Source organism: Maylandia zebra, linkage group LG18 (assembly GCF_041146795.1).
Source record: "Maylandia zebra isolate NMK-2024a linkage group LG18, Mzebra_GT3a, whole genome shotgun sequence".
NCBI lineage: Eukaryota > Metazoa > Chordata > Actinopteri > Cichliformes > Cichlidae > Maylandia > Maylandia zebra.
Window position 1 is genome coordinate 12,502,446 of NC_135184.1, and position 208,196 is coordinate 12,710,641.

Below are 208,196 nucleotides of genomic sequence, written 5' to 3' on the forward strand. Positions count from 1 at the left end.
ATAAGTGGTCACTTTCCCACTGAATTGATGCCTGCATCAACAGGAGATGGTGTTGGTGGCCATTCCTACGGCCTGCAGTGATTTACAGATAAATGCCAACCAGAGGGTATTTCAGAGTAAACCGAGCGTCTGTCAGAGACATGGGACAAACAGAAATCCTGGAGGAGCAGCTCTGATTATTCCAGTAAGGTTTATTTTAGCTAGACAAACAACAGGATATGATTATCTTGCAACAAACAAGCTTTGATGGAGGATGTAAACAGGTAGTGAATTGGCGGTGACGATTAAGATGGCATTGTGGGGGTTTTTTTAAAAAAAAAGGAAAAGAATAAAAAAAGTTTTCAGGAAGAACAGCCTCGGATATTTTCAGCCCGTGAGAGTTCAGTTGTGAAGACGGTGTGAAATACGTAATCCTGGTGTTTTTGCGAGTGTGAGAACATCGCAGGATCAAAGGGAGAATCAAGTTCTGTTTTCAAACAATGGCTGGATTGCAAACAGATTTTCCTTCCTCACTGTTTCTCCCTCGGTTTCCTAAATAACAGAGAATCTTAGTCTATTTAGAGAAGAGCCAGACAGTTACCGGCAGGAAGAAAATTAAGGAAGGTTTTTTGTGATTGGCTCTTTCCTTAACAGCATGTGATCCTGGATTAAACTGGAGGGAAGGAAACAACTAAATTAATTAATGCACAAATCCTCCAAATTAGTTTCTCTCCCGTGTATAGATTATGTGAACGTGGAAATCTCGACTTTTTATCTGAAAATATTTTAATTGAGGAGCCACTGTGTGCCCGTCAATTCATATTAATCGTAACACACTGTGATTACATGACAGGTACTTTCTGCTGCTTCCTTATTTCCCAGTGACCTGCCACAGACGATAGATCTTCATGATTAGGCGCAAATTTTATTTATTTATTTTTTTTAATGCCGGATGCTCTTCCTCACACAACCCTCCCATTTACAGTGGGGCAAAAAAGTATTTAGTCAGCCACCGATTGTGCAAGTTCCCCCACTTAAAATGATGACAGAGGTCAGTAATTTGCACCAGAGGTACACTTCAACTGTGAGAGACAGAATGTGGAAAAAAAAATCCATGAATTCACATGGTAGGATTTGTAAAGAATTTATTCGTAAATTAGGGTGGAAAATAAGTATTTGGTCACCTCAAACAAGGAAAATCTCTGGCTCTCACAGACCTGTAACGTCTTCTGTAAGAAGCTTTTCTGTCCCCCACTCGTTACCTGTATGAATGGCACCTGTTTGAACTCATCATCTGTATAAAAGACACCTGTCCACAGCCTCAAACAGTCAGACTCCAAACTCCGCCATGGCCAAGACCAAAGAGCTTTCGAAGGACACCAGGAAAAGTATTGTAGACCTGCACCAGACTGGGAAGAGTGAATCTACAATAGGCAAGCAGCTTGGTGTGAAAAAATCAACTGTGGGAGCAATCATCAGAAAATGGAAGACATACAAGACCACTGATAATCTCCCTCGATCTGGGGCTCCACGCAAGATCTCATCCCGTGGGGTCAAAATGATCATGAGAACGGTGAGCAAAGATCCCAGAACCACACGGGGGGACCTGGTGAATGACCTGCAGAGAGCTGGGACCAAAGTAACAAAGGTCACCATCAGTAACACACTACAACGGCAGGGAATCAAATCCCGCAGTGCCAGACGTGTTCCGCTGCTGAAGCCAGTGCATGTCCAGGCCCGTCTGAAGTTTGCCAGAGAGCACATGGATGATACAGCAGAGGATTGGGAGAATGTCATGTGGTCAGATGAAACCAAAGTAGAACTTTTTGGTATAAACTCAACTCGTCGTGTTTGGAGGAAGAAGAATACTGAGTTGCATCCCAAGAACACCATACCTACTGTGAAGCATGGGGGTGGAAACATCATGCTATGGGGCTGTTTTTCTGCCAAGGGGACAGGACGACTGATCCGTGTTAAGGACAGAATGAATGGGGCCATGTATCGTGAGATTTTGAGCCAAAACCTCCTTCCATCAGTGAGAACTTTGAAGATGAAACGAGGCTGGGTCTTCCAACATGACAATGATCCAAAACACACCGCCCGGGCAACAAAGGAGTGGCTCCGTAAGAAGCATTTGAAAGTCCTGGAGTGGCCTAGCCAGTCTCCAGACCTCAACCCCATAGAAAATCTGTGGCGGGAGTTGAAAGTCCGTGTTGCTCGGCGACAGCCCCAAAACATCACTGCTCTCGAGAAGATCTGCATGGAGGAATGGGCCAAAATACCAGCTACTGTGTGTGCAAACCTGGTAAAGACCTATAGTAAACGTTTGACCTCTGTTATTGCCAACAAAGGTTATGTTACAAAGTATTGAGTTGTATTTTTGTTATTGACCAAATACTTATTTTCCACCCTGATTTACGAATAAATTCTTTACAAATCCTACCATGTGGATTCATGGATTTTTTTTTTTCACATTCTGTCTCTCACAGTTGAAGTGTACCTCTGGTGCAAATTACTGACCTCTGTCATCATTTTAGGTGGGGGAACTTGCACAATCGGTGGCTGACTAAATACTTTTTTGCCCCACTGTATCTGGGTTTGAGTGTTGTGTGTCCTTCCGGGCTCAAACCGGGGATCTGTGATTACAGACAAAGTCCACCATCCCAAATCACAGGCTCAGCTGTGAAAATGCACCCACCTTAAGATGTTGGAATGCTTATTATAATTTTAAAAGGTTCTGCAGCTCATTCTGAATACGCCCATGTCAGCTGATCTTTTTGTAAACTGTGGTTTACAGTTTGAATTAATAACTATAACAGTAAAATTGCGCAAAACAAGTTAAACAAGTTAAACTTCATGAGGGGGAAAGGAAGTCCAGATATCCTCTGTTTAACAGAGGATTGAAGTTGATGGAAAATGCACAATTTGAGTTCACTTCAATGTTTTTAATAACCGGATAAAAACGGTAATTAAAAAACAATAAACAAAAATTCTAAATGATGCATTTGATAAAAGTCATGGGCATTGCTTTGTTTTATGATAATCACATTACTACTCATTTATCTACCTGATAATTCGCCTCATGTTTGACTGACTTCTTTGGGTTTTTACTGGCAGCACGGTGTTTACAACTTTAGTAAATATCCATCTTATTTCACCACTAACCCATAATCACATCAGTGTCATTTTAAAGGAACACTTTGTCTGCTACTACACAACAATATTGCTTGTTCGGTTCATTAATTTACAAAGAATGTGGGTCTGTACACACAGCGTGCACCTAATATAGTCTGGTTTCAAATCAGGAGATTACAGTACTTTATGTTTCACTGTATGTGATCAGTAACCTCGTGAACTGAATAATGTTTACTTCCGGAGGTTATCTGGCCTTTTTTGGAGCTCTCTGTTCCTTATTTGGGTGTTTCCTGTGTGATGTCTGTTATGGAAAACAAAATGCTCTTTGGTTTATTGTCTTTCTTTTTTTATGTGTGTGTAATAAACCCATAAAATGTGTATTCCTTCGAGTCAGAATATATATATATATATATATATATATATATATATATATATATATAAATAATATGTATAAATATAGTTAACTAGTAAATATTGCTTATTTAAATATTTTTAATTGTGAGATGCACATAAAAGTGCAAAGTGATTATGCTTACTGGCAAAACTGTTGTTTTTCCTTTAATTAATTTTCACAAGGCTCTAGTGATAATAATAATAATAATTTCTTTTTAGAATTACAAAGTACCCTGTCTACTCAAATAAAGTTAAATTGAACCTGAAAAGAAAAATATTTTAAGAGATGCTTGTTTAGATATGTATTATTACTGTTATTATTATTAGTAGTAATAGTATTAGGAGTTAGTAATAGTGATATTTAAGGAATAACTTAAATATCACTAAATGGTAAAGTAATTTATTTAGGGAGCAACTTGAATGATTATTTTTTAGCTAATCATTAATATTTAGGTCTTTAAATTTCATAAAGTGTAAATGATTATTGTTTTCAAATTCACAACAACCACAAACATGCAAAAAATAATAATTTAAAGATTAATTGGGAGTTTTTGATGAATTTTATATCGATCATTTGACCGATTATTTCGTCTGTAGTCGTACATTTAAAGTTCTAAGTACGTTTCAAATCGAGTGACACGGCAGTAAATCTAAAGCAGTTTTCGAGGTAAACTTCTCCTTGTTGCAAATTAATCGCAGGAGTAACTGTGTTACTTTCTAACGCGTTACCGGCTGACAGTAGGATCAGTTTGTTGTGTAATCCAATAAGCTCCAGTCCGTATTTCCCCTCAAGCCCATCTGGCTCACTGGCAGGGTTTGTTTACTGGCGGAGGGGCTGGGAAGAAGGGGATCCTACAGGACCAGGGAGACCTACCTCTGTGTGTGGAAGAAGAAGAAAAGGAAAAAAACAACTATAAACTCCGATAAACCTACTTTCCTCTCGTTTAGATACACACTTTTGACCGTAGCGGGCCGCCGTGCAGTGCACTGAGCACAAATTGGAGCGTGTATGTGAATTTCTTTTCTTTTTTTTAAATTCCCAAACAAAAACAAAAAAAGGAGAGTGGTGCTTCTGCTTCTGAGCTGCGACGAAGTCTGCGCTGTCAGCCTTTCAGAGAGCGGAGGTGTTGCTGAAATATCTACACGGACTGTGGAGGAAGTTTTCCAGCCAAGCCGACAAAATTCACAACACAAACATGAAAACTGGGCTGTTTTTTGCTCGCTGTGGGACTTGACGGGATTTTTTCTTCTTTTTTCTGTCTCTATCTCGCTCCCTCTTTTTTTCACGCTAACGTTACGCCACGCATGCCACAACCATCGAGTCAGCAGCAAACGACTCCCCTATTTTTAAAAAAAATCCCTCTTAATCACACTAAAGCTCGCTTTTATTAAGATTTTTGTGCATGCATCATTTCTATTTTTTGAGGATGAAATGCATTGCAGCCGAGTTGCCACGCGTCGCATTTGGTGAAGTTAAAATTAACTGAGTGGGCTGCTGAAAAGCGGCGCAAACTTCGCTTGTGGCCTGAGGTGGAGTGGAGCAGGAGCCAGGCTAGCTAGCTCAACTGTAGCACCAGCGCTAACCAGCTTCTTCTCGGCTAGCGAGCCCGTTTTTGCACTTTTTTTTTCACCGACACTGACACACTCAGCTGGGCCAGAATAACAACCAAAAAGCACTTAAAGTCATAAAAGAGCACCCACGCCCTGTGTTGGCGTTTGTTGATGGTTGCGCCCCCCGCCCCACAGTGAGGTGGCTAACTTTAGCAGCAGCAGCAGCACTGCTAGCTTGTGTTTGACTGAACACGTTGGAGTCGTTCCTCCGCCCATCTTCCGGGATGTCTTTTATTTATTTTTGTTTACCTGTTGGCCCACGCCGCAAAACAAAACCAGTTTCCTGAAGGTACTTCTCTCTCTCTCTCTCTCTCAAGTCCGAGCTGTCCTGCTCGTCGGGAGGTTTTTCTTTTTATATTTTTCTGATTTTCGACCGGGAGTAAGCGCTGCATGGTGTCAGATATGTGGCTCCGGACTTTGCTTTTGGGGTTTGTTTTGACCGCAGTCTTCTTTATGATGAGCTGTCACCAAGCGAGTGCAGAGAGTAAGTAACACCAATTTTCACATTTCATGTTAAGCTCTTTTTAAAAACTGTGTGAAACTTAGAGTAAGTAGCTGTTTGTGCTGTGCAGATGCCTGTTTTCTACCCTGAGAGAAAGCAGAAGTTTTTTTGCGAAAAAGAGCGGAAAACGCACAGATTGAAATTACGCTTGATTAAAAAATGACAGCCAAGTGCTGCGAAAATTCTCCTCAGTTGCAGTGATTGGGTTAACGAAAGCAATCAAAAAATCTTTACACATATTTTAATAGTGCCAAGATAATGGTTGATCGATTTCATAAGTGACTTATCAGGTTTTCTTTATCTACAGATATTTACACCCACGTAGTAGCTGCTGTAGTTATTATATGAACATCCAAAAACACAGTAAATCACTATTATTATTATTACGGTTTTACTCTTAAATGAAGCAAACATCCCGCTGATTAGTCGGATACCCTGCTGCAATATTGCCATACTGTTTTTTTTTCTCTTGTTTTGTTAGTGATGGTGAGTTGATAAAAAGCACGCAGGCTGCAGCAGCAGTGCTGTAGACAGCCCCTGCATTGAAGGGACAAAGGTTAGCAGTTATCGGCTGTGTGAGTCTGCACTAACTGTAAACAAATTAAGTAAGTAGTCTGAGAATTTAGTAGAATTAATTGGTTGTTATTGTAGATGCTTAAGCTTGGCTTGTTGCTCTGCTCTGTGCAGGAATGTGACAATAAGCCCTCTTTAAAGCCCCTCACAATCCCTTCTACACCCTGTTGATAAGAATGAATGAACGGCATTTGCAGTGACTCTGCAAACTGACAGTTTTCCACTGTGGGAATCTTTATTATAAGGGTAATATTACTAAGAAAAGGTGTGGGACATTTTTAAAGATGTCTGCACAGCAGAGCAGTGATATGGCAGAGATCAGTCATTGCCCCATATACCAGGAAGTTCAGTTTTATCAGAGCAGATGATTCATTCCAGGTTATCTTTGATTTATAGGTCAGAAGAAAAATTTTAAAACCTTTTTTTTAATCTGCAAATAACTCTTGGGTTGTTTCCTTATTGTCCAGCCAGAATAACTTGTTGAAATAATGCTTGTCACAGCCTTTGGTGGAAGAATATTGGCTCGTGTTTGGTACATCTGTCAATACTTTTTGAGTTTTATACAGTGAAATTACTCCCGAAGTGTGCATTTTTAAAATGACTTTAATGTTAAAATCAGACTTTAAATGTGGTGTAAATGCCCTTTTTATATGATCTTCAAAAGTCTGATGTAAACTGGTAAGCTAACCAGTTTTCCTCAAGTTGTTTGTTTACAAAAATGTTTGCCTGTAGGTTCATTTGATGGTCAATTTTGTGCGCGGTTGCAAAGTAAAAACGATGTTGTACTCATCACTTTTAATCCTGTTTAGTTACTGTAATATCTAAGAGAAAATGCTCTGCTTTTTGGTACAGTTCTGTTACACAAGCACACAAACACGTTTTCAGATGAACAGATAAACAGAAGCCCCTCCCGTGTATGTACATTATGACATTTATACAGTGTGTGCACAGCCCCAGGTAGCTTTGACACTCCTACTGCTTCACTATATGGCATTGGTTTGACGTAAGAGGCAATCGGATAAAAAGAAAAAGCGCAGAGTCTCTTGCCTTTCATCAGATTTAAATGAGGAGCGTTTGGAGCGATGCCATCAAGTCAGGCTGAGCGAGAATTTTAAGATATAAATCTGAAGCGAGTTGTGTAATTGCTGTGCAGCCCCCCTCTCGCTCCTCTCAGACTTAAGGGTGAACCACAGACGGGAAGAGTGGAACCTGGGCCCCACACTGCTCGATTTCATAAGCTGCACTGACCAGTGTTGAAGTCAGAAAATCTTTTGAGCTACTTGTTTTTCGCTGCCCAGCTCAGCTTGATGGAAAAACTCACTTAATAATGGAAACTTCATATTCACCGTGAATTGATTTCATTCACTAAACATCAATTGAAAATGTTGAAGCCGTCACCATTTTTGGTAAATATTGTGTATTTTATGCTTTTAGCTGGACCCTGTAAAAAGTACCACAGATCGATTAGAAAGAGTTTGTTTTTTTTTACATTCACACTTTGAACATTTGGCGACTGCAGAACTGATGTGATAAACATCAGCTTAAGTCATTTATAAGTGTCACCTTCTTTACTGATGTAACAGTGCAAGTCACCAAGAAGAGTAATTGCCAATACATACATCCAAGAAACTGGAAATATGACTTCAAGTGCCAGAAGTTTACGATTCAGAAAGCAAATAATGTAGGAAAAAAAACATAAATACAGTTTTTTCTCCAAACGAGGGCAACAGAAACAGGTGCTTAGTTTGGGGTTGTGTTTTAACGTCAGGGGGGAAAAAACAGACTAGTTAATTCTAATTTAAAAAAACAACCGACTTTCAGAACCTCTAATATGTGTAATCCTGCTCTGTTGTTAAATTCTCTTAGTACTTCCCCAAATTATGTACTGTCACCTTTAAAATATACTGTGTGTGCTGTCACATGACTGTTCTGTGACTCCCCCGTCTGTGACATGAAAACATCATGGAGGAAATGTCAAACACTGAGCCAACTGCGCAGTTTGTACCAAATAAAAATGGGTTGTTTTTTTTGCTGTTATTTGGACGCTACTTTGGTTTTAGTAAAGACAACATCAACCAAAGCAAAGGGAACAAAAAAAGAGTGCGAAAAAATAAGGCCATACATCAGTCTGTTCCAACACTTGGAGTACAAATAAATCAATATATAAATATTCAGGGTCTTATCACAGCAGTCTAATAGATTGGGTTAAATTTAAAAATATATTATTAAATATAAAATATATAAAAGCATGAGCTGCTTCGATCTTATGTCCCCTTACGTCGCGCTTCAAGGGCTCAGGTGGTCGAGTCGTGTTATTGTTGTGCCATGATAACATATCACCTTAAGAGCGTTAAACAGCCGGGGCTCGCCATGAAGCCACCGGCACCCTGTTGTCAAGCACCACTTTGGTCAAAAAATCAGGCAGCGATCCAGCAACCTGGCGCCCTTGATTTACGCCACCCGACAAAAAGAGCAATTGTAGGGCAATGAAACTGTCCCTTCCCCCCGCCACCTCTTCAAAAACACTACACACAAGCTGCCACTGTGCCCTCAAGTACCAAAGTCACAAGTGCAGTTGACATGTATACAATAGTGTGATTTTTGCATTTGTCATCCGAAACAATGGCTCTCTAATCCTTGTTGGCACGTTCAGGTTTGAAATTTATGCACTGCTTGAAAACGGTAATCTGACACACCTGCACTCATTCGTTTTATCCACTCATGCTGACGGTGAAACCTTGTAGTTTCTGATCTTTACCCTTGACACTGTGGCCTTGTTTAAAGAAAATATGCTTGTTAGCGTGCTGTCACACTTCAGAGGTAATAATTACCTCGGTGCTCGTGCTGTTTGTATGAACTCTGTGGGTTTTTTTTTTAAAAGGCTCTTATGAATCCCGGTGGTTAAAGCCAGTAGTGACATTAGCTGTTTTGGCTGCTACTGCACTGTGTCAGCAGTTTTGCAAAGTAACAGGCGCCCCAAATTTAAAATGAAGGACAAATAATAGGGTTGTGATTTATATTTTTACATAAAAAGGGGGTACCAGCCGAGAGAATAATGTGTGAGTGCCGCTGAGTGGGTACTAAATGATCTTTGGTCCACAGCCACAGTATACAAATCACACAATCCCAAGGGGAACTTTGTGGTGTGGTCGGGCTCTCTGTTTTACTCAGTTTCACTCTATTTAAAGACTGAGGCCTGATTTCTTTGGTTTTAACGTTTTCCTTGTTTTTTGCACTGTATTGTTAATGTGCTGTGGTTCCCAGTTGCTGACATATTTGATGATTAAACTCTCAACCCACGCCCGCTTTCTGGACTCTTGTAAGAGATTCTACACTGCGGAGGATGACTTTGACTCTTGACCAATTTCTGAAGAAAGTTGCATCTCTTCAGAGTCGTAGTAATGTCCCTTTCTGGCTGTTGTAATATCTGACCTTGCACAATTCAAAAATGATAAATTTCTGAGCTGTAATTGGTGCTCAGGAGCTCTCCATAGCAGATAGTTGGATGTTTTGTTTTGGTTTTTTTTTATAAATACAACATTTAGTTGAAGTAATTCTTAGAATAGTTTTGAGCACGATGTTAGATAAATGAAACCTTATTTTTACAATTAATTTACAATTTACAATTTTTCATTTTCACTTTGAGGTTTTAAAACCCGTCTTAAAGAGGATCACATCACGTGCCAGTTTGTGAATGTTCAGTTAGTTGTAGCCCTGTTTGAGAAAACAACACAACAGTGAAACTTAGAAAAGGGAAGTGTTGCAATCACTGAGTGCTTGCGCTCCTGCATGCTTATTGAGGCTCAGTGATAATATACACCATCAGCCTAACAGCCCGAACCCCCCCATCCACTTCCTTCTCTACATCAGAAGCCTTCTGTGCCTGTTGATGCTTGCAGCTGTAGTGAAAGGATTGCGGTTTTGTACGTAGTGCCACTGAGCACAAAGTGGACAGATTGTGGCGCTCAGACTGTGCAGCATTGACTCCTTTGGTTCACATATGCACACAATTTGTGTTCTGCATTAAAGCTTCAGTGAGCTATAGATTAGTGCATGTTGATTCAAATTAAAGTGCAACTTGTGACCTAGGCGGGATTTACACGAGGCATTCACAATCTGCTAACTGTGTGGATTAATTATGAGGACGGTAACATCATAACTGTGTCTGCACTTACTCATGAAATTAATTGTGTGGTCTCGTTTGCTGTATGGCTTCATTATTATATAGAATTGGGTCACACTGTTGGAGCTTGTGGGTAGATTTAGTTTTTCTCTCAAATGTGATCAACTTCTATGGATTTCCTTTTTGCCTGATTGACTTTTATTACAGACTGATTACATCGTGAAGCAGACCACCTTCAAACATCACCCAATGAATCTGAGTGCAATAATGTGCCGTAGAGCTTTTAGAGCGATTAGTCGATGAGCTGGTTAAGGGAGAATTAATCTGCTTGTGTTCTGATGTGAGATTTCTTTCACATTGTCCAACCCTTAAGTTGGATTGTGCACTCTGAAAGTCAGAAAAGCCCCACCAACCCTGACTTCTTAAACACAAGTAAAACTGTAAAACTTGTAATTTGTATTACCGCTGCTGTGTATTTGCAACTCACTAGCAGGCAGCGATCCAACACTCACTATATAAGCTATACACAAGCACGCGGATGTGCTGCAGCGATGTTTTTAAGCACATTAAAACCAGGCATTGTGCTGTATTGCTAATGATGGATGAATGGCTTTACCTTGCTAGGGAGCACAACAAAGGCTGCTTTTCCATCTGCTACTACTGGAATGCAGTCAACTTGGGAATGACGTCACTCCCAGCTCCAATATCCAGATTCTGAGGTAAAAGGGGTAAAAGGAACGCTGCATGAATCCATGTCTGGAAAACTGGGTGATATTGACATAAGGTTGAGTTCCAGACCAGTTGGCTTTAAAAAAAAAAAAGTTTTATGTATAAAATTATTAAACAATGACAAATAATAATCTGCTTAATTATCAGCTTTAAAAATAATTGTTGGGCTGCAACTTCTACCTGGTGGTGCACAAGTTGTGTTGGACATTAGTACAAAGTCTGTGACGTCAGATTGCACTGGTTTGTGCGAGAGTAATAGAGTCCAGTTAATTCACAGCTAGTCACTGGAGTTGTGAGTCATATGTGCTGCCTCCTAAATGTAGGGATGTCACCAGAACCAATACATATGGTACCATTTGATTTTAAAATACTTCAAGAAATAATTCAAGTTGAGTTAGTTTCAAAAGCATCCAAAGTATTACGTTTCTTTTGTTATTCTGAAATGGACGTATTGAATTGGGTATCGAGAATTGCTTAATTCTGCCGGTATCGTTATAGACATTCCTACCTACGTGTTCCTCCTAGGCAGCACGCTCACTTAGGGCCATGTGTATATATATGGTTGCAGACACAGACAGGAAGCTGGAGATGTGTAATTTGTGCATTGTTATGTAAGTTTTCTGTCCACATGGTCACAAATAACATGCAAGCACATGGACATCGGCACGGGTCCTTGTGCTCACCATGATAAAATTGACCTCATGCGGACCCGAGCAGACTTCTGGATGTGGAAAGTACAGTCCGGGTGTAAGGGTGTTTGTATGTCATTCTTAATGAAGGGGCCAGGCACCCAGCAAGCATCTCACTTTCATCTTCTTTCCAAACTTCAGCTGGGCACCACGTCCATTTGTCAGGTTGCTTGCGTCGCCTAGGTCACAAGTGTGACTTTGTTGGTATTGTGTCTCGACCTCTGCACGTGCAACGTAAAGGATACATGGCTATTTTACACCATCTCTTGTGGTCATCTGAAATTCACAGGACATCGTTTCATGTCTGCACCGTTTAGTCGTTTAAACCGAACTCTGGTTTGTTTTCCTGCTTGGTGCGCTTCATTTCTGAAGATATAATTGCATTTGGGTGCAGACCAAAACAACTGCACCAGGACCCTTTAGAGGAGCTGGTCTCGTTTTTTTCCAGATGAACTCAAGAGTCGTTCATTTATCACGAGGTGTTCAGACCTCGAACCAACCTAACTGTTAAGTGTACACTGTAAGTTAAGTCCCTTCCAGGCGCCAGCTTTTCTTTGCATTTTGGGATTGGAGAGAGTACCGTTGACCAGCGGGCCACGGACGACGTACCGGTCCGTGAGTCGTTTGGTACCAGGCCACAAGAGTTAAGGCTCGGGTGTGAAATGTATGGTTTTTAGAGTTTTTAGAGTTTCTTTTTTAATCGTTTTAATCGTTAACTCAGTTTCCCTGGGTCTTTTCCTATGTGTTATGAATAAATCTTCTTTTTTTGGTACCAGTACTGATTTTATTTTATTGTATTTATCCACGACACCTTAAATGCCGGGCCGTAAAAATATTGGTTGGACATAAACCGGTCCGTGGCGCAAAAAAAGGAAAAATAGCCGCAATCTCCAATCGTCCTTTATATTTCTTCATCATTTGATGTACCAAATGTTCAGAACTCAGACATATTCACCTTACAGTGAATAATTTACATTGAAAGCAGCAAATCTCCTCCAGCTCTGAGAAGCTGATTATTTGTTTAACTAACTGCTTATCAGAATGTTGTTTCAGTGCTAATGATCTGCATTTTCCCCTCATCCAGATAAGATAATCCAGACACGGTAGTATATTGTGGACGTGTAAATGGAGGCTGAGTTATTTGAGCGATAATTAATAAAATGCCCAAAGAGGCCAAAACCAACTATTTATCCTGCTGATGAATGGTGTTAAAAGACCCAGTTTTTCATAATAAAAGAATATGTTGCTCAAAAGAATTCTATTTCGTCTTTTCGTGCGATTTGTTGCTCATTATAAATTTCATTTAGGGAAAACATTTACACTGTGATTATTATAGTTATTATTAATACATTTCTGCCTGCTCTTTTGTGTCTATCATAGTGCTCCTATTCGATTAATTATAAAGTAAATCTCTCTCAAAGGTGTAGGCAGCGAGAGACATGATGGCTGTGGTGAATAGAAATGTGCCCCTCTAACGACTCTAATTGATGACTCAAAGCAGTCTTTTCAGTGTCTGGTTCAGACTAAGGGATGTATGGAGAGTGGAAACCTTTGTGAAATCTCCCAGTTTCTCTGTTTCTCACAATACAGCATGTAAATTCATCAGTGGTCCCAGTTTGTCTTGTTTCAGTCATGACATGTTGTCATGAGCTAAATTTAAGCCGCCTTAGTTTTTGTCTGCCAGAGTTTTGTTTTTGAACTTGCTGTTCGCAGGTAGAGAAGAGTGCTCGGACAGTTTCTTTCTCTGCCGCTGCTCCAAAATTCCTCACTTACACACCAGGGCTGCTATGTTCCACTTTCCAATGTGAGCCACTATCGGTAGGACTGGAGTGTATTAGATTCTCTATTGGGAATGTGGTGCTAAAAATACTGGCCTGGCTGAAAGTGTACACTGATAGGAACTTGCACTCGCCGCCCTGTGATTATTCCCCTTCTCATTTTAGTCCTCTGCTTTCTGCCTTAGCTGTGACTACACAGCCACTGACCCTTCGTATTGTAAACTTCGGCTGTTGTTTGTTCTTTTTAATGGCGTTGCTCGACTGTGTGTGGGGCCTTGTATGATACAGAGAGAAGCTTGTAGTTGTAAATGTGTTTCCTAATGGATCTACAGTAGGCTGCTGGCAGTTTGTCAGTCAGTTTGATGTGAAAAGTTTAAATTTGAAGTAGATGTGCTGAAAGTAAAAGGATTGTGGCCCGTCATATGTGCTTACAAGTTAGCAGTGCCTCCAAGGAGAGCTGCTGATCTTTGTGTAGTTTAAGAAGAGAAATGTGCTTTTTAACAAACTGAGCTGCTTTTAATGGGCAGCAGCTGAAACCCTCATTTGAACATTTTACGCTCCGTTTTAAACACGCCTCCGAGTTGTAGGCTCAACTCCAGATAAGTGCTGGAGAATTAGCTTCCTGGTTAAGGTTACAAAGTGAAACGCTTGTTGTTCAGTCTCCCGGTGATTGGACTCCGTGTTTGTGCTCTGCTTGTCTTGTACTGTTATGCAACAGAAGGTGTAAAATGAGCTGCGGCCATAAAGACAAGTACACCTAGTGGTTACATTCGTCTCCACACGGCTGACCGGTTGACTGGTTGATGTCCCCGGCTCAGCGGTTGGTCCTTTGGTAAACAAATGCAGTCCACTCTCAGCAGGCCGCACACCTCCAGCATGACTAAGGCTGGGGTGACCCATATAGCACTTCCATGAGGTTAAGAGTTTGGCTCATTTGAAAAAAGGCATTTTAGGAAATTACCTTTAGTTTTCTTTATACTCAACTCCCTGTTTTTTTGTAGCTCTTGCAACACACTGGACATTCATCTAAAGCTGACGAAATCAATTTATTTATTAATATTTCTTAATTTCTGCTGCAAGTAATAAAAGTAATTTTATGTCTGCATGACTCTTACACCTGGCAGAGTCATCAAAAGTCCAAAATCTTTTAATTCATGCCTTATTTTTTAATTCTTTCTATTTCAAGCTGGGCATGTTCTGTTTACATAAATATGCAGGTCAGGAAACTTAGTTCAGGGTGAGTAAAAATGTGAGAGGATTTCAAAAAAATACCCAGAAACTGCTGTGGTTCTTAGGGTTAGCTGTAATATTGTTGAGTTTTGGACTAAACATAAGCAGTGGTGTCAAAATAACACTTGACAGACGAATGATAGTTTCTGGCTAACATTAATCTCACGTGTTGCGTCACAGCGATACAGTAGACAGAAAAACATGTAACCCGTCTGCGGGGTGGCATAGTTAAGGAATTTCTCATCGAACAGGATCATGTGTCTGGGTGAGCACTGACAAAGCCACAAATCTGCTACTGGTGCAATACATGGCCATTACCAAGGACAAATATTTTTAATGCATTAGCTAATGTTTTTTATGGTCTTGAGTTACAGAAGCAACTCCACAAATCAACTCGGCATAACCAAGGATGAGCATAGCCTCACGTTGATGACAGCACTCCATATTTGACAGAGGCTCACAGACAGATATGTGGTTGCTAAACAAAATGTCAAGGAAGATGGTCTGGTCTTTATCAAAGTTAGGGACATAGCCACATATTTTCTTCAGGAAAGAAATATCTCCTAATTATCAAGAGATCTATTTTCCCCCCCATCTGTCACGTCTTACTTCTTCGACCTTGTTTTTCCTGTGCACAGAGCAGACATCTTGTGTAATGCATGTTCGGCACTGAGAAGAGCAGACAACACATAAGATTAATTGTCCTTAGAAATTTTTTTTGTCTTCACACCCAAGAGCCAAAACATTTTTCTGAAACGCATCACAGTTTCGTCACTCTTAATGGCGTACTGTACATTTGAACCTCTCCACCAATTTACTGTTTATTATTCTGTATGTGACACTAGAACTCGTTTCTAAAGAATATGTTTCTGTCTTTCTGATTCTCTTTTCAGTTTGTCCAAGCAAGGACATCCGCAACAATGTGACCAACCTGCGGACGCTCGAGAATTGTACTGTGATTGAAGGCCACCTGAAGATCCTACTCATGTTCAGGACCAGGCCTGAGGATTTCAGAGGCATAAGTTTCCCCAAGCTGACAGTCATCACCGACTATCTGTTGCTCTTCAGAGTTTACGGGCTAGAGAGCCTTAGCGAACTCTTCCCCAACCTGACGGTCATCAGAGGCAACAACCTCTTCTTCAACTATGCCCTGGTTGTGTTTGAGATGCTCCAGTTGCGCGAGATCGGCCTTCACAGTTTGATGAACATCACCAGAGGAGCTGTGAGAATTGAGAAGAACCCTGATCTCTGCTATCTCTCCACCCTGGACTGGTCCAAGATCCTGGACTCGGTGGAGGACAACTACATCGTGGCCAACAAGAATGACAGAGAGTGCGGCGATGTGTGTCCAGGGGCGGCAGTCGGAAAGACCACCTGCCAGACGACCACCCTCAATGGGCACTTCAGTGAACGCTGCTGGACCCACAACCACTGTCAGAGAAGTAAGCAGCTTTTTATTAAGATTATCTACTAAAACGTGTGCTATCTGTGATGCAATCACCTATTAACACATCCATTCATCCATGTCAAGTCAAGTTTGTTTATATACCACATTTAAAAAGCAGCAGCTGTTGACTAAAGTGCTGTATTAAAAACAAAAAATAAATAAAATCAAATAACATAAAACAAAGGACAAAATGATAGCCTTTAAGAAAGGAAACAAAGTGAGAAAATCCGAGTAAAAACAACACAAATAAAAGGAACTCTGAACTCAAGCATTTAGAAGCCAAACATTAAAAATGGTTTTCAGGTGTCTAATGTCAGAGAAGTACCAATGTTGGCCAGTTTGATTCACAGTTTTGGTGAAAAAACTGCAAAGGTTTCTCAAAACTTGGATTGTTGTTACACACTTCTAGATTCCTTGCAAAGGATTTTTTAAAAAACATTTTTAAAGGGCTGAGGTCAAAGTCAGGAGCACCGAACACTGACCTCTGCTTTCTGTTCATTTAAGTTAAGAACATTTAAAGCCATCCATGTCCAAATATCTCCCGAAACAGCGCAGCAGGGCCTTCAGAAGAATTGATGTTTGAGTGGCACGTAAATCTTCAAGTCATCTGCATATAAGTGAAACGCAAAAATAAATAATAAGTAATAAATAATAATAAAAAAATTTTTTTTAAATGAGCAAGGGGGAGCATATGAAATAGAAAAAGGGCATTTGAGAAGATGTATCTCGGTATTAAATGCAGCGCTGAGGTTTAAAAGTACTAAGATGGCAGAATCTCCTTAGTCAGTAATAGTTAAAAGGCATTTAACTTGAAAGTTCAATCCATCCATCCATCCATCCATCCATCCATCCATCCATCCATCCATCCATCCATCCAGTGAAACACCATTCCACCTACCCATTCATCCTGAACTTTTCAGTGACTCAGATAGTCACAAGCCTTCTTTTATAACAAATGTTTTTTAAATACAAATTCATTGGAAATTCAAATTCACTTCTAAATCTACACTTGACAGTTTAGATATACAAAGATAAAACTTGAAAGGTCTCAAAAAAATAGTCCTGCAATAAATCTGGCCTTCACGAGGAGGATAATGTCCAGTTTTCACTAACAATGTTTGAGGTCGTGTGTATTCGGCTGTGTGATCATTCTTGAATGATGCAGTTTGACATTGACCCGTTTCTATTGTGTGCTTATACCCTTATTGATATTAATATGAACAAAAGAACATGGCTACCTGTATGGATAGCATGGCCGTGTGGATACCATGAAAGGGCATGGAGGGCACCACAGGAGCTCCTTGTGACATAGCAGGCATTAATGACAGCAGACTGATTGTAAAATGGCTTAAAGCACAGGTGGTGCAGTTAAAGTAGGTTTTTGTATGCAGGCTGAAGCATCTTAACTGGCATTGCATATGATCTTTGCCAATAGGATGTGCAGAAGGAACTCAGCTGAAGCATCGGCTGATGTGTTGTGGCACTGATTGCTGGTTGAGCTTGACTTGTGGGCTGCCAGAGCCCAAGCTGTGCTCATTTTGTTGAAAGATATTTGTTATTTCCACACAGGTGAATTGCTTTTGCTTCTGTTGTTGACCAAAGGCTCTCTTTTTGGCTCGAGCTGAGCCTAATGGGGAGTGACAGCTGAAAGGTCACCGATGTAAAGGAAAATTGTGCCCTGGATTTACAACATAGCACAACACAAAACAAGGGCTTCAGTACAAAATGTAATGCAGCAAAATCTCCTTCATAGCTTGATTTTTCAGTGTAATTGTGGATTTAAAGTCATAATAAAATGAAATTCCATCGAAACATAAAACCAAGTGAGGGCTATTGTGTTTCAATGCACTTGTTTCCTTCAACAATTTTAATCAAGGGAGTTATCGAAATGTTCAGATCTTTTTATAATGATTATTGTTAAATAATGTCCAGATTTCTCTATCTCAAGTTGAGATCTATTTACGAGCCACCATTTTTATCTGGAGATCAACTTGGCTCAGTTTTTCTCCCCTTTATGTCACCATTTAGTGTTTGCAGCAGTCAAAAAATCATGTTTTTTTTTTTGTTTTTTTTTCCCATGATTGTATAAGAAACTGTGTCTAACATTAAAAATTAGATTTGCCTTTTAGTTTGTTATGATTTTTGCCAGCGATTAGTGGCAGCTTTGCAGAGCCCTTCTCAGCTTCTTTTCATTGGTACATCAATATTTCCATTGGCTTTTGCCACACGTCTTACCCATCCAGCTTTTACAGAGTTCAGTTCAACTTAAATAAGAGCTGATGATGGTATTTGTTAGAAACAAAACATGTCTTTGTGTCAGAGTAAATCTCATAAATATAAAATACAGAGACATAACAAAACAAAAATGGGCATGTCGCTCCTTCTTGATGTTGAAATGTCAGACCTCTGTCATGTACTAGGGTAAGTTAAGTAGGCCAAGCTCTGTGTCAATGTTGCCTGAACTGTACTCTAATGTGATGCAACACCTTTCCAGTTAGTCTGTGAATGTTTACTCTCAATAAACTGTAGTGTCGTCATTTCTTATGTTGTGGGGACGTTGTATAGAAGACGTTAGACATCATGAATGTTCATGATGTCTAACGTACATTGTGCCTTTTACTGTACAACAAGGAGCCCACCAATTTACACATAAAGAGTTCAAGTTCAAGTGCTGAGAAGAGTTTTACACATGGGTGTCGGCCCATATCATTACACAACGCTGCCTACATTATGTCCTGATGCATGCTCAATAATCCAGGTAAGGAAATCCCAGAAAGTTGATTCTGTTCGTCTGCATGCAGCGCTTTCAGTGGGAGAAACGTTTCATCACTCATCTGAGTGTCTTCTTCAGTCTCAGGTTTATGAACCGTAAAGTTTCAGGTGAAGCCACTGGAGATCCCATATGTGTCAAGATTATCGGTACAGCTCCAAACACAGCATCTCTGTGCCTTTCAACCCCCAAATAACACACTACACCAACAACTGAACTCAAGGGGCTTTATATTGTAAGTAAAGACCCTACGATATTAAAAAGAAACCCCCCAAATCACTTGATCTCCATAAGCAAGCACTTGGTGACACTGGGAAGGAAAAACTCCCACTTAACAGGAAGAAACCTGGGCTCGGGGAGGGGCAGCCATCTGTTGTGACTGGTTGGGAAAGAGGGGAAAGAGAAGAGAGCACAAAATACAGTAGTAGTATATAAACAACCAGAGAGAATGAAGAGTATCAGGAAAACCAAACAACCTCTAGCTAAGTTGATGGCACAACACAGAAGAGCTACCTCATTACTATACTGTCTGTTTACACCTACATGCCAGCGGTCCCTCCTTCGGTGATGAGGATGGATATCCTGGACAGGGAGTAGTGACGCTGAACTGAGGAGGTGCCTTAAGAGTGGATCCTCCACCATGGTAGAGTGCTGTAATTAGGGCTGCTCAATTAATCGAATTTTAATCACGATTACGATCTGGGCTTTCAACCTAAACCAAACCAAAAATGCCTGAGCCAATTATTAGCCCCTCCCTCGTGCTTTACTCTCGTGCTGCTCCGTGTGGCAAATCGAGCGCACCTCTCTGCATTTCGAACACGTGTCACAACAATTAAGAGCAGTGGTCCCCAACCTTTTTTGCGCCACGGACCGGTTTATGCCCGACAATATTTTCACGGACCGGCCTTTAAAGTGTCGCGGATAAATACAACAAAATAAAACTAGTACCGGTACTGAAAAAAAGAAAATTTATTCATAACACACGTGAAAAGACCAAGGAAAACAGAGTAAACGATAAAAACGATAACAAAATAACACTGAAAACCGATTAAAAACCCTGAAAACTATACATTTCACACCGGAGCCTCAACTCTCGCGGCCCGGTACCAAACGACTCACGGACCGGTACCGGTCCGAGGCCCGGGGGTTGGGGATCGCTGATTAAGAGGACCCGAGGGAAGCTCGGAAAGCTAAGCAGAAGTTATTTGGAGAGGAGAGTGACTGCCGTTGGTTGAAAAGAGAGGTAAAAAAAAAAACTTCAGTGGTGTGGAAACATTATGGGTTCGCGGAGTCAGACGTGGATCAAGTAGACATAGTGTGTAAACTTTGCTACAGTGTCGTAGCTGCACCACAGAGCAACACTGCAAAGTTCACTAAACATAGATGTTTACATTTTTCATTTATTTTTTATATTGCAAACATTTGCACTGTTATCAGTATTTGCACACTATTTTATATTATTTTTTGACAATCTTTAAAGTCATTCAATACATTGTTATTGTTAAATAAATATCGTCAAATAATCGAGATCTCAATTTCAGTGAAAATAATCGTGATTATCATTTTTGCCATAATCGAGCAGCCCTAGCTGTAATTGTAGCCATTTCCCAAGTGTCAGTGAATAATACTCATGGCCACTGATCAATGGCAGTGAAATTTGAATATTAACAGTCATGAAACTGAGGTTGTGGCTGATTGTTTGGCACTGGTGTGAGTTTCGGCTCCCACTGAAAAACTGGGACTGCCTAGATTAGTTTAACAAGTCCACTGAACCAGTGTTTGTTTGCAGCAGCGGTAGTTTCTGTTGCGCTGAGCGCGGCCCCATTATTACGCTCATCAGCGCCTTTGCCACTGAGAAGTGTGTTTATAGTTTTTCCACTAATGACTTTTTTGCTTGTGGCCACTTGGTTCACAGCCATCTGAAGTCCGTCTGAAGTATCTGCAGAATCGGCTCAGAAGACCTGTTGTCAGTTCGCGGTGGCGGTGAATCTTAATCCGGAAGTGTTTAAATAAAAAGTCTCACCGATGATTTCCTAATCGAGACAATGAATCAAGGCCAGATGTTGGCTGGCAAGCACTGATCTCCAATCATGGGCCTGCGGTATTGTGGTCTGTGACCTGCGGTTTTTTTTTTTGCCTACTTTCACTAAAGCATGAAAAAGACCTGTTAAGCTCCAGCTAGAACCACAGGGCACAGTGTTGCATTCGGTGTCCTCTTCTGATGTACTCTGTCACTGCTTTTTATAGACCTACAGGAGTGCTTCAAGTTAGAGGCTTTCCAAAAACTTGCTGCATTTATTTCCATGATGATTTACACAAAGGAACATGCATGCATGTTAAATATAAACACAGGAATACACCTGATAATAAAAGAAAAATGTAATGTAACCTCTTTCTAATGCATAATAATTAATCACTTTTACTGCTTTTTGCTTTTTTATTTTGTTGTAAAAGAAGAACTAAAATTTATCATACTGTGATACTGTTATTTTTAAAGGAAGCTTTGGATAGACAGTGGTTAAGTGCCAGGGGTGACTGTGGGTCTCTTACACACACACACACACACACACACACACACACACACACACACACACACACACACACACACACACACACACACACACACACACACACACACACACACACACACACATTCTTTCTGCAGTCTGTACAACAGCACGAAACAAAGCTGCGCAACCACGAGGCTTGGCTCGGCTCCCATGTTTGGAGTAACAACCCATTTCTCTTCCCTGCTTCTATATCAGGGGTAATTTGAGCCTCTCGGCGAGCAGCCGCTGCAGATTCCCCCTCCTTTTTACCCCAAATTGGAAGCTTCCGTTCAGCATAGTGGCAAAGCACGGTTACCGGAGATGCTCATTACCAAATTTGATTAGATTTAGCTACAGGGGCGCAAAAAAACACCATGTAAACAGCCGTAATAGTGGCAAACATGAGACACCGCCCTGCTCCCTTCTTTATATTTGCAATTTGCTCTTTGAAATGTCCAATTTCAGCTTCAATTCTGTTTGTTATGAAGTTTCATTAAAACTAAATGCCAGACAGAAAATACACATCCACGTACAGTGCACTAGTGTTTCTGTAGTTTAGTCATTCCAAGATACAAAAATGTTTTTGTTTTATTTTTTAATTTTTACAGAAAATGACACAATCACCCCCCAATTAGACAGCTAAGTTGTGGATTAATTAGTAACTGTATTTACTTAGGCCCAAAACAGACTATGCTTTGAAGTCATTATATCAAATAACCTGAATAATAACACATAAACATAAAAGGTAAATAATGTTAAATAAAAGTCAATTATATGTATTTTATTTTAGCTCTTTTTAACTAGGTCATTTACTAAAATCACACTCTCTTGTAGCCTGGATGTTGTTTGGAGGGTTAAGGCCGAACTCCATCGGTGCTCCGCTTCTGTACAGGTTAAGACATGCCACGTCACTATTCAACACCAGTAACCAAATATTCACCTAAAATTAGCCTGGGGAAATGTGCCAGGACACTGGAGCTGTATCGTCACCGCTAGACACTCGTTAGACTTGCTTACAGCATCATTCGTGACACGGTACAACAGAACTGTACTGTGAAATGAAGTCAAATGAAGTGCAATGTTTGTATTTTCCCCATTTTTCTGTAAAGTAGGTTAATATAAAAGAATAAAGGGAGTTGCAGTGTAACCGAGGGTAACCACAGGTTTATCAGCGAAGAGTGATTTATTTATTCATATAAGAGAAAACATGACATTAAACCGAAAGCAGCGCACTCCGCGGTGCATTAAAGCCAAAGTGAACAAACAGAACAGAGATGTTGTTGCAGAAAGGAATGCTGCCTAACCCTAAGTGAACAAACAAGACACAAGACATGTACTGGGCATAAACTCCCTAGAACACACACAGAACAGGAGGAGGAAAAGAAACGTACTCGACAAATACAGAAGGAATAGAAAGAGTCTGGAGGCCAGTGACAGGACCGAGATGATGATGATGATGCTGTCAGTTTCTGTCAGCACCAGAGTTACAAGGCTTTAAACAGTAAGCTGTTACAAAACAATCCATCAGGAGCAGACACTTCAACAGGCAAGCCAACCAGTCAGGTCATTCAGAAACAAACCTGCAGGCCTTATTTAAAAAGGCATGTTTTGGCTACGGGACAGGCTTAATGCACTATTATAGACAAATATTAAGCTTATAGAATGTAGTTTAAAAATGTGATCATTGTTAATTGATCCACAGACGCACATATTTTTCTTTCTGTGACCAGGAAAGTAATTTACAGAACAGTTTCCTTCAAATCTGCAACAAGTGACCCTGAAATAAATGAAGCCAGTTGAATAATGGTGCAATAAGTGTACTGTCCTCTCACCTCATCGTTTGGTGTCATTGTTAGGTTATGTGAATGGCACTACGTATGGTTCGTGTGTAGGCTGTAATTTAGCTGTAAAATCTCTTATTAAATGCAACTGCTTTGTCCTGTACTTAAACCATCCATGCACACTGAGATCAGCTGAACCTCACAAGGGTCAGTGTGAACGTGCTTCTATGGCCACATGGTCTCCACAAGCTGAATACGTGCACGTCTTTTTAAAGAGACATCTAATGTGGCGCAAACCAAATCAGCGCCTTTATGCCAAAGAAAATATCGACACCCACTTTGAAAGACGTGGTCGCCACTAACAGTCGATGGTTACAATGCTCCTTCCTCTGTGCATATTTCTGTTAATATCTGAAGTCTTCTGGCTTTTTGTCTGAGAGGCGAAACAAACCAGGCCTTTATTTTCCTTTTAAAAACTGAAATTGTGAGCTGGCACGAGGGGGAATGTTGTACTTGAGTCTGTTTTCTTTTTAATGAAGTGCTGTTTCTTGCCAACGCTCAACTGAAGATAATGGGCATTTGATTATGGTTTGGTAATGGCTGTTATGTGGCACGGCTCGTTTGGCTGTTAAGTCAGCTAAGCCTGAGTCCTTAAAGGGGCTGGCAGCTGAAAATATTGGATGTGCTTCAATAAGAAATCCGGGACTTCCACTGATGATCCTAATATTTTCCACTGTTTAACGCTGCTGACAGACATTTCTCCAATGTGTCTGTCAGATTTGTCCTTTTATACATGAGAGAGAGGGATGAGGAATTAAATGCAGCGTTGCTTCTTCGCTGTCCCCTAGTCTTTCTTATCTAGTAGTCTTTTAATTTGTAAGGCGAATGTGCCTGAAGAAATAACAAACAAATTGGATTAGTGCGCAGTGTTTCACTTACCAGCTAACAGTTTAGCTCTGATTTGAGGAACATGAAGAATCACATTTACTGAAATGAAGGTTTATTGAGGCATTATCTGTCATTGAGAGGCTAAAAAGTCATAAAAAGTAGACCTATAATGCTCATTTAGCATTTTTCAGGATTCATAGTTCAAAATAATCCTTATTTCTCTTACACTGGGCTCGGCGTCTTTTGTCTGAAACAAGCTGTTTTAGTGCCTCAGTCTTTTTCCTTCTGATTGGCTGGCTCTTACAAACAAAATGCTGAGCTCATCATACAGAGCCGAGAAAAAAAAGCTGTCTCAACTCTTGCTCACGTGCAGACTTCAGTATGCGCATCCACTGTTTTATCAGTGATATAAAAGAGAAACAGAGCTGGGCGGGCTTTAAGTGTGTCTTTCGCCGCACAAACGCAGCCGCACTGGCTACAAAAATGTGTGAATATACTCGTGCAGGCTGCTTGGCGCAAACGGAAAGTGTGATTGCCAGTCAGTTGACAGTTTCAAAGCTTTGAGATTTGAAACTAACACTGTCACCACTGCTCCCTGCAGAGGCTCATAAAGGGCAAAAAATTAAATTGTCATTGGATATTCCACCCATCTGTGTTCTACAGGGTATCTGGGTACTGTTTAATTAATTGATTACATAAAAAGTTGTCAGACTTATTGCAAAGTCTCAACAGAAATGTGATATAGCTTTCCATCATACACTACTTAGGCGAGCATTAAATTGCTGTGTTTGGTATCAGAGATCTTTATATTAGACTGCTAAATACTGCTTGAAGGACGCTGGAGAAACAGTGTTTTAGGAGTTCATAGTCTCTGCCAGAGATGCGACACTCAGCGGGTACCATCCTCATCCTCCTCCTCCCCTGCCACCACAGCAACTTTCACCTGTGTCTGCTACATAATTAATAAGCATCCATGAGGTGGAGTACAGCTCTCTGCAGAGACACAGCCTGCCTCAAATTCAACGTGTGTGCAGGCTGATTCTCTGACAATCGGGGAATTGTTGCGAAACAGCCCGAGCGGGTCAGGTGACGATCGTGTGCCGGACCTCGCTTGAAATGGAGCGCCCAAAATAACCCTGGGCTCATGCCATGTATATCTGCGCTCCAATCATGAGATGAACTGGGAGATTTGTCAGGGTCAGTGTGTCTGTGTAACAGACGGACTATAAATCACACGGGGACATAACCTCTGCCAGTGTGTGTGTGTGCAGACAGAGCGGGCGGCCATTGTTTAGTCTTGCTGCTAGGAAACACGGGAGTAACATTGTGGTGTAATCGTGGATATGAACGCATCAGTTATTCATGCAGGCCGTATCGGAAGGAAAAGCAAAGCCACCATGGGGGTAAGGGAATGGGCCCCACCTCGCCGTTGACCTCAAGCCAGTCCTCTGTGTCGACCTTGTCGCAGGTCCATCACGCAGCAGTCAGCGCTGGCGCCATAATCCCTTTCCATTCTAAACAATGGTGGTTGTAGAAGTTCACGGAGTGTTCTTCCCAATTGTTTCCTGTCTTTGTGGTCCGCTTCCTCTCCGAGGTTATGAATGGACGTTGAGGCCTAGAGTGTCGCCTCGGTAGCGGCAGACACTTTTATGAGACCAAAATACTGAAGGCTGACCTGTGGAGAGTTTAGCTCGCAGAAAAAAAGACAAACTTCGCTGCTCGTAAAGCTGTTTGTAGGGAAATGAAGGATTTTCTAACCAAGTTTTATTATTTGGGAAAATTGAGTCACCTCTGAGAAAATCTTTTAAAAAAGCTTCATCAAAGTGTCTTAAATGACTCATCGCTAATATTTTTATTTTAAACTATGACTCCGCAGGTGTCTCCATCTTTGTCATGAAACTTGAGAGCTAAACTGGTATTTTTCCTTCCACTCATCCCATGAATCTTTTTTTCTCACACACGGCACTCGTTCACGCTGATTTCCTATGATTTATATAATATTAATCCTGAAAGCTTAAATCTGTAGCTTTCTGCACACCCCAGCTGCAAGACGTAAATTAAATGGTATTTAAACTAAAACAAAGGTAGAAAATCCAGATCCGTGTGTGAAAGACGGCGTGTCCTTGATGAGCCTAAACAGCTTTTCTACCTTTAAACACACGCTAACACAAGCTGACTCACTTACACTGTGCACAATGTATCACACCTCCTTAATACAGGCTGCTGTGGTTTTATTAAAGGATTGAAACTGCTGTTTAGTGACGTCACAAATTTGGACCAGAAGCTGTTTTTTTTTTCCATCCAAAAGAAGCAGCACAACCCCAATTTTATGTCTGAATTCCCTTTCTTTTATTTATGTTTCCGCTGTGCTTCTTTGCCAGTGTGCATCTCATCTGTGAGCTATTTGGTTTTCTTTCTTTCTTTTTTATCGCACCACAGATGGAGTTGTCTTTTTACTTAGAAATAACCAAAACTACATTTAAGAAGCGCCTTTCAGAACCAGTGCAACAAAGCGGTGCATTTTGGAAAAGTTATGCAAGAACGAGAGCACATCTATCAGAGGAAGGATCGATAAAATGCTCAAAGTTGCTTTGAAGTAAAATAAGTGAGCAAAGCTGCTGAACTGAGGTTGCTGTTTATTTGAGTTGGCCATGGCAAACACCAGCTCGGTTCACAATACAGTAGTTGAGCTGTGCAGTGATGTATGAGGACCTTAAAACCCAGTTAGCTGATAAATTGTGTATAAATTCTGACTCCTTTGACCTTATTGGTATCACAGAAGTTCAATTTGGAATTGGGCAGGAAGTGGGGAGGGAGGGCAGAAAAGATGGGACAAATGCGCCAGTCATTAAAACTTGTTCCTCTTTTTTTCTTCCCCCCTCAGCTACAACTATGCTCTTCATGGTCGCAGAGTACTATTTCACCAGCATAAAGCTAGCCTCAGAACCCCCAATACACGCACCACAAGTCTATTTCTTTGAGCTGACTTAAGTGCTCTGGCACTCAGTGTTGTGGAGCTGCACCCTGCAAACCCTCTCCGTTCAGCTACTGGAGCCTTTCCCATGGAATCCCAGACATCTCAGGCATCTGTTAAAGCAGGGCCGACAGGCGTTTCTTCAGCGGCGTGCACGCTCACCATCGCCATAGTGGATTTGAAACATCTCGCCACAGTTTTACAGCTTATTGAATAATATGTTAAGAGGAGATAAAAAGAAACAAGTTACATGCAGCTTCGATCCAGATGTTTTAGCAGTTCCTTGTCGTTCAAGTGCCGCGTGATCAGGGTGGATAACATTTGCGTTGCAGTGGTGATATTTTTTTCCTGTGCCAGATTGTTTTTGTTCTTGAGCCGAGTGTGAGGTATGCGTGTGATCTTCAATGAGCGGTGGAGCAAAAAATATCACTGTTGTATAAATCCATAACACCTCACTCCATAAAATGGCACTGATGCGTCAGAGCCGAGCCCTGTTATGTTTTGTTTTGTACCCGGGGCTACAAATAAATCACAAAATAACAAAATGCCACGTAAAGAGTGCTCTTGAAAACGGTCTTCGGTGAAAGGAAGCAGATTTAGAGACTCGGTTATAATTAATTTTGGCATCCTGGTGCCTTAAAGGTGGTGAATAAGTAAAGCTTCTCATTTGCTTGAATAATGGCTGCTCCTTGCGAAATAATAACTCCTTGAGATGGCTGCTTTTGTTTTATCTTCCTTTGTGATATCGGGTGTTTTTCCAAGCAGATGTTCATTATTTGCGTGCTCAGAAAATCCCTAACTCTCTTTATGGTTTTCAGAGATTTTCTTTTCGTTCCACAAAGTCTGTTCTTGGTTCTGCTAGAAACCTAAAACATATGCACTTTCAAAGATTTAGGAATCATAAGTAAAAAAGAATTTTATATAACAGCAACAGTAACCTTGGTTTTCCTTTCTAAACAAGTCAAATAAGATGTTATCTGCTTAAAAAAGAAAGGAAAAAACTGATGGTGATTGGTTTGGATGCCCTTTGACAGCGTTAATCACGAGTAAGAAGATTATTAAAGACGTTGTGACGTTGCATTAATAACATACATGCTTTTGATGTCATAACAGGTAGTCGTTATTTGACCCTGGCATTGAACCCTGGCGGGAAATTAAGATTCAAGGCTGTGGCGTGCGTCATTTGCCTGTCCAGCAGGAAGCGCAATTACCCATCAATGAGCGCGCTGTTTATCATTTCTATTCCAGTCACGGACAGAGTGGATATCCTGCCTTCAGATGACAGAGATGGCGGCGCAACATTAAAAACAAAAAGTGCTTTTCCATGTTGTTTATGTGTTTTTGTTCTATTAACTGAGGCCGGAGGCAGTTAATGAAATTGTTTACGGTTCCTGTTGCCTCCCTAGTCGTCTTAACCGAGCCCTGCTGCTGCTGCTGCTGAGTCAGATCAGCTGACAAGTTTTTAAACGAGACAAATAAACCTGGCTCGTTAACCGTTGCTCTTTGAAAAGTCCCAATGACACAACAGCTCTTTTTTTTGTCTCCTGTGGCATAAGTGGCTTTAGTTTGAATAAGATTGGATGCAGGTAGTTTTAATAAATTCAAGACACATTATTGACTACTTTGAGTTCTTTCTGTTCGGCAAGACTAAATCATTGAAATAAATTCAAGCTCAGAAGAAGACTCAAGTTCAGAATAGCTGACACTCAGATTCTGCTGTCTTTTTGTTTGAGGATTTTTTAAATTATTAATAGTGTTTATTTTGGGTTTTTTTGTTTTTTTTGGGTTTTTTTTTTTGGTTTAAATTTTTTGGCTGAAAAAAAAAAACAACACCCGACGGTTATGTTGGAGTGTAAAATATCCAGATCCTAACTTAAATGACATCCTCAAAATAAAGCTGGAGATCATGACATTTGTAGGAGGGACATGAATATGAAAATGGAAAAAATTGGGATTTGTAATAAATGTTTTAAAAAATAATAATCGCTGTTTGCTTGACGATGTTTGTGTAAAGTTTTGATTAGATCGGCCCAGATACGATACATGCATACATATGCTTTGATCGTTATAGCAACACATTATGTCAAACCCATCAGAGTTTTGGTTTTGTCTAATCTATAGCTTTCACAATATCAGATTCTTTCTAGATGATTACAGTGGCCACAGTAATTTGAAATAAGTTTATTAGAACAATGTTTATTGATCAGAGCTACCACTCATCTAATTTACTGTGTTTTGTCTTTTATTTGGAAATTGAAAAAGTGAATTAAACTCTGTGTTTGGAGGTGGTGAGAGCGTTTGGAACCACATGTGCACAAAAGCATAAAATAAAATTGAATACAAATGATAAATAACATATCAGCATTCTTAATGATCGTGGTTATTCTTAATACTAGCATTTCACAGTACCATTACTCTGTCTGACGGTTATAGAAAAGCAGCAAATATGGCCACCTAACTATAAAATGAATGTTGACAAAAAAAAAAAAACTATTGAATTAAATGGGAAAAACACAAACGAGTTCACCTTATTGCACCTACCCTTTTTATTCAAAATGTCGACATTTTTATAACCAGATTTCACCAAAACAAAGACCAGAGAAAATAACACAAACTGATGCCTCATTCATGACACTTGTACTTTGAGTTTATATTTGTTCACTGTCTGACTATATCACACTTGTTTCAGAAGTTTTCCTCTCTGACAGATACAGATTTTATTTTAAATATTTTTTAAATGTATCTACCCCTCAACCTTTCAGTTAACTAGTCCAGACAAAATAATTTTTAAGCAAAATTTCAACGTTTCAAATAAATAAATACACATAAAAGAAGAAATGTGAAATGTTATTAGCAGTGGTGTCGCTGGTCATCACCAGTGGATTGTTGTTGTTTTTTTTTTTTTAAATTTTCCTTTCTCTGTAAGACTTTGGTCAAATCAGCATCAGGTCTTAAATGTCACCCACTTGATTAATTGCCACCTTTGCACTTTCATTTGTCATGTATAGAGGGGAGGGGTAGGGACTAATATCACATCTGTTCCCGACAGGCAGTGCTATGGTAGTAAAATGAGTTTGTGTCAGGTAGTGCAATGTGTCTTTACTGCTTTAGATGAGCTGAAATCATGAATTCAGTGATGGAAAGGATAAAATCCTGGATAACTCTGTAAATATTATGTCTTGCAAAAATAACTGTAGAAAATGACTCAGCCACTCTGTCTTCTAAAATTACTCTTTCAGCATATTGGCAGAAAAAAACAGACCAGTGTATATCAACTTCAAGTCTTCATCAGAGTGTGTCACCAACACACAATCAGTCAGAATGAAACACCAGCCCTGGGTGGCAAACAGCTAACGCCTGTGTCAGACACAGGCATAAGTCTTGAGTCACCCTTTATTTCTTTTATATGCTGCAGGAAAACGGGATATAGGTGTAGTGATTTATTGATGCATTTCAAGCATGCATAGAAACAGAAGTTTATAAGGCAAATGCAGGTTTGTACAGAAAGAAATTTGCAGATTGTTCTTTGGACTTTTACCTGTCTCACTGAAGAACACCTGTCAGATCAGTCATCAGAGCCATATATCAGGCAGCTCGCATGTGATTCTCTGTCAACACAGCTGATGTTATTAACAGCGGTGTCCAGAGTAACATCAGATCAGCCAGTAACAAGTTGGAGTTTAGAAGAAGCTGGAGTCAGAGACTGGATATACTGCTGTGAAAGAGTAACGGAAAATAAACTGTTAGCAAAAATATCCCAACCTTTCGTACACAATGCTGCACTTTCTCTGAGTCCACCTTCCCACGGTTGTTGTGCAAAGCAAACGCACCCAAACTCGTACTCCCACATTAAAGTTCAATCTGTCTTTAATCTGTTACATTAGGGCAGATTATTCTTTACTCTAGGTCTTTCTCTGCTAGCCTTTTTTTCAGCACGATCCTTGAGTTTAGCATCTACAAACAGAAATGTATTTTTTTCTTCATTTTTCTTCTTCTGGGCCTTCAGCAAAAACCTTCTTTCATAGAAACTAAATACTACCCTTGTCATAGCTGTGGAATTTTAATTGCCAGCCACTGCACCACCACGTTCCTGTTTGGCATTTTCTCAACTCTCATGTGATCTCAATGCAAAAAAGGTTTGAATAGGTCGTCGTTTCATCACCACCAAAAGAGGAAAAAGCTAAAAAAAATAAAAAATAAATCACTAAATTATTTCAGGGAGGATTGTGGTTAATGAAAACATGTAGAAACTCTTTACAGTTTATAGCGCTTTAACTGCTTGAAACAACACAATAAGAACCTCTTTATGCAGTTTGTGTTTTAATTGCTCAGCGGTCCAGAACAGTGGACCTGTTGAAAACTTGAGTGCGTCACTTTTTCTGTCTTTCTGACACCCCACATTGCTGCAGCTGGGCAATGCAAATCTTTTTTTCTTCACCCCCTTTTTCCAAGTTGGCACTGACTTGATAGGCTGACGGAGACCTGATGCGGTGTTGGTTGTTGCTGTCCCTTTTGGGCCGCGGGAGATTGAGCGCCTTATTGTGCCGCGCTGCCGCCTCATTCAAATGAAACCTCAGCTTATGAGATAATGTGCCAGACATTTCTGCAGGCTTATTCCCCAGCCTTCATGCAATCCTGCTGTACTTTGCATGGAAAAGACAGAAATTGACCAACGTGTCAGTGGAATAAAGCAATAAGAACCAGGAGACTTTTTTTTTTTTTTTGCACGCATCTGTAAAGAGAAAAGACAGAGAGGGAAAGAGAAGTGTTGATATATCGATATAATGTGACCAGGTGATTGTACAAACAGAAGATTAGAGATGGAGAACTCAAGCTCAGTGTGTCTAATTGGTACAGATCAAACTGAGAAAGAACCTCTGCTCGTCAAAAACTGCCAGCGTCGGTGTTGACAACAAAAAGAAGAAGAAAGAAAGCAGCCATGTATTTAGGGATTTGCATGTTTTAAGGAAAGAATAGCAAACCCCTCCAAACAGCCTCCTCGGGATCCTTCCCCGCTCTGGAAGATCAAAGGTAGCTTGGTGTGGCCTCGCTCTCACAGGTCATCACGGTCTCCACCTTGAAACATTTCTGACAACCGCACAAGAAATGAGTATCTCCTTCAGTGTGGTCGCTCGTTATTATTATTTAAGCCTGCATGGATTGCGATAGGGGATACTTGTGATAATGATCATTTAGGATCATTGAGCAGCTTCGCAGATATGGCAGAGTGTGGAGTAAGTCATTTGGACAGTGAACAAGTGACTTTCGATTTGTAAGTTTGCTCACTTACAAAGAAATGGACCGTCTCACTTTTATGGTAGTTTCATGTTAATGGAGAGAGACAGAATATCAAAAAACAAAAGTTATAAATTGATTTGCACATCGTTGAGTGATACAAGTGTTCATTCCACAAGCATTGAATTGTTACTTGGTGGAGGAACTCAAACCTTCAGCTCACTCCACAGATTAAGGTCTGGAGGCTGGCTAGACCACTCCATGACCTTAATGTGCTTCTTCTTTAGCCACTCCTTTGTTGCCTTGGCAATATATTTTAGGTCATTGTCATGCTGGAAGACCCATCCATGACCCAATAATCACACCAACAGTGTCATCTTCTTCTTTGTCAGCTTCTTGCTCATGTTTCTTGATGTCCTGTCCTTTGACAGCTCTTTGGTAGAGGTTGAAATGGAAGAAATTGAATCTTTTGTCAGCTGTGCTTTAAACATATAAAGAGTTGAGATAAGGAGTATCTGTAATTGATTGATTGTAATCTGTGCCACATGGAAGCCATAATCTGGATGGTTAACGGGATAAAATAGTTATTTCACTCAGTGCAAATCAATTTAGAACTTTCATGTAAAGTGTTTGGTTTCTGGATTTTTGGTTAATATTCTGTCACCATTAAAATGAAACTACCATAAAAATGAGAAAATGTTCATTACTTTGTGAGTAAACTTACAAATTCAACGGGGATACGACGGATTTGTCTGAGACTGTCATTCAGGAAAATACTTTAGCGAGCCTGAGCATGAGTATAAATGGTGACATTGCTGGTGACATTTATGTGTATATTGGGCTGGACAGTGTAATTTATTTCCTTTCTGATAACTTTCAAACTGTAATTATATGAGGCTATCCTGCAAAAAGTGGCAGTTTTTCGCATTTTCAAAATCTCTCATTTATATTGAGATAGTAGCTTTATATTCTAGTGGTTTACACCATCATCAAACAAATTAGAGAGCTGCGGTTTAATCCTGAGAGGGGCGAGAAATCCCTTTGGGATAGTGTCAGGAAGTGTATCCGTTTCCACAGAAGTGACTGCTTGTAAAAAAGGGAGCAGCTAAACATAACTTTTAATTTGTATTGCAATAAGTAGCAGTGTATGGTAAATGGTAAATGGCCTGTATTTATATAGCGCTTTACTAGTCCCCAAGGACCCCAAAGCGCTTTACATATCCAGTCATCCACCCATTCACACACACATTCACACACTGGTGATGGCAGCTACATTGTAGCCACAGCCACCCTGGGGCGCACTGACAGAGGCGAGGTGTATGGCATCAACTAAAATTTAATTTGTGTTATTTATTATTGTATGTGAAAAAGGCCTACATGATGTTCTGAGTGGACAAAATGAATCTTTTAACAAAGTATTTCTTAGACCAGCAGTCCAAAACCTGAAATGAAAAGACTTTATTGGGAGTTAATGGCAAAACTGACTAAATATTATTATTTTTTTAACTTTCTGTAAAGTATTACTTCAGCTTTGTTTGTTGCTCAGTTTAAAATCTTAGCACATCCGTGTGGTTTTGCTGCATAGGAGGTTGTAATCGGTTCTTTAATTATAATGGTTCCGCATTTAAAAATTCTCACTGAAAGCATAACGAAGGAAAAACATCATCGCCATCTTTCACCACATTTATGGATTTCCTTGGACTTTAACATTTAACTAACTGCAGTTGCAGCTGAGGGAGGAGCTGTCAGTTGCTGAAAGCGATATTTCAGTCTGGGTGGAAAAGTTTCCAAAGCTGTTGAAATCTGTAAGAACTCGTAACAGGTTGTAGACATGATGAGGCACGATCATCGTCCTGAGGCGCCGAGCTGTTCAGTGCACAATCAAGATTGTCTTAGCATGAGTTTGTAGCAGAAGGAAACCATGTTTTTCTCAACTGGCACTTTTCTTTTGAATGTCAGAGATGCATATGCATGCTAAAATATACTCCAGGCGCTCTTAATGGGAGCAGCTTGTGGTTTATATCAGCGTAAAGGCAGCTGATTCATAGCAGTGAGGAGATGGAAAGAGTGGAGCCACGCTCCTTGCTTTCCCTCAGCTTGAGCCTGTTTCTGTGTGGCTCTCGTGTTGGTTTGCGTATGACTGTTTGAGTAGGACACAAAGGGTTAAACCGTCTGCTTGTCTTCCTTGGAAAGGGGAGAGGCTACTTGAATGGCTAGCTTCTACAGCCAGCCAACACATTGGCTAAGGCTGAGGGTGGATCTGTTGGGTCTGTGCTGCGACATGGAGCACACTGGAGGATCAGGAGTCAGTCAGTACACACAGTAAAGCTTTTGTGTATGTGTGTCTCTTTGTGTTTGTATGTGAGTGGGGAGAAAAAGCAGAAATTCAGCTTTTAAATGAACTTTGGTGATGGAGGCAAAAGGTCAAAGCAAGAAGCAGTTTATTTTATTTTTCTACTGTCTGTAAATCCTGACTGACTGACGTTGATAAGGGGCAATTATATCATTTGTTTTTCTAGCTCGGTGCCCCCCTTTAGCTTCCCTCTCACATTCTCATATTGCTGCTGCCCTCACCAAGCACACTCCTCGTGTGCCTCAGCAGCTTACCTCTGTTAATAAAAGAGGACAGGGGGGTACATGTTGTTTTGTTCATTTAATGGCAGACCTCGTGACACTAATGAAGACAAGCCGTTTCAACACATGCACACTGAATCCGAATGGTGCTCAGCGATCGCTGCCCAGCAGAGGAAACTGCTACAACAACTGCTGCACGTTACTCAGATTCATTGTTTCCTTTCGCACACATTCCCCTTGCATTTAATGTCAGTTCAGCCTCATAAAGACGCACATGCTCACATCTATACGGCCTCACCTGTAACGTACCCTCATTATCAGCCCTGCTGCTGAGCGGTTTTAATCTGACTATCGTGGATGAGAAGCTAATCTCAGCGGGCAGGTCAGTCTGCTGTATTTATCTCTGAGAGTCCTACATCTCCCCTTGGACTCATCGACAACACAGTGTGGCACATTCACACACCTGCCAATCCACACAGCCTCCTGTTACATAATGACTGATTTACACGCATGCACACAAGCAAACATGTGTAAACAGCCGATCTGCAGACTTGAGTCTTTAGTTGAGCTTGTTTACGCCCAGGAGACATTTAGTCGCATATTTTTTGTAACCGTCAGGACGCTGCGATCTTTCAGTGTTTTCATTTCTCTTGCAGAGCTCTCTATTCTCCCAAAGAGAGGCCCGTGGATACATTTTCTGCAGCCGCTTTAGATCATTTGTTTATTCCGTGGCTGTTTCAGCCAAGAGCTTAGAAATACATGGATATTAAACACAGGCCATAATTAATAATATGTTTTTAGGTTATATCATATCATACATTCCAACACTTTGTGGTGTGTGGCAGTTTTATCAACATTAAGGCTTCAGCTAAATATTGTTTTCATTGAAACAGGACAAGGTTTCTCACAGCCTGAGGAGGATAAAGCTGCAGCAACACAAGCATAAAAATGCCTTTACAAAACATCCCAGACCCAAATGACGAGCTAAACTAGTAACTGACATTTAGATTAAAACATAATTACTTATTATTGACCTTCATAAATAAACTCTGAAATAATTCTCCCAGCATTAATTAAAAAGACACGTTGGTATGTTCTAATGAGCCAGACAGTTTGATTTATTATTTGCCACATCTTAAAGATGGATTGTTTGCATTTTATATTAGTTTCTTTTAAAACCGTTTTGGAGGTGCACAAAATTATGACACACACTGGTCTGTAACACTGAGATCAGAGATGTGGGAGAAGAAATCTTCATAAAGGGCTGCTGAGATTTTAAAACATTTGGACAGAAGTTTGGAGCTCTATCACCGATTTCCAGTCTTTGTCAGACGAGCTCCAGTACTTCTTAATCAACAGCAGGTTTCATTTGATTTTACTGCCTTGCAAGCCGTTCAGATAAATTTTAAACATGTGAAGTCAGCTTTTAGGTCTGTTTGGTAAATCCTAAATTCATACTAACTATATGAGGTGGACATTTAAGTATTTTTAAGCATAATTGTATTGCAAATAAATAGCAGATATTGCTATTGAAATGTATTAATTAGTAAAAAAACAAAAAAAATCTTTTTAACCCCTTAATCCATCATTTTCAGCTTCTTTGTTATTTTTCCAATAACTTACAGACTATTTAATCTTCTCAGCTGTTTGCTAATTAGTTTTCATTAGCCACCGCTGCCCTTTTCATTATAACAACTATTACAGTCGCATATTAAACGTTTTTTATATAGCACCTTTAAAAAAACAGTCCTTTTAACGTACAGGCATGAGAACAACAGTAAAAGATTAGATTTAATCAGAGAGCAAACATAAAAGTTCACAAAAAACATGAAAATGTTCCTTGACTGATTAACTTAATCTTTCCATGTACTGCTTGGAAAACAAGATAAATACCACCCAGGGTACAAGTATCCCTGGTTACTTGTGGTCTTGTGGAGATTATCATATCATGTCTCCCAAGCACTTCAGTTGCTTAGTCATTGTTTTCTTACTTAACTTCATGAGCTTGGATAGTGCAAAGCTTAAATGACAATAAAAGGGATTGCAAATAAACTCATTTTTAACCAGCCCTCACGTGCAAAATACTTGCATACTTTAAATGCCAGTTTCTCCCCTTTGTCTCACTTTCACCAAGCCTTCTGGAGAAGTATTTTTCTTTGGTCGACTTGGTATTGGATCCCTGCTATTTGTATTTAGTATGCTCCTTGGCCAATGGCAGATGGTCCTCGGGGCTGCTGGCTTGCAGAATAGGGAGGGATTTCACTCCTTCTGACAGAGATCTGATCACATGAGGTTTCTCCAAGAGGTAAAAGTTCAGTGTCAGTGGGGACTAATCAGAACATGTAGGTGTTTGATTTTTGATAAGCTCCTTTTCCTGTCCTTTCTTTAACTCGTGTCATCTTCGTTTCACCTGCAGCACACTCTTTCTAACCTCATCCTCCTTCTCCAATCCTCAGTGTGTCCTGTTCAGTGCAAACATCGGGCCTGCACCAAAGATGACCAGTGCTGCCACAGCCAGTGCCTGGGCGGCTGCCTGGAGCCCAACTCAGCCAGTCACTGTGTGGCCTGCCGCGGCCTCCAGCACGAAGGTACCTGCGTGCAGCGCTGCCCAGAAAACCACTTCACCTACAAGGGCTGGCGCTGTGTCTCATTCGAATTCTGTCAGAATCTGCACAACACATGCAAGCGGGAGAAGGAGCGCAGCAAGAGCACGGACTGCCGCGAATACGTCATCCACAACGGCGCCTGCATCCCCGAGTGTCCCTCTGGCTACACGACCGTCAACTCCTCCTCGTAAGTGCACACGCCGTCAGGCTGAGAGGCTCTTAATGGCCCATAGAAGAGCCACTGGATCAATGAGGCTGCAAACATAAACACACAGACCCCAACGATATACATTTACCTACTCAATGGTTTTGTTACACGATGCATAATTTTCCCTACAAACACGTCTAAATTTGTCTAAATTGGGTTGCATGTTGCTAAAAATGCTGCGATACTTTCATTTACCAGTGCATTTATAATAACTGCAGGCTGACTATTGTTAGTGAGCAGACATCGCAGGAATTTTGTTATGATGGTTTTTTTTGGCACAAAATGCGAGATTGCTTCAGGGCGCTTTTTTTTTTCTTTTTAGTTAGAGGCAATCAATCAGAAAGATCTTTCATCCTGCAGTAACATGAAAAAACAAAAACAGAAAATATTCAACAAATTCAATGTGGAATTAAAAATAGTCGGTCGTGTTGCTGCCACTGTGTGTGTTTGTAGCACACCATGACGGTGCAGGAATTGGTCTTCTTGCTGAGCTCAGACGTTGCTCTGTGTCTGTGTGTGTACACAGACACAGAGCAACGTGCACACACAGACACAGAGACCTCTTTTTCTTTCTGTGTGTATATTTGTGTGTTTGTCAGACACCGCAGACAGCTAGGTCAAAGTGGTACGGCACAGCAGGGAGCCGGGCACGTCTGCATTTCTGAATTTGACTCAGTATCCTACATTTCTGTGTTGCTCACTCGCTCGCTGTGTACCAGCCAGACGCTTGTGTCTGCACTGCAGCGTGCGATCTTTATGTAAATGCAGACACTTGTGAGTGAACTGTGTTTTCCCTTTTCTCTAGCTCTACAGTTACCTCAAATAGGTGTTGTGCTTGTGCTGACCTGCCAGTGACCTTCGCTGTGTCCCTCTGACACCTCCGCTTACTGTGACTGGGCTGTCCACAAGGGTGGGTGTGCCTGTAAGCACAAACACTCCAGACAGCCGAAGTCTTTCTGCTTGGGCAAAGGCTGAAAATGCAGCTCGGTCTTTCAGGACACGTAGTCGTCTGTTACAGAACCACTGGCCAGTGGTGAAACATCAGGGGACAGGCTGTCAGCACCCCGGGTGCTTGGCCTTGACTCCCCTGGCTGGCTGCAGAGAGATAGAGGGCGTGTCTGGCAAGCAACACGCAGCAACAAAGTCCATGCAGTCTGTCAGTGATGACAGGAAAGGTGGCAGTGCCACTGCTGCCAGGTGTACGGCGTTACGTGTATTTCACCTTTATTAATCCACAGATGATTTGCCAAGCACATAATCTCTGTTTGAACCACATGCAGCTTCACATTCATGGAGTTGCATGCGGTACATTCACACCTGACAGGTCATCTGAAAGCAGATCCATCTCCAGTGGAGCAGATGAGGTGCTTTGTTTGAAAACACCAGTGTTACAGCCTCGGGCTTCAGACAGCTTTAAGCTTTCATTTTCAGGCAGTTTTCTATTCTTTGCTTTATATTATGTGAGTTAGTGTCATCTCACACACACATCATCCCATCTCTGGCTCTAAGCACAGAAGCCCGACCTACATGCTGTTCAAAGGTCATGCCAATCAAATGAAAGTGGGCTTAATTGGTGGTCTGCCTTAAATGCAGAGGAGCTAAGCAGCTTCTTCCAGACGAAAAAGGAACCAAGGCACTGCACTTTTGCTCATCACAAGATAAGCAGCGATTATTTTGATATGCAAATCATACAAAGACACCCTAAAATCTAGGGATTAAAAACTTGGAGCTGGAAATATGAATAATAGGTCCCCTTGAAGTCAGAAAAAGGGTGAGTGTGTAAGTATATGGATGATAATTTATATTATTATCACCAAAAACCTTTAGCAAAAATACTGAATATAATATTTAATATACCTTTAGTTTTGTGTATAAAGGTTTTAAAGAGACGGCGCATTTTCCAGCTGCAGCTGATTTGTGGCGATTCAGCTGTACTCCCATTTCATCCTTTTCACTTTGACTTCCTTTCTGTTCCCTTTTTTGGTTCCTCCTTCTCAATGGCGTCCTCCTGCTCTTGTTGGCTTTAAACTAAGCTGTGGAAATGAAAGTGCTTTGAAGGATAAGCAGTGTACTCAAAGGTGTGATGAGTGTCTGGGCTGAAAGTGCAGATGTGGCACTCGGGAGGGAAAAGGGTCAAGGGTAGTTCAAGGCGGGTTTTGAGCCAGATTAGATAATAAAAGAGAACAAACCTTCCTTTACTCACCGGCATGAGTAAACTTCTATTTTATTTGTTTTTTTAGTCATTCTGGCTTTTAAACTGTTGTCATGTGGCTGGTTTGTTTTGTTGAAAGCTGTTGTTAATTTCATATACAACTATATCAGTGCCAAAGCTCACAGTGTGTACTTCATTTTTGAAATATTAAGTATTTATAGTCTGTAAATGAGTGATTACCATTAAAAGCGTACCAGAAGAATCCATTATTTGCCATTTTTCTCTAATTGTCCTGCCTGCTTAATCAGCTGTTACTAAACAAAGGCCATTCTCACCTCATAAACCAGGACAATGACCTGGAGCAAACAGTCCGCCATCTTCTAATCCTCCACTTTAATCCCTTCAATTTGAAACATTTTCCACAGCAAATGTGTGCCGGCTGTAGGATGTCTGTTCAGTAAGCTGAGAGGGAGAGAAAAACGTGCACAGATGTACTCTGTTTGTGTTTACCTATCAAATATGTTTTGGCCTTTTTCCACTGAAGAAAGAAAGAGGGACAGAAAAACGGTAAAGTAACAGATTCTGTGCCTTGACTGTATTTGGATCAGTCATGCTTACGTGCATAGGCTCACAACAAAAGGCTGATTTTGAGCCAGGAGAAACCTTTGCCAATGCCACTCCTCCTCTACTGGATGTGTAAATAGACATGTTTACTAGCAGGGTTGTCATATCACCTTGAAATATGACGTCAGAGTTGATTTTGAGACGTTTGTCTGCTGTCCAAAAATCACTCATCGCAGGTTTAAGGTTTTAGTATTTCCGCGTGTGTGTGTGTGTGTGTGTGTGTGTGTGTGTGTGTGAGAGAGAGACAGAGAGAGAGACAGAGAGAGAGAGAGAGAGAGCAGAATATAATTCAAAACTCATCTTGTTCCTTCCTGTTCTTTAGGCTCAACTGCACTCCCTGCGCAGGGCTGTGCCCCAAGGTGTGTCTGGGTCTGAAAGTCGTGGACTCGGTCACTGCTGCCCAGGAGTTAAGAGGCTGCACCATCCTCAACGGGAGCCTGGTCATCAACCTGCGTGGAGGAAGTGAGTGTGTGCGGTTTGTTTGGCTGAATCAGATTACATCGTGCAGCAGATCAGCACAGCAGAACAACAAACACAGAGATGTTGACATTGCAGGAAACCAGGAAGATACTCCAGAATGTGCAATCAAACAACCAGCAACGTTAATTAAAGAGAAAATAAAAGCTATGGGAACTCTGGAAAACATAGATGTGTGATGATTTTTGAACATTTTAAAAGCTAAAATAAATTTTAATAGGAACAAACAGCAAGCTCATAGTTTCATTTAGATTTGATGTACAGTGGTGCAGAAGTTCCTCTTCATTTGAAAGTTAATGGATGTGAATATTTAATGCAGTCATTAAAATATCAACGCTGTGCTGAAATCAATCCAGTTATATTATTTACAAAGTAAGCCTGCGATTTAATGGGAAAAAGATGAAAAGAAAATGGGAATCACAAATGAATGAAAACAGTTTGTTGTGTGTCTTTTATGAGTCATGCTGCAGAATCGGTAGTCAGTTTTTAAAGCTCATGTTTTTTTTTGTTTTTTGGGGGATTTCTGTAGACAACATAGCTGCTGAACTGGAGGCCAGTCTGGGCCAGCTGGAGGAGGTCACTGGCTACCTGACAGTGCGACGTTCCTACGCCCTCGTGTCCCTTTCGTTTTTCCGTAAACTCCGTGTTATTCGTGGAGAGGATCAGGAAATCGGGTGAGACTCTTTCTTCTTAGCTGTTCTCATCCTTGCCATGTCCTGTAATTATGAGTTAAAAGCGGAAGGACTGACCTTTTCAAAATGTCTTTTTGTGGTAGCCGTTTCTGGTTAGACTTTCCCAAATCATACACGAGGCTTCGTTGAGACGAAGTGGAAGACGCCTGCAGCACAATGAGCTGCACTTACAGAAGAAATAGCAAAGGACAGACATGATATAAATTGAAGACTAGCCATGCTCAGATAACCTCCTGCTCATGTTACTCAAAGGAGCTTTTTGTACCCTCAGCCAAATGTCATGTATCATTAAAGTATGTTCATGCTGTCTTCACTCTTCTTTTCCAGGAATTATTCCTTCTATGCACTGGACAACCAGAACCTGCGGCAGCTCTGGGACTGGTCCAAACACAAGCTGACCATCCAGCAGGGGCGCATGTTTTTCCACTACAACTCCAAACTCTGCATGTCTGAGATCCGCAAGATGGAGGAGGTGACGGGAACCAAAGATCGTCAGGTCAAGAACGACATCGCCTCTAAGACCAACGGAGACCAGGCTTCATGTAAGACCCTCGGCCCTCGAGTCGGCTTTTGCAGGATGTTATTATAGCAACGAAAAACACCGAGTCGGGCTTGGTACATGCAAACATACTCATAGTTATTGTTATGATGGTCATTTCCTGTCCTGTGTTTGCAGAAGTCTTCCTGCAGACCTTTTACCGACATTGTGAAACTTGTGTAGGAACAACCAACAAAGCAAAGCACTCATAACCGCTATGCATGGTAACTTGGTGATCTAGGCGTTGCTCTGATTGTGTCCTTTCCATCCTAATTCATATGTGTACGAGCTGGTTAACAGGATGTTATAAAACCTGGCACCAGCATGGTGCCTCGACATTGCTGGACCAAAGGTTTGACTGAAGAAATTCATGATTTCTCATCAACCTGGGAATTTTATCTCAGTTTCGTCAAAAAAATAAATAAAAATCTCCATAGTCACTTTTCAAGTTTTACATTTCCCAAGTGGGGTCCATTCTGTACCCACAGATCTTCAGTCTGTGTAACTTGGACTTGTGTTTATATAGTTGGGATCTTGATGATCAGCTTCTGATTGGCCCTGAGTCTCTTTTTTACCCCTCAGCTGTAAAAGGCTGATGGAGTGTTGTGTCACCCTCACTTTGTGAATACAATATTTCTACAAATAGACAATGTGAGACTTTCAAATTGACGTCATAGGTGGATCTAATAGGAGGATGATGGGGGTAAGACTGGCGGCCATCAGGGTTTTTGATAACTCTGAGTTCAGGTAGATTTCCTGTCATCCGTGTTTTACTTCTGCTGCAAAGGCCACAGAAAACATTTGAATGCCAGAGCAGTGCGTCTTCATAAATTGAGCCACAGAGATGCACAAGGCCAAGGTCGTCTTTCTTTACTGACATGTTAAAAGCCTTCGTTTTTTCTTTATCAAAGACCTTGATAAATTTGGTAAACATGTAGGAGTGAAGCTGCAGACAGCGGCGCTGAGGAGACCTTTGTTGTTGTTGTTGTGTGCTGGAAGACTTTAATTGTATGTCTGCTGTGCTTTTGAATTGTTAACCCAGTTTTGTTAGTTCTTTGTAAGCAAGAGATGTGCTTTTACACATGTTCAGCAAAGCAAATGAAAAAGGATTTAGTTTGTAAGCTGAAGAAGAATTTAAGTTTAGAAAAGTACAATTGGCTGAACAAGTGGAGTTCATGAAGATCTTCTCACAAATGAACAAAAGCAGATATGATTCCTTAGTTTTCTCCAGTCAACAGAGATTTAAAAACCTGCATAATTACTCATTATCTTTAACCTTCACTATTTCTGTCTTATGTGCTCTCAGGTGAGAACCACGTGCTCAATTTTACCCAGATTCGAACCATGAGCGATAAGATAATGATCAAGTGGCAACCTTTCTGGCCGAAAGACTTCAGAGACCTGCTGGGCTTCATGGTGCTGTACAAAGAAGCGTGAGTTCATCTCGAGTCATCAGTCAGCCACTCTCACAATCAGACTCAGAATCTGACTCGGCTCTTTGCCAAACCAATATTGTTCTAAGCTGCTCAGATACTCTGCAGAGGACAGCAGAGATACAGTAACTTCTGAAAAGTATGTTTTAAAGCGACCAGATCAGTTTTAAAGAACGTTATTGTTTGTCTGTACTCACACATCTGATACATGCTCACCAGTGTTTACTGGCCCCTCAAAAGTTTCCTATAATTAAAAGTGATCCCTATAGACCGATAAAATCTTAAGATAACATCCTGGAATACCCTCCTTTCTAACCAGAAGCGCTGTGAGCGTCACTCTAACATCAGTAATCTTATATGAGCAGATTTTCCTCTGTAGGCTGTTGAAATAAATCGATAAATTATTTTTCTTACAACAGACCGTTTCAGAACGTAACGGAGTTTGATGGGCAGGACGCTTGCGGCTCCAACAGCTGGGTGATTGCCGACGTGGACCCTCCGCGCCGAGCCACAGACGGAGAAAAAGAACAGATCGAACCGGGTCATCTAATCTTCCCCCTAAAGCCGTGGACACAATACGCCATTATGGTGAAAACCCAGCTCTCGGCCTCTGACGAGAACCAGGTCCACGGAGCCAAGAGCGAGATCATCTACGTCCGCACCAATGCCACAAGTAAGTGTGATGAGTGGATCGCAGCTTCTTCCACCTGAGTATTGCCTTGATGTAGTTGAATTGTGAAGTATATTTTGATTGAAGACTGTGGAGTTGATTTAGGAGACTTTGTCCTCATGCAGGAACTTTACTACCTGCGACTGTTTTCCACTAGTTTGTTTTTTTAATACCAAAAATGTTTTGTGACTCTACCTTAACATTATAACAGAAGCAACTTGTCAGGGTATTATTACCAACCACAGCACTACTCAGACATCAATGATGTTGCATTGTCAAGCCTGTTCTGGACCTGAATCTAAGGACTGTCCTACCAAACCAGGCATAAAAATTGCTCTGTGTAATCTAAACATGGAAACCACTGCAAACCTAGAGCTAAAGATGTATCAGCTTCTTCAAAAGCAGGTCATCGGCTGTGAAATTCTCACAGTGGAAAAGGTCAATATCTTGTCCTGTACTAGAATTCAGCTATTTTTAGGCTCATCCCGCGGTGTTACTATCATTGACTGGTGGAGTCAGTGTTGTGTGTGTTGCTGTTGCCAAAATGTCCTTGGCACAAGAACAAGGAGGAGCAAGACAGACGGCATGATTTGCTTACAGTGCCACAGACCTGCAGGGCCTTACCGCGTGCAAGGTGTCCGTATCAGTCACTCAAGCAGCCATCACCGTGCTCTTCCCCACTGCTTAATTGTACCTTGCCACCCACAGATCTCGCTGTGTGCACCATGGTGATGGCCTGTCTAGCTAGCTTCCTTTTAGACAATATACGTTTCCTTCCAGATGAACCGCATGAAACATGACATCTCTCGCTCACATGAAATAGGCTTCCAGCAGAGGCGCATCACTCACACAGACAGCCATGTCAAGCAGGGTTTTGGGTTTTTTTTGTTTTGTTTTTTTCACCCGTCTGGCAGGCGCTCCGGGTTCCTGGCCTGTGTCAAATCTAACCAACAGGGCAAAGCTGTCATTACAAATAAGCTGTTGCTGGTGAATCTTTGTCAGACAATGTGGTCTGACCAGTGTGTGGCAAGAAACAAGGACAACATAATCACAGTGTGACAACAGAGCTCAGGTCTCTGCAGCTCCCAAGGGTTCTGTCTGGCGCCCCACTTTTCTCACGTACACTCTCCTGATCAAACACTGGAAGCTCGGCAGCGTCATAACGATACTCCATCTCAGGCCAGAACACTTTTGAGATCTGAAGTGTCTCTTGTTCTTCCTCCTACTCGAAAAATCTACGTCACACTCAGAAAGAAGGCCATGTGTCAGCGATCAAATACAGGGCGATGCCAGTCACTGATCAACCCACAAGCTAGCAACCTATTTTTTCTGATCTGCAGGGCTTTTTGTTATCAGCTGACCACAACTGATACAGATTCCAGATCATGAAACCAGATGTTAAAGAAAAACAAACTTGCAAAGCTGTCAGATTTTCCCCCCCCACATATTTACTAAACCTCACCAACAACACACACTTGTATAAATTACACACACACCCCCAGCAGTTAACTCAGTGTCAACATCAGTGCATGTGACACCACAAAATAATCACCGGGGTAATTACAGTAAACTAGAAGCAAAGCAATAGCTAGTTGTTTCAGTAAAACTGTCATCAAATTGCAGCTGAATGAAAAAGTTAAAGCTACTGCCGAAAGCACCCATGAAAAGTTCGATCTTCATTCCCCGTAACCTGAAACGCTGGGCTCTGTGAGAGTTGCACGTTACAAGCATCAAACTGTAATAACAAATAACAAAACTGACGGGGAATACCCTGAGCAGGCAGCTGCTGGTCACAGAGCCAAACTGTGCCAGTAAGCGTGTTTCAGTATGAAATGCAAATTGGATAGAAAGAGGACTCCTCGTCCTGCAATAACAACAAATGCAGATGATCAAACCGCAGCCCGATCTGTGGAACAGTGCAAGTTTTCATCTCAAAGAGAGTAGAGAGTCTCAATATAGACTCATAGAGAGAGTCATAAAATAGACTCGTAGAGAGTCTATTTTATGTAAATTCAGATTCCTGGTGCTTTTAATATGTGTACATTGAAGCGAGATGTTCCTAGTTCATTAAATGTGAGTGAGGGGGAAAAATGAATAATCAGTAGAAAATTACAGTGAAAATAGTCAAAACTGAGTTTAGACATTAACCAGACGGTCCTTTGCAGCAGATAACCACAATCTTCAATAACTTCGAAACTGTTTTAATCTGCTGAAACGGCAGCTGCTGTTTGGGATGCAACAGGCCTGTGTTGAGCAGAGTGTACAGGGTGCAGAAAAGCCAAATGTAATGTCCCCATAAGTATGCAGGTTCTCAGGAGCTTAAACTTAGCTGAGTTATGGTCCTGCAGATAGCAGTGCTAGGTGGTGACACGGCCTGGATCCAGCTCTTTAATTTATGCACCAATATATGGAAGAACATGGTGTATGTTGTCTGTCTTATTTATTCATTCTATTATGCATCTATGTGATGGTAAAATAGTGGAAAGACTAATTTCCTCCTGGCAAATTTCAGAGAATTCACAAATACAGGAAGAAAGTAAATATAGAAAAGTAATTTTTTTTGGCAGCAATTCTGGTAACAGGTCATAGTATTCACATCCCGCAAACAGCCATCCATGTGTTGATAAAACACTCTGGGCAAAAAACAAAGATTTCCCAAATTTGGGAGTCTGACTATCTAGGGAGATCATGAATGACTAATTGAACACATCACTAACAATGAGTAACAATATCAGTATTGTTCTTTTAATGTAAAGTCATAATTTAAGTATTTATTAAGTCTTCTGTGTATTTCTGAACTGCACTCTTGGGATAAATAAGGCGATTTATTACTCGGTGTGCTTAATATACGTGTTGCTTCATTTTAATCGGCTACTTCTGTGATTTTCCCCCCAGAACCGTCGGTACCGCTGGACCCCATTTCTTCCTCCAACTCCTCCTCCCAGATCATCCTCAAGTGGAAACCTCCCAATGACCCCAACGGCAACATCACTCACTACCTGGTCTTTTGCCAGCGTCAGCCCGAGGCCAGCGAGCTTTACAAGTTTGACTACTGCCAGAAGGGTTAGCCACATTGTTTGTGGTCATTTTGTGTTTGTGCGTCTGCTTCTGTGTCCGACACGCTGAATGCTTTTCATTAGCTCGGGAGCTCGTCTCAGTTTAAGGCTCTTGACTACTACAGGCTGCTGCAGTCTACTCGTATGACACAGTAAATATTTTGTGATGTAATTCTTCTTGATGGCTTTTGTTACCTTGAAGAAAGGAAAGTGCTGTGATAGTTTTATTTAACCTAAAGTGTATTTATTATGGCAGGGCAATTAACTGAATTTTATCTATAGTTGTTGTTTTGCTTTTCAGTTAATTTGAAAACAGATATCTATCTTGTCACCATCTTAACTGGCAGGTTCCTCTTTGTTTTATTGTGCTGGTCTCTACAGATAACTCCTGTGCAAGTAGCCCGACCAGTGAGAACACAATGGCTTCACTTTCAGCACCTGAAAACAAATAACTAATAGATTTGCTGAATCTATTTTCAGAATAATGCTTTTGTTTTGTCTCATTAGCCAAAGGACCAGTGACCTTGGGTCATGGTGAAACGTATATCCACATTTCACTAGAATCACTAATTCCCCTACAGTTTTGGTAAGAATTTGATCAGACTTGCACATAATAATAGGTCTCCACGATAGGTTCAAAGTTCAGGTTAAATATGTCCAATAACCTCTGAATTTGAATGCACTCTGCCCCAGATGAGCTACTACGTCATTGCTGTTCTGGTATTGAAAATCCAGCTTTTGTCTTTACAGCCGTGTGAGGGAGTCTTAACAAGTTTCCGTAGGTGAACCTGCACAAACATCATTAATGGTTGTTGTACTACCCTTTCATTTTTGTCTGACACTTGGGGTCTCTCCCTCAGTCCAGTGCAGGCTCTATGCACCAGAGCTGTTTGTTAGCTGATGACTTGGGACACATTCCCTCTCCACGGGTTCATTATCTCAGGAAGCCACTGTTTCCTCCATCGGCACCTTTGGACCTCCTGTGGTGAAGGCAAAGGATGGAGGAGACCAGTGGATGAAAGACAAACTGAATAATCAAAAAGAAAACACACTGTTTAAAATATATTTTAAATGATGTTCCCAAAGGAAATGAGTTACCCAAACCAAAACACTGGCCTGTTTTTTCTAAAAGTCACTAAACAAGGACATGAAATTGAGTAAAGTTGTGTCTTTTGTTAGGGCTGCAGTGCATAACTGAAACTAAATGAAACGTGGTACTAAAACAGCCATATTCTTCATCCACTTTAACTCCAATTCAGGAAGACTTCATATCTTAGTTGATTTATTTTGGTCGTAGCCCAGCCTGCATGTGTGCCTTTCCATCACTGCCCGTCTGTGTCAACGCAATCGCTCCTTTTTTAAACTCCCATAACGCTCGCTCATACAGAGATGGGAGTCTGCAGGGAGGTCGTGTCACTCATAATTTACCTCCAGCAGAGAGAATGAGGACCTGGGGCTGACAGTGACAGACATGCCACCGGGGCATGGGGGGTGCGAGGGGTTGTGCATAAGACTGTGTTGTGTATCCGTGTTTATCGCACCTGTCATCCCAAACTGCCTGGCTGAAATGCATTTTTATTCTCTCCTGACTACGTGTCACTAGGGATGAAGGTGCCATCACGACTGCCCACTCAGGTGGACAGTGACGAGGAGCAGAAGTGGAACCAGACAGAGGAGCAGGGCCAGGGGACACGATGTTGCGCCTGCCCCAAAACCGAAAAGGAGCTCAAGAAGGAAAAAGAGGACTCAGAGTACCGCAAAACCTTTGAGAATTACCTACACAATGAAGTCTTTGAGATCAAGTAAGACTCCTGACAACAAACCTGCACAGGAACAATAACAGTCACTAAAAATGTCCTATGTTTGTTTGTTTGTTTGTTTTATTGGCCTGACTTTTTAAATCATTTTTAAAGGGTTGGATGCACATAACAAGTAATGTGGTTTCTGTGTTTGAATAACTTTAAATTTGACCTCTGTCATCTAGACGCTCGAGAGACCGGCGTGATCTGAATGGCATCGCCAACCGAACGTTTTCCTTCCTAACCACCGCACCAAGCCCTCGCGCGGGTACGAGCATCCCCGAGGATGAGGAAGCCTTTGAAAGCACCAAGACCGTGGTCACCGTCCATGCCAAGGAGTCCACCATTATCTCCGGCCTGCGCCACTTCACCAGCTACCAGATCGAGGTCCATGCCTGTAACCACCCAACCGACCCGGCGCGCTGCAGCATGGCGGCGTATGTCAGCGCACGCACAATGCCTGAAGGTAAAGAGGCATTGCTAACGTTACCAAGGAACTTGGTTATGTAGGTCTGTGTAATAAACCCGGATCTCTTTTAGCTAACCTTCTTCTGACTCGCTCCTTGTTGCAAATAGAAAGTTTGAAAAGAAATGACCATATTTGGGATTTCCCCTCTCTGGGACATCATACAGAGCCAAAAGTAGTAAAAACCTGTGTATAACAGAGTGTTTAGCACAGAATGAACCCCTGAGCTTTTGTCTGTGAAGGTTCTCAGTCATCCAGGTCATCGTAGTCAAAGGAGCTTGCAAAGAAAAGCGCCTGGACTTCTTTAAGTTGCTTGAAGACGGATGAGAGGTGAAACGTCTTCAAGCAACTTAAAGAAGTCCAGGCGCTTTTCTTTGCATGCTCCTTTGACCCCTGAGCTTTTGGCTCACAGGAAACAGTTTTTAATATGAGCAGCTCATCTTTTATTTACTCCAAACACGCCCAACTCTTCACACAAATATGACTCATGTCGTTTTGTTCGCCACAGACAAAGCCGATGACATCTTGGGTCTCATCAAATGCGAGGTGACAGAGAAAACAGTACACATCACCTGGATGGAACCGCAAGCCCCGAATGGGATGATCATCCTGTATGAGATCAACTACAAGAAGCTGGGTGACTCTGAGGTGAACATGTCCACAGGCTTCCACATCTGCATGCACATTTGTCATGGCTTTACTGCCTTAGTATATGTAATAGTTAGAATCTTGGATGGCAGAGTTCATTGCAAGTTCATGCCAATGCAAATGGTTCTTACACCAAGCAATTTTTATATTCCTCTTTCTCATTAAACATAATGACTTTGGCTTTCAATGGAAAACAATATAGAAGAAACAAATTGTTCAGCTTAAAGCTCACCACGCAGCACAGACGGCTAAAAGCAACGCTTATTATTTGGTCTGTTGGTCTCACTAATGTCATTTGGGAGATAACCTTAATGGAGGAGTAATTTTAACGATGCACCATGTTTTAGTTGCTATAGAGATCAGTTAGTCAGAACATCTTGTTGATGCTGGTGATTTTATTTGTAGTGCAAAACAAACCAAAAGAGTAACAAACTTGTTTTTAACGCACAGATATGAAACAAAATGAGTCTAAATTAAGTTTTAAACTTTCCAAACCTGAACGGCCGCGTTGTTCCTCCGCAGGAGCTGCACTACTGCGTGTCGAGGAACATGTACAAAGCGAGTCGCGGCTGCAGACTGAAAGTGATGCATCCTGGGAATTACACGGTGAGAATCCGGGCCACCTCACTGGCTGGGAACGGATCATGGACCGAGCCCACGTACTTCTACGTCGAGGATCCAAGTAAGTAGACAGAATGAGTTCAGACATGGTTTGTCTACGGACACCTTCTGTTTTCTGAAGGCATGTGTAGACGGGTTTGTCCATTTATTACAGTCTGATCTATATCACGTTCTTTGTAAAACATGATGAAAATGTATGTTTTCTTCTTGGCTATCAGTATATTTTGATTTATGCACTAATAAGAAAAAAAGTAATCTCTCTTCTATAAACCTTGGCACTCTAATGTGCCAGCAAAATTAAAACAAAGATTTTGAACTTAGCTTTATGGAGTGTTTGGATATTAATTTACAAATATAAGTAAATATAAGTTTCAGCATGGTGACTTTGCTCTAGTCTTGCCTGATCTGACCAAATCCTGCTAAATCAGTTGTCTATTTTAGACACACAAAAATAATCTAATTGGCCTGCTGTGCACACAAAATTATAAAAGCTTTCAAAACCGTGTTTAATAAAGCACCTCCTGTGGTCCTACCTAAGAAACCAAGGTGCTTATATTAAATTTTATACAGTTTGATGTTCTTATTTTGACCTGCTGCTGAAAAAACCCCTCTGAGTACAGCTCAGAAATGAGTGTAAATACAAATAAATGCAGAATTTTAACTTGAAAACACGCAGACAGACACCTGGCATGACTCAGTCTTCTTAAACCAAATCAAAAGCTTGTACTTGAAGCAGATTAGGATCACAGAGCAGCATATTGATCCCAGCTTAGCAGGTTTATTGTGTGCAGCTTGTTTTTGTTTTTCACCTGAAATTTGACTCACTTTCCGGGCGGACTTGTTGAACAGGCGATCCTCTGCATGTCGTCAAGATCGTCATCGGGCCCGTCATCTGCTTTGTCCTGGTGCTGTTTGTGGCTTTGGTAGGCTTCGTCATGTTCAAGAAAAGGTAAATATCTTTCACATCCGGCTCATTAGTCATTCTCTTATTATTCGACGTGTTACCAGTGTTCTTATTAAGCTTGTTTTATTTTTTTCTCCTTTTAGTCAAACCCAAGGACCCAGCGGGCCCATCTATGCCTCTTCAAATCCCGAGTATCTCAGCACTGATGGTAAACAGGGTTTGGGTCTCCTGTCAACAACAGAATAGTTAATGATTTTAGCTAATTTAAGGGATTTTGACAACTTAGTAGCAATTACACATCAGCGTTATCAGCGATTGGATCCCCTGGTTTGTGATTGGCTGGTGAAATTGTTCCTGGTGGATCAACTATTAAACTAACTGTTGCACCACGACATCTCTGCAGGATCTCATTAAATTAGTTTTGTTAGCATGAATTTAATTGCTGCTGCATTTTCTACTCTCACTTGCAAAGATTTAATCCAATAAGATCTACTATTGCATTAGTTGATAAACATTATTTTTGGGGTTTCAGCAGTACAACTAATGAAATTTGGATTTAATTTCATAATGTTATTCACATAGTTTATTTTATTTTATTATTAGTAATGATGGGCATGCCTGTTTTCCTATGCATTTAAATGTTTTTTTCTTTCCCTTTTTCTTTTTGCAGTGTATGAGGAAGATGAGTGGGAGGTGCCCAGGGAGAAGATCACCATTTTGCGGGAACTGGGTCAAGGCTCCTTTGGCATGGTCTATGAGGGCATTGCCAAGGACATTGTCAAAGGCGAGGGTGAAACACGAGTAGCGGTGAAGACGGTGAACGAGTCGGCCAGCCTGCGGGAGAGAATCGAGTTCCTGAACGAGGCCTCCGTCATGAAAGCCTTCAGCTGCCACCACGTGGTAAAGAGAAGCAACATGTTTTTCTCATGTTGTTCATGAGCAGAGGACATTGATGGTTTTGGTTACTGGCGATGTGTAAAAGTTTAAGGTGGGGTTGGAAGCAGTGGGCCGTAGCTGTGTGTGTGTGTGTGTGTGTTAGCTGTTATTTTTGAGTATTTAGAACAGAAAGTACTAAATGTACTAAAATCAGAGCTGTGTGAAAGGCAAGCACCTGCTTCACCTGCTGACTTCTAATTCCCGTTTTTGAAAAAACTAAACTACATTAAGATGAAAATCCCCATGTTTCTATCTGCCAGGTGCGTCTGCTGGGTGTGGTGTCTAAGGGGCAGCCCACCCTGGTGGTTATGGAGCTGATGACCCACGGAGACCTGAAGAGCTTCCTGCGCTCTCTGCGACCCGACGCTGAGGTAAAACATTAGTTTGAATTATGTTTATTCTTCTTTTAGTTCAGACTGTACTTCTGGTTTCTTTTCTTCTTTTCACTTCTGCATTTTGTGAGTATAATAGGCAAACTAGGCTTAGGTTGCATTTTCTCGACTTTATGCAAAACAATCTAACTGGATGCGGAAATTATTTTTACACTGAGCAGCATAAAAGCTTTTAAAGCGTCATGTTTTAACTGGGCTAATTCTGCTCAGTCGAGGAGCTATTGCTGCTCTTACTGACACATTAGGCTCTACTTTGGTTCTTAGTGAGGTCTTATCTAGAGAGGTGCTTTAAAGATACATTCAGTTTACTGCAAAAGTGCAGATAAACAACACTTTAAATCCATCAGTGTTTAAAGTAAGCAGCTGTTAACAAAGTTGGAGTCATAGGGTATTTTTCCTGGTGAAACATCTGCTATTTTGTTTCCAGTCAGATTGTTTTGGACTAAATCACATCTACAGAATAATAGTGTGTTACATCAGAGACTGTGTGCACAAATATGGATCAGTTTATGTGGCATTAACACTGAAGCCTTCAATATCAAAATCTGCATTTTCTTTTAATACATGTTGAGGGGGCTTCTGTGTACAAAGCGATGCGGCGCCTTTTTAAGTAAACATGCAGATGGCGTTTTTGTTAGAGCAGAAGCAGGGCTGAGCTGCAGGATGCTGACAGAAGGTTTTAGCAGTAAAGCCAACTGAAAACATGGCAGCTGCCTTGAAACGGGTGGCTGGTGTGTTGGGAGCAAGGTTATAATAATTCTCTAATCTAAAAACTAAAATGACTTAATATTGATTTTCTTGTTTTACTACGGTGACCTGACCAGACCTCAGAAAGAGAACAAGTCCAGAAATTTACTTTTTATTTTTCTAATTTTCATAAGATTAAAACACATCTCATTGATCCATCTTTGTTTATTTTCTTTCAGTTTTTAACTTGAAGATGTTAAACTGTGTCCGTTCTCTGTTTTTGCATTTTTTTTAACTTGTGAAAAGAACATCATTGATCAATCACAGAGTTAACAATACAGTATGGTAACAAAAAATGTATGTGTGTTCAGTGTGCGCACTTTTGCCTTTTTAGCTGAGACGTGTGCTGGATGAGGATTTGGGACATAAAAGTGTGTTTGGGGTTTTTTTTTAATCAGAAACTGTTCAGTTGGCTACATTTTTCAGGCATAGTTTTGAGAAACAGTGTAGTTAACACAACAAACAGTGGAAATCTGAAATCTGCTGTATGGCTAGATAATGAGTCAAGTGTTTGTACAATATTTTGCTTGGTTGATCTTCAGTCTGATATCATGAAAAACTACTACTTAAACTGAAATTGAACATCTTTAAGATTAAAAATGTAATTTGCAATGAGTAAAACTCACTCTGGAAATTAAACTGGAACTAAATTGATTAAACTAAATTGAATTCAAAACTAAGAAAACTGCAAAAGTGTTTCTGAACTGACATGCTATGTTTGTTGACATCTGCACAAACCTCATTATTTTTCTGATAAGTTCTGAGTGTTCAAACTGAAAGTCGAGCCTGTGTCGGGGTGTTATGTTGTGTAACCGTGTACGATGTGTTATCTTGTCAATAATTTACCTAAGGTGTAATAATATAATGACTGTGCCTAGGGCTGCTCGATTATGGCAAAAATGATAATCATGATTATTTTCACTGAAATTGAGATCTCGATTATTTTACGATATTTATTTAACAATAACAATGTATTGAATAATGACTTTAAAGATTGTTAAAAAATAATATAAAATAGTGTGCAAATACTGATAACAGTGCAAATGTCTGCAATATAAAAAATAAATGAAAAATGTAAACATCTATGTTTAGTGAACTTTGCAGTTATTTTGTTATCGTTTTTATCGTTTACTCGGTTTTCCTTGGTCTTTTCACGTGTGTTATGAATAAATTTTCTTTTTTTCAGTACCGGTACTAGTTTTACTTTGTTGTATTTATCCGCGACACCTTAAAGGCGGGTCCATGAAAATATTGTCGGGCATAAACCGGACCGTGGCGCAAAAAAGGTTGGAGACCGCTGCTCTTAATTGTTGTGACACGTGTTCGAAATGCAGAGAGGTGCACTCGATTTGCCACATGGAGCAGCGTGAGAGTAAAGCACAAGGGAGGGGCTAATAATCTACTCAGTCACTTTAATGATCGTTGAAAGCCCAGATCGTAATCGTGATTAAAATTCAATTAATTGAGCAGCCCTAACTGTGCCAAACCTTTTGTTGGTAGATCAGAATTTCAAAGTCTGTCTCATGTTCCTCAGAATAACCCTGGCCGTCCACCACCCACTCTGAAGGAGATGATCCAGATGGCTGCTGAGATTGCGGATGGCATGGCTTACCTCAACGCCAAGAAGTTTGTTCACAGAGACTTGGCAGCCAGAAACTGCATGGTAGCTCACGATCTTACAGTCAAAATAGGAGGTAAGAATTCATAAAGTAAATGGGCACAAAAAACTGCTTAGATTTTGGTGCCTCATAGTGGAAGCATGAAAAGCCAACAATGCACTGTCACACTGATGGGTGTTTATATTCAGTCATCAGACATTACTAAGACAGTATTCAAATCCACAGCTTTAGGTGCCATGTATTGACTGAACAGGTGTGAGCAGAAGCAATGGTAATGGCACCCTTATAATTAAGATAAATTAGATATATCCTGAATACAAAAGGGAACTTCACAAGGTTACACAAGCTGATATCACAGCAGATAGTGAATGTAAAATAACAACCACCAGATCTTTCTGATAATTGGTGCAGGTTTGGCTGTAATTTGGAGTCTGATTTATGTTTTCCTTCCAGACTTTGGTATGACCAGAGACATCTATGAGACCGACTACTACAGGAAAGGAGGGAAGGGTCTGCTGCCCGTCAGGTGGATGGCACCTGAGTCTTTGAAGGACGGCGTCTTCACTGCACATTCAGACTGCTGGTTAGTGACACGTGTGAATTTTAGACTCCTTCTCCTCCTTCATCCTTTACTTCTCACTTTTGAAACCATCCATGTGGAAGTTTTAAATATATGACAGATATTTAGGCGACATGGGAGCAGACAGCATTGTTTATCAGTATCACCTGCACCTGTCTGCACTCTGTCTATCTGTTAACAGCATCAATCATGTTTGCAGGCAGATTTATTCTAGGGTCTAATTGCTGCGTTTTCATTCTCCTCATGTCGTTCCCTCTTCTTCGCTTGTTTACCAGGTCATTTGGGGTGGTGCTGTGGGAGGTAAGCACGCTGGCTGAGCAGCCGTACCAGGGCATGTCCAACGAACAGGTCCTCAAGTTTGTCATGGAAGGAGGCTTCCTGGACCGGCCGGACAACTGCGCTGACAGACTGTGAGTATGATCACGGGGATTTGGTGGCTACGCACTGAGAAAAACAACTTCTCCTGCTTAAACTACAAACTGTGTCAAAACACTTTTAAGCAGTTATTTCACAAGTCCACAGTCAAAAGTTGAACTTTATTCAATTTAGATCACTGAGATTGGAAGTGAAGCATAGGATTTCATGATGTTCATAAATAACTATTAACGATGTGCTAAAATACATTATAAAATGGAATGTGCAGGGTGCTAAATCTGAACTCAGCTGTGAGAGCAAATATGTAAATATTTTTTTAAAGAAAAAAAAAAGAAGCTGCTAACAGATGTACAGTTTACTTTTTAGTTTCCTAAAACAGCTGGGCAGAGCAGTTTTTAGCAGGTGTTGCTTAAAGTGTGCTCTCAGGGTGGCCATATTTTTAGCTGTTGATGTCTGAGCATTTGCTGCAGCAGGACAGTGACTCAAAATAATCAGTGCACATGGACAACAGAGGTGAGGGGAAGGGAATAATATAAATCAGGGAGTTGGTTTTGTTTTTAATGTTGTTTATTAAAAGGATAATATCGTATCTATGAAGCCTGATCAGGTGAAGTTGATTTGACTGAAATATTCTTAACAGAACAACCATAAGTACATTATAAAAATAAAGATGTAGACAGTTCAGCTCCTAATCTCCCCGTCTCATCCTGCAGACACAACCTGATGCAGATGTGCTGGCAGTACAACCCCAAGATGCGTCCCACCTTCCAGGAGATCATCGAGATGCTGCGGGAGGACCTGCATCCAACCTTCCAGGAGGTCTCCTTCTTCTACAGCGAGGAGAACAAGCCGCCAGAGAGCGAGGATTTCGACCTGGACATGGAAAACATGGAGAGCATACCACTGGACCCCTCGTCGTACTCGCAGAGGGAGCAGTGTTTGGACAGGGACGAGGCCTCCTCCATGGGCCTGAGGGGCAGTTACGAGGAGCATCACATCCCGTTCACACACATGAACGGGGGAAAGACCAACGGACGAATACTGGCCCTACCACGGTCCAGCCCCTCCTAACATACTGTACACATCCCACACAAACTCATTGATGCTATAGATTTAAATATATTTTTGTTGTTTTTGTTGTTTTATATAGCTCACACTCAAACACTCTCCTCAGCAGCCCCTCAGTGCATATCTCAGGACCTTATTTTTCTCTTCAGATGCCACAAACACACACTACAGCAAGTCCAAGCTCGGACGCCAGAAGACACTTTTTGTATTTAAGGATGAATCTCCTGTGTCTCTCTTGTTCATGATTGTAGGTTATATACTGTATATAAATATATATATATTGCCAAGTTTGTGCTAGTCTGGGTGGATATTCGATTCAACTGTGAAACAAACTCTTGACAAACAAGAAGGCTGCTAACCCCACTGACCCCCCACCCCTAATTCTAGACTCCGTCTCCTCTCCCTTATTTCATCACAAGAGTTCATCCTGAGTTTTTGGGGAAAAGAGAAAAAAAAGTGCCCTTCTATTTTGTCTGTGGCCTACATCACACATCATGGAGCTGCGTCTGAATCTTTGCACGCACACGAAGACGAACTGAAAAGGAAAGCTTCGGGAGCTCCCTGCTGGATGGTCAGAAGCGGCCCATCCTCGAACAAACTCTTATTCACTGGAGAAGCTGGCTGAAGCAGCCTACCTCCTCACACTCTGCAGTATTCCAAAAAAGGCACACGGGATACACACAGGACGTTTGTCGGGTTCTGTTTTTTAATTTATATAATGGTCTTTCTTTTTTGTTTTCTCCTTTTTCCCTACTTATTTTTGTTTTGGAGTTTTCACACTTATAGCTGAAGGATATTTAAACTGTTTTCAAAAACACGTTGCCGAACGAGTTCCTCAGATTGACCAATAGCTGCTTCGTTGGTATATTTTAGTGGGTATAGAAGATAAAAAAATATATATATATATATAAATGTTATATTGATGTTTTTGTACATAGTTGATGTCAATTTTGAGGTATTTCCGGTCATAGAAAATGTTTTTACATGTTAGTCTATTACCTTTATTTTTTCTAATCCAGAAAATCATACTAATTAGCTTTTTTGGACTCATGATCAACCAACAGCACTTGGTCTTTTTACTATGTGATCTATGTGATGCCCGGGGGAAGGAGTGTGTGGCGTCTTCGGCTTAAGATGTTTGCCCGTCATATCAAGATCAAATAAAATAGTGCTGTAAATAATGCAGCGAGATGCATTTGTGAGTAGGCTCTGCCACTGCTTGTCTTATTTTTCCAGCATGTTTGTGTTCACAAAATGGTTATGTGTAAATTTGATGTTTGTGTTTTTCCCCAGTGAGTACAACACATCTGAAGCATTTTGTTTACCTAAAAAATATCATATACATACACAGAAGTTAGTTTACATACAAAGTGGCGGCTCTGCGTTACTTCAACACTTGATGCCGTGATGTTTCTGGGTGTCTTTGCCATAGCAACAAACACCTGTCACTTACAAAGCAACCTAGCCAAGCTTTGGTTAGGAGTTGGCTATCTGTCTGTTACTAAACAACATGGTGATGATTAAACTCTCCTTCACTTTGATGCTGAACTCCACAGCCGGCTACCTCACGCTCTACTGATATATTTCTAACGGGATTTGATTGGCTGAATCCGGCTCTTTTACCAGGAGTGAAGAAACAAATCTACAATTCAGCAGCATACGACTTCACCCCATTCAAAGTAGAGATGGACCGATCCGATATTAAGTATCTGTCCGATACTGGCCTAAATTACTGGATCGGATATCGGAGAGAAATAAAAAATGTAATCCGATCCATTAAATATCAAAAAAGCACCTCACAAAACTTGCGACATGGCGTAACTCGGCTCATAACCGTAGCGTGTTGGAGCAGTATGCATCACGTGATAGAGCGGCTGTGGCGTGCGAGATCTGTTGTCTGGTTCAGCATTTGGAGCTTCGCTACCAAAGTGGCATTTCATCTCCGAGAAAGTTATCCCAGAGAGAAGTAAAGCAAGTGTGTAAGTTCATCTCTGAATGTTTGTAAAGCATTTCAGCATTAAGCTCAACAACCTGAACAGCCTCTTCTCTCTCCTGCTGCCACTTCAATCGTGAAACTGATCAATGATCAGCTGATCAGCTTTTCTGTCGCGAGTGTATGTCTCTCATGTTTGTTTATCGGCCACTTCGCGCCAGAAAGAGGAAACCAGCGGCTGAACAACAGCAGCACGTTTAAGCTTGATAAGCTGTTGTTAGAATTTATTTAATATTACTTTGTACACCACGATCTTTTTCTACTTAGCTGACAGCTGGTAACTGTGCAGGGGCGGATCTAGCAAAGTTTAGCCGGGGGGGGGCGATAGGGCATTAACAGGGAGAAGGGGGCACAAAGAAATACTTTTCTTTCTTATTCTCATTTAAAATGTCTAGTTTTTAATAATTATCTGAATCTTACACCCAAAGTTTTAATCTGATGTAAAATGTATAGAAGTCCATTACTGTATATAGTAACTGTTAAGTCTAATATACCTTAATATACACTTTTTCCTTTGGGAAGATACCATCTGTGCAGTCTGCACTTCTGTTGAAGAAAGATGTTGAATCTATTTAATTATTCTTGAAAAATAATGGATTTCTGTGCATTTTCTTTCACACTGAATCAAATTAAAGTTGATTACATCGATTAAGCATCATGAGGTGGAGGGTGGTTCCCAATTTCTTTTTTTTGCTGGGAGCTTGCAACCCTATTAATTAGGTTGCTTATGATATCACTATGAAATATTTTGGGTACATTGTATTTTTTTGCATACAGGTATAACAGAATAGCTTTAGTGTTTGTTTGTTTGTTTTTAACTTGAATTTGAACTTATACAAAATGCAGCAAGATATTACAAAAACAGTTTTAATTAAAAAACACTATATCAGATTCATATCGGTATCGGCCGATATCCAAATTTATGATATCGTATCGGACATAAAAAAGTGGTATCATGCCATCTCTAATTCAAAGCAAATGACAGTAGAGAGCTGTGAATTCTCATTACATGTAAGATCAACCAAATCTGAAAAAAGTTGCCACCTTACATCATCAAAATCAAATTGTTTGTGTGGTTACTGAAGCAATTCAACAGTTTTTCCCTCAAAATATGAAAATCTGCAGTTAGAATTATTTTGTACAGCATTTTTGCTGGTACTAAGTAATTACTGTAGTTAGCCAGATGGAGTTTTCAGGACTCTTTCCCCATTGTACACCCACCAGGGTAATCCTTGTTTCTTTTCTGAACTGAGCGGTTTATGATATTTCAGGCCTGTTTCTAGAACAAAATGATTAGGTATGGATCAGAAATTTTTGAGGATAATCTCTCCCTGTATAGCCTACTTCTCTTTCCTTGGGAGAATGGCTGCCAAACTATGTCTTTAATGTTATATATTAATATGTCGAAACATACTTCATTAGGGCTACAAGTGAGTTTATCAAATACTAAAAAATGTTGATGGGGGAACAGTTAACGCTTAAGTAAAAACTAACCAAATCCACTTTACACTTTTTCCAAGTGTCACTATTATGGAATATATCATTTTTACAGTAGTAAAAAAGGCACCAGTCTATGGTCTGTGACTTCTTTCTACCTACATTTTGATACCAAGATTCATAGCTGGAAGGTAAAATTTTGCATCAAGTGTACATGAGTTAGTGCTGTGTAGCTGACCTGGCACTTCTACTCCATGTCTGCGTGGGTTCTCTCCAGGTACTTCAGCTTCCTCTCACACAGTCCTCAGACATCGAATTAGGTTGTATGGTGATTCTGTTAGGCCTGTGGCATATTGGCAACCTGTCCAGAGTGCACCCTGCCTCTCACAGCTTATGCTGTGACCCTGAGTTGGATGAATGGATGGATCGATCTGCTAAATAATGTAAAACTGTACTTGAGACTGAATTGTGTTTTGTTGTTTACTGGATATTGTTGTTTGTTTTGTTATATCTGGGCCTGCAGGATAGGATCAATTAAGCTGAACTTCCACACAGTTGATAGTGAAATGGCGCCCCCTAGTGCATATCACTGTATATATGTCACAGGATTCTCCACAGCATTACATATACAAACATTTCAGATGCAGTGCATGATGTGACTAAATTAGCTTTCAGTGTGTACTGTTTTAAAAGTTTAACAGCTAAGCTGAGGTTACATGCACTAGTGAAACAATCTGTAACTCTGTGGTGTCTCACTCACTCAGAATATATCCCTTAAAACAGCTTCTAAATGGAAATGAAGAGAGTCACATTTAAGTCTTGCTTGCTTATACACTCAAATCCCTCTGAAGCTACTATGATAATTTCCTGAGGTAGTGCTGCTGGACAAAACCCAAACTGATTTTTCTCTTATGATACCTTAGCATTCTGAAACTGATGGAAATCATTCAAAGTTAGTTTAAGGAGCTTAGAAAGAAAGCAACTGGACTTCTTTAAGTTTCTTGAAAACGTTTCACCTCTCATCCATGAAGCTTCTTCAGTTTTAAAACCAAAATGTGGAGAGTCCCAAGTATTTAATCCCTGGTGGGAGTTGTCCCTTAAGAGTTGTCACTATTGATCATCTGGCTCACCACATGAGCCACGGTGTGAAAAAAGGCGTCGGTCATTATCAACAGAAGTTTCAGGTGAGGGATCTCAAAACTGCATTATAGGTGGCAGACAGTTGGTGTTGCAAAGTCTGTTCAAAGATTTTTCATTCAGTGGACACAGATGGCCCCTTTCGCTTCTCTTTCAAACCATCTGTCTTCTCTGTCCAAAGTGTGAACATCAGCATCCTTAAAAGTGTGACCTTTATCCTTTAGATGATGCAGCTAAGTCTTGTTGCTCTCCATAAAATCAGCTCAGCTCTATGTCCCGACTGTGGATCCAAGGCACAAACTCTTGGGAACAAGTCGGCTTTGTCTGCATCTTAGGTTAAAGTGGAGGTAGTTTCTATAGTCCGTTGGTTTTCTTGATTCCCTTTCATATTAAAGCAACAGTTGCAGTTTTTTCCTCCCAAAGTACGAGGCAATATTTCTGTGTAAGTTCTCAGTCATCCAGGTCATTGTAGTCCAAAGAGCTTAGAAAGAAGGTGTGTGGACTTTCTTGAAGACATTTCACACCTTGGTTGTGGTGAGGCACATGTGGGTCAACAACCCTCTTCAAAGGACAACTCTCACTAGAGATTAAATAGTTGGGATTCTCTTTTTTTTTTCTTTTAGAACTAAAGAAGCCGCTGAAGAAGCTGCCCAGGTAAGAAGTGAAACGTCTTCTAGAAACTTAGGTAGAAGAAGAAACCAGTCACTATCTTTCTAAGCTCCTTAGGCTACATAACCTGGATGACTGAGAATTTACACAGACATTCAAAATTTGTTATTTTAGAGTTTTCCTCATTATGCTTCACTGGATTGTGACAGAATAAGAAATAGGAAATTTGGTACTAAAAAGTATAACTCTGAGAAACTTTAACACCTTCTAATAATATACTAGCTGATTATAAAAATCATTAGAGTTAGGATTTTCCCATCCAATCATCCATTTTTATTTAACCATTTGGGAGTCCATCTCAGGTCCCACAGAGAGAGAGGCAGGGTCCACCCTGGATAGGTTGATGGCCCATGAAAGTGTTGACAAATAGATGTGAATGATGTCTGTCTCTATGTCCAATTCAGAATCACCAGTTAAGCTAAAATATATGTTTGGACTAAAACTATTAAAAAAAAATTAACTAAAAGATTCACTCTGGAAACTAAGTTTAGGTAACCTGAACTGAAAATAAAATAAAAACCAAGAAGAAAAGATGAAACTAAACTCTGGACCAAATCTTCTGGGATACAAGATGATAGGAGCAGCAGAGCAATGTGTTGGGGAATTCTTAGAACTCTGATTTCACTTGCTCAGTGCAGTTCAAGGATGTTCAAAACCTCAACTTTCTGCCGCTGCTATGTTATCATCATTGGGACGACACAGTGGCGCAGAGGTTAACACAGTGGCCTCACATCTGATCATCTAAAAAATTATTATTATTATTATCATGAATTGGTGGATTTGTATGAAAAGTTTACTAACACAGGGCTTGGCCCAGCATAGTGATTAACTTGTGGAGTTGGTGTGGATTCAAAAGTTTTGGAAGAACTTTATCAACATAAAACAGACCAATGTTAAAAATACACTGGGAAAAATGAGAGACAGCAAGAAAATATTACAAACTGATCCTGATACAGATATGCTTCTGGATCCAGGAACTCAATTTGAGCATCCAGGGGACTTCTCTTGTATTGTTTCTTTCTATTCTTTTGGACCAACAGCGGTCACTAAATACACTATAAACTGAAGTATGAACCCGTTGACTACATCTCTGTGCAGGTTAACTTTTAAGGTTTAGCTTAATTATTTTCTTTCAAGACCCAAGCTGTCAGTGTTTATACCAAAGGCAGGTTCTTAAAAGTATAGTGATGATATTTTGCAAAACAAGCCTTTAATTTTGATTTTCCTTAATACTTCAAGGCCCAATTGTCAACATCGAATTAAAGTCTTGACACTCAAAAGTCTGACTAAAAGGCACATTTTTTTCTTCCACTATAAAATGACTGAATGTTTTTCCTTTCTTTTGGGCTTTTTAGCCTTTATTTGATACACTCAAAAGAAGTCAGAAAAGCTTGGGGGAAGAGTAGGGGAGAGACATACAGTAAATTAACTTGGGCACATTCATACCCAGCCCTCACCAATAGCCTGACAGCACAGGACAGATATTTTTTATCCTGTAGTTTGCTTGAAAACAACAACAACAACAACAACAACAACAACAAACCCCAACCCATTGCAACTCAATTTTATTAATAGTACCAACTGATGATGATAGCCACCTCAAGGACCTTTATATTTTAATTACAGATCCTGCAGTATTAGAACAAGAATACCTACAATCAATCAATGTGAGACAGAGTAGACAAAAGTTAGTAATATGTAGTAGGGACATATGGAACAAGTGGAGAAGAAATGCTCAGTCCATCATGGATTAACACTTCTGTTAGAGATTGGTCACATGATCAAGTCCTTTATCATAAAGGGAAATAATATACAGGTCTTCAGATGCAGGTTAACCTGCCAACACCACACCCTGATGTAAACACTTCCACAAAACATAATACATAATACTAAATCCAGCTACAATACCACAGTTGCCTCTGAGTGTGGTACAATCTTCTTCTTCTTCCAGCTGCTCCCTATACACACAGCAGATTATCTACCTCCACCTCATCTTGTCCCTAGCATCCTCCTCTGTTACACCAACCCTCTGAATGTTCTCCATCACTAGACCCATCTTCTCCGTGGTCTTCCTCTTTTCCTTCTTCCTGGGAGCTCCATCTACAACATCCTTTGTCTAATAAATTCACTATCCCTCCTCTGTCATGTACCTCTACATACCTTTTTGTCTCCAAACCGCTCAACCTGAGCTGCCTCTCTTATGTACTCATTATTAATCCTGACTATCGTGGTGACTCCCAATGAAAATCTCCAATTTTACCAACTCCAGTTTGGCATCCTGGTTCTCTGTCAGTGCCATCGTCTCCAAACCATAAATCATAGCAGGTCTCACTATCATCTCATAAACCTTAGTTTTACTTTTGTTGTTATCTCCACCATCTCCACCCAGCCTGCACTCTCTTGTACACGGTTTGTTGCTTTGGATGGTCAACCCCAAATTTAAACTTATCTGCCTTCACTATTTCTCCTCCTTGCAGCTTCACTGTTACTCCTGTCTCCTTCACATATGTATTGTGTCTTGCTTCTACTGTCTTTCATTCTTCTCTCCAGAGAATATCTCCACCTTTCCAGGCTCTCGTCCACCTGCTCCCTACTCTCACCACAGATCACTCATCTGCAAACATCATAGGTAATTCCTAGGAGACTCCTGTCTGACCTCATCTGTCAGTCTGTCCATAACCACTGTAGCGCTTGCTTCCTCTATACTAATTCTTTGCACATCACTAACTTTCTTCCTTCTCTCCTCCTCTCTCATTTTTATCATTCATCAGCTTCTCGAAGTGCTCCTTCCATCTTCTCAGCACACTCTCTTCACTCCTTAGTACACTTCCATCTCCATCCAATCATCCTAACCAGCTGCACATCCTTTCAGCTCGATCTCTGCCTTTTCTCCTTCCTTAGTGTCCAGGCTCACATGAAACTCATTATATGCCTTTTCCTTTGCCACCACCCCTGTCTACTCCCTTCATCTCATTTTGTCTTTGCTGAGCTCTTCCTTTGAAAACTTTACTGAATTTCCTTGTTCTACCACCAAATCTCCTTGTCCTCTGTCCAAAATACCTTCTAGACACTGAGTGTAGTATAACTTGTTAGTATTAGCTTACCAAAAACCCACAGACACACACCCTCAAGACAGTTGCTTTAGCAAGCAAAATAAATTAAAGAAATGCTGTCTCATTTATGCTAGCTGAGCTCCTACCTGCAACACCTGATTGAACCTACACAAAGGACAAGTGCTTGTTTTTGCCAAAATAAAAGCATGTAACTATTCACAGCAGTTGTTTTTCACTAAAAATGGCTACCAGAGTTTCTTACTGGGAAGGTGAACTGCAGCAGATGCCAGCTGTCTGTATTAATTTAAGGATTGAGAGAAGAGGTAGTTGCTGTATGAAGATCAGGTATTACTGAAGCAGCACATTCCCACAATGCTTAGAGGAGGAAGGAGGGTTTACACAAAAGAGGCTGGGATTTGTTTTAAAACACTCCCTCCCTCCCTCATCAGCTCCATTTTTTTCCTTCTTATTTGTGCACTTGTTCCTTCGGAGACATCCTCTCTGTTTGTTGTTTTTAGCGGGCGCTGCTGACAGATAAGATTGATCTCGCTTACCTTTACCTGGAAATAACAGAAAACCTGTCTTCTCGTTCTTTCGGCTTCATTTCAATAGCAGGTAAGATGAAACCGTTCTCGGAGTTAACTATTATTGTTTAGCATATGAGCATCAAGTGGATAGAAGTAGTTAACAAGCATGAAGGGATTGCGTTAGCAAGATAAATTAGCTTACTAACCCCGTAAAACGCAACGCTGCGTCGCGAACGCAGAAAGTTTTAAGAAGACGTGAGCAGGAAAACTGACTCGACTTGACTGTCTTGAATTTGGTCGCTAAATTAGCATAACTTCAGCTCCGTATCCCAAGTAGTGGGAAAAACAGGAGTCATAAACTTTATAAACAAGGTTGGGATACGTGTTCAGTCACCTGTTGGCGCTCCCTTCTCTCTCGACTCTCCTGGCTTTACACCTGTTTCTGTTCCTTTCGGTGAAAGCAGATTCACTATGACAGGTTCTTCAATAACATACGCACTGAATTAAAGTTACCTTGTCATACCTCACATTCACATTAGAATGTAGTCGGAGTTTAGTTCGAGAGTTTATAATTATCATGTGTAACTATCCTATGAAATTAAGAGTATTCTCTGAACTTTCCTTTTGGGGTGTCAAGTCACTAGCTACGCAGTGACATTAATCCATAACCGTTAAAAACGTACAAAAATAGGGTTATTCCATACGCGGAGTGATATTCATATACAACGTCGAACCAATAAAACGCACAGGAATGGAACGTTTTTCCTTTGGCGGAGTGATACGTAGAGCTCTGCCAGCTGCACATATATTAAAATTAGGACGTGTCGACCAAAATAACATAAAATAAAAATAAGTAAATTTTAATAAGAAATGTATCTGAAATCCATAAATTTAATCATATACAACTGAAAAACCTCAAGTGTCAGCTAAATTACAATTGCTGATAAATCTTGGTGTCCGCTGAAATGTAGGCTAGTCATAAAAGTTTTTAAACCTTGGCTGATTAAAAAAAGAAAACAAAAAAAATACAGAGCATTAAGAAGCTAGTTGTATATGTAAGCATATAACTTGTAACAGTAAAAATAAAAACAATGTATGTGTGGTTTTTAAATAATGCCTCTGAAAAATATTTCTGATAGACGTGTTTATGCAGGTCTGAAACCATTAAAACTTTAGATGTAAGTTTGAACTAAGAATTTTAGACAAACCAAACATAATCAGAAAAGGAAAAATCTAAATCTGCTTAACAAAGCTTAACAGTTCTAGTTGGAAGTATAGACTGTATACGAAAGATGGAAGTAGCCATTGCAACGTCATTACACCATTTGTTTTGGTATTCGCAGCCTCAGGTCTAGCGTTTTATTGGCTACCATTTTGGGGGTTTTGAAGCCAGAAGTGGCCATATTTAGATCATATTAAGATCTGAAAGAGTTCAGGTGTAGCAGGAAAATTATAGAAGTGGCATATTAAGTTTATTATCTGAGTAAAATTGAAGCATTTGAAATTGGATTAAATGATAGAAGTCACAAATTTACCCGCAAGTTTAAGTTCACTGAAAGGTTAATCTTTCAAAGTTTTTGTGTACATAAAGCTTAGAGCTGAAGACAATTTTTGCTGGTTTTAAAAGTGAAGATTTGAGAATTTGAAGGACTGGGCTGTAGTTACGTGCTGCAGATAATTAGTGGTATTAAAAGCCCAGAGAGGCAGACAGTAATCACTGACTTTTTAAGGGCTTGTTCAGATTAAGTAGAACAAGATACAAAGCATTAAAATATGTTAAAAACACAACAGCCTTAATAAAAACAGAGTAGTTTGGGCCTGGAAGCAGGGTTCATACGTCATCACTTGACAACCGGATGGATGTCTGTGCAGGATGTGATTATTATTTATTTAGGTTTTAAAGAGGACGTGAAACATTAATCATATAAAGGCAAATTTAGATCATGGAGCCCTGCTCTTGAACACTGACATAGATGTAACACTGTGAAGCTGGATTTAAGAAATAAATACTTAAAGTTTAAGTTTTAAAAACATGTTTATCGCCATTTCTGTCAATATTGAACTACGTCATGTGGTTGGTTGTGACTAATAGACTTAGTTTATGTTGGCTAACTAGTGACAGAATCGGTAACTCAGAGGAAAATAAGGACAATAAGACCATTTTTGATCTGCACCTGGCTGCAACAATGAGTTTTATGTTAAATAACCAAAGATATACTGTCCACTTTCACTCTGTATTGTTTGGCTAGCTGCACTCAAACTGAAAAATGCAGCTGTTAGCGGCCATGTTTGGGTTTGTAAAGCACTTTTCATGGTTGAATCAGAAGAAAAAATATCCTGGGTATGTTAACGTGCTTTTTAAGGGCTTTGTACCGTATCATTAATACATCTTTACGTGATATAAAGCTCACATCATCATGTGTTTATATATCCCAGTATGCACTGTAGGTAGGTAGATAGAGCCAAATATTGATATTATCAAATTAATATCGGCACGATAAGATCAATACTTTGTTTCTATCCTCTACCTTTAGTATGTAGTCCACTGAATTGTGTTAACAAATTATCATTATTATTATTATTATTATTATTATTATTATTTAATGAAAATATATACCTCAAATTGTGGAAAGTAAAAAACTGATTTAGTTGTCATGAAAATGTTTTCAAAATTTGCAAACTGATGATTCATCTCATAAATCATGACACACTGCTCTCGCCTACATAAGCTGACTTTATAAGATATAAGTATTGGTATAGGCAGTACTAGCCATTGTATCAGATAACTGCCTAAATTTACAGTATTGCACAACAATGAAAAAAGCTCAGGCGTGTCTGATAGCAAGAGTTGTGTGTTGCCCTGCGATGACGTTTTAGTATCTAAAAAGGGAGCTACTTCAGCAATTTCCGATAAAGCACAGAATTTTGCAAAGTATGTAAGAAATCCACTCCTGATGAAGACTGGAAACAACAAACTTGTTGGGCAAAAACACACCGTACACCGAGGCTACAAAGGAGGCGATACTATCAGCTGGTGATGTGTGGCCTAAATGTAAACAAATGAATCTGCTGAGCATTACAAGCTGCATTCAGCTAGCTGCACTTCATAATGACAGGAAGTGCAAACAGTGGATGATGCGCTTACATGTTGGAAAAGCAGGGCTTTAAGCAGCTGGTTTAAAAGATAAAATAAAATAATAATCCAAGGAAGCGAATATTTTTTCAATCTTATTGTGTGACATCAAGCAGCACATTTTGTCGTGTTTACAGCCGTATTCCAAAATGGAATAAATTAAATGGACCTTTGCTCAATATTTTATTGAATTACAGCATCAAGTCTTTTTGAGTGGGATGCTACAAGTTTTTTTGTGAAGTTTTTCCCATTCTTTTTGGCAGAACCTCTAAAGGTCCATTTTCAGATCTCTCCAGAGATGTTCAGTCTGGGTCAAGTTTGGGTTCTGGCTGGGCGACCCGGGGGTATTTAGAGTGGTCCTGAAGCCACTCCTTACTGGTGCGCCTAACTTTTTTTTCTTAGGTCCGCTAGCCGTAATGCTCCAACAATAAGGTACACTTTTGAGGAAATGAAAGGATTTTAAGTGCGCCTTATAGTCCGAAAAATACGGTACTGAAAAAGTTCTTGTGCTTAAAGTGTTTCACTGAGCTGAAATTTAAACTCAAAATATCTCAAGATGTATAAAATAAAAAGAAAGTCAAAATTAAAAGTGCCTCAAAGGCTTCGAACTGAACATCTCAGTATCTGAACATCTTACCTTGGGCATGGGCATCTGAGAGGTTCTGCCCTTGATTATCTCTGATTGGTTTAGACCAAGATATGGGCATAATGTGTGTCTGTTGTTGACCACACAGAGACATTCAGAGTTGCGGCTGGTCGTACCAACCTAGGATTTTTTTTGGCGGAACATTAGCACATTGGTGGAATGTGCAGGTGTCGCCGTGCACTATTGGATTATCTTGGGAATTCTCTACGTTATTTCCCCTTTCTGCGCATCTATGCAGAGATGCGCGTGACACACAAATCGATCGAACAGCAGCAGCACGGAGTCAGTGCTGCGATGCTTCAGCGGCGTGTTCAGCTACTCTAAGCAGCACCTTCATGATTGGTTTAGGCCACGATATGGGCATAATGTTGTCTGCTGTTGGCCACATAGACTTTCAGAGTTGCGGAGACTGTTTTATATACTGTTGGAAGATGAACAGGTTTTCGTCAAGGACGTCTCTGTATATTGCTACATAAATCTTTCTTTTGAAAAACATCCCCCCCCAACATGATGCTGCCACCACCATGCTTCACTGTAGAGATGGCATAGACCAGGTGACGAGCACTGCCTGGTTTCCTCCGCACATGAATTGAAGGTCAAATTGAATTGACCTACTGTTGCATTGTAATGCTGCTGCTATTTCAGTAGGTTCACACCTAAAATTAGGTATTAGGTGAGTCATCAATGACAGTAGCTCATTGAAGAATAGAAAAGGCCTTTCATTTACTTACACTTATAAATGCTGTGAGCACTGATAATGTTGAGTATTTTTGTTTCTATATCGTCAATCTTATCTTTATCACAGATTTTCTTGAAATATGATGGGATGATTAGCGGCTGTATTGCCCACCAGTCATTTGTACTACAGGTCCCACTACAGGCTCGAGATTTAGTGAAGGAAGGGCACCCGGAGTAAAGTCTATTCAATCAATTATAGTAATCCATCGGTTATAGAAAATAATGGAGCGGCTAAAAGGGCCTTTTGTTGATATTTAAGGGAGCTGCAGATGAGTGTTGGAAAGGCGTTAAAGCAGCATAATCGGTCTACTGTTTTTTATATTGTTTTACAGTATATTTAAGTATTAAAAATTGCACATAATATACTTTAAGGTTTCTAAGGTTTATTAATTAGTCTCACACACTTTAATGAATTCAGGTGAACCAATAGCAGCTTGAAATGGTGAGAAAATACAGTAAACGTCTGTAATCTTATAAATTCAGACCACAAATGGAGCTGAAGGCCTTGAGGTTGGTGTAACATTTAAAGGTTTAGCCGTGCTCTGGGTTATCCGGGACTCTAACTCCACGATGCAGACACATGCTCTTGCTCCAGCCTCACATTGAGGACTCAGTAAAGGTCAGATTCACCTCTTCATACTGACAGAAACACATTGGCATGCGATTACAGCACACTGCAGTGGAGTTAAAAACACCCTGTTTCTAGTCAATAAGTAAACTGTGTGTCAAGGCTGCACAAGAGAGCAAGCACTGCAGTATTTCTCTCTCTGATCATATTTTCTACTGTAGTTATGTGTGAAATGTACGTTGTTTGGGTTTTATGAGGGCCAAGAGCAAATGGATCACTGGATTTGTGGCCTCTTCTGGCTCTGAGCTGTGGGTGGCCTTGCTGGGGCTGTCTTGCCAGGAGAAGTCCTCCTGTTGCTATGCTGCTGTAAGTCTGAGTAAAGCTACTCTTCAAACACGTCATTCACCAGTATTTTCCCGTCTCTGTCCTCTGCAGAATACTCGGCAGACTTGCCAGTCTTGTTTTTTGTTTTTATTTCCTTGCAGAGAACGACCTGTATTTCACGCTGCTCTGCTCCCTCTCCGCCCCATGTGGGTGAATCATTTGAGGTGTGGCTTCTGTCTTCAACGAGCTGTTGAATGATACAGCCACTACATGGATAACCATATGCCATGCAGCTTAAAAGCTGGTTTTTAAAGAAAGTGCTGTAACATGATACAGTAAGGCATGATGCTGTCTTTGTATTCTCACTTTGGTTTATTTTGTAACCATTTTGATTTATGTGGACATCATAAAAGATATCTCGCCCTTATCTGGTCTTGAGTAAATTGAGTAAATACAACTTCAGATGAACAACAACTGATTACATCTTATGTACATCCAATTTATTAATCAAAAAATAAACAAATATGCAGATGCAGTGTGTGATTCAGTTGCTGGTAGAGCCACCTTCAGCAGCAGTAACCTGAAGTAATGGTATCAGCCTCTCACATCGCTGCAGAGGAATTTTGGCCCACTCCTCTTTATAATGTTGCTTCAGTTCATTGAGGTTTGCAGACATTCGTTTATGCACAGCTCTCTTAAAGTTCCACCACAGCATTTCAATAAGGTTGAGCTCTGGATTCTGAAAATAAAACCTAAGAATCAGTGTGACTGACTCTGTCAGTCATTCATGACCCACTTTCAGTCAGGCTTTAGCTGTCCGGTTGTTCAGTCTGACGTCACTAGCCATGTCTGGGTCTAAACTCCGCTGCAGGTCCATATATCAAACGATCACTATGGCATTACTGAGAGTTGAAAAACTGTCTAAAGTCTTTCATCTTTAATAAAATGATCAGCGTTCTGCTCTACCAGGTGTAACAATTGAGTTTAACATCCAGGCATCCATGAAAACGGAATTTATGACATTTAACGGAGTTAGAAGTTAGCAGGGAGTTAGCTCGCTAGCTTCTATCTAAATACAATATAGCATGTCCTGACTGCGGGGTTTTGGAAACAAATTAAAACGCACAGCTCTGTTATCACTTCCAACATAAATGAAGACAGAAAACTAAACAGCAGTGACGTTTGTAGGGTTACTGAAGTTGGGCTAGCTGGTATATAATGATGTGCTACGTGACCGCTAGCGACACAGCTATGTTAGGATAATATAAACAAGCTAACTTTTTTTCCACTCGATAAAAGTTACCGTGAGTGTTCTCGGTGGTCAGGAACAAATGTAATCGCATGGCAGGATGCTGTAAAAGGACCAAACTTCAGCCAGGAGAACAACTGAGATAATCCATCCACAATACGAGGTTAGTCATTCATATACTGCTGCATGGGCTGGGCTGTAGTTACATCCTAAGGTTTTAAAAACTGAGCTTAAATAAATGATTAGTGGTAAAAGCAGAGGGAGGTCAACAGTGATCACTGACTGTTTTAGGAGCTTTTTGAGATTAAATAGAAGGAAATACAAAACATTAAACATGTTAACAACACAAAAGCCATATTAAACGCAGACTACTTTAGACCCGGAAGTAGGATTCGTCGCGTCATCACTGAACAACCGGGTTGGGCAGATGTCCTCACTCTTTGACGCTAAAATACTTTGGTATACATCATGGTGCACTCAGTGACTGCAAGGTGCCCAAATCCTCAGCTCTCTACTGATGTGCTGTGTTTGGTTTTTTGTTTTTTTACAGCCAAACATCTCTGCTGTCCAAAGGACATCTGTTCAGATGCAGTTTTGCAAACCTCAGCTGTGCACTCACTCTCTTGGCATACCTGACAAACAAGCCAAGTGTATTCAGTCTTTTTTTTCAATTACTCTGTCATGAACTTTTATGAACTTTAACATTTAACATGCTAACTGAGACTTCCAGAGTCTGAGAGAGAGCTCTTGGATTTTTTTTGCGGTTTCTCTGAGCATTGCACTGTCTGACCTTAAGATTATTATTATTATTATTCACATTATTACATGTGAATAATCTTTTGCAGTACAGAAAGATGCAGTTCGATTGTTTGGAAATGTCCTTATAGCCTTTCCCAGATTGATGGGCAGCAGCAATTGGTTCTTTAAGATTGCTAGCAAAAACATCTTTTTAGAGGTGCTAACACCTGCTTATTATCAATGAGTTGCTTTTTATTAGCAGACCTACGTCTCGCACTCTTAATTTCTGTGGAAGCAGTAACGGGTTACTGAGTTTTTCCACACAATGCTTCTGTATTTTGACTTTTTGTGAATTAAGTGCAATATGCCCCATTTTGTAGTTCATCCTAGATTGTATTTCCAGATTATTTTTGTTAAATATACTTATCTCCTGATATATAAAATGTTAGAGACAGTCAAAGTAAATAGGTAGGTACACCGCCTTTAACTTCTAACTTGCTTGGCTCATGCTGTAGCTCTGTATCCTAAAGATCACTTCTGGTTCTACAAATAAATAACATGATGGCAGCCAAAAGAATAATGTTGAGGCTCCGAAACTGCTTCTTTGAAGAGTGTGCTGCAAGTATAAGTTTAGATTTCTTCTTGTTTTACCAAAAAAAAAAAAAAGACATAAGTTTGCAGGCGAGAGCTATGTGTGTTTATGAGTTGTGTCATAGTAACGTGTGTGTGTGCTTTAGGTGTGTCTGGCTTTGAACAGCTGCTGCCTTTCCTCCTTAAACTGTGGGGTGAAATGATGAAGCTTTGAGCTTGGGTGTGGTGGGAAACCAGTAAAATACAGATCTTTGCTGCTAAAGTTGTGACTGTTTTTGACGTTTACTCCCATCATCATTTTCTTCATTGCGTTGTTCATTCTTTTGTCAGACCTCCAGCAGGCTTTGCTGCTGCTGATTAAACACATGTAGGTGTGTGCAAAGACCAGTAGATTGTTGTCGCTGACACTTAAGCACCCATTAGCATGCGCACACTGCCAGCCAGCAGGCCCCCATATACTTTTTTTCCTCCTTTTGTTTCTGTGCACTAATTTAAGTGTCTTTTCTCTGTTGCACCCCCCCTCCCTTCCCCCGCCCCTTGTCTCAGGGAAACGGTGACACGCTTAAGTTGGAAAACAAGCGAGGCAGAAGTGTTAGAAGCAGATGAGTCACTCGGGGTCACAGAAAAGAATATGATAAAAAGTCATTTGAGGGACGAGGAAAAGCTGAGTGTAAAAGGATGTGTCCGTAGTCATCTCCCTGCAGAGATGCAGATCTCTGAGTCAGGAGGAAAATGCTGAGCGAAATGACCCTTCAAAGAATAAAAGGAAATGTTGATCTGTGTTTGTGCAAGCAGCTGCTGTACCTGTGTTAATTGAATAAATGACATCACTTGTGCAGCTCCACTTGTCTTGCATAATTTTTTCTTCTTTTAGTTAGCCTGAAAGCTGGTCTGACTTGAGCTGTGTTGTCACAGTTTGCTAAACCAGTTCCCTCTACACAAGACTAGATTAGTTTTGTAACCACTTGTCTGCCAATATTGTTCTTTTTCTTTGGTAGGAAGTCTGTTTGTGTAACTGTCTGAGGACAGAGAGATTTCAGAGCCGAATAATAAAGTTATATTTTACTTTATTTCCCCTAAAATGATAAACTTGTGTTTGAGTTTAAGTTGTGGCTTCACAGATGGCAATAAGCAATCACGCTGTGACCTTCAGCGGTATCATGTTGCCCTGACTACATAAAGTTTCTGTCTAAATTGATATTCTAGTAGTTTGCTTTAATCTCCAGTCACACAGACCTGGAGACCGGTTGATTGGCCGGTTGATTGAGGTTTAATTGCTGTTGCTACGTGAAATTACTGGCCGAGAAATACCACTACATCGAAAGCCTCCTTCCATTGGGTTATCTGCAATGAAGAATAGAGTGAATGGAGTAAATGAAGAATGTTTGCCTTCAGTTGCACACTTCTACTTTGAGGCAGCTCAGAGAGTAGTTGGCGACTGTTTGCAGACAGGAATGAAGTCTTCCAAACAAGTTGTGGGTAACAGCAGCAATCCGCTAGTGACGAAGCAGCAGCAGGGGGACATTTGCGATGTAGCAAATTTGCTAGAGATTCAGTGTTTTAACCACCTGACACTTTAGTCTGTTAGCAGTCCTCATCTTTCTGCTCATGTTTCTCACAGACTGTTTTTTGCTCTCTCACACAGCCCTGGGGAGAGTATTTCTCCCCCAGCCCACAATGGCCTTTCAGCCAACTTCCTCGGTCCACGCATGACTGCCCCCCACCCCGACCAAAAAAACCAAAATCAACCCCTCTCTTCTTACAGCAGCACAAGCCCCAGGTGTGTACGTCCCCAGGTTTAGTTTTACTCCTGATACAATAAATAGGCTGTTTTCTAGTGAAGAAACTCAAACCTAACCACACATTCCAAGTTATGTGATGTTTGTGTTATTCTTTGTGACGTTGTTCCTTTGTGGGGGTTTTTTCTTTCTTTTCACTCAGTAGAAATTGACAAATTAGCACAGATGGAGGAGACCGATAGCTGGAGAGATCGGTTGAAGCTCTCCAGTGAGGACTTGACTGATCCCATCAACCTCGAAGGTCAGTCGGTCAAGCACGACCTGGAGCTGCTCACAGCTCCTCACTTCTGTCACAGTCGGAAAATAATGGTGGAAACTTCCTGGGTGAAAATACCTTTTTATAGTCTTTGTTGTTCTTGTCCATAAATATATTTAACACAGTCCAGTGCTGCTTAGTTTTACTCACTTTTAATATTTTTGTATGCAGTTGTATATAAATAAGGAAAAGACCTAAATCTGTTGCTATATAAAGAAAAGTTATTAAAAGCAGATTCAAAAAAACCTGTGTAACCAGCAGTGAATCACTGACACGCACTCATATGACCACAAAGCACAAGCCTTGTTTCATGTAACGTGTGTGTGTGTCATCCAGACTCCCATTATACCCTGCTGCAACTCGAGCTTGAAGCCGATGCCCAGAATTTGGAGGCAGACTCCTGGAGTCTGACTGTGGATCAGAACTACCTAAAGAACCTGAGCAAAGAGGAAATAAAAAGACAAGACATCATCTATGGTACGCTGAGCTATACTGAATCAAGTTGAGGCCTAAATGTTGAATGCTGTTTTGCTCTTTATGGGTATTTTTCTATAACCTGTCAAAATATATCCGCGCATAAATTCCTGTGTTTGTCAGCGTGTCAGAATCTTATGTCAATCACCCATTGAATTGAGAGCTCTTTCTAATGCCTATAATTATGATTACAACAGCGGTGGTGGATTCTCTCTTTACCTCATAGGACCTTTTGCTGAGACACACTTCTGCTGTGATAATAAGTACGATGACATTAGTAATTCTCTTCTCTGCCTTTGAACGCTGCTTTGACCTGCTGACCCTGTCTTTTACGCTGCATTGGGGAAACATTTAGAGTCACAGTGGTTGGTGCTGAGAAAGAAGAATATTTTATCAAGAGTTTTTCTCTTCATGTACTTCCTAGAATTGATCAAGACCGAGGTGCACCTCGTGCACACCTTAAAAATCCTTCTCGGGGTCTTCATGCACGAGCTGAGGCAGTCCCAGCTGATAGAAGAGGATCGGCTGAAGAGGCTCTTCCCGGGCATCGAATCCCTACTCGTCATCCACGAGCACTTCCTCAAATGCCTCAAAATGTGCCGAAACCAGAGTCAGGAGGAAGGAAACCCGATTAACTACCAAATATCACAGATAACAGATGTCCTCATCTCTCAGGTAAGCTGGGAAAGCAGTGCGCCGTATCTGCTTACATGTTTATTATTTACTCATCCTGAGGGTAAAATGCTTTAAGAGTTTTTATGGTAACACAACGCAAAGTGATGCGTTAAGGTCAGCTTCCACAAAATACTTTCAGGAATCTGGAAGCCATTAGAGGTCCAAATGGGGGGAAAAAGGTCCTGAAATTGGAGAATAAACAGGTTGTTCAACATCCTGAAGGATCACTTTTCCTGATTGAAATTCCAATTCCAAAAATAAGCCTATCAGAGGAGTGGCTAAACCAACAGTCTGGTTCATTCTTGAAAAAGGAATGCACTGACCAGCTCAGCTACTGAAAAAGGCCCTAACAACCACAGACCACAGACAGACCTTGATAGTCACAGTAGGAGTGATTATCAAGGTCTACAAACAAGAGAAGGCTTCATGAATGGAGGTAAAAAGGGATTATAACAAGGTAAAAACCACAAGAACAGGAAGGCCAGATTAGACTTTTACTTTAACGAGAGCGTGCACAGTTCTGAAATAGATTTTTTATTTTTGGACAGATGACAGAAGCAGCAGGATGAATTGTGAAGCGCGCAGGGCTCTTCACTCTGCCCAGATTTAGCCCGATTCTGCAAAACTGAATGGATGTTCACCCAATATTTTCTTAAGGCAAAGAAATAAGATATTCTTCAGTGCGCAAATGAGTCAAATGAGTCTGACCTCAACCCAACAGGGCAGTTTTTCAGTGACTCAAGACAAAACTGAAGGCACAGACCCACAAACAAAGAGCAGTAAATACGTGCAGGAACGATGCAATGCCACTGACGTCATATTCCCACACACACTTTTTTTTCATGCTCCCCATTTATCAACACATTTCCTGAGTGAGAAATGAGAATCCACACAGTGCCACACTGTTATAGGCCCTCAAAGTAGTTTGGGAGTGGGTCAAAAATGCTCAAATGCTCATGTGGGATAAGTAATCTTCTTATATGCCTGATCTCAACTGGCTGTCATCAGTGTGGAGGACTAGCTGCTCTTCTCCCAAATGACAGAGCTCCTCACCCTGTCTTTAAATGAGGTGTCATTTAGAGGAAGCTCAGTTCTGCTGCTCATATTACTCAGTCTTATTCTTTAGGTCAATACCCAAAGGTGAGCCGGAGGTGAGAGCAGGTAGACCTGCTGTCCCTGGAGCCAGGCTGGGAGCTCACTGACCTTGAGCTCACTGGCCTTAACCTGTAGAGCCCGTCTAAGTGCATCCCTCTGTGAGCTGAATTTGTTGTTGGGCAAATCCAGACACCTCTGATGATTTTTACAGTCATTGGTCAGCTGGGAAGCAAGAAGGAAAGCTCGGATCTGAATTTTTCTGTTTCATATTCATTTTTCACACAAGTAGAAATGTTAGTCTTCGTTCTCTAACCTCTGCTTCTGACACAGTGTATGGAAAACTTTTTCCAGTGTAACTCGATGCTAACACAGAGGGTTCATGTTTATTAAAACGCCTACACCTGTTGTTGTTTTCTAGGTAAACTCACAGATCTGTGAAATCTTAACGCAAGTCAGCACATCAGCATATATCAATGTCCTTTTTAAAAAAAAAAAATCTCTTATTTCCAGCATCCACACACCAGGAAAATGTTGTTGCGTGAATTCAGCACATCATTGTTAGTATTAACGCCTTCATATCCCTTTTTTTTTTTTTTTTTTCCCCCCCCTGAATTATTTCAGTTTTCAGGTTCAATAGGAGATCAGATGGTGGCTTATTACGGGATGTTTTGCGGCCATCACTTAGAAGCCGACCGCATCTACAAAGATCTGATCCAGAACAACAAGCGGCTGCAGGCCCTCGACAGAGTAAGAAATCCACACTCGCTGTTCGCATCAAGTCGAAATGATTTCCTTCAAATTTTAGCTGAAGAACAAGAGCAGGTCCGCTTTGTTTATCCTTTGTTTATCCTTGTTTATTCTCATTGTATTCTAATTTTTGCCTCATAACTTTTGCACTGTCCACTTCCTGCTGTGACAAAACAAATTTCCCACGTGTGGGACTAATAAAGGTTATCTTATCTTATCTTATCTTAAATTTAGATCAAGTGTTTACAGTATCAGGTCACAGGAACCATTGTGTCAGCTGCGTTCTTTAATACAAATTACTAAGTACGAGTTTTCAGGTACTGCAATGGAACTTTGCTTTTTCAGGCTGTCTTTGAATTCAGCCCCTCTGCAGGTTGATCATTTTCATTCCTATCAAACGATGCGGCATAGATATCCAGTACGATTATTTATTTATTTATTTATTTTTCTCATTGACATCTGATGTATTTTCAGCGTTTTTGACCAGTGTATTTCTTTGTAACCACACAAAGCGGCATGTTTTTTCTTATTCTTCAACATGTTGTGTGTATCACTTTCTCTGTCTTGCTGTCTACTGTCAAACAGTGTTTGAGACTTTCTCTTTAAATGGCAGTCACACATCTGGTACTCTAATGTAATCTCTTGAACAAGCAAATACAGTAACAAATTTGATCAAGTATCTAAAATGTATGAAACTTCTTTGTTTTTATTTTATTTTTTTTATAAATAAGAAAATAGGTCAGCTGCCTCTGGTGCGGAGGTTGGGAATCTCCGACTGCTTACTGTTGGTGACTCAGCGCATCACAAAGTATCCCGTGCTGGTGGAGCGACTCCTACAAAACATCGACGGTAAAATCTCAACAGCCACCTTAACGAGACTTTCAGTGTTTAACTAAGCAACATGTCTACAAGCTGAAATTAGTGAAATCTGCTCACCTTGCTGGCTGCAGGGTTTTAAAAAGAAATAAATGTGGTTGGATCGTTTATTTCTCGCTCTTACAGCCGACACAGACGACCACAGGTCTCTCAGCAAAGCCTTGGAGTGCATCAAAAACACCATCGCCCAGGTGAACGCTCAGGTCAAAGACTATGAGAAAGCCGCTCGTGTGAGAGAGATCGGTTATCGTCTGGATCCAAAATCTGTGGGGCGGCTGAACGGAGGCGAGGTCATCCGCAGGGAGGATCTGATTCAGGGCAACAGGAAGCTGGTGCATGAAGGCGCGGTCACCTGGAAGTCATCTGGTAAACAGAAAGGTGTGTGACGAGCTCTAATGACTGTGGACGTGCGTCTGTGTATGTCTGCGTTTTACTAAATATCCAAAGTAAACAGTGACTGACGGTCCGGTCAGTTTTCCTGAGTCCCGACCTGAAAAGGATAAAAGTTCTCAATGAAAATGTTAGTTTTCAATGTTGATTTGTTGTGATAAATTCTTCATTTTTATTTTTCTTAGTTATACATTTATATGTTATAAATTTCTGTTTTATATTTTGTAGACTGTGCAGAGAGACAATAGTTTATTAAGACATTTTGATCTTCGAGCCGAGCTGCTGAGCTTGTAATGAGATCACAAACCAGCAGGTCTCATGTTAAACAAGCCTGAAACCTGAGCTTTTGGCTTTTTTCCTCATTTTTATTCTTTCCGCTTCTCTTGGTTCAGCATGATATTCGTGTTTATGTATATATATATAAATAAGATTTAGCCACACAGATTCATTTTCAACTGCAGTCCTCAGCAAGTTGATGGTATTTAAATGAATGAACAAAACCAAATGCACAGAAGCGCATGAAAATTTAAACGCAGGAGCATATGTTAAATAAAACACACATGCATGTAATATATCAAAGATCAAACTTAAACTCAAACAGTCAAAAGGTGTCACAATCAAACACTTTGATCTAGTAATGGCTGTTTTATCTGTGTTCTGTCTTAAGCACATTTAATTATATGTAAACTCAACGTGCTTAAGACGGAACCTGTGTAGGTTTTTACAAGGCCTTGAGCCATTGAGAGCAGCAAAATAAAACAAACCCAAAAAAAAACGAACGTAAATGCTCAATATAAGAGGATTGTTTTGAACTGTGAGTCATGCAAAGCTGCTCTGAGCATAATAGAGACTTTAAAGCCTGCTGCTTACAGTTCAGAGTGTGTCCTGCTTTGTGAAACAGTTTTACTTCCTCGTGCTGACAGCAACATCCATTAGTGTCGTATTCGCTTTGTGCGGCTGTTGCCTTTGAGATATTGCCACAGAGTTAAATTCAGCCGGGGGGAGAATTTGTAATAATACAAAGAGCATGTCACATGTCTCAGCCAAGTGTGACGCACATGAAGATTCCCACAGATTTCCACTCGTGTCCATATTTAGACTTATGCTTTACACATAACTTGGACCCGCCTTGTTTTCAAAATGCAGTGGTGACTGTGAAGCGATCAGCAGAGGTCAGACGGTAAACTGAGGGTAGCGTGTGTGTACTCTGGTGTGATTTTTAATGAAACTTTGAGGATTGAGTGCTCAGTGGATTACCACTTTGACTTCTCAGTGCGGCTTTTGTCAAAATCCGAAACAATCCGACAACCGGCAAAACTACTTTTTTGTCATTAAGCGATGATGAGCAGTCCTGTTGAGTCACAGCATTAAGTGCTTGTGTTGTTTTGATGCTGAGCAGCTTTAATCTCCCCCTGCAGACGTCCATGCTGTGCTGCTGTCAGATGTGCTGCTCCTCTTACAAGAGAAAGACCAGAAGTTCGTATTTGCTGCTGTTGTGAGTTCTTCTCAAACGTTAACGGCTGACACCGTTTACACACCATTTACTGTATCATTTATACATAAAAGGTTTCACTGCATTTAATAATAAGATCAGTGTTTATGATTGCGCCTCGTGCAGGATAACAAACCTCCAGTCATCTCCCTTGAAAGACTGATAGTCAGAGAAGTGGCCATGGAGGAGAAGGCTATTTTCCTCATTTGTGCACGCACCGTCGGCTTGCCGGAGATGTATGAGATCCGCATGGGCTCTCGAGAGGAGCGCATCACGTGGGAGGCCATCATACGAGAAGCGTTGGAACGGTAAGCCGAGTGCTTCTAGGAAAAACGTTCAAATCGGACGTAGTTTCTGGAAAAAGGAAGCCAGTGCAGTCTTTGGTATGAGGTCATCTCACTAAAATGACCATAGTGTAGTATCAATAGTTCTCTATGTACCCCAGGTCCTCCTTGATGGGTGGACCAGTCTGAACTAAAGTTTGCATCATCAAATGTACAGCAAAAACATTTATTATAAATTTTGATTTTATCATCTGCCTGCGAATGCACCGTTGCGTTCTCTGTTTGCTTCTGTTCACATGTGTCGCATTCAACCAAATTTAGTCTCTGGGACTGAGTTTTGCTCGAGTCACCTCTAAATATTAGAATGAAGATTTAGAAAAGTTGTTGCAGGCTCAGTATCAATGTGTTCAATTAAAGATCAATTCTACTTTGGTTATTGGAGTCACACAGGGAAGCTTATCCAGGGGAAGCTCATTGGCTAATGATTAGTGTTGGGATTAAATAATTTGCAGTGCCTTAATAATGCTATGCTTTTTATTAATAAGTGCTATAAAGTTGTATAGTATAGTATTAAGTGGACACAGCCCTGAAAAATAAAAGCATTAGACCATGTGTCCTTGGGGATTCACCCTTCGCTCCACCCATCGATCCTTTCTGGCTTCCTTCCAGTTAGCAAGTTAGTCAGTATAAATGTTACATTTCATTCAGAATTTGGTAACATCACTGATTAAATAGCCTCCTAAGGGAGATGTTTTGGGCGGGTCCTTCCAGGAGATCAGGATGGAATCATTGCTGGAGACAGTGATTCAGTTTAATTCACTTTTATTTATATATAGCTCCAAATTACAACTGTCACCTAAAGGCGCTTTATAGCGTAAATACCCTACAGTAATACACAGAACACCCCAACAATCACACAATCCCCTTTGAGATGGCTCTTGGCGGCTGTGGGAAGAAAAGAAACCCTAACAGGAAGAAATCTCCAGTTTCTCCAGGGAGAAGTTGATCTCTGTTTAGACTGACCCTGACCAGGATAAGGTATAGATGGATTTTATTTGATGCATTTTATTTCTAAATAAAACAAATTCCTTTTCTTAAATCATGGTGAGTGAAAGCCTTCCTATTAAATTAAAAACAAGTCAATTATTTAAATTGTTTTTAAATCTGGCCATTGGTTAACATCTCCCTGATCAAAGTGTGATGTCTCTTTACTAAAGACTTGAACGTTAAAGCATTAAAGCAGCCAACAGCCAGCTTTTGTTGTCTTTGTGAGATCATACCCATTTATTTCTTAGTGTTTATATTTATTTTACAGATTATCTCTTATTGACACTTGTGCATGTGTTAAAGTGGCACGTTTCACGTCATATTCTCGTCCCTGTACAAATAAAAATGTATAAATTCTAATTAAAAATGATACATAAAAGTGGATACTGAGTAGGTTGTCTGTGTTTTTCAGTCATCAGCAAGAGGTGCAGTACAATGAAATGATCACTACTCTGCAAAGGTTTCAAGGTAAGCCGGCCGAGAACATCGGCCACTTTTGTGCTCGGCAAATCCTCCGGTGTGACATTTTTGCAGTAATTAATTTGAGGGAAACTTTACCTGATTTTACTGCATACATCTTCATAAAGGAAAGGGATTTAAAAGATTTAAAAATTGCATTTTTGGAAATTGTTTTGGAGATTTGCCAGTTTTTAACTGATTTTGGGTTTGTGCTCACCCACCTTCTTTACTTAAGATTTTTTTTTTTTTTTAAATGCATTTTCAACCTGTCCCAGCCGGAAGATCAAAGAGTGTGGAAAACGACCTTCTTCCTTTCTCTTCTTGTTATAATGTTAGGTGTACAAAGCGAGAGTCACTGTGTGCTAAGCAGTGTTGGGCAAGTTACTTCTTCAAAAAAGTAACTGAGTTACAATATTCTAAAAGTAATTAATTACTTGAAAAGTAACTATTGCGTTACTTTAAAAAGAAAAAAGAAAAAAAAACCGTTTAACCCTCTGGGTATAATTGACCATTTTTAACTACTTTTGATGTTTCCTCTACATTTCACCTTTAAAATCGATTTACTTTGCCGTGTTTGGTATCATTGTTTTCAGCACAACCTCACGTGTCTGAATTTACAGTTATGTTTTCATTTTGACATACTGTATTAACACAATTGATCTAAAATCAGACAAAAAACATAAAATCGGAGTAGAAAAAGTTATATTTTTTTTACTGTAACAACCACAAACATGTTTAATGAATCATATTTCATAACTTTAAATGCAAATATAAATTGTCAATTTTAAAGTTAAAGTTTTGCAAATAAAGTTATTTGCATCCATTTACCTTTTACCTCGATTTTTTTAAATAACCATTTCAAACCATTTCATTTATCTCCAATCTACCATTCCTCTCAAAAATTCTTGAAAAAATAGTTGCTTCACAAGTCCATCTACACCTAACTGATAATAACCTTTACGAACAGTTCCAGTCTGGCTTCCGTCCTCTGCATAGCACCGAAACTGCTCTTATAAAAATAACAAACGACCTTCTTATGGCAGCTGATTCTGGTCTCCTCTCCATCCTTATTCTCCTTGATCTGAGTGCAGCCTTTAACACCATCTCTCATCCCATTCTTCTTAGCAGATTAGCTTCTATTGGTCTCTCTCATACTCCACTAGCCTGGTTTAAATCATACCTGTCTGACCGCACTCAGTTCATTCAATTAAAATCCTTCACTTCTCAGCCTTCTCCTCTATCTACTGGGGTGCCCCAGGGATCTGTCCTCGGGCCCCTTCTTTTCATCATTTACCTTCTTCCACTCGGACATATTTTTCGTAAATATAATATTCAGTTCCACTGCTATGCCGATGACACCCAGCTTTACCTCTCTACCAAACCCGATTCTACTCTTCCTCCATCCTCCCTTATCCTCTGCTTAGCTGAACTCAATTCCTGGTTCTCCTCCAACTTCCTTAAACTCAACAGCAATAAATCAGAACTTCTCCTGGTCGGCACTAAACGACTGCTATCCAGAATTAACAATTTCTCTCTCACCATCAATAACTCACTGGTCCCTATCTCTCCCTCTGTGAAAAGCTTGGGTGTCATTCTTGATAGCACATTATCCTTTAATTCACATATCAATAATGTCACACGTGCAGCATATTTCCAACTCCGTAATATCAATCGCCTCCGCCCTTTCCTCACTCCTCATGCCACTGCCATTCTCGTCCATAATCTTGTTATCTCTCGAATTGACTACTGTAACTCACTATTATTTGGCCTTACACAAAAATCTATTAACAAGCTCCAACGTGTCCAGAACTCTGCTGCCCGTATTATTACTAGGACTTCCTCTACCCACCACATCTCCCCAATCCTGAAGCAGCTTCACTGGCTCCCGGTTAAATTTCGCATCCATTTTAAAATAATCCTCTATACATTTAAGGCTATTCATTCTCTCTCTCCACCATACCTCTCCGATTTAGTACAGATGAACTTCCCATCCCGGTGCCTCAGATCTTCATCTTCTCTTTCTCTCTCTGTTCCTTCCGCTCGTCTGATTACAATGGGGGGGCAGGGCTTTTAGTTCCTGACCTCAGAAATATTAGTTCATTCCCTCTTTTTAAGTCCACCCTCAAAACTCATCTGTTTAAAATTGCTTATGTTTAAACCTCTGTATGCTCTAACTTTTATCTGTTATTCTTATTATTGTGTATATTTCCAGTTTCTGTGTTTTTATCTGTTGTACAGTGTCCTTGGGTGCTTTGAAAGGCGCTATTTTTAAATAAAATGTATTATTATTATTTATTATTAAACTATTTACAGAACAATCAGCTGTTCTGCATTCAATAAGACACACACACACACACACACACACACACACACACAAATTATTTGTGCCACTCCAAAAAAATTATTTCTGTCCACTATAAAGGAGCACATCACAGCCTGATACCTGCAGGTCTGACAGCAGCAGGAGTTATCACTCCTGTTTCTACCTGGAGACAGCAGTCGCCTCATTGTTCTGACACACAACACAAAACTATCCACAACACTACACACTAACTACACAAGACAACACATTAACTACCAGAGGTGTGGACTCGAGTCACATGACTTGGACTCGAGTCAGACTCGAGTCATTAATTTTATGACTTTAGACTTGACTTGAAAAAATGTTCTAAGACTTGTGACTTGACTTGGACTTTTACACCAATGACTTGGGACTTGAATTGGACTTGAACCGGTTTACTTGAAAAGACTTGATATTTTACCCCAAATATAAAATTTAACATGCATATTATATAGAGATTGAAAATGTGACGTCATTCACGGGTAGAACCGCAAAGGATTCTGGGAACTCGTGGCAAGTGGTACTAGCGCACGCAGGCTTTCAATTAAAATCAGTTATACAGCGATAAAAAGAAACACAAAAATGGGAAGCCGACGGGTAAAGAGATCGGTTGTTATCGGATTAGTCATTGAAGAGAAATTGTTCGAGCCATGTTTCCGAAGTAACAAAGAGGCGACTGGATTGCAGCCATTCAAAGACCAAATATAACGTCCCAGAACACTCCAGCTCACAGGTTAGTCTGCTCCAAGCATTTACACGAAGGTCAGTGTTTTTTAGTAGTTAATACGTCATTTTCATAACATAATTGGTGATATAGGTTACAAGCAAGTCTGGCGCTGAACAGAAATTGTCGCGCTATGCTCCTTTATTTATTGTGCATAAATAGTAAATTGTCCTGACACAATATTGTGTTTCGCTTCTGTTATTGTGGTACATTGACAAAAACATATACTTTTATTCACAGGATAAAACAGGTTTTTTGTATCACTAATTGTCCAGTACGATTACAGCATACAGTATTATTGTCACTGCTACATTTCTGTGATGGGTACCAGAAATTATTTCCACTACTAATTAATTACCGTTGAGCTCAAAGGTCCTATTAATAAACGGTTAACGAATGTGTATTTATGACGACGATTTGTGAGACTGGTAAACTTATGATACGTACGATGGTCTTTCGTTCTACACGGTGCATTTCAAGGTCCTGTACCCATCTGTCGGTAAACTGTACCTGGGCTTGTTGCAGTGACCTGAAGTTACTAAACTTCATGAGTGTATGCACTCACTCCAAGAACCGTATGATTATAAATATGCATATAAATATGCTACGATGAGATAGCTGACTTCATCTAACTAGCAAATGTTGTCCAGGCTACGTTGGTGATACAGTTTTTTTTTAATGTGTATGATATTTTTGTCATGCGATTTTAAAGCCGGTCCTACAACCGCATCCAAGAATAACATGCAGCTTATCTCAGAACTGTCGGTGAAAATTATTCTTGGAGCTAGGTTTAATTGAGCTGCATTTTAAAGAGGTGCAATTTCACAATTTGTGTATATTTTCTAAGTTCACTATTTTGTCATGTGTTGAGAAAAACACAGATTTTAAAATTACATGGTCTAATATTTACATTTAGCATAACTGCAACATAATTTTTTCTTTTTTTTCTTTTTTTTTAAAGACTCGAAAGGACTTGAAATTCAAAGTTTCAGACTTGTGACTTGACTCGGACTTTTACACCAGTGACTTGAGACTCGACTCTGACTTGCCTGACATTACTTGAGACTTGACTTGAGACTTGAGGATAAAGACTTGAGACTTACTTGAGACTTGCAAAACAATGACTTGGTCCCACCTCTGTTAACTACACACTCCAAACAAGCTAAACGTCACAAATCTCTCACATCTCAAAACTCGCTCTCTCTTTTTCTGCTCTCGCTCTCTCACTCCTGAAACTTCCCCTGTGGGTTTTTTTTTTTTTTGGTCATAAGCAGAGAGTGCTTGCTAGCGTGACGAAACTATTGAGGAAAAAACGCCGCGTATATATTGTTTATCATGACTCTGGTTTACGTGGCCTATCAACACAATTTAAAAACTGGTATCTATCAACTTGTTGCTTTGTCTTTAAGTGGTCATGTGATTGGCTTACCACGAATACTTTATTCTTCCTCAGTCAAACACCAGCACTCATGCGATCGTTTTGCCCCCTTAGCTCCAGGTGTTGTGCTAGACAGTGATCGTGATTATCGTCCGCGGGAGCGCGCGCAGCTGCTTAAAGCTGTAGCGTCCAGATTACTTACGTAGGCAGCTACTTCCGTGCAACTGATATAAGATGCCGTAAGCTGAACACAGCTTCAACCGTCTGTTTGTTGAAAAATAGTAACGGACTGCGTTTTCTTGTTAGTAACTGTAACGGCGTTGTAACGATAGGAATAGTAATTTGATTACTCGTTACTGAAAAAAAGTAACGCCGTTACTAGTAACGCCGTTATTCCCATCGCTGGTGCTAAGTCTATTTTTCTCTGAATAAAAGATTTCCACTGATTTATTTATTTATTTATTTTCATGGCGCAAAAAAAGTGCTTTTGTTGTGTTCTGCTGCTCTTTAGTTCATCTTAAGGAGAGGGACGACCGCATAAAGGAAAGTCTGACAGAGAAGCAGCAGCTCTTTGCTGCTCTCTATAAACATGTGACTGGACAGGAAACCCCCTGTGATGGACTGCCTCTCGTAGGAAGCGCCAACGACCTCCAGCAGCGGGAGATGCTGTTGAACACAGCCATCGACGAAGGTGAGGGAGCGACTGAGATGGAGGTGGACTCAGTTTTGTTGTAGTTTCCAGTTGTTTTGTGTGATGTTGCTGGAAAACAGCCGCGTTTTTAAGGTAGAAGACGTATGCTGAAGGAAAAGTGAAATTCACGTCTCACACTGTTGAATCATGAGTCAGCAGTGATCTTATCTTTTAAGGAAGAGATTAAAGAATTGTTTCTTTTTCTTTTGTCAGTGGAAATCCTGCAGAACCTGCTTGCCTTGAAGACAAGCAACACAAACGCTCCCGTGGATGAGAGTAACGCACGGGGAGGAGTGGCAGATAGTAAATCTGCAGCTAGCACTTGGAAATGTAAGACTGATGTGCTGTCCTGCTTTGTGTGTGGCTCTTATAGGACACATGTATACTAAAGTAACACAGCTAATGCAGAATCAAAGCTGTGACATGTTTAACTTGTGGTGACATCAGTGAATGGAAAGCTGCCTTGTAATTTTCTCAGTTACCTGATGGAGGTATCGGTGGAAGTGTGTGGTGCCCTCTTTAATCTGTCGGCTCCCTGCTACATAGTTTTTGATTGTACCGATTAGAGCTGATGTGAGCATGACACAACTGGTCTCACATCCAAAGATCGGCAATACGCTTCTTTCAAACGTACCACAACCACTACCCATGATCTGCTAAAAACAAAGACATCCAAAACCTGCAGTGACATCGAATATGAATGATGAGAGGATTTGTTTTTCTCAGATGGCGAAGAAGCTGATGACCTTGAAAATTTCAGTCCCCCGACTATGAGCCACAGCTTTAGTGACCAGCTGCAGCAGCACCACTCCTCCGAAGGCCCAGAACAGTCTGTGAGTGATGTGAGACGATGTGAGAACCTGACGTCCATCCTGTGGTGAAACATGAACATTTACACCATTTGTGCTTTTTCTTTTTTTACTTCCAGGCTGATGAAGAACCCCACGATGCCTCGCTGCTACATTTAACCGAGGCTGAGGTCAAAATCTCATATCTATCGTCTTAGTTACTGCAATCGTTTCCTCTGTTTTATTCATGAATAAATGTTACTTTTTTGCCCCCCCTCTTTTTTTTTCTCTTTACAGGTTTATGACAGGGTGATAATGCTCGGGCAGATGCTCTATAGCTTAAAAGTAAAGCAGCTTATCTTAAATTCGGATGTTTCTCTATTTTGTATCAGCCGGCTAAATTAAACTTTCCATCGTGCAGGCAATCGTTGCTCAACAGGACAGCGAGAACGCGCTGCAGCACGCTTTCCAGTCACAGAACCAGCGGGCTGCTACCTTCAGCAACGCTTTGTATGAGTACGAGAAGCAGCGCAGCTTGGAAAAGCAGAGGGAGGAACTCAACAGCTTGAGCAAGCAGCAGGCGCAGCTTCGAGAGGAGCAGCAGCACTGGGAGAAGGAGAAGGAGCGGCTCAGGCGCCAGATGGAGGTTCAGGAGGCTCAGCTGAAGCAGAAGGAGGAGGAGTGCAGGAAGTTTGAGGAGAAGCTCAGCGAGGAGAAGACCGAACTCGACGTGCTGAAAAAAGAATACCAGCAGGACCTGGAGAGACTGAGGGAGACCACAAGATCACTGGAAAAAGAAAAGGAGCGGCTGGAACAAGACAAGGAGCGCTTAGATAAATTTAAGAAGAAGTTCATGCCAAGCTACGACGATCCCACACAGGTGAGGAATGGGATTGGAATTAGATGAATGCAACATTTATCACCATTAACGGTGTGATTGTGTATTCATGTGGCCATTTTTTTGTGTCCACTGAGCTAAACAAAAGGAAATACAATCTCCAAGTACGATCTAGTGAGGAAACATTACACCAAGGCAAATTCAAATGTGAAAGAAAATTTAAATTGCGTATTTATTTATTTTTCCCTCCGAAGTGTTTGATGTACTCGTCATTCAGGGGAAGCACAGTGAACGGAGGCACTCTGACCTCAACGCTACAACTCTACACAAAACCGTTCGATTCTCTGGAAATCCCCCCAAAAGTTCCACCGCGCAGGGAGAGCATCTGCATACACCCGGCCAAACCCAGTCTGCTCCCCAACCTGGTCAGCACCACCAACCAGGCGCTCAAACCTGTACCCGTGCAGCAGAAGATCCCCACAAAACTGGCCAAGGAGAAGGACAAAGTCTCCAAGAAGAAAACCCACAAGAGGGCCCAGAGCGCAGGTCAGGAAATAGGTTAACGTTTAAAACCTGAAGTTTGAAAAATATTTATCAACACTTAATCTGAAGCCAGCTGTTACACCACATGGCTGTGAACTGAAACCATTTCTCACTGTGTTTCTAATTCCAGCCTCTATAGACCTGAGCGAGGTGGCGCCCATCCAGGTGACGGTGAAAGAAGGAGGAAGTCTGAGGTTCCAGAGAAAAACCAGTCCTCAAAGGATCATAAATACAGGTACGACCGGAGAAAAATGTAAAAAATGTTTTTACTTGGTTGGCTAAGAAATAAGTAAAATAGATCTCAGTATGTGCTAAACGTGCACAGTCATGGCTGGGAAAAGCTGCAGGAGACACAATGAGCAAATCAGACTCGAATCCCAGAGAGTATAAACAAGTTTTAAGTTTAGATTTAAAAGACTGGATGGAGGGAGCAGATTTGACTCTTCAGTATTTCACTTGTCAGTATTTTTTTAACTAGAATTATTGTGACTGTGTGCACGGAACTTGTGAACTCGTTGCCTTTGAAATGTGACTGAGACCAGGTCTACGACCGCTAGCAGTCAGTTGCCATCTTCCAAGCAACTTTTTTTTTGTGTTAACACGGCAGTAAAATTGCAATAAGACAGGAGACATGTTCATTTTGTGTGTGTGCTCAGTTTGGCAGTTACTCCTGTAACTTCTGTAATCTGGTTGTGATGCGAATAACTGTGAAGAATCAGCCATCCACATCACATTAAGTAGTTGTATTCAGAGTCCAGCCAAAAGCGCAAAACTTCCTCCACAAATAGTGATGTAGTTCCTGCAGGACAGCAGTTTACCTGCAATATGATGTGGGCCACCTTGCATTTATACAGAAATGGATCCAGAGTAAAAGCAACGAGTGGCAACGCCCGTGATCGTATTTGTAGTGTTCATCCTTAGTTCACGAATGACTGAGCAGCACCCTCTTGTGGAGAGTTTGTACCTTTTCAGTTTGGTGGCACAGAACGGACGTGACTGAGGTCCTAATAATGAGATCCTGCTCTCATGTCTCATAAACAGGAGGGACATAAAATTAGAAATGTGGTCATTGCAGTGGGTTGCACTGCTACACCTGTACAAACTGCCGCCTCAGTGATAAACACCACTGAATTTGAGCTTTTATTTCCCTGGAGTGCTGGATTTGTCTTCTTTCTTCCTTCAGATACTTTCAGTCCTCCAGCATTTGTCCAGAACGTGAAGACGCCTCAGAACCTCAACAGACGGAGGAGCAGCGACACTACTCCACCAGCTCCACCTCCTTTCCCCAAGGACATTGCCAAACAGAAAAAAGAGAAGGAAATCTTTCTTTAACCCTAAACTTCAGACCATCGGGCGAGTCTGGAATTATAGACGGAGCTTCAGGATGACCGTGTGTGTGTGTGTGTGTGTGTGTGTGTGTGTGTGTGTGTGTGTGTGTGTGTGTGTGTGTGTGTGTGTGTGTGTGTGTGTGTGTGTGTGTGTGTGTGTGTGTGTGTGTGTGTGTGTGTGTGTGAAGAAATAATTGTAAACAAAGCAGATGTTTGATGAATGTATACACCGTCCTGCTAGAGCATGTTGAAAGAGTGAAGACGTTTGGCCACGTTTGTACATTTGAGAAAGATCTTATTTTGTATTTTTATGGCCAAAAAAAGGTGTTCTTTTTTTTTAGTCATTTTTGTTTTAAAGTACGATCTGTAGCCACGTAGCACTCGTGTCTTAAGCTCTTGCTTTTATATAGTCAACGATGGTGTGTGAGTAAGTGAGCAGTACATCTGACAGATTTACCTATTTAAAACTGAACTGTAAAGCATTTTATTTTACTTTTGTTTGAGTGAATCAGATATCAATGATTTTAAATTTTTTCTTTTTTTTTAACCTGCTGAGCATGTGTACAAATTTAAAGTGTGTGTGGAAGTAGTGTGAGCGCATCGTTAAATGAACATGAACAAAGGCTCAGCAGATTGCATCCACAACACTTACAACTCTATTAAAATAATGTTCTGGGGATGTGAAATATTTAACCTCATGTACCTAATTTTCTCTGGTAGAAACACTCTCGCTCCTCTTTGTTCCATGTAAAATATTTGACATGTCGTGGAATAAAAGCAGGCTGATTTTACAGTCGTGTAAATTTTTTGTTGTTGTTTGTTTAATGACTTTTGCTGAGGGTTGAGCCTCTGAAAATAAAACTAGATGTGAAAATCATTTTAGGCAGGTGGAAGTTATAATTACTTCACTTTTTACTTGGGTAAAGAGTACAAAGAACACAAACACTCATCACACAATCCACTACGAGCAAGCAATGGGTGATGGTGGGGAGGAAGAACTGCTTTCTAACAGGAAGATGCCTAAAAATTGATTATCTTAAAATTCAGTTTTTCTCTTTGGTAATTTTAAGTTAAAATGTGGACTTTTTTCAGCGAGGGAGAAAAGCTAAAACAACCAAGGATCAGTAAAAGTTAGAGGATTATTTTGAACAGCAAAGCATGAGTTAGACTCCAAGAATAAAAGTTATCTTTGGGGTGCAAGATGAGGTGATTAAAAACACCAACCTGGCTCCAGAGTTTGAGGGTGCTATTAAAATATATAGCAGCACATACGTCACTAAAGGGCCTTTTGCAAAACCACTAATAGTGTGCTGGTTGATCAGATAAGTGACCCAGAGTAAATGGACACTCCCCATCCTCCACTGATGAGGTGACAGAGGCTCTTTGTGCTTGCTGTTAATCTCTGCAGGGACTTCTCACAGCTGGAAGGCCACAAAGAAAAGACTCATTCAGAGTCTGGAAGGAAATGTGAACATAAATCACCCCGAGATCAGCTCCTGGGGCGGGGGTCCAGCTAAGCCGAGAAGGTTCCTGGCTCAAGTCTGCTGGTCCTGGCTTTCTCCTACAGCCCAAAGGCCAATTTAGACCATAACAAAAGCAGAGTCCCACCTGTCCAGCAACAACACATGGGAGGTGTGGCGGGGCGTACAAGACTTTATAATCCACAGAGGGTCTGAAAACAGAAAACTTGAGTGCTCACAGAGGAGATAAATTGCCTCTTCGCCCACTTGGAAACACCACAACAGCAGCCCTCATCTGCTTCAGGCCTGCTCCCATCCACCTCATTCCTGCACCGCTCCACTCACTTTACGGAATATGATGTCAGACGTGTATTCTTAGCAGTGAACCCCAGGAAGGCTGCCAGTCCAGACAGAGTACCTGGCAAGACGCTAACAGCGTGTGGCCACCAGCTCACCCTCATCTTTACCAGAATATTCAACCTCTCACTAGACTGGGCACCCTGTCTAAAATCAGCCACAATCATCCCAGTGCCGAAGAAGTCTCCCGTCACTAACCTGAACAACTACCACCCTGTGGCCCTCACTCTGGTAATCATGAAATGCTTCGAGAGACTAGTCCTTCAGCACATCAAGGACTACCTCCCCCGAGACCTCGACCCCTACCAGTTTGCATATCATGCGAACAGATCCACAGAAGACAGCATCACCATAGCCCTGAGCGCTGAGCCCCCTCCTGTATTGTGTCTACACCCACGACTGCAGTTCCACCCACCACAACCTCATCATCAAGTTTGCTGATGACACCACGGTAGTCAGATTCATCTCAAAGGGAGACGAGGCAGACTACTGAGAGGAAGTCCTGAAATTGGCAGCATAGTGTTCAGAGAACAACCTGGCACTGAACACCAACTTGTGGACTTCAGGAGGCACAGCACTGACTTAGCCCCCCTGTACATCAAAGGGGAGTGTGTGGAGAGGGTCCACACCTTCGGGTTTCTCAGTGTCCTCATCTCCGCTGACATCTCCTGGACAGACAACCTCACAGCAGTCGTCAAGAAGGCCAGCAGCGGCTGCACTTCCTGAGGCTGCTGCTGAACTTCTACCGCTCATCCATTGAGAGCCTGTTGACATATTGCATCACAGTATGGTACGGGAGATAAAGTGAGGCTTCAGAGAGAAGTCAAAGCAGCACAGAAGATCATCGGCTGCCCTCTCTCCTCCATGATGGACATTTAGTCCTCCCGCTGCCTCAGCAGAGCAACAAAAATGCGCTACAGGTGCATCAGCATAAAGACTGACAGACTCAAAAATAGTTTCTTCCCAAAAGCCATAACCACCCTGAACTCACACATGCACTGACAATACAGTCCCACCCCGATTCCAAGGCCTTCCCTCTATAAACAGACTACACAACTATCATTACTGTGCAATAGTTTACGTGCAATAACCCTGTAACACTGTAAATATATCACACTAATTATTAATTCCCCCCATATGTATATTTTATATATTCTTTTGAATACTGCTCATATGTATATAGTGCAGCAGAACTGAGCACCTCACACCCGTTTCTTTTACCACATGTTTGCACTGCGTAGGAGATGCTCTGTATCTCATTGTACATGTGTATAGTGACAAAAGGCATTCTATTCTATTCTATTCTATTCTATTTGAGATGCAGCAGTGTGTGGATATAGAGTATAGATAAAGTGTATAGAGTAGATCAGTCTTGAAAAGTGTGATATAAGAAACACAGCAGGCCTAATATTAAATACAATGGTTCTTTATTATACATATGCCTCTGTGGAGGCATTAAAAACCACTGGGTGACACCAAACTATCCTGGTGAATGAATAATGTCGTCCAGAAAACTGTTCAATCACATTCGGACACCGAGGCCGGACTCACTCGCAGCACGCTGCTGTCCAACATGATGCCCTCGGGTCAGACAAACAAAAGCAGAACAAATATGGGACAAGTAGGTCGTTACCATGGTTTCCGTATCTTTAAACCCTTATAATTATGCATAAACATACACGTACACACACATGAGCCGACAACAGGCCGTTTCATGAGTTAAAATGCTGTGCAAATGTTTCAATACAAACTAAAAACAACCAGAACCACATACTCTCCAGTTCACACATGAAACTGCAGCACTTTGAGTCCAGCACACGGTTTTCAGAGAGCCTCCCCCCACCCCCCCACTCCAGACGTGGACACGGTAAGGCCAAAAACCCAACTCTTAATATAACACGAGCGCCTCCCGGGTGATGCAGACTGCAGCGCTCAGCAACATTTACAAAGTCTGGGTCATATATCTGGGCTAAAATCAAAATAAAAGCATGCAAACACAAAATGTAACAAAAGCTTGATGAGAAAATAACAAAAGTGCTTTGGCTCAGTCAACAACCAGGTTAGCACCACATTTTAAGGGGTATGAAAGTTTTCAGCGGCTTCATGCTCTGACTCTGGGACACACGCTTCAAAAAGGGCTTTTTAAGGGGATTTAAGTCTCAGTGCGTTTCAAATTAAGTGCTTGAAAATTGATGGGCTTGCAGAGCTGCTGCCATCGCTTTCTCGTGTTATGACCCAAGTCATTTTGCTGTATGTTGTTTGTGCTTATGTAAGTTCCAGGTGGAGGCAGATAATTGGCTAAGCATGGAATGAGGCTGGCTGCCCCGCCCACTTTCTATTTCCAAACAAGCTGTGCATTTAGCCATGGGTCTTGTGTTTAGTGGTGAGCTGTGTAACCAAGTTACTGTGATGAGAAGAGCTTGGTTGTCTTGTATTGATTGTAAACCTTGGTGATCTGGTTGCTGTTGGGGTTTTCTTTTAAAACCTTTTTCTCCTGTTTAGCTTAGTGAAATTTTCTTTTGGGTTTCTCGTCATAGGTAAATCAGTTCTGTTTCATTTCTGGAGTGTTTTGTTTGTTGTTTTGGCCATTGCTATCTTTGGAGATTAATAAAATATCTGGTTGTTGTGAAACCGCAATCCTGTGGTAGCGTTGGTCTTTCCTTGGGAGCAGGCAGTGTGGGCATTACGTTTCCTTTTCTTTTTTTTGTGTTGCGCTCCGGTTTCCCCTTGGCTGGGTTGTAGCCAGGACCTTTAAAGCCCGGTCACACCAGAAAGACGAACAGCTAAATATTTGGGTCCGAGGCTTGGTGACTGTGGCAACAAACCGGATCAGAGTATCTTTCCACACCTCTCTGTCATCAGAGAAGTTTTAGCACTTTATTCTGAAGACTGAGAAAAATTTTATATTCGTTCGCTAACAGGAGCACCTTGAGGTCAAACACATCTGAGTCTGCTCTTCACTCGCATAGTAATTGTTCGATTTAGGATCCACTGTGGTGCAGAGAGGCAAAAACTACAAAATAAATGTGCCTTTCTCCAACAAATTATGAACCTGGCACTACCTTTAACTGCTAGATAAAAAAAACTGACTGCTATTTAGAATTTTTTTCTTTTGTCCAAAAGCAGAAAACAATGTTCGAGATGCCTTATTTTACAAGTTTTGTTTGTGTGATCAACATTTCAAAACCCAAATACTCTGTTTCTTATACATAAATGAGAAGCTGGAGCAAGAATGAATATTTAAATCTTTAATTTTCTGTTTGCCACCTAATATTTTACCATTTCTCTTTTTTCGCTCCATCAGGTTAGTTGGATCCTGGAGTTATTTGTATGAGACTGATCAGGCACTAAATACATTTTTTGATTGCTCAAAGTTCATTAAAGTTGGTTTTCAGGGGTGCAAAACATGCAGCTCACGGCTCACTAATTAATTCATTACCACGATTCCTTTAATAGCGATGCCAGTATTTCTACACAGCAACTACTACTATCGCTTATTTTTTTCTGCTCTAGACATGCCGTTTGAATTGTGAAGCACTAAAACCTCCACATGTGAAGTTTTTTCCCCTTTTCTCTGATCTGTAACACGTCAGGGTGCTCATTATAATTTATTACGATAATACGATTTATTAAACAATAGGTCAAAAACATTTTTTACTCAGGTTTAGATCTCAGCTTTTAAAAGGTCTTTTTTTCATCATAAACCACTTCTTAAATGTAAAGAAAACCAAAAATCAGGAGGGGTATTTTTTTAATCTGCCATTTAGCTCTGGTGTTACTGGTCAAGTTATACATTGCACTGTTATTTGCTGGCGTGACGGGGTCTTTAGGTTGGCACAGAGCTGAGAGGAGTGGAAATATTTATTGTTTTCTCAATGGAGTAGTGTAGATTGACTTTTCACTCCCCTTTCGGGTGGTGCAAATTGTATGTTAGTAGGAGGTGGTGATGGGACTGCTTCTGTTTGTCTGTGCCCGGCTGAGCCCGACATTCAGAAAACACAGATTCGTACTTGGCACCGAGTGCAAACAAGCATGAGTATGTGAAATGTCCACTGACTCGGACACACTGTAGAAAGAAAATGAACAAAGTAAACACGGTGAAATGGAAAAGTGCCGTACTAGACGTTATTTCAGTTGGGTTTTTTTCCCTCTTCATTGCTCTCCACCGGGGGAGTTTTCTGAGGCGGGTCCTGGGGGGAGTCTTCACTCTGACTGGCTTGCTCCTCTGCGGTTGGTGACTCTGGTTTAGCTGAGGCCTCCTTGGTCGGCGGCGCGGCGGTTTGTGTGCAGTTGATCGGTGCGAGCACTATGGCAGGCTGCAAGGGACAGAAAACAAAAGCCTGCATGAGTGAAGGGCGCCAGGCTGAACACAAAATTTAATGACAGGAGCTACAGGAGAGCAGAAGGCAAACAGAACCAAACGCTACACAGGCACAAATTTAACCCCAGCTAAAGAAGCTTTGTGCCCTCAGAGGTATTCGCAGGGATAGAAACGTCCCACTGAGGTTTTTAGCCCCATCAAGCTACGCAGAAATAATCTACATCAACATCAGCCCCACTAATGGGAGTCAGAGTTTCCCATGTGATCACTACTTTATCATCAATGCAGAAATGAAGCAAGGTTAAGAGAGCAGAGGGAGGTACTACGAAGCAAGTTCATAAAGCCAGGCTTACTTTGTGTTAGCTGGCTCAACAACACCTAAAACCCCAGTCAGAGGTAACAGGCATCTCAACAGTGGTTTTCAGCTTCCTGTGTTAGCTCAGGTTTTCTGCTTCAGGCTCTGAGCATGCTCACAATAAAGAGCAGGCATCTGATGAAAGTTATTTTACAGATTTAATATTCTTGTTTGTAGTCCTGATAAATGGACAACAAACAAACAGACCGACTTTCTAATCTGTGTTTTTTAAGCTAGAATTTCAGCAGGCTTGGCAGCAGATTTAAATAAAATACAAAAACAATCGTTTTCTGCATTAGAAAATAAATGCTAACATATTCCTGCCTCTCTTTCGGTGGTTATAGTGAAACACAGCTCTACCATGTATGTAATCACTTATGTATATACAAAATTTTTTATTCCTGTGCTAATTTTATTCTTTTTATACAGCTGCTGTAACAATAATTTCCCTTGTGGGAACATGAATGTATATATCTGCACATGGCATGTATAAAACCTATTGCTCCAGCAGAGAATCTGAATCTATCTAGAATCAGTGAAAACGTGGCACTTTTTAAATAGCTTCAGTTACCATGGTGATCAAGAAAGCCACCCCCGGGACACTGAAAACTCTGACTTAAGGCTCGACGTAGCTCACTAAGCCATTGATTTCGCTTCGTAGTACGCCCGTCGGGGTGTTTGATGGTAGAATGAAGCCCGGTTTGAATACCTGCAGTGACATTCACAGACAGCTGAACCCTCAGCAGCAGACTAGAGCACACCCACAGTAAAATAAAGGGTGAGGAGTAGCGATGGAGGGGGACAGTGAAAACAGAAAGAAGCAGTTGGAATGGATGGAATTATTTAAAGGGGTTACTCAACTTGAAATTCTACTTTAGTCTGCATGTTATTTAAACCTAGATTTTTTTTTCTCCTTTTTTTTTTGTTAAGTCTTTTTGTTCTTCCGTAGTAGGCAGTCATATCAAACTGGTATTCACCACAAATCCACTTCCAGTCCAGAACTGGGGCAACTCCCTGCGCCATAGCGCAATACTGAGGCTGGTGAGCAGAGTGCAAGGCACCAGGTAGAGTAACGCCGGTTGACCCATCTGCATCACGGCCAGCGCCACGAAGGTGATCAGCAGGCCGATGCCATAAGCTGACGGGAGAGAGACAAAGACAGACGTCACTTTAGCTCCTGCAGGTGTTCTGCAAGCTGGTGTGCTGCTATATTCTTATTTACAGGTCGTCCTTGGCCTGCTTCTACCTTACTGAGCTACAACCATCAGAAAAGTTACTGAAGTCTTTTGTTCCTAGACTTGTTCCTAAAGCTTGTACCAGATCTGGCAGGAAAATGAAATCCTCTCTTTTTTGCTCTAAAACTGAAGTCCTCAGGAGAGGAAGTGCTGATGTTTTCTACTGGCTAGTCTTAACAATCTGTTTATTACATTACAAGCACCACGGTCACTTTTCTCGGGGTAAAACGATGAGTTGAACTACAGAGCAGAACCTCCCCTTATCAATGTCATTCCCACCTGAATGAGGCTCATCATAACATCAGCATTTCACAGAGTACAGCCCACCTCCATCCCCTCCTCCAGCCCACGTACGTACCAACTGTACAGGCCATGAAGTAGATCCTGTAGGATTGTGTTAAAATGTCAAATCTGTGACAGTACACAACCAGCAGACCTGAGAAAAGAAAACCAAAGAGGCATTCAGAACAAAGGGAACGACTAACAGCAGTTTCACAAAGCTTTCTTAGCAGACTTCCAGTTTTAGTATTTGTTTTAAATTCTTTGATGAAAATCTCTCATCCGTGACAGACTTACTGTTGGACAAGCCCTTGCTCTTATTTTCAAAGCATGTGAACTGTGTCATCATAAAACATTTGATTTGCATACCTGGTACTAAGATATCTCCGAAGCCAAGCAGGGAGAAGGGGCGGTCACAAAGAGCCAGGGGGGAGGAGTTTAACCGTGGCACTTTAAGCACCATGGGAAGCTGGGGAAAACACAAAAATTAACATTACCATCAACTACTGAGCTGAGAGGGGTGTTTGGAGGACTTAACCGAGGTGTACCACGTAGGCTCACCTTTTCATGTGTGGAGGAGTCAGAGGGACCAGCTGCTACCTCCACCATTATACTTTGCCCACTCTGGAGAAAAGGTAAGGAGTAAAAACACAAAGAACACAGCAAACAACAACTAAACTAAAGAGACGTGTGTGACAACCTGACATACCTTTGTGAAGGAAGGTGTAATAAATACGAAGAAAACATCATAGACGAACAGGACGGTCATTAGTAAAGTGCAAGCCTGCATCAGGGAGCAAAAGAAAACAGTTTATGATCAAACTTTTATTAAAACAATCAAACACAGTTAAAAACCTTTCAAAAAAAAAAATCGCGTTGTGGTTCAGATCTGTCACCTTAAATGTGGGCAGCCTGACTGTTTTGAGCATGTAGAGACAGAAGGCGATCCCCAGGGCGTCCTGTAACACCCACGCCCACCTGGAAGACACATAACACATTAGTCAGCCAGCACCATCACCATATCATGTACCTCAAAGGCGTCATTACACACAGACTTTACGCCACCCGACAAACACACCCACAATAATTCTGCCCTCAAACCAAAATTCTTGGGTGCTGGAAGAAAGTGTGCAGCACAGCCTGTAGGAAACCAACAGCTTCAGCTCTTTTGATACTTCAGCAAAAGCATCTTTCCAAGTGAAAGTGAAAAATTTCCCCCCAAATATAGCACCTACAGGGTAGGGCTGAACGATATATCGCATTTGCGATAATATCGCGACATGATCAAGTGCAATTTTCTAACCGCAAAGGCTGCGATTATACTGCGATTATATTATACAATTCATGGGCTGCATCCTCCTGAGGCCGCATTTGTAGACCGATTACGTCACAGCGACGCGCCGAAGGCTGTCCAAATTACTACCATATCCCAGAATTCATAGCGCGGCCCAGCCAAACTCCAGTTTCCAGCAATGGCGGCCGCTACTAAGTTTTAAAATTACTCATACTAATCTTTCTGGGTCACAAAATAAACTTTTAACATATTTTCAGGCGAGAAAGTAGTTGTGTAAACATCAAATATCTGCTCGGTTTATCAAGATATCCCATATTTGCAAAAGTGCTTCGACGTTTTCAGAGGCGTCTGCTACCCACCAGCTCGACAGCTAGCCGGGAGCTCGAGGGTTACTGATGCGGCCGAGAACGGCACAACTCCCGGCACATCATTTTCAGATCACCGCGGAGTTTCGCTGCTCGGGTTAAACGTAATATATAAGTCACTTAGACAACCTAAAAATGTTATTGTTGGGCTTTTTTCAGTGTTTTGTTTGTTCGTGAGTAAATCGGTTTGGCTGAGATTAAAGTTATTAGATTAGATAAAATAAAACTTTATTAATCCCCCGGGTGGGTTCCTCCTTGGTTTTCACACAGCTGACTAAACGTCAAACAGAAAACTTATTAAACAGAAGTATGAGACAGTCGAGAATTTACGCCAGTGTCTGGTTATATTTTAGATAGCAAGAAGCAGACGGCCGAGTTTAATAAACTCCACCGAGACAGCGGTGACGCTAATCAGAACTAGACCGTCCAATTTCACGCCTTTAAATTTTAAAGGCGTGTTTGTGTGTGTGTTTATACAATTGCTATTATGTTTGCACTTTATGTGTAATGTTACTGACTGCAGAGATCAGTAAGATGTGTGTATTTTTTATTTATTAGTTTTATTTATTTAATATTATTTTTTAATTGAATGACTGTCTAGTAGTTCACAGATGTCGAAAAACTGAGTGTGGTAAAGCCACAGATTTTTTTTATGTATATTTCTGCAATCTGCACATTGTACTGACTTTCATTTTAATGTTTACACCAGGGTTCCTTGTCAGCACTTTATGCTCAGATGTTTGTAAGCTAAAAATAAACTATTGTGTATGTTCAAATATACTGTTGTGATTGAAGAAGTTAAATAAAAATGTCAGTCATCAATTCATGCATCACCTCATGTCATCATAACAGAGGTCTGTCTTCCAGGAAAGAACAGTTTAAAATTAATGTAATATAGTATTGGCCATACTATATGATGTATTGCTTGTCTTTGTTTAATAATACAGAAGACAAATACCTTAAAAAATAATCGCATATCGCATCGCAATCGCAATATTGGGGCAAAAAAAATCGCAATTAGATTATTTTCCATAATCGTTCAGCCCTACTACGGGGTCACTCTGAATTTTAAACCAGAAGATATGCACTTCTGGAGAAGCCCACAATAATAATTCCTTTCTCAAAAAGCTGAAATAGCCCGAGTGGTGACACTTCTGGATTATGTGATAAGGTATCTACTATTAGGGCTGGGCCATATCATACCGTTCACTGTAATACCGGTATAATGTTAGGAAATGATAAGAAAATTAAATATCGCAATAGAAAATGGGTAAAACGCGCATGCGCAGTGCCTTTGTTTTCATACGCACATGGTGGAAAAAAAGCATGGCGGCGACAGAGAATGAGAAGGGCGAAAGCGGATCGCTGAATAAAACTGATGAAGCAGAATTGGTTTGTAAAAATGCTGCAACTTCAGTGGTGTGGAACTGGTTTGGCTTTCGTGCCCTCAGATACACACCAAATCACATTTTTTGGTAGAGCATGCAAGCGGGCCGTCGTTATTACCGAACCGATTTTATGTGGTACATGCCGCTCAAAAATCTGTCAAAAAATGTTTTAGTACGACTTTGCTAAGTTACGAAGCCGCACCGCTTGATGGATTGTCAGAGCATTATGGTTACCGTAGTCGGGAGCCTCGCCGAGTGATACGTACTGTGCTTGAACATAATATTACCGTACTGAGTGTGTATAACCTCTTTTTAAGTTTTGTGGATATTATACATGGTTATGCTGAGGACATGTCGGCCAATTTCCTGGAAATGCCTTTTGGTTAAACTGTCAGCAAGGAATTTTCATTTGCACTGTTAAATTTTTATATAACTTTAATGCACATAAAAAACAGCTGCTTGTTTAAGTGAAATTGTAAATGGTCTGTATTTGTATAGTGCTTTTCTAGTCCCTAAGGACCCCAAAGCGCTTCACACATTCAGTCATCCACCCATTCACACACACATTCACACACTGGTGATGGCAAGCTACATTGTAGCCACAGCCACCCTGGGGCGCACTGACAGAGGCGAGGCTGCCGGACACTGGCGCCACCAGGCCCTCTGACCACCACCAGTAGGCAACGGGTGCTGGGTGAAGTGACATTATTAGTACAAAAAAACCCCATCAAAGTTGTGGAGTTGTAAAGTATTTTGTCTCGCATCAGTTATATTGTTATGGCAAATTTTCAAATCTATATTGTGATAAATATTTTTGGACATATTGCCCTGCCCTATCTACTATGAAACATTTAGTCACAGGTTATGGTTAAAAGTTTACTTTCTAATGTGAGCCAATTCTGATCTAAGTTGAAAGGGCCGCCTACAGATAAGGCTTAGACCATGGCTATTCAACTAAGAAGTTAGTTGGGCCAGATTTTCAAACAGAGGAGTTTATCTGGGCCAGATATTTTTTTGCAGCCAGTAAGCAGCAGATCATGATCAATTTCAAACCCACACAACTGTATTGAAAAACAAGTAATTTCTTTTATTCCTTTTCCCCTGTAAATCTGGTGACCTCTCAAAAATGCACATCGAAAGGTTCATTTATTTAAAAAAAAAAAGGAAAAAAAAGGGAGGTATAACTAGCTTTTTTTTTTTTGCACATTTGAAATAATAATAATAATACTACATTTGGACATTTCCCTTTCAAATTAAAATAAATATTTTGCTGACCACTCACTTTTCCTGCCATGAATGGAGCCCCATCTGTCACAAGTATACAGACACGCTTCATATCCAGACCATTTTCCTCAAAAAGAGCTGAAATCTTCTCAAACATTATTTCGCCAGCTGTGTGTCCCTCTAACGGTAGTAAGCCGAGCAATTTTCCATCCAAAAAACAGACATATACGCACAACTGTGCATTATCAGTTCTGTCTGTGAACCCATCTCCTACTATAGACATTAAATCAGTTTTCTTCAGGTCATCTGACAACATTTCAAACTCGTCTGACGCCAAAACTTCACAGAACTTCAACTCGATGAATATTTGAACTGTCTGACAGGGGTACGTTTTTAATAGCAGATGTCACACTTACTTTAATTTTTTTTGTCACTTATTACCGCATCCACCACGGCCAGCATGCAGTATTTCACTGTTTCAGAATCTTCGGCAAGAAGCAAACACGAAGGGAAGCTGCTGCAGCTCTCTCTCGGGCTGTACAGGACCCTCACCATGGTAGTACAATTCCAGTTGTAAGATTATTAAACTCGCAATTAAACTGTACTTGCTGTTGTCACATCATACATTACAATGATAGTTTAATATATTTACATCACGGTGCATTGTGGGTTAAATATTGCTAGGCTACTAGGAGTGTTGCATTCACAGTCTACACTACGCTGTAGGAATTTTTAATTTTTTAAAATTAATTAATTAATTTTTTGCGTTTTCTGTGTTTCTGCCAGGACCACAGGCAGGGCCACTCGCAGGTTGCTTCTGGGCCACATGTGGCCCGCGGGCCGCCATTTGAATAGGCTTGGATTAGACCCAGACAGAGGTCTAGGTTTTTATTTTTTTTATTTTTTAAAGCTATCGCAGTTATTACTATCGGTATATCCTGGTTATTTCCCACCGCTGCACATGTCAATCAATAGTATTCCTTACTCCCATTCACCTCAAGTTAAACTTCGTACCTGACCTCATTTTTCGCCTCTCATGATTATTCCCCCTTTAATCGCTACAAGCTGGTGAATTTGACCTTTTCTTCTATGACTGTGAAGCCCTGCAGCGCCTTTGTCTGTAGCTGTAGTGGAATGAATTAAATTGTTTTTTAAATTTTGTGTTGTGCACTCACTGGTCTTCGTTGCGAAACACCATCCAGATGATGCTGACACCAATGCAGAGGGCCGACAGCAGCAGCATGCGGATCTGCGGCCGCTTGTGCAGGTACGGCAGGTTGTTCTCCGGGATCCTATTTTTCCAAAACATAGGTCAGATGTCAGCCACTACACCACAGCACTTTCTCTCAGAGAAATACAGTCACTGTTAAGCATGAAATGCAACTAAAAAGTGTTTTTATTAGCATTAATCTGCAGATAATCATGTTAACCATGTGTCATTTGGTCTACAAACAAAAGAAAAAAGGGTGTACAGAAGAAACAGGAAACAACTGCTCAATCCGCATTGCTGAAAAAAATATAAAAAAAAAGGTTCCTAAACTGTTCATCATGCTGTAAGTATAATGAGTATTTAAGTATTTATATGAGCTTTTCTGTTTCCAGGGTGGAGTGATTGTACAGCAGGCATCTTTATTGAATTTAATAAATAAGAACTGGGCGAACAAGTTTGAATTTATTTTAGATTTGAGAAGCTCAAACATATATATATACCCTGACTAATATTTGGTTGAATCATCAAGTTGCACCTCGACCAGACATAGAAAACATACATGAATGGAGAGGAAAAAAAACCCAAATGTCATGCTGTTTAAAGCATCATCGCACCTGCTAATATGACCTGAAGACTCACCTGCACTTGCAGAAAGGAAGTCTCCTGACGAACGGCCACAGGCAGCTGTACAGGCCGACAGAGGAGGCCAAACAGAAGATCCTGATGACCCAAATGGCTAAACGGTGAAGAAACAGCAGACAGAAGCTGAGTAGATATTATCGTGTGAGGAAACCCGCTTCTTTGGCATCCCCCCTCCTTAAACGCCTGAATAGTGGTATTGCTTTCCCTTTTGTACACTATTGCCATCCGCAGCTTTCAGCAGCTTTTTAATCTGTTTAAAGGCGAAATGTTATCTCAGCCATTGAGCTCTTTATAAGTGCAGCCATTCTTTACACTCAGCAGGGTTTGACTCTGCTGCAGCTTAATGCTGGACAACAGGTAGCTCTGCGAGAGGAAATGATCTCTGAAGAATCTCAGTTTACCCTGGAGCTAAATGGAGAGGGGATTATTAATTTAATAAGATTAGTTTAGAAGCTTGGACTTTTTAACCAGAAATCCTGTTTTATTCATTTTGTGTATTTTCTTGTTGCACCTGTGTGTGATGTGCATTTTTTTAAATTTCTTCACCCTTCTTTTTTTTAAATTTTTTTATTCACAACCTATTCTACTGTATTGCATTTTAATCTTTACTTATTTTGCTCATTTAATTGGTTTTATTTAATTGAGCTCCTTTCTATTATTTGGTTTTTACCTTAAGTGAAACTTGCTTTGTCGTATTGTCTTTTTATTTTGTTAGCAAAATATTTATTCTACTTATTTAAGCTAGTTTTTAAAGGAGGAAAGAGGCAGCAATGTTAAAGGCTTAAGACACTGATGGTGAGCCTTCTATCATCGTGGACAAAGTGAGACTGCACAACAACAGGATTAACAAGCCAGCGGACTTTATGAGTTCAGCGCCAGTGATTCCTCCTGTGCATTTCTGTCTAATTTTTCCTGGGGATTCTGGGGAATGGAGTCTAATAGACTAAGTTTCATCATCCGAGCGACATACAATGTGCTACCTTCCATAAATGTTAAAGAGGTACATATTTCTCAGCTGCAGTGAATAGATAGAATAAACTGTAGAAAACTAAACAGGAGAAAGAAGAAAACAATTTTAACATAAACCATTGACACACTCCGGGGCCTGATCAACCCTGGCAGGGCCTCCTTGGATGAGGGTGTCTAGTGATAATGGCCGAAACAACCGATGAATTCAAGGTCCACCACTGACGATGTGTCTAAATTTTAATGATTTAGATCAGATCTCTAACCCCTAAACCTAACCAAGGAAAAATGGCAGATTAGCTTGTGTAAAAGAACAAAAGTTGAGACACATAACGATGTGTGCCACTGGTAAAGTTTCTGGGATGCTTTTCCTCATAACACCCATCCCTCAAGATTTTCTCCATTAAAAGCAATGCATTGTCAGGAATTGTGACATCTAGTCCTTTACCAAATCAACTTGGCTTTTAAATTTATCAGCAAGAGAGCAACAATATAGGAAATAATAACCGTATTCTTAATATAAGGACCTTCAAATATCAGTAAATTCCTGGAGGGAGATAGCTGAAAGTATCAGAAGTGAGATTCAGAAACGTGTAAATAAGTTGTTTTTTTTTTTTTTAAAAAACGTGAGCGATAGTTATGTTTACCTCTAAAGAAAACTGACCACAACAAGTAGCATGGACCCCGGAGGGGAAAAAGTGCCAGCATTTTACTTGTTTCTATCTGCTGGCTCTGCATATAAAACACTGAGACACAACGAACCTCAGCTGCCGAAAACTATGCTGCACAAACATGTAAATGAGCTGTTATCAAGGATGTACTCAGGATGGGCCTGAGTGTGTTTAAGCATTAAAGTCCAGCTTGTTTGACTAACATAATTAACGTGCTGTGCCCGGGTGCGGTTCAGTTAGACTCGGTACAGTATGCATGTATCGCATTCCCCTGCACTTCCCTCTTTAAATATAACTCTGAAAGGAAAGCGTTCCACCGCTTTCATAATAAAGTCCCAAAATCCACAAACTCATAAAACTCATCAGGCTCTGCAACAGTGTTTAAGTAAATCAGAGAGTGACTGTGAGAGAGGAGCTGCTGCCAAGATAAATGTAAGCATCCTCTGGCACAGTGTGAGCACTGGGCAGCAGGAGGACAAGTGTCCCTAATCTGAGTAAGCTACTGCATACTGTAGATAAAAAGAATATAAACTTGCCAAGTGGTGAGGAGAAATTTGACATTTAAATTAGTTAACAAATTTGACAATGAATGCCTAGTAAGTCCAGGAATTATCCATACAGGTGTTTCAGTCAAGAAAAACAAGGAAACCTGTAAGATCCAGTTAAAAGCTGCAGGCTTGAACTAAATCAGCTGCTCTGGAACCATTTTTTTGATTCTGACAGACTGTAAAAATAAGCATATCCTAAATTATCAATTCATTTGATTCTAAACTACAAAGACTTATTGCAAAAGCACCATTCTGTGTTTCTTTGCACTTCTGGAGGTTTTTTTTCAAATATGTTTTGCTCTGTTTTTTTTTTGCACATAGCAAATGCTGGGTTTTTTTAGGTTTTGTCACATCTTTTGCACAACCTCAATCCAGAGAAAATCCCTACTGAGTGATGCCAAGCCACAGTGAGTAAGGACAAATTAAAAGCTTTGAGAGGCTAACCGCCCCCAACACACTAATGAATACTGGGCAGAAGGAACTGAAACCACCATCATTTACTGTTCCCATAAACGTGCTTCTGATCGAACGGATTTACTTATCTTTTAAATGTTTCCTTCAGCGCGACTAGTAAAGCAGCGGTTATATTCTGTGTACGCTTCGTGAGTATCTGCATCGTACCCAAGTGGTCGTAGAAAAAGTATAGTAGCACCAGCATGTTGCAGCACATGACGACGAACACACAAATCATGATTGGGGTTACGTCTACGGTCTCCTCCTCTTGCTTCTCGGCACTGTCGTCCCGCTTGTGCTTCATGTACCGTCTGCAGGAGGACAAGCAACAGTGAGTAACTCTAAAGACAAAGAGTATATATGCACACATGTTTGCTCTGAGGTTTTGTCTTTCACATTTTAAATTGCAGATTATGGTCCAATTTTTGGTGATTTACCAAAACACACGGGATAACCATATTGCCATTAAAAGTCTATATTTATAGTCATTTGGTCAGCTGGCTGGCATTCACTTCCATCCTGAGTTGAAAACACGCACTCATGATTCCAAATGTTTTTTTCTCTGCGGTGCTGTGCGTCAGCGACCCCATCTCACTCTGCCCTCCTTCACCTCAGAAAACTCCAAAAAGATGGACTCAGATTGGCTTAAGCCAATGAGTCACCCATACTCAAATAAACAGTGCTGCCCTTTACTGGAGTCGCAGCGGTAAGATGCAGATTGCTTGGTTTGAAAAGAAGAGAAGCACTCATAGTCACCCAAAAGGAAAGTCTTTTGCAATCATGCACTTGTATTTTGTTGCCAGGAAAACTCTGACCAATGTTCTCTGGAGCCTCTCCTGATGAAATATCTCTAATGTAAATTTAGCAGCTGTGACTAAATGCATCGTTTGCACTCACTGAAGGAATTTCTTTGATACCCAATACTTGCATCATTGTATTTTTGTATCACTTAATGCAGTTTTGTTCAACCCAGACTAAAATCACTTTTTAACTTTAATTTTTTCAAAAAGTCTGAAAACTCTGGCTGTCATACTGCAGTACAGCTGAAACTCTGGCACTATGGGATTTTCCACTGAATCGCTTCCACAGAAGCACTTTTACAGGACCAGTAAACTTACTTCTTGCTGTCTCTGCTGCCGGCCCAGTAGCCTCCAATAGCCACCGTTCCTACTGCCATCAAGAAGATGATCACCATGTTATAGTCTAACACTGGCTCATTGGGTGCGTACATGGCAACCAGCTGTCCTTTACCAAAGGTCTGCAGAAGTAAGAAACAGCATTAGATTTGCCAGATGTAAACCTTCAAAACTAAATAAAACATGCCAAAATAAGGAAGTGCTACTTAATTTATATTAAATAAACCCTAATTTAGCCTACTTCAAAGTAAATTAACTCTGATGTTGTGATTATTAAGCCCAATTCAGTGCATAACACTGGACTGAAGTCATGAATTGCAACAAGAGTCTCCGTCATGGTGCTCAGTTTTAGATACACTTTTCCACTTAGATACATTTTCCACTCCACTGGAAAAACAAATCTGTCTGAAAAGGAGCATTTAACCAGTTGCTTCCAGCTGGATAGACGTGCCATGTGCCGTTTAACGTGTATCAAAGCTTAAACCATCTCTAAGTAGTTCCCTGAACATGTCAATCAGTTCACTGTACTCAAATGGACTCTGCAGTCACCAGATCTCAATCCAGCACAGCACCTTTAGGATGTGGTACAATGAGAGATTCTCATTGTGGACATGGAGTTAACAAATCTGCAGGAACTGTGTGACACCATCATGTCAATAGGGAGCAAAATCTCTGAGAAATACTTCCAGCACTTTCTTGAATCTGTACCATGAAGAATTACAGATGAAAGGTAGTTTACCCTGCTACAAACAAGGTACACATATTAAAGCATCCAGTGACACAAAATTAGAAAAGGGATAATAAGGCTAGGTGTAGAGCTTCTAAAGTGAGAAGAGAAATATCGGTTGGTAGCTGACTTCTCACCTTGCTTATATCCAACATATCAGAGTAGCTGAGCAGTGCCACAGGAATGTCAATCTCTTCATACTGAGTCTTGTTTCCTGCTGGTGGCGTCTGTAGGAAAAAAACAAAAACAAAGCACATTTCTGATTTGTCATGAACCAAAAGACCTGTTTAATTCTGACACAGAATAGCTGTGAACAGCTGTCTTACCAGTCTGTCCTTGCTGACGATGAGCAGGCCCTTGGCACCATTAATCTGGGCCAGGCGAACTTTTTCATAGAAAGTGCAGTTCCCCCTCATCACCATGGGGATGCGGTTCGGGAAGCCTCCCTCTGGGACCTCAGAGGGTGAGCACAGGACCGATGTTGTCAAGTCATGGATCTGGAGACGTGACTTTGAAACAAAAGGTTTGGAAATACTCTCAGAGGTTTCAAAATACAGTAATTAGAGATGTTGTTTGTTTTAATTAATTACTCATTATGTACTGTTTATTATTCTTTAATGGAACAAAGAAGCTTCCTCATTTAGTGTAAAAAGGGGCAGCCTTGTCATAAAAATCCTTGTACTTCTAAAAGACTAGTTTGTTTCTCATTATTTCTCATTATTGCCTTGAAGCAATTTGAAATTTTACAATGTTTGGTTAACCCCCTTTGTTAGTGACTTACTGCCTTATTGAGATCCTGAGGTAAACGTGCCCACTGGGAGTTGAAGAATATGCAGTAATCCTTTCCTTTGCTCTTGCCCTTGTCACTGAAATGGGCCATGCCGTACTCTCCCACCACCTGTCAACATAAAAACAATGGCTGGATCATCTCACATGTCCAAGAAAAAGTAAATTTTTATATCACAGAGTTGAGCTTTAATTCTAGCAGCCCTATAAATGTTGATGTTTCGCTGTCTGCATCAATTTGAGACGGCATAAAAATTCCCAAAAGCCTTTTTGAAGCTATGATTAAACTATTCGTACCCCTTTTAGTTGGTTTTTGTATACCCTTCTTCATATAAACGGGGTGCACACAATATGATAAACCCTTGAATGTATAATAAAGCTCAGCAGCACTACAAACTACAGCCTTCAGTGTATAAAAAGGCTCAGTAACAGCTCCTACAATCAGGGTTCCTGCAATGTACTTGAAGTTAGATTTAAGGCTTTTAAACACATTTCTCAAATACCTCTTCTTTCTTTCTCTTTCCACATGACAATCTTTAGCTAGATTAATAGTTTTTTCACTGCACACAAAACAGAAAAACCTGTTCAAATTTTAGTTGGCTCACTCAGTTATATTGTTTCTGGCAGTGACTTGAAATATTTCACTCTTAAACTCTAATTTCAGACGCGTTCCATATTTTACAGCACTACCGCAGTCCAAGTTGTCAGTGGTTAACATCATATTCGCTGTCTCGTAATCACTGTGAAGATAAACCCAGTGTCGGTTTCAGGTGAGGTGAATCGATCGGCAATAATCCCCCTTCATTAATTAATGCTGCATCAAAAGGTGAGTAATGTGTGGGTTTCCAGGGCCCACAGAAATCTCCGCAAGCTAACAGACATAGCATCTATGCTAACGTTCCCGGAAAACCGCAGGGAAATAAAAACCCAAATCCTTGTTTGTTAACCGCAGGCTGCTACCCGACAAAGACGCACTGAGGGACCGTTTTCGAAGAAACAGACGTGGTGTCTCTCACCTTCTGGATGAGAAAAGCGACCCAAATCAGTGTTTCGGGGACCCTCATGATGTCTAGCTTGTTGTTGTCTCCCCCATCGACCAACCAACCAAACGTTTGGCTCGAACTCCCTGCACGAGAGCCCCCAACGCCGGCTCTAACAGGCCGCGCCCATTTCGTTCGGCTAGGCTTTTTAATTGGATGATATTGTCATGTGCCACTTTGCTGTTTGGATAAAAACAGACTGCCAAAAAACTATAAAAATAGTAGCGGTCACTGACAGCACGAAAAGCCTAACATACTTTACAGTTAAACATAAGTTTTAAAAACCCCCAACAACAAATAAAAGAGGAGTTATAGAGTTTGGTTAAAAGTTTTTCAATTCATTAGCATGAATACATAAATCAATCAATCAATCAATCAATCAATAAATAAATAAAGGGAAACTATTTTCTTCAATTTTTCTTCATTTTCTTCAAAAATGCAAAACTCTTAGAATGTTTAACCCAAAATTTCTAAAAAAAAAAAAAAAAAGAAGAAGAAGAAGAAGAAATAAAAATACAAAAGAAAATTACAAACAAATACAAAAAAAACAACCCAAAAAACAAAAAACCCACTTGTATGCAGGTGATTAATTCCAATATCTTGGAGGTAAGTGGAGCGGCTGCTCCTGGTACAGCTTCTGCCCCTGCTGAGCTCATCACTGGACCCAGTTCAGTTTGCCTACCAACCTGCTGTGGCACCGGAGTGGATGACCGTCATTCACCTCCTACATCGTTCAAAAATCATTTTCACTGAGTTATCCAGTGCCTCTAGAACCATTCTTCCCACAGTTCTGAAGGACAAGCTGGAGAACATAGAAGTGGACCATCACCTCACAACATAGATACTGGACTATCTGACCGACCACAGTATGTGAGAACTCAGGCTGTGTCGGACAGGGTCATCTGTAGTACGGGGGCCTCACATGGAACAGTTCTGACTCCGTTCCTCTTCACCATCTACAATGCAGGCCTCTCCCACAACTCCACCCAGTGCTTCCTGCAGAAGGACGGACAGTGTAGTTTGCTGGGGCAGCAGCATCACTGCTGGGGACAGAACGAGCCTGAACAGGCTGATCCAAAGGACCAGCTCTGTTCTAGGATGCCATCTGGACCCAGTGGAGGTGGTCAGTGACATGATGGCTAAGCTGTCATCCCTACTGAACAACAAGATAAGATAAACTAGGTTTATCTTATCTTATCTTACTTCAGTCACTTTAATTTTAAAACTGTGTAATTTTAAAACTGTATATACTGTATATTCTGTGTATTTATTATTTCAATCTTATTGCCTGTTCTTATTGTCCTTATCTTCAACGTTATGCTGCTCTGTTGTTTGTTAATTGTCCCTTGGGGATAAACAAAGTCTTCTGATTCTGATTCTCCTATCGTTGATAAAACAATTATCATATACATCCCCACTCAGGTGAGGGATCTCCAGCCACTTACCGTCCCTGGTGGTCTAGTGGTTAGGATTCGGCGCTCTCACCGCCGCGGCCCGGGTTCTATTCCCGGTCAGGGAACTAATTTTTTCAAACAATGTCAACTCTGCGCACATTTGAGCACATATCAAAGTCGAACTATGAACTCCTTGGCTCTTTTAACCGGATTTACGCACAAAACTAAATATCCTACTCTCAAAACTCTAGTATCATAAGATATGGTCCTTACTTAAACTTCAATCATAATTTCCAAGAGCAGAGTGTGGAGGACTGCATGGGAAGATCCGAGAAGACATGAGGGTCTACTCGGATGTCTGCATACTGTATATTTTTTATGATCAATACTTGTCCACAGAAACAAATACATGTTGTTATTAGAGCATGTTTCTACCAGCAATTCCTTACATTTTTTATCTTTTAACCAGGTACACTCTCAGAACAGCATTCAGGTCAGATGACCAGATGCGTCTGGTCGGACAGAGTAGCAGATTAAAGCACTGATGAGATCTTATCCCTTGCTGTACCTGCACCTAAACTTTGGAACAAACCAGAAGCTCATAGTCAAGCTCATATTCAACACATGTTCAAAACATGTTTACTCTCAACCTCCACTCAGCCTCCATCTGACGATATCAACATTATATGCAGGATTCTGAAGGCGCAAAAACCGATGCCCACAGTCCCTGGTGGTCTAGTGGTTAGGATTCGGCGCTCTCACCGCCGCGGCCCGGGTTCGATTCCCGGTCAGGGAACTAATTTTGAAAATGTAAGGTCGATGAAAGTTCTGTTCATTCCTACCCTGCGTCAACCCCCCTGCTAAAATCCCGACCTATTACACTTGCCAGATGTTAATTTCCAGAAATGTCTCTCTGTCATAGCTTTGAAAACATGCTCGTATTGTGTCTAATTACAGTATTTTAATAAATTAGTCGTTATTAGCAAAACCCGTTGTTATACGTTCACTGTCTAATAGTGCGCCTCTTCCCTGCTCTGGCCTCTCTTTAATCTTCGCTGCTGCATGCTCGGTCTTGTTGCTCACTGACGTACTGCAGCAGGCTGATTCACTCAACATGATGTCATTCCATATGTCCTCCCTTCTGTCCGGTGTTTACCTGCGTCAAGATGCGCAACGACAGCGGAACTTAAACTACTTCAACTTTCACAATAAAGGTTTTCTTACAAAATCAAGGCTAAATATTTCTATTTGCCTGATAAGATCTTAACTTAAACTTAATACAGTGCTGCCACATAGTGTGAAATGATTCTTATTAGCTTTTATGGCTGGTTGATATTGTAAACAAAAAAAAGATTGCTAAAGAAAAAGAACTGTGAAGCCAAACGAGAGCCTAGCTATGGTTTTGTGGGGCCTTAAATAGAATTTGACATCACCCAAGCTGACCACATCTTGATTGAATTGAAGGTTTGTTTGATGATTCTGTTGATCTTATATTACTGATAAGTATTTATGGAAACATTACTTCACGCTTCTCTCTTTTCTTTTTAGCCCCAGAGGGATAAATCCTTTTGGTAATAGAATAGAATAAAATAGATCTTTGTAGTCACTGTTACAAGAAAAATGAAACATAGTTTGGCATTCTCTGTTGGCACATGTAGATTTACATTCAGATTGTTTTAGCATAGGAGAAGAGATAAAAATAGACATAAGTTTAAGGGCACCTTCTCAGGGAATGTGTGTGACACACAATAACGTTAGTATCTACACAGTAACACAGGCATTTACACACACACACACACACACACACACACACACACACACACACACACACACACACACACACACACACACACACACACACACACACACACACACACACACATCTACTTGCAAGTACAGTGTGCATGAATGTGATTCCAGGTCTGACAGTGAAAATGATAACATCAGTAGCATTAAGTTGTCGGTCTATTAACACACTTATGATTAATATTTTGAAAATATTTAATAATATGCTGACAAAAACACAGGCGCTGGAGGTGGTGGAATTGAAGATGTTAACACGTCAATTGGGCGTGACCAGGACGGACAAGATTATAAATGAGTACATCAGAGGGAGACTTTGAAGTGAGTGGTTTGGAGACTGCATTGATTGGCGCCGAAGGTTAATGCTTTTACTTTTGAAGGACACCGGAAGCTATGTGTTCCGCCGCAGTTAGCCTGATGTTTTCTCAGTCGGCGAGTTCACACACAACTACTTGGCAGAGGAATGCAGCACTCGTAGCCAGCCGTACTGTAAGTATCTGTAGTAGAAATCCCTTCACTTTTGTGTGACTAAATATATGCGTTGTTGTCAGTATTTGAGTTACTATGAATCCTTTTCTTTGTCTTTATTAAGCGCTGTGTTTCTACGGGACGCTAATGTTAGCTTCACAGCTAAGCTAGCTGGTTTCCGTCGTCGGGATTCCCTTTATTTCTTTCCTTAAATTCTTTAATCAGTGTTCAGATTGTAATAAGTTAACACGACGATCCCGTTTCACGAGTTTACCTTTGTGTTTGCTTTAAATAGGTCTTCCTTTGTGCCGTTTTTCTTTTATGCTGGAAAAGTGCAATATAAACGTCGCAATTTAGCATCTTTTTAAAGTCATTATCTGTGTATTGTCAGTTAAACATTGATTCATTTGGCTCGTAGTTTGTTATCTAGCCAGTGAAAGGTAACATAGTTGGTTGTGTAGTCCCTTTAATTGAGTCGGAGAGCTGATCCTGGGAAGGACATGATGTAGTAGGACTGGTATGCAGAGGTCTGACATCAGCTAAAAAGTCTCCAAAGCAGCGTTGACTCCAAATAAGGATGAAGAAGCCCTAAAGTGCTAACACTGTCTTATCACTTCCTCCATACTCTGTACTCTGTGGTGTCTGTGGCCTCTGTGTCACATATCCACGTTTAAGTTATTTTTTTATTTTTTGGCTGCAGGAAATCTGAAGGCGTTACTCCCATCATCATCATCGTAAGAGTCAGCACACCATGGCTGGCTTCAGGCAAGAGGATGTTGAGTTGTACTACGAGATGGGAGAGGAGCTGGGGAGGTAAGCTTTGTGGGCCTGTTTTAAAACGTTTAATTGAAAGCATTATATGTGAAAACCCTGCTTTCTTCTTCATTGCTGTCCTATCCAGCCGTTGTGCTGTGTGCTTCAGTTCATCTGAAAGTGTAAGAACACTTTTTTTGCATTTGTAAGACACATTTTTTAAGTTGTGTAAGCGATGAGTTTTCAGCTTATCAATGCTTTCCATAATTAAAAACAGATCTAAATGTGAAATGCTGCTTGAGACGGATTTTAATGCCAGGTTGGGACTGATCTGAACAGGGCTAGATATTTAATATGTGTGAGCAGCACTGTATTAAATGTCATCTTTAATTCTTTTCTGCTGTGCTGGATAGTTTGTGAATGAGTCATCACATTTTTGGAGATGAAACACAACTTTCTGGCTTACCTTTTTTTTTTTCTGCAGTAATGCAGCAAAAGTGTGACGTCACTGCCTCTCAATGTGCCCTTGCACCTCTGCTGTAGTGTAAGAGAGGGGATGGTGTGTGTGTGTGTGTGTGTGTGTGTGTGTGTGTGTGTGTGTGTGTGTGTGTGTGTGTGTGTGCAGATACTAAATGGATCTAAACCACACTGTTTTATTTACAAATGTCTGTTTTATTCTATGTGGAATAAAACAGAATTTTCTTGTTTTTAGTTGTGTTAATGATTGTTTTGTTGTGCTGACAACACACTGTTTTGCTTTCTTGAGCTTCAGTCAGAGATTTTAACTTCTGTTTGGATAACAGACATTTAATTTAATTCTGGATGGAGCACTTTCAGTGGCAGAAACTTTTTGTCACTCATCCAAGTAACTTCTTCAGTTCAGTCTCTGCTGACTGCAGATTGCAGTACCACTGATTAACAATGGGCTGTGAGGTCAGTTTCATGATCATTGATCAATGCCCAAGAGTACCTTTGTTAGGACGGTGTTCTCTCTGTGTTGTAGTGTCCTGATGACACATTTGTGCTCTAGTGGATGATGAGAGTCAAAACCTTAAATGCTGATCCGTGTGCGTTGGTTTACGGTACACGTCGACTTTTAACTGTGCCCCATTACTGATGGAAATTTCACAGTCTAAGAAGGCTAGCACAGCACAGTTGGATCAGGCTTAAGCAGTATTTACACTTGTAGGCCAGTGGCCAGTGACTCTTTCAATGATGAGGATGTACACATCCTGGACAGGGAACATTTATGTGAAAATGGAAAGACCATCTTGGAATTGAGGAAGAAGCTCAGGGTACATCTTTCACCATGTTACAATGCTGTGATTGCAGGCCATTGATCAGTGGCCATGATAATATGCACATCAATGATCATGAAACAATTGTTAATCAGTGGTGCTAGTTTTGATCATAATCATGTGCGGTTTGTTGGTGAATTTTGGCTCATGCTTCTTCACTATGTTGCTTTAGTTTATTGAGACATTGGACATTCATTTATCACAGCTGTCTTGAGGTCTTTTCACAGCATTTCAGTCTGGTTGAGATGTCAGTTTTAATTTACTGTGGCAACACCTTCATTTTTTTTCCAGTCATTCTGTTGGAGATTTGTTGCTGTGCTTGGGGCCATGTCCTGCTCCATGACCCAGTTTCAGCCAAGCTTTAGCTGTTGGACAGATGGCCTCACATTTGACTCTAGAATACGTTGGTATACAGAAGAGTTTGTGGTTAAGTCAGTGACTGCAAGGTGCCCGTGTCCTGTGGCTGCATTACAAGGCTGGATCATCACCCCTCCACCACAGTGTCTGACAGTTGATGTGTTGTGTTTGATTTTGCTATATGTTGGTGTGCATTATGGCCAGATATCTCCACTTTGGTCTTGTATGTCCAATAGAGCTGGGCGATAGAACGATAACGATATGTATCGCGATATAACTTTTACTCGATAGAGAAATTAAGCTATCGCGATAGACCTCGCCGCTCTTGTCCTCTTAAAAAAAAAAAAAAAAAAAAAAAAAAAAAAAGGTCAGCCAATCCAAATTAAGTAGCGCAGAGCCGAACCAATCACAGCCGCAGCGTCACGTCGCGTGACTTGTTACGTACAGCACAAGTGCCAAGCCGCACGTGTGTTTGTTTGGGAAGCAGCCAGCGGGTAATGGAGCCAGCGCGTAATGGAGGAAATGAGTGTGCCGACTAGAAAAATCAACCGAGCGTGACCGAAGAGAAAACAGATGATGGTTCCAATGCCGGAGAGATTGTCGAACGGAAGAGCCATAGAAGTTCCGTAGTGTGAAGGTATTTCGGCTATTTCAAGTCTGACAAAAAACAGAGTAGCGTGAACTGTAAATTGTGCCGAAAGCAAGTCTGGAAATACAATAAACTGGTGCATGCGTCACACTGTGCGCCACGTTATTGTTTCGGTGAAATGAATTTCTACAATACTGTTAATTCTACTCTCTGCAGTGTTTAAATGCTTACATATACACACAGTTACTGTCCCTCCACACATACGACTCGGTTCTGCTTCTATGCCCCAGCTTTGTTTACTTTTTCCCACCGAGGCTTCTAGACTTCTGATTGGCCAACATTTCTGCACGGTTAGGAATCTAGCGCCACCTGCTGCTTTGGCGTGTTCATAGCAGCGTTTTCCTTCATTTCTGCCTTTATGTGTGGACGGGATTATTTTTTAAAACGAAAACGGAAAATCTCCGTTTTCAAAAATACCCGTGTACGTGTGGACGTAGCCTCAGTCTCTGACTGGAAGCGCTAATTCGTCATTCGGCTTTTGTCAGACTAAAGTAACTGTTAAAACTGTTTGAAAAGCTAAGCTATACAACAAGGAGAGATTGAGAATTTCCTTTTAGTTCTCAGTTTATTTGATATTGACAAAAGTTAGTCAGTTTTGTCTGTTCTTCTGTAAAACAAACTAAGATTTATTTTTAGAATTAATATTTTGTTTCTAAGTGGAATTGACAATTTAGTCTGTTTCGTTTGTTCTATTTTGAAACTTAAACGCTTTAGCGGCTGCCTTTTGTGTAGTTTGCAATATTTGCCTTTATCTATCTGAAAAAGTCTCATGTTCTTTAAGTACATCTACCCTGTCGAACTTATTATGGGAAATAAATATTTAAATAAAAACAAGCTGCTGATTATTTCACATTTTACTTGTGAGCAACGGCACATTTAAATCTTACAAATATACTTATTTGGCTTATATCGTGATAGATATCGTTATCGCCTGAAATGAAAAAAACATATCGCGATATGAAAAAATCTCATATCGCCCAGCTCTAATGTCCAAAGCAGATTGTTTCTGAAGTCCTGTGGTTTGTTCAGATGCAATTTTGCAAACCTAAGTTTTGCTGCCATGTTTTTGGTTTTTTTCCCAAAAATTTAACAAACTTTAACATTTAACATGTTAACTGAGCTCTCTAGAGTCTGAGATGTAGTTCTTGCGTGTGTTTTGCAGTTTACTTGAGCGTTGAATGGTCTGATGTTAGGGTGAATTTGCTAGGATCTAAACTTCTGGGATGACTTAATCCTAAAGATCAGCAAACTCCCAAAACGTCTGCTTTTATAGAGGTCCTCACACTTACTGTTGATTGGTTGATCAAGTACATTTGATGACCCTCTTAATTCCTATGGAAGCAGAAAGGGTGTGCTTTGTTTGCCATAGGACTAGGGCTGCCACGATTAGTCGACTAGTCACGATTACGTCGACTATTAAAATCGTCGCTAACTAATTTAATAGTCGACGCGTCATTTGAAGCTTTGTAAGATCCCAAAAGACGCAGGAATAAGTAGTAGGATTTAAGAGCCACCATTCTCCCGAATTTCCACCCGGACAACAAAATTGAAAAACCATATCGCAGAATTCATAGCGCGACCCAGCCAATTCCAGTTTTCAACAATGGCGGCAGCTACTTAGTTTTAATATCACTCTTATTTCTCTTTTAACATATTTTCAGGTGAGAATGTAGCTGTGTAAACTTCAAATATCTGAGCCGACCGACACATCGTTTTCAAACCCCCGCGGTCTTTCACTACTCGGGTTAAACATGATATACAAGTCACTTTGATAACTTAAAAATGTTATTTTTTGGCTTTTTCAGTGTTTTATTTGTTCGTGAGTAAATCGGTTTGACTGAGATTAAAGTTATTAGATTAAATTAAATTTACCTTTATTAATCCCTCGGGAGGGTTCCTCCGGGGTTTTCACACAGCTGAATAAACATCAAGCAGAAAACTAATTAAAGAAAGTGTGAGACGGTCGAGAGTTTACGCCAGAGCCCGGTTATATTCTAGATAGCAAGGAGCAGACGGCAGAGTTTCACTCCACCGAGGGAGCTCGTGCCATACTACCCGGCTTTCTTTAGACCGCGAAGGCCGGGTCCTCAGGTGGAAGCAGCCTCTGAATTTGGACACCCCCGCTGTTTCCGGGCCGGTGTTCTGGGAATCCATCCTACCCGACAAACCATCCTACCCGTTGTTTCTGCGCATGCGCACAACACAAAATTAAGTGGCGAACCATCCTACCTTTGTGAATGTGACCTACAACCATAATTTAACAGCTAAATTTAGTGGAAAATTGTCCTACCTTTGTGAATATGAGCCAGAAGCATACTTTAACGGCTAAAATTAAGTGGCAAATCATCCTACCTTTGTTAATAAGAGCTAGAAACATACTCTGACGGGTGAAATTAAGTGCCAAACCATGCTACCTTTGTGAATGTTACCTATAAGCATACTTTAACGGGTAAAATGAAGTGGCAAACCACCCTGGCTTTAAGAATATAAGCTACAAGCATACTCTGATGGGCAACATTAAGTGGCAAACCGTCATACCTACTTAAATTTGTGCTGGAATTACTCTGTGACTGCAGAAATGTGCATAAACTACCTACGGTAGGACGTTTTGCCAAAGTAGGATGGTTTGTCAGAACACGGGTCAATAATAACGGTGACATTTAACGTATTTTATCCGATAAATAAACACTGTAAACTGTATTTATCACCCCCCCCCCAACAGCCCTTTTGAATGTCTCTCTAAATCTGAGGTCTCAAGGTTGGCAAGTATGGCCACAACACCTCACTCTTGGAGCACTTTTTTGCCACATGTATCACAAACCACGTCTCAGCTGTTTGTGGAAGTAAAATGCGTCCGCACAATTACGCTCAGCCATTGTTGTGAGTGCGCACACCAAGGGGCTGCGAGACATTTATACAGCCGTATTTCGCACATGACTATGAAAGGCGGAAGAGGAAGTAGTTCCTTTGAATGTAGACGATCTGAATGTTATAGTTTCTTTCCACTGTGTTCCTGTTAATGATAAACTATAAATTTACTCTAAATTACTAAAATATCGATATTTTAATGTGAGAATCGATTCTAGAACATAAATGATTGGTATCGGAGGAATCGATATTTCAGGATCGATCCGCACATCACTACTGCTCAGTTGTCAACAATGGTGGCAGCTAGTTAGTGTTAATATTACTCTTATTATTCTTTCTGGGTCACAAAATAAACGTTTAACATATTTTCAGGCGAAAATATCTGCTCAGTTTATCAAGACATCACATATTTTCAAAAGCGCTCCGACGTTTTGTGCTCCGACGTGGGTAACGGACGTCTCACCAGCTCGATAGCTAGCCGGAGTTCAAGGCTCACTAGAGCCGTGAGAACACCGGACTCCCGGCAAATCGTTTTCAAACCCACCGCTGTCTTTCGCTACTCAGGTTAAATATATATAAGTCACTTAGACAACTTAAATATGTTATTGTTTGGCTTTTTTTTAGTATTTTATTTGTTCCTGAGTAAATCGGTTTGGCTGAGATTGAAGTTATAGTTTTTACACAGCTGATAATCAGCTGTCTGCTCTGTGTAACACTAGATACAACTGAGGTTATTAGCTAACAGCATTTAGAGGTCTTTGCTGATAAATATCTATGATGATAGACAGACATGCAGTGCCTTCTGCTTAAGAAACATCTTTTTTTTTTCCCCCATCACAACATGAGGTAGGAGAACATTGCGTTGACATCTCTCTGATCTTTCCTCTCTGCAGCGGACAGTTTGCCATCGTCCGTAAGTGCAAGGAGAAGAGCACAGGCATCGAGTACGCAGCCAAGTTTATCAAGAAGCGGCGGCTGTCGTCCAGCCGGCGGGGGGTGAGCCGCGAAGAGATCGAGCGCGAGGTCAACATCCTGCGCGAGATCCAGCACAGCAACATCATCACCCTGCATGACATCTTTGAAAACAAGACGGATGTGATCCTGATCCTGGAGCTGGTGTCTGGAGGAGAGCTGTTCGACTTCCTGGCAGAGAAAGAATCTCTGACTGAGGAGGAGGCCACGCAGTTTCTCAAGCAGATCTTGGATGGCGTTCAGTATCTCCACTCCAAACGCATCGCTCACTTCGACCTCAAGGTCAGCACTGAGGGGAAACTTGAGGGGCTCTTATACAGCGGTGGTAGATGACATGTTGGTGAGAGCAGACAAACACGGCTGCCCTGATTCTTTTGGGCTAAAAACATGGTAAAATATATTTTGGGCTAAATATCTTAACATTAATGAAATCATATTTTCAGGGAGGATTACTCTCAATGGGGTTAATGTACTAATCTCATTTTTGATAGCTAAAAGTTAGACATAAGCTTCTAATAAAGGAAAAGACTACTAATCTTTATCAATAAAGATACGGTGACCAAAGCCTTTAAACTGTACTGCAACATTTAACTTCACGAGGATAGAATAAAAATCGTATAATAGGATTATTTCTGTATTATTTTAGTTGGTGGATGATGGCATGTACAGGAGCAAAGCTTATTTTTATGGACTTGTATGCAAGCTGCTGACAGTGGTGATAAAATGCAAGTGTCACGGTTCAAAAGCTCAAGTAGAAAATGCTGCTTTGTCAGTGTCTAATGTCATCGACTCGCCCTCCTCCTCCTTTCAGTGATATAGTTGTTTTGTTTTTTTCTCCATTTTTTTTTATCTTTCAGCCTGAGAATATCATGCTGCTGGACAAGAATGTCCCCAACCCCAGGATCAAGCTAATAGATTTTGGGATCGCTCATCAGATCAAAGCAGGAAACGAGTTCAAGAACATCTTTGGAACACCAGAGTTTGTTGGTGAGAGCCCGTGGCCTCCTAAATATTCACTTCCAGCCTTGTGCCAGATTGTTTCCATGCAGTGAGTCAGACCCTGTGAGAGGGTGATCGTGGCTTCAGATTACATCTGCTTTGAATTAAAGGGCTCATTCCTGTGTTTTACAGCACCAGAAATAGTCAACTATGAGCCACTTGGACTGGAGGCAGACATGTGGTAAGATACCAACCTGTTTTTTTTTTTTGTTTTTTTTTTGTTTCCCCCCCCACTTTCTGAAGCTGTGGTTTAACCTAACAGTTTTTACTGATCTTTATTTATCCTCTCGTCTCTGCAGGAGCATTGGTGTCATCACGTATATTCTGTGAGTGAAGCTTATAGTTTGTAAAAAAACAGAAACCACCTGATTCTTCAAAACGGGCTCTAAAGTAAAGTTTCTGACTGGTTACAGGTTGAGCGGTGCCTCGCCGTTTCTGGGCGAGACCAAACAAGAGACGCTGACCAACATCTCAGCTGTCAACTACGACTTCGATGAGGAGTATTTCAGCAACACCAGCGAGCTGGCGAAGGACTTCATACGCCGTTTGCTAGTAAAGGATCCTAAGTAAGAATATCTTTATGATTTTTATCCAATGCTTGTTGATGTCACAATTCCAGAAATGTATTAGCTATAGCACATTGTTGTCGTCTGCTGTGATGAGCTTTTTTCTAGACTTGCAGAATTTTAACTTTTGCTTATTTACCTTGATCAATCAATCAGCGGTCGCTCAGCTGCAGCGGGAAGATAAAAAATTCTTAAATACGTAGTGTAATGATTGTAGAACATGCAGAAACTGAAAAAATGCAGCACACTAAATCAACAAACACGCGCATGGTGAATCTCTCTCTCTCTATATATATATATATATATATATAGATAAATATATCTATATGAATGTACAATTTGCATAGAATATTTGTATACTTCATGCAGATGCTGGCACTCACAGTGCCCTGGTCTTCAGCATTTAACCAACACTAATGGATTTTCTTTTGCAGGAAAAGAATGACCATTGATGACAGTCTTGAGCACCCCTGGATTAAGGTTTGCAGTTTAAGTCTTTGTTTACATCTTTATAGATTAAACATTCAGTGAAGTGGGAAAAAAATTGAAGAACTTCATGTGAAATTTCACATCTGATAATCAGGCCAACTGAAAATATGACTCTTTTTACTCCCATCTTTTGGTTCTTGTCATCAAATTCTTGCTCGTTTTTCAGACCTGTACCTTTTTACCTCTTCAGGTCATTAAGAGGCGGAACGTACGCCAGGAGGACAGAGATCACAAGACTGAGCGCCGGCGCCTGAAGACTACTCGTCTCAAGGAGTATACCATCAAGTCCCACTCCAGCATGCCTCCGAACAACACCTACGCCAACTTTGAGCGCTTCTCCCAGGTGCTCGAGGAGATTGCGGCGGCTGAGGAAGGCCTGAAGGAGTTGGAGCGCAACCAGCGCTCTTGCCGCGAGGACGTGGCAGCGCTGCTATCGATATATGAGGAGAAGGAGGGGTGGTACAAGGAAGAGAACCAGAGCATCTCTGGCGACCTGAACCACATCCGCCAAGAGCTGCAGCGCACGCAGACGCAGCGCAAGAAGTGCCAGGAGGACGCGCGGGTCACTATGCAGTCGGCCAACATCCTCAAGCGCAAGTTTGGGCGCCTGGAGAACCGCTACGAGGTCCTGGCCGAGCAGGTGGCCTCCGAGGTCCGCTGGGTGGAGGAGCTGGTGAAGTCAATATCGGCAGAGAAGGACGGCCTCAGCTCTGGCAGCACGCCGTGAGCGGCGCTGACATCCAGCAGTGAGGGTTTCATCATCAAGCTTTCATCTTGCCTGTCGTCTCTGCTCGTGCACTACACAGCGGAGTTTGAGAGGGTCAGTCGTCATCATAAGCTACGCCGCCGCTGTCGCCCATCAGAAAGGGAAAAAATAAATAAATAAAAATCCTACTTTTATGTCACGTTTGAGAGAACAAGAAGCAGAGAGGCAACATGTGGAAGCCATTCCTCTTTGAAAAATCATTCCTGTGTCAATGAATTTATTTAGATTTTTACTAATTTCATGTACTGTAATTCAGCTGTTTGCTTGTTTTGGGGTTGTTTTTGTTTGTTTGTTTTTTGTTTTGTTTTTTACACAGAAATGAATTCATTTGTTTACTTGGTTATTATTATACCTGGTTATTATTTTAAAAAGTGGTCTTAACTTCCTGTTGCTTTAAAAGCCTTCACTCTCCAATCATCTGTTCCCGCCTCAGGTCACATGAGAAAGCTTCACAATATTCGGTGTATAGTTTCAGGTTTGAGGCATTAGGTGGTATTTATTTTTTGCCTTTTTACATTTCAAATGACTTTAAAATTCATATTTGGGACGTGTAACTATAAATTATGCAAACCCTCAGCACAAAATAAAAGTTTTAGGGCTTTATTTTAATGTCTGATTATTATTTTTTTAAGTTTATTGAACATTTCTGGGAAAAATAAACAGATTACATATCAAACAGAGGCAGTTTTTAGACTTTAGGGTTAGTTTTTCACAAGTTACATTAACAAAGGTTTTGGGGTTTGTTTTTTTTGTGCACCTCAGACATTTTAATGCAAAAGAAATCACCAGCAAAGTAGAGCAATAATTATTTTAATCAGTTTTATTTCAATCAGAGACTTTGCAAATGTTATTTCTTATCTTTTCCTTTGTTTTGCTCAAAGTCAAAATAGTCTGGAAGAGAGTCTCTGTTTTACCTGTAATTGGTATCAAATTACATGTTTTTTCCCCAGTAAGTGTCCCAGGAAACAATTTGTAAGTTGTTGTTTCTTGAATGAAATGGAGCAGTGGGAAAACCAGATCTGGGAATGTATATACTCGTCTTTGCAGTGCCTGTAATCTCATTGACCTTATTGCCTCTGTGAGCACTCATCCGTCACCCAGTGAACATCATCTGCTCAGTGTCTTAAAACGCAGTGACTTTTGCACAAGCAGCCTTGTAAACCAAATAGTGTGCATGGAAACTCCGTACGTATGCTCTAAATCCCTGCGCACCTTAAATGCTCCATCGATGAGTTCCACATTCAGCCGACACATTCCACATGTACAGCATAGAAGGCATTGTTGTATAATCTGTAGTATTTTTCTGTAGAGAAATGTATCCATTTGCACTTATGAGTGTAGAGGAATTTTAATGTATTTTAATCTGTCTGTTGATGTAAGAAAGAGCTGTAAAGCATCTGTCCAGACTCGTTTCAAGCAAATAAAAGTGACACTTCAACCAAAGCTTACCTGTGTGTAGATTATTATTCATTTTATCACGCTAGCACAACACCATGATGCATTCAACATTACAGGAGTTAAATCGCTTAAAGTGAATACCTTTTTTTTAAAATAAAATGTCTTTTCTTTTTGAGAAACTTAAAAATTACAGTGGGGCAAAAAAGTATTTAGTCAGCCACCGATTGTGCAAGTTCCCCCACCTAAAATGATGACAGAGGTCAGTAATTTGCACCAGAGGTACACTTCAACTGTGAGAGACAGAATGTGGAAAAAAAACATCCATGAATCCACATGGTAGGATTTGTGAAGAATTTATTCGTAAATTAGGGTGGAAAATAAGTATTTGGTCAATAACAAAAATACAACTCAATACTTTGTAACATAACCTTTGTTGGCAATAACAGAGGTCAAACGTTTACTATAGGTCTTTACCAGGTTTGCACACACAGTAGCTGGTATTTTGGCCCATTCCTCCATGCAGATCTTCTCGAGAGCAGTGATGTTTTGGGGCTGTCGCCGAGCAACACTGACTTTCAACTCCCGCCACAGATTTTCTATGGGGTTGAGGTCTGGAGACTGGCTAGGCCACTTCAGGGCTTTCAAATGCTTCTTACGGAGCCACTCCTTTGTTGCCCGGGCGGTGTGTTTTGGATCATTGTCATGTTGGAAGACCCAGCCTCGTTTCATCTTCAAAGTTCTCACTGATGGAAGGAGGTTTTGGCTCAAAATCTCACGATACATGGCCCCATTCATTCTGTCCTTAACACGGATCAGTCGTCCTGTCCCCTTGGCAGAAAAACAGCCCCATAGCATGATGTTTCCACCCCCATGCTTCACAGTAGGTATGGTGTTCTTGGGATGCAACTCAGTATTCTTCTTCCTCCAAACACGACGAGTTGAGTTTATACCAAAAAGTTCTACTTTGGCTTCATCTGACCACATGACATTCTCCCAATCCTCTGCTGTATCATCCATGTGCTCTCTGGCAAACTTCAGACGGGCCTGGACATGCACTGGCTTCAGCAGCGGAACACGTCTGGCACTGCGGGATTTGATTCCCTGCCGTTGTAGTGTGTTACTGATGGTGACCTTTGTTACTTTGGTCCCAGCTCTCTGCAGGTCATTCACCAGGTCCCCCCGTGTGGTTCTGGGATCTTTGCTCACCGTTCTCATGATCATTTTGACCCCACGGGATGAGATCTTGCGTGGAGCCCCAGATCGAGGGAGATTATCATGGATTTCTAGTGTGGTTCCCCAGCTGCACCAAGGCCGATCAGCAAGCACTCCAGCGGGTGGTGAAAGAAGCTGGCAGAATTATTGGAACAAGTCTGCCAGAGATCAGTAATATCTTCCCCACTCGCTGTCTGAGGAGGGTGCACAGTATCCTGCGGGACCAACATCACCCTGCGCGCCACCTTTTCCATCTGCTGCCCTCAGGGAGAAGGTACAGGCCAGAACATCCAGACTGGCCAACAGCCTGTATCCACAGGCTGTGAGGCTCCTGAACTCTCTGCCCCCCTCTCACGGACAATAACCATATCCAACTTCTTAATTGCAATGAACTGGTCTGCATTGGTGCATCATATCTTTATTCTCTTCCCCCTCCTGCCCCCCCCCCCTCTTTCTTAAATAGATAACTATCATATCTGATATCATATCTCACAGTACAATAATATTGAATGGGTTGCATTGTTGTATTTTGTCATGTTTCTCAGGTCTTTGTCTGAATTTCTACGAACATTATTGCTAAGGATTGTCTTATTGCATTGGAGTCACACTGGGTTAAATATGTACACTTGGGTTTTAAGGGGTATTTATTATTTTCTTCTTTTTTTTTGGGTTGTATGGAAGCCCCAAACGCAATTTCATTGTTCTTGACAATGACAATAAATAAATAAATACTAAATTATCAGTGGTCTTGTATGTCTTCCATTTTCTGATGATTGCTCCCACAGTTGATTTTTTCACACCAAGCTGCTTTGCCTATTGTAGATTCACTCTTCCCAGTCTGGTGCAGGTCTACAATACTTTTCCTGGTGTCCTTCGAAAGCTCTTTGGTCTTGGCCATGGCGGAGTTTGGAGTCTGACTGTTTGAGGCTGTGGACAGGTGTCTTTTATACAGATGATGGGTTCAAACAGGTGCCATTCATACAGGTAACGAGTGGGGGACAGAAAAGCTTCTTACAGAAGACGTTACAGGTCTGTGAGAGCCAGAGATTTTCCTTGTTTTAGGTGACCAAATACTTAATTTCCACCCTAATTTACGAATAAATTCTTTACAAATCCTACCATCTGAATTTTTTCCCACATTCTGTCTCTCACAGTTGAAGTGTACCTCTGGTGCAAATTACTGACCTCTGTCATTTTAAGTGGGGGAACTTGCACAATCGGTGGCTGACTAAATACTTTTTTGCCCCACTGTATGTCCATAATTATCTGGACTATGACAAATTAGGTTTTGTCTCTGCCTTCAGCTTTGCATTTGATAACTGAAAATCATGCTGTGTTGGGCTGAAGTCATCGACCCATCATCAATATAAACACCAGCAGTCATGCATGCCCATACCATAATACCGCCTCCACCATCGCTGAAACTTGTCTGAGCCCCTCTCTGTTTATGCTCCAGGAAAAACCATGAGGTCTAGCTCAAACTTAATGCTATCCATCCCATGGACTCATCTCAAATCTCGTGGTGATAGAGCCTTCTCTGTGGCAGGTCCCAGACTTTGGAATAGTCTTCCCCTAAATATTATATTAATATAAAATAGATCTGCACAAATAGTTGATCCATTTAAATCACTACTAACAACACATTTTTATGCCCTGGCTTTTAACACACAAGCATTTGTCTTATTTAATAGTCTTAGTTATAGTTTTAATTCTTTTATTGTCCTATCATTGCTTTATATTGTTATTGTTTTACATCGTTTCTTTTTAATGGCATTTTTATATTGTTAAACACTTTGTGCAGCATCGTCTGTCTGGAAATGTGTTACATAAATAAATTTCACCTTAAATCAAATTTCCTGTTCTCCAGTGTAACCGGTGGCTTGCACCTTGTTGTAAGCACTCTGTATTTACATCTGTGAAGTCATCTTTTGATTGTAGACCTTAACGGTAATACTAATACCTCCTAAAGAAGTTAGGTGTTGGAAGGCTGCTTTTGTTAACAGTGAAACAATTCTGTCATCATCCACTTTAGCCGTCTCCTGTGGTCTTTGCATTCCTTCATTTAAAAAAAAAAAAAAAAAAAAAAAATGAACCAGATGGTTGTTTTGGCCACTTTAAGGTTTTGTTGTCTCTCTGATTGGTTTATTTTAGCCCAATCATGACATAAACATTTCTTTGGCTCTCACATTGAGAGTTTGGGTGACTTCAGATCTTTTATGTGCTTAATTTGTTCACAAAGTGTCTATTTATTTGTCGTGAGGTTCAATAAACACTATCGCTTTAAAAAATTAAAAATTAAAAAATTCTGATACTTATTTCATTGTTTAGGCTTTACAGGTTTAAACTAGTGTCAGCGTTAATCTCGTTAAAATGATGTTGCATTAACGCAGCAAATATCAGTTAGCGAGTAAGCACAGATCGCTCTGTGCGTGGGGCAGCCCCTCGCAGTTATGCCGTTAACGTCATTTTGACGAGATTAAACGCTGACAACACCAGTTTAAGCAAAAAAGGGAAAAGACAAAGAATGAATTTTAGATAAAGAAGGACCCTAAATCTCAGTAAAAAAATAAATAAATAAAACATTACACAAAGAAAACACTGTTTTCTAACTGTTTTATTTGTATATTAATTATGACAACAATAAATAACAATAAATAACCTTGTAGTCAGTAAAACTTTCATAAGTCAGCACAACCGTTTGCTGATGGTGAACGTATCAAATTCCATCTTGAAGACAGGAGGCAATAATCTGCTTTGTAAACAGTGAGATTGTACCGCGTTTGTCGAATGTAATGATGATCATTTGTTCTCTTTGTCTACAAATGATACAAACAAAACAAAACAAAAAAAAACATTTAAAAACCATTTTGAAACAAATGGATAACTCGAGTCAGAACTGCTACGATCACTACAGCGAAATGACAAGCGGTGAGAGAAAGAACTGCTCATCTTTGTTGCTTTGGCTCACTTCTCATCTCAAAAATAAATGAAATCTGACCGTCTCAGCGTCTGTTAACATCTTTAACTATTTTAGGACATTTAGGGAAATCACTCCTGTTTATCAGAACTAAATGAAACTCCAGTTTTAGCTGTTTTTTGCTGTTCTACATCAGCTCATAGTTTGTTTTAGAACAGATTTTATGGATGACTTTTAGGGCCCTTCATGGCCTTGCTCCAGGCTATATCTCTATCCTCTGAGCACCATATGCACCAGCATGCACCCGGGGTCCTTGGGCAAAGGCGCCAACCTTGCCTGAGGAAATCATGTCAGTAGAGTCAGCCACTTCCTTTAAACCTATTTTTATGGGAAGGCTTTTTTATATGAATTTCCTTTGAGACGTCTTTTTATCTCCCACAGTTCACAATCCCTGACATTTTTACTACAATTTATTGGTCTTGGAGTTTGTTTTATTCTGTCTAATGTCAAAATCTCACTGATCTCACAGGTGTAGCGTGAGTACTGAACATACTGGAAGATATGCACAGAAAATGAGCGCCATGTCAGTGCAGAGGAAGATATCGGACCACGTGAAAGTCAACAGACTACAGAAAGATGCAGAGGAGTTTTTCACCTTCACCAGGGCGATCGTGGCTCAAGAGTTGGGAGTTCGCCTTGTAATCGGAAGGTTGCCGGTTCGAGCCCCGGCTTGGACAGTCTCGGTCGTTGTGTCCTTGGGCAAGACACTTCACCCGTTGCCTACTGGTGGTGGTCAGAGGGCCCGGTGGCGCCAGTGTCCGGCAGCCTCGCCTCTGTCAGTGCGCCCCAGGGTGGCTGTGGCTACAATGTAGCTTGCCATCACCAGTGTGTGAATGGGTGGATGACTGGATATGTAAAGCGCTTTGGGGTCCTTAGGGACTAGTAAAGCGCTATATAAATACAGGCCATTTACCATTTACCTTTGATATTTCAAAGCATTTGATGCAGCAGGCAAAATTTGATTGCTGTAACTGAAAAATTGTACTCAGTAGTTTGTTTCTATGGCAAATGTCACTTGGGCTCCATGGAGCCAGGCAGTGAAGAAAGGACCCATTAGAGCACGTCAGTATTCATGTTTGGATTTCTTCATGTTCTATTGTGAGTTTGATCCTTTGTTATATTTTTGAATCTGTTTTTGGTGCTCATTTGATTCCTGTCCCAGGTGAGAACTTTCAGGTTGTGTGTGTCCCTGTGTTATTTTCTCTTCATTATTCTAAACTCTTGTGTTCCTTTTGTGTAACAAATGAGTTTTCTGGTGTCTGTGTTAAGTTGGGGTGAAAAATAAAGTGAAAAAAAACAAATTTTTTTTAAAATCACCTGTAGGTCAGAATTTCAACTTATCAACTCAAACTTCTGAGAAAATAATTTTCAATAAGATAATATCCCAAATTTTGACTTATTGACAGCAAAAAAAATAAAAGTTTTTGGTAGCATAAATAAACTTTCATAGATTGTGGTCTCCTGTGTGTTGCTTTGAGTTTTACCTCCTCCCCAGTGATTACCTAGTTTCTCTGCACCTGTGTATCATATCCCCAGCTGTCTCCACTTCCCTTATTACCCTGTGTGTTTAAATAGTCCTTCCCCTGTTGCCTGGTTTGCTGCGAAGAGTTGGATTTTTATATGGTACCTTTTTGGTTTAAGTATTTAAATGTAATAAAATGTTGCATTTTAATCCTTCAATATACAAAAGATGGCAAATATAGCCTTTTGCAGTTTAACTGGTTTTGAGTGATTATGGGAAACTTAAATATGCACTGCTGAGACTTGTAAACGTGAAACTATCAGGAGAAACGAGCCAGAGCAGCTGAGGTAAAACTAAAATCATCTGAGAGCAAGTCGACTTTGAGTCCTTGGGTAATGGAAAGCTAAAACCCGGAAAAATAGTTGGCAGTGGTCTTTAAAAAAAAACAAAAAACTGCAGTCAGTTCAACTCAGCGAGCTCTGCTCTCTTTTGTGACAGTGTTTAAAAATAGGCAGTTTAAAGATGAGCAGCACTTCCTCATTGTCTCTGCAGAGGTGAGCAGATCCTTGCTTTTCTTTACATTCACTAAGAGGAGGAATGTTACGCGTTTATGCATCTTTGAGGGAGTTGATGTGCGCGCAAAGCTTCAGTGCGGGTCCCAGTTTAAGGTTCATGGTGCTGACCAGGTGATCCTCTGTGAGAAGCAGCAGAGCCTGCCCATCTATTTCCTGGGAGCGAAACTCCTCGGCTACATCAGCACCACCTGATGGAAAGAGAACCGGAGTGGTCATTCTGTGTGACCTATAGCCTCGTTTTCCAGTTCTTAGCTGATAGATGTAGCACCCAGTGTGGTATTCTGCTGCCGAAGCCCATCTCCTTCAGTTTCAATGTGCCAACAGTGCCAAATTTAAAGTAAATCACATTTTTTGCTCAATCTGATGCTCAGCTTGAATTCAAGCAGGTCGCTGAAGATATTTGTGCTAACGAGCAATTGAACAGGTGTACCTAATGAAGTGGCTGGTGGGTGTACACTATGTGCAGTCACCCTTAACCAGCACATGTCCACATGAAACTTTCATGCCTGCAAATCATATTTAACCTGTCAAAAACTGCGAGAGAGAAGCAAAACTTACCTTAAAGCAAACCCAACACACCAAACTACAAACCGACACAGACGTGCTGCGAGGTCAGAGGTCGTACTGTTAATGTTTGCCATTTCTTTAGCAATAAAAGCTGTGCCTCAGGAGTGTGAAAAACCGCATTACCTGGCAGGGTGCTGATGTAGGAAAACACTTGCTCCACGTTCCACTGAGACGGACAGCCGACGTCGTCTTCTGCGTCTGAAACGATGATCGTTTCTACGGTCCTCTGCTCCCTCACCCTCTCTTGCGCTCTCTCAGCCTGTTTTCGAAGCCTGGTCGTCATGGGAACGGGAGGTTCTTCCTCCTCTTCCTCCTCCTCCTCCTCCTCGTGATGCTCATCTTCCTCTCTCGGTGAACTCTGTTGGGTCTCTTTGGAGCCAAATGACCTGTGGGCCTGAGAAGCACAAAGACACAAAAATTCACAGTGTATTTCAGAGCTGGACTTCATACAGTAACAAACAGAAAGCAGGTGTTAGACCGTGTCTCAGGTGAGGTTTAATTCTTACCAGTCTGAAATAAATTTTAGTTATAGCTCATTGTAAGTATTGACTTTGAGCTGCAAACTCATTTAAATGTTCATCTCCTTTATTTAAAGGATCTTTTAGCCTCTTTTAACAATGCTATTAGAGATGCAAGGGCTGCTTACTTTTCTCAGTTGGTTGCAAAGAGCAGAGGTAATCCTAAGGTCTTATTTGATACTATTACTGATATCATTACTCCTGCTCCACCTGCTGCCATTATTTCTTCTGCTGAAGACTGTGAAACATTTCTTGCTTTCTTTTTAGAAAAAATTAGCAATATAAGGAAAAAATTGTCCCCATCAGCATCTGCACTGTCAGTTCCCACGCCAGTTCGGCCTGTTGTTTTAGAAAGATTTTTACCTGTTTCACTATCCGAGCTGGGAAAAATAGTTAGTGCAACAAAAGTATCCTCTTGTTCACTCGACATTTTACCCGCATCGTTATTCAAAAATGTCTTTTACTCTATTGGTCCCTGTATGCTCACTATAAGTAACACCTCTTTGGGATCTGGCAAAGTCCCTGCTTATTTTAAAACTGCTGTTATATACCCCCTGTTAAAAAAGCCTATGCTGGACCCATCTCTCACTAGCAACTACAGACCGATCTCAAAAATACCATTAATTGCTAAGATTTTAGAGAAGATTGTGGCTAAGCAGCTTACAGCAGTTTTAGACAAATATAATATCTTTGACAAATTTCAGTCTGGCTTTCGTAAAGCTCATTCTACTGAAACAGCCCTTCTTAGAGTTTCCAATGACATTCTGATGCAAAGCGATGCAGGTAAGTGTTCTGTTCTCTTAATGTTGGATCTCACGTCGGCCTTTGACACCGTTGACCATTATATTTTGCTTGATAGGCTGAAATACTGGGTCGGTGTATCTGGGTCTGCCTTAGAGTGGTTCTCCTCGTATCTTTGTGAACGATACTCTTCTGTGGCAGTTTCTAAGTACAGGTCATCTTCTACGTCCCTGTCCTTTGGTGTGCCACAAGGCTCTGTGCTGGGGCCATTATTGTTTTTAATTTATTTACTTCCTCTCCAGCATATTTTGAGCCCTTTTGAGGATATTTGTTACCACTGCTACGCAGACGACATCCAACTATATATATCTTTTAAACCTGAAGATGCTTCTAAGCTGCGGATTTTAAATGTGTATTTGGAAACCATCAAAGGTTGGATGGCCGACAATTGTCTCCAACTAAATGAAAATAAAACTGAAGTCCTTTTATGTGCTCCAGACAGACATGTACCCAGCATAATGAATGCTCTTGGTCCCCTTTCAACATTTGTGAAACCATCTATCAGGAACCTAGGGAAACCTTCGATCCTGCTCTTACATTGGATATTCACGTCAAATCTCTGGTTCGGTCTTGCTTCTATCATTTAAGAAATATTTCTAAATTGAGCCCCATAATATCTCATACTGAACTGGAGATTGTTATTCATGCTTTTATTTCATCATGACTGGACTATTGCAATTCACTGTTCACATGTCTAAACAAAAGTTCCCTGGAGCGTCTGCAGACTGTCCAAAATGCTGCAGCAAGGCTTCTGACGAAAACATCGAAATACTCACATATAGCACCGTTGCTTATACAGTTACACTGGCTCCCTGTCGAATTCAGAGTCCACTTTAAGATTCTGGTTCTGACATTTAAGGCTCTTCAAGAACAAGCACCATCATACATCATTGAACTTTTACAGCCCTATGCCCCTAGTAGGTCTCTGAGGTCTTGTGGTCAGGGATTACTTGTTATTCAGTATACGAGACTGAAAACTAGGGGTGATCGAGCTTTTGCTACTGTGGCCGCCAGACTGTGGAATTCTCTTCCTCAGAACTTAAGATCTGCTGATTCACTGATTACTTTTAAAAAACAGCTAAAAACATCTTTTTAAAATTGCATTTTGTTAACTTTTGACTGTACTTTGTCTTTTTAATCTGTTCCTATACCTTGTAAAGCACTTTGTGATCTTTTATCTAGAAATGTGCTATATAAATAAAATTTTACTTACTTACAAACCTCGTGGTTCGAGCTCCGTGGAATGTTTCAAGCATCAAATAAACATTTAAATGTCTTTTTAGAAATATTTCCAACCTGTTTCCACCAGAAAAAAAACATGTATGCATAACCACCTCTGGAGTCTATCAGCCTTCAAAAATCCATTTTTGTTACACCTAACTGTAATAATCATCAGCCTGTAAGTCTGTTCTTCATATTTTTGAATGAAGAGTGATTTAAAACAGCATATAACAGGGCAACATGCTTGAAAGCTCTGCAGCCTTAACATATTTTTGCATGAGTCATTTTAATGTTTGTTTCCAGAGCTGATAGACATCTAAGAATCTGGCCACCGGCAAAGCCCATTCGGCTGTTTTCATTAGAGATCCCCATCTGCCAGCTGACCCGATCACCCCCAATATTCTGTCCAACATGCTGGTTTGCTTACAAATGTGAAGCTGCAGATCGTTTTGTGTCTGCAGTGTGTTTGTGTTGAAAAGAAGTTGCAAAAGAGATGACATATGTTTTTCTTTTTGGATTGTGAGAATAAATTGACAAGATGCATACGATGTCGTTTTTACTCACAGCAAAGAGAGGCAAACCCAACACAACTACCAATAAAGTCCTTCTGGTAGATAAGTGCTATTAGTAAAACCTCCAAAGCTGTTCTTTAAACAAACAGGCTTGCCTTTGTTTGTCATGTGAACATGTAGTTAGTCATTTACTGTTTGCCAAACTTGCACACAAACACTTAACTGATGAGTATTTCAGGAAAGCCAGCGGTGTAATTTCCAGGGGGTATAATCAGATCTAGCCAATATAACCCCCCCAATAAAATTATGAATTGTCTTGCATAAATAGGTTGTTGATTTTCTTTACTCATTTCTGTTAACACCAGCAAAATAGTTGCATGTTTAATCATCTGGGAATTTACCCAGATTTATTTATTTAGAGAGACAGAGATCCTGACCCCCCTAATGTTCAGCACAAAGTTACGCCCATGAGGAAAGCTGCAGAAAGCGCGATATATGTCGTTTTAACCCTAGAACATTAACGTGGAGTTTTAGTGACTGCAGAGCTCCAAACCTCCTCTGATTAACATCAGGATAAAAACTGTTCACAGGGAGCTTCATGCCATCCATTTCAGTGGCTGAGCAGCTCCTGCAGGTAACCCAGTATCTTTTTCGTCCATACAGTTTATACATGCATGCATGCATCAGGCCGACGATACTACTGACCTGCATCACAAAGTGCTCTCTGGAGGCTCCGTTGACTCGGCTGGGGGGTCGTCCTCTCCTTCCCAAGGGCCTGTGAGCCATGCGACCTGCATGCAGCACCGCGATACGCTTGGTGCAGCTTACACTGAACCTGAACAAAAACAGCCGTGAAATGTTTGATTAACCCTTAGAGCACAGGTGTGTGTCCTTGATCCAACACAGCTGATTTAAATGGCTAAACGACCTCCTTCAGGTGTCTTGACCCAGGTTGATATCTAAAACCTGCAGGACACCAGCACTCGAGGCCTGGAGTTCGACACCCCTGCCTTAGAGGATCCTGGGGACATGTTGGGCCATTCCATTTTTTTAAATGGTATTTTTGGCGGTGCTGATATTAATTTTATCCTCAGGCCAAACAATGTCCAATTGAAAATCACTGAAAATACAACTTTTGATGTTTTCTGCAAAAGTGCCTTGCTGCTGAAATGATAAGTGTGTGTCCTACTGATGTTGGATGATGGTGTGCATGTGTGTGCATGTGTGCGATATCCACCTTCAAGTCTGTTCTCTTAGAAGGCCACACTCGGTGTTATGAACTAATTCGATAACAGTGAATGATGAGAACCCTTTCAGAGCTTCAACAATATCTCAGCAGCAGGAACCAAAACAAAATTGGACTTTATTTTGGTTCTCACTCAAGTAGTTTATGCATCTGCACGGCAGCCACAGTTAGAAGTATGCGCAGTAGTGCAGGAGCAGTCATTTTGGAGATGGCAAGACTTTACAGCACACACAGGCTCTGGAAGTGATCGTGAACCATGAGTGTTAAGATGGCATCCTCCTCCTCTGAGGACTCTGAGGCTGACATGGAGGAGGCCTCAGAGGTAGAAATGGACCAGCTGGAGTCCAGCTCTGACTCATCTGAAGGTGAGAGTGGAAAGGTTTGGTTGAAGCAGTGACAGGATAGACTCCTCAATCTCTTCTCCATCTTGGTCAACCCCATATTTTGGTCCCCCACAAAAACTGCAACGCTCTGCAACGCCCCAGCAGCCAGAGGTTTGATCCCTGGAACTACACACTATCCCACCAGCTATGCACTGCTGCTGGATGAAATCCTGCAGCAAACTGTGGCCCTGACAAACCTCTTTTCCTTAGGGTAAAAAGAGTGAGGATTTTTAAGGGTTATTTGAGAGTAAATAAATGCTCTAAGAGCTTGGAAGGAAATGCGTCTGGACTTCTTTAGGTTTTTTGAAAACTATGATGACCTGGATGACGGATAACCTTCACAGATGGTTAATAAGTGCATTCGTCCCTAATGTTATTATATCACATCATCCTTGAAGTCTGTGAATAAGTTGGGAAAGGTAGCATCGGGACTCTGAGCTGTCCTCTTTTTGTTGCTTTGATGGAGACTCAATGGGGAAACCTGGGAGTGATTATCTACTTGCGTCAGCGGGCTGCAGATGTCAGATGATGTAATTCAACTTTACTGACACAGACTGTAATTTTCTGTAGTTTCTGCGGAAGAAAAAAGTGCTTTGTTGTTAAAGCAGACAGTTCGTGAGTGTTGCTCATGTTTTCCACAGACTCTAAGACAGTGTGGTGAACCTCAGCCGAATGACACACACCAACACTGAAAACAACAAAATAAAAAGATTCAAAATAATGAATCATCATTGTTCTCACGGACAAAGATCAACTTTTCATAACAAACCATAAAATATTACAATTTACACAGACTTTGTATTATGCATCGGCCCTGTGTTGTGAAACGCTGATTCTTGGATTTTTCTTGCCATCATAAATTCTTGTTTTGTGTTTCTTTTTAACACACCCCTTGTGTTCCTCTTGTGAGTGCTTCTTCCAGCGTACTTCCTGTTTTATTTTGAAGGTGGGATCCTAATGTGGTTTTCCACTACTACTACTACTACTATGTCCTTTTACTTCCCATCTTTGTTCTTTTAATTTCTGATTTAGGTTACCTGTTCCCTAAGTCTGCATGTCTTAACCCCTTTTTATTTCATAGTTTGCAAGTGCCCAATGCATCTGCTCCATCGCTTCACATTATTTTCTCCCATCGGTGATGGGAGAGGAGGAGGTGAGGAAGAGACATGAGAACAAATGAGCTGAGGGAACAGGCACTTAGAAAATTGAGTCATCCTCACAAATGTCACACCTCATTTTAAAGTGATGCCAATGAAATGTGTCATTTTTGTTCTAGCAGACCCACAGCTGGATTTTATGACATCAGACATAACTGTGCTCATGACAATTTCTAATAAATAAATAAATAGAATTACTTTAATTTAACACATGGTGCTTTTTTGTGCAGGGCAGAAACTTTGATCATGTTAAATAACGTGAAAAAAGGATGACTTGTTTAAAAAGAATCCTCCTCCCACTATGACTTGTATATTCCAGCTGTTTCCCACAACTCTTTTATATGCTAAAGGTAAATAAATGCATCCACAGTGGACACGCATTTGCATTCTCAATTATAGCTAAAGCCTCCTCTCTCCTCAGTCCTCCTGATATATTTTAGGAATTGAGATTTCCTTCAACATGGTGAACTGAGATTGATTTCATGGTCACGGGCAGCAGGATGGAGGTGATGAAGCGCCTGTTTTTTCATGCTGGAGGACCACTGAGCTTACGTGATGGTGAGGTGTCTGCATTCAGGTCACAAAAATTGGTCTGATTTTAGTGAAAGTCATACACGATGACCATAATGATGGGTCTTCGTCTGAGCTGTGCTCAGGTTGCTCATATTGGTCGTTTTACTGCCACTTTTCCGTTCTGCACTTCCCAGATTACAATAACCTGTGAGTTGTGATTTCAGTCCCTGCTGAGTATTTACTGTATGATGTACACTCACATAGCACATATATTTGTGCTAACTGGTCGTTAGCACAAATATTTAATCAGCCTATCACACTGCAGAATGGCCAGACTGTTTCAAGTTGATAGCAAGGCTACAACTCAGATAGCCATTCACAACTCATTATAACCAAGGTATGCAGACGTAAAACCTTGAATCAGATGGGCTACAGTAGCAGGAGACCACAGTGGATACCGCAGTGGATACCACTCCTGTCAGCTAAGAACAAAACACTAAGGCTCTAGTTCACAGGAGCTCACCAAAACTTGCAATAGATGATTGTAAAACTATTGCTCGTCCTCGATTTTCTTGGTACACTTTGGGCCTCTTGTACCGACTGAGCACCATTAAAACACCACAGCCTACCCGAGCTGCAGACTATGTCTATCCCTTTATGACTATAGTGTAACAATCTAATAATAGCTTCTTTCAGCAGGATAACACCAAAACCCCAAAGCTCAAATCATCTCAAACTGGTTTCTTTAACATGACAATGACTTCACTGTAAATGCCCTCCACAGTCACCAGATCTCAGTCTAGTAGAGCACCTTTGAGATGTGGTGCAATAAGCAAAGCTTATGAGCTTATGGCTGATGAGCGTCTCGTAATAACCTACAGTTTGTTCATGTTAATAGGGTGAATCACTGAAACTATGTTTCTTTGGTAATAAATAATTACACTAGAGGACAAAACTTAGTACGTTGTGTAAATGTTTTATTTACCTTCTGACACACGACATGGAGCAGAAGCGTTTGGAGCGCAGAAACGTGCGAGCGTAGCCGCTGCTTCCACAGTACTCACACTGCAACACGTCTGGCACACTCTCCCCGAGTTCTGCAACTTCAGAGGACCAGCTGTTAATCATGCATGTTCACACACACACACACACACACACACACACACACACACACACACACACGCACACCTCTCTCACCTTCTCCTGTAGGGCCGTCATTTTCCATCTCAGAGTCAGATGAATCTGACTGGTCAGCATCCAGAGGACTGTCGTCTGCTGCATCCCCATTGGTCGGTACGTCCTGGGGTTCTGGAAGGGAAGCCTGCTGCTCCGATAACAGTGATGACCGACCCACCTGCATTGAGTAGCACATTCAAAAATTGAAAACCTTACACCAATTTTTTTTAACCCAAATGGCAGAAAAAAAAGAAAAAGAAAAAAGTTTTAATTCACTGAAACAAGGTTTCACACAACTAACGTCCTGCACAACGATAACACTGCATGCTGACAGATTGCAAGTTGGCACTGACCAGTTCCTCTCACTATAGCCTTAACTAGTTGCATCAAGCTTCCTTGTAAAAAGACACCTTCTGCATAAATGAGCCATGCCAGCAGCTTTGATAAAGTGACAGACATCATTTGTTGACTGTAGAGCATCACCAGTGTTACAATGTAAAGACAGTGATGCAATGTCATATTTCAATTGTCATATTTACATCTGTTTATAATATTAAAATGAGACATTTACTTAAGTTTTAAATGCCTGGAAAAGTTTTATTCCACCTTCCTTTCCTCACCTGCTCCAGAAATATTTTCATTTTGTTTATACACACATAATTAAATAATTGATTAAAGCTGATTTTAAGTGCTTTTGTAGTGCTTCCCATTAATCAGCAGTAAACTTTCTGCACAGGGCACGTCCACATACCGGGAACGGCTCCAGGCCCTCTTTGATGACAAAGCCCTCCACGAGGTGTGTGAGGACGTGGGTTGACCTCTTGGGGCTTCCTGGGAGACTTGCAGGGGCAGAAGGAGGCTGGCTGGGGACTTTTGCTGAAGCAGGGAGGAGGGGAGGAGGTAAAGGAGAAGGTGGTGGAGGAGGAGGGTTGTTGGTGCCACTATTGCCGCTATTGTCAGTGGTCGTGAGCTGGGAGGACTCCTCCACTGGAGGACTCCTCCAGTGGCTGGGGGTGATGGAGGATGAACCCGTCACTGCTACACAATAAAAAGCATAAAGAGTGAGGGGTGAGGGGGTCTCATGGAGGCAGGTTATCCTGTTAACTGAATAATTCTGTACCTGAACCATTTTGATTGGGTGGTGTAGTGGTCCCGTCTTGTTCTGAACTTGGAGGATCTTTCCTTTCCTCTGAGCTCAGACTGTTCACGTTGCACTTTTGCCCCAACTGAAAATCAAAACAAAACAAAACCTCATTCAAACCAACTCATAATCTACTCAGGAGCTCTTCAAAGCAGGACGTGCTGACTCACGGGTGCAGTTTCGTTGTGTTTGACTGGATGCACTTTCAGATCAACAGCCACCGTTTGAGGAGGTGGCAGGTTCTGGTAGGGCATCTGGACCAGAGCCTCCGCCACAGGCAGTTCCCGCTCCGTTAGCAGTACCTGTCCTGACTGGACAGCCAAAGCCCGGACTGAGTGCAGGGACACCCTGTGAAGGGAGGCCGGGGGGTTCTGGGGCAGCCTGGGGAGAATGAGAGGAGGAGGAGGAGGTGGAGGCTGCTGGCTCTGTGGGAATGAGGTCCGACGCTGTGGCGCAGCCACCAGAGGAGGTGGCTGAGGCTGAACGGCAGCAGCTGGGACTGAAGTCTGAGGTGATGATGCAAGCATGCTGGTGACTAATGGGGAGGAAGAAGAAGACAGGGCTGGGGGCTCGTTTCGTAGTTGTGAGTGGGTGCTGGAGGCGGTTAGTCTTTTAACCGACAGAGGAAGAGGATTGGAGTGGGTATCTCGGGGTGCTACTCTGAGGGCAATTGGTTGCAACTGTCTGCTGCTGGGAGCCCCTCCTGTGGCCTGCTGGACGATGAGCTGGTGGTGCGCCACCTGCTGGCCTACTGGACAGGACAGCTGCTGCTTGACTAGAGTGTGGGTTTGCACTGGAGGGTAGGCTGCAGAGGGAGCACGAGGAACATAATAACCAGCAGGTGAGCTGTCATTAAAAACTTAACCTGACAAAAAAAGCAAACATCTGCATTACATGAACATCAGTATGCTTGCTGCATGGCTTGTATCAAACCAAAACCAAGTGTCCACCCTAAGTTTGTCTCTGGCCTCTTACACTTGCAGTTATCTCAAACCGTGGAAGACACAAACTCACCTGGGGTTATAATCTGGGGTCCTGACACCAACGAGGTGGCATCAGATGGCGCTGTTTCTGTTGAGCCATCAGTCAGTTGGGTGCTCTTCAGCCCACAGACTGGATTCTTGGACAAAGAGGTAGCTGCAGGCAGGGCCTGGGACTCGGTGGAAGGTTTTAAGATGACGCTGTGGGCTGTAGCCAGAGCTCCCGGCAAATGGGTACGCAGAGCCAGATTCTGCAGCGAGTATTAGAGGTTAACAGTTAGTCTTCGCAGTTATTAAAAGTTTCTGGTCATGGAGTAAAGAGCCAGTGCTGTACCTTGTCCTAACACACTGACATCACGTAAATAAATACAGAAATAGTGGACCTATTCTGCTGTTCCTTATATTATGATCTAAAGCAGCGAGCGAGAGTTGAGGCTCGGGTGTGAAATGTATGGTTTTCAGGGTTTTATCGGTTTTCAGCGTTATTTTGTTATCGTTTTTATAGCTAACTCTGTTTTCCTGGGTCTTTTCACGTGTGTTATGAATAAATCTTCTTTTTTTCGGTACCGGTACTAGTTTTATTTTGTTGTATTTATCCGCGACACCTTAAAGGCCGGTCTGTGAAAATATTGTCGGGCATAAACCGGTCCGTGGTGCAAAAAAGGTTGGAGGACCGTTGGTCTAAATAATGTATGCAATGTTGAAACAAAACAAAAAACACAACCCGCTTTGCTCTTTATGATGTCAAAGAGGGGAGGGATATCCTTAATGATGAGATCAAGAGGGGCAGCAAATCAGAAGAAAGTAACTTTAAAGCTGTGGGCAGTGAGCAAAGCTACTGCAAGAGAGTCCAAGGACAATAACATGGAGCCTGAAATGAGCATAATAGGTCCACTGTATGTTCTGTAACAGCCTGAGGCACATAATTGTGCAGCACTGTGGCAGGATTGTACCTGAGAGGAGGTAGGTAATGAGGAGCAGGAGGTCACAGTGGGGAGGTCTGACTGAATTGCAGCTACTGTGGCTGCAGGAGTTAGAATCAGCTGGCAAGGATAGAAGCAACAGGGAAGCTCAGACGCCACGTTGGTTAAAAATCAGCCATAAAAAGTTGCTCATGCACTCAAAATGGCAACACAGTAAAGCAGCATGAATGCAGCTCGAGATCAAAGATGAAAAGGTTTCTACCATCTGAGTTCGAAGGTACATCTGAGCTTGGTTACAGCTGGCAGGTCTGTTTCCTAGAAGCATGGCCTGCTGAGATATTGTGGCTGCGCTGGCAGTGGATGTCTGAGTTCGACCAATCAGCCTTGCGGTCACTGGAGATGCTGGTAAAGTTATCTGGATGAGGGGCGGCATGATGAGAGCTGTGACAAAAACTAAATATGCTCAGGTGTGTATTTGTGCTCAGAGTGAGAACACACTTAAGCACTTACCGAGTTTTGGGAAACACCCGCAGCCTGAACCAAACTGCCTGTAGAAGAAGAAGGTGACCTCTGACAGACTGAAGCCTGAAAAGCAGTGAGAACACGTTTTACTTTCTATTCTTGATCCTCACACAGACACACAGCACATAGACAGACACCACCCGACCTGCTGGATGGCGGCCAGACTCTGCAGATGTGCGGGATGCTGGTGCTGCTGCAGGGCTGCTGTCTGCAGCATGAAGTGCTGCTGCTGGGCTGCGTACATCTGATGCAAGTACTGGGCCGCCATGCTCTGAGGTCTGTTCATGGCATGTTGGATCACCTGTTGGATCACACGATGTACATTTTCTTCAGACTGGCTAAAAGCCTTACAAGGCTATTTATCTACTTTAACAACAAAATCTAATCACCTGTTCAAATACACTATATTGCCAAATGTATTCACCCGTCTGCCTTCACACACATATGAACTTTAGTGACTCCCATTCTAAATCTATAGGGTTTATTATGATGGGGAATTTTTGGTGATTTTTCCTGAAATGTAGTTGTGAGGTCAGACACTAATGCTGGACAGTCAGATTGCCAGAAGAAGGCTTCTCCACTGCTTCAGAGTCCAGTGGTGGCGTGCTTTACACCACCACATAAGACGCTTTGCATTGTACTTGGTGATGTAAGACTTGAATGCAGCTGCCATGGAAACCCATTCAATGAAACTCTCTACACACTGCTACTGAGCTGCTCTGAAGGCCGCATGAATTTTGTGGCCTTCAGATTTTACTGAAGGTCACAAACTTTGTACTATAACCACTAACCACTAACGGTTGAGTGAGGAATATTTAGTGACGAGGAAATTTCATGAGCGGACTGGGGCTACCTGATCTTGCACAAATGTTTGTAGAAGTAGTCTGGATGCCAGGTGTTGGATTTTATACACCTGTGGCCATGAAAGTGATTAGAACAGGTGAATTCAATGATTTGAATGGGTGAGTGAATATTTTTGACAATATAGTGTATATACTATGATGCATAATTACTACTGTTGTTTATTCTTTGGACTGTCTCGTAAAAGTAATACCTGATAGCTTGACAAACGACAGTCAATAGACAATTAATATTCAGTATATCAATATGATAAATGCATACTGAGGTCAGTGGTACTGTTCATTACTTGGATCACCTTTAAATCAAGTCCTCTGTGTGCACTTTACAGAAATAGCTTGGACTTTTTGCCTGTCAAGCACACCGTGCGTAGGGACTGTAAGCAGCTTCCTGTCTATTACCCCGACTCTTTACCTGTGAAGTGAAACTAAGACTAAACGAGCCACACACATATCGGTCGCAGGTGCAGTTTATTACCTGGACTGCTTGTCTGTCTGGTGGGATGATGCTGAGGGAGGTAGAGGGCGGCTGGGTGCTGGAACTGGGTGTTGCCATGGTGACGACAGATGATGACGATGCAGTGGTTACTGTCTTACTGGTGTCTGCCTGTCTGTCTCCTGGGCTCCGTCTGTCCATGTCCCAGATTACACACAGAATCAATATCAGGAAATCTGTGGAGATAAAAACAAAAAAAGGACATGCATTAACATGTGCAACTTTCTCTGATTCATGTGTAAATGCTTTCAGTTAAGATGCTTTCACTCCAGGCAAAAAAAACCCTAACAGACAGGTGCTGGTGTAGAAAAATCATTTTCTATGTGAAAATATTCCCACAATTTTCAGGTTTCTTCCTGTTAAAAGGGGCTGTTTCCTTCCCACTGTTGCAAAGTGCTTGCTTTGACAGGTTGCTTGTTTTTTTTGTATTTATTTATTGTTTTTTGTTTTGTTTTAAATACTGTTGTGTTTTTTCCTTATAGCACCAGCGCTTTGAGGTGACTGTTCAGGGTGCCGGACTAGAAAATAAGCCTGAACTGAATATATTTTAACGTGTCAAAACTGAACCCTTCCCTCTTGTCTTTATTTTTTTATGACTTGCAGTGGAGTGACAGGTTTTAAATGACTCCACTTTCTTTTAAGAAAGCCAAATATAATTTTAAATCATTTATGGCAGTTTTACTTCAAGAAACCTTTTAATTAAATTTTTAAAAAAAACCCTCACACAAATAATAGACACCCTACCTCACAGGGAGCTTTGATCTTCTTGAATTAAAAATGAAATAGAATAAAATAAAACCAGGTGAACAAAACTAAACTTGGACTTTTGAAATAGAAACATAGAACCCTGACACTTATTAAATTAAGTGAATTTACAATAACAGAACAATAATAACAGTAATATTTAACATTATCACCAAGAAATACTTTTAAGTTTTTAAAATCTTGTGTGAGGTGGGGTGGCACGCACACCTCTGTAATAATTTAAGAGAATTTTATCAACAACAACAACAATAATATTAATAATATTACAGTAGCGTGGGTTGTATAAATCACGCCTGTAGCTGCAGAATATTGATTCTTTTTTTTCTGATTGATCTTCGCTGTAGATTAGTAAACGCGTGCAGGATTTCCTCGACAAAAACCCTGAACCATCGGATAATCCTGATATTTAATGTCCAGTCTGTGAACCTTCACAGACTACATCCAGCACATCTGGATGACACCCCCCGCCGCTCTGCCCCTCACCGCTCACACTGCGCATTATGCATGCACAACCATCCACCTCTTGTCGGCGATACTTGCCTGGTTTTGGAAGACATGGGCCATCAGGAGCTGACCATACCCCGACACACTGTCCCAGTCATGAAGCCCTCTGATGCGTCAGCGCTGCTTAAAATGGTGATTTAAAAAAAAAAATCGTGCGGTGTGCTGCGAAGCAGGCAGCATATGATGATAAATTAAAAAAAAAGCTTCGGCACAGCACCGCTCGCAGTGCGGGAGGACCCTCCACAGCCACAGAAGAGAGGAGAGGCGATGTCTGACGATCAAACGCTTTTTGTTTTAGAATGAATGAATTTAAATTGTAGGCTCGTGATAAGATGTGTTGTCCCCCTGTTTATCACTAATATCGCTGTCATGTCACATGACCACGTGGTCTCGTGAATTCATTGTTCTGTCACTCAATAATATATGATGTTCAGATGAGTATGTGCTGCAAATTCGTGTCCAACAACAAAGTCAGTTTTCTTCTTTTTAAGTACAGTTGGTTCACTTTTTTTTAATGAAGACAAGCGGGGACCATGACCGCTGGATGTTGTATTTTTCTTTTTTAAGCTTGTTCTCGCTGCATTTAAGTCCTAGTTTATTGTTTGATTTCTCGTGTTATTTGTCACTCCTCCCTCCAGTCCTCCATATCTGTTGTTTCATCATTTGAGTCTTGTATTTTAAAATTGCTTGAAAGCTATATATTCGTAGTAGGTTCTTGCTTTATTAGTTGAAGAATTGTTACCAGCTGACGAACATGAACATTTCTCTGGACTGTACAAGTCTAACAACCTTGAAAGACTGACATGTTATAATAACATGTCAGTCTTTAAGAGCACAGGCTGAAGATACAATTATCTTAGTTCAGTTTTTCAGACAGGGTGAAGTGAAACGTTTGAAGTTTGAGGGGTAAACATAAAACAACAACAAAACAAACTATGACTAAATCTCCTGACAGAGGACATGGCCAATTTCAAACCCCCAGGATCAAAGAGGAGCAAAAATGGCAGCTCTCGCTTGTTCCTGGTCCATTTTTCGATCCTGCAAAAGTCATTGAGCTTTTGAAAGCTTGAAAATAAGAAAGGAGGCAACTGGACTTTTTTGGGTTCGCAAAGGTGTTTCGCCTCTCACCCAAGAGGCTTCTTCACGTTTTGCAGGAGGTTTCTTCCTGGTAAGAATGGAGGTTTTCCTTCCCACTGTCGCCAAGTGCTTACTAGGCGGTCATCTGTCTCTTGGGGTCTTTAAAGCCCCTTGAGGCGACTGTTATTGTGAATTGGCGCTATATGAATAAAACGGAACTGAATTAAAAACAAATTGTGGAGTCCCATCATCCGTATTCTTCAGTCCTGTCATCTTTGTCAAAGTAGCTTCATTTCCTGTAATGACTGACCCTCTCCCAGGACCCAAAATCATCCCGGAACTCCATTTAACTGAACAAGCTAATCATCCCAGCTTTTTTAAGAAATCCAAAGCTCAGTTTCAGGGAGTTCGTGAACCCGACCTCCAGTCTACATATGTAGGCCTACTGATGTGTACCACGTGCGTGAAAGGAGCATACTACTAATAATGACACACACACTCGGAGGTTGGTGCAAATCGTGGCTCACATAGAGACGTCACGGTTTTTCCCAAACTTTATCTGTATTTATTAAAGATTACTTTGTTATGGTTAGGATATTTAAAATAAAATCAAGTTCACTTTGTTACAAGCAGAGGGTGGTTTGGGTTAAAATAAGTATCCTTTTAAAGCTCCGTTTTACACGGTTGCTATGGTGACGAGTCCCGTAATACTGTGTTGGGAGGAGACACGAAATTTAAACACTTAACACTTAAACACCTAAAAATGTGATATTTTGCGTCAGAATAAAGTTTATTTTACTGTGATTAGATTTGGTCACGGCCGGCTCTCGTACGGTGACTATATCTCAAACTCAGGAGAGACAAAAATGATGCGAAACTTTATGCTGATTTCATGTTTGCTAACAAGATTATAGAAAAGCTCAAGTTAGCTCTTATATTATAATCTTGTCATAGCCTACGTCTCCTTTTTTGCTTTATCCGCATAAGATTTAAAGATTTTTATCTTCTGTTTTTGTCTTTTGTCTGAAAAAACGACTGAGCGTCCATCAGCTGGCACATGTTTTGAGCTACAGCTACTCCTTCACCACATCCATATCTGTGTGCTTCCTCGTTTCCTCCTGCCTGACAGCTCCACATATTCAGCATCCTTTGTCCAATATTTCTCTTTATAAATCGGGAGACAGACATAGTTTTAATAATTATAGACCAGTATCATTGCTATCACAGTTTTCTAAAGTGCTTGAAAACCTCTTTGCACAAAGATTTGATAGTTTCATTGAAAAACATCAACTGCTAAGCGAAAGTCAGTACGGATTTCGACGGAACAGATCAACAGCAATAGCATTAAAGCAGGATTGAAGACATTTCATCAGCAACACATCATAATAAATATACTATAGGGGTATTCATTGATTTAAGAAAAGCTTTTGACACTCTGCAACACTCCATCTTGATTTCTAAGTTAAGAACTTATGGTGTGAGAGGAATAGTATTGAACTGGTTAAGCAGCTATTTAGATAATAGGTTTCAGTATGTGCAGTGTTTAGGCAATTCATCTGATAGAATGAAAATAGAATGTGGGGTCCCTCAAGGTTCTGTTTTAGGACCAAAACTTTTTAATTTATATATAAATGACATTTGCGATGTGTCAAAAAGGTTGAATTTTGTTTTGTTTGCAGACGATACAAATTGTTATTGTTCCAGAGAGAACTTGAAAGAATTGGCTAAAATTATGGTTATTGAAATGAAAAAAATTAAAAAATGGTTTGATGTAAATGAGTTTTCACTGAATTTGGAAAAAACTAAGTTTATGATATTCGGAAACTGTGTAAAGGAGGAAGAGATAGTATTATCTATAGAGGGAGTATTAATTGAAAGAGTGACAGAATTCCGTTTTCTGGGTGTAATAGTGGATGACAAGTTAACATGGAAATCACATATTGAACATGTTAAAAAAAAGTTGGCTAAAAGTATTTATATCCTGGGTAATGTTAGATATATATTAGATTACAAGACAATGAGAATATTATATTTTTCATTGTTTCTACCCTATCTGAGCTATTGTGTTGAAGTATGGGGGAATACATATGTGACTAATATGAAACCATTATACTTATTACAGAAGAGAGCGCTTCGAATTATGCATAATGTTAAATATAGAGAACACACTAATAATTTGTTTATAAAATCGAAATTGTTAAAACTAGGAGACATAGTGAAATTACAGACTTTAACTATTATGTTTAGGGCGAAAAATAAAACACTACCTCTTAAGTTACAAAGTTTATTTGTATTGTGTTCAGAAAATGGGGACAGCAGAAGGAAGTTTTATTTTAAGCACCGCTTTGCTTGAACCACACAAAGGCAAATGTGTCCAACAGTCATAGGCATAAGAAACTGGAATTCTCTCAGTGATCATCTTAAGTGTTGTATAAATGTTTCTCAATTTAAAATCTGCTACAAGAATAAAATGATAAACCGATATGAAGAAGTTGAAAAGAATAGAATTTAATTGCAGAAAAATGATCCTTTTAGTTTGATTTTTAGTGGTATTGCTCATTGTTGAGTATATTGTTCTGTTTGCTTTGTTTTGTTTTATTATGTGCAGAAAATTGTCATAGTGTAATTTTGGTTGCCTACTTGTATTATCACAGATAGGGGGCAGGTATCAATAAGAATTTATTCTTCTTCCTGCTCCTTTTCATGCATGGAAACAGTGTTACTTTAATTGAAAGGAAGGTTGTGTATGGGAATGCATTACTGCTGTACCATGTGTGAAACAAAAAAATAAAATAAAATAAAATAAAATAAAAATATCCACTATTCTTCTGCACATCCACAAACCATCTCAGCCTTAGCTCTTTGACTTTGTCTCCAGACTGCTCGACCTGAGCCGTCCCTCTGATGTACTCCTTTCTAGTCCTGTCACTCCCAGTGAAAAGCTTAAAATCTTCATCTCTGCATCCTGTCTTTGTCAGTGCTACAATCTTCAAACCAGACATCATAGCAGTTCTCTCGTTCACATTGCAAACCCTTCCTTCTGTCACAAATCAACCCTGACACTCGATGTTCCTCTGCTCTCCAGAACATACCTCCACCTCTCCAAGCTCTCTTCCACCTGCTCCCTACTCTCACTACAGATCACAAACACATTTCACAGAAACTACCATCAACCTGTCATCAGCATCAACCTAATCCCTGATGCAGGCCTTGTCAGGCCTGATAGGCGAGCAAAACTAGTGAACTCAAAAGCAAAACCAAGAGAGACCGTCCTAAACTTTTTTCATAAAGACTTATTTCACACAAAAAGGAATTCAGACAATAGAAGACTTGTCTAGAACTCTGGGGAAATGCACAGGTCTGATGAGGCACAGCCAGGTGGTCCTACTGGCTGAGGAGCGAGAAATCCAGAACTCCGCCCCAGGAGGGGCGCATGAACCGGATCTTGACAACCCTAACCTTGAACTCATCTGTCACACTGCATACCTCATACATGCCCTTATACGTAGATTATGAGGAACAACTTTGAAAGAAAATACAAAAAACCAAACCAAAACCCAACCATCCCCCCAATAATTGTACTCAGTCTGTTTGTAAATATAGTAAACATCTAAGTTGAATTAAAAAGAATATTCTATATTTAAAAGAAGACAAAGCATTTCACGTTATTTTAACCCCCACCCCTTCCTTTTATCACAGCAGCTAACTCGTTTCTAAAATTAGATTTTTATCTTTTTTTAGTACATGTTTTTGTCACCGGTCAATTTTGTTGTTCTTTCCAAACCAATGCGCTTGAATGCGCGACATGTCTCGAGGGTCTTTCCTTTCCGAGCTTAAATGTTTGAACACGAATGCAGCACTTACCTACATAAAAGGCCTGAGTTGGTACAGGCCAGTGATGCCAAAAGTTATATTTGACGTTTCAGAGTTTTTGACAGTATCCCACTGGTTTGTTATACTCGATAAATAATAAATCAATGTGAAATTGTGTGTTTTTGTGTTTTAACAAGACACAATTCAGGATGGAACGAATATACCAAGTTGTACACTGCCCCTGTTACATTCCGATAATGGACTGGCCCGTGGTTAGGCCTTTGCAGTGGGGAGTTGTTTGACGGACCCCGCAAGTTTTTCTATACTTTACCTGTTATTTTTGTTTGTCTAAAGAAGGGCAAATACTCAGCTTTTGGCATCACTTGCTTCGTTATTCATTTGGTTTGTCGACGGACCGTAAAGATTAACAGTTTAGGGCGTGGTACCGGGCCAAAGTAGGAAACAAGGTAGATAGGAAGGACGATATCGTTGAGTCGGACTGTCCACGGCTGAGCTTATGATGCCGACGTTGCGGGATAGCACCATGTCCCACCCCGGCGAGAATTCCCACCAAGTCCGGGTGAAAGCTTACTACAAAGGGTAAGAAATAACCATGTATTTTAGTATTTAATATATCCAATTGGGAATAACTTACTAGCACCAGTTGGAAAGACGGCTAGTAAGCTGGCTAACACTAGCTCAGTCAGCTAACGGCTGGCTAATGTTGGGAACCACCGGGTTTCGGTAAACTTGGGCAGGCGGACAGGTGACACTGTCCAGGCGCTCCGCCTGCGAAAAGTCAGTCTCGGTGGTATCTGAGAAATTTTTCAGCTACACGGCGAAATTGTCATGTGGTTTAAATTAGTTAAATCTGTCTCAGCATGAAAGCTTTGGAGCTAGTCTCTCAGCAGCGGGCTAACAGTTGCTATCTAAGTTGATAAGGATTTGGCGTCTTGTTATTGATCGTCTTTACATTTATTTTGTCCTATCTCTGGCAGCACAACATGTCCTAAAATACCGCTTTTGTGTCACTTCGGGAGGCACAATGTGATAGCAGGAAATCCTAATAATTGTTGAGCTTTCACAATAACTGAGGAGCTTTGAAAATCCAAATTAAGTAGTGATGTTCATGCCTTTTCAGTTAGACAATGTAATGTAGACCTATTATTTTCAGCCTCTGTTATCCAGTACTTACGTGATATTAGTTACAACAACGAAACCATGTACCACTTTTATATGCAGATATGATGAGCTCATTATAAATAAAAGTAATTAAATCTAAAGATTTGTTTTTTATTTTGTTTCAAAAAATTATCAAGCTGTAATCAGGTTATAACTGTGTCACATACAGTAAAGGACACATGAGCTGGCAGTGGGAAATCTTTTGGTTTACAATTCTGCTTCCTCAAAAACAGCAGCAACCATCATAAATGTTTCTGACTAGTTTAGGAGCAGTTTATCAACTTTTGATGTTCACACTGTAGCCAGAACTGTAATATCAGGGTTTTGCCTGGCTCAAAAAGGGGTAAAGAGACTGTGTTATTGAACTTTCCAGCATTTTGTTTCTATTTGTGGCCACTTGCTGAACAAAAATCAATTTTAAGCTTAGTGCAAAGATGCTGTTTGAACGTATTCTTATCACAGTTTCTGTGATTTTCCTTTGTGGAATGTCAGAAGCTCTCTGATAGGCGCCAACGTGTTTTCTATAGAGGAAAACCCCGGATAATCTAATATTTACATAAAGGAAAGCCTAAACCAAGTCAGTTAGCAAACAGACTTCAGCACAAGACCTGAACAATAGACATATATGTATTGTCCATTAATGTATGACATATCCAGGTGGACGGCATTGTCTTTGAGTTTCTGTCATGCTAAATAAGCATTTCGTTTCACAGTTGATTGTCATGATAGAAATAATTGATTACTCGGTTGTTTCAATTATACTTTGCCTCTGTTTGATGGAGTCAAGAGATTAGAGATCAGTCAAGACTTGAAAAGCGTGTAGTGCAAGTCATCTCAGCCATACCCGTGTGACACACCTCAGTACCTCTGTGATGTGTGTTGATTATTGGGTGGCATCTCGCAGAGAGAGGCATGTGAAATATTTCTGACGCGACGGCTGAGGAATCTCAGCTATGCTGCCAAAGAGAGATTGCAGTGTAATGGTCTCATGATTCTGCTATCGGGATGCATTAAGCCAGGATGCCATCTGAGTTGTTTTCTTTCGCTGCAGAAGTTAAGACTGAAAGATGTTAGAGCTAGTAATGCACCAAATCAATATAGTAGATTAGGCAGTAGTGTCATGTCGAAGCTGTTTACCGACTGTTTTTATAAGGCCACAACAACACATCTTTATACACCTTATTGTATGAATCATCGCACAGTGTGACATATGGACTTTGAGAACGGCAATACTTCCTGTGACAAAAGACCAGAGATGGGGAATGGAGCTTTTTGTAGAGCATAAATTTTCAACATTTTCCCCTGTGGACTTAAACACCATGTAACTTGGAAAATTTTCATAATATGAAGATAAAATTTTAAATGATGTCATTTAATATGTTCACATTATTGTTTAAAGAGAATCAAAAGAACAGCTTCTTCTGAGGGAGTGAGGTGGGAGGCACTGATTTTATTTTGTTTTTTTAACTTCAGATCACCCTCTTGGGTTTTGGGCATTGTGACTTGCATTTTCCCGTAAATTCGTGACATTGGTACTGACACAATTCCATTAATTCTGACTGAACCGATTGCAGCTAATTAATCCGAAATGAAAATAGACGGTGGCAGTGTGGCTGCTTGAAAACAAGAGCCTCTTTCATGTGACATAAAAGCGTTAAGACTTAGCAGGTTGTTCAAACACTACAACAGCTGATTTCACAGATTAATTCCATATCCGGTGCTAAAATCATTATATCTGAAGTCATATGCTATAAAACGCCCACCTCCGTGACTTTATCAATGAGCTTACTCTCTTATCTGCTCTTAGTGTGGGGTGTTTTCTGGGTCTTTTCTTCACTGTTTGCATGTTTGCTGTCAGTCAGTGCCAGCAGCAGATTGGTGTCAGCCTGTAGCAGTCACCAACGCGTCTTTATTTTGCTCTCATTCGGGCTGCAAACGCACTGACCGTATGACCAGCAACTGATGGCGATGCTTTTATTTTATAGTCTGTTTCTTACGGTGGCAGAGGGTCCCAGGGGCTCAGCTGGATGAGTGGGCACTTGTTTTAGAGGGTTTTTTTTACTGCTCTCCCGTATGATAGAAGAGTCAGACAAAAAGACATACACAATTGAGTATGGAGATATCCGGGGAAAAGTGACTCCTAACAGGGGGATATGTGCATGTGTGGTGTAGACCAAGATAAATCATGAACCCAGGATTCCCCAGCATAACATAACATAGCATAACAGGTCTAGTTGCTGTAAAAATAAGCTAAAGTTCCTACTGTTGAAGGTACCTTCAACAGGAGTTAAAAATAGTTGCCTTTCAGGTGAGATGGTTTGGGGATGTCCTATTTGATGTGGCCCATTACATTCTGGAGTTTCTCTCAGCTGATTCAAGAACATCTCAGTGTACCTGCAGAAGAATGCGAGGGCTGACTATGGAAAGATGGCTTTCCATCTTTTCAGTAGGCTTTAAATGCCACGGCACAGGTAAACACCTTATTAAAACACTTTAAATGTTTGAAAGCTATAGATAAAGAAAGCACTAAAAATGCATAAATTATGCAGAAACGGTTTACAAATTCTAACAAAACAGTGTATTTATATCGCTATAAATAATTAAAAGTGGTCCTTAGTGTGGTAATGGACCTCTTTAAAACGTGACTTGGCAGGAGATTTTTCTGTGTTTTTAGCTTTTAACCTAGTGCTTGTCTATTTCTTTTTTTTTTTTTTCTCTAGATTTTTTTTTTTTCTTGTTTGTGCTGGGTTTGGAGGGCAGCCATCTGATGTTTTCCTCTTTGCTCTTGTTTTTATGATTCAGCTTATCTTGGTTGTGTATTGAAGCACAAATTTAACATTATTTTTGCTTGCCTTTCTGTAAGAAAAAAGATAACCCATAGCTTAAAATGTTTAAACCTTGTATAGTTTTAGCTTGTCTTCTTAACAAAAACCTCAGTTTTTTTTAATTCACTGCACTATTTTTCCAGGAAAATTGTTTGTGCAGATTTGCCGACACAAACTAACACAAGGTTTCCTGTGTGCCAGATTAACTTCAGGATTCCTGTGTAAGGCATGTTGTTTGGCAGGAAACTAGGATTACACAGGCCTGATGGAGCAGTGGAGTTATTTTCCTCTTTTGAAAGGATTTGCTCTTCTTTGTCAAAGACTCTGCCATCTGCATCCCTGCTCGAAGGCCCGGCTTTGTTAAAAATATGGCAAGCAGTTCTTCCCTTTTCTCGTTATTTTTGGTCTGAAAGCCCCTCAAGAACTCAACTGCCGAGCCACCCACCTAAATGCCCATCTATCTACCAGAATGCTCCTCCACTGTATCTGATTCTCAGATAAATGTGTGCGATTCCTGCATTGTAAGGTCTATGTTGTGTGTAGCTATGGCTCATGTGTTGCATATAGGTGTTAAGCGTAATCTTGTCTCTGAGATCAGCAGGAGTGTGTTTGGCTGCTGTTGTTTTATTGCACAGAGTGACACTCCCTGTTTAGCTCTGCAGGTGAGCTATGTTGCCTGGAGACCACAGCATCCTGCGGTCAACACCAGCAAAGGCCAGACCTGACTGGGAGGAATCAGGGAATTATTTGTTTGTTTTGGAGGTGGGGGGCTGTTTTGGTAAAAATTTTGCATGGCTTCATTACACGACCTGTCTTTTCTTTAGTGCGTATGTGAGCTTTATGTTGGAGATTAGCATCTGTCTGTGTTTTCATGAAAAGCTTTGCTGTGCGAGTGTATGTGGGTCATGTAAACTTGGATGTGGTAGCGCCGAGTGTGAGATGAATGGTTCTAGGGTCTGTGGCAGCCCTCATAGGACCCTTCTCCTCGACCCTCCTCCATGCTTGATCGCTCATCAGTGATGAATAACTTCATGCTGGGCAGTTGGGACTGCAGTCCTAATCACAGCTATCACCCCCTCCTCCTCCTCCTCCTCCTCCTCCCTTAATTTAGCCGTGCCGTAGAACAGGGCACAGGAATGCCAGACTCGTGTGGAATGCTGTTTCCTCCTTGTTCCTCACGAGCGACGAGCTCCTAGTTGCTCATAACACAAATCTTCCACCACTCGAAGGAATCCTATAGCACAGCTTCTTTTTGAGACGGGTCACTAAATTTCTACTTTACTTCTTTACTGTGTTATTTGTCTCGTAACATGTATTTCACACAAATGGAGTAAATGTTTTGAACCAGACTGACCTACTCTCTAATGTCTGTTAATGGGGTGGGGTCTTTGAAGAGCCACTATTCCCGTAAACATGATAAATTAGCATATACTTAAGGAAAAGAGTCTGAAATGCCAGACATAACAGAAGTCTATGCATTTTTATTTTGCCCATTCATTGAACAAAACCTGTTTGGCAGGTATCAGAATATTTTTACACCCACGAAAAAAGGGTGTAATTTGGCAAAAGGGTGTGCTGTGGCCGTTTTTATGTGTAAAATCACTCAGAGAAGTGGAAACTACAGAGTGTCTTTTGTTTTAGTCTCACACAGTGCACAAACAAACCACAAGAACAGCAGTGTGGTTATTATAATTAACTGAAACTAAACTAAAGATTGAAATGGTGTGAGACTCCATTTTACTTAACTTAAATAAAAATAAAAAAACAAAACTGCAGCTGAAACGTGTTGTGCTAACAGAACTAAAATAAATAAATGAGAATTACTCTGCCAAGGCAGCTCACTCATTGGGCAGTATTTAATTTTAAGGGAATGGCATTGTATTTTTTTGTATATATTCTTGTTTTTTGTTCTTTTTAAACTTAAGAAATTTGGGGTGTAGTAAAAATGCCACATTTTGGGACAATTTGAATAAAGTCAGATGTGAAATTAGTCAGCGATCAGTGATATCGGAAGTCAAATGTGACTAATTGTGTGATATTTAGAATCCCATATAACAATATAATTTGCTAATTGCCAATACAAACAAAAGCAGTAATTCTAAGCTTAGTTTTAAAGATAAAATACAATTGATGAAAACTTGAACTGAGTTTCTCTTGAAGAGGTCAGAGGTCCAAAGTAACATAACAATTAGAATCCCCATATACCATTCCCTTTGTGGCTGTATGTTGTCAATAGAAACAATGGCAGTTAGGTATGTAGATTTAAAAAAAAAAAAAAAAAAAAATCTATATAGCATTATTATCACTTTGGCCTTCAGATCACTGTTGACCTTAAAGAGAGGTCAGAGGTCAAATCTGTAAATCTTTTTACAGTACGTGCTATATGTTGATGATGAACACCACACTCATGAGAATCATAGTTATAAGGCTTTTTGTCACTTTTCGTCCAATAAATCATTAAGTTGACGTTGAAGACTAGATGTAAGCTAAATTTTAATGGATTGTTAACATGACCCTACTAGGGCTGCCACGATTAGTCGACTAGTCACGATTATGTCGACTATTAAAATCGTCGACGACTAATTTAATAGTCGACGCATCGTTTGAAGCTTTGTAAGATCACAAAGGACGCAGGAATGAGTAGTAGGATTTAAGAGTGTAATAACGGACTGAAACAGAAGATGGCAGCACTGCATGTACAAGGATGCCAGCTGCCGTTAAACCCCGAAGAAGAAGAAGCTGTGTCCCAGAATTCATAGCGCAGCCCAGCGCAGTTGTCGACAATGGCGGCAGCTAGTTAGTTTTAACTTTACTCTTATTATTCTTTCTGGGTCACAAAATAAACGTTTAACATATTTTCAGGCGAGAATGTAGCTGTGTAAACCTCAAATATCTGCTCAGTTTATCAGGACACCACATATTTTCAAAAGCGCTCCGACGTTTTCGGAGACGTCTGTTACCCACTAGCTCGTTAGCTAGGCGGGGGCAAGGCTAACTAGAGCCGTGAGAACACCGGACTCCCGGCAAATCGTTTTCAAACCCACCGCCGTCTTTCGCTAGTCAGGTTAAACATATATATAAGTCACTTAGATAACTTAAAAATGTTAGTTTGGCTTTCTTTAGTATTTTATTTGTTCCTGAGTAAATCGGTTTGGCTGAGATTAAAGTTATAGTTTTTGCACAGCTAAAACTGTCAAGCAGACAGCTGATTATCAGAAGTGTGAGACGCTGGAGAATATACTCCGGTGTCCTGTTATATTTTAGAAAGCAAGGAGTTTATTAAACTTCACCGAAACAATCTGCAAATTTCATTAAAAATTAATAAACTACCATCTTGTCTTTATTTTTAGTTAGCACAAACACTTCAAGCTGTAAGCTAATGATAGTTATATAAGACCAGATGCTGCTGGTGCAATAAGCTGTAAGCTGTACGTCCAATGGATGATGATCTGATTAGTCGACTAATCGCAAAAATAATCGGTGACTAGTCGACTATCAAAATAATCGTTTGTGGCAGCCCTAGACCCTACTCTACACCCCACAGACAGAGTGAAACACGCAAACACTACTAAAAACACTACCTCCTCTGTGGAAGCAATAGTAGTAATAAAAAGTAAAAGTAAAACTGCTTTATTTTTAATCCTTTGTCAGTATGGTCAAACTGAAAAGCCTGAGGGGGCTTTGGTGTTTTATTTTATCACTCTGGCGTGTCTTTTATGTTACTTAGTCATCTGTCTCCACAAAGTGAAATGTTTGTAGTGTAATATCTGTTCTGGACATCTGAAATGTCATTCTTGAAAAATGCCACCTGTATTACAATAATTAAACTAATAAAGACAAAACTGAATATTTTAAATTGTGGAAACTAAACTGAAACCATCATAGGTTTCTTTATTTATGTTACACATAAAAAGTAATAATGTACCTAACTGACCAGTTTTAGCTTTTAATCTTCTTGTAGTGCTTTGCTCTGACATCAGGACAGATGGGAAAATTACTAATGCAGTTAACTCCACAGCAAAGTTAAAACTTAAAACTGTTAGTTAACATGTGAAGGTTTCTGTTATGAATTTGCTGAATTACTTACAAGTGAAGAATCCTAATCAAAAGAAGCAGCACGTCAGTCATCAAACAGCTGCCTGCTTGGTGGCCTTGAAAAACAACCTCTTTCAATTAAGTTCAGCACAGTCATTATTGGTTTGGAACAATCAATAGTTTTTCAATTAAAGTTAGACTTAATGAGGACAAAAAGGGAAAATGACCAAAAGTGTTTAATAGATTTTCAAAAAAAATGCTGTAAATTTTCTGTCGACAGTCTTGTGAATTGAGTGATTGTAAGTGTCATCTTGGCTCATTGTGTCAAGTGTGAAAACACATTACCTTTGTGCTTCCTTACTTTCAGTCCTGGTGAGATTAAAAAAGAGAAACCATTCAATAACAGTCATGTTCCTTATCCACAAGTCTTTTGGTTTTCTTTAGTTCATTATTTAACTGATATTTAACTGTTTATGTGAGAAATTACCTTAAATGTTGGAAATGTCTAAACTCTGAGAATCCAAGGTGAGGTCTTTTTAATTTGTTGCATCATATTTTTAAAACAAAGAATTCTGTAATGTGAGAAGTAACAGGGTTTTCCTGCATCTTTAAAATAAAAACCTTTGAAACGGAAAAAAAGTATTTCTAGCAGGACTTGTTTTTACATTAAAAACAAGTAACAGAAACATGATATATTGGTATTGGCATTTATAATGACTGAAAAATGATGGTTAATAAGAAAAGACAGGAGAAACATCCTTCAATCATGTTATGAGTGTTGATTGAGTGTTACATTATCCACCAAAGGCCACTCTGCAACTTCACTCTTGGCAACACGTTTGGAACGCAACAAACACAACAACCAGCGGAGCAGAGTTGTGCTGATTGAAGTCAAGTAATCCAAGAGTTGCTGTGACTATGAAGCACGATTATTCTTAGGCTGTCATGTTATCTTGTTAGGGACTCATAAATAACTACACATAACACGTGCAAGGGAAATTTGTTTGTTTTGTGTATTGTGTCTGCGGAAGTGGCTTCAGAAGATGGGTACACTGGGGATGGACATGATCAGCAATAATACTCAGGTAGACTGTGGTGTCAAATAGTCCTTTCCCACTAGTACCTACTTGTCTCGACTCAATGCGGCTTCACTCAACTCTGTTTCGGTCATAGAACCTAATGTGTGTGGATTTGTTGTAGCACACGGCGGAAAGTCCTGTGATATCATTTGTATGCGGCATGAATGCCACAATAATGGAGGACATCAAGGCGACGGTATACCTGGTGCCCGTTGAGTGGCGTTTTGTCAGACTTGGGGACTGCTGTGTGGGTTTTTGTTTTTGTTTGTTTTTTTAATGCTTAAATTTTTTTTTTTTTAGAAATGGCTACTCTAAATGGCTTTAGAGTAGCCATTTCTCTTAATGCCAGGTTTAAAACATGGTGGATTTGATTCACATGACTCTTTGAGTTATGCCACTGACTAGCCAATTGGTGGCATGTACTCTCTTGAAATCACATTTTTGAATAGTCTCAGATCACTTGGAACCCTGGCCAGGTACTACCACATAATGGAAACCCCTAAAAACTGAGTCGAACTGTTCCGAGCTGATCCGACTAGGTACTAGTGGCAAAGGGCTATTAAGCAATGCCCAAAGTGTGCCAAAAAAATATCCTCCACACCATTACACCACCATCTGAACCATTGATAAAAGGCAAGCTGGATCCCTGTTTTCATGTTGTTTTGAGAGTCACCAGACTCTGTTTTTCTGTTGTCAAATTTTGGTGATTCTTTGAATTTCATCCTCAGTTTCCTGTTTTTAGCTGATAGGAGTGGCACATGATGTGGTCTTCTGCTGCTAAAGCCAATCTTCTTTGAGATTTGACATGTTGTGCATTAAGAGATGCTCTTTTGCATACCTTCGTTGCAGAAGACATATCTGAATGTCAGTTACTTGAGTTGTTTCTGTTGCCTTTCTTATAGCCTATAAGCAGTGTGGTGATCCGCCTCTATCATCAACAATACATTTTCACCAAGACAACTGCTGCTCAATGGATAGTTTGTTTCTGAGATTATTCTTGACAAACCCTGGAGATGGTTGTTTGGGAATACCCCAGTAGATTTCAGTAGGTTTCTGAAAGACTTGAACTGAACAACCATGCCACATTCAGCGTTGCTTAAACACCTTTCTTTCCCATTCTAATACTCAGTTTGAACTTCAGTGGCATGTCTAGATGCAGTCCATGTGACTGGCTGATTAGTTATTCATATTAACAATCATTGAAACAGGTGTACCTAATGAGGTGGCCAGTGAGTCTATTTTTGATCACTGTGTTCTACTTCTTTCCTGTATCAGCTGCAGTCTTTAGCTGAGCTCGTATCTGTGTTAATGAGGAAGTTGTTTGAAACACTGGAGATTTGGCTAAACTTTAACTACAGCATAGCCGCACAGTATTTAATGAACACCCTCAGCTCACCCTCCAGTCACACGTGACTCAGTTAGTCACTCGCTGGCATCAAAACGGCGCTTGGATCATGTACAGTCATGGTGTTGGAATTGTAGTGCGTGTGTGTGTTCATATACTCTTGAACCTTTGATGTTATCAGGGTTTTAGTAGGAAGTGGAGCTGCCATGCTGGTCCTGGAGGAGAGATCAGACTTGAGGAGTGCTGTTTCCAGTCTTTTTCTCCTCCCCCTCCTCTCACTGGTAATGATTAACACCAGCAGGATGGAGGAAGAGGGTGAGAAAATAGAGAGCGGAAGGGAAGGAGAAGAAGGCATCAGACTGTCTCTTGACGTCAGCATATTATTGCTTTATTCATTCTTGATGTGTGGTTTCGCAGACAGTTTAATACCTGCTGTGCGGAAGCTGTGCGCTGACGAATCATTTCAGATCCTCCTGTTAATGTCTTTCACCAGCTTATTGGTATTAATTATGTTTGTTCCCTTTTGAGGACTGAACCTGCATTGACCCCACACACCTCAGTCCGTCCTTGAACTTGTGTAGTAGCTGCCTTTAAAAGACTGGGATTTTATAATTGTGATAAAATGCTTTCAAGTTGATGAAAATCTGGAACCAGCTGGGATGAAGGCTGTAAAGGGAGTAAGAGGGCTTTGTCCCCGGCTGGAGGTGGGGAGTGCATTTACACATCACTACCTTTTTCCTTGTTTTTGCCCATTCCCTCTTCTCTCTTATTCCTGATCCTGCTCCAGTAGCTGCCTGAGATCAGATCTCTTGTCGCCTGCAGACCTGTAAAAGCTTGTGTTTTACATCTCTACCCCCATCTTATTGTGTAGTAAACACAGACAGCAGGTAACGTCTATCCTGGCGCTAACATGAAATTATGAGTGGAGTGCTGACTGCTTCCATGGGGATAACTGCTCAGCAGTTCTTATGTTTTTTTTAAATTTAACAGGTACAACACCATGCAGTGTTAAAGAGTAAAATCCTGCATTTTAGCCAAATTGTTCATTTAAGCAGGTAGAAAAATCTAAACAACCATCCAACACCTACATCCCTTTAATGACTAATTTTCCAAATGTGATGTGCCTGAATGGGACCACACAGTCCCCTCTAGTGGTGACACTTGTGCAAATAACGGGACAGTCTTTTGTCTAACAAATTCATTTAAAGGAAGTGGGAAAAGGCCGTCCTATACCATGTGTATAGTGCTTTGCCCCTGAGTCGTTTCCCCTCTCTCCTCTCTTACATTGTGACTAATCCTGTAAGGACATTTTCCAGTTTACTTTTTTGTGCTAATTGGTTTGTTTTTAATTTGTCACCCATTTAAAAAAATCTTATCTTTGCATCTATCTGTTTCTGCCTACTTTTTAGGGTAACTCCCCCTTTACCCCTAACTAGATGGGGCTCATAAAACTACAAAAAAACAAAAACAAAGCTGGTGTTCAGCAATGGCAAAATATTTTTGCTTTTCAGGGATTTTTAGTGTTGCAATGATGAACAACAGATGATGAACCTGTGTGCCGGGGCAGCTATGGGGTGGCAGTCATATCGAGTGATCTAGATGGATGTTTTAAGCCTCCTTGAGATGTCTGGAGATGTTTGAGCTTTAAGAGAGGCGTGGAAACTCATCTATGTATATGAAAGAGGGTGCAAAAAAAAACAAGAGCTTTGTAGCCAAAAATGCAAAAGAATAATTGTTTTATGCTATTTATATTGTTTTCATAATCATTAGAAGCCCAAATCGTCTGTCCATCCTTCCAGGGTTACAGGAGAGCTGGAAGCAAGAAGCAGAGTTACTCTCTGGACAGGTTCCCAGTACATTAAAGGCCAAATTAGCATCATACATGAGATGAAGGTTTGATCAGTGAGGTCTAGCATTGTCAGAAGTTATATTTGTTCTTGACTGAGCTTCCCTGCTTTTCCATAAAGGGACTGCAGTGGTGGACAGTGAGCCCTAAACCACAGCGGTCACGGTCCAAGAACAGCCACTATCAGCTGTGCCATTTTGTTTGAGTGTGCAGCTGTCTCGCTCAGTCCATGGCAGGCTTTCTCGCTCTTGTTTTTGCTCTTTCTCACACCCACAGTCATGCTGTACAGATGAATGCACACACAAATGTGACAGACTGTGACTCACAGTGTTTAAAAAGAAAAAAGAAAAAAAAAAGTGCTCTCTCACCTCTTTTCTCCCCATCATAAGTCTGACATTCTCCAGAGTTTTTGTTTGACGACATAAGCGAGAGCGGGGGACAGATTGGAGGAGTAGAGTGTTTAACAAATCTTTATGAGTAATGACTAGTGCTGATACAATCACTTATCATTTGATTAGCCAGTTATTAAATAAAAATGTCAAACTTTTCTCCTTTCACACTCTCAAATCTTTCAGGGTTTCTTACATTTCAATTGAGTATTACTGTATTTTAGATTACTGGCCAGACAAAATGTCATCTTGAACCTTGGGGAGTTTATGATAGACATTTTTTGTTCTGCATTGTGATATTTAAAGGACTGAAAAGTTTGTACAAACAGTAATCAGCAGATTATGTAATAATAACAATACATTTTCTTCAGCAGCCTTAGTAACAATATTTGATGTCTGTGAAGTGGATCATAATATTGTATCCATGTTGCAGAGAATGGATCTATGCATGTACTGATATTCAGATTTGAAACGCTAGTCATTCAGATTTGTTGACTAAGGAGGCCATTTGTATGTTTGTGGAAATTAACAAGAGGTATATAATGACATATAATAAGCAATAAATAGTGTCTGCACTCGGTTTGCACCCACAACTTTTTTTCCTCTCTGCTTATGAAACTTGTTTCTTAAACAATACAGAACAGTGCAGAACAGTGTACTGTGCTGGTTATGGATTGATATAGATAAGATTACATTGCATGTTTTCAGCATCACTGTCTGTACAAAGTAGCAACGTAATGATTCTCTACATCAAATCATACATTGTTTTCCAGATATATTTAGTATCCAGATGGATGAGTTATAGTTTTATGAAGGGGGCAGATGTCGTGTAGGCTGTAGACATGCTTTCTAATACTGTAAGTTTAGGCATTTTAACATGTGAGTCTATGGTGATTGGCTCACATTTGGAATCACCCTCATATGGCCTTTAGAAGTACTACAGCTTTTGGCTTATCATTTTCTTTATTCGCTTTTAACTCCAGAGGTTCTCGGCTGTATAAAATATGGGCCCAACTTCTGGGTCTGAAATTTGAAGGCATCTGAGAAGTACCTTAGACCTGCATTCTTTTTGATGACCACCAGGGGGCGATAGCTATAATTGCAAAAAGAACTTGAAAGCTTCACTTCTCTAAATATGTTCCTGATATTTTATGGTGTAAATTTTTATTCTAAGCATCAGAGATGATTATCCAGGACATACTCATTGACTATCAAAGACATTAACTACTGAGAGTGCAGTACAGTCAGCTCTGCCCTTTGTTGGTCGCAGCCACTTTCAAAAGATGAGGATAGTAGATATGGAGATGCCAGTCTTGGGGTTTCAGTATAGGACTTCAGAAACCAATGTATGATGGTCACATCACACCCCTAAAAGTGATATGCTGTAGCTGTATTTGTTTTTATTTATTTGGCCTTGGTCTAAATAGTTAATACTGAAATTAATCTAGTTGAATGACTTTTATTGGCTGTGAATGCGTCTAATAGAAAATGTTAGAGTGGCAGGAAAGTCAAATATTGACTCTGTGGTTGGTATTGATCCAGTATGTCTGATTGTTTCAAGTTAAATAATATACTTGTTTTTCTTTCCTGCAGGGACATCATGATCACACATTTTGAACCGTCCATCTCGTACGAAGGCTTGTATGGGGAGGTGAAGGACATGTGCTCCATGGACAACGACCAGCTCTTCACGATGAAGTGGATTGATGAGGAAGGTACGTTTCTAATCAGACTGCTGCCTCCACCTTAAGGTGAACAGCCATCAAAGCTGGGGCTTTTTCACAAATTAACTTATGGAAAAACAACCATTATAGAAATATGATTTAGGAGCCACGGGTTGAATTTGGCAGCATATGATGAGCGCAGGCTCACATCAGCACATATGTCATTACCACTGCATTCCATTACCATTGCATACGTCTTGTCAGTCCAGATGTATGCAGGCTGATTCAGTCCTTTGTCAGCGGGTTATTTGGCAGAAGTCATTGTGTCATAGGAAAGATGGAGATGGAACCATCAGATCATTCCACTCAGGAGAAGGTCGGCCTGCTCAAACTCATTAGACTCAGATCAGCTCCCACTGATAGCCACCCACGTAAAGTCGCTGGAGTCATTAGTCTGTGCGAGGCAGAAAAGCTGCTTGATGTTGTTACTACGTACTCTGTGCTTGCTGTCTCTCCTCCTGCCCCAAAGTGCACACCATGAACTCAGGTCATCGTCGCTATAATTACAGAATAGACCTGGAGTTTGTCTGTATGTCTGCCTGCTGCTGATGTGTGTTTTTAAAAATACTCCACTTCGGACACTCAGTTTTCCTATAAACAAAATATAGTACTGAATTAGTTTAAGTCTTTAATCCATAAAAACGACATCTAACAACCTTCCCTTGTACCCTTAATTTCAAAACTCAGTGAATTACTTTCAGAAAGTTTAATATGGCCATGGCACTTTATACTCAATGGTTACGATAGTCTTTTTCACCATTGTACGTGAAAAACTTGCGATACATCGTGTATATTGGATATATCACCCAGACCTACCTGAAATATGATAAAAATGTCTCAGTTCAGAAAAGAACGCCAAGGGTTGCTCCTAGTGGGCTTCAGAAGTTAAGGTGACTTCTGTATGTAGGTGGCTTTTCTTGTAAACACAAAAATGGCTTCTTAACAATTACACTTAAACCAGTAGGCTGATCTTGAGATAAAGAGTTGAGAGCCAGCAACCTGAATAAATCATTTTGGGCTTTGGGAAATTGTGTTTATAACAAATGACTCATTTGTCAATCCAGTGAAGCAGTAATGAAAATATTTTAATTGCAGCCATAAATATCAAGGGCGCTCCTTACATACACTGTACAAGACATGCTTGAATAAGCTTAAACAATTAAATCTTTCAATATCACAAAGCATTTTAATACGTCACCTTTTTGTCCATGAACTTGAAAAGCAGAAAATTCTTCACTATGTTTTAAAGCCCAGATTAGTTGAAATTTTCAGGAAACATGATAAACCTGATGAACCCATTAAAAAAACAACAACCCCATAATAAACCTGATAAACAAAGCGTAACTTCTGTCCTCTTCCTGAAACCAAAACTTTGTCTGTACTGATTAAACCAGACTGTCACGTTTACCTTTGACACAATAGTTGCTGCAGTCCACCCACTAATTCAACATCCACCTCCAGCAGTTTGTATCATTTTAAATTTGCACAATGTGTCATAGTTTCCATTCCTGTGCTATTTATACTATCAGCATTTAAAAAAAAAAAAAAAAAATTTTTTATGGTGATCGGTCGGGTCGAGCGGTAAGAGCAGAATTGAGCGTCGCCTTGCCCAGCCTCCTCACGAGTGACCCTGGACTTTTCCTGTAAATGATGAGGAAGTAATTAGATCTGTGTTTGAGTGGCATTTTAATTATTGATCACTGCACAAATAGGCATGTACAATTAAAAATAAAAATGTTCGAAATGGCATCATCGACGTCTGCTCACACCCACACACTTTCAGTGTTTACTTAAAAGTTCATGTGTTGCGTTTTGTATCACACCTACGATTAGAGTGAATTTTTTTGTATTTTAAATGTCAAACTGCCCCGCTGTTTCGTTCACCTTTAACTCTTACAGCCTTTTGCACCGTTTACTGGAAATACAGTTTACCTACCTCTTAATTGTCCTTTGCAGCTGCTTCCCTTGTTGTTCTATGTAAAAAAATTAGCATCCACTTTGTGGATTTTCCTACGGCCACATCTTAAATGCCGTGGTTTCCTTTTTATATTTCTAAGCAGGCTTTAATATTTGCATCTAGAAAATGAAATGCTGATATTTTTGAAAGAACAAAGGAGAGGGGGCGTTCAGACACACCTATTAACTAATTAAATTCCAGTAACAATTTTGGCTTCCACTAATTATTAAAACAAGATCATTGTGATGAGACAAATGTGCTAATTTTTGCCCCTTCATAAACATTTTTGTCTCTTAATAAAACACCAGATTTACTCCCTGCCAGACTATAGCAGGGTTATTTTGTAAAATTAGAAAAAGAAATCCACTTAAATGTGCAAAATCTACAAAAACCTTTTTGATGGCTTGGGAGATTGAGATTGGCTTTATGTGTCTGTGTGTTTCTAATCTCTATTGCTAGTATCTATTCTAGAAACATAGGAAAAAAAGGTGTACATTATGTACTCTACACCATAATTTTTATTTTTCTTTCTTTCTAAAGAGGAAGCTCATTGAAACTTAATAAATGTTGTTTTTCTTTCTGCAAGTAGTTTTACTGCAAAGGAAGTAAAAATATTCTATTGTCCTCCCACGTGTGATTACTCCCAGTAACTTTGGTTTCTTGTGTTCATGTAAATGTGGTGAATGACATCTGGTCTCTCCTCCGCTGCTAGGTGACCCCTGCACTGTATCGTCGCAACTGGAACTGGAGGAAGCTCTGCGTCTCTATGAACTCAACAAAGACTCGGAGCTCATTATCCATGGTGAGCCTTTCTGCTTTTCACAAGTCCTTTTTTTCTCTTTTTTCGGCTACATCTACACTTTCAGCGCGTGTTCCTGTATGCTGCTGTTAGAAATATGTTAATTCAGACCAGTTCTGTAATAACTCTAAGAAAAGCCTGTTATTGTTGACTCTTTGCTTTCCCAGTGGTCTACTCACCTCCCTGTTGGGCTTTTTTATAACAAGCCAAACTGGCAGCATTACTGTTTGTTCCATTTCTGGTCATTAAGCTACAGTAGAACAGCCCTCAGGCCTGGATCGTGGCTGACAGCCAGTACCAACACAGACTGCCACAGTTTGACTTATTAGTAGTTAATGTCCTCCTTCATAATCAGGCTCTCCTGCTTTTACAGAGTGAAAAGCGTCAGTCCTTAATGTTGTTTTTAGTTTATAATTACAAGCACTTTAGGCACAAGACAACAGAATTAGAACAGAATTACCTTTTTTTATTGTGAGCCTGTGTTCACTGCAATAATAGATCCTAATATATTTAGATTTTTTTCTTGTCAGAATGAAAAACATTTCCTTGCTTTACTCACTTATCTGCAAGCAATATCATTTTTTTTTCCTTTTTAGCATTTCAGAGTTTTTAACGATTTAGATATAAAAACATCAAAATAGACCATGGGACGTGAAAGACACTGACAAAGTGATTTTGCACAATAAGTTACTGTGTAATATTCGTTTGCCAAAGATCTAGTACACACTATCCGGTCCATATCAAGTTATGTTGTCTTTGGATATGAATTCACAGAAACCTCCCACGTTTTTACAAAAAAGCCTTGCAAACATCTTCTGACAAGCAGCAGTGTTCATTATTTGTTAATTTTCAGTGTTGGAGTTTGAGATTCTTTCCTATTTTCGAGCTGGGTGGGGTGATCTTCGAAGAGCCAGCCACCCACCACATCGGCCGATGTGATCTATTTGCTGATAGATTGGCATTTGTAACAACCAGTAAAAGGAAAATTAAAGTAAAAGGTAAAAATGAGACAGAAGAAACGGCCGTCAACCATGTTATGAGTATTGATGTTGTGTAGTTTGCGATCTCCACCTTCCCTGTTGGAAACAACCAGCATGCAAGCAGAGTTGGGTGGAGCGTAAATGAGTAATCGATGACTTGTTGTGATAATAAAATAACATTAATTTTAAAGTGTATGATCCTATTTTCTATTTTAAGGACTTTTAAATAACAACACGTAACAAATGTTAGAAAAATCTGTTTAGTGCATCTCTGAGGAAAAAATCTATGTGTCTGCAATAAAAATCCCATATCAAACAGGCTGTAGTCATGGCTACAACACATTTCTATGAGAACTATTATTTTTTGCAGCACATAATAAAGAAAAAGAAATCATATAGTTTGTCCAGCAGAGCATGCCTGACTGCAGACAGTGTTTGACAGTAAAGTGATAATGTTAATTAAATTTACTAGTGCAACTGCAATGCTTAAAACCAACATAACAAAAAGTAAACCTAAACATCTGTCCGGTGGCTTGTAGTTTTCTTTCTTTCTTTCTTTTCTTTTTGCTTTTTATGCATCAGTAATCATGTACATTTCTGCTTATGTCTGATCACAGATGGCTAAATAATGCATACAACAAAAAGGCATCCAAACATATGTTTAATGTGCCGCTGAACTGTGAAACAGCATTACTTCTGCTGCTGACGACTGTTTATGGGCCCCGCAGCTAGTTTACCGTCTAAGCTTAATCTGTTTGACATAGACACAACCTCATGAGTCCAGGCTGAGGGGCGATGGTTGTATATGTGGGTAGATTTGATTGGCAGGCTGTGTGTGTTTCAGTATAAAACCTGGGGCTGTGGATAATGTAAAGATTTAATATAATCAGAGGTGGCGGGTCAAGAGTGCAGCAGATTCAAGTGTGATGACTGAAAGAGGATGAGTGAGACATGAAGGGGGATGTTTAGGAGAGGAACTGAGGGCTTCGTGAGGGGCCACCAGGTCTGCTTGTTAACGAGCTCTTTGGCTGTAGCCCACGCCTCGTCTCTGACTCACGCTGCCCCCAGTCTAACTCGAGCGGTCTCTGCTGTCGACTTTGATAAAAATTGTCTTTTCCCAGTTTGTGTAGTATCATACACAAATACACATCATACACACCTGAAAAGAAGTTTTCCTTTTGCTACAGGTTCACCGTGACAATGATAGAAATGTCTGACTTTAAGACTGTCTAAAGTTAGTCATCCTTTTTCTTTCCAGTGTTCCCCTGTATACCAGAGAAACCTGGCATGCCTTGTCCGGGAGAAGACAGTGAGTTGAACCTTTTCTTTCTTTATTTTTACCTCATTTTTAGCAGCTGAACAATCCTGCATTTAACTTGTATTTCAAATCTATCACACACCAAGGAAACCTTAAAACGGCACAGTGGTGTAATGGAGACTGTTCAATGTCTGGGTCCAAGTAAGGACGCTTAACGAGTCTGTGCAGAGAAACAGAAGTTTGTAAAAGCATAGAAACGAAGTACAGTTGCAGAAAATAAATTATCATTTGAATATGATGTGTGCACAAATTGTCTCCTGAGGACAGGAAGTCATGTTTGAGTAACCTCGGTGTACAGTGAAAGGCCTGTAGGTTTATCCAAGTGAAAATACAGCACAACAGTTACATAACTGAAAATTAAAAGCAATACATGCGTGCAGGAGATGGGATGTCCTTACTGTATGAAGATACTTTCAGCCAAAGCAGAATGATCCCTGTGGTGGTTTGATTTAGATTTTATACCGGATGCCATAACCCTCCGATATATACAAGCTTGGGCTCAGCACAAGGAGAAAGCTTATGACCTCTAAGGCTGGGTTTGTGTCTCCTTCCAGTCTGCTTTGCATGTAAGGCAAATGGGTTAACTGCTACACCACAGAGCCACTCTGTTTTTCTATAATTTAGAAAAACATCCACCTCCATTACAAACAATGTGATTCAATGGCTGCCTATGAAGCTGTGAGACAGTGTCAGGCTCACACTACATGATATTTTTGTCTGTTACCATGGTCACTGTGTGAGATTAGGTGATTATACACTCATAAAATCCTTCCTTTTCATCACCAAGAGACATGACAGACTACATGTTCCTCTCATAGGTGTAGTCCTACCGCAGAACGTGCCATAATGAGGCTCTGCCACTTTTTTCCAGAGTGAAGAAGTGGAATAATCACACTGAATAATGTGGTTCAAATTCACTGAAGTTTATTTCATGCAGGAGAGCCAGTAAAGACACATTGATGGTTAAAAGTCATAAGAGATGCCAATTGATTCACAGCTTTGACTTGACATGCAAGAAATGAATTCAATGTTTTTACCTTTTTAAAAATCAAAGAGAGAGTATCGAACCACATTTATAAACTTTAACTCAAACAGTTTTAGCACTTTTCAACAAACAAGATTACACAGAAAATCCACAAAACGTTGCAGAAAGTGTTGTGATGGTGGTGTTTCAAATATGGTTGTGAATTTAGAAAGTTTACATTTTTGTCCGATCACACGTGTGAAGCTGGATGCTTTTTTTTCTCCCCTCCCTCCACAGAGTCGATATATCGCCGTGGAGCTCGACGCTGGAGAAAGCTTTACTATGCCAGCGGTCACGCCTTTCAGGCCAAACGCTTCAACAGGGTGAGACGTAATGAATTGTGTAGTTCTCTGCACTGCTATGCGTATTTTTAAGTGTTTTTTTTTTTGTTTTTGATCATCTAACGTGCTTTAATTCAACAGCAGTTCACCAGTAACAATCGAAATACATACTGTTTAGAGGAGCTTTCATGTGGTTGCTGGTAGGTAGCATAACAACAGCAGTGACTCCAGACATGCTTGCAAACGTATGGGACGGGTTGGACTATCATATGGACGTGTGCCGAGTGTCCAGAGGGGGGCACATTGAGCACAACCATGTATTTTAAAATTACTGCAATCTTCCATGTAATTGTGTCATTCTTTTTGATACATCCTTTATTTCCCTTCTGTTTTGTACATTAGTGTCTAAATATTGCAGTGGCTTAATGGAAGTTTTAAACCTCAGTGATTTTAAAGTAGTAAGGGGGTTGATTCTAGACGAGCAGACTCGTTCATGTTTCAGAAGTCATTGTTGTCTCTGTGCCACTCTTTGGATTATTCTGTGTACTTGATTATGATAATGATTTTTGCTCCTCTCGCCCACCCGAGCAGCGAGCCCACTGCGCCATCTGTACAGACCGAATCTGGGGTCTGGGAAGACAAGGCTACAAATGCATCAACTGCAAGCTGCTGGTTCACAAGAAGTGCCATAAACTGGCGACAGTAGAGTGCGGCAGACCGATGATCCATGTGAGATCTGTTACCATCAATTAATCAAATACACACTGAACGTTTGTCTCTGTGCTGATTGTACTTTAATGATGGATGTTATTCTGTAGGATCCAATGATGCCCAGCACACAGCCGAGTCAGCTAGACCCACATGAACAACCAGGTAACACACACATTTAAATCATTTAAAGTTTTAAAGCACAGTTTTCTCTGTTAATTTACATAATATAGTCTGTGAAATTAGCCTCAGAGGCTCAGTTATGTAAGACGGCTCCACAGTGCGTTCGTGCGTTATCACCGATGACTGACGGCATCACCGCTGGGCATTGGGCAGGTTAAGTTGGGTTATGTTAGGTTGCGCCTGTTAGAGTAGCACTATCCACCCAACTCGGTTATGAGTGGAGATGCAATATGAAACTATAAATGTTATAATGTGATCATGTTAATTTAATGCATCAATGGTAGGGCTCTGCAATTAACCGAAATTTAATTTCGGCTCCAGCTGCGACTTGCAGTAATTTTGAAAATAAGACTGCTGAGATAAAACAATTTTTCTTTAGATTTTTTTTTTTTTTTTTAAAGCAGTACCACCCCCAACCACCCGAACACACACATGCACGAACATGCACCCACGCACAGGCTGTATTAGCTCAGGTAGAGACTAGGTTTGAAGCACACTACCAAACAGTAAATGCCTGTTGTTTCAGAATTTGAGGTATGTGATAAATAATCTTAACACTCACTAGATTTAAAGTAATTATTATTTTTACCACAGTTCAGTGGTCCCGTAAGAGCACCTTGTATTCCAGTGGGTGCAGCAACACACCCTAAGACAGCACTTGTAATCCACCAGAAGCACTGCAGGGCATTTCAGAAGCATCCCAAAAATGTCTTTCCGCTCTGCGTCATGAAAGATGTACACAGAGTCAGTTTTGGATTAAGCCTGTGTGCAAATTAGCACGAGGGGAAGTCAGTTTGGTTTTGTTTTTAAAATAAAAGACCTCATGCAGACTAAGACCTGATTTAGAGTTCTGTGTAGTCTTTGTTGAGCCTACGATGTAGCCTTAGTAAGTGACCGGCGTCGTCGGCATTTACACATACTGGTGTATTACATGTTATTTATCGTGTGGGTGTGTCCCCAGTGTTTTATATGTGGTGCTAGCCAAATAAAATACTAGGGCTTTCCCTGGATCCCCACTCTTTGTGGTAGTCAGGTTTTTCCGGGGGAAAATACATTCATTTAATTCTTTGTACATTCTCTTACATCAATCCTGATAGTTTCAGCAGTCTTCCTCTAGGAATTTGCTGAGTTTTGTGAGTCTTTATATTGATGCCATGGTTATTCTTTATACTAGGGTGATGATTTTTTTTTCTTTCATTGATAATTTTAAAAACTGCGGTGAAATGAACAGGAGAAATCAACAATGCTGAGCAGGTCAGTCACAATAGTTGCGGGCTAAGTTGACCCAACGTTACAGAAGGTTAATTTTAATCTTAATTTCCCACTGAAGCATAAATCAAACACGCCACAGACTCGCACCATGTGTAATCCCGGGGATTAGGAACAAAATGTGGAGCTGATTTTGAGTGCCCATTATTTTATTGCCAGTGTTTAGATAACACCGAACTCAGCAAGGAGCTTGACAACCTGGACTACACGTTGATCAGCTGATTTTGGGAGCTTACCAGCAGCTCCAGATTTAGGTGCAGTCGAGTGGTTGAGAACTTTGAAAGAGGTTAGGATCATTGTTTGCTGAGGGGCACCTAAAGCTCAGTTTGCCATTATTGAAGTGCAGATGTCCTTGCTTTACTGATATTGTGGCTTCATTAACATTAAAATAATTTATAAGGTGTAAAGGCATACTTTCCTACTTATGTATTCACAAAATGGTCTGGTTTTGTTGTATTGCTAAACAAGGGTCAATACAAACTGGCTGTTTTCTTTTCGAACCAAGGAGAGAGAAATTGCTCTGGTGCTGCAGAGCTGTGAACAAAGCGTGTGACTGTCTCTCACCTATTTTCTCTCATCTCTCCCATTTTCCTTTTTCCTCTCCTGCCTCCCCCTCGCCTTCTGTCTGTCTGTCACTTCTCTCCTCTCCCCCCCCCCCCCCCCCCCCCCCCCCCCTCTCTTTTGCAGGCCCTCAGAATAAAGACTCCAGAGAAAGCTTGACTTACGATGGAGAAGAAAAAGAGGTGAGAGAGAAATCTTTTCAAACGCTCTTGATACGTGACTCATAATCTGTCAACCTGTCACGCTGACTAGATGGATATATGTATATTTAGAAATTGGTGCTGTTTGGGTGAGGGGGAGAAAGATCATCTGTAATTGGAAGCAGGTTTTCATCTGTGAGGATTTGGGTGATCCTTCTTTCACCTGCTGTGCATGCTGGATGCAGAGAGCGTGGAGACGTAGGCACCCGTGTAGTGATGTTGGTATTGATTTCCTTTGGTAGAGCTAATAAAGTAACCTTTTATCACAGCTCTTAACACCAGAGGCTGATTAATGGCCAGGGATGCAGTTTGGAGGTTGGTGGGGAGGATTGTTGGATGAGGCAGGAGAGCTGGAAATGGATAAAGACTGAATTGAGTTGGACGCCGATAGACTGAGATAAAAGAGGGCAGGTCGAATGATGTTATCTTCAGCTCCATGTGTGACTCTGGGGATGGGGTTGTCACGTGAAGGGATGTTAGATAGATAGGTAGTCGAAACGGGTTACTACAGGATAGATTACAAGAGAGCAGAGAAGGCGGGCGAGGAAACGTGGGAGTCATGTTTACAGAGAAGGAGGACTATAATACAGCCAGGGCCTGATCTAATGGTAGCAGCATGATGGTATTAAATCGAGACAAGAAAGTCATTACTAAGATTTATTGCCTAAAAGTGGTGCTGGGAGCTTTTTTAATATCATTTACAAAATCACCCAAAGGAAATCACACTCGTGCTCAAACCAACTCATCAGCTCTGTCAATAGTTCAGTGGAAAAAAATTATCTTGAGAAAGTCAGAGCCAAAACGATGCGTGATTAATCGGCTCAGAGTTGAATTCATTATGTTTTTGCTACGATAGTATTTTGTGCTTGGTCCCATCACTGGGGTTCCTTACCTTTTTATTTTTTACATTGCACCTCGTAGGCACGGAGTAGCAGAGACACAGGGAAATCGACTTCCAGTCTGGGCCTGGCCGACTTTGACCTGCTGCGGGTGATCGGCAGAGGTAGCTACGCCAAGGTGCTGCTGGTACAGCTGAAAAAGACTGAGCGCATCTATGCCATGAAGGTCGTCAAGAAGGAGCTGGTCAACGATGACGAGGTAAATCAGAAGAGGTGTAAAGACTGCTGATGCCTGACATGCTTACCAGACATAAAATCACCTTTAATAAAGGAAAAGAAAGAAATCAAAGAAATCTGGATGAAATCTGATGAAATTTTTGTACTTGTGTATCAAGGGCGATCTATTATATTCTTTTTAAGATCCATATTTTTATTCTTTGGAGTCGCTAGAATAGCTTTGTATGATTCAGTTCAAAATATTTGGTTTATGCTATACGAGACTCCCTCAGATCATCCTTTGTCTCAAATTAACAGAACTGTACCGTAAATATGAGAAAAGGTGGGCAGAGTAAAATGGAGATGGCCCGTCAGAATCTAGTAATAGATCCATGTCCTGATCTAGACCGCAATCCACCTGTTGGTGAACTAGGATTTAGAGCATCTGAAGCCTGAGCTTTTGGCTCACACGATCTACTTACACATACGGTGAGCATGAGTTCATAATAAAGGCTTCTTAAAGTGTGTAGTTTCCACCAAAATGGGTGATTTTTGTTGTCCTACGCAGTGGTTTGAAACACATTTTTACACAACATCATGGAAAATGATTATTTGAACCAGTGTTTTTGCTCCTTTCTGTGTAGGCGTATGTAAAGAGGAGGCAGTAAGGCCGTTTTAACAGCTGCCGCTAATGATCTTTTGTTTTAGTTGCTCATTATTTTTTGTCTTTGGTTAACTGTTTACACAGTAAAATGTTTGAAAAACAAGAAATTGACAGCAAAGTTTCTTAATTTACTAAAGTGGGACCTTCAGTTTGTTTGTTTTGACTGTTCAGAAGTCCAAGATCCAGAGTGTTTCAGTTTTTAATGCTCACATGGAAGGATTTTCAAGCACAAAGTGGCTTTTTGTTCTTAATGGCCTTGAATGCCAGTAATTATCGAAATAGGTGCAATTATTTTTAGTCAAAACATCATTAATAGTTGACTAATCACTTGAGATTTTAATGTTCTCTTACTGACTCTTTAATAGATAATCAACTGACTCGATATTTTACTGTTTTTGATTTATTCAGACCAGCAAACTCCAGAGGTCTAAAGCTGTATATCTGCGAGGATGGTGCCACTGTCACTAAAGTCCATACAGTGTGACAAGACGCCAGGACTCGCTCTGTGAGGTTAATTAATAATTAAGCAATCAGTCTCCTGTCAGTCTAATTAATATGACTAGAACAATCAATGGGAGCTGTTATTGCTAACACGCTGATTGGTGTCATGTGATCCAGCATCGCTCTTATGTATCCCTTAATACTCAGAGTTAGAAAGACTGGCGGCTTTGAAGAGATCTGTCAGCCTAAGAACGTGCAGATAAACCATCACGTCATGGAAAATTGATCTCCGTGAACACATGTAGCAGCACAGCCGGTGGCAGCGGGAGTAGTTAGCCTTGATTAGGCGCACTTAGCGTGATTGACAGATTGACAAGTGCTTCTTGATCAATGGCAAAGTGTTGTGCCGTCCCTGCCCTGTCAGCGTGAGCAGCATCCGTGTCCAGACATATTATCATCCAGCTACCGATAGAGGCCAGCCCCCGCTTCTACTGGCTCAGCCGTTTTCCCCCACCGCTGTCCACCTTACACACAAGTAACTCTCAGGCTTTGTAGGATGGTCGATGGAGCCCTGTGCTTATTCAGCTTTTAGTTAGCTCAAGGGCACTATGTCACAAACATCCCTTGATTGACATTTGGGTGTTTCTTTGTGTGTTTTTGTTCCAGGACATCGACTGGGTTCAAACAGAAAAGCATGTCTTCGAGCAGGCCTCTAATCATCCCTTCCTGGTCGGCCTTCACTCCTGTTTCCAGACAGAAAGCAGGTGAGCTTTGCTATTGCATGAGTCGTGATTATTATTATTATTATTAATTTATTTATTTCACTAGGCTTTGGAAAAATCCTCTGTATATAAGAGCTACACCAATTTACAGGTCTAAGGAGGGACTGCTGCCTGAATCAGGTTATTCTGGTCATTTATTCAGATTTTTAAGTTACAGTTTTTCTTTCTTCTGATTATCAAACAAAATGATTGAGAAAGCAGTCAGTGGGATATAAATCCAGAGCATACCATACCTTAAATTTTACCGTCCCAAATGAAATGAATCTAAAGACCCAGATTTCTTGCTACAGTTACATATTTCTAAATTTTCTAAATAAAGCTTCACAAATGCATTGCATGGCTTCTCGCAGAATTGCACTGTGCTTGTGGCAGTATTGGAGTCAGGGTGCAAAAAGAGGGACACCACACTTTCTTAAATACATTAATAAATATCATTAAATATCCCCATAAGAGTTGGACAATCAGCTGTCTTTCAACTGAGTTCCTCATCACCACGACAAACATGGTGAACCAGCCGTAATGGACGGCTGCAGGTTCTAGTTTTCTGCAGGACTTCTGTCACCAGCAGCATTACACCACGATGGCGTTAGAATTTCTGAAGATTAGGCTTTTTGGGGATTGGTATGAACATAACCTGATCAATTTAGGGATGCACAAGAGGGAAGGGCTGGGGCTACCTGGTTGGCTGAAGGGGATTGTTCACTAGTAAATAATTTGCACCCTTGTTAATACACCTGGACAACACCCACCCTAGAAAAGTAAAGTTACAGTCAGTGAGTAACTATGTTGGAGTAAATACATAAATGCATCCCTGTGCCTGCATACGTTTCCTCCTGCAGCCCAAAGACAAGCATGTTAGGTGAACTGGTGATTCTACAGTGGCTGCAGGATGTGAGCTAGCTCAAAGTGCTGTGTGAATGAGTGATTGGTCCTGGGGTTCAAGACTTGGCTTGTCTTCTACAAGTATAAAGTTGGTGGTTCCTACTAGAGATGGCACGATACCACTTTTTTATGTCCGATACCGATACCATAAATTTGGATATCTGCCTATACCGATATGAATCCATTATAGTGTTTTGTTTTAATCAATAAAACTGTTTTTTTAATATCTTGCTGCATTTTGTATAAGTTCATACTCAAGTTTTAAAAAAACAAAAACACTAAAGCTATTCTGTTATACCTGTATGTAAAAAATACACTGCACCCAAAATATTTCATAATTCAGCAATACTGATCAATCTAAAAAACTTAAACCTACTCCATCCTCCTTATTTTGGTATTTTAAAAAGTACTTAGCGTAAATACTAAGCAACCTAACTAATAGGGTTCCAACTCCCAGCAACAAAAAAAAAAAAAAAGGAAACCACCCCTCACGCTCCACCTTATGATGCTTAATCGATGTAATCAACCTTAATTTGATGCAATGTGGAAAAAAATGCACAGAAATCAATTATTTTTCAAGAAATATTAAATGGATTCAACATCTTTCTTCAACAGAATTGCAGACTGCACAGATGGTGCCTTCCCAAAGGAAAAAGTACTATAGCTTACTAGGGTATATATATTAGACTTAATAGTTACTATATACAGTAATGGACTTCTATTCATTTTACATCAAATTAAAACTTTGGGTGCAAGATTCAGATAATTATTTATTAAAAGCTGGACATTTTAAATGAGAATAAGAAAGAAAAGTATTTCTTTGTGCCCCCCTTTTCCCTGTTAATGCCCTATCAGCCCCCCTGGCTAAACTTTGCTAGATCCGCCCCTGCACAGTTACCAGCTGTCAGCTACGTAGAAAACGATCGTGGTGTACAAAGTAATATTAAATAAATTCTAACAACAGCTGATCAAGCTTAAACGTGCTGCTGTTGTTTATCCGCTGGTTTCCTCTTTCTGGTGCAAAGTGGGCGATAAACAAACAAGAGAGACAGAGTCGCGACAGAAAAGCCGATCAGCTGATCATTAAGCAGTTTCATGATTGAAGTAGCAGCAGGGGAGAGAGAGAATAAGAGGCAGTCGCTCCATATATCGGTTGTTAAGCTTAATGCTGGAATGCTTTACAAACATTCAGAGATGAACTTACACACTTGCTTTACTTCTCTCTGGGATAACTTTCTTGGAGATGAAATGCCGGGTTGGTAGCGAGGCTACAAATGCTGAACCAGACCGCCGACAGGTCTCGCACGCCACAGCCACTCTATCACGTGATGCATACTGCTCCGACTGCTAAGGTTATGAGCCGAGTTATGCCATGTGCTTTCATGATATTTAATGGATCGGATTACATTTTTATTTCTCTCCGATATCCGATCCAGTAATTTAGGCCAGTATCGGACCGATACGATACGTAATATCGGATCGGTCCATCTCTAGTTCCTGCCCACTCGAAAGCATCTTTAGGCAAGGTACCAAACCCCAGATGAGGTCATCAAAACACCATTGTACAACAACACAGTTAAATATGCCGCTCCTGTGGTTGAGGTATTATTACCGTATTTTCACGACCATAAGGTGCACTGTGCTAAAAGGCGCAGTCTCAGTTATGTGTGCCCTTACTGTATTTAACACACACATAAGGCGCACTGGACCATAGGGCGCATACAAGTACCGTATGCGTATTTAAAAATAAAGCGGGAGCAAACCTGAATTCGGTACCTTACTCACATTTCTATTGCCGGTAATCGTCATCATCAACAACACACAAGCATACAAGTGTGCATATTTAAAAATAAAGCAGGAGCAAAACTGAGTTTGGTACTCACATTTTTATTACCAATAATCGTCATCATCAACAACACACAAGCATACAAGTGTGCGTATTTAAAAATAAAGCAGGAGCAAAACTGAGTTTGGTACTCACATTTTTATCATCAATCAAACCCATCGAAGTCCTCATCCTCTGTGTCTGAATTGAACAGCTGCGCTAAATCTCCATCAAACATGCCAGGTTCACTGTCTTCACCGTCAGAGTCACTTTCCGTGCCGTGCGGCTCCTCGGAAACGATGCCGGCTTTTGCGAAAGCTCGAACAACAGTGCCAGCAGACATGTTAGCCCAAGCATCTACAATCCATTGGCAAATTGTGGCGTAACTCGCCCGGCGCCGCCTTCCACTCTTAGTGAAACTGTGGTCTCCACCGGTCATCCATCGCTCCCAGGCCGCTCGCAGCCTTACTTTGAACGGGCGGTTCACACCGATGTCCAGCGGTTGGAGTTCCTTTGTCAGGCCTCCCGGAATGACAGCAAGCTCACAGTTCATTTGCTTCACAAGTTTTTTCACATCGGCTGTGAGATGGGCACGCATAGAGTCACAGATCAACAGCGATGGTGATGCGTGGAAAAAACCACCTGGTCTCCTTACATACACCTCCCTCAGCCAGTCTTTCATCATTTCCTCATCCATCCAGCCCTTTTCCTTTGCCTTAATGATGATTTCTGCTGGAAACTTCTCTTTAGGCAAAGTCTTTCGCTTAAAAATCACCATAGGCGGCAGTTTCTGTCCATTAGCATGGCAGCCAAGCACAACAGTAAAAGAAGACTTTTCATACCCCGTTGTGCGTATCGCTACCGTGCTGGTCCCCTTCTTCTCCACAGTGTGACTCACCGGGATGTCAAAAGTGAGCGGGACCTCGTCCATGTTTGTGATGTGGCTGGGCTGGATGTTTTTGTCGCCAATGTGTTTGCTGCAGTAGGAGCGGAAGATGGCCAGCTTATAATCCGCTGGAAGTTGCTGCGCTACCGTAGTCCTGGTCCGGATGGAAAAATGGCACCGTTTCATAAAACGAAAGCACCAAGACGGACCTCCTTGGAAATGTTCAATGTTCATCTCTTCAGCTAGTGAAACTGCTTTTAGCCGAATGGTGACCGTCGAAACGCTTCTCCCGCTCGCTCTTTGCTCGATGATCCACCGCTCGAGTCTTTCCTCCAACTCGGGCCACCTCGCCTTATGTCCGCGGAAACTCAGCTGCGTTTTCTTGACCTGCCGGAGCTTGTTTTCCAGCTTCCTCCATTTGCGAACCATCGATTCGTTAATCTTAAATTCTCTCGCCGCTGCTCGATTTCCATGTTCCTCCGCGTAGCTGATGGCCTTCAGTTTAAACTGTGCTTCGTAAGCGTGTCTCTTTGCCATTTTCAGGGTTGTTAAAACAACGATGTCCTGCATAATGCACATACCTGTTCTTTTATACAGGTATGTGCGATTGTCCCGGTATATACGATCAACGCCCACACTTCACCCTTTAACGTTCTCATGGTGTTCTCTACTACGTCCTCCTTACAACACATAGGGCGCACCGCGCTATAGGGCGCGCCGCACTTTTTGAAGAAAATCTAAGACTTTTAAGTGCGCCTTATGGTCGTGAAAATACGGTACTTCTATGTAAACAAAACACTTGTTTTTAGGTCATTGAAGCGTGTTCATGGTTAAGGTTATAGGAAAATCCCTGTCGCGGTAAAACATGTTTTGTGACAGTAAACGTAACTAAAATGACAAAGTTTGGTTTTAGAAGCTAACACATAAACAGTCCCTTGTGTTTCATTATACTTTAATCCCAAAGCAGCGAAGAGAGCACAAAGAACACAAGCAACACAAAATTATTAAGTGCATTTTTATTAGGTCATGTGTAAGGCCTGGGTTAGACTTCTGCAGGGAATCTATGTGGGACCTACAGTTTCGGCATGAGTGGCAAACGTCATTGCCGACATTTACGTTTGTGCTCCTCTGTTCTGTGTTAAATAGCTTGTGGTCGTGTCCTGGTGTTATATGTGCGGTTACACCCACGATGTAAACAAATAAAATGCTGGGACTTTTTCCCTTCTGGGTCGCCGCTCTTTGTTGTGGACAGATTTTGTCACTCGAGTTTTTTTTCAGTTCTTTGTAGATTCTCCTTTGATTCCCTTACATTCCAGTAGTTTCATCTGTCTCCCACCAGGAATTTGCTGACATTTGTGAGCCTTTATATCAATGCTATAATTATTACTCCTTATATTGAGGTGTCGATCAATATTCACTCACTGATAAATTAAAAAACAGCGGCGAAAAAGGTATCGCGGGTCGGGTTACGGTGTAGTTATGAAATGTTGGTGGATGTATATGTTTGAAGTATAAATCAGTCAGGCTGCTAAGTTATAGTAAAATCAGTTAATTTTGGTCATTGTTGGAATCTCTTATTCACTAACTTCAAATTTAAATACAGGGTTATATGGTAGGGATTTTGGCCCTACCATATAACCCAACTGTCTGGTGGTGCAGGTAGGAGCTAAAAGAGCCTCAGGCAGCAGCAGACTCATGGGAGACTCGTGCAAACCTGCAGGTGGACTGTGAGGCCCTGAATTTTGACTGTCATCAATATTTCTCAAGTTCCTCTGAGAGAGCGCCTTGAGGCAACTTTTGTTGTGATTTGGCGCTATATAAATAAAATTTAATTGAATTGAGAGGCAGATTTAATAGGTCTTAGTGATCGAAGGCTTGCTCTCCGTCATAACATTTTGAGCTGAACTGAAGAGCAAGTTTGAGATTTGAGTGAGGGGCAAAAGTACGCAGCTGTAAAGGAGAGATGTGTTCTTTTTTTGTGCACGAGAACTTCATAAAAGCAAGAAAAGTAATCGCTTAGTGGAAAAATGTTTTGTTATGTTTTTATCGCCTTTGGAAGTAAAAATTTAATTGAAGCTGTAGTAAATATCCACCCCAGGCTGACTGTGTTACATGCAAGTTTTATACAGTGAGTGTAATAAAATCAGTAAAGCACATTAGCAGGAAAAAAAAATGAGAGCGCTCATCCAGCCACCCTGACAGATGTCTTATGGATGATTGAAAGATGACTAATTCTGTATTTAAGAGAAATTAACTTCTGTTTCTTGCTGCAGACTCTTCTTTGTTATTGAATATGTGAATGGTGGAGATCTCATGTTCCACATGCAGAGGCAAAGGAAACTCCCAGAAGAACATGCCAGGTACAGTCTGGCCGTTTGCTTCACGTGTGATTAAAGGGACAGATGCGTTTTTAATTTCTTTATGCAGCTGGAGCTGAATTTAAAAACACAGTAATTTCCCTCTTTGGGTTTCAGATTCTACTCAGCAGAAATCAGTCTGGCGCTCAACTACCTCCACGAGCGGGGAATCATCTACAGAGACCTGAAACTGGACAATGTGCTGCTGGATTCTGAGGGTCACATCAAGCTTACAGACTACGGCATGTGCAAGGTGTGGTTTACGGATTAATGTGGTTTGTAATGATACCGCAGTGCACTTTGGATAAAAGCACCTGTACAGCTGCAGACGTGTCGGTTTACAGCCCTCTGAGATGATCTCACAGCTGATGATCTTTCTTTCTTTTTTTTTCTTCTTTCAGGAGGGCTTGAGACCTGGCGATACGACGAGCACTTTCTGCGGTACCCCCAATTACATCGCCCCCGAAATACTCAGAGGAGAGGATTACGGTGAGGATTACGACATGGAAGCACTTACCAGAAATGCTATCTAATTCTGCAGTTAGAAAGTGTGTGAGGCAAAACTGGGTTTATCTGCACTAACACACTCAAGCTACATTATATATAAACAATTCAACAACTGTAGACAAACGTAGGAACACATTTTCTTTGGATACATATTAGTTTTTTTAATTTAGGATATATGTAATTTATTTAAATGGTGCCCGACATACAGCAGTGATCTTAGTGCACAAAGGAAAACTGTCACCACTGTCGCCAATACCCCACAATACACAAGCCAGGTATCTTACACTGTCACCATAAACCAGGGCTACTAGTGGGTAGTGATTGGTAGAAGAGTTTTTTGCAACCCCTGGGTTATTTATTTCTTGGTTTAAAAAAAACAAACAAAACAAAAACACCTAGCTGAAATTTGTGTATGGTTCTGCATTGCAATTTAAGCGTGTGCAACCGTCTTTAAATGTTTTCCAACAGTTATTGAAGCTGTTATTTAAATCACCTCTATTTTCAGCAAATGTAATGATAAAGTGCATTAAAAGTTTCCTAACTACACCCTGAAAACAAGTTTTAAAAAGCTGTTTTCTCCTGGAAGTTGCTCTTTTAGCACCATCTTTGCTGTTGGGGATTTCTCAACTAATCTAATCTGGGTAATTCAGGACTCCTCTAATGTCTCTAATGGTGAGGCACACCTATTTGCAGGATGGGCTTAATGTGAGAGGGGGAAAATAGGAGTGAGAGATGTTCTGTTACTCGTGTAGTCCTCTAACTTTCTTTCTGAGGTGTCATTTTAACCCCTCAAATGTAGCAGAAATCACATTCTGCCGTGCCGTTAGCTTGTCCACATGGGGATTTTTGGTCAAAGTTATGGTTTATATAGCATCCACACCCCTTGATGAAAAGTAAAGACCCAGTTGGGTGACATTTAATGTCTAAAAACGGTAGTTTTTAAAGTTAAATAGCGTGCTTGTCTGTTTCTCTAAATCTGCTGACCTCTGCCTGTGTATGTCTTACTTGCCTAGCAGCCATTTCTGTCTTCATTCAGCAGCTATTCAGTTAATGCTACATTAATTCAGTTAATTTGCACGGTTTAATTATAAAGTTGAGAGACAGCCCAAAAAGAAATGCAGTAAAATGTAAAAATGTGCAGATACATTTGGGGGGGGGGGAAAGAGGCATTTGTAATATTCATTGAATCACAAAGAAGCAGATTGAGGAAAAAAATTAAGTTGTAAAACAATTTTGTGAAGAAAAAGTTTGAGATTTTGAAATGCTGATTAAACTTCAGTAGTACTAACAGTTGCTAACACAATGGGTTTGTTTGATAACATTAACTCCATTCTTTAACACTGGTTCATCTACAAAAGGCATTTTGTAGAGGCAGCCGTGCACTAACAGAAGTAGCTCGACTTGAACGGACAGCTTTATTCTCACATTTCGTCTTTATTCTTGAAATTTTTACTTTATTCTCAACATTTGGACATAATGATGAATTAATCATAAATAAATACTGCTCCATCTAAACTCATATAAAGAGTCCAAATTGTGTGAAGCTGGCAACTTAAAGCATCTCGTAGTTCAGATGTACTTTCAGCTTCTCGGTGAAATATCAGTTTCTACATCCTCAGTGCTGCGTGTTCGACTATCCACACACGCAATGCTGTAAAAATAGAAAAGCCTCCTTGGTCACCAAATGTGGTGTCATGGCAACAAATTTTACAGTTAAAAGAAAAAGTTTTTGATTGTTTTTTCCCTCCTTTATTTAAAAAAAAAAAAAACAACACATATGAGCACAGCAGCTGTTTTTAGACACAGTAGGAACAGCACACGTGTGAATAATGAAATTAATGACGGCTGGGTTTGATTTTAGCTGCTCGCTCAGCTGTCGCGCTGCCGAGGCTGCTTACAACACCTGCGCTCTTCATACTGTGATGGCTGTAGTGGGAAAGTTGTTTTGTTTTTTGTTTTTTAAATGGGCCGAACGGCAAATTGTGTGGACATCAGAGTCACAGCAGGGGCATGTGTGATCCAGTGTAGGTCCACCATTGTTCTGACTGTTAACCCGATCAATGAGATGATTATACTTCACTGACTCCACGATGATCACACCTGCTTGTCTTTGTGTACAGAAAAACAAATGTCAGGCCCTTTTTGGGGTTTTTGGTTGTTACTTATGAAAGAAATCAGCAAAAAACACATTCACTGGGTAAATGCATCAGTTGTTTGTTTGAGTAGAGGAAGTCATGTCAGATCTGACCCTTTTTTTTTTTTTTTTTTTTTGGGTCTTTATTTTTAGTCTTTACACAGAAAACTGCGTTCCAGGGTTTTCTTTCCTTATTTTAATAATAATTTACATACATTAAATTATTTTTAAGTTTAAAAAAAACTTAATGAAGTCAAAGACTGCATATAAAAGATGGACTTTTATATAAGGGGCGACTCGTGTGGCTGCAGAAACAAGTCAGATTGTATATATGATCTTCACATATTTTTATCCAGAACATGAGAGGAGGGTGTAGTTTAGGGAAGGTCTACCTTGTCCCTCAGTTTTTTGGTCTTCCCCTCATTTATCATGTCCGGTTTCAAAACATCAAGATGGCGATAGCCAAAGGAATCAGTTTGAGGATGCCACAATGGCATCTAAAATGTTCTGTTTTCTCTTTCATGTCTGCCTTACTTGTTTTACAACTTTCACATCATTACGGCTTCTTTTCTGTCGTTGTTTTGACAGAAATTTTGAATTCACAGAAATTTACCCTGAGTAGATTTTAAATTTTAAGTTGTTTTTCAGCTCTGTCTGTTTTCTTAACATTAGGGAGATATGGATATTTAATGTGATTGGAGGATTTCCTCCTTGTAAAGAAGAAACTGGAAGTTGTTTTTTCTGTAGCCACTTCCATTTTCGATCCAGTTTCTGGTTGGCAACATATCAGGATTACTTAAGCTTTGTTATATCCCATATGTTGTGCTGCTCGCCTCACATTCATATTGTGAAAATGTATGCAGTTTACATTAAAAACATCCTTATATCTCCATGTTTGCCCTTCTCCTTTCATGCTTATGTCATCAAGTCTTGTCCTGTTTTAAATCACATAGTAACACTACAGTCTTCTGAAATCTGTGATGTGGAGCAAAACCAGATGTTTGAAAGTGCTGTTACAAGTGAAGTGACAGCTAAGATTTGGTGAAATGATGCAGCTGTTCAGTTCCAATGCACATGTGCCAAATTCAAGGCCCGCGGGCCACATGTCTCTTAATTTTTAAATACATTTGGCTCGCTCCGTTTTCTCAGCTGAGGATGAGGTTGAGCATCTTATTAGCACTATTAGCATTATTTTCTTGACTAAGTATTATAAAGACTACAGTACTTGTTTCTAGACTAGCTTAGAGCTTTATGTGGACCAAACTGTAGGTGAGAAGGTGGTGTGAGACATACAAATGAATTTACTGGAAATGCATCTGTCCTTCATTTTCTTTCAGAGTTAAACTGATTGTGACATTCCTGCCCTAATGGCCTAAAAAAGAAAGAGAGAGAGAGAAGTAGGGCAATCTGAATAATGTTCTTGTTGTCGAAGGTGTGATAATATACAGAAACCCCCACTTTTAAAGTGAAGGTGGTTGCTATAGTAACCCTGACATGCTGGTGTACTTTGAAGTTTTGTAAGTGGCAATTAAAAGTTCCTCCTGCAGTTGTCGGTCATTTGTGGTGTTTTGGCGTTTCAAAGCGTCAGAGCTGTAACGTACGATATGTGTGTGTGTGCGTTTGTGTGTGTGTCCCAGGGTTCAGCGTGGACTGGTGGGCACTAGGCGTGCTCATGTTCGAGATGATGGCGGGCCGGTCGCCCTTCGACATCGTCGGCAGCTCCGACAACCCTGACCAGAACACAGAAGACTACCTCTTCCAAGGTAACAGCGTGCTTCTGCGGTTCGTAAAAAAACTGCTGAGTTCATGCAACACCTTCATGTCGACACCTTTCTATTGGCTTCTCTCAATACCAGGAACATGCCATCTGTTACAGAGAGAAGTGTGAAACCATGTGTTCCCCCCCCCCCCCCCACCCCATTATTTTAGTATAAATAGGGTTTTATATTGTGTTTGTTTCTTATAATTAACAGTGAGGTGGGTTAACAAAAAGCTTCATATCTTGGGCTGCTGCGAGCATACCCAGCAGGATTGAACTCATAACAGCAGCAGTGTTGGCACCATCTCATCCTCTCCTCTTCTTGTCCACCCCTTGACCCCTTTTCTGTCACCTCCTGCAGTAATATTGGAAAAACAGATCAGAATCCCACGCTCGTTGTCAGTCAAAGCTGCCAGCGTCCTCAAAGGGTTCCTCAACAAGGTAAGAGAGGGTCTGACAGGCCTGTAGCAGTGCCACCTCTTACTGGCATTTTTTTTTTTTTTTTTTTTTTTTTGGGAAATGTATCCACTTTCCTTCCCAATTCTTTCTTCTCACTTTCTCCACCTTTCTTCTCGGGTATTGGACTTGTTATCTTTCCCTTCCACCATAGTCTCCCACCGTCTCTCACCCTCTTCTCGCTCTCACTCCCACAGGATCCCAAGGAGCGCCTGGGCTGCCACCCTCAGACGGGCTTTGCCGACATCATGGGCCACCCGTTTTTCCGAAACGTCGACTGGGAGCTCGTGAGTGATTCAATTTCATCCTCTGCTTTTCTCAGTCAGTTCTTTCAAATGAAGGAAATCAGCATTGGTGCATGTTGGATAGGTCAAAATAAATCCATACAATCGATTGCGGGGGAAAAGGGGGAGAAAAACAAGAGCTGCCGCGAGACCGCAGAAGGTCAAATCTGAGTGCGCAGGGTCGCCGTCTCCTGCGCTCTTTCTCCTGCCCTGCAGGTATAGACGCTCTGTCAATACTGAGGTTATTAGCTGTGGGGTGAGACTTGTTTCTTTGTGAAGAGCAGGCAGCTGGAAACAGACAGGCCAGGCAGAAGACTGACAGCAGCAGATACGATTACTCACTCTCTCTCACACACACACACACACACACACACACACACACACACACACACACAGGAAGTTTAAAGACGGAGAGGAAACGAGAGGGGACGGATCACACGGGGCCGATATGTCGATCTCTGCATGTCCGGATTGTCGAGCAGTGATTCATGTTGACGAAGAAGCCATTAACACTCTAATTTCAGCGCCGCTGTTTACAAATCGTTTCATTCACAAATTTCGGCATGATTACTGGAACCTCAGAGAAGCTCGTAGGTTGGCTCAGATATCGCTGATGCTTTCTCTGAAGCTGCGGTTTGCACTCGTTGCCACTAATACTGAAAACCACATGCTTGACTGGATTCTTGCTATGACTGGTATTTGTGTCTGTGTATAATCCTTATTTATAGTTTATGCCTGAAAACCAGTATGAGTGTGAATACAAATGTAGAACGCAGTGCAGGAAATGAAGATGTGGACCTGTATTTACAGATGTTAGTCACTTGTTTGGTATCTCGAAATGACTTGTAGAAAAAAAAATACCGGTGAAATTTAAACTAGGGCTAAAAATACTTCGTTATTTCTGTTGCTTCCTGTTATCAGTTTCAGCGATGAGTAAATTATCACCCAGGAGTCTTTTTAGGTTCCTGTTTTGACCCTTAGAACCATGAAATGAGTGTCAGATGAGACTCACGGCCTCATGTTGATATTAGCTTCAACCTTACATATGAGCGCATGAACGAATGAATAATGTATGTATTGTTAATGTATCCAACTGAAGGACTGATGAGCTGATGGGGCCCGAACTGTGCTCATGGATGAGCTACAGCAGGGGTCGGCAACCTTTCTGATGATGAGTGCCATCTAAAATTTCCTCAGAAGTCAATGTGCCAATGTTATGCAATCATAACGCCCTATATTAACAGTTACACATTATATCGAACCACTTTATAGAATTATATTTGTTTGCAGATGTTTGCAGCTATCAGCAAATACTTATCAGCTATTTTGAAACAAAAAAAGACACTTTTTATCCATAACAAGAACTCCATAACAGCAAATGAACTGTACAACAGAAAATCCAAATGCTATTTATGGTCTTCCCACAACAATAATAAGAAAAATAAACTGAGCCAATATGGCATGTTTGTTAATACAGAGATACACATGTTAATGTGATCTCTGGTCTCCCACTCAGAGACACACGTCTCCGAGTGTCCAGCATTCAGACGGCTACCTGAGGACACTCTCCGTGTGAGAGAAAAATCTGTAGAGCCAAATACTGTAAATAATATCCCTGCAATGTTCTGAAGACAGTTAACCTTGTCAGGAAATGATGTCCAGCAGGTGAAAATGCAAGCTCCATGAACACGCACAGCTGTGGATTCCAGCTGCGTTCGTAGTTCTGCAAACTTTGGCCCCCACAGAGTCGAGCTTTTCAGTTCAATCAGCTGCATTTCAATTAACTGGCATTAACTCGGCCAGTTAATGCGAGACAAATCCAGCTGCTCATTAAAGCTTTCTGGTTTGATCAGTCTTGAGTCTACGGATGTATCCATGTATTTCCGTGGTGTGATCTCTGGTCTCCCACTCAGAGACACACGTCTCCGAGTGGGAGACCAGAGATCACATTAACATGTGTGTCTCTGTATTAACAAACATGCCATATTGGCTCAGTTTATTTTTCTTATTATTGTTGTGGGGAGACCATAAATAGCATTTGCATTTTCTGTTGTACAGTTCATTTGCTGTTATGGAGTTCTTGCTGCGCTGAGCAGAGAGCTCCTGAAGCTTTTGAAGTGTCAGAATGTGGAAATTTCAACATTGCTTGAAAAAACTGCCAGCTAGCAACGTCCCTCTCACCGGTAGGCTAAGTTATTTTTAGCCAATTACAAGTTGAATCTGGTAGTTGGGGTTGTTAGCTCATTAAGAAGCCAGTATGGCACAACTAATGTGTCTATGCGAGCTAACTTGCGATGTGCACCACTGGCGCGGCCATTTATTTTTTATGCACCTTCTCAGATTAATTCACTGTGTGTCGTGCCCGGGGCTGGACTGGGACAAAAAAACAGCCCGGGCATTTTGACTAGAGACCGGCCCACCAGGTATTGAAGCCTTTGAATGAAAACAAACGCTGTTGTGACAGTGATGTACACTTTCTTGTTGGTATATGTATGATTTCTATACATTTTATGTCAGATAAAAACTTTGGTTGTAAGATTCAGATAATTATTTATTAAAAGCTAGATATTTTAAATGAGAATAAGAAAGTATTTCTTTGTGCCCCCCTTTACCTGTTAATGTCCTACCTGGCCCCCTGGCAAAACTTGGCTAGACCCGCCCCTGCACAGTTACCAGCTGTCAGCTACTTAGAAAAAGATCCTGGGGTTATTTGTCTCTCAGAAACAGTTCATAGCTTTCCTTCAACTCATTCATGTCACCTAAAAGGTAAACCTGTTTCTCCATCACCTGTTCAGTAAGGACATCTCCTGTTTTCATCTTCATGTTTCCCTCTCACCACATATCCAAACCGACATCATGACCAGCAGCTTTACAGCTGTGGCTCCAGCAAACATCAGCTGATAGTAGAAATTAATATTAAATAAATTCTAACATCAGCTGATCAAGCTTAAACGTGCTGCTGTTGTTTAGCGCGGTTTCCTCTTTCTGGCGCAAAGTGGGCGATAAACAAACAAGAGAGACGATCAGCTGATCATTGATCAGTTTCATGATTGAAGTAGAAACAGGAGAAAATATGAGAGAAGAAGAGGCAGCTGTGCAGCGTAAACACAGAATAATTCCAGCTTTGTGTCTTTTTCATTGTAGCTGAAGTTCGGGACAAACTGTTCCTTTTCACCTCAATAAGAAACGCGTAATATTTTCTCTGAATACGAGACGATTCCGTTTTTTAATGGGATGGTTGACAACTCTACTAATTAACCTTATGAATAAAATAAAGTTCACTATCAGTAACATCATAGCACCCACCCAGCTGTATAGAAACTCCGTCATGCTTGTTAGTTCGCAGTACGAGTTATTGTAACTGACTAAAAGTCAGCACAACGAAAATAAACTCAACCTAAATTTGTTATGTATCTGACCCAGATAGATTGCAGGTCATAACTTCTTACCTGAAGTTCAGTTCACCTGACACTCGGACCGGCAGCCGCCTCTGGTCTCTCCTCCTCCTGCCTCCCCTTTCTCTCATCCACCTGCTGGCCTCTGTGGAAGCGCCGCCATTGCCACCACCAAACAACTGAGCTATTTTTACACATTGACCAACATCTGGCCAATCCACCACCTCTCATTGTTTATACCGTTACAAAAAAAATAAAAAAAAAAAAAATCGGCACATAAAAACGAAAAATCACCAACAATGCCTGGTGGGCCGATGGCCAGTCCAGCTATGGTCGTGCCATCAGTTAATGAAAATGACAACAATTGGAGGGGGGGGGGGGGGCGGAGTTTGATATGCCAACTGATAAAAAATGAAATCACATAAAGTAATGACAAAGATGAGGCAAACACGACTTAGTGTGATAAACTTTGTTTCTGAACACTTTTATTGAACCTTCTTTATTTAATTTATCTGTTTTACTTACCTGTCTCTGTTGTTTAAGGAAAAATAAAATTAATTAATTAAATAAAATTAATTAATTTAATAATAAATAATTTGATTTTATGTTAAGTTGTTTAAGGTAAAGGATGAAAGTGAATTTTGCAGTTTAGGGCTAATTGTGTTTAATACTATTTGTTTTTGGGTTTTTTTACTTAATTAGAATGAAATTATACTGTTGTGGTATTTTTAGCGATGAGAACAAATCTGTCATATCTGAATTTGCTGTCACGTATTCGTCGTACTTTACTAAAAAAAGTTTACATTTTCTACCCATTTATAAACTTAATTAACTCTCAAGTGACCTCATCTAGAGTCATTTTGGACGCCCGCCACATGTTTATATGCGTTGTGACATTTTTAAATTGTAAAAATACTAACCTACCTCCAATATCTTAAATTTCTCATATGAAATTGGCCCATTGATGTGGCATGGATAATGGAAAACTGTGTCATCAAAATATTACTCTGCACAACATGCATATATTACAGACACACAAGATATCTTTACCCCTTGAAAGCCTGTTAGGAGTGAGCCTTGAAGCTCTTTTGTAGAGTGATCAGCTTCTATCATATTCTGTCAATACTGTGTTAGACCTCACATTTATTGATTTATTATAGAGGTCAAGGAGAGGGGTCTCTGCCTATGCAGCTGCCTATGGAACCCAGAAACCGTTCAATGGGCATCCAACCCTCGTCTTTATTGATATACCAGGAGGTGGTCAGGAGTGATGTGTATGCTAAACAGAAGCCTGGAAGCAACAAAGGATTAATAAAGCACCCTGACTGTGAAGACTTGATTGTAATTTGTTGATCAAAGTTAGTTTCGAGTTTGGTGTTAGGCTCCCAGCAAACTGTAATACACAGTTCACTCAAACACACCTTAATAATTAAAACAGTCTGTTATTGAAAAGAAAATACAGGAAATTTATATTTGACTAAATTTGTAAACTCTCTCCAGAGAAAACGACATTTAAGTACATCAGAACATTTTAGAGTGTTTCATAGATAAAGACAACTCTTAAAAGCCATTAAAAGCATTACTGTATAAATTATAGTATGGTCATTTAAGTGTTAAACTAATCCAGATTAAATCTGCTTTAAATATTTTAAAGAAGACAGAGCACGTAACATCAGCTTTATCTGCACAGACAGACAGACAGACAGGGCAGCTCGCCAGGATCACCATGACCTCTTTTCCCTGTTTGGTCTGGAGCTGAGACCCAGCACTCGGTCAGAGTGTCTGGAGGATCAGCTTACAACCCTCCCACCCCGTTTCCCCCAACGCTGATGTTTGCCCCGCAGTGTGCTCTCTGGCCTGCAGAGGGAGCAGTTATTGCCCTCCAAACAAGTGCAGTAACACTCGGGACAGAGAGCTGCACGTACACTGTGATAAATGAAACCACAGGCAGAGGAAATGAGTGGAAGTCCCTAATAAAAGTTTTTACTCTGTGTTCAAATTTTTTCATATATCTGTACCTGAGCTGAGGTGATGCAAACATTTCCCCGTTGTGGGATCAATAAAGTCTTATCTTATCTTATCTTATCTTATCAAATGCTTTTGAGTGGAGAGGACGTCACTCAGGCCTGATTACAGCTGCGGGAGAGCTTATCCTCTCAGAAATCCTGTTGGACAAACTCATATACAACCTTGATACAGTCACTATTTGAAGCTTCTTAATAAGACTGCAAACAAGGATTGTTTCCATTATTCACAGATTATTTCTCAATAGATTCATCTCTTAGTGTATGAAAAATATAGTCACAGTTTCTCAGAGACCAAACAGATGCTTTGAAATTAGATTTTTCTGGCCACTCTGAAAAGCTCTTTTTTTTTTTTTTTTTTTTTTTGGTTAATCAATCACAAAAATACTTGCAGATTAATTTTCTATTAAGCAACTAATTGGTTATTTAAAGAATTATTTAAAAACTGGGTCCTACCTTCGTCCTTTGCTTTACTTCCAGCTGGAACATAAACAGGTGGTCCCTCCGTTCAAGCCCAACATCTCAGGGGAATACGGACTGGACAACTTTGACGCCCAGTTCACCAACGAGCCAATCCAGCTCACGCCTGATGACGAGTGAGTCAGCGCTTCATTTTGTGCTCATTTCCTGTTGCAGCCTCAGTTTTCTGTCGATTTTAACCAACCTTTTGATCTTTTCTCCTCCATTTTTTTTTTTCCTTTTTCAGGGACGTCGTGAAGAAGATCGACCAGTCTGAGTTTGAAGGCTTCGAGTACATCAACCCTCTGCTCATGTCGGCGGAAGAGTGTGTGTGAGGGGGCGTGGCGTCTGTGCACACGCACACGCACACCACACACACACACACACACTCATGCACGTGTTTACGTGGCGTCTCAGTGTCTTCAAGCTGCATGTTTACGAGACAACCCGATGACATCCACCTTCTGTTCGAGGGCCGCACACATGCAAAAGTAGAACGCTTATTTGCCAAATCGAATCTCACACTCTGCCATTTATAGCCACTTGTCCTTAAGCCTACCTTCTTTCTTAATTATTTTTATATCATGTAAATCTGCACTGATATCAGAAATATCTCGTCGGGGCCTCTTTGTCGGTGGCCAAAGTGGCTGCTAAGTTCTTCCAGTGTCGCTGTATGTGTGGGGGGGTGGGGGGGAAGAGGCACGGCCCCCTCCCGACAGATGAACTGAGCTTCCTCTTCTTCCAGCTGGTGGGGTGTTTTCAATCCATATTTTATTTGTACATACATGAAAATACTAATGAGGATAAACGTTAGACAGCGACTTTTTAGCTTCAAGCCAGTCGGACAGCACTGACATCTTAAAGTTTTTGGAATTAGCTTTGTCACGACGTCCCCCGCCCTTCTCTGTAGAAAAAATAATAACACTAGCCTTTAAAAAAAAAAAAAGAAAGGAAAAGAGTAGAAATGAAAAAATAAATAAAAACAATATATTTTTCTCATGTTTTGTTTACCATTTGTCAAAGTGTTAAATGTTCCAGCCCTGAGTAAAAAACAAAACAAAAAAAAACATGAATGCTCAACGTCTGGACGGTAAGGGGCTACTTCAGGTCCCTTCTTCCACAGTGAAGGAACCGAAGCGGCAACGTAACACTAATAACAAGGAAATGCTCTCAAACTGTGAAATGAAGACGCTCGTTCTGGAAAAATGGCACACGATACCTGAAAGCTGGAGCACAGGTTTGTATCTTTCTGCGCGGGGGCTGTTGGTGACGCTCACATTCATACAGAACCAAAAACTAAACACATGAAATGTCTTGCTGGTACGTATTAGAGGGTACAGAATACGTAAGGAAGATGTGCTGTCATAGAAATATATATATTTAGATCCCCCTCTTATTTTAACACTTTCTAAAAATTTATGATCTGTTATCAGTCTTTCTTTCTTTGGTATTCATTCCATGTTTGTCTTTTTTTTTTTTTTTTTGTGCTGCAAATCAAATATTAAAAGAAAGAAGAGCTCAAAAGAGCAGCGGACCGCACCGTGAAAAGGTTTTAAAGCTGTAACCCATATCCACTGGACTCAGTTTTTACCATGTTCGGCCCACAGTTTATTTTCTGAATTAGATATTTTATAAAACTGTTAAAAACATAAAGCATAATAAAGACTCGCTCTGTACCCGCAAACTGTAAGCGGGGGTGCACAAACCTCCAGGTCCTCTGGCGGAGCACTCTGATCTGTTACACTTGTTACTGTTGCTTTGTTGTTTCTTTCTTTTGTGGATATGGTTAGTTTTGATTGTTTTTTTTGTTCTTTTTTTTTTTTTTTAATCACTACATTGATTCCAAAATGTTACTGGGTGATCCCAATGGAAACACTTTTTGTTGTACTTGTTGTGTTTTGAGGATGTTTGCCATCCACAGGACACTGGTGAACTTTATTATTAGCGTTCAGAGAAAAAAAGAAAAAACAGACACTAAAATAAACATTTTATTTCTCTCCTTGTGGTAATATGTGTTTGTTGGTGTGGCTCTGTCTTTGGTTTAAAAGGCACTAGTAAGTACAAAAGAAGCGGAAATAAATTAGAGCTCTTAATGAATTATAAAGATACTATTTAGGAGGAAAAGCCTTTAGTACGTTCAATGAAAAGCAAGAATTAAAAAAAACAGAACTAGAGGAAGTGGGAGTGAATGCAGTACAGGGTTCAGAATTTCATTTTTGTGCATCAGATATTGATTGTGGTTAAAAATACAGCAACGTTTCTACTGATTTGTTTGATTCAGCCACTAAAAACATATATATGTAACACTTTTTGTCCCCTGGGTTATCTTCAGAATAGTTATCATGTGGTTCAGAGGAATAATTAATATTCAGTACGAGTTTTCATTTCCCTTTGAGGAGCTTTGGCAAGTAGATCTCCGGTGACGTCACAGCAACGTCACCGCTGCTCACCGTGCAGCTGAGGATTCAGATGTTTTGATAAAAAATTTAACACGGTTGGGAGTTGGTTTTTTGTGCCAGGGATGAAACGCTGGGTATCTTTGCCTCTGCTCCTTTTCTCTCTACATTTTTTTCCTTTGAGTCTGTCTCTCACTGGTCCCTCTGATTACATCACTCAGACATCAGAGACCCTGGTTAATGATGGAAATAAACCTTTTGGTTCTTGGAGGTGCATCATTTTACTCTGTAAAGCATGTACTTTCTGTTTCATATAATTTAGTTCATTTCACTTTCAGTCAGTGTGAGTGAGTGTACTTCAGCGGTTACACACCCACACACACATTAACTGATAGTTTCAGTATTGCATACAACAATTCCCATCATCCTGCTATAAATTAATTTCCTGTTCTTGAGTATAACCGGTGGTCTGCACCCTGTCATTCTTCCATTAATGAAGATGTCTGGTGATTATACACTGATAATGATACGCCTACTTCATCGAGAGTCTAGACTTGGTTAGATGTAACGTTATTTCTCTTAACCATGGAAATAATTCTGTCATCATCCACTTCAGTCGTCCTCTGTGGTTTTTCAGGCCTTTCAATGTTGCTGAATTGTCCAGTGCGTCCATTCTTTTTACAAACGTACACCAAACATCAAATTTATTCATTCAGATAATTAATGACAAAGAAAAATGTGATTCGTATAAACGATGTACACCAATCAACTAACTTTTATTTGACCTGATTCGATTACATTTGATATTGTACATGTATAACAAAATTTACACATTTAATTTAAAGTGAGGATTTTGAGCTCTTTCTCTTTGAGCTCTTTTTTGCTCGCTCTCTCTCTCTGATGGGTTTATTTGATTTATTTTGGTCTTTAAGCCTAACGATGGCGTCCCTCACTTGTGCTCTCATTTGTTTGAAGCTCACATTGAGAATTTAAGTGACAATTTACCAAATGCAAGCTTAAACCCTGAAATCAACTCGTATTTTGTCACTGAGTAATCAGGGAACCAAGATTATTATTGTGATCTAAAATTAAACTAAAACTAGATGTGAAAAGAGAAAACTTTCAAAAATTCTATACAGTGACCAAATTCCAGATTTTAAAGTGGTTTTAAGTGGATGAACAACTTGTATACTTTGAAGTAGAATAATACCATTTTTCACCTGTTTATTTTTCGCAGGCACGTCGTAGACTTTTTAATCTGAAACCCTTTCTCAACCTTATGCAGTCGTAGATTTCATATCGCTGGATTCAGCACAGCTGGACCTCTTCATCAAACCCCGGCTGGTGTTTTTGTGATGGTCCCAACCAAATCTGCCTGCAAATAATTAATTTATTTTTATTAATGACAAATATGTTAATGCAATAACCAATTTCACATGTGGGAGAGAATATGAAATACTATGTTATGCTTTGTTATACTAGAAGCAAAGACAGGTAGATTCTTCCTTTTGGGATTTGTGTGTGTTTAAATCCATCGAGTAGTTGTGAAACTTTGGCAATAAAAGTTGTAATTGAATAAATAAAGTATGCTGCACCAGTGACACCCACACTGGAGCAGTTTTTCAGGGTGGCTCTTGCACTAAAGAGGATTTTTCTTTCTTTGGTGCACTCTTGGGCTCATGAAACATCACAATGGGACTTTTCACTGCTGCCCACTCCCAAACATGAGCTCTCACCCACACGAGTGTCTGGAGAGAAGGGAAATATACTCGAGGTGCAAGGTTGTGCTCTTTTACTCCAGCTCCCTGTGGCTCTGATGGTCACATGACTCCTCTTTGACTTTTAGAAGGGTCTTGTCATCCCTAGTGGGCTAAAAGGTCACGAACACAGACAGCGCTGTGCGTTAAGAGGTGAAAGTTAGGTCATGGAAATAATGGTGTGTCAAAAATAATAAAATATATTGATTAGTGTGCTGCAATAGCTCGCACAGCAGTGGGCAGGGAACCATCCTACTCCTCTCAACCATCGTAGAGGATGAACCAGGAAATTTTGTAGAAATTGCTCCCTTTGTGCGACTGCAGAAGACATGGTGCTGCAAGCAGGGCAGCACCAAGGATAAATGTCTTTTGCATAATTCTCTATTCCCGTGATGGCATATTTGACATTGTTCCTGTGCCCTCTCTGGTGGAGAACAGGGGTAGGCCTCCCCAGGCGCTGTGGCTTCACATCGCCCAGTGGAAGACACGGGGAAGGCTAACCTTGCATAATTAATGATGTAAAACAGGGAACGGGCTGAAAAAAAACATCCTGTTCTAATTGCACTTATCTTGTTGGGTGTTTTATTCCGTCCCTGGGGGGATTAATTAAGCAACACAAAAATTATACTTAGTAAAACACACGGTGAGGTGCATCTCACTGCTTTTAGTGGCGCTCTTCACTGTAACGCTAATGACTTACTCTGAGTGACTAACATCTGCAGTCAAACATGTAGGCTTGTTTCTTATTTGTCACTTAAGTGACTGTAAACAATGCCATTAAAGCTTCTTGAGCCATAGTGTAACAAAAACATGGGACGAACACCTTCATATTGTGTGTAAATGAGTGGGGCTGACAAATGTGCTCAGCTGCAGTAAAGACAGCAAACCGATGACTGAAAAGTGAAAAAAAATCTTATCAGAGATTTCAGTTTTAGTTGGTTTGATTTCGTCGTTGGATATTACACCACACTCCACTTTAAAGATTAAAGACTAAAAGTACTTTTAATTTGTCTTCAAATTCAGCAATACTCTTAATCCATGTCGGGGGAACTGGGTGTCTGCATGTGTCTACATGCTTACATATGTCCTCCTCATTAAATCTGCTCTACCCAGCAGCAAGAAGAAACCAGAAACACAGCAACATATAATATAACCATAGAGTACAGTGCAAACGTCTGGAGCCACCCCTCATTTCTGCATATTTTGCTGGGAGAATAGGAAACAGGTGCAGTGATTTATTGAAATGTGCAAACTTCCATAATGTTGAGGACCGGACTCTGGGAGGCCAATCGATGACTGACAGTGTCCACTGTGTGTTTCCACTGTGTGGTATGGTTTTATTGCATTGGCTGAAAAATGAAGACGTTTCCAATCAGACACTTCCCAGATGGTTTTGAATGCTCGATCAAAATTTGATGGTACTTTTCTGCATTTATGATTTCATCAGTTTTGACAAGATCTCCAACATTGCCGGCTCAAACTATGACAGTGCCTCCACTGTGTTTTACAGATGGCTGTAGACACTCACTGCTGCACTTCTTGTGATCTCCTTCGTACATATCAACGATAAATTGATCCAAAATGTGTTGAAAGTTTAATATCTACATTCATCAAACCTGTTTCCACTAATTTTCAGCATAATTCAGCATACCTCAGCCTTTTCTCCCTCTTTCCCTTCCTTAAGAACGGCTTCTTGACATCTGCCATAGATATTTTTGCCTACCACTTCTTCTTTTGTCCTCCAAGGTTTTTTTTTATTTAATTTTTTGGACTTTGAAGTTTTGTTTATTTAAATAATCTATTTAATTTCTGGTTTGTTCAGTGTTTCCATTTACTTCATGGATTCTTCTTCAGAGTTTTTCTTCCTCTGTCTCGTCAGCTGTGATTTAGTCCACCTGTGTCTCGTCGTCCTCAGCTGTCTCCACTTCCACTGATTGCCCTTCTGTATATTTATGGTCACTATCTCTCCTTTTATTTATCAGAGTGACCTGACCCAGTGTTACTCTGTTTTTGGTTTAAGTAAATGTATAATGTTCTGTTTTTCTCATTTTGTACTGTGTGTGTGTTCAGTTGAATAAATGGCTTACTTTATATCAGTCTTCAATTTCCTCCAAGCGTCTGCATTGAGGTCCTCACTGCATTCAGTCAGTAGCCTCCTCAAATTTAATAACAGTTTCCTCAAATGTAGTATGAAGTATAAACTGTAAATCATGCCAAGATATGTTTTTCAGCTAATAATGCTTTGGGAATCGGCTTGTTGCTCCAAAAATACTATTATATGCTATATATTATGTTATCATTATAATTTTTAATTGATTCAACTAAAGAAATACAACAAAAATGGGTTTTTGTGACAGGTTGCTAGTAACACAGTGATTAAAGATATAATTTGAAATTGGTTCTTAGCGAAGTTGTCTGTTATTGTGTATAATCCCTTGAGTTCGGTGAATTTTTATCCTAGAATTATTCTTAGGTCAGTGTTACGTAGCTTAAAATAAGAAAATGGTCAGGTACAAGGACTGGAATGCAAATGAGTGAAAAAGCAGCCAATGTCCAAAGACAAACTTCTGAAAGCCTCCAGAAAGCCTGAAGAACTCCAGACTGCTTTTAAGAAATTAGGAAAAAGTGACTCCTTGGAAACAAAATATGAAGAAATGAGGGGTGACTCAAGACATTTGTACAGTATTGCATGTAGCATCAATTATGTTAATTAAGTTCCCCTTAAATATCAGAGCAGTCACAGTTACAGATGTGGATCTTATTAAGCTGCGTGAGACAAGGTGTAGCATTTGGAAATCCCCCGGTATGATGATGTATGCGTCTGCCACATTTCTGTCTGCTCTTTCCCCCCCACAGCAGTTTCTCATTTTAGAGTGTGTTGTCATTTTTTATTTCATTCTTAGTACATAAATCACATACTGGCTGTGCGTCATAAGGGGCTGTTGGTTTAAGGCTATTACTCAGAAGACAGCAACACCGAATACTAATTTTAACTTGACTCAAAGTACATTATCTGATGAAAGTGAGCAGCGCTGTCTTTTTTAATAATCTGTGAAACGGCTTCAAACACGGGATTATGTACGAGAGTTAATAATCCTGACCAGGACTGTTAATGTAGTTAACTTCCAGCAGAAACGCTGACATTTATGATGACAGTGATGAAGAACCTGAATGTTATTTCAGTCATTCAAGTCTGGCAGTACAGACCTGCTTATTAAAGACAGGTCCCTACTGCTGATGCAGCCTTTCTTATGTGTTGCACCTCTGCATCAAAAGAACTGTGAATTTTGAAGACCATTTCTTACAGTGAATTTGCACAAAGGAAGGAATAACATTATTTTGATGTTCACATGTGACATTATTGTGCATTTTTCAATAATATTCACATGCAGTCTAATTAAAGGATGCACTCGACTCCATAAAGATTTTCAGGTATTGGAGACCAGGCCAGGTTAAAGTGAACCATCTATGCTCATTTCCAGCTCTACATTTATGCAAGTCTTCTAGAGTAGCTTTGTATGATTTTAAGTATCAAAAATAAGCTTCTTTGTCTTATGCTTGGCTTTGTTGCAGCACCTCAGGTCAATCACTGTCTGAAACAAGCTGTTTGAGCTCCTCTTTGCTTAAGCAGAACTGTCTTGTGGTTTGCTGCCGCTCACGAACAGAAGCTTTTACCAACAGGTGGGTGGGGTTTCTGTGCACACAGCTAGGGCTGTGCCTTCAACGATCACATTAAGGATATCCTCTTTCTTTGAAGTCAAACAGAGTCAAAAACAGAGCGCACACGAGGATTTCACATACAATGATCTCATTATTTGAAGCTCTTTCTCGTGATCGTACACCTCTGTAACGGTGTGTATATGACACAATACGAGGTGGAATTATTATTATTATGTACAGCTCTGTGTAAAACTCTTGAGTCACCCCTCATTTCCTTGTATTTTGTTTCTAAGAAGTCAAACTTGTAATTTTTAAAATGGTCTTGAGCAATAGCTCTCCAGGCTTCTGAAGGTCTCTCAAAATTTTTCTTTGGACACTGAATGATTCATAGGTCAGGCCAAACACAAAACTCTTGACTGTTGTAGTGCAGTACAGTACACATGGCACTTTGTAACAGGCTGCCAGTAACATACATATCATTTGTTTTAGTTATCTTTAGTTAATAATTATATAAATATCTACAGTAGATGAACAGTATCTGAAAGTGGTGTCTATAAGCAAAAGGGAAAAAAAGACTTGAGAGATGCATCTGACCCTTCAGCTGATCTACTGTTTGTCTCTACTGACGCCTTGTCAGAATTGATCTCAGTGCTGGTGGCTGTCAAGAAGCTGTTCTTAGGGAAGGGACAAAAGGCTCAGGTATACCAAACTGCACCATAACTGGACTGAAAATCAGTGCCAACAGGTCTTGCAGAGGGATGAATCCAATTTTGAACTTTTTTGTTCAAATCATCATCAATATGTCAGGACACGGTGAAGGCTGTGTCATGGTTTGGGGCTGAATTTCAGCCTGTGGCGTTGGGGATCTTTTCAAAACAGATGGAATTGCACTGTGTAAGACCATCTGGACAGAGTAACACTGATCTCAAACACACTGCCAATGCAGTAAAAGCATACAATGCTTAACAGGTTTATTAGACCCATTAGTAAATAATAAACTCATTATTTATGTTTCTGTTGAGAAACATAAAGCATGTGCAAGCTCTTTACCTGAAATCATGTTTTTAATGCTAAAATAATTGAATTTTCAAATTTTCCATTTTATCAGTCATGGATTGGCCTCCCCAGAGCTCGGATGTCAGCGTTATTTAAGCGGTGTGAGATCATCCTGACAGAGGAGAGAACAAAAAGTCAGCCAACATCCAAAGAAGAGCTTTGAATGTCCTTTAAGCAGCCTGACAAACGACAAGAAAGCTTGTCTAAGAGAGTTCAGGGTGTGATGAACTATAAAGGTGGTCATACCAAATATTGACATCCAATTTCCATTTATACAGCAATGAGGGTTGACTCAAGACTCAACACAGAAGAGTACATTTATTCAGTCACTGCTCCCTACGTAAATGACTCAGTGAACTGATTATAGAGCTGGGGAAAAGCAAACGCTGCTATCAGATCAATACTTGGTTTATTCAGATTCCATTGGCGGACTGGTCTGAGATATCAGGACAGGAAGAATCTCATGCTGTACTTTGATTATTTTAACTTTAGAAGCTGCTACATGAGTTAGAGGTGCCCTGGTTTGGATCATTTGCGATGGTTTCTGGTTTCCAGATTTTGTTCTGCTTCCCAAACTCGAATCGGGTTTCAGAGTATTCTGGTGTCTCTCAGATTTCTCCAAGTTGTGTACCAAATAGGATTTAAGTTTCCAAAAAGTGGGCCATGTGATTTAGAAGGGTTTAGAGGGAGCATATTAGCGTCCAATCAGTCGGATTTGATATCAACGTTATTTAAAGCACCTAATTGCATAAAATTTTACATAGTTCCCCGCTGCTTCGTGCTTAATTATAGGAGACAAATGACGATCTGATACCGAGGAGAAACCTGATACATGCTGACACATCACGGAGAAGAAAACCTCGCAAGTGTCCTTCTGACACTTCACACTCTGCGGTGAAGGCGTGAAGACCTCAGACCACCACTTCAGCGAGCTCCACAAACATCTGCTGAACGGCTTAGTACGTATTTCAATATCTGCCATTGATCCCAGATGAGATGTATGAAAACAACTGCGAGGTGTCTGGCCCCAGGGTCCACTTAGTACAAAGTCCAATAACGGTTAGACAGGCTCTCGGCTAATGGAGAGGCTTATCAATGCAGAAGACTGCTACTCTCTGTCTGTGAACTCAAGCTCCCCCCACCACTGTCCTCTTCATCCTTCGGATTTGTTTTTTCTTTTTGCTGCATACCCCTAATGAACAATCAGTGCTGGTCACATTATTGCACATATGAGATTAATTTACTCCCTGCAGTACACAGAGTGATGTTATTACAGGAAAATCAATGTCCCTCTTGTTGTTCTCTGGGGCTGGATGGGGTGTATGCACATCTGCTCTCATAATGCAATTGCTGACCTTGCTGTCAGAGAGCGAACCAGTGAGAGAGGCAGAGAGAGGCTGCGGCGAAACGTCCGACCGTGTTGTTTATCAAAGCTTTATCGAGCCTCTCTGTTCTCACAGACGTGTGACATCAGATTGTGGGTCAGCCAGCCACGGTGCACTCCAGCTGAGAAAACGCCAGCATGTGTCGACAGAGGAAGATAACCTTCACAGATTCCTGCAGAAAACAGGACTTTTATAAATGATAGTGTGGATTCAGATTCGAGAGTATTTAAAGTTAATACAACATGGCCGTCTTTAAATTAGAAAATGTAACGTCTAAACATCCTCGTAGTCAGATTTCATTAACTCTCACAGTGCCTAGAAGGACAATGGTGCTCCTGAATGACCTCTTGACCTTTTTTAAAAGACAGGGCCGTATTAAAAAGGGGGGGGAGGGGAGCTTTGGGAGAGGAAACCACCCTTTTTACCCAGTGAGTTTGCCCTCTATTATCCCACCCCCTCTCTCTAGCTGTGTGTGTGTGTGTTTTCTACTGCAAACTTGATGGGAAGCCAGTGAGATACATGAAGCAACTGGAGTGCCATTTCGTGCCAGGAAATATCAACTGAGGCCACGTCAATAACCACAATGATCTAAGCCATAAATAATCAGACACATGAACTGTTGTAAATGTAATTTTGGAAACTGATGACTTCTGCTTGTATCCGTTTTATATCCTTGTAAACTGAATATGTTTGAGTATCCTGTTGGGTGGCTGGATGGAAAAAGCAAGACATTTAAAGATGTCCGCACAGAATTTTTGAACTGATTTTCTACAGGAAAGTCATCCTGAAAAGTTTTGGCTTTGCTACTCTTGACTTAAAGTTGTGGTAATGCCTGTTTAAATGTCCCGTAGTACGTGTGACCTCGATCAGATGCTTTCGGTTGCCATCAACAAGCTTCTGGGATAATTCCGGCTGGATATTTGACCACTCTTCTTGGCAGAATTGCTAGAATTAATTTAAATTTGTTGGCTTCCTGTAATCTTACAGTTGCTCTTACACGTAGTCAACAAATCTTCGATATGGTTGATGTTAAATTTGAGTCTCTTTCATCCATTTAAAAACTGGTTTTTATGTGTGTTTTAGATTATCGTCC

The 208,196-nt window shown here is 40.6% G+C and overlaps 6 protein-coding genes and 1 non-coding gene across 13 annotated transcripts; 5 read left to right on the forward strand and 2 right to left on the reverse strand.

Annotated features, from left to right (window-relative positions):
• Positions 1 to 4,318: 4,318 nt before the first annotated feature.
• On the forward strand, positions 4,319 to 58,766 carry insra (insulin receptor a). Of its 2 annotated transcripts, none has more exons than XM_004555339.5 (21): positions 4,319 to 5,602; positions 15,636 to 16,184; positions 37,417 to 37,753; positions 40,873 to 41,012; positions 41,557 to 41,701; positions 42,047 to 42,261; positions 43,564 to 43,690; positions 44,110 to 44,363; positions 47,256 to 47,423; positions 49,020 to 49,218; positions 49,401 to 49,681; positions 50,190 to 50,329; positions 50,852 to 51,011; positions 51,800 to 51,899; positions 51,998 to 52,062; positions 52,525 to 52,754; positions 53,051 to 53,161; positions 55,464 to 55,623; positions 56,002 to 56,131; positions 56,404 to 56,538; positions 57,217 to 58,766. In XM_004555339.5, exons 1-21 carry the CDS (start codon positions 5,509 to 5,511, stop codon positions 57,572 to 57,574), a joined length of 4,098 nt encoding a protein of 1,365 aa, XP_004555396.1. In that variant the 5' UTR covers positions 4,319 to 5,508; the 3' UTR covers positions 57,575 to 58,766. The 2 variants fall into 2 exon arrangements, with proteins under 2 accessions (XP_004555396.1, XP_076732961.1); XM_076876846.1 differs by having other exon boundaries at positions 4,319 to 4,514.
• Positions 58,767 to 66,260: 7,494 nt separating this feature from the next.
• Positions 66,261 to 93,402, forward strand: arhgef18a (rho/rac guanine nucleotide exchange factor (GEF) 18a). 2 transcript variants are annotated; one of them, XM_004555341.6, is made up of 20 exons: positions 66,261 to 66,475; positions 76,020 to 76,154; positions 76,316 to 76,414; positions 76,766 to 76,906; positions 77,328 to 77,578; positions 79,295 to 79,420; positions 80,152 to 80,269; positions 80,423 to 80,674; positions 82,105 to 82,181; positions 82,305 to 82,486; positions 83,922 to 83,977; positions 88,923 to 89,102; positions 89,316 to 89,432; positions 89,829 to 89,935; positions 90,031 to 90,081; positions 90,188 to 90,235; positions 90,312 to 90,770; positions 90,983 to 91,274; positions 91,402 to 91,506; positions 92,455 to 93,402. In XM_004555341.6, the coding sequence occupies exons 3-20, from the start codon at positions 76,339 to 76,341 to the stop codon at positions 92,601 to 92,603; spliced, it is 2,787 nt and encodes a 928-aa protein (XP_004555398.1). In that variant the 5' UTR covers positions 66,261 to 66,475; positions 76,020 to 76,154; positions 76,316 to 76,338; the 3' UTR covers positions 92,604 to 93,402. The 2 variants fall into 2 exon arrangements, with proteins under 2 accessions (XP_004555398.1, XP_004555397.1); XM_004555340.6 differs by having other exon boundaries at positions 76,319 to 76,414; positions 92,455 to 92,737.
• A 2,424-nt stretch (positions 93,403 to 95,826) lies between these two features.
• On the reverse strand, positions 95,827 to 113,188 carry sppl2 (signal peptide peptidase-like 2). Of its 2 annotated transcripts, none has more exons than XM_004555342.6 (15): positions 113,033 to 113,188; positions 112,012 to 112,128; positions 111,557 to 111,739; positions 111,368 to 111,457; positions 110,486 to 110,625; positions 109,536 to 109,678; positions 106,727 to 106,823; positions 106,053 to 106,169; positions 101,503 to 101,584; positions 101,316 to 101,390; positions 101,168 to 101,230; positions 100,976 to 101,075; positions 100,686 to 100,763; positions 100,070 to 100,230; positions 95,827 to 98,732 (listed from the first exon to the last, which is right to left on the reverse strand). In XM_004555342.6, exons 1-15 carry the CDS (start codon positions 113,078 to 113,080, stop codon positions 98,547 to 98,549), a joined length of 1,680 nt encoding a protein of 559 aa, XP_004555399.1. In that variant the 5' UTR covers positions 113,081 to 113,188; the 3' UTR covers positions 95,827 to 98,546. The 2 variants fall into 2 exon arrangements, 1 of the variants encoding a protein (XP_004555399.1); XR_191290.6 differs by having other exon boundaries at positions 98,593 to 98,732; positions 99,954 to 100,230.
• A 1,986-nt stretch (positions 113,189 to 115,174) lies between these two features.
• trnae-cuc (transfer RNA glutamic acid (anticodon CUC)) lies at positions 115,175 to 115,246 on the forward strand. The gene has a single exon. It is a non-coding gene; the product is annotated as a tRNA-Glu (tRNA).
• Positions 115,247 to 116,588: 1,342 nt separating this feature from the next.
• On the forward strand, positions 116,589 to 127,881 carry dapk3 (death-associated protein kinase 3). Its single transcript, XM_004555343.3, has 9 exons — positions 116,589 to 116,742; positions 117,422 to 117,534; positions 123,540 to 123,900; positions 124,476 to 124,605; positions 124,750 to 124,798; positions 124,917 to 124,943; positions 125,031 to 125,183; positions 125,618 to 125,663; positions 125,863 to 127,881. The coding sequence occupies exons 2-9, from the start codon at positions 117,473 to 117,475 to the stop codon at positions 126,397 to 126,399; spliced, it is 1,365 nt and encodes a 454-aa protein (XP_004555400.1). The 5' UTR covers positions 116,589 to 116,742; positions 117,422 to 117,472; the 3' UTR covers positions 126,400 to 127,881.
• A 3,771-nt stretch (positions 127,882 to 131,652) lies between these two features.
• Positions 131,653 to 148,537, reverse strand: phc3 (polyhomeotic homolog 3 (Drosophila)). 4 transcript variants are annotated; one of them, XM_023155081.3, is made up of 15 exons: positions 148,381 to 148,537; positions 147,058 to 147,251; positions 145,868 to 146,023; positions 145,711 to 145,785; positions 145,463 to 145,615; positions 145,231 to 145,320; positions 144,312 to 144,528; positions 143,468 to 144,102; positions 143,277 to 143,382; positions 142,908 to 143,191; positions 142,178 to 142,334; positions 141,966 to 142,083; positions 138,387 to 138,516; positions 134,753 to 135,023; positions 131,653 to 134,250 (listed from the first exon to the last, which is right to left on the reverse strand). In XM_023155081.3, exons 2-15 carry the CDS (start codon positions 147,214 to 147,216, stop codon positions 134,096 to 134,098), a joined length of 2,706 nt encoding a protein of 901 aa, XP_023010849.1. In that variant the 5' UTR covers positions 147,217 to 147,251; positions 148,381 to 148,537; the 3' UTR covers positions 131,653 to 134,095. The 4 variants fall into 4 exon arrangements, with proteins under 4 accessions (XP_023010849.1, XP_004555402.1, XP_014268717.1 ...); XM_004555345.3 differs by having other exon boundaries at positions 141,966 to 142,077; positions 142,908 to 143,194; XM_014413231.3 differs by having other exon boundaries at positions 142,908 to 143,194.
• A 4,942-nt stretch (positions 148,538 to 153,479) lies between these two features.
• prkci (protein kinase C, iota) lies at positions 153,480 to 198,858 on the forward strand. The gene is made up of 18 exons (XM_004555347.5): positions 153,480 to 153,834; positions 167,529 to 167,650; positions 170,329 to 170,418; positions 172,654 to 172,704; positions 173,975 to 174,060; positions 174,610 to 174,747; positions 174,837 to 174,891; positions 176,866 to 176,921; positions 177,861 to 178,037; positions 179,766 to 179,863; positions 185,748 to 185,834; positions 185,949 to 186,084; positions 186,233 to 186,320; positions 190,110 to 190,235; positions 190,593 to 190,672; positions 190,885 to 190,974; positions 196,871 to 196,986; positions 197,097 to 198,858. Exons 1-18 carry the CDS (start codon positions 153,752 to 153,754, stop codon positions 197,182 to 197,184), a joined length of 1,767 nt encoding a protein of 588 aa, XP_004555404.1. The 5' UTR covers positions 153,480 to 153,751; the 3' UTR covers positions 197,185 to 198,858.
• Positions 198,859 to 208,196: the final 9,338 nt, after the last annotated feature.

What these genes read in the sequence shown, in the direction of transcription:
- arhgef18a (XM_004555341.6), top strand. Translation starts at nt 76,339, where the DNA reads ATGGAGGAGACCGATAGCTGGAGAGATCGGTTGAAGCTCTCCAGTGAG. An exon ending in TACTCTGCAAAGGTTTCAAG is followed by an intron (nt 83,978 to 88,922) that starts GTAAGCCGGCCG and finishes GCTGCTCTTTAG; the next exon opens with TTCATCTTAAGGAGAGGGAC. An exon ending in CAAGAGGGCCCAGAGCGCAG is followed by an intron (nt 91,275 to 91,401) that starts GTCAGGAAATAG and finishes TTCTAATTCCAG; the next exon opens with CCTCTATAGACCTGAGCGAG.
- prkci (XM_004555347.5), top strand. Translation starts at nt 153,752, where the DNA reads ATGATGCCGACGTTGCGGGATAGCACCATGTCCCACCCCGGCGAGAAT. An exon ending in GCGGCAGACCGATGATCCAT is followed by an intron (nt 174,748 to 174,836) that starts GTGAGATCTGTT and finishes GTTATTCTGTAG; the next exon opens with GATCCAATGATGCCCAGCAC. An exon ending in ACGATGGAGAAGAAAAAGAG is followed by an intron (nt 176,922 to 177,860) that starts GTGAGAGAGAAA and finishes TGCACCTCGTAG; the next exon opens with GCACGGAGTAGCAGAGACAC.
- sppl2 (XM_004555342.6), bottom strand. Translation starts at nt 113,080, where the DNA reads ATGAGGGTCCCCGAAACACTGATTTGGGTCGCTTTTCTCATCCAGAAG. An exon ending in GGCAGCAGAGACAGCAAGAA is followed by an intron (nt 109,679 to 110,485) that starts GTAAGTTTACTG and finishes GTCCTCCTGCAG; the next exon opens with ACGGTACATGAAGCACAAGC. An exon ending in GGACTGGAAGTGGATTTGTG is followed by an intron (nt 98,733 to 100,069) that starts GTGAATACCAGT and finishes TGTCCCTTGCAG; the next exon opens with CCTGCCATAGTGCTCGCACC.
- phc3 (XM_014413231.3), bottom strand. Translation starts at nt 147,216, where the DNA reads ATGGACAGACGGAGCCCAGGAGACAGACAGGCAGACACCAGTAAGACA. An exon ending in ACCCCAGATTATAACCCCAG is followed by an intron (nt 144,103 to 144,311) that starts GTGAGTTTGTGT and finishes CTCCCTCTGCAG; the next exon opens with CCTACCCTCCAGTGCAAACC. An exon ending in ACCCAATCAAAATGGTTCAG is followed by an intron (nt 143,195 to 143,276) that starts GTACAGAATTAT and finishes TTTATTGTGTAG; the next exon opens with CAGTGACGGGTTCATCCTCC.
- dapk3 (XM_004555343.3), top strand. Translation starts at nt 117,473, where the DNA reads ATGGCTGGCTTCAGGCAAGAGGATGTTGAGTTGTACTACGAGATGGGA. An exon ending in ATGGGAGAGGAGCTGGGGAG is followed by an intron (nt 117,535 to 123,539) that starts GTAAGCTTTGTG and finishes TCCTCTCTGCAG; the next exon opens with CGGACAGTTTGCCATCGTCC. An exon ending in GGTGTCATCACGTATATTCT is followed by an intron (nt 124,944 to 125,030) that starts GTGAGTGAAGCT and finishes GACTGGTTACAG; the next exon opens with GTTGAGCGGTGCCTCGCCGT.
- insra (XM_004555339.5), top strand. Translation starts at nt 5,509, where the DNA reads ATGGTGTCAGATATGTGGCTCCGGACTTTGCTTTTGGGGTTTGTTTTG. An exon ending in CCACAACCACTGTCAGAGAA is followed by an intron (nt 16,185 to 37,416) that starts GTAAGCAGCTTT and finishes TCCAATCCTCAG; the next exon opens with TGTGTCCTGTTCAGTGCAAA. An exon ending in AGAAGCTGGGTGACTCTGAG is followed by an intron (nt 50,330 to 50,851) that starts GTGAACATGTCC and finishes GTTCCTCCGCAG; the next exon opens with GAGCTGCACTACTGCGTGTC.